The sequence below is a fragment of the Lissotriton vulgaris genome, chromosome 4_1 (genome assembly GCF_964263255.1).
Source record: "Lissotriton vulgaris chromosome 4_1, aLisVul1.2, whole genome shotgun sequence".
Lineage (NCBI taxonomy): Eukaryota > Metazoa > Chordata > Amphibia > Caudata > Salamandridae > Lissotriton > Lissotriton vulgaris.
The window spans coordinates 1509970525-1510258882 of NC_141691.1; the positions used below are offsets into that span (position 1 = coordinate 1509970525).

The window sequence follows — 288358 nt, forward strand, 5'->3', positions numbered from 1 at the left end:
TAGGCTCTGAAAACGTTGCCACTGTGAATGAGATAATGAATCTGCTGTATCATTATTCACCCCTGCCACATGTTTGGCCCAGTTCAGTCAAAAATAGTCCAGTGTAAACGGTCTCAATAAACGCAGCACTCTCAGATCCCTTGCCCTCTTTGGTTCACCAAGTCCACTACTGTCAGGTTGTCAACATTTAGCATCTCTGTCCTGTTAACCAAATCCCCACCTCACACGAACAGGCCCCCCCAACAGCAGAAACAATTTCAAGAAGGCAATGATACTCCCTTGCTGTAACCAGTGTGTTAGCCATCACTCCACAAACCACCTCCCATCACAGAACAGGCCAAAACAGTGTGCACCCACAGCATCTGAGAAAATCTGTACTTGCCAAATTGTGTTGTCCTCCAGAAACAGCTTTAACACACCATTGAATCTCCCAGAAAAGTATTCCAGATGCATTGATCTGCACACACTGCCAAAGAAATATGCACTCTGTGATGGGATAACACCGCCCCTAACTTGAGCAAAAAGGCCATCAACCCTAATCACTTTTGAAGTGAAATTCAAAATCCACAGCAAGTTATACACCTTTCTTAACTTCAAACTCCTTTCTTCAATCACCTCCCCAAAAACTGCTGAATCTCACTCACGTTCTCACAGGGTGACGTTGCCACCAATAACTCCATGCCCAACTCAATGCCTAAAAATGTCAACACCTTACTGAGGCCTTCCATCTTTCTGGGGCTCAGGGAACTCATTGGGCCCGATTCACAGAATGAACTTAAGACTCAATCCTAAACTTACTACTATTTTGGTATTCACAGAATGCACTTACTACTTTTGGCATTCACAGAATGCACTTACTACTTTTGGTATTCACAGAATGAACTTACTACTTTTGGTATTCACAAAAGTTAGGATTTTGTCTTAAGTCTGTCTTAAGTCTGTCTTAAGTTTGTCTTAAGTCTGTCTTAAGTCTGTCTTAAGACAAACTTAAGACAAAATCCTAACTTCTGTGAATACCAAAAGTAGTAAGTTCATTCTGTGAATGCCAAAAGTAGTAAGTGCATTCTGTGAATACCAAAATAGTAGTAAATTTAGGATTGAGTCTTAAGTTCATTCTGTGAATCGGGCCCCTAGTTCTTCTCCCAACGTCTCAAAATATCTCAGTGCCCTCTCACACTCCTCCAACTCCTGTTTGCCTTTAAACAGAAGATCATCCAAGTAAAACCTCATGGTGCCCACTCCCCTTTGTAAACACCCATTTCAGAAAGGTGCTGAAAGCCTCAAACAATCCCATCACCAACACTCTATTCACGTATATGGCACCTCCAAATTGCATGCCCCCAATGGAAATTCATCCAGATGTATGGGCAACAACCAAAAAGCTGATTTGATAGAGCATTTTGCTAGCTCTTCCCCTTTGCTGCATTGTCTCACCGAATGTACTGCATCATCCACCGTTGCGCACACCGCTTTGGTGTATTCTGTAGTAATTAAATTGTTCTCCAAGGCTCTCTCTGCCCAAGACAAGTGGTGTGTTATCTTGAACTCCCCCTCCACTTTTTTGAGCACCGCCGTAAGCAGGGTTCTCCTAGGGGCCAATCATAGAATCGGACTACAATCCTGCCCTCCTCCACTTCCTTACTCAATTTCGCTGCCAACACCTCTGGTGCTGCCTTTGCAGATCGTAAGTTGTCCACCCAAATGCATCCCCTACGGCTTTTGAGTTCTCCCCAGTACCTTTGTTTCCCATACCTACCACCATTCTTTATTACCTGAAGCTAATGCTCCACTGTCCCGTCTGTCCTTGTGATGTTCTCCACCTGAACCAGACTGCTTTCTAGCCATGTCTCCCTTGTCGGCTCTTGATCTCTGAAAGACACCAACTGTACTTTTCATTGCCTCAATTCTGTCATTCTTCTGTGGTGCTTGTTCCCCCACTTCTTCACAATCTTACAGTTTACATTCCTCCCCTTCATCACTGCCTTCCTCGTAATCCAACACCAACTCATCCTCTCCTGCGCTTCATTTCACACATCTTGTCTCACACTCTCGCCATTGCTTCTCCCAGGAATGGATGTGTCGCTCCATGTGTGTCCTGTGTGACTGAGCCTGCAGCATAAGGAGGGCTACCGCAGACCCCTCACTTCTTCAGGCCAAGGTCAAGGGCCTATCATGCACCCCGTTGGCATTGCCAACTGACTGCCAATCACTCCTGTTGGCATCGCTGGTCCCTCCGCCTCCAGGCAGCACAAACCTGTCAGGTTGACGGCACCGGGTCGCACCAGCTCCCACAGTCCCTGACACCCCTTGGTTCCCTTCTAGCACGATTAGCCAATGGTCCCCCCAGACGGTTGTATGATGTTGCAATGCATACTTTTACAACGCATGCCTTTACAATTCATTTTTCACATCGCAACATCCTTTACAACGCATTCCATTACATTGCATGACACAATATAGCATTTTAAGAAACTACTTTTACAACGCATTCCATTACATCACATACTACTTTTACAACGCATACCATTACAACTCATACCATTACATTGCATTTCCAGTAAGTGTTGGATAGTTTAGGGGCAATATTTACTGTTTTAACTCCAGGGGGTGCAACAGTAGGGTAAGTGTTGGATAGTGTAAGGGTACTATGCGTTGTAATGGTATGCATTGTAATGTTATGCGTTGTAATGACTGCGTTGTAATGACATGCGTTGTAATGGTATGTGTTGTAGTCACATGCGATGTAATGGTTGCGTTGTAATGGCATGCGATGTGAAGGATGTTGCAATGTAATGACTGCGTTGTAATGGTAGTGAGATGTAAAAGTAGTATGCAATGTAAAAGTTGCGTTGTAAAGGTTGTTTCCCACCCCCCCCCCCAGACCCATCAGGCTTGTTTCTGGCCGCCCTATCCCCTGACATGCCTTTGACCTTCATCTTATGCCCCTGTTCAGGCACGCCACCCTCTCCATACATAAATGCTCTTTCTCTTCTCTATGTCTTGTAAAAGCTGAAATTGTTCCCTTATCTTTGCCTTCAAATGCACCCCTTGCCACCTTGAATGCTGCTCCGACCCTGTGGCCTTCACCCTTGCCTCATACAAGTACCTGTGTTGAGACTCGCCCCTCTTCTTTTTCCTTGAGTTCTGGCATGCCTCTGGCACCTCTGCCAGTCCCAGTCCATCCTGCATCTCTCTGGCAGTCAGGTCTAAGGGCTGTCACCCCGAGCTGCCATAAAAGGGGTTGCTATTTCTTTTTGTCGCAAGCCTGAAGGCGTGCAGCTACTTCCGGTTGGCCCCGTCCCCTATCCATGACCTGGGCCTTATGCAGGACCCGCGCCCCACAAACTCCACGGCCGCCGAGAGACTGTTTTCTCCCCTGCACCTTCGTCTTTACTATCACAGGCGGTATGCCTTTACCACGTCCCCTCCCCCCTCCTACCTCTCGGCATCCCATGCAGAGACGAGCAAGCGGCTACAGCGGCTGCCACTCCATCCGATGCTGACCATGCCAGTTGATTCAGCCCTACCTAGGCTTTGTCCAAAACACCAAGCCTGAGTAAATCTACACATCCTGCTGCACCTGAAGGCAGAGGGCCTCCAGAGCTGCCTCATGCTTCACTATGCCCCCATGCAACATTTTCTTATTTTGCTCTCCATACCTTCCGGTGGTGCAAGGAGTTAGAAGAGGCTGTCTATGCCCTTCCTGATACCTTAAATAGTTGACCCTAACTTCCATCCCTTTACCCTGTTCCTCCCTATCCCCTGGCCTAGCCTCTCCCAGGGGAGACTGACTGAGCCTGTTGCTCCCCTTGTGTCTCTTCATTATTTGGTTGCATATTGCCGAGAAGCAGCCATGTTATGTATATATTAAAGACGATTCTAAAATCTTATTTTCTGAGTTCGCAGGCAAAAGCACATCACAGAAAAGTTTATCTTACTTGCATGGAAAATCATAATCAGTAAGTTTTATGCAGATGGCAAAAATGAAAAATGTGGGTGAGGATTTATTTTTGAGCATTTGTGTATTTCCAGAATCTATATTTAAATATGTTAATCTTAACTGCAATTTCAACACGCATTACTCATAATCTGTGTGACAATTACAGCTTTAAAGAAATTATTAGTATTCTGTGTTTCAGTGGTAATAGCAATAATAGTTGCAATGTCATAATTAGCCCCTTTATTGTGACCTCGAAGGCCAGGGAATATTTCTACACAACGACATATCATTATTATTATGATTCTGATATTTAAATTCTTCTTCTCAATCTATAAGTGAAGTTCATTCTTGTCATTTTAAAAAGGTTTGAAACGGGTGAATTGGGGTTGTCTTTTTATTCTGCAGAATATGTTTGGACCTCGGGCCACATTATGCTGTGCTTTGATGCCTCATAGTGTCATAAAGATATATGGTCCAACCGTATTTCTGCAAAATCATCAACATGTTTGCTTTAGACGCAGATACCGTTTGTCCTTATCTTCCCAAGTACGCTGAAGGTATCAAGTCATTTATATATAAACATAAACATAACACCTGATGTGACATCAGTCTGGAGCAAGTGCTTGTTAGCTCAATTTCAAATTCAGTCAAAGAACAATAATCAACACAGTGTTGTCTGACTTTTCACCTTATTTGTATAAAAGAATGCATCCTAAATTAGCTTCCTGATGCTTAATGTTTATATAAAACGTTTCAAAAGTGACATTGCAAATTCCACCTCAGATAAGGTACAGTATGTAATGACTGCATCTTGACCACCTATTACGTAAGGTCCTTTGGCCCAGATTATCTTGAGCAACATACAGACAGACCAGAAAAGTATCCAGCCTGCCAGAGAAGCTCCTGCTGTATCACACTTTCTACTATGAGCTAATATTGAGCCTGAACCTGGGAGGAGCTGATGCTAATGCTGAGTGCTTGTTTGCCTTTTACAGGGAAGATGGCCTTCCAGATTCCTGATAATTTCAGCATTTTGCTGTAAATAAGGTATGCAGTGCACACATCCTTCCTAAGAACATCTAGGAACTACCCATGCTCTCCTTGCAGAGCACGTGCGCTGTAAGGTTTTTAGATGGCATTTTAAACCATGTTAAAAATGTTCAGCTCCAACTTTGTTATGCTGCTGAAATGTGTATTAATTTACCCCAATATTTATTGAGGCTTTTTTATTAGACATCGCAACTTTGAAACAGAAATAGGAAAACCTTGCTCACTGTTTGTGAGCTGTACTTTCAAAAAGAAAATGATTAACTCAGAGAAACAGCGGATTAAAAGAATTCACTTTAGGCACTATTGAACTACATTGTTAAATAATAAAAATAAAATCAGTTAACATTGTAACATCTTCCTATCTTAATTTGGGAAAAAGTAATTTTTAGTCACAAAGAGGCACTTCCGTAGGCAAGGCAACGGCAGCCTATACATTGAAAACAGCACTGAGTAACTTGTCATTGAAGGGGCACAATGTTCTTTATATTCTGAATTCCCCACTTGTAATCATAAGGCACCCAGCCTTTTGAGCTGTAAGGAACACTTAAGAATAACTTACCTAATGTTAAAAAGTAGCTGTCTGTATATACTAAAACATCCTCTTATATTTTGTGTTGGAGCATTCACACAGGGACAATCCACAGAAAGGCTAAACGTTGGGTACAACTATGAAGAAAGGCAATTCGTATACAGTTGCATACTCCACTATACAATACTGTGCAATAACCTAGAATGGATTAATATAAGTTATCTAAAAAAACACTATGTGGATTCATGAAAAGATGCCATACTGAGCTAAGAATTGTCTTACAATATAGCTACTCTTGGTGCATTTTATCAGTTTTTACTTGATTTGGACCACCGAAAATAATGTTCAATGATTATTTACTCCCGACTTTCCCAAACAAAATATCTTTCAGTTTTTCCAGAGTTCTGTTATAGAGATTTGAAATCATTATACTTGAAATGAGCAGCTGGGGCACATTTTAGACCAACAGATACAACTTCTAGGAAGAAAAGGTGGAAAGCATTTGACAGATTGAATACAACTACTGCGATCCAAGTACACATTTTAATGAGGGTTAGTAAAAGTAAGCAGCTTTGACTGAGACCTTTCAAATATAGTATCCTAGCAGATAGGTGGCCTTTCTACTTCATTATAGTTGTGCCCAAATACGTTCATACTAATGGATTAGGAGCTATAACAGATTCAAATATGTGTCTTTATTTTTTTTTCAAAGCAGATGTCTTTAAACTACAACTCATAGTCCTCATCCCACTACATATTTTGCAGATTCCAATAAAAAATAGCTTCTAGTTAAAATTGTTCAAATGTATTTTAAAAATTCCATACATGTGGTGTCACATAGTGGCCGATCCCTTGCAAATGTAAACTGATAATCCTTCCATTTCAGAAAGAATTTGCTACATATTTCAGTAGAAAGATATGTTGATGTTCCCCTATCTGGGTTCAGTAAAATGGGAAAATCCCTTTGATAAAGTAAGACACAATAGAGTACTTTTGATAAGTCATTAGTTTTGTGGTGTTATGTACCACTGTCGACAAAGTGTCAGCTTAATTTGACATGATCATAACTAGGGCTCACACCTCTACTTATACAACTAGGGATTCACTTAAGAACAAAGGGGAAAGGTTGGTTAGTGCTGGATGTTATGAAGGAAAAAAATCTACAATCATTATTAAAATGATATAAATTTAATTTATGACATTTTATAGCAATAAAGTACATACATACATTGTCACTCATTTAAATATTATGCACAATAATATTTATTCAACCGGTATCTTTCCAGTGAATTCTTCTTGAATTATATGCATGTAGAGTCAGACCAAACAGGATAACAAATTGAGCCCAGCGTAAGATAGAAGTGGTAAAAGAAGAGAATTACTGACAAGTAGCGCTTGGAACTAAAGATGAATGTATTACATTTCAATGGTAAATGTATCATGGCAGTAAAAATTCCCAAAAGAGGAGCATACTACACACAAACATATAATGCACTAATGAATTGATTCGTTTCTCCCAGTCAATAGACATCTGGAAGAAACAGGACACAAACTGAGGACATCTCTGACACAAGACTAAACTCTGATAAAGTAACAGACTGTGGGAGGCATAGATGGCACAGAAGTGCAGTATTCACACGCTTGATCAGGTATGCCACTGTCCATTTAAGTATCCAATACAAACGCTTGGCCTTCACTTATTCTTGCTAGATGTGATCTTAGAAGATGAGTGATGGGCAAAATGTTTTTAAGACCAACATATGATTAAGAGTTTGTAAGCTGAATCCTTCATAATTCCATATAATCCAAGATGTGTACTTATTATACACAACATAGGATAACCACAATTTTTCAATTTTTTACAATATGTAAAGCTGTGGCTACAAGGCACAATTCAATTGGATCTGTATCAATTTTCACCTCTGGTTGGTATGATATTCAATGTTGCAACAAAGATGCACAACAAATTATTATTATGCCTTGGTCCTCTTTCCGCAGCTTATCCAAGTAACACAAAATATGAAATCTAGTCAGCGAGTAAAACCAGAATCTGTGGTAGCTGTAGCAGAGATGGCAAACTACTTAACTAACAAAGTAAAATAATATTAGATAATTTATTCAGTAAGATGTGTCACTACCTGACAAAATGGCTAACATCTTGCTGTGAATAACTTGAACAACAGGAGTTGGAAACCAATACATGTTGACAGTCTTCCTTTGGGCAGGGAATATTGATGTTACATAAAACTAATCTCAGAAATAGATTGATTCAAAGAGGGGAGCAGAATTTAAAAGTTAAAAAGACTTGGTGCTGTAACATTTGCCTGGTTCAATTGGAGTAAGCAGCTTTCACTGGAGCAGCTAGTACAGAGTGTCCCATTTCTGGATTTTAGGGCCAACACCTGCTTCACGGCTGATATAGGTGACCCACTCCCTGACTTCCATTCTCAACCTTCTTCCCAAATGCCATTTCTACTACTGTCCTTTTTTCCACCTCTGTATACTTCCAACCACTTTTAGTGGCATAAACATACAGATAAGAAAAGGCACTGTATCCCTGTTGTTGATTCCATTCCCTTCCTAATTCTTCTCCCACTCTGCCTCCCTTTCAAACTCCTCTTTTTTCCCTTCAGACCTCTAGTCAACTATTCCAAAGAGAGGTAAAATTCAGTCTGAGCAAAAGTTTCTATGATGCTTTAAGGACCTTAATATTAGAAGCCTGCACCTTTCAAGTTTATATTGAAAAAATGCAAACCATTATTATTGGGAATTTACAATGCATAAACGCTAAATTACAATAGCACATGACTCAGAAGAGAAAAGATGCAGAGATTTTGGATCTACTGAACTGTTGCACAGGTAAAGAGATATATTTGTTGATGACAGCTTTTAGATGACACCTTCTCTCTAACTTGTCTGTCAATGAAAGGTGTGGAGATTCTTCCTTTGCAATACAGTGGTCGGAGCTATTTTGCTACTTTGTTGCTTCCTTTGAACAAAATATTTTATTCTCTATAACTACCTGAATGCATGTCAATATGATTACGTAATGGCAAAAGATGGACACTGCTTTACGTTTAAAGAAAACAGATTCTAATATGATCATTTTGCAGCCATACAAACAGAAAGGAGCACTTATGAAAAGATACAAGGACAATAGATATAATTTGTGTGACCTAACTTTTCAGTGATGGCAAGATTGAAACTTTCAGAAGTATGTAGAGTTAGGCATTACCAGTTGTATCTTCCTGCAGTGCCCGCTTGATGCTTCATCAGTACTCACCTGAGCAATATGCACATGAATCTGTGATACAGTTGTCTTTTCCTTAAGACACTGTACAGGACGTTTTTTATTGAAAATAAATCCCAAAGTCTCGCCATTGGAGGCATACTTGCTTTTCAGTTCTTTAGTCAGTACTGGATAGTAAATGAAAACTAATCATGATTTTTGTTGTACAATGCAAACTACTGAGAGCACAATGTTGCAAAACTGAGATATGTTGCTAGCCATTGCTGACAATTGGGTGACCCATCCACCTACTTGAAAACCTATGGGCTATAGGTTGCTAATAATGATCTGGGAAACAATCCACTTGATTCTCATTTTCTCTCACCCCGTCGTCATGATATGCAAAAAATGTGTAGCGTTTTGCTTGGACATTATGATTGAACATAGCATGATTCTATGCTGATCTTGAACCAGGCCTGGGCATAGTTTGCGGAGTTTGGCTACGTGGAGCTCCGTGAAGTGACAAAACAATTCTGGGGGGTTCCGCAAGTGGCAGAGTGCAGTGCAAACTGCCATTCGTGCTCATCTTCCCGCCGCTCAGGTAGAAATGTTGCCAGAGTGGAAGCTCTCGCTCTACAACTTGCTGTTCACAATGCAAGCGGAGAAAATATTCTGCTGCACTACGCAGAGAGGAGTTTTCTGCACTCCGTGAACGCTACAACATTTACAAGCTGTTAGCTTTCTTCAAATCAAGACAAGGCTTTGAGAATCAGCACATTATTTCTAACTGCCTGTCAGGTGATCTGTCTTTCATTTTACTCATCCCCACTTTCTTTAAAGGTCTTAATTTTAACTAACCATCATTTTCCAATACCCTACTCTATTATTTGAATCTTAGCCAAGCTAAGAGCAGGATGCTCTATTATGGAAATATTGTGGATTACATTATAAATATGAAAGTCAACCGAATACAAATCTTGGTAAGGACATGTACATTGGGTGGCAGATTTATCATTGCTTCATGCTACATACCAAGGCAACTTGCTCTACTAAGTTGCATGAAGAGGAGAAAGCAGAAATGTGCCATATTTACGTAAATATAGAGCATTTCTGCTCTCTCCTTGGGTTGGCCCAATTTGTGCTGCCTCGTGCAAAAGCAGGCACACTTGCAACATAGTGCAAAGGTGTATACACTATGGGCAGAATTGTTTTTGTGCAGGATGGGACACCTCCCTGGATAAACACTATCCTTAGGGGCATATCCCTCTTTCTACATGCGCCTGAATATGCAGAATACATGTAAATAGGATTTAACAAGGAGAAATTAATATATTTCTCCTTGCTGCTCCTCTGTCAGGAAGGCACATCATTTTTTGTCAAACCCAGGTTTGTAATCTTTGTAAATCTGGGTTTGCATAAAAAATTATGGGTTGGTGCAGGGAAACGCCAATTCTCGACCTATGTTATGCCTATCTGTTGCAAAGTAAAACAAGATCGCACTATGTGATGCATTACATTATTTTCTATTTATTAAACCACGCAAAATGGCTTTGTGTGGCTGAATGAATTCCAGATAAAGACTGTAAATGTTGCCTTCCGACAACTTACATAAATCTTCTCCTAAAATGTTTTTTTCAGGTTTGTATGTTCTTTTGGTCCTTCCAAATTGTACTTGTACCTTTAAGAAAGGTTAGTTAAATTTGTAAATTACTTTGTGCTGTATCAAAATATATTTTAGCCTGGACGAAATCAATAAAAAAAATATGAACAGCTGTGACATGGAGGCACAGCCAATAGCTAAGTGAATGCGGTGATGACTCTCCTTCCCAGGTTACAGAGTGTGAAAAGTGATACCTGCCAGACCAGATTCTGCTCTCTAAACACCAGTGGAAACTTTGGCAAAGAAGGTTGTGAACTGGCAGAACAACTTTAGATCTAGGCGAGCCACGTTAACCAGATGTTAGACTTGGCTGTGTGACTAACTATTGTGTTTTTTGGCTGTAATTTGGCAAATAAACCTGTGCATGCACAGAGACTGGAACCTTCAGGCAGCTCTGTGATGTGCAAGAAACATGTACTGCTATATTTTGTATTTTTAGGAGTATTTAGAAATAACATATTTAAGAGCATTCACATAAATGCCCATGTTTAAGCATTAGAGGCTTTCAGAAATGAAAGCAATTTTTGTGGTATACAGTTTTTTATACACAGGATTGGTTGGTTTGTAGATACCGAAGGGCTGATTCACAAAGGTAAACCTATACATTTTTGTAAGTTCACGACTTTTAGGTATTAGTAAACTGCAGGAAGAGTTTTACTACTCAGCACTCCCTATATTTATGAGTACAGAGTTCTCCACCTCGATAGTGTAGTTTCCAGATACCAAGGGCGATGCACACATAAGTATAGGGAGTGAGAAGTCATAAAACTCCGCCCATAGTTTCTGAATCCTAAAAGTAGTAAACGTACACAAAAGTGTAGAATCAGGCTTCAAGTCTTTCATTTTGTGGCTGAATTGTTCAAACCTTTAAGCAATGTTTAAAGCTCATTCACTTCAAGAGGTGTTTTCACTTCATTAACAGAAGTGTACAGGAGGCAGGTGCTTCATTTGTAAAATAATACGTGCCACTCCCCAAAGAATTTCTCAGAGGCCCACCGCAGCACTGAGGAATGTCAGGGTTGTGGTACACAAAGACTATTTAGTCTTGATTCAACTAAAAATCTCATTCTTCCACCATCATACATTCCCTGCCTCTTAATTTCACTCTTTCAGGTTTTAATCTCTGCTTTCTACCTTTGTCCTTGTTTTGTTGTTTCATTTTTCTACTCCTCCTTTTGCGTGTTCCCCCTTTTTGCTCTGGGTAAAAATATAATGAAGTAAGGGCTAATCCTCAAAAATGAGTGCCTCACCTGCAACTATCACCTCAAATTAGGCACCATGGAGGCCTCTATAGGTAGCTGTGTCACTCGAACCAACTCTGCAACCAGTAATATTTGCTTACAACGAAAAGGAAATGTGCTAAATGCACATACAGAGTATCCATGTTCACCAAAGATGCCTAATTGAAGTCAGAGGTCTCGCCTCGGGAAGTCCTAATGTTGTGTACTTTGTCTTTTTCAACATTATATGTGTTATATGCAGTTTGCTAATCATTCATTTTCCCAAGTCTTTACATTTATTCAATATGCTTTGATCCTGGTGGTGTGAGTTCAGAACGGGCAATTGTTCTTCCAGTGCTTAATTTGAGCTGGTGGTTTCTGGTGCTCAGCACAGTTAATTGTCAACACCAGCACTTGGGGCAGCCTGCCACATGGTGGTGTAGTTTTTGTAATTTGGGGATGAGAAAAATAGCAGTTGTTTATTAGTTCAATATACATTAAAAATGACAAATACACACCACCTAAGTCGTTTGTTTAGTTTTGGATGCCTGGAATAGTCTGAATTGTCACACCTGTAGGAGTGAGGTGGTTAATAGTTGTGTTGTTACTGGCACTGCCGAAACTGACGGTGACAATGGATGGTGCATGCCGTAGTCACGTCCTGATGAGGGCCCTGGCACCTATTTTTTAATATTTTTTACAAACTAAGCACTGTTTTCTTCGATCTGTCAGGTGATATCGCGGCTTTTCCTTGGTCGTTAAGTAGGTAAACCTTAGTAAAGAAGACAAAATTACCGATTATTGGATCGAGTTTTGGTTTCATAACATTTTGAAATATAAACAAGATTAGATCTGCATGATTTAATTGTTTTAAACGTCTATTTTGCGGATTTAATTGAAACCGTATCTAATAGTTTAAAATGCATTTCCACAGGATGACAGAAATTGTCACATATAACAGCACATGTATATAAAAAGAGTTTAAGTACTCAGCACTCTAGTTTGTCTGTCCGATTCTCCATTGCAGTTGGATTTGGGACACGAGCCTCCCACCCAAGGTTTGCAGGCTGACTTTTGAAATGTAGTTGTAGCAAACATACCTATGATACCAGCATTTGTAAAGTGCGCAGCTACCTCATGGAGGTGTCCCAGCGCTAGTGGCCGTCGGGAAGATTACACGAAATTTTGCCCAGAGCCACAAGGTGCTGGGCTAACTTGCCCCTGGGGGATCGAACCGTGAGCCCCCCACCCCCTGTTCCGGAGTCAGTCGCTCTGGCCGCTGCACCACACCTCTTCCTATGTGTACACCTTCTTTCACCAGCTTATTAGAAACCTTGCACTGCTTTTTGAAGTTAAATGGTGGCCTTCAAAATGTACTTGCCTGGCTTCCAGTTTTCCCTTTTTACTGGTCTGGGATACGTGGATTTTTACAAAGCTGACTATGCACAGATCAGCATATGATAAAGTGCACACAGGTGTCCGTTTCAGCAAAGACACGCTGCACCTTGATGCAGTTCACAATGCTGTAGTTATTTGAGTCAATCCAAGGTCCTGCGACACTTCCCTCCCGTGTGGAGAGAAGGACGACATTTCCACGGCTAGTCATACCGGCTTGTTACTTTCCCCAGCATCCTTGTTGTAGGCGGGGTCCTGCATGGTGTTTCTCACTCGGCTGTTGTTGCCTTGGCGCTCCATCCTGACCTTGGACGGAAAGCAGAAGTCCTTGAAACACCTCTTGAAGTTTTCATCCAAGAACGCGTACAGAATTGGGTTCAAGCTGCTGTTGGTGTAACCCAAGGCAATGCAGACGTAGTAGATGGATATGACGGCTGTGTGCTGCGGCACATTAACAAGCGCCTCCACCAAGACGAAAATGTGGATGGGCGTCCAGCAGATGATGAACACGGCCACCACCACCAGCACCAGCCTCGTGATGCGCCGCAGATTCCGGTCTTTTTCTCGCGACCCAGAGAGAAGGCGCACACTCTTCAAACGCAGAATCATCAGCGTGTAGCAAATGGTTATGATGAAAACAGGGATTATAAAGGCAAAGACGAAAACACAGACCTTCATAAGGGTGTCCCAGTATTGATACGGCGTCGGGAACTGCAGGGCGCATTCTGTGGTGTCTGTTTAGGGAGAAGATCACAAAACAAATATTAGAAAAAGAATTACAAGAAAGCAAAGTGCTTTTTACATTGAAGAGTGCGCACTTTCCCTATGCCTTCAATATAGATGTAATATTCACTCCAAACACTAAAGCCTAATGTCTCCACTACTAATGACGTGCTTCCAACTTACTAGGCATAAAATATGTGTCAGTCAGTCAGGGCATCTATTAAATGCGCATCCTGCACGAGGACAAGCAATGCAATTCCACAGAAAGCGTACATTTTAAATTATGATGACAGATCTTTCTCGAGACTAAAGTGTATTGGTAATTTCCTTGTAAAGGAATAAAGAACAGATCTAACCCCTCACATGCCATTCCATTACAGCGAGTGTCTTCGTAATGAAAGTATATTTGATCACGGTCCCCAGATTTGACCATAACCATATTTTTGACATGCTTAAATATATCTCAATATAGCCTAAGATCTATTTTTATATTGACTTTAGATTTTCAGGTTTCTTTAGCTTTTTTGCTTCATGCAGTACCCATGGAAAATGCCCATGAGATAAACGTCCCATTGGCCCTGCTGCTGACTGTTTCAATAACAGGTCAGCTTGGCTCCCCTCTGAATAATTGATTTGATTGTTTTTTAAACTACTTGCATGGCGGCAGTGTAAGAGTGTTGGATATACCTGTGTTTAAGGTTTCAAAGTAACCATATCACAGTGGTCTTTAGAAATCATGACTCATGAGCATTGCTCTAGCGTGCCTTCTTTGTGGTGGCCATTCCTTCCTATTCCTATGATACCAAGACATTTCAGTACAATGTGCCACATGGGGTCCAAAGCACCACCCATCATTTTAGCTCTGGCTGCAGACAGATTTATCTATTTGGATAACCTCATATTATCACTTCCTCTAAAAGTACAATAACAGAAGTACAGAAGTACAGAGAGAGAATAGGATTTGGGTCAACCCTATTCAGCCATAGTCTGCCTTGTGCTTTTCATGACTCACCAGGGCTAGAATGGATTTTCAATCAAATTAAAAGTGATCTTATTTTTCAGTGGTCTCATTGTTCCATTTGTATTACCATTGGGTGTTGGTGATGGGGCACTAAGTAGGCCTTTTGTTGGACAGATGATGCGCCATGATGTAGTGCTTGTAATTGGGAGTCAATGTGGGCTCTTTTTGTTTTTTAATTGAGATCCAAACATTGAGATAAAATACATCAATTCATGATATTCATATACCAACAATATATTCATACACAAAACACAATTAATCACATAATTAATCCAGGAACACAACTGCATTAAAACTCCGAATGACATAAATAAAGAGAATGGGTCTAAACAGCTACCTTCCTAGTTTAAACATTTTGCCTTTTAATCTACCCTGAGGCTTCCTCCATAAGCCGCCCCCAAAGTTTATCTAATGTATTAACTCCTTCACTACACACTGCATACTGCTGTTCCTTATTTCTCACATACATAATTTTTTGCATACATTCACCTATTGTGGAGATCAGCTGTGTCCGCCACTTTTTTAATAGTAATAAGGATCTGGCAACTCCCGTTGCCACATATAAAAAATTTACAAATTTGATGGCTAAACAAGGAGAGGAATTGTACCCCTAAATTATGCATCGGATACTGGGAAATAGTTTAATATGCAAATCCTTCTCCAAATACTGAAATATGTCTTTCTAGAATCCCCTGTATAGGGCACAGAGACTTATTACAGGCTACCAATTTGCGACAGCCCCCGAATTACATTGAAAGCAATGATTCGACCACCTATAGCTGACTTGTGCAAGAAATTGCAGAGTTTGATAGAGAAACCAATTACAAAAAATAGCATTCTGCGCCAATTGGCTCCTCCCAGAACTTTGACATTCTGTATATTCATTTCATCCCACGTCTGTTTTGTTAATTCCAACCCTTCATATTTTCCCCTTTTTTTGATGGCTTTTTGGCAAAGATCCAGTCCTTTTATGGACGCAAGCAATGTTTTTCATTCCTCGGGACGCGTATGATGGGAAGCTTTGACTAAAGCAGTTTCTGCTTTTTGACAGCATCTAATCAATACATACTCTAAAGGACTAAGTACTCTATTCAATATTCTAAAAGAGCCAAGAAGCAGAAAGTCACCTTGAACTCATTTGTGGACTTTGCCCATGGATAGCCACCTCTCGCCCCTTATGAAGTCTGCTACCTTCGTAAACCCCGCTTTGGCCCATTTTCGTGCCATATCAGGTGCCAAATAAATGCCAGAACCCATTACTAGTTCTGATAAAGGTATAATAGCATTTATATAGGGAATAGCATGTCTCCTATAGAGATCCATCTGCTTCCTAAAAAACACCTCAGACTTTTGCAACAGGATTATTTTCGGTTTCTTTGATGATTTTAACACATCACATATATCGTACTCTTTAAAAATCCGCTGCATAAAATCATTCTTAAAAATACCTTTGATTAGTTTTGGATTGAACCTGACATATACCGTGCAATATAAGTAAAATAGTAATCCTTTAGATTGGGGCACAGCAAACCACCTTTTTCCAATTCTTCATATAAAGTGCTTAGTGCTGCTTTGGCAATTTTTTTTGCGAGATAAATTCTGTAAACATAGACTACACTTTCTTAAAAAAATTATCTAGGTAAAACACATGGACTGGCAGAGAAAAGAAAATTAAACAATGGTAAAATCGACAATTTAATCAGACCGAATCTCCCTAAAATGGTTAAAGGAAGCGAGTTCCATTGTGCAAACATATCTTGTATTTTCAAAAGCAAAGGGGCACAATTTAGATCATATAAATCCTCAATCCGTGAAGAGAACCTAATGCCCAAAAATCTTTTCGGCTGCGCAATAACACAAGAGACTATATCTGGGTGTAGCATATCCTAATTACACCCACTTTAAATGATTTCAGTTTTCTTCCTATTGATTTAATAGCCCCCCAATTTCTCATACTGTGCAAAAATCTCATGTTTTCTCCTGTGCGCGTTTATTAATATTGAGAATTAACATAATATCATTAAAATATAGTTTTATCTTCCCAATCTGTGGCAGAGGATGGATGTCGCCGATCTCCCTAATTGCGATTGGCAAGTGCTCAATAAAAAAAGCAAAAATGATAGGCGATAAGGGACATCGCTACTGGGTCCTCCAAAGAAATTGTAATTTGCCTGCATCTGTTGCATTAACTATAGTACTGGCTTCAGCGTTCCAATACAACCTGTGTATTACCTCCTTGATCTGGGATGGAACCCCAAATCTGGATAGAATACTAAACAATGTTTCCCAGATCACGAATTTGAAGGCTTTTTTGGCATCTAGCAAAAGAACTATAGCTGATACATTATTAACTGAAAGATAATCCAGAACTTCATCTGAATAATGTGAGTTTGTGCCTAATTGCCGGCTGGCAATAAAACCATTCTGGGCCGAATAAATCAACTTTGGTGAAATCAAATTGAATTTGTTAGCCAATAATTTCATAATCATTTCATAATCAAAATTTAATAATATGAATGGACAACATGAGTTTGGGTCTTCGCCATCTTACACTTAAAAAAAAACGTAGAACATTCTCCATATGGAATGAAACCAGTACAGAGCCCCCTTCCAACATTGCGTTGGCAACCAGTAAGAGATAGTCAACTAAAACATCCAAAAAGGATTTGAAAAATTCCACCAAAAAGCCATCCCGCCCACAAGCATTACAATGCTAACCACCTGCTGCAAGTCTTCTTCAGAGAAAGGTCAAGCAATATTGGGGGGGGGGGGGGGTTTATAACCAAGATTTGCTTTATTTCCTTTTGAAAATCCGGACACAGGCTTCCTCCTGTAAATACTGTTGGTAAAAAAAACATCTCTTAGACCGCTCTATAACTTTCTCCATCAACATCTCTAGGACAGTCATTGAATGATCTGGGAAACCATTGGCTAATGTCGGCTGGCCCTTGAAGGCCAAGGCCTTTGAAAGTAGGAAAAAGCCTATATGAGAAGAGCACTGAAATCGACCAGAAAAACATGTATATTCGATTTTCAGTGGTCACATTGTCCCATTTGTATTCACATTAGGTGTTGACGATGGGGCAATAAGTTAGACCCTTTGTTAGACAGATGATGTGCCATGATGTATTGCTTGTGATTGAGAGCCAATAATCGAGTTCCAATGTGTGCTCATTGATGTATTTACTTTGTAGACACAACAACATTTTTAATTTATTTTCAATAGCTTTTTGATTAGGAAGTGGGTGCTGTTTGTATGCTTACTCTGTCATAGACATTTATTGCTATTCATTAATCACCCTCGTGCTTTGTTTTGCTTTGCTGACATAATGATTGTTCACCACATAGGTCATGCATGCACAAAGGCTTTCCTAACAATGTAACAAAAACACTGGCTCTATATCTGAACTATTTACTTTGCAAGATTTCTTAGAGTACGCCACTCATTTGACCACTTCAAACACAAACTACATCTTCTGACTCCATTTTGCAATCCTGTTATGTGAAATCTTACCTTTGCTATAGCAGTCGGGTCAGCAAATAGTTTCTAATATTTGTAAGGAAAATAATATAAACACATCTGAATTAATGAACCATTGCTTTTTCTTCTCCTTCATCACTGTAATTTGTATGTGCCATCCTACAAGTTGTAAGCAACATGCCCAAACAATTTTCAGCATCAAATATAACAAAGCCAAACATCTACCCCAAAAATGGAGAGTTTTATCAATTTTTTTGTCCGTCTCCTTAACAATGCTATGGTTCATAAGCAAAAAGTCTACAAAATGCGTTACCAATGTAAACTTTTAGATAAAATGGTATTATTTGTCCTAAAGAGAAGTGTGGTTCTAAAGAAAGAAACTTTCCAAACTAAATTTAACATCAAAGAGATTCAGCTATGATACTCTATGGTATTCCCTCATTGCCATCGGCGCACCTGAAATAGTGGGCTACGAGGTGCCCCTGACAATCAGAGGGGCATAATTCGCTACACCTGACAAGCGGCACCCCCCTCCCCCGGTGACCGGTATTTGATAAGGTGAGACTGGTGAATGGAGCAACGTGGATAAGTGCTGGAAGCAGGAGCTCATGTAACTGAAGCCAGAGACCGCTAGCGTCTATGCACACCAGGAGACAGCGAGTCAGCAAAGAGCTAGGTCTGGTGACCCTAGGGCACGATTCAACAGATCTTGCACCCTAGCAACACCTGCCAGCCCCTGGCAAGTGCTACATTGCACAGAGCCTCTTGGATTGGCCTTAATGAAGAGGGACAGGGGCACTGGACAGCTCAGACTTCAGAATGCACTGGAGAAGGGAACTGTACAACTTAGTTTACCCGCTCGGCACGGTTGCGGATGGAGGGGGAAGGGCACTCAAGCCCGACCTGCAGTGTCCCCTGAGATCACAACAGACGCGATTCAGAAGCGGTGAGTGGGGAAGCAGAAAATAGCCTCCAGCGATCCCAATGGGAGCTTTGAGGACCTGATGGTGCCTAAATTAATCCCCTATAAAACTTGGATACTACTTGTGAGCGGAATTCGTCAAGCCTGACTCCAACATTTCTAGAGGGATTCTGGAGCATTGTTCTTGTACAATAGCCCCAGGTAGCTTGAATGATCACCTTACAGCCTACCTGACAACCTGCTTGTTCTTAAGATGGCCACTAACAGCAGTTCTGAATCAGTTCAGACGATCCTCAGCGTCCCAGGTGTTGCCTTCGCCCCGTCCCTCCTGACCCTATAATGGTGACTGAATGGCCTTTTATGAAACTATGCCGATGCCCCACAGGCTAAAACTATTACTGTTTGCACTGACAGCGAAGCCCGAGTACACTTGGACGTTGTCCAGTGAAGCTGTCCTATGCATCTATAGCGGAGCCTGGCTCTGGGTCACCTCCTCAGCCGCCACCTACCCAGCCAGACATCGGACATTGTATTTCACTGTTCTTCCCGGTTTTATCTGTCTCTCTCCTCAACTGCCTTGACTGCTTTGTTCCCCCTGGAGTACTTTCCTCTTTCAGATCTACCTGACTGTCTGCTTTCCTCTCCCCGGTTTACCTTTCCCCCACTTCCCTCCATTCCCCATCTGACGTTTGTCCTGGATATACTACGCGCTAATATCTCATAATATTGTGTAAGCTCACGTTTTCTCCTAAGCATATACTGGGAACTGTAACTGATGTAACTATGTAACAATGTTCTGAAACAATGTCCTGTCTCATGTAAAGTGCTCTGCTACCTCCGGGTCTAGCCAGCGCTATATAAAACTTTTCAAATAAAAAATAAATAAATCTACCCAGAAATTAGTTTACAATAAATCCATTGGTCAAAATGGCTTCACCCATTTAAACCCTCCTATATAGAAATATGGTGAGTTACTCAAAGAGGAACAAGTGTTCCACTGATCTGGCTCATCCATCAAAGGATTATAGACCTTCAAGCATATTTTTACAGGGACCTCTCTATAATCATGTAAACTAATTAAAAATAGAACTTGAGCCTTCCCATGAATAAAACTGAAAGTTCTTGCCATTATGACTCTGGTTGCTGAAAGAGCTGCTTGTAAAAATTAAGTTTGCCCTGTTAGATCCCATTTTACATGCATGTCTATATAGTGCGATGGGGGGAAAAACACAGATATCAAGTGATATGTACTCCAAACCCACCGAATACCATCTGAAGAAGAGATGAATAAAGTATCTCCACAGGATTTGCACTGAGAAAGAGTTGTCAGAACAACTAACGACACATCACAGAGGCTTATAAGAAGGCCGTCTAAATTATAAATTTCAAAATTTTGCAAGACAGGCTTTGGTTACTACTGGTCGGAGGAACTTGTGTAATTTTCTTTAGCTTAATTACAAAGCATTACAGCACAATTATGTGAGATTACGCCCAGCTATGTGTAGAGCATAATTCTACAATTGGGACTATTTACTTAGTGCAAAATGCACCCTCTTATCCAACATTAAGCAAATTATGCATTTTTGACTAAGAAATTAGCGCTAAATGCAACACAGCACGAACAGAAATGATCCAGTACAACGCACTATCTTTACAACGCACCTGTTACAACTCAACAGCCTTTACATCACATGCCACTACAACGTATGCCATTACAACGCATGTCACTACAAAGCATGCCATTGCAACGCATACCTTTACAACGCATGCCATTACAATGCATTATAAGGTAAAGGAGAGTTTTATAGTTTTAGGGTGGGTATGGCATTTGGGGTACATGGGAATAGTAATTTTTACCCCTACACTATCCAACATTTTCCCTACTGCTGCACACACTGGAATGGTAATAGTAATTTGTATCCCTACACTATCCAACACTTACCCTACTGTTGCACTCACTGGGATTGAAATCGTAATTTTCACCCCCACACTCTCCAACACTTACCCTAATGTTGCACTCACTTGATTCGGAATAGTAACTTTTACTCCTACACTATCCAACACTTACCCTACTGTTGCCCTAAAAGAATTATGTGTTGTAAAGGTATGCTTTGAAATGGTATGCATTGTAATGGTATGTGTTGTAAAGGTAGTTTTTAAAAAAGCGTTGTAATGGCATGCCTTGTAAAATCATGCAATGTAATGGTAGTTGCGATGTAAAAACTATGTTGTAAAAACATGCATTGTAATTGTTTGCGTTGTTACGTCACATATTCGCAGGAACACCATCAGCTGCTCATGCTCTGTTCCTGTGCTCTTGGGTAGGTTTTTATTTCTCAAATTACTCCAAATTACTCAAACACGTGTAATCATGTAATGTTTGGTAATTTAGCATCTCAACAGTAACATAGAATTACTGATATTACTTTGATTACTCTGGTGTAATTAAAAATTTCCCCCGGCCTAGTCCCTACATGGACTTCACTAGCCAAATTTAGGTCACGCGTTCTGCTGCTGGTCCTGTTGCTAATAAATTGGGCATGTGTAATTACTTTGGTCCTGCTCTACATTGCATCTCTTTTGGCAGTTGCTGTGAAAGGCACGAGTGAGCTACATATTGCCCCTTCCATGGAAATGCCAATTCTACATGATAGACAAGGTTTTGTAGGAATTCACACCCATACAAAAGGATGAAAGGACTCCAACTTGACCATAGAAAAAATGGGATTACACTATCACCCACTTATGTAGACTGGTATGAAGTTCTAACAAAAAAGGCACCACATGAATGCCTGATCAATCATCTCTTGCAGGTATTCTGTGATTTCTCTGGTCCCTTCCTTAACCCCTTCCATGCTGATGACGGAATCGCTCCGTCATCAGCTACAGTTGAGCTGTGCTGATGACGGAGCGGTTCCGTCATGGCCCGGCCGCCGCGCCTGCGCGGCGCTGATTTCGCGCCTGCGCGGGCGTTCTAAAGAGCGGGGCGGGTCATGACGGAACCGCTCCGTCACCAGCACAGCTCAACTGTAGCTGGTGACGGAGCGGTTCTGTCACCAGCATGCGGCGGCCGCGCGGCCGCCCCGCCCCTTTAGCGCTGCGGCGGAATAGCCGCCGCAGCGAAGGGGTTAAGGGCTGAGGGCCAGATTTACAAAGATGTGATGCAGCGCAACAGAACAAAACGACCTGCTGCACTATGTCACATGGAGAGGGCAGGAATGCACCATACACACAGTGCAGCTTAGCTTCAATGCAGGCAACCTTGCACCATGGTGCAAGAGTGCCAGCATTTGAGGCAGGATTGATTTGGAGCAGGAATGGATACCTTCCTGCGCAAAAACAAGCCTTAGAGGCATATTCCTCTTTCTATGTGTGCTGCACACAGGCACACATCTAGTTATTGTCTGAATGCACATGTTTGCCTGTATGTGGGGTTTCTGTTTAATAATACCAAAACAGCATACAGCCACATAGCAAATAGCACATACACTCAAAATAAGCCAAGCTTCTTGAGTTTGTCAGGGCTTGCTTAACACATACGTTCATCCTCTGAGTGTCCTGATCTAGTCACATGTTTATGAAACTGATTTCCACCAACTCTTCATGGTGGAGAGTAGTACCAATGAGCTCAGGCCCACATTGGTGTCGCTTCTGAAAATGTATTCATGGCTTATCTCCCACTCTTTCCTCAGTTTGAAAACTTCATTTGTGAATTCAAAGATAGCTTCAGGTTTTAATCATCTATGTTGTCACAGCAAACATTAAACCTTGGAATCACAATAAAATTACAGAAACTTCATGTTAGAAATTGGGTTGTTGATTGACTGGGGTATGAACCCGGTCAAGCAGTAACCACAGTGTTAGTCAGGCTAAGAGGCAGCAAACCCTAAATTAGGCTGTGCTCACCCTCTGATAGCTTGGCACAGAGCGGTCAAGCAAACCTTAGAGGCAATGTGTAAAGTATTTGTTATACATTTCAAATAGTAACACAGTGAAAACATGACACAAAAGACCCCACAACAGGTTTAGAAAAACATAACTTAGTTTGATAAATAAAACAAGACCAAAATAACAAACATTCATTTACTAGAACTGGAGATATTAATTTTTAAATTTTATAGTGAAAAATAACACAAAAAAGCTCAAAGCACTGCTAAGGGATATGTGGTTGCGCTGGACCTGGACAAAGCCACACGTTCAGGCCAACTGCAATGGAGCATGGGTGAGGTACAGAGACCGAGTTAGGCCTGCTGAAAAAAATTCCTTAAATCCTGGTTGTGGAGCATTTTATGTATCTGCACCGAAGATGCATGGTGCATCCGAAGCGATGCATCGGTTTTGAGATGTGACGAGGCTGAGGTGAGAGCTCCTGATGCAATATTCTCATCTCAGTTACATTTATATGAAAAAGGTCCCAGGAGTGAATTTACTCTTTTGTCGGACCCACGGCTTGCTCGATGTGGAAGTACTATTCCTGAGAACAATTGATATTTAGGTCCGACTTTGAATGATTCTTCGATGTGTTTATAGGCCAAAGCAACCTATTTTGGCCAATGGAAGTAGGCTAAGTTATATACATATATACATATAGTGCCCTTTCCCAAACACTTATAATTAAATTAAATATGCCACTTGGGGATGAGCCAATATCTTCATGTTTAGGGGAGAGAGCACTGGTACTTTAGCATTGGTTAGCACAAGTAAATTGTGTAGAGTCCTTATACCAGCAAAAACAAGATCAGAAAAGTGAGAGAAGACCACCCTAAGGATGTCAGGTCTAACATGTGTCCCTCACCTGAAAAAGAGGAGAACTACCTAACACCTTGGGAGTTCTCTCCAGTAAGGTGGAAAAACCTGGAGGGACCATCAGTATTGGCTCTCCATCAGTATTGCTGCAGTATGCCTTCGGACAGTGTTGCCCCATAAAGTGAATACCCTTGTAGGGAGATCGACCCCCTCAACCTTTTGGGATTTTCAACCCTCATGTGCCTGAGCCATCTGAAGAGACTTTGGTCTGTCTGAACTAGGAAGTGAACCTCAAACTGGTATGGTCTCAGTGTCTTCAGTGGCCGGATTACAGCATAACCTTCTCTTTCAATTGCACGCCACAACTGTTCCAGTGAAAGTAACATCCTGCTAATGAAGGCTACTGGTTGGTCTAGACCCTCTTAATTCAACCTTACTAAGGGTGCCCCTATGCCATTATCTGAAGCATCTGCCTGCACAATGAATTCTTTGGAGAAATCAGGAGCCTTGAGTACAGGTGCTATACACATGGCCTCCTTGAGGGTATCAACGGCTTTCTGACAGGCCTCTGTCCAGATCACCAATCTAGGCTGCATCTTCAAAGTCAGCTCTTTTAAGAGGGCAATAGTTGTACCATATCCCTTATCATACCTTCTGCAGTATCTTGTGAGATCCAGGAAGGTTCCCACCTCTGTCTGAGTTTTTCGTGGTTGCCAGGTCATGATGGTCTCAATCTAGGCTGCACCTTGCCCCCGTCTACCAAGTTGCCCAGATACACCACAGAGCCCTGCCCTATCTGGCCTTAATAATAAGGCCTGCCTGCTGCAGAGATCAGCGCACCTCCTATAGGTGGTGCAGGTGCTCCTTCCAGCGGGAGCTGTGACAGTGATGTCGTCCAAGTAGGTGGCTCCGAAGGCCTTGTTCCAATTCTTCAAGCCAAAGAGCATCATCCAAAATTGTTAGTGGCCTTCTTGGATTGAGAATGCTGACCTCTTTTGTCCACTCAGTTAGAGCAATCTGCCAGGAACCTGAAAGAAAAATTCAAAGTACTGAGGAACTTGGCAGCGCCCAGCCTTTCGATATTCTCATCAGCTCAGGGGATGGGGTGTGAATCAGTTTTTGTGATGGAATTGAGCCCTTGATAGTCTACACAGAACATGCGTTCCGGAGGGGTGCCACTGTGGGACAGCCTGGGCATCAGCACCACAATGCTGGACCAGGGACTGCTGAAGGGCTCAATCACACCTAACACCAGCATTTGGAAACTTCCTACTTGATACTGGTCCAAACCTTATCTGAAAACTGGTACATATTGTTCTTCACAGGTGGACTGTCTGTTTCCAGTATCTATGTTATGGTTACACAGGTGTGTGAGTCCAGGAGTGAGGGAGTATAGAGAAGTAAACCGCCCCAGTAACTAGTAACAGTCACTCTGCTATTCTGAAGTCAGGGTAGCAGAGCGGTTAACATCTTTCACTGACCCATTGTGATCCTGGGTGGATTAGAGATCAGGGAGAGGCTTGATGTCCTCTTCCACTCCCTCATCTGCCACTAGGAACCTTCTCACCTCGGACCTCTTGAATTGAGGCTTGATGCGATTCACATAGAGCACCCTTAAAGGGCTTCTAGGGGTCTGGAGATCCGCCAGGTAGGTTGACTCCCCTTTTCGCTCCTTCACCTTGTGCAGGCCCGTCCAGTGGTCCTGGAGTGCTCAGGGCTCTACAGGCTCCATGACCCATACTTTCTGGCCAGGTTGAAACGCCACCTTCATGGCCTTCTTGTCATAAGAGGAATTTATGAATTCATAACAGGCCTCATGGTTGCTTTCTGCCTTCTTCCAGAAGCTATGCATTGGGCTGCCTAGGGCCAGCATGTAGCTGACCCAATCCGGGGCAGGTTTCCAGAGAACTTGCTCCCACCCCTCCCTTACATGCTCAGAGGTCCCCCTTAGGGTGACAGTAGAGGAGTTCAAAGGGGCTAAACCCTACCCTATTCTGTGGCACCTCCCTGTAGGCTAAGAATATACATGGAAGGGGGATGTCCACTTACACCTCATGGGCTTAGGCAGGCCCATTATCATGCCTTTGATGGTCTTGTTGAATCTCTCCACAAGACCATTGGTTTGGGGATGATAGGGGGTGATGAACTTGTAGGTTACCCCACACTCATCCCACAAGGACTTTCTGTATGCTGACATGAAGTTAATGCTTCGGCCAGACACTATTTCCTTGGGGAACCTTGCAAGGTTAACGAACCCCATCAAAGCTCTGGCCACCCGATGTGTACTCCGTGAACTCAGAGGGATTACCTCTAGGTAACAGGTGTCATGGTCCACCAAAACCAGGACAAACCTGTTGCCTAAGACTGTTTTGGGGTCCAAGGATCCAATTAAGTCAATGTTAATCCTTTCAAAGGGAATGCCAATGACAAGAAGCGGGGTCAGCAGAGCGTTTGTGCTTTTTCTTTGATTTCCCACTGACCTAGGAGGTGACACATTACCTTTAGAATACATCTGAGGCTGTTGTCATCCAGTGCAAGTAAAATTGGTCAACAAGCCTTGCAAAGGTCTTGTCTTGCCCTAGATGCCCTGCCAGGGGTACATCTTGAGGCAAACCAAGTAGGAAGGACCTGTAAAAATAGGAGACCACTGGCACACAGGCTACCTCAACACAAGGAGACTTAAGCTCACTATATAGGAGGTTATTCTCCACAGGATCCAGTGATCCCCAGAGTTGTCACTTGCTGCCTGGGCTTTGCTCTACTGCCTCAAGCCCTCAACAGTGGGACACTCTTTCTCCATCCTGCAGAATTCCTCCCTGATCGGCCCACCCTCAACTTGCCAACCAGCAAGCTCAGGCAGGTCCCCATGGCAGCAATGTTCTCCCCAGTTGGCCCACAGGCCGCCACCTCAAGGGCCCCATCCCCCTTGACCATGGGAACTTAAGGGGCTGATCTCCTACCCCTTGCCCCTCTTGGGAACTTTCTGAGCTATTGTTTCAGGCTCCAGACACCCTTGACTCTATTCATCTGCAGCCATGGACTGTGTGGTCGTACAGACCCACACAGGCAATCCCAACATTTCCAAGTGTGACCTGAGCTCTACCTCCCTCCATGCAGTGTTATCCATTTTGTTGTCTAACACACAATCTACAGGCATGGCAGGACTCATCACTACTTTCAGAAAACCCTAGGGCCCCCCACTCAATCGGAAAGAGAGCCACCTAAAGCTGGCTTTCATGATTGTTGGTAACTATGACTTGGTGGAATGTGTTAGTGAGGACCCGCTCTGAGGACACCAGCTCAATCATTACAGTAGCCATACTGGTTTCTGTGTCTCTCTGAGCTTCCACCTTTTGCCCATTGTTGGTGACCCACTGCCTGTACTTTGAAGGCATATGGACTTTTGAGACCATCTCCCTATCCCTCAGGGAAACTAGGGTTACCTCTTTCTGCTCCCCAAAGCTAACTGGGCTTTATTCCTCCCCAAGCACTACACTTGGCCACCCAGGTGTCTGCCAACAGGTGGTGGACTGTGATCTTGAGAGATACTTTTTTAGTGTCTATTGGAGTGCCCATACTTGAAGCACTCAGTACATTGGGGTACAAACCTACATGTCTGCTTATCAAGAAATTATTTTAGGGGCCTTTGGAGGACTCCCTATTTTGTAGGTTTTTCTCCCCTACTTTCTTTCTGGTTGGAACTCTGACCACCTTTGTGGGAGTCCCCCAGATACCTTTTTGGACACAAAGGTGCTAGCCCAGAGGTCCACCTACTCAGCAAGCTCCCTAGGGGTTAGTCAGCATACTGTCAACTACGTGCTGGCACAACCATGGCACGTGCTCTCTCATAATTAGATTGTAAAAGCCATTATAATCATTGACTTTGCTGCCCGCAATCATTCAGTGCCTTCTCATGGGTCAGCCCAAACTTTGCAATCAAAATAGCTTTCATTGGAGTGTACGTGGTTTGGTCCCCATACTCTAGTGTTAAAAGTCTTTCCCACCCCACAGTAGGCATGTGCTATCCACAGACCACCCCCTGTGCTTTTATGGGACCTTGTGGACCATCAGTGATAGCTCAGAGGCAGAAAACCATTGGTCTATGTCAACTCCCACAATATAACTGGGCACCAGATCCTTAGGGATGAAAACTCTTTTATCTCCCTCAGTAACTAAAGAACAAATGTGAAAATCATATAATATTACAAATAAGGACCATCAAAACAATGTATTGCTAGAGATGTAATTATGACGAGCAGCATAATTTAATGACAAGAAAATCACCGTTATCCACCTTATTTTTTAACATGAGAGTTTTACGTTTCATGACTACAAATAACCTGTCCAAAATCACAGAAAACTTGAAAATGTGCCGAAAACAGGACACACTTGTTCTACTTTATTTTTTGATGGTGTAGAAAATGAAGTTGCACAAACACCTTTTCTGCCGCTCTTTGTTACACAACCGCACCTACACTACGGCAAATATTGAGGCAACAGATAGTGGGCCGGGAATCCCTTTCTTGACTTGTCACAGAACGTTTGTTAATTATAAAACACTTTGGTTCGTGGTTTTTTCTGGTGCAATTATTTTGTTGTTCTAAGCAACAAAACGTTTTCAACGGTGCAAAGCTTTGCATTGTGACTCTGATATTGTTAGTGCTAAAACCACATTAAATTAATTTAAGTCTTACAAGTACACAGTAGTGCCTTCATTTTCTAACTCATTTCGGGAAACTGAACTGTGTTTACAGAAAAAACACAGATTAGACAAAGATATCAAAATGCACATTGGGGAAATATGTTGAAAAGGAATGCAACCTGTCCAGCCACAGTGCAAGGTTATTTCGACGCCATGACAGAAAGGTGTTCACAAGCCCTTAATTACTCCATCTGCTAAAAAACGCAATGCAGACAATTTCATGAACAGTATTATGCACAAGGAGATTTCACACTGCCGAGTCCAGCAAGCATATGCAGTATAGACTAATGGCCACATGCATCAACCTATTTAGGAAGTGCAAACGGTGCGAATCGGTAAATTCGGCCGTTTGCGATTCCTAAATACGTTTTTGGACTGCATCAATCATTTTGGGAAAAATCGCTATTTTTAGCGATTTCCAAAAATGCGATCGCTTTTAAGGAATCGCAAATTTGCGATTCCTTAAAAGCAATGCATGATTGTTTTTAAAATTGCGAATTCGCAATTAGGGGGTGCAAATTACCACGAGGGTGAACCTCATGGTAATTTGCGCAAAAGAATGAAAATGCTCAAATTAGCATTTTAAACACAGTCATGTTACAGACACACATGTCCTTAGGACATGTGTGTGTGAAACATGCACTTTAAAATACATTTCAGGGGTGCAGGGGGGGGGGTCCTTTGGACCCCCCCTGCACCCATGGAATGCATTAACATTTTGCGAATCGCTAATTGAAATTCGCAAAATGTCAATACCTTCCCATTGATTTCTATGGGCCTTTTGGCCCATGGCCCATAGGAATCAATGGGAATTGCGAAATCGCAAATTAGAATTCCCATAATATTTGCGATTCGGGAAAAATTGTGATTTTTACAGAATCGCAAAATTATGCGAATAAATTGTTGCATCCCATTTTGCGATTCCTTATTTGCGATTCCCTAATTTTCGCAAATAAGGAATCGCAAAACCTTACATTGATGCATGTGGGGGTAAAAGTGCTTTATTTCCCAAGGTTTGCGGGGCATGCTAGCTGGGCTGGTTTCTATATTAGAAGTTACGATGGTCCTCGCTCCTCGAAGATGTTTCATGCACTCTGTATAGACTGCACTCCACGCTCTGCTGTTGTATTGGACATGCAGGGGTGAGTCGTGATATGTGCATTTGTCAGCGGTATTTGAAACAATTTCCTATCACTGATATTTGAATTTGCTGCATTAAAATTTTGATGTCAGAATTTGAAATGATTATGCAAATTACTGACGTTAACATTACTAGAAACGATAACTCTATGTCATGCGAACATCATGGCTTTGTAATTTACTGCAGAGTAAAATACACTGAAGGCATTTAATCCTATATTCCAAATGACGTCAACTCAAAGCAGTTTCCACAATATTAGCAGGGGTTTGGACTGGGCCAAAAATATTACCAGAAGTCTGAGGAAGCAGATGGGGAGCATCGACAAAAGGGAGCTCTAGAGTGGGTCCCTACTTATGCCCCAGGGAGACTGGTGAGCATGCTGCTTGTTTTGAAACAGAAGGCAGCACTAGAGTGGCTCCCTGCTTTGGCCCCGGGGGACTGGTGAGTGTGCGTTGTGATTGGAACAATGGATTCCCAGCAGGGGTAATGACACACTTAAAAGAAGTTTCCCATAAGCGGATGGTAACAGTACTTTGGCCACGTGACACTGAAAAGAAAAACACAGGCGGAAAAATAGGAAATAGTTTGCAGCAGCCAATAGAAATGAGGAAAAGTGGCAAGCATAAGAAACAATAAAAAGCAAGGGCGGGATGTAAGCCCCTATAAGATTTATTACAATATATAAATATTATATTTACAATATATAAATCGAAATTAACATAACATAACATAACAATAGATTTTACAAGCACAGCACAAGCACTGTGCAGGCCAAAACTAAAAATTGAATGCATCCCGTTTTTCTTTGAAGAAAACAAGCTGCATTACAAAAAACAAATTGCTTTATTGAAAAAGCAATCACAGACATGGTGGTCGCTGACCATTTTACAATACTTTATTACCATACATAAAGTCAAACCCCACTGCAGCCAGGCCTTGCGGGAAACCTCCCAAAGGCAGACAACCTCATACTGCACACAGCCTTCAGCCGTGTAGAGCAGGGGGTTGGAAACAGGGCCTGGCTTATGGCCAGGTCCAGTAGCCAACTCACTCGGAAGGAGCCAACCCCATGCTGCGCACAGGCTTTGTCGCACACTGCAAGGGGTTGGTCACAGGGCCAGGCTGGCAGACAGGCCCTACATCCAACTCCCCACAGACAGTCACCAGGAGCTAGCCAACCCTGTGCCGTACATTGCCTTTTGTCATATGAGCCACGCGGGTAGCCACAGGGTCTGTCTTGCATCAAGGCCTGCTTTTAATGCCCCCCAGGCAGCCAACTCCATGCTTCGCACAGCCTTTGGCCATGCGCAGCGGGGTTCTGCCAGGTCCCGTGGCCAAACCCCCAGCAGGCTGCCAACTCCACACTGTACACAGCCTTCGGTGTGCCCAGCATAGTGTTGGCCTTCGGGCACCACGAGCCCCATTCTCTCGAGCAAAATATAAGTTCAGTGTATCCCTCTCCCCGACCCTTAATTGACCCTGTGGATCTCATCCACAGAGCCAGTTTCTATAAAAAGGGGAGGGGACATATGCTTTTTAAGAAGGGGGATGGCTCCAGACCCAAAGGGGGGCATTCATTTTTTGTGAAAGGGTAGGGGGCCACATATCCCCCAATTCCTGAGCCTTCTTAGGCCCTGGATACCCTATCTCCCTTGGCTGTCTATATTTTAAAAGTCAATTTAGGCTCTAGGGACCCCATTTATCGGAGCACATTACATTATGATGGAGAGGGGGGCCATATAGCCCACACCCCCAAACTTAATTAGGCACTGGGGACCCTTTGCCCGGGGCTGAGTGATTAATAAAGGGAGGAGTGTTCATCCTAATTTTGCCCTGGTCCACATGGCTTCCTCCCCTTTACCAAAAGGCATGGCCCCTGGGGAGCAGGTCCCTGGGTCCAAAAGAGGGTCTGGGAGGGGGCCCCTCAACCCCCCCTCCCAACTCCTTAAAGCCCCATGGGGCCCAATCTCCTGGGGCCATACCTTGTTGTAAAGGGAAGAGAGCCATGCAGTCAACATCTCGAGCCTTCTGAGGCTATGTCTGAGGGAACTATAACTGCTGAATTTCACTGTTTTTGCATGTGTACAATCTAAGCCTAACTGTCACATCCCTGTAACCTGTGTTTATTTCTGTGATTTTCTAAGGTTTTTTAATTCTATTTCCTAATTATAATTCCGATGTAACCTATGTTTTTTTTAGTGAATTTCAAAGGCTTTTTTAATGTTATTACCTAACTATAACATCCCTTTATACTTTCGTTTTTATTGAATTTCTATTGCTTTTAAACATTATTTTCCAACTATAACATTAATATTACAGGAACATGTGCATGAGTGTCAGATTCAGTCTGTGAGTGTGTTCCTAAGTGCCTGAGCGAGTCTGTGATTGGGCGTATGAGTGTCTGAGTGGGTGCATGAGTATCTGAGTGGCTCTGTGAGTAGGTGCAGGAGTGTCTGAGTGGGTCTCTGACTGGATGTATGAGTGTCTGAGTAGCTCTGTGAGTGGGTGCATGAGTGTCTGAGTGGGTCTGTGAGTGGGTGCATGAGTGTCTGAGTGGGTCTATGAGTGGGTATGTAAGTGTATAAATGGGTTTGTGAGCGGGTGTGTGAGTGTCTGAGCACGCTTGTGAGAGGATGCCTGTTTAAGTGGGTCTCTCACTGGGTGCATGAGTGTCTGAGTGGGTTTGTATGTGGATGTGTAAGTGTCTGAGAGGGTCTGTGAGTGGGTGTGTTAGTGTCTCAGTGGGTCTCTGAGTGGGTGTATGAGTCTCTTAGTGGTCTGTGAGTGGGTGTATGAGTGTTTGATTGGGTCTGTGATTTGTTATGTAAGTCTCTGATTGTGTCTGTGAGTGGGTGCATGAGTCTCTTAGTAGGTTTATGAGTGGGTGTGGGATGAATAGTCTCTCAAAAAACACCATGGCTGTTCGTACGCAAGTACAATTCAGGGAATAGTGAGCACATGTAAATCATTTTGTCATGGAGCAGTATGTTAGTATTGAGCACTACTCTCATTGTAAACATACAGACACCCTTTTTGTAGTATTTCTGTAACACACACATTCTATTCCATGCAGGGGTAACTTGACCTCACATCATTTCGAGAACATCAGAACTGACACCATTAATTCGGCTGATAAAGCAGACCATTATTTGAGCACAACTACGCATTTAGTATTCCCTTCCTTTTATACAATGGCATACTATAGTCAAAATTAAACTGTCTTATTTGTTTTCCTATATGCTAAAAAAAAGAACTCTGAACCCTGCTCCTGCTCTCCAACTGTTTAGCTGCTCCACAAGGGCTCTTCCTTTCAGCCAGGATCCAACTGTGACTGTTTTTCAATGTGCATGTGGACATGTATTTCACCTCTTCAGCCTGGCAGAGGGGAACACTGTGCTTCAGTACCCACACAAGCATGCCCTGCTGGCAGAAACAGGTTGATTCTTATTACATAAGAAATAAATAGGAACTCTGCAAGAATGGGTTTCCTATCCATGCTGAAAACTATATACAATGAGAATAAGACAACTTTTAATGTGTGACTTCAGATTGGAGCTTGCAAATATAACCTATTTGTGTTTTTCTTCGGGAAATGTTTTAATCAAACTGAAACAATACATGGTCTTTACCCACTGTCAGATGCAGTCACTGTTGTACCTGTTCACACATGTGCACATTATGTTAGAACTTCTGAAAGGTAAAGTGTCACAGATGCCTCAATGATGTCCTGGTGACACTTGGCATACAGTGTGAGAATTAGGTGCCAGTTGCAGCCAACAATCTCGTCTACCCCCACACTTCCCAGTGACCCTCACACACACAGTGCTAGATGTCAGTGAAAGCAGGCTGTTGGTTATCTTGCCTGCACCTTTCATGTTCCAGTAACCCTTGGCGCATGTGTTATGTCTCAGAGCTAGCTTGCTTTTTCTAGTCTTAGCTGCCACTCTGGGTTCTAGTGACCCTTGGCACTCATAGCTTGCTTTCAGTAGTCTTGTCTGCCCCTTTCATACACTGGTAAACCTCGGTACACATTAACACCTTGGTGCATCTTGCTGGTGATCCTTGGCACACATCCCTTCTCACTCACTTATGGTAGCCTCAGGTTGTTGATGTCCCAGGTCAGGTTCTTCCCATAACAGCAGATGCAGTCCTGGTCATCAAAGGATTCGCGGGGGCCCGAACATTATGGTGGCAAGGGGTCTCAGAGGGGAACAGACAGGAGCTGTGACTGCCGAAGGAGGTGGCAGGGGAAACTTTGGTGTTAAGAGACCATGGTAAGGGTGTTGGGGGAGGTGTTGGCTGAAACCCTATGCCTGTGGAGCTTGCAGCAGTGACCCACTCCCTTCTTCTGCTGCTGAGAGAGTGTGTGTGTGTGTGTGTGTGTGTGTGTGTGTGTGTGTGTGTGTGTGTGTGTGTCTGGGTGTGTGTGTGTGTGTGAGTGTGTGTGTGTGTGTGTGTGTGTGTGTGTGTGTGTGTATGTGCACCTGGAGAAGGAAACCTGCAATGGCTTTAATGTTTCTTCCTCTTTCATTCTCCTACCTCCCCTCCCACTACTACCTGATATTAATTGTCTGTGCAAAGGGGGAGATTATGGATTCACCTGTGCAAAGCCCACCCCCCACCCTTCCTGAAGAGAGAGAGAGAGAGAGAGATCAAAGGAGCCTGAGTACTCTGACCAACCATGGACACAAGACCACCCAGCGATGTAGTCTGTGCCTCAGATCCTTGGTGTATGATCTAAATTACAGGTATTTACTCACCATCTAACATCAAAATAAAGCCTGGTACTTAGTCAGCCAGTCAGACTAATTCACTGGGAGACAGAGCCATGTGCCTGAGATCACACAACACAGACACGCACAGAAGCCAGGATTATAAGCAATGGTTCTGGACCACAGTCAGCAGGCAGACTGTACCTTAAGTGGCAAGGAGCAGAGCGTAAATACATATGTGTGGGCTCTGCAGACTCACCTGGGGCTGAGGAAACAGACAACTTTAAAAACATTTGTGTACTGATGCACTGAAGGATCAAGGTAAACAATTCAGTTGCTTGCTATTGGGAGTAGAGATCTGGCATCTTATGCCAGGAACATGCTCCGATGTGGGAGTTTTTGAAATCATCATCTTTGGGGACATACGAAATACTCAACAAGCGTTGACTATTCTATAAGTCATAGTTACCTTAGGGCATGGGTTTTAGTTACTTGAAATAACTCTAACTATAAAAGCTGAATTTCTATGGTTTTGTGCATGCAAAATCTGAACATAACTATAACGTCCCTGTAACCTTTGGTTGTTTAGTGAATATATATATATGTATATATATATATGTTATGTTAAAAGTACTTGTAAAGCGGCAAGTATACCCAGGGATGTCTTGGCGCTATCTCTGTTAAGTGGGCTCAGATCGATAATTATCTGGAAAACAGACAGGTTTTCATTCTTTTGCAGTGTTCATCACAAAATCCTTTCCCCTGGATTGATCAATTCGAACCTGGGGACCACAAGTTTCATGGTTGCTGATGAGCCTAGGTTTCTGCCAGGAACATACCGTTTGACACATTGTTTCAGGCAGTCAGGACCTAAACCAAGAAGAGCCTTGCAGGAAGGCAGTGGGCTTTAAATCTAATCCGCTGCTTGAAATGAAGCCAGTGTAGCCTGGTGATAACTTGCAAAACAGATTTATGCTTAGGAATGCCTGCCAACAGTGTGGCGCCGGCATTCTGCAGAACCTGCAACCTGTTCAGATGTTGGTGTTGCATATTTGAGTACAGGCCGTTGCAGTAATCTAACAGTGCTATTACCAAGGTAGTCACCATAGTTTTTTGTGGGGGGGTGGGGGGGGAAAGGGAAATCTTTTTTTGCATCCTCAGGATGTAAAAAGATGAAGAAATTAATGCATTCATCTGATGACAGAATGCAAGCTTATTGTCCATTATATATCCCAGATTCCTCTCCTTACTCACTAGAGATGGCAGGGTTCCTAGTTACTCTAGCCACCCTGAAGGAGACAAAAGGGAGGCATTATTTTCAAAAAGGATACGTTCTATTTATCTGGAGACGAGTTTTAAACAATTCCTTTTCATTCACGATCCAATAGCTGACATGCAATGATGAAATATCCATCCTGTTATTTTGTTCCCTGTAAACATGGATACCACAATTTGAGTATCATCTACATAGGAAGTAACATCAAAGCCAAAAGATCTGATAAGGACTGCCCGAGGCCTCACATAAACATTTACTAGGGTAGGACTGAGTGATGATCCCAATGGGACCCCACAAGGAAGTGAAAAGGAGTCAGACACAAATTGATTCATGGTTACTACTTGCTTTCTATCTGAAAGAAAGGATTTTAAAATAGAAAGAGCAGCTCCTTCGATATTGACAGCCTGGAGATGGTCAACCAATATTTTATCGTCAACTGTACCAAATGCTGCCAATAAACAGAGTGGGACCAAGGCCGCACAGCCATCTCCATCAAGGACTGATCTGACCTCTTCTATTACCTTGATCAGGGCCATTTTGGAACTATGACCTCTTCTGAACCCAAACTAAGTAGTATCTAGCAGTTGGTTTTCCAGTGTAAACAGAGCAAGCTGCTGATTTAAGGCCTCTTCTTGACCAGTAGAGGAAGGCAAGAAATGGAACTGTTCTGGCCTTAAGGATTCAAGTTGGGTTGCTGGTCTATTTTTTCCTTAATTTGTGTTTCTGAAAACTTTTATGTTTCCTCGACATTTCTTGTGCATTTCCAACTGGTTTCTTCCCACTGCTAACATTGTTGTCCACATCTTTAGGTTCTTATCTATTGTTTCCTACTAATTCCTTCTTGTTGTCCAAGAGTACTGCTTTCACACACCTACCATTGAGCTCTGCTTTCTTAACAATATCCATATCTTCCTGCAGTGAAGCTTCTCCTTTGGGCTACCGACAGTCTTGTATTGACGGATTTGCCGCATACACAACAATTGAGTCTCTTATTAATTCATCATGTAACACCCCAAGCCAACATGTAAATGCTAGATTCTTTACAACGGACACATAGTCTTTAATCGATTCATCTTTAGATTGTTTTCTATGATAAAACTTATACCTATTGATACCAACACATACAGTGGGTGTGTAATACATGTCCAAATCTTCAAGTGCATAGTTAAAAACATTGCTTTGACTTTGTTGCCTCAGTTTCTTTTCCATGGAATAAGAAGTCTTCAAACTCAGAGGACCTATTCAGTGTAATAGTATATTTTTCTGTTCATCTGGTTTAAAGTCTTTATCTTCATCAAAGGTTGAGATACAATTTAGAAAATACTCACACTACTCTTGACATTTTAATGATGTGTCACCAGATAACAGTGAGGAAGGATGGGGTCATGGTCTAAAAGAATGTCTAGACATGAATAAATATAAAGTGAAAGACATCAAACCAAAAAAAAACATATCTCAGTTATTGTGTGCAATACGCTGTCTTCACAGTGTCAGTATAGCTTAAATCGATTACTTGAAGCCTCCTTCGAAAAAGATGTCACTGTGAAATACCATTGTGACCATCTCAGGACAATTCTTTTCCATAATATTCTCAGGATAAACCTTTTTAGGTTGAGCCTGGACAGTGCTTGTGCTGTCTGGAAGAGCTGTTGTATGTACTTTGTGGGATCTGGAGCATTGCCCCAGGACTTGTCTGCTTCTGCTTTTCCTTAGGGACTTTTTTTTATCAACTTCCTCAATTTAACTATCTTGATAGAAAATGACTAGCAGAGGTCAGTAAAATACCAGAATCGCTTTCTGCTTCAGGACTTTTTTTCTAGCAATTGCCTCTATTTAACCTTCTTGATAGAAAACAACCATCAGAGGTCAGTAAAATCCCAGAATCACTTGAGCATTCCCTAGGTTCCAGGCATTAAAACTTGTCTTTGGTGAGCACCCATAGACAATAACATATTTTGTTATTGTTGTATTTTCAGTGATATGACCACTGAAGGCCCTGATTTTATATTAGAAACAGAGCTTTGGACAATATCATTTCCCACTAGTAGGCAGTATTTTGCTCCATGTGTTCCCATACACGGTGTGTTCTGCATTTTAGTGCTTACTTTCTCTCTGCCCAGTATCTAATGCTCATACTCTGTGTGCCATCATCTGCAATCTCCGTTGTGTTTAGAGATGTGGTGTAATGCAAAATGATACCCCCCTCACTGAATTTGATGAGGTGAGTCTCTCTTCTACCACAGATAAATGTGGGCCATGGATGAATGGGGCCGCTCTAAAGGGCTGGGGGGCCCCTGAAGAGTTGGAGGAACCCCTGCACAGCAGAAGGTGGAGGGGCCTGTGTTACGCCTCTACTTTAGAGCTCAACTTCTCGCCCTCATGCACAGCAAGTTTCTGCTACCTGCTATCTCATTTAACACACTCACACCTTCACATGGGCTGCCCCAAGACCGCACAGTCTGATAACATCTCTCATCCCACCCTCTCATATACTTGTTATGGGTCCTTACGGCAAGAGACCTTCACAAATTCTGGAAATTATGAATCATCAACTCACCTCCTGAAAACGTGTAACCTAAAACCACGTGACATGCAAATTTCAATTACCCTAACACAAGTTGTGCCTGAGTACAACTGTAAATCATCCACCAGGATGTTCGCACATGCTCCAGACTGCTAGAATCTCAAGGACTACTAAATATCAGATATGAACGATCGCCGCTGACACATGCGGTCTTCTTGAGATCATGGGTTGAACTCCCACCAGGACTGACTCAGCCTTGCACTCTTCTGAGTCTCAGGTTTGAATGCTGATAAAGCAACTTTAGCTTTCTGAATTTGCTAAAGAAAGTACAGTTGTGTAGGGGTATTGTGCTACCTCATATTTACAGGACAATAAATAGTCAGTTGACAGTAGCAATCACTACCTAAAAACAAGCAGTGGCAGTGCCAACAGGCTTTGCTTTTTTGTGCCTTTTTACCATAGTTGTACAGAAATAGAAAATTCAACAGGCCACAAAGTGTCATGTTCTAGAGACATCCCAAAATGATCAAGTTGGACTCTTCACTTCTATGCTTACTAAAAACAAAAGTGGCAATATGACCATTGGTGGCGTTATTTCTAAGAGGGGCAACATTCAGGCCTTATACTACAGGCGAATCACCACTGCATGACAGTTTAAAAAAATGCATTCCAATGCATGTTCCTGCATCGTCGCACTGAAACGCAAGTAGAGATCCCCAGTGGCTCCTTTTACTCATGCTTCTGTCTTTATGTAATATTCACTGGAATTTATTGTGTCTCCCCTGTTTTGTATTGATTACTGTGAGCTGGGGATGTCATTGTGGTGAAAATACATGTGTGTGAGGCTATGCTGCAGTAATGTGCGATAATGTATAGTGCATAATGCACCTATTAGTGTCAAAGCCTCCATGTTAAAGAACAGTGTGTGCTGCTGCACCCAGGAAAATGTGCTGCATGTCTAAATACTTATAAAGCCCCAAAGGCAAGACCAATTGCATTGCAAATGCTTGTTCAAGATGGTGACAAGTACTCACACCAAAGCAGGTGAGCTTGCTGACAGAATGTTGAGCACAGCGATGAAATGTTATGTTTTGAAAGGCGCAGAGGTGGCTCCTCTGCTAAAGCGGAGGAGCGTTGCTCCACTGCTGTTCAGTGGTGTAGGAAAACATAAAATTATAATAATGTTATCATTTTATTTTTTCTTGTTGCGGCGTGGCAGTTTTGGGAAGCAGGGCAGGGCTGCTCTGCTGAAGGAGCAGAGGAAGGGAGGAGTGGCCTTCACTCCCTACGTGCACATGAATGTTTGGCCAGACGTCTTGGACCGGTCAAACATTCATGCGCACCTAGCATGCTCTCCACCCAGGTGAGAACATGCCCAGGCCCCCATTCCTTGTCTGACTGCCAAACCACAGTGCTCAGACAATCACAACGCTGCATTGCAGCTTTTTGATTGGCTCAGGGGAGCCTCAGTGCTTCCAGGGTCCTACCTGTTCCGGACGAAGGAAGGTGTGGAGAGACGCGACAAAGAAAACGCAGCAATGCAGACAGGAGGTATGTTTAAAAAATGTATTTACCCCATTTCCCGGCCACTCCCGTCTCCCCGCCCCACTACCCCCAATCACAATGGCGGCTCCTCCGATAAGGCTGAGGAGTGTCACCCCACTGCTCCACAGCAGAAAGCAGAAAACATAAAACGATAATACCTCAAGTTATCATTTTATGTTTTGTTCTGCTGCAACAACTTTCTGGGCAGGGCAGGGCTGCTCCTAAGACAGAGGAGCAGGGGATGAGTGGTTTGCCCACTCATAAGTGCACATGACTGCTTTCTCAGCCCTCTCAGGCTGTCCAAAACAGTTATACGCACTTCCCATATTCTCCATGCAGACTGCATTACAGCCTGCATGAAGAGCTCAGCTCAGCTCAGCGCCATTCCACAGCACTCAGACCAATCAGAATGCTACATTGCAGAGTTGTGATTGGCTATTGGGAGCCTGGAGCTTCCTGCTGCTCCTTGTATCCTGCTGCAGGACCGGAGCAGGAAAAAGAGGACATAGGAGAGCCGGTGGCTGGTCCTCACAGGTAAGTGGGGTTTTTTAAAGGTTTTTTCACCCCCCACCTCACCATCCAAGTCCAGGAGCAGCCGCTACTTCTCGGTCACTTCTGGCCGACACTAGAAAGGAGCAGGTAATGCTTGCAGCTTTTAAACTGAATTTAATGTACTAAATTGGGTCCATTTCAAAGTCTAGATTAATACCCCACCATTTCCTTGTATAAAGTTTTGCTTGCTCGCACCAATAGTAGTGATTCTAGGCGGAATTAGACTGTGAAGGTTCAAAGTACAGCAAATCCAATGTCTTATGCGTAGATTAGTGTGCTGGGCTCGCTCGCCACCACATTTGTAGTAAGTACTCCACTCCAGTGCTGAATGTACGTAGTTTATTCCAACAGAAGAAATCCATGGCACAACCGATAGCAACCAGTAATCCCTCCTACCTCTGTCAGTTTCCGCCGAGTTCCAAAACATTCTCAATTGTTTTTGCCACATAACATTCTAAAATTAGATAACTATAGAAGTTTACTTGGGGCAATATTAAGTATATGTTTACAACATCACAATAGCAGCGTGTTGTGCAAACAATAGCTCTTCAATCACAGCTAAAGCTATCTGTAGGAGTACGCCACGCAATCGTTAGCTATAAGAAAGAAGATTTAGGATAAAGTTCACAATATTCTCAGGGGAACGGTAAGGCTAGGGAAAGTTATTGGAGATTCAAATAATATATTTTGTTAGTTTTGTGAATTATATGCCTATTAGCCAGCTTACTGACGCACCATTTGTCGCATACTCTATTCATGAGTTGTAAGCTCTATTACTCACTCTCATAATAGACCAGTAAATATATTTTCTTTTGCATTATATTGAAAGCCTGTCAAAACATAAGCATCCAACAATTCTTCAATGAATTGTATGTTACTGTAACATATAGTTCCCTTAGAGACTTCAATAAACCTTCTTATCCAATTGCTTTTTTCTCTCTGTTGATCCAAACGCTGTCCTATTTGAAAAACATACTTTTCTTGTGGTAATAATAATTGTAACATTTTTTAAAGAGTTAAAGAAACTAGATAGTCCATTTTATAAAATTATGCACATGTACTGCTACATCTTACTGAAAGTAGGAATGCAGAAGGCTTAAACAATATTACACATGCAACATATGCACTAGCAGTGACAATGCAAATAGGTTTGACCTTTCTATGGAGAATGGAAAGATATTTCATGGTGTTAAATAGACAACAAAGACACACAGTGAAAGATTCTGCACAGCTACACCTAGAACTACATTATAGTTGGAATACGAAGGGGCAGATTTATGTCGGACTTGCGGCACTTTTGCGCCGCAGTTGCATCACTTTCTGATGCAACTGCGTGACACAGCGGCGGCGTAAACCCTGCGCCACGTTGCGACATACTTACATCATGACGCATCTATGGAGATGCGTCACGGTGTAAGGCCCTGCGCCACATGAAACCTGCGTCGGGTTTCATGTGGGCGTTTCCACGCAGGGGGGGCGTACCGTGGCAGGAATGCCCCTGAAAAGTGACTCAGTGAAATCTACAAGATTTCACTGAGTCACTTTCCCAACAGTGATGCGTCAAAACCCTGCGCCTGCTTGAAGCAGGCGTAAGGCTTGACGCACCACGTTAGAGATAGGGCAAGTTGGAATAGTGCTGGAGTTGCGTGGCGCACGCAACACAACTTAAGCACTGCGACAACTTCACCCCCCAGATGCAACACGCATCTGTTCATTCCTGCGCCATGGTGCGCCGCATTGTGAATGCGGCGCATCATGGGTGGCGCAAGGATGAACTTGCGTGCCGTATCTATCCTGGCGCATCTTTGCCGATTTGCAGAGATGCGTCAGGCAACATAAATCAGTCCCTAAATGCCTAGCTAATTAACATTTTGCTACAATCCAAATAACACAGTCAGAGGTTGCCAATAGTCTTCAGTATGAGTTACACTGACGAGAGCCAGGGTTTGTGCACTCCACTGTGTTCGAAGAATGAAACACATGTAAATGTGTGTGTCTTGTAAAGCACTATAGACCGCTGGGGAACCCGTCCTGGCTATCCCTGTGAGATGTTCCCTCCTGGGTATCTCCAAGGTGAAACCAGGCATCCCCGGCGTTTGTGGGGGGCCGTTGTGGAGATGAGGCAAGCTAATGCCCAGTGTTGCCGAGTGTGATCCCTGGTTAGAGTAGGCACCGAGGCGAGAATTATCGAGTCCGCTGACCCTGGTTCACGACCCTGCCGCGTCGGAAATGAACCCTCGTCATGGGCCGTCCTCTGCTTCCGGGTCTGCCGCCTCTAACCAGTGAGCCACACCACTCCTAGGAGTGAGGAATCAGATAAGGGTTTATCAGCATGCATACAGTAATACTATTGCGCAGACCTGAACGTTTAAAAGCTGGTATAAGCAGAAATTTGCAAATCAGGAGAAATTGTCAGCACTACTGGTCCCGTTCAACATGACATGTGTCACATATTTTAAGACTGTTTGTATGTTAATGAAGTGAAGAGGAGGAATTAGGTTACCCAACTGTGACAAATGTTTGCATGCTTACAATGGGGGAAGGGAAGTTAAGAGGAGCAAACGCTCAATGGGGAGCAGTAGATGTTCAGACACATTATCACATTGCGCCTAACCTCCTTCAGTATTCCGGCATTTGTAAATAGAGACATTACACATAAAATAAGCTTTGACAAAGCAAATAAATGTGGACTTTGTATGGTGACTATATACATAAGTGTAAGAAATTGGGTTGTTGGCTGACGGGGGTGTAAGCCATGGGCAAGCAGAAACCACAATCCTTGTCAGGGTTGTCCACAAACAAACCCCAAATTAATCTGTGCTCGCGCCCTTGGCATCTTGGCACAGAGCAGTCAGGCTTAACTTAGAGGCAATGTCTAAAGTATTTGTCCAACATTTCAAGTAGAAAAACTGTAAAAACACACCACAAAAAGGGGCCACAACAGAGTTAGAAGAATATGGTCATTTTTAGTGAATAAAACAAGACCAAAAAGTCAAAAGTACAATTAGCAGAACTGAAGATATTGAATTTTAAATTTTGCAGTGAAAATAGCTCCAAAAATCATAAAGCACTACAGGGGACATCTGGTCGCACCGGACCAGGACAAGGCAGACTGTGATGGAGCGTGCTAGCTACATGGACCCAGTTAGGCTTGCCAAACAGGGTATCTCAAATCCTGGTTGTGGACCATTGCATTGAACCCATGTCAAAGATGTGCTATGCAGCTGAAGCAATGTGTCAGTACTGGGATGCGGTGAGGCTACAATGCGAGGTTCTGTTGCATCATCATTGAGGACCCCATTAATGGGGCGTGCTATGCGCAGTCTGATGTCATGGAGGGGGCGTGCAGATGGCAATGCATCGGTTCTGAGGAGTTGTGAAACTGCAAGGCTGGAATGTGGAAACTAGAATCATCGTCATGGCTGCCGTCGATGAGAGATGTGAGAACTAGATTTACCACTCTGCCGGGGCGATGCTTTGGTTCCGAGAAGTTGTAGTGGGCAATGCAGCTCTTTACAAAGGGGCCAATCCACATAGCAGAATCAATGAATTGGTTCTGCTTGGGGATGCATCACTCAGCTGAGGAGATCAGTGGGTTCCGCTCTGGGATGCATCACTCAATAGAGAAGAAGTGTTGGTTGCGCTGGCAAGCACCTTAGGCCCAGTTCTAAGGGTCCAGGACCAGGGTGGCATCACTTGGCAAGGCAGATTCACAGAAAGAAGAGTCCAGGTGCATGTGCAAGATGGCATAAGCCTGAGGCTTCAGATCAGGAGGCCAGCCAACTAGTCCTTGGAGTCAGTTTGGGTTCTGGATTCAAGTGATGCAGGTCCAGTCCTTCTCCTTGAGGCAAGAGGGCAGCAGGCAGCTGGTCAGCACAGCAAAGCACAAGTCCAGCAGAATGCAATCCAGATAATGGCAGTCCTTCAGCAGAACACCAGTCCTTCTTCCTGGTAGAGTATCCACAGGCCCAGTAGTATACTGAAGTGGTGGGGTCTGAGGTCCTTCGTTTATACATAGTTGTGCCTTTGAAGTGGGGAGAAGCTTCTAGAGGCATATCTTTGATGTGCACAGGTGCCCTGCTTCCCTGCCCTGGCTCCATACTAACTACAGGGGGTATGCAGCCCATGGTGTGGGAACAGAACTCAGCCTATTCCGATGTAAGGGAGGCCGGAAGCAGCATCTCCCTCCTATCCTGCCAGTGATGGCCCATTCAGGCATACCCAAACCCATTGTGTGTGGCTGTCTAGGTGGTGTACCCAAGTCCAACTGCCAACTATACCCAGTCATGTAACTGGCTACATGGATCTAATGGCTAAGGCAAGAAAATTCCAACTTTCTAAAGGTGGCATTTTCAAAATTGTAATATAAAATCAGACTTCACCATAAATTAGGATTTAAAAATAGGATTCCAGATACACCAAACTTGAACCGGTTATATCTTCCCATTTGGACATTACACTCATAAAATGTATTAAGTTAATCCCAATGTTATGCTACGGAAGACATAGGCCTTGCAGTAGTGAAAAGAGAATTTAAGAGTTGTTCACTACAGGACATGTAACACTTAAATGTATATATCCTGCTATTCAAATACTGTGCACCCTGCTCCTGGGTTGTCCAAGGCCTACCATAGTAGTGACATATGTATTAAAAAGGAAGGTTTTGTAAACACTTCTTCTCGTTATATATTATTTTCCAGAAGAGAGTGTAAGTGTCAACGTTTCGGTCTCTATGCATTTGTCCATGAGACTATCTTCAGGACTATCATAAATTTAACAGTTGGCCCCTAGTGAAAGATAAAATAAATAATAATTACCATGTATGAATTTAAACTATACATTCTTTTGTTTACAAAAATTAATTGGTTCATTGGTTCTGTTGTCCTCACGAAGTACAAAAATATTTCATGGAAAAATAGTATTTGAATAATATCTATCTGGCGAGTTTATTATTAACTCTTGGAGCTACAAATATATATCAAAAACAATATAAAAGAGTATTTAAAAAAAATCTCCTAAAGGCTCTTTCTTCCTGTTCAATCAATCTATCAATCAATCAATCAATCAGAGTACTTGTAAAGCGCGCTACTTACCCGTGAGGGTCTCAAGGCGCTAAGGGGAGGGTTTGCCGCTACTGCTCAAAGAGCCAGGTCTTGAGGAGTCTTCTGAAGGCGAGTAGGTCTTGGGTCTGCGGTAGGTGGGTAGGGAGGGTGTTCCAGGTCTTGCGAGGAGGTAGAAGAAGGATCGGCCACAAGAGGTTGTTCATTGGAAGCGGGAACAGCGGCGAGGGCGAGGCTGGCGGAGTGGAGCTGGCGGGTGGGGGTGTAGAAGCTGAGTCTGCTGTTCATGTAGGCTGGTCGGGCGTTGTGGAGTGCTTGGTGTGCGTGGGTGAGGAGTTTGAAGGTGATCCTCTTGTTGACGGGGAGCCAGTGTAGGTCTCTCAGGTGGGGGGTGATGTGGCTGCGGCGAGGGATGTTGACGATCAGTCGGGCGGAGGAGTTTTGGATGCGTTGTATTAGTCGTAGGTGTTTGGCTGTGATTCCTGCGTAGAGTGCGTTGCCATAGTCCAGTCTGCTGATGACGAGGGCCTGTGTCACCGTTCTTCTTGTTTCGGTTAGGATCCACTTGTAGATCCTGCGGAGCATGCGGAGGGCGTAGTAGCAGGAGGAGGTGACGGCATTGACCTGTTTAGACATGGAGAGGAAGGAGTCGAGAATGAGTGTGTTCGGCCACCAGGAGTCATCCCAGGCTGAGGGGGTGAGTCAGAGGAGAAGTACCTCCGTCTTGTCCGAGTTCAGCTTCAGGAGGTTGTTCCTCATCCAGTCGGCGATGGACTTCATTCCCTCGTGGAGGTTGGTTTTGGCGGTGTGCGGATCCTTGGTGAGGGAGAGGATGAGCTGGGTGTCGTCAGCATAGGAGATGATATTGAGGTTGTGTTGGCGGGCCACTTGTGCGAGGGGGGCCATGTAGACGTTGAACAGCGTCGGACTGAGGGATGAGCCCTGGGGGATGCCACAGATGATGTCAGTGGCCTCGGATCGGAAGGGCGGGAGGCAGACGCTCAGGGTTCTGCCGGAGAGGAAGGACGTGGTCCACTCAAGGGAATTCTCGTGGATTCCAGCTTCTAGGAGGCGTGCCTTTAGAGTGTGATGGCAGCCCGTGTCAAAGGCCGCTGAAAGGTCCAGGAGGATGGGGGCTGATGTTTCGCCATTGTCTAGATGGCGCCTGATGTCGTCTGTGGCGGCTTGCTCTGTGCTGTGGTTTCATCTGAACCAGGACTGGGACGGGTCAAAGATTTTGTTGTCTTCCAGGTGGCGGGCCAGTTGCATGTTGACAATTTTCTCGATGACCTTCCCCGGGAACGGGAGCAGGGAGATGGGCCGGAAGTTCCTGAGGTCCTTGGGGTCCGCCTTGGGCTTCTTGAGGAGGGTGTTAATTTCGGCGTGTGTCCAGCTATCTGGAAATGTCGCTGTTTCGAAGGAGAAGTTGATGACCTTCCGTAGTTGGGGTGCAATGGCAGCGTCTGCTTTGTTTAATACGTGGTGTGGGCACGGGTCTGACGGATATCCTGAGTGGATGGAGTTCATGACCTTGCATGTCTCGTCGTCGTTGACGTTGGACCAGGAGGTCAGGCGGTTGGCGCTGGTGGTGTTCACAGGGGAGGTGGGGTCTGGCGTAGTCGGGCGGTCATGGTGTTGAAGCTGTCATGGATGTCAGCGATCTTGTGGTGAAAGAAGATGGCCAGTGAGTTGCACAGTTCTTGTGAGGGTGGTATGTCATTGGCATTGGCGCTGGGGTTGGAGAGTTCCTTTATGATGCTGAAAAGCTCTTTGCTGTCATGTGGGTTGTTATCCAGGTGGTCTTTGAAGGAGGATTTTTTGGCTAATCTGATGAGGTGGTGATGTCTGCGGGTGGCATCCTTGTGGGCTGCGTGGTTGTCCGGAGTGCGTTTGTGGAGCCATATCTTCTCCAGTTTCTGGCATGCACGTTTGGAGGTCTGCAGCTTGTCAGTGAACCAGGTGGCTCTCTTGCTGGCGTGGTTGTTGGAGGGTTTCTTGAGTGGGGTGAGGGTGTTGGCACAGTCATCAATCCACTGTCTGAGGTTGCGGGCTGAGATATCTGGGTTGGTGGGGTCGATGGGTGGGTTTTGGGCGAGGGTGGTGATCAGCTGGTCTTCGGTAACTTTGCACCAGCATCGGGGAGGTAGCTGTTGGGTGCGGTGGTGTGTGGTTGGTTTATTGAAGGTGAAATGGATGCAGCAGTGGTCGGGCCAGTGGAGTTTGTGGTGTGGTCAAAGGTGACGTGGGTGCCTGTGGAGAAGACAGGGTCCAGCATGTGGCCAGCGGCATGGGTGGGTGTGGTGACAAGTTGTCTGAGGCCAAAGTTGGCGAGGTTGGCGACCAGGGTGGTGGAGTTGGCGTCGTTGTTGTTCTCGAGGTGGAAATTCTGATCCCCAAAGAGGATGTAGTCCATGGAGGTGAGTGCATGGGCGCTGGCGAGGTAGGCGATGAAGTCGCTGAATTGTGCTCGGGATCCGGGGGGTCTGTAGATGAGTTTTCATCTGAGGGTGGTGTTGGGGTCGGTGTGGATCCGGAAGTGCAGGTGTTCGGCTGTGTTGAGGGTGTCGTCTGCTTGGATGGCGACCTTGAGGGTGGACTTGTAGACTATAGCTATTCCTCCTACGATTCCGGAGGCGCGATCCCTGCAGGTGATCATGTAGCCGTTGGGGATGGCTTTGGCGTTGTCGGGCGCCGAGGAGTCATTCCACCAGGTCTCGGTCAGGAAGGCCACGTCTGGGGCGGAGGTGTCGAGCAGACCCCAGAGCTCGACGGAGTGTTTGCGTGCGGAGCAGGTGTTGAGGAGTATGCAGTGGAGGTGGTTGGGTCCAGTCCTTGGAGGTTTGGTGGCTCTGTCGCAGGTGAAGCTGCAGGTGTGGCAGGAGAAAGGTCTGTGAGTCCATTTCGCGGCGGCTTGGAAGCAGGTGTAGTTTTGGACGGCGCTGAGTGCGTAGAGGGTGCTGGCGCCGTAGCGTTCACGGGGTCCAGGGGTTCTGGAGCTCTGCGCGGTCCAGGTGCGGACGGGCGAAGACGGGCTTGCCTTTGGCGCGCTAGCGGCGCGCCCGCTGCACGCTTCCTCCATAAGAGGGGGATATGGAGGGAGGAGCAGCTGGGAGGTGGGAGCGGGGTGGCCAATGGGGACCAGGGGGGTGGGGCCGCAGCGGCGGGAAGGAGCAGGAAACGGCAGGAAAACAGGCGGGTGGCAGTGAGCAGGTACAAGGCAGCTGGCGCCCGTGTGGTGTCGTGGGTGGAGAGCAACCTGCCTGCGAGCAGGGTCAGAGGTCGCCTCTCAAACAGTGATGTCTTCTTCGCTAAGGAGGAGGAGCGCTACCCCACTGGTTATTGCAGTGTAAAAAAAAATCATAATAACCCTAGGGTATTATCATTTTAGTTTTCCCAGTTGCGGCATCTTTGTTGGGTCTGGCTGCTTTCAGAGCAGGGGGAGGAGTTGTTTGCACGCCCTATGTGAGCACAAGTGCATGGCTGACCCTCTTGGGCCGCCCAAAACAGTCATGCGGACATACCGCGTTCTCCATGCAGGCTGCATTACAGCCTACATGGAGAGCATGCCCACCCTTCCAACCCCTGGCTGAGCGCCGTGTCACAGCGCTCAGACCAATCACAACGCTGCATTGCAGCATTGTGATTGGCTGCAGGGAGCCTGGGAGCCCTGGTGCTTCCTGCTTCCTCTTTCCCCAAGAAGTCAGAAAGAGGATGTAGGAGAGGTGGCAGCTGGCCAGCCAGCCGGCCGGGAGCTAAGTAATATTTTTTACCTATTCCCCCTGCCGCTTCCCCCCACTCCGCCCCACTGCTGCTAACAGGTAGCAGCCACTGCTGACTTCAACTAGGAGACATTTGCGAACAAACTTTTGTAATCATAATGTATGTAGAACGAAAGAATAAGACATTTCACAGGCATCAATGTGAAAAATAGCTTTTTTTTAAGTTTACAAATATTTAAAAAATGAGGCTCATTTTTATGAGCCTTTCAATTCTAGATTTGGTGGCATGCAAGACTCAACATAGGCTGAGAAATCAAATCGATACAAATTTCACTTGTGTGTGCATAGCGAAAACTTTTCTGATTTATTAATGTCTCTGATAAATATCTCCTTTTTGTTTGTAAAAATATTAATTTAGTCAGATACATGAATAAAAAACTTGCATCAGAATGAGCCATCACTTGTGTGTGCATAGCGAAAACTTTTCTGATTTATTAATGTCTCTGATAAATATCTCCTTTTTGTTTGTAAAAATATTAATTTAGTCAGATACATGAATAAAGAACTTGCATCAGAATGAGCCATTGAACCACAATTTCACATAAATGTCTTGGACTGCCATCTCATCCATCTACTTCTCTCCCACAAACACACACTTCTTATTTGATTTTTTTTGCTCATTTTCAGCATCGCTGCAATTGACTATAGTGGCAAAGGCTCCTAAACCATTATACATATTTTCTACAACAATTGTATTCATTTTATGATAATCAAAAGTTGAAAGACTGATAGCCATTGAACTATGTTGCATACATATAAGATATATATCTGAGCAAGCTACTTAACTAGATTGTACACCATTTGTATTTATTTCTCATAACTACCAAGGGTTTTTACCTTACATTCTAAATCTGTTCATAAACCTTATTGAGAATATAAGGTATTAAAGTTGATTTTATGGTTGTAATGAGGGGGGCACCCCTAGTCTGGGTCAAGTCTTGAAGAGATAGCAGCCCTTTTTGGATAAGTCAGCCTGTACATCTTTCACCCGACAGGGACGTTTTGTGTTCTGGCCCCACATGGACCACGCCTTCACACAGAAGGTTCAGAAATCTCTCCCATGGAAGCCTAATCCCAGCAGCAGCCGGCACAGGTAAATGATGTGAGTGGGGCAGGGGTGGGGCGGGGTGGGGCAGGGGTGGGGCGGGGTGGGCGGGGTGGGCTTGGTGGGGGAAGTCGACAGATGATAGAATAGGTATAATTAAATAAATAAATAATACCTATTCCGTCATCTTTTGGTTTACCCCCTGCCACAACCTGCCCCACCCTGGCGTCGCACTGCGCTTACCTGTGCAGCCCGCCGCTGCCTAATCCATTCATTCCAGTCAGCGCCTATTCATATCCTGAGCAGCAGACAAGACTTTCCCTAAGTAATGGAGGACTGGCAGTGTTGGTGTTTTCTCTACTGATTATAATGATTAAACAGAATGTGCTAAAGGCAGAGCCCTTCATAAGTCACACATGACAACTCATCCACTCTCAACAGTCCCTGTATTTCAAAAGCAGATATGAAACAAGAAAGCTCAGTAAATCTATACTGTATCTGCAATCCAATCTACAGCTGAAAGCATCGGGGAGATGAAACATCCTCAATACTTTTAATGAAAGTCAAATAAGGTGTCTCTAATGTCTTTTCCACATGCATTGACGAAAGGCAGGAAGAGAGTTTAGTGTTGGCGCTATGAATAGATTGCACCCATCCCCTCCCTAACTCAGCCATATCTATCACGTTGTATATGACCTTGGGAGGGGAAACACGATTTACTACGCAGCCAGAACTGCGCACTACCATTACAACGCGGGGAATACAACAAACACGTTGTTAACATGTGTTTCATTACCATGTGTTCCATTATCACGCAAGTCGTAACAACGACTTGCATTAGGTAACGTGTTGTTGGATTTTAAATCCAACACCTTCCCTACTGTTGCACACTGGAGTTGGAATAGTAATATATACTATTCCAAAGTCCAGAACTTCCCTTAGGCAAATCGTTGTAACGACTTGCATGGTAATGGAACACGTGGTAACAACAAGTTTGTTGTATTGGCTGCGTTTTAATGGCGTGCGTTGTAAAAGCATGTGTGATTGTGTCATACTTCCCTTTGGGGGTCGGTGGGCAAGAATAAATAGAGAGTGACTTGAAGCAGCTAGGATTATAGGCCCATGCTCATTTTAATTCATTAAGGCAATAAAGGAAACACCCAAGGTAGTCTTTTTTGACACTTGAAGATATTAGTAATTGTGTAATATCTCTTTTCACTTATGCTACACACCTCAGCCTATGTCTCTTTTTCTACTTAAAGTAAATAAAGAGCCTTTCTCTTGCTGATCTCTGCCGGATGCGTAGTTTACCTTATAGCAGAGAAAGAGGACTTGCATCCTAATGTTTTCCAGAGCTTGTCCACAAAGGTAATGCTACTGCAAATATTATACTGCTAACCTTCAAGAATTGAGGCGAAGATCTAGTAGAAACTTTTCTGAGGCGAGTGCATGCAGAGCAAATTGTGTAATGCATTTATTTGTTTGCCATATTATGTGGAGTAGAGCCCATTGAAACATACTAAAATGTTTCCAAAAGCAAACATTGAAGAATATTGAAACAAAAAGTCCATGCATTACCTAAATGGAATCATTAATTTGCGCAATATTTGAAAATCAAGTTATACGATTAGAAACATTCTCATGTTATACGTTAACTTGTAATTTCTTGGTAAACGGAGGAGCTCAAATTAAAAAAAGATGTTGCAGTAACTTAGTCTTGTAGTACTCCCAGTTGATTACTGAACATCTGAGCTGCTCCTGTAAATAATAGTAAGTCGAGAGTGTTACATGAGTAACACTAATTCATAGCAAAATCTTTCTGACTTGGGCCCAATACGACATTTAATTGCATATTAAGTAGTAGTCCTCTGGTACTTCTTCACATACTTTTAAATGCAATTCAGAATTGTACGGGCTCTGATATGTGCCTACATGTATCCTTTCTTTCATTGCTGAACGTGAGTAGTACTCCACACAAGTAGTCCTATGTTTTGGAGGTAAATTTGAGAGTAGTAAAGAAAAGAGGGTGGATAATGGGGAATGAATACTATAAAGTGAGAGAAAGGAAAAATAAATGATGGGTAAAATGAGGGACATCAAAATAACTGAAGGGTACAAAGAGGGACATTCAAATACATAAAAACACCTTCAAAATGGTATCAGTTGCAATTCACCAACTTTCCACAAACACCTACTTCCATAGTGCTACAACTTAAACAGATACAGATCTACGATAGCGAAGCCTAGGAGTGAGCCATATACAACACATGGCCCCTAGCAGAAGTTAGAAAGGGGGTAGCTGGTTAATAAGGATTTGACACCGGTTAGCGACCTTGCCGTAGGCCCATAACTAGGATATGCAGAAAAAGTCAAAAATAGGATGTTAGATTCGCTTAGGAAACACGCTGTATTAGACATTTGTTAAGGTTAGCCCTTTGATACCTGTCTACATTCATTGTAATCTAATGTCAAGAATTTTCTGCATAAATGCTTGTGTAAATATAGTTTATTTCAATATTAATTTGTTTTCATGTTTTAATAAATACGGCCGGGGGGTCGCGAGACCCCCTGCCTTCCAAAGAAACTCCTCTCATGTCTAAATTGCTTCAATTGTTTAACTTGTGGTGATGCCCAAGGCGGGAGGGGGGATGGTCGGTGTCTCTGACCATAAGGAAAGGGGGACCGCTCAGCCCCCCGCACGTATGGCGGGGCACCGACCCCCTCCTTCCCCTGAACTCTCGGTGGTGCGGCGTGCCTCTCCGCCGCGTCTTGATGACACGGCGGGCGCGCCCCATCACCGATTGGTGCTGGCTTCCGCGTTGACCCGGAAGTAATCTAATTGCTTCCGGGTCAAAGGGGGGGAGCCAGAGGGGGAGGACCAGTTGTAACTGGTCTGCCCCCAGAAGGGTTAAAAGGCCGGGGGAGCGCGGGAGGCACCCTCTTGTTCCCGTGCTCCCCAGGCTTACACATCGCTTCATCGAGGCTCAGGATAATTTGTCCACCCACCAGCCCCTGAAGCAGTCTCTTGTGATTGTGTGTTAGATGTTGTGGACCAATTTTAGGGTCGTTTTTCAGCATAACTATGTTGAAGTGAGTTTTTTTTCCTTAGGTCTTTTTTCCCGTTTACAGGCGGTAGTAAGCAAGTTAAGCTTGTTGTTGTACGGTACTTGTTTTGTGTAAACTCCTTGTTCCTTAGTCCTTTTTTTCCCGTTTGCAGTTTACATAAATGTCACATTTATTGATAGTCTTTGGTCAGGCGGTAAGGTCATGATCGGTGAGCAGTCAATTTAAGGTACTTAGGGGGCGTCACCATTCTTGAATGGGGTCGCCCAGGGGGAGGGGCAACTGGTCTCTCCTAGAACTCCAGGGGCGGTACATCCGCTTGGTTGGATGGGTGCGGGGAAGGGGGAGTCACGCTTTCTTTGGGCTGGTTAGCCACCCCGAACGTGCACTATGACGTCATTGAACGGCGCAGAGTACAAGTGCCCCCCTTTTGGTTAATGGAGTTCACAGAGCGCACAAGGGTAACCGGGAGGGGGGGGAAGTACCCTCTCGGTAAACAGGCCCTCTGCGCATGGGCACTCCTACGTGAGGGCATAGCTGGTTAATAAGGATTTGACACCGGTTAGCAACCTTGTCGTAGGCCCATAACTAGGATATGCAGAAAAAGTCATAAGTAGGATGTTAGATTCGGTTAGGAAACACACTGTATTAGACATTTGTTAAGGGTAGCCCTTTGATACCTGTCTACATTCATTGTAATCTAATGTCAAGAATGTTCTGCATAAATGCTTGTGTAGATATTGTTTATTTCAATTTTAATTTGTTTTCATGTTTTAATAAATATCGCCTGGGTGTCCCGAGACCCCCTGCCTTTCAAAGAAACTCCTCTCATGTCTAAATTGATTTAATTGTTTAACTTGTGGTGATGCCCAAGGAGGGAGGGGGGGTGGTCGGTGTCCCTGACCATAATGAAACCTAGTAGAAACAAAATTTAGCAGGTATTTAAGGCTGTGCCCTGGGGGTTTCATTCTGTTTGTCCCCTCGGACCACAGCCTAGCCACAAGAGGGTCGTTGATGTGGAAAAAGGTGTCCTGTTGGTGGCAGGCAGAGGTAGCAGGCTGAGTTGGAGGGGTCAGTGGCGTAGCGTTTAGGAGCACTGAGCTGTTAGATCACTTAAGTGATCTCGTGGTACACTGCACTCAAGTTCATGGGTTCGATTTTGTTTAGGCCACGTTGGTTGCTAATCTTGATATTTGTATGTTTTATTTTCAATTTTAGGTTTGGGAACAGCGCGCAATAAATTTGTTATAATTTTTGCAGGTTATGGCAGGTGCTGTGATGTTCGAGGCTGCGACGGGAAGTGGAGCGGCTTGGGTGGCTGTCGTGTTGTTGAAGGTGAGCCTGCATGTGGCTTGCTGTGTTCCGTGTGGCGCGCTGTGTGCTTTCTATTGTGCTTCAGTTTCCTTTAATTTTTCCGGTCGCATGTGGAGTGCCGCTCCAGGGGCCTCATTTATGAAAAGTGACGCATCGCTGCGCGAAAACAGCGATGCGTCACTTTTCACTGCGCACTCCTTGCGACATTCCTGATGCGTCATATTTAATGTATGATGTATCATGTTGCAAGGAGTTACAGATACGTCCGTATTTCTGACGTATCTGTAAGCGCAAAAGTGACGCATTGCTCCAGCAATGCGTCCTTTCACATGGGGAAAGCCCCATGTGAAAGGGCTTGCGTCAGTCTTACGCCTGGTGTGAGGCAGGCACAAGATTTTGACGCAACAGCGTCCTAAAAGTGACGCAGTGAAATCTCATAGATTTCACTGCGTCACTATTACGAGGCTTTTTGCGGGGGAACGCCCTATCTGCATACATTATACCTGACGCAGGTATAATGTGGCGCAGGGGTTTAAAAAGTGACGCATCTACCTAGATGCGTCACTTTTTAAATATGGCGCAACAAGGCGCATTTTTTACACCGCTGGTGCGTCACAAAAAGTGACGCACCAGCGGCGCAAAACTGACGCAAGGACTTCATAAACAAGGCCCCCTGTATTTTCTGTAGCGTGCACAAATGTTCTCTCTCCTGTGATTCTTCTGTCATTGCTCTGCTCATCGCTGCTTATTCTATGTCCTGTTATATATTCTCTGCGTCTGCCAAATAAAGAGAGATCGATTTAGTTCACCTAAGGTGGGGCGCTGATTTTCCCCAGTTGCTACATGGTCCATCATCTGCTGTTTTATCTGTAGATTTTAATGGAGAGCATGTGGTTATCTGATACAGGTGCATGCAGCAGAAAATGCATGCTAGCGTACTTTGTTTCGGCACATGCATGATTTGTTTTTCTGGGATGTGGTCTTGTGGAGATCCCGATTGCTGGGCTGCCCATCACTTGTATGACTGCTGGTCTTCCTTTGCTCATGCTGACAGCTGCTTTCGCCCGTGGGAGAGTTGATTCGAGTGGAACTATCTGGTGGCGTTGAACGGCGCCAGGGTTAAGCACTCAGCATGGTTTCAACTTGCAAGAAAGGTTGAGGGCGGGAGTCTCGCTGTGAAAATTGTTGTGAAAGTCCTAGTTTCGACGCACCCACATTTTATCTGCCTTTTTTGTGTGCATATATATCAGTTCTTGCTGTTGCCCATTGCTATAATATTCTAGTTGGAGACCACGGAAGGCAGGGCAAATCAATGTATGGGTGTTTTGGCATGGAACAAACAGCTTATTGTGCTTTGGGGAAGATGCCAAAGCAAAGCAAACTGCTCATTCTGTTGGGGACGATGCTTAGTGGGAGCGAGGCCATGCCTGGGTCTGAAAAGGGGCGTTGTTCAGTGGTGGAGCGGTGAACTTCGGTCTGGGGAACCTAGGTTTGTGCCTCAAGGGCCTCGCTAACAAGTATATATTTCTGCATTCCACTGTAGACATCTGCAAACAGCATGATCAGTACGGATATAAAAATAACTCATTTCAAATATTTGATTTTGAATTTTGCTGGGGATGTGTCATTTCCAACTAATGCCTCAAATGTAATATTTTCTGAAGGGTATATAAACTGGTCGGATGAAGTGACAGCCATGGGGAGGACAGAGAAATGTGCAAGGCGAGTGAGCACAAGATGGGAGTGACTCAGTGAAGGAGCACAGGAGTAAGTGTGAGATATCAAAAAGGGATCACAGGAGTCAAGTGCCGAGTGGAGTGATCCATGGCTTTAAATGGACCGGCCACCTGGGTCTCATACATTCAAACTGACTTTTAAACGGGTCATATGTTGCTCCGATTTATGGGAAAAATGTTGATGGTATTTCAACAATAATAGTGAAACCATAGTGGTAATTCATGTTAGTGAGGTGGCTTCTTTTTATGTTTCACATGTTTCACTTAATTTACGTATAAAAGTGTATTTCCTCGCACTAAAGAGGAGTTTACGGTAGTTTTCATAAATCACAAATAATGTGTCTCAAAAAGAGGCTCCAGAGAAAAGTGACGTGAAGGGGGGAAACGGAGTGATTGCAACACTCTGCAGACACAATCCCTTTCTCAAACCATTATGTTAATGCCCATTTTCAAATTTGAAATGTTTAAAATACAATTTTACAACAATACCTTTGTTACTCATTTATCTGATGTAAACAACAAGCATTGGCAAAGACATTGGGTCAGGCTTGTTCTAGGACATGGGTACTCACAAACACTTTCCCAGGGGCTGCAACGTTTGGTCCGTGCTGTGACCGAGGGCTGCACTGATGCAGTTGTGGGTATAAAGTGGGTGTAAGGGAAATAAATAATGTATATCTAGGGGCTGTCTTTAAAATGAAGGTGTTCCTAATGTTAAGAGCCTAGTAACTTCCTTTATCTAAATGTGAATAACCTTTAAATAAGTGATAGCTGTATATTTAACAGTTCATTTCATGTTCATGGTGAGTCAAGTAAACAGCAGCCAAGTGCACCCAGGGGGCCGCATGTAAAGGTCAGGAGGGGTGCATGTGTCCCTGGGCCAGACTATGAGTATCACTCTCCTATGGTATGTCTGACGTGGTGTTATGTGTCTTGCATACAATAAATCTGACAGAGAGGCAATCAAGTACTAGTCAGTGGTCCTGATGAGAGAAGCCCATCATTTTTGTTTACATGTTTAAGTCATGCCTTAATTGCATAGGCCATGCCTCTTGAAATGATTGTTTGGCCATGTCTCTTTTATGGACCTGCTGCTTAAAGATCCAGAGGGAACTCTTTGGTCATGAGGGAGGTAGCACAGGAGCAAATATGAGACGGAAATAATCACAGATAAAAGGACACAGAAGTGAATGTCAGACGCAAGTGTCCACATATGGAGGAGCATAGGAGCGATGGTCAGGGTGGTGTGATCATTAATAACACTGGCATCACAAACGGCAACACCTAAAAGAATAACAAATACAAGACCAAATATTAATGTAACTTTAGACCCTGAAAGCACCCATATGCATCACAACACTAAAATGAAGAAAAAAAATAAAAGTAACATTTAAAACTTGGTCATATAACTTTAGATATTGGCAGAGGCGGCTGGTGCTTAGAAGGTTCAAGGGCGTTGCCCCACTAGCACTGACAGAATAAGAAACTGCTCATTGAAGCTTTGAGCGGCAGAAATGAACACACACAAACTGACTGAATTGTTGCTTTGTTTGTTTTTACGTCTGTGTCCTCTATCACACACAGGCAAATTGTGCATGTCAGCAACAAAGGGGAGGGGGAATTTGCAGGGCTCCTTAGATTGTGGATGCGTAAGGGGCGCTTTTCATTTCAGCTCTTCACAACTCCATAGTTTAAAGCACTGCAGCATTTTCATAGACAGAAAGCTCAATTTTTCTTCTGGTGAGACACCTTTCGTGAACCGGCATGTATGAAAGAACTGATAGTGTTTCCGTTAACTCAGGGGCCGATTGATGCAAGTTAAAGAGACTCATTCTACTGAGACGCAGACAGGGCATCAGTTGTTGTTCTTGAGCTTGTCATCTATTTGGTGTTGTAGGATAAAGCACAGTTGCCTGTACACGGTACACTAGAAAATGATGGTGGCCGACATGTGTCTCCCATGCCTCCCATCCCTTCCCAATATGGCCGGCATGGGTCGGCCATGTTGGGAAGGGATGGGAGGCATGGGAGGCTATCTTTTGCTTTGGAGGTTTCTGTGTGGAGCTGAATCTCTCTTCTTTATTCATGTGGTGAGGAAGACTATACTCGGAGTAATGAAGATTACCGGTAAGTAACCGGGGCATTATGCTTGACTGCCCTTGGAGTCTGACACTGAGAGAGCAGTCTTGGAGTTGAAGCTAAAAGGTATTAACTATGGACATGTAGTTAAGCATGTTGAGGCACAAACCATTTTACTTCCAGGATAACTGTCAATTATTTAGTGGGTAGACAAAGATACATTCATCCTTCTTCCCCATATACAAAAGGAACAGGGAGGATATATGGGCTGCTGACTAGAGCTGCTGAATTTGGAACAGGGAGAACCAGCTTTGAAAGCCAGCCTCAGCTCAACATTCTGTGATTCTGGGCAGATCTTTGATTTTCCTGTCCTAAAAAGGGGAAAAACTTGTGTAAGCGTAGTCTTGTTGCACTATAAAGCGCACTAATCCCATTGGGACATGTTCACAATAGAAAGACCTTAACAAAATCAAGACAATAGTCAATGCTCACTGCTCACTAACTATAACAGCTGATTATGTACAAGTGAGATCTAACCCTAACTATAATGTCCCTGTAACCGTTGTTTTTTTCAGTGATTTTATTTGGTTTTCTAAATTCAATTTTCTTACTATAACGTCCCTATAGCCTTTATTTTTTTCAGTGAATTTCTAAGGTTTTTTAGATGCTAATTCTGAACTATAACATCCCTATAACCTTTGTTTTTTCAGTGAATCTCAATGGTGGAGAAAGGGGGCTGGTTTTCTGACCAGCTATCAGGAATTCTGCTATGTAGGACTTACAGGAAGGCTTCTTGGCCCCCAAGGTCCCTCAGCAGTAAAGTGGACTTCATGCCCCAAACAGTACTTCACCATGAGCCACGTTTGCAGAGTGGCGGAGAAAGGATGTGTGCCCTCCAAAGATCTCTTAGCAATCCCACTGTGTGTGACTTACTGGAGATAACAGGAGGGGTAGTTGGCCTCCGAGGACGTCCTTGGGGGCCAACTACCTCTCCTGTTTCCTCCAGTACGTCCCACACTGCTGGATTGCTGAGACCTGGTAGAAGGCCACACCCCTTTCTCCACCACTCTGCAAATGCACCGCCCTGGTGCTCTACAAGTATGGGAATTAAGTCCCCTTGGATATTGAAGGTCCTTAGGGGCCAACAAGGCCGCCTGCTACCTCCAGTAAGCCCCACATAGTGGGGATTGCTGAGAGGTGTTCAGAGGCCCCACACCCTTTCTCCACCACTCTGCAGCAAAGTGGATTTCGTCCCCCAAACAGCAGGACACCAGAAGGTGCATTTTCAGAGTGGTACAGAGACAGGGTGGGGCCTCATGGAGCTGTCGGCTTTCCTATATCAAAAATATATTTTTTAAGAAGCGGGGACTCACGGCCCCCATTCCAAGGGCTGCTATGGGCCCGGGGACCCATCCCCTTGGGGCCTGCCCATTTTATAAAAGTTTTTCTTTAAAAAAAAGGGAGGGGCCTGCACAGAGCGGTCCCCATTCCCCAGGCTGAGCCAGTAGTGTGTGTGCCCTGGACCCAGGGATCCCACATTTTTACATTAGAGACTACGGGGGTAGTCTCTCCTCCAATGGGATCCAGCATTGCTTTGGCATGTTAGCAGTTCCCTGGGTGTATAAGCAATGTGTCAGTTTCCCTGCTCAGAGGATTCAGAGGGTAAATGTGTGCTGGTTTTTCTTAACCTCAATAACCGAAGAAGGAATGGTTAGAATGCAGCTGCGTGTGTTTGACCCTGGGGGTCACAAGGGCTACCCTTTGTAGGGGCTGAGGCTCTGCGGTAAGCCCAGACATTCTTGAATATTGACTGCTGTGAAGCTATTAAGCTGAGCAGTGAAATTGAGATACTTGGTTACTGGTAGACAGCGCTTGACTAAGATTTAGAGCATTCTAACTGTCATGTGTGGATTATTTGAGATAAGCACTAAACAAGAAGAATGTGGGGAACCAAAGATTGTGTGCATTTCTGAAATGTGGAGACTGTGCAACTAACTGATAACACTGTGGATTTAAGCAGCATTTAAACAGAGCCATATATTGAAAGACTGAATGTATTTTTAGTGACGGGTTCAAATGCTAGGGTCGCCGTATTACTGAACTGGAGCTTTTGAACTTTTTTACCACTGAAATTCAAAACTGCATAAACTGCTTTTGACCTCTTAAATGGTTTTATTTTATTTCCAAAATGTGTTTGCACATTGTGGGTATGAAATGATTAAGCACCTTATTTATTGCTTAAATGAGATGAGAAAATATCTATTTCATGCCTATGATATTGCACACATATGGAGTATATTTAAACTGTGAAAGAAATGACTTCGTTTAGGTTGACAAAGACTGAGTGAACAACCGAAATGCGTTCCTGTGGCAAGCGCTGCTTTCAAATAAATGGAAAACTCTCACGATTTGTGTGCAGACTTTGTCTTTACTGGGGAGAACATATATATAGATGTGTGGAATACATTTGATAATTATTTATATTATCTATCTATCTATCTATCTATCTATCTATCTATCTATCTATCTATCTATCTATCTATCTATCCATCCATCCATCCATCCATCCATCCATCCATCCATCCATCCATCCATCCATCCATCCATCCATCCATCTATCTATCTATCTATCTATCTATCTATCTATCTATCTATCTATCTATCTATCTATCTATCTATCTATCTAGACAGGCAGACAGACAGACAGACAGACAGAAGACAGACAGATAGACAGACAGACAGACAGATAGGTAGATAGATAGATAGATAGATAGATAGATAGATAGATAGATAGATAGATAGATAGATAGATAGTAAATAATATACAAACATATCAAATATATTCCCCACATCTGCATGTTTGGTTTAATGGTTTATATGCTTCAACAAAAGGTATTTAATCAAATCCAGGATGTAAGCAGACTATATTTGTGATTTATAGTAAGAGAGACATTGTGAATGTTAAAAGAGTTGTTTCTCAGAGTAAAGCAATTGTTACAATACATTTGCCTGGCAGTAAAAAGTGTATGTCAATGTCAGTTGCACAGTACTGTAGAATCAAAGCCTGACAAAGAGATTGGAACCGTGGTAAAATTAAGGATGATTCCGAGGTAAAGCCAGAAAGGGCCAGTAATCCTTGAGCACAGGTGAGTATGTAGAGGCTGACACAAACAGACAATAAACACAAAGACACACGTACAGCCCTAACAACGTATGTAGTGAAAGACAGGATACAACCAGATACAAAGAGATAGATACAGGAACAGACAGACATGGGGATGGCAGGCAGATGGATGCTAGATGAATTGCTAAAACTCTATGCCCACTGTTAACAATCTATAGTCCCTTTGAAAAAACCGCATTTAAGGTGAAGGAAAGAATGATGTGAACCAGTATTCAAAGCTTGAACTGTTCTATAAGAAATCACTTTTCTCAGTTAAGAGAATACTTTTGAGTCTATGTTCATCAAATCCTTGTTTTATTTGGAACGATCAGGAGAAGGAAACAATTCAGTGCTCTCTGTATGCATTTTGTCCTTTAAATATTTTCTGTATTCACAAATAAGCAGCAATACACTTTGTCAACCTTCATTTTTCAGACTTTTCCTTTCCCAATAGTTATAATCAAATGGTTCAAAGGATGTAAATTAAGACTGCAACTTGAATTCACTGATTAGTTAAATCAAAGTCACATATCAGAATATGAGGCTTGGCATGGATGGTGAATTCAGCAACATTTTGAGTTATTTTCTTATTCCTGCTTTCAAACAAATCAAATGTTTGTTGTTATTTTACTTGGTACAGCGTGACACATCATACCAGAACGAATATCTCAGCACTTAGCGTGCACAAAAAACACACAACATTTAGAAGAGGCAAGTTTTAAATCTTTTTTAAACTTGATATAATCCGAACAGCAGCAGATGGCGCCGAGGTTTGTTCCAGGCCAAAGGAGCGAGAACGGGAAAAGCTCTACCGCCCAGTCTGGTGTTTTGCGATGTTCTGCACTACTTGGCGTTTGCTCAGGAAGGTATATGGGCATTTGCCAAGAACAATTTGCAAATCAAATCTCAAACGCAAGTCTGTAAAGCCAGATTTCAAACAATTACACATCCGATGAAGTCTCTTGATAACTAGGTATTGCTCGTATGAAACTTTGGTTAAATTAAATATTTTGGTTTAATATCTCTCTAGCTAATCCTTCCCTGGTCTAGCCAATAGATATTGGCTGTTGTGGCTTGAAGAGAAAATCAAATCATCAATATCATCAGCTTACACCAAAAAGCATTATGGTGCAAGTCAATGAAGAGAGTTATGGGCGTTTAAAACATTTTTTGAATTCGACTTATTTAGTAGCTCAGGTCTATTTTCCCCCTTTTTAATCAATATGTATTGTAAATATCAGTAGCATAAATATAAACATGAATCATGCAAATAATAAGCACGTTATATAAAGGAAAGCATCCCTATTCTAAAAATGGGAGAAAGAAGTCACTTAGAACTCATAAAGAGCTGTATGTCGAGAGAGTAAGAGCAAGCATAAAGCTTCAGTAAAGTCAGTTTCAATCAATGTGAAATATCAAAGCATAACATCCCATAAAGAGAAGTTCAAGAAACTCATTAGAGTACTATATAGCTCATGGTCTGGGGCATATAGGATAAGGTTCTCAATCAAAGCTCTGCAGACAAGACTGTCTACGAAAGTGAGCAAGTGAGAATGATTGGCAAAGGGAAGAAAAGGCGAAAAGAGTGTCTAAAGAGTGTGAACTAAACTAGGAACACACACTTATCTAAGCAACGCATTTTGGTACAATCTGCAACAGTTGCCTCTCATGTCTTCTTCTATCAAGTCATCATCCAATGTAATCATGGAAACAAGACTGCTCACCATCATATCTTCGAGAAACAAGTCTATCAAATCTGTTAGCTAAATTTGTTGTAACTAATGCTGAACAGGGTTCAACTCAACTTAGGGTTTAGCTTTTACACGTATACTTGTACCAACCTGTCTTTTGAAACAAATGTCCATACAATAAGCTATGTAGAAACTGAAACATCTTTCAATGAAGAGTAAACATTTTTGCAATGACATATTCTGAAAAGTAAATTTGAGTAGTTGAAGAGGTCAACATCTACATTATGTGCTGATTCTTCATATAAGGTTGCACATATTCTCATTTAAAAGGCTAAATCCTAATTATTATAACAATAAGTTCTATTCATTATAGAAACATTTCTACAAGAAATATGTGAATCATTTTATAAAATGTTAATCTTATTATGGAAAAGCATCTTTTTGTGGAGGTTAAGAGTTTCACATTTTGCCGTATCTTCGTTGTGCATCATCGAATCTTTCTACTAAGAAACATCATTTTATGTAATAAGCATTTCTAACTGAATAACTTTAGGCACTTTCATTTTTGAAAGACCTTTTCTTTTATTTTAACTTGCACGTTAATGCTGCACATTTATTATAACCTATATTATTGCGTTTTTATTTAAACTCCCTATCAGTATAACTGCACTTGTTTTAATTCCACCACCTAAAGAATGCTTACAAATGGTCAATCTCTCTTCTGGTTCTAGATGCTCTTCTTTTTTAGATACTCGCTTTCGGCCTTCACTGCCTGTCTGCCCTCGCTGCATCCAACTTGCCTCGGTGGGACAGGGGTCCCGAGGTCTCTGCACCAAGCGCTTCTCCATTCTAAGCGCTATCAGGTCGTTGCTCCACTCAGGGGGACTACAAGCCCCAGAAGCCCCTGCTGCACAGCTGCTGCTGCTTGAGAGGGGGAGGCGCCACCACCGGGCTATTTAGCGCTGACTCTGCCCCCGCAGCGCAGGACTCGCTTTCTGCCTTCGCTGCCTGTCTGCCCTCGCTGCATCCAACTTGCCTTGGTGGGACAAGGGTCCCGAGGTCTCTGCACCAAGCGCTTCTCCATTCTAAGCGCTACCAGGTCGTTGCTGCGCTTAGGGGGACTACAAGCCCACCACCGCGCTATTTAGCGCTGACTCTCCCCCTGCAGCCCGGGCCACGCTCCGGGCAAAGCCCGGGCCAAGGTCGTGCCCGTCCTAGCCCGTCACCGCCAGGAAGAGGCGGGGCAGTGTCCCCTCTCGTTCACCTGCACCCCGGACTATAAGGACTTAAGGTACTGTCACTTTTAGCCGGACTATGTGGGCTGTGTATGGAGATCATCAGTAACAGGTTTATTTAACTCAATCTTGTTTGTAGGATTTCGGGCATAGTCCACTCTTGCTATGGGGAAAATGAAATCAATGGAGGGCGGTGGCTGAGTCACGAGCGCAACCAAGAAAGCGTAAAGGCAAAGAAAGTGGTACATGCGGGAAGTAACTGTGTTCTGACGAGAATTGAAGCAATCGTTAATGAATGTGAAGGTGTTTTGGGAGATAATAACATTATAAATATGACATCCCTTATATGAGGTCTTATCTCAGTGTAAAAGGAGAGTAGTTCCATCAATTTTTAATAAACAAACCCAAAAGCTACCATTAGTCACAATTCATACTACGCCGTCTGAGGATCCATTGGCAAATATGTCTGGTGGTCCTCTGAACAAAAGCATTGGAGTGCCTAATCAAGGGGCACCTTATGACGGTACAATTGACAATCCACTTTCCTGTTCTAACAGGTTCGCAATTTTAGAACACATCACTGAGGGCATGGCTCCAGCTACACTTATTGTGCACAACACTCCAGCAACTCTGTCTATCCCTAGAACTGGATACAACTGTGGTGGTAATAATGAGGGTTTGTTACAGAAAGTCGAAACACTGCTAAGAGAGGTGGCTTCCTTAAAGGAAATGGTTGCAGTGCTAGCACATAGAATGGTTCAGCCCCTCCCTATCCCGGTGCCACCCGCACCGCCCACTTCCGCAACTGCAGTATCCAGGGTACTGTCTAGAGGCGTTCCAGGGGCAAAGGATAGGCCCAGCACCCATACAGTTAACCATTCTTATCGTTCTATTAATATGGCCACAGCATTCAGAACTGTCAGATCATATGCTGAGAGAGCCAAAGTGCAGGGTAACCCCGGTAAATACACAAGTACAGTTGGATCGCAGGGCTTACCTCCCTATACTGAGGAACGGAATACTTGGGCCAGACCAATTTTATCAGACACGCAAAGCACCGCCTACACAAGGAGCAATCTACCAATTGTCTATCTGACTAGAGTCCCCAAATGTTCACATAGCCAGGGCTATGAGAGTAGTGAATCTTTACTTAACAAATCCATTCATTGGCTTCACCATGTGAGGGGATGCAGGTCGATTATACGGGAAGACTTGCTGAAAGTAAAGAGGATCACAATGGCTAATTCCCAGACCGACTGTATCGAGTTACAGCTAATAAATTCAGAACTAGCTGAGAATTTAGTGGCCCCAGAGTTCTGCACTGCCTCCCCTGAGCACTCTATGATTCAGATTAGACGCTCACCCCTTTGGTCTCCAGTTAGCCAGGCATTGCTTGTAGTTCAGGAGAGGGCGGTGAAAGAGTCCGGCCTCAACCTAGTAGACTGACTAGATGCTGCTCCACAACAAGATTGGCCCAGTGATCCATCTAGAGGCATTTACTGTGGGTCCATCCCTCAACCTACTAGCCCAATCGCAAAAGGAATAGAGGGGGGTGGCGACAATACTGATCTTGGAAGGGGTGCTGAAGGTAGTAATATGGGGGATGATGGGCTGAATATAAGGGTGATACAATTTCTTTCTTGGAATATAGCGAGTTTGCAGAAAAACTGTCTTTACCAGAGTGGAATGAGTTTATAGAGAAATATGATGTCTGTTTGTTCCAAGAATCATGGAGCACGGCCCCTTTGTACAAATCAGGGTACACTACCTACTTTGTCCCAGCCCTAAGTTCAGGGAAAGGGGTCCGTCAGGAGGCTTACACATATGATCAACATCTCCCTGAATTGGTCCATCAAGACACACAATTTTCTCTCACAGGATTTGCTGCATTTGACGATTAAAGGGCCACATAACGGTTCAAGTGTGGAACTGTTTAATGTATATGCGAGAGGGTCTCCTGGGGCCCAAACATCTTCTACCCTGTCATTGTTGGAGCAAGAACTATCACACCTGTCGCCCCTTTCCAATATTATTGTGGCAGGAGATCTTAACTGACGTACGAGCCATTGGGCAGGGAAGATCTCCTGGGCACAGATGAGGAAGATAACAAATGGGCTATTCCTTCTCTCAATATAGCCCCTATCAAGAAATGGTCACAAAGGGCCATCCAGATTAATGCCCTAACCCTTGAATACAATTTAAGAGCAGTAAATGATAGAACTCGCTCTGACCTGTGCGGGGCCTTTACCTTCAATAGGATTAGTTCGCCGTCTAGGATTGACTATATCCTGTTAGATGTCCGTCTATGGGCAGATTTAGTTGACATGGAAGTGAGACACACTCTGGATAGTGACCACAATCCCTTATGCATGCAGATTAACAACAAATGGGCACTGATCACTAATAATTCAGTTGATGGACTTAGATTGACGACAAAAGAGATTGTGCCCTCCTATTGCAACCAACGCCTTAAATGGCACAAGGTTTTGCACCGAGATGACAAATTGCTTAGCATAAGAGAGCTTATTGATGAGAAGACATGGGAACTTGAAAGGATTAAGGAGGACCCTGCAGAAATTCCTGCTTTCCTTTCTTTAACTTCTACCAAGACTTGATAGAAAGGCTGGGCACGTTTTTTCACCATCAGGGAAAGCAGTGCAGCGAGAGGTTGCCCACCCAGGCCCACAAATCCCTGGCATTTGGCTGCATGTAGGGAAAAGAGGCAGGTGTTATCTTTAGCCCTAAGGGAGAAAGACCTGGTCAATATAAGAGCAGCCAGAAAAGAGTATGGTAGGGCACAAGAGACAGCAAAGCGCAATTGGGACGAGTCCCATTGGCAGGACCTCAAATCTGCCGCATATCAGAAAGACTCTTCCCTGTTCTGGGAATTGATTCACAAAGGATCCCGAGGAGGATCGGACCCAATCCCCAATCATATCACAGGGCAACAGTGGCATGCCCATTTCCATAATTTATATTGTTATAATGAAGACATGCCGCCCCTACAGACCGAGTCCTATTCATCCACATCGGGGGCTTTTACAGCATTAGAACCCTTTGAGATTCAGGAGGTAGTAAGGGCAATAGAGAGTATAGCTCCGGGAAAGGCGGCGGGTCCAGATGGCCTACCCGGTGACCTTCTCCTGCACGACCCGAAGTCCTGGGCACACTTCATCTTGATGTTGATGAACTTTATCGCCAGAGGCCATGCAGTCCCCGAATCTTGGAGGGAAGCTGAAGTGGTACCAATATACAAAAAGGGGGATAGGGAGGACCCTGCAAACTACAGGCCGATTAGTCTGATCGACATGATTCAGAAGGTGGTTGGCAGGGTCCTCCTATCGAGGATAAGGTCCTGGATGGAAAATGGAAATCTCCTCTCGCATTTTCAGGCTAGCTTCAGGCAGCAGGTGGGTATGATGGACCAAGTGTTCAGGTTTTGTATGATCCATTGGAAAATCGGGGTCATAGGGAAAGGCAGCTTTTATCTGGCCTTTATCGACCTGAAAACAGCTTTTTATTGGGTCCCTCGAGAAAAGCTCTGGCAGGTCCTGTGCGACTTGGGTATTCCCCCCTTGATCCTTGATTTTATTAAACGACGGCAAGGGGGTAACTATGCCAGGATCAGGTGGGGCGGACTGGGTCAGCTAACTGAAAGGATAGAAGTGAATAGGGGGGTACACCAGGGTTGCGTTTTAGCCCCGACGCTGTTTTCTCTCTTTGTGAATGGGGTGGTTGACTATTTAGGAGAGGATCCATCTAATGCCCCTACTCTGGCTGGAGAGAAAACTCCCACACTCCTCTATGCTGACGACACCCTCCTGATATCAAAGAATCCAAGCTGCCTCCAAAAACAGCTCGTTAGATTTAGCCAGTTCTGTGACGCCCGGGGATTATCCATAAATACAAAAAAAGCTAAGCTAATTACCATATCCCTGTCGAAGCGGTTTCGAAATAATATTTCTTTGAATGGTACCCCACTAGAACTGGTCGAAGCCTTCGACTATCTGGGCATCCGGTTTACTAATTCAATGAAGTGGACCTCACATATGGCTAAGATGCTCCTAAACCATAAGCGGGTGTCCGGGGCAATCTTGAGAGAACAACGCCTCTCGTTAAGTAAACCTGTTGCCCCAGCTCTTGTGGTGTATGACAGGAAAGCGCTATCCTCCGCCCGTTATGGGTCAGAATTATGGGGGTTCGAGAATTCTGCCGACCTAGTCAGGTCGGAGAACAAGTTTTTCAGAGGCTTGGATTCGCTTCCTCCCTCCACCCCATTGAAACCTCTTTACCACGATTTAGGTAAACGCTCCATCAAGGATATCGTTCGCTTTTGCCCTTTATTATTCTGGGCATGGGTAAGAACGACTCCCGAACTGGCTAACTATGCTGCTGCTCTCAATTAACTCATTGAAATGGATTCAGGTCACAAGATTAAATGAATTTCTAATATCAGGCGGTTGGTAATGGACATAGGGTATGCGGAAGCATGGGATAGCCAGACCACGCCTTCGAAACAAGTCCTAAAAAAAGCATATTGGGAATGGGTCGAGCTGGAGCTGATGAGGAGTCCGAATAAGGGTGTCCTCAACAAGTGGTTTCTGGAACATAAGCTGGCTTGGAAATTGGAACCCTATTTAGACTTACTTCAGACCCCCAGGGACAGGTCACTGTACATTAAACTGAGAATTGGAATCCTTCCACTTAGTGATTTAATTGCAGGCTGGACGAGGTGAGATTCAACAGCCACAGTAGTCTCATATCCTGGATGTACAGCCACAACAGAGTCTATCGCACATTTCCTTTTTGCATGCCCAGCTTATAGATACGCAAGAAGCAAATGGCTAAAACCTATTTGCTTAAACTTGGGCTCAAGGAATTATCAGGTAGTTTTACGAATTTTAAGAACTGATACTACCTCTCTCACTGTGGTTTGTGGCGTCGCAAAATATTTGGGAAGCGCATGGCTAACACGGTTGAAGCTTTTAGCCAGAAAAGCATGATGAAGCCTCTGTATAGACCTATTCTATGAATCATGGTCTTTCTCTGTCTTTTCTTCTTCTTTTAGCCTATTTATACAAATGTTTTATTGTTATTTTTATTACACAAATACTTTTAATTCTATTGTTGTTGAATTTCATTCTACAGAATGTACGGTTTAATGCTTTTTTAAATTGTGAAATCCGAATGTATACGCTTTTATGATATCTTTTATATTGAATAAAGCATTACATTGTGATACTCCAAATAAGGCCTGTGTGATATTTTTTAATAGAGATAATTTTGTGTAATTCCCTTTTTTAAGTGTTGTGTGTTTTATTTATTTTCTATTTTCTTACACTTTCCCTTGTCACTTATTTCACTCCTACGAATAAATGCCTGTGTCACCGAAACTGGGAAACTGGAGCGATGCTGATGCAGCTTGTGCTGGGCTAGCAATGTTCATCAATTCTAGGAACTGTATAGAAACATACTGAGCAGACATATCATGACTTCTGCATGCAAGGTCATGCAAGTTCATACCTCAAGGATACATTTCACACAGACAACCACTCAAGCAAAAATTATGGTTATTACGCATCAGCAAAACCTTTGCATTTTTTCCACAGCTGTAATGTAAATAAGGCTGGTCAAATTGCAATTTTTGAAGCGTACCACTCTTCTTGAAAGCACGATTTAGTCAGTATCAACAAAAATACAAGTCACAGAAACTTTTATGTTTATTTGAATGTGTTCTTGTAAACAGATATATAACAAAAATAAACATCCAACGCATGTTTTGCGGAGCCTTGCAGTCCGCTAAAGAGGTTTCTCAAGGTGTAAGCAGATTACTGTACCTAAACTTCACGAAAAGAAATAGCCTGTGATGTGTTCACCCTGCAAATATATCCTGCATAAGGCTTGGTATCACACCAAGCGTGCTTTGGACAGAGAGTAAATGTTTATGATCTAGTTTACAAACTTACTTAATCTATTAATTTAGAGTTTATAAGGCAAGCTACCCATATGATATTTTGGGATCTTGAACACAGAAAACGTAGCAGATCTATTCAGGCTAACTTCTTTTTCTACGCTCGACAATATTTGTAGTCTGCTGAAAAGATGGCAAAATGGCCCCATGACGATTATGGGATGGGTAGCCCCGGTGAAAATTAGTATTTTATTATTGCTGCTGTTCGTATTCCATAATGTACAGTCAGTCAGTCAGTCATTAAGTCTTTATTGCGATTTTTCATCATAAGAGACAGGGCAATCCATTAATTATAACAAGTTTCAGCCATAAAAACACCACCAAATTACAAAAATCTAAAAGTTACAACAGTATCCCGGCACAATTAATTAGTAAATACATAAATTGGTTCTTTAAATATATGACTCGAATAAAGACTTAGGACCAAAATCGTAATTAAAAATCCATTAAAAAAATTCCAACACCAAAAACTGAGTTCAAGAGCCCAACAGAGGTGTACATCGCTATTTTACCCCCCCCCCATTTTTCTCACGTATCACCCATGCCCAGCTCAGAAACTTAGCTACTCCTATTACTGCAAGGTCGTCTCAATCAAATTTCAATATTCTCTTTGCGACCATCGCAGAGCTAATTCCCAGAGACCGACATACTGGTTTCAGCCAAATGCTTCTTGGTTTTTGGTAAGCCGGGCAAACATATAAGAGATGATCAATATTTTCTATGTGGTCCTGGCAGAATGGGCACTTATTACCAATCACAGGGTTCCATTTACTTGTTAACCAACAAAGGGGCAGTGTCCCTACCCTGAATTGGTAGTAGAGCTTACAATCTTGAGGCTTCTTTATGAGGTCCCAGTAACTTTCCAGGAGGGGTTCATCCTTAATCTCAAGGTAATCCCTCTACAAAGACGAGCTAATATGGGAGGAAAATCTCCTAACTTTGAATAACTCCCAATATGCTGCTCTATAAGATATTTTTTTTCGGGAATTCCGCTGTCTCTGGGCAGTCCAAAGGTTCCTCATCCCCATATTGATCAGCAAAGATTTAATGTCGATCAACCATGGGATCCTATATGAGCGGCCTAACCCCCTTACTTCCAGCAATGCCCTTGCATAGAGGTGGTGCTCCGGAGTAATCCAGAGGCGCATCCAGAATGCCAGCGGCCTGTATCGTGCAAGGTCCTCAATTGCATGGCAACCAAGGTCAAGAAGCAATGGAATACGAGGGGATGATTGGGGCAACCCCACTAACGATCTCATAAATTTATTCTGAGCTGTGGACAATGGGGTTATATTACAAAAAACGCAAATTTCAGCACCTTATAAAATAGCTGGGCGGATTTTGGTCGAGTAGATTTTAACAACAGGGGCAATAGGCTTGATTAACGACAACCTGTGCTCCTTAATCAATGCACCGGCTAGCTGGGCGTGTTTCAGCGCTAGAATCAGCTCAACTTCTCACTAAATGTAACACCCACGTAGGTAAAAACATCAGTCTACTCCAGGAGTTCGCCACCCATAAAAACACGTGCTTTAACTGACTTGAACCCATGGAGCACCACAAACTTTGTTTTCCCTACATTGACCTCAAACTCATGTTCGCGGCAAAACACCTCAAAACGAGACAGTGCCAACTGCAAGCCCTGTCTCGTCTTGGATATTAACAGGGAGTCATCCACGAACATGAGCAAGGGCACTTTCATACCGGCTAACATTGGCGCATCCGTTGGGGACATTGGCGCATCCGTTAATGTACAGCGCAAAGTACCAACAGTCTTTTTTTCGGTCAATTAATTTGGTTATCCGACATTTTATTTGGCAGGGCAAAAAGTTAGAATAAAATTAGAGGCCGTTGAGCTGGACTATGAAGAGAGGGGACTAGCATTACCTAACATAGGCTGGCTTCATGAATTGTTTAGTGAGGTCTTACTCTAACGACCCTAATGACACTAACTTTTATCTAGAACAAATGGTGAAGTCATCTGAAATCAACCTTACCCCCTTCCTGTCAATGCAAAGACTCCCAAAAAAAACAAGATATAAGACACCGAGGGGCATATTATCAACAAATAGCGATATTTATCACTAAGTAGGGTTAGCGGCAATTTTTTTATCGCCGCGCATCACCGTATTTTATCGCTGAGATAACGTGCTATAAGAAACGTTTATCTCAAAAGCAATAACATTTCTGGTGATAGCGGCGAAATCTGTGAATATCGCTGAGAATACAGCGATATTCCCGCATTATCGCTAACAGGGTCTTAGCCATTATATCCACCTTCCATTGGATATAATTGCTAAGAACTGGTCTGATCAGGCGTTAGTTTTTGGAGATATTCGCGCTTATTGTGAATATTTCCATTGCTACACCTGTGTTGGTAATAGGCGATAGCTTTCAGTCTCTAACAGGTTGGGTACGCCCACTTTGCATGTCATTAGCGATAAATATCGCTAACATGCAAAGCGGGCTCCAAACCGCTCGCTATCGCCTACAAGCTGTTGCTAACAGCTGTCAGCGACAGCTTGCTAATAGGGCGATAGACTCTGAGTCACATAACCTTGCCACTCATCTACTATAGATAATGAATTTGTTGTTTACTGTTTAATTATTTTTTAACTTACCAATAATGTTGTGATTCTTTTAAACTGTGTATTATGCGAATGAAATGTTCACTGTTTTAACTATGAAAAAATAAAAAATGATGTCTTTTAGTTAGTTGTAGCTATTTGTTTATTATTCTTTATCAAATAAGTTTGTGTAAATTTTGATTGCCTAGGTTGTTACTTTGCACATACGTTGTCAGGGTAAGTGGCATACCTTTTTCCTGCACAGAACCACCAGAAATGACCAGCAGTAAACTCCCAGAGTATTACTTTGGTTGTTTACAAAAACAATCTCCCCCTTTGGGAGTTTGTTTTTGTAAAGTAAAAGAAAAAGTCTGCTGGGCGGCTGCAAAAAACATGGTGACCTCTCAGAAGCTTTTCAGTACCTGCAGAGTAGCGGTCTCTAAAGCCATACAGCAACCCTCGCTGGACCCACCCAGGAGACCACGAGCACTCTGGACCTGCTCCACTGCATTTTGCTCAAAACCTGGGCCTCTGCAAACATGCCAAGAAATCTGGGGTACCATCACTACCCCAATGTGATGTTCCTCACCAAGACCTAGCTCAACCCCTCCTTAACCCAGACATCACCACCGTAATGCCTGATGGCTGCGAGAAGATACACCAAGACCGCACCAACAGACAAGGAGGAGGCATCACTATCAGCCACAAGAATACTCTCTGGTGCACTGCCAGCACATCTACCAAGGAGCACCTCAACTTCCAACTCCAAACTGATGCCAGTGTCACGTGGTCAAAATAAGCCAAGAAGAAACTGAACCATTTACATGTTCACGTTTCTTAAGTTGCCTTCTCTTTTACATACAATGACTTTTGACAAACTTTAGCGTGCATGTCAATGCAGGATACAATTCTCTGAATCTACATTGTTTACATTTCAACTTCATAGGCATTCTATCATGATACCTTGATACTTCAGTAAGGGATAAAGTTCACTACGCAAATGTTGTGTTTGTTATTTGTCCTGTTGGTGACACCACTATCCAACTAGGACAAACAACTGTGGCCCAAACAGAGATTGCGAAAGGGCCACATGGGTTCTATTGATATAACTATACATCAACTTCCTTGTTTAGACAGAGGAGCACTCAGGTGACACTGTAGGGTTATCACATGTCGGAATTCCAGCTCAGATGATACCTGCGTACCAACGTAAGGGATGTCCAGCTCTACACCAAGATGGACAGCCTGATGACAGTCACCCACAGGTAACAGGGAGTTAGTCCACCCAGAAGGGTTTTGGAAGATGACTGACTCTAGGCAAGACAAGGTTAGGGAGCACTTTTTAGAAATACATGTACACCCAGTACTTATATGCCTGCATAAATACACTAACTTAGCACAATGGTGGAAATATTTATTCTTTTCACTGTTCTTGTAATGCTAATTATGCTAATCTGTTTCATTCGACTCATAATCGTAGTGCATGTATTTTATGCAAGAATCACAATGCTGCAATTAATTTTATAAAGCCTTGCTAAGTATTTCTTGTATATTTCTTTGGGTATGCACGAGAGTCAAAACAAAATGGTTACCACGTTTTCCTTAGGGAGTCAGGGTTTTCATGTTCTAAGATTGCACCACATGTTTTACCCGGTAAGGTTAGGAGTTTGGATGATGCACTTAGAACTAGCAGGGCTATATATCAACATCTCCTGAGGGATTGTGGGGAATCAGACTTGCACAATTCCCAACGTTTATGTTGTCCGACAAACTCACAGTGTTACCACACCTGGTACAAGCCGTACTACATGGCCCCACCAATTTTAGAGTTTGTGCTCATATTTAATGGATCTCCTGAGCAGTTTTCTTTTGTGTACCCAAAGACCCCTATTAACAGGAGATGTCCTTGGTGTACCACATACACATGCAAGTGCAAGTGTTACCCTAGGTCCTTTTAGTAATTAGGTGGCAACATGGCCATTCTTAGCCAGATACCCACCATATCCAGATTTAAATAATCTAGGAGAGGGGTCTTCAACCTTTTCTGTAGTGAGAGCTACTTCTGCTCTAAGAAAGTCTTTTTTGAGCTACTAGTAAATTTTATAACTGTAAAATAGTGACTACAGTACACTATGACCACCCTAAGCAGAATCATCTGTAGTTACAACCCAGGTATTCCAGGTGCGGTTACCAGTAGAAATGCCAGGAAAACGTTCATCAATATAAAATGCCTCCACCTGACTTATGAAGTAACAATCAAATCATGACATGCCCTCCTGCACAAAGGACATATGTACAGCAGTAGGTCCCACCAGCTCTGATTGAATTATCATTCATCAGTTTCTGAAAATGCAAATTTTTGTATCAAATACCACTTTCCACTGTAGGCAAATACACTCAAATTTCCAGAAGAAAACCCAGTGACCATGTATCAGTCATGGCCATTATTATGCCAGGAATATGTAAATGTAGGCTAGTCATGCTCCTAGTACATCAATGATTGCAGCCAGTTTACCACAACTAGACCAACAATAGCCAAAATAGTTATAGATGACGATTATTATACCATTGGCACTATTATGCCAGAAAAATACTAAATTATGGCTGAGATAACACCCTTATGAGGGCGGCAGCATACACATTTGTTGGTCCTTGACAGCAAGCGTAGCTGTCAGGAAGCAATAGTGTTTATTATGGACGCACATATATGCTCCATGATCTGGATCATGCCCTCTTCTCCTCAGATCTTGAGCTAATCATTCATCCAACTGACTTATTTTCACTCTGAATCCTGCAGTTCCACACTTTGGTGGGTCAGTACTGATTACTGCTCAGGGTACAGCTGCCATACTTCTTTTATGGTCCACTGTTCACACACATGCTGTGACTGATAATGCAGGGACTACAACATGGTCAATCTCCTTGTGGCTTAGTTATATTGAGATTGGATACAGAGTCTCAAATGGCTACCCCTATAGGACGATACAGTGTGTATGTGTGAGTGTTAGTATGAGTTACTGCCCTAGGTTTGGCTGGCAGTCACTCTAAGGGTCTTGAGATGAGCAGTGCTGCCTTCTTTAATTGGCACCTACTCTCTGAATTTGATACTGGGCTAGACTTCTCCTCTGAGAACTATGTTGAAGGTACTGGCGAGCTACCAGTAGCTCCCGAGCTACTTGTTAGAGACCCCTGAACGATCTAAGAGCATCAGATTTACATACATTATACACAGATCTGGTCCAAACAAATAGATGTTTAACACAATTTGCCTTGCAAACAATGGCAATAAATCCTGTGAGGGCAGCTTAAGCTGTACAATCACAATTGGCTACACCAGGTATTAGTCCACAGACAAGCAATGCTGTTATGGGTAACATGTAGGCAGGAGCGAATTTTGCTAATTCGCAATTTGTGAATTTTGCGAATTTGCGAATTCGCAATCCGCAAAATCTGCGAATTTGGGAATTCGCGGATTTTGCAGATTTAGTGGGTAATGGCCAGGCGGGAAAACGGTGCACATCGCTAGTGTGAGGGGCAGGGCCAAACGGGCGAGGCTTATATGCGAGTTCACATTCCTCTTGTGTGCATAAAAGGACAGGCACGGATCAGAGAAGCTCGTGGTCACAGGAACTGCACAGGGATTGAGCTTGTGAAAGTCAATTATGCAAAGGCCTCCATCAAGCATCGATAGATATGGGGAGAGCGCACGAGCGCACACCTACCCAGCCTCGACAAAACACACATTTTTGGGGGTGCTGATTAACTTTGCCATCACACCAAAGAGCGCCGGGGTCCCTCGAGTGACCTGTCCATCAAGTGGGTAAAGGGCGCGAAGACGGTGCACACATCACTAGTGTGTCGGGAGGGGCCAAACGGACGGGGCTTATATGTGAGTTCACATGCCTCTTGTGTGTATAAAAGGACAGGCATGGATCAGAGAAGCTCGTGGTCACAGGAACTGCACAGGGATTGAGCTCGTGAAAGTCAATTATGCAAAGGCCTCAATCAAGCATCGATAGATATGGGGAGAGCGCACACCTACCCAGCCCCGACAAAACATACATTTTTGGGGGTGCTGATTAACTTTGCTATCACACCAAAGAGCGCCGGGGTCCCTCGAGTGACCTGTCCATCAAGTGGGTAAAGGGCGCGAAGACGGTGCACACACCACTAGTGTGTGGGGAGGGGCCAAACGGACGGGGCTTATATGCGAGTTCACATGCCTCTTGTGTGTATAAAAGGACAGGCACGGATCAGAGAAGCTCGTGGTCACAGGAACTGCACAGGGATTGAGCTTGTGAAAGTCAATTATGCAAAGGCCTCCATCAAGCATCGATAGATATGGGGAGAGCGCACACCTACCCAGCCTCGACAAAACACACATTTTTGGGGGTGCTGATTAACTTTGCCATCACACCAAAGAGCGCCGGGGTCCCTCGAGTGACCTGTCCATCAAGTGGGTAAAGGGCGCGAAGACGGTGCACACACCACTAGTGTGTGGGGAGGGGCCAAACGGACGGGGCTTATATGCGAGTTTACATGCCTCTTGTGTGTATAAAAGGACAGGCACGGATCAGAGAAGCGCGTGGTCACAGGAACTGCACAAGGATTGAGCTCGTGAAAGTCAATTATGCAAAGGCCTCCATCAAGCATCGATAGATATGGGGAGAGCGCACACCTACCCAGCCTCGACAAAACACACATTTTTGGGGGTGCTGATTAACTTTGCCATCACACCAAAGAGCGCCGGGGTCCCTCGAGTGACCTGCCCATCAAGTGGGTAAAGGGCGCAAAGACGGTGCACACACCACTAGTGTGTGGGGAGGGGCCAAATGGACGGGGCTTATATGCAAGTTCACATGCCTCTTGTGTGTTTAAAAGGACAGGCACGGATCAGATAAGCTCGTGGTCACTGGAACTGCACAGGGATTGAGCTAGTGAAAGTCAATTATGCGAAGGCCTCCATCAAGCATCATAGTTAATTTTCGACGATAGATATGGGGAGAACCCACTCCTACCCAGCCTCGACAAAACACACATCATCCTAACTAACTATTTTAGGATGGCGCCAGCAAGCTGCCAGCGCCATCCTAAAATAGTTACTAAATTAGCTTCATAAGGAAGCACTAATAGATAAAATAAAGCAGGTGCTCGAGCACCTGCTTTATTTTATCTATTAGTGCTTCCTGTTGAAGCTAACTTAGTAACTATTTTAGGATGGCGCTGGCAGCTTGCTGGCGCCATCCTAAAATAGTTAAAAGTTCAACATGCTTGAACTTTTGCCCCCGAAATCCGCCGCTCGCGGATCTCGCGTATTTTCAGTAAATTCGCGGGAGTTCGCGGATCGCGGATTTACCGTAATTTCGCGAAATCCGCGAGCGGAACGGATTTTCCGCTCATGCCTAGTAACATGCCCACCAGACGGGATGAGGCACTGTTCTGGATCGCACAATAAACAATGCAGCAGTGTTTCAAAATAGTGGGCCTCTGGAAAAACACAGAATTCTTACAAATTGCTCGTCTATGTAGATGGCTTCCCTGTAGCAGGACTACACCACATGTTATACGGTCTTTGCCGCAGTATATACCAGAGCTCAAGGTACACCTTCATTAGCTGTTTTTTCAGTTGTGTTTACACAGATTCAAAATAGGTACAGGGTGGGCCTGGCCCTGTATTTGGCGATGAAACTTATGTGTAATTTTACTGTAGTGTCCATCATTATGTAAAGTAATGTTAAAGGGGAAGCAGCAGCATTAGTTATAGGGACAATAGAAGTGCAAATCACCAAACATTACTGAGGAAACTTGCGCAGCAGTGGGTAGAGACAATTTGGGAGCCAGACCTAGTGAACCTAAAATTAAGTGTCATTTTGAGAAGGATAACTCGCGGCAAGCATCCGCCTCTTCTTTGAAGTTAAGATGGATAAAAAGAAAAATAAATACAAGTCTAAGCTACAGGGTGTATCTCCTCAGCAGGAAGTCACTGAAAAATGCTGTAATCTGCATAACCATGTAATATTAAAGCACCTGAAAGGTATCAGTATACTGATACATGTGCAGCTCATTTCTTTCGGGAGACATCCGAAGAAACGATCAAAGAGAGGGGACAGTCAGCGCGCAGATCAGAGGAGTATGTTAAACTGAAGAAGGACTCACAACACTTGTCTGACTACATAATAAAAAAGAAAGAGAAACCTAAGCCATCAAAACCTCTATTCAAAAAAAGAAGGTAGCTGGAATGAAAGTCAAACATGCTCTTAACATTGAGGACATTGCTGCTGAGCTAGGAATGGGCTCTGACAATGCTGGACATCACGGCAAAAGTCATGAAAGTTTTCCAGAACCTGATGGATTGTCTGGTGGGAGTAGCATTGAGTGACTATATCTGAATAGAAACACTGGATACTAGAGTAAGTGTCCTACATCTTATATATGAGATACAACTCAAGCTAGAGGGAGACGAAGCTAATAATATTAATGCTCTCTTTTGGAAGAATTTGTCATTCGGCTATTATATTGTTTTGGCTGAAAAGGATTGGCCACTTGAATTTGTGATGGATTGCTCAAACAAAGAAACATTAATTTCGCCAGATTTTTCTGACTTTGTCCGAGATTCAGTTAAGCATTCTTAAGCCAAGTTGTGAGAGTCAGCTCTAACTCCTCTGTTATATCGCAACCATGCGGGGTGGGATGACATTTACCCATATCAAGGAATATCATTGAGGTAGACCCCACAACCATAAAGACAATACCCCATTAAAATTAGGGTAAGATACAAGTTAGAGAGATTATCACACAGCTTGAATTCCAAGGTGCAATACAAAATGTCACCTCTCCTATGAATAACCCCTGGTTTTCAGTTATGAAACCAGGCCATTCACATCATCTAGTATTAGACTACAGACATTTGAACATAGTTACGTAAAACATTTGCAGTACAAAATGCGCACTGTGCAGCACTAATGAATAATATCATGCGCAAAAAACACAAAACTACACAAGACATCTCAAATGGATTTTTAAGCCAGAATAAAGTGTCTGGAAGCAGGTATTTGACAGCATTTTCAATGCTGGCTTCTCAACCTCAGTTCTGCCATTTGCCCCAGAGGTGAAATAGGCCCAGGCTGTTCTCTGCTCAAGTTACAGAACTTCTACAAGAATTTGATGACTGGTCAATGTTCTATGATGATAATATTTATTTAACGGATGATGACCTATCTACACACTTAAGAAAAGTAGATCGCATAATCTTGGGATTTGCTCACAATGGCTACAAATTTAATTTAAAAAAAACAAAAATTACCCACCTCAGTGTCTTGTTTCTGGGATACATGCTGTCAAGTGAATGCAAAAGCCTTGTGACACACTTCTTAACAAAGTGTGCCCTGTTACAACCACCAAACTCAATGAAGAAGCAATCCATATTGGGATTTCTAAATTTGGCAGAACATACATTACAGATACGCTAAACAGTTTAAACCCTTCTACAACTTTATGTGTCCAGACTTTTCAAGTACACATTGGACAACTGAACGCACACAGTTCTTATGTTCAGCACAAGCTGACATGCTAGCTTCAAAACACTTACACATACGTATAAACACTACAAACCTGGTGATCCGGATCATTGCATGGTCATCAGGTTATACTTACATTACATTCAATGAAGGTGAAACTGTACCAATTGCATATACATTGCATTGATATGCCAATGCCAAGATGCATTTTGCACTGACAGAAAAGATTCTGATGGTGGTACAAGCTCCTGTGGTGAGTAAGAGAGCATTGGCTCAGAGGAAGCGAATAATTGTTGTGACTCCAGTGCCAGCCTTAGAGTCTAAAGCAAAAGCATGACTTCCAAGAAGGATTATGTGGCTCAACTTTCCCACTGCAACAGATGTAGGTTACAGATTGGACTCTACACTACAAACACCAGCATTCCTGCAATATGAACACAAATATCCTATGCCTAATGAAGACATGCCTCTTGATCAGTATGAGTACATCATCTATACTGATGGTTATGCCAGTCTTCAGTAGGGACAAGGCACCACATATACTGCACAATGGGCAGATGTAAAAGGGTGCAAGCTTCTAAATTGACACTATCTCCCAGAACTCTCTAGAGTACAAACAGTGAACCAGGTTTAGCACTCCATTCTTCATCACACAAAGGGTGAAAAGAACTTCCCTGATTAACATTTCTGCTGTTCTGGTTCCTTTTGGAATTGTTTGGGATAGGCTACTGTATGACACATTTGATCCTACTGAACTGAAGTTAAGCAAATTCCATATGTGTTTCACATCTCTTTACATGATTTTATTACCCCTAGTACCATTTTCGATGATTGGGACATTGATACGCTGCTTGAAAAGCTGAAAGATCTCAAGAATGCCACTGTTTTTAATTCAGAAGAATTGTATGAAGGCACTTCTAACTATGATTAAATGTTCTATTTTTACCATTATGGTGATCACTTCTTGTATAAAGCAAGTACGCCACAAGCAATATTTAATTACATGAAATGGGAACATTGCCCTACACCATAATGGGGACGTTCTCAAATGTTTCCACAGAAGTTTGCATATTTCTCTGGTCACAATACAACTTGTTTATATTGAAATCACCCGATATGACCTCTCCATCAACCCCAAGTCAGAAAAGGCAGGTCCTGCAAACTAGGCCGGGGGCAACTGATGGATAGATCACAGGTGGGGTGGCACATAACCAGCAAAACAAATGCGCTAACAGGAAAACCACAGATTAATCCCAAGATAGACAGCGACACCACAATGGTCCGGGGAAATTGGCCTCAATAAAGCGCACATGGCCAGAGGGGTACATTTTCCCAAAACATCATAAAGTTAGAGGTCACATGAGGTGAGGAACACTCAGCTAATCAGGGCACAGCACACACAACACATGCAGTGATCACGCAATCCTCATGACAGAGATCTGGACATGTTATCCAATGGCCCTCATAGTGTCCAGGCAAAGTCGAGACCCACCTGCATTTGTTATCAGGTGGGAGTAATTTGTAACTCCATGACTAGGCCCACATTCCTCTTCCTTTAAGGGATCTATCAATTGTTTTATGATGCTCCAAGAAATGTATGTAATAGCGCTCAAATCAATTGTACTTTGAAACAGTCCTCAGATCGCTTCTGTAACTGTGCTCCTGGCCAAAGTGTTTAATTCAACCAAGTGTACATGTTTTGCCAAATGCCTCATCTTTTTTTTCACAGTAAATTCACATTCAAGCAACATTTTGGTAAGCCAGATAGGACAGATTGGTGCTTTAAACCCGACCAGTGCCAACAGAAAGAACACCGCCCGGATGGATTCACATCTGCGTAGTAAGGAAGGTAAGCAGATGCCACCATTGATTGAGAGTTCTGCTGAATCTTTTCAGAATAAGGATGTTAGCCACTTGGACAGCTGGGCATGACACAGATGGGACAATTGTCCCCTGGGTGTGCTACCGGGGCAAGATCTCACCACTTGGACCACTGGGCGTGATACAGCCGGTACTCACACTCCCTCGGTGTGATATATGGCCAGTACCTTGATCTTATTTTTAGTCTAAAAGGGTTTTCTCAGTGCTACCTGTTTCCTAACACTGTTGGTATCGCAAAGAAGAGGAAGGTGTTGTTTGCTTGGACCACTGGGTGTGATAGAGATTGTACGCATGACCGCTGGGTGTTATACAGAGTGGAATTTGTATGTTAGAGAAAATTCGAACCGTAGTGATTGGGTGTAGCTTGAACTTGGCCAACGAGGGCCTGTGGTTGTCAAGTGGTTCTTCGTTTCAATGTAAATTGATATATTTGTCCCGCAGCCAATATAGACAGACTATAGGGCTCACTTATTCCTGTGTACAGCTCAGAGCCTCCCCTTGTCATTGGGTAGCATGCACTAACAAGCGGACAAAGGTTTTTTTTGGAGCAAGTAATAATTTATTCTTCATTGTGCTTATTAATTGATGCATTCTTGATGTTGTGATGTTGGTATATTTTTGCAACAACTTTTTTTGTCTTGGGTGTTGCGTTGTGTTAATGACTCAATGTGCTAATGAAGGCATTGCCCACTCTTACTAATATTATTCCATATCTCAATAGGAATCTCCTATTCTTCTGCTGAATTCACATGCTTTGGAATAAAAATTGTACCTTATTTCAGGTTGTGACCCTTCATATGCGTTTTTGTTTGTGAAAGGTCTATTCTGGTTCATCTTTATATAGCATTGAGTTTGTAGAAGTAGTTGTAACCAGTAATCCCTGTGTATGTATTTCCCCTCAACCAGCATAGAACTTAAAATTACTTAATCTTAAGAAGCTAAAGTGCATCAGTCCCCTAAAAATTTCCCTGCTGGACATGGAGTTGTGGCTTTAGCACATGCAAACTAGGTTGCCCACACAAGTTAAAAAAACATAGCAATTATTGCGATGATTGACAGGCACACACTAAAGAACACATGTTAGCCTGGCCAGAGGGGGGAACCTTCGACATTAACATAATACAACACACATTTGGACCAAATACATAGGGCAAAATAAGGCCAGAAGAGAGGCGCTGTTAGAACTATGGGTCATCTTCAAGAAGGCACAGATGGACAATCCTATCCTAGAACCAGCAAGTTAGGTTATACTAAGCCACTGGAACGCACTACTAGATCTAAACTGTGGAGGCTAATAGTCCAGCAGGCTCAAGCTATCCCAGTGTCACCCCAGTCCAGTGCTAGAGCTGCATGAAGCTGCACTACCCGTCCATTGCACTTGACCCGTCGAACCCCAGCGGTGCAGAGAACATGCACGCCCATCCATCTCAGTTGACCGGGAGATTATAGCAGTTCTGGACAGTGCCACAACTAGTGGGGGGTGAGGAAAGGGGCCCCAGCTTTCCAGGAATTAGCAACAAGGCTGGGTGCCACTGGGGCTGAGCACTTAACAATTGTGGGCTTACCCCGAAAAATAAAATAGCAAGAAACAAAGGATAACACTTTGCCCGTCCATTCTGCAACCTGCTAGCAGACTGGACTAAGAAAGGGAACCGAATACCAGTCCTGGCATAGGGGAAGGCACTTTGAGCCAGAGGACATGGCAATGGCCAAGGATTGCACCAGATACGGAAGAGGAAATCCCACCTGGAGCTTCCCATGCATGCAATTTCAATTTCAAAGCTTTATTCGACATTTGTCAAAAAGCATTACCTCCCTAATCACTATACAAATGATTACTACATCTAAAATGATCACATTAAAATACTTATTAAACAATTGACAGTCGAAAACACTATACAGATAAAAATACTTGCTTAATTCATAAAATTTGTTAAAACAATGTAGACATGATAGCCATATTTCCTTATATCACATTAGCTAACAAAGTGCGAGTGCGAATCACCCATGCCCAACCAAGGAATTTTGCTACAGCAATCGCAAAGAGAGGAGAACAATCTGATTCTAATATTCTAAGTGCAGTTGATTGGCTGCGAGTGCCAATATTTAGACAAACTGGACGTAGCCATTTGCGCCGTAGATTAACATATAAGGGGCAACAAAACAACAAATGGGAAGTATGCTCTGTTTGGTCTTTACAGAAATAACAGTGCTCATCCCGCGGTGGGATCCAATGTTTCTTAAAAGCATTTACTGGGAGTGTTCCAACTCGGAATTGAAAGTATAGCTTCCTGTCACGCGGGCTTTCAATTATGTCCCAATAGGCTTCACAGAATGGAACCATTTTAATGTCCAGAAAGCGGGCTGACAGTTTGGCTATTTGCCCAGTACAATAAATTGTGGAATACACCATCTCCCAGTATATTTCTTTCAATTTTGCTTTTGTCGGAAAGCAAGCCACATCCCTGTTACCCCAAAGATGATCCAGTTTTAGCTTTACCAGTAGACCCCGCAGATCTTTCAGCCATACAATACAGTGGAAACGGTCAAACTTAACAACATCTGACAATGCTGCGGCATAGTGGGCCAACTCAGGGGTCACCATCAGGCGCCTCCAATACAACAATGGCCGCAATCGGGCTATATCCTCGATGCTTTTCCTACCAAGGTCCAACTTCAATGGGATTATAGGTGTGCTTTGCGGGGCCATTACCAGCCCTCGCAAAAATCTGTTTTCCGCTACAACCAAATCTACCAAATTTGAAAAGCCCCAGAGTTCAGAACCGTACAGACATGCGCTCAAGACTTTCATGTTGTAAATTTCTAGGGCGCAGTTTATGGGTTTTGTCAGCGAGGCTTTATGTTTGAGTGCAACCGCGCCTGCAAGCTAGCTAAACTTTAATACTGCCGTGTTAATGTGTGCTTTCCATTTCATATTGCCCTGTAAGATTATTCCTAAATAGGAAAAAGCCTCTACTTCCTCAAGGGGAGTACCCTTATACATAATTACACCTTTAAATGTGGACTGTCGGTTCAAACACATAAATTTTGTCTTGGTTGTGTTCAGCTCAAGGCCCCGGCTATCACAGAATTCGCCAAATGCATTGACAGCCTTTTGGAGACCGCTCGGTGTGAGTGAAAGTATAAGCGTGTCGTCCGCAAACATAAGGACGGGGACATGTGAGCCTGCTAAGATTGGGGCATCACTTGGCGATTTTTTCAAATAGTCCACAATGCCATTAATATAGATGGAAAATAGTGTTGTGGGCCAGGACACATCCTTGCCGCACCCCCGGCTCCACAGGAAAGGGCTCAGTCACTTCTCCCTGCGCTCCCCACCTGATTTTGGCGTAATTATTTTCATGCAGGCGCACAAGAAGAGTGAGAAGTTCTGGACTTAAACCTGCTTCAGCCAAAGTCCTCCACAGCTTTTCTCTTGGCACTAGGTCAAAGGCTGCTTTTAAATCCACAAATACGGCGTATAGAGTGCCGTTTTTCAAAGTTACATTTCTCCAGTAGATAGCAATGAAATAGAAAGCCTGGTCTATAGAACTAGTCAAGGGGCGGAACCCCGCTTGGTATGGCGACAAGATGTTATTTTCCTCTATCCATGTTTGCAGTTTATTCTGCACTAGTCGGCCTATCAGCTTCTGTGCTGTATCTATCAGGCTGATGGGTCTGTAATTTTTCGGAAGGGATTTGTCGCCTTTTTTAAATACGGGGATAATTTCAGCTCCCTTCCAGGAGGGGGGCACTTCCCCTCCCATGGCCACTGCATTCGCCAACCAAGAAAAATATATACACCATGAGTTCCGGTCTGTTAAGAACACATCTGCTGGAATACCGTCCATACCCGGAGCTCTTCCCCCCGTTACACAATCCAAAGCAATACTAACATCATTTTCGTTAAATACTTTGTGTGTAAAATAAACAGTTGGGGGGGGGGAGTATCAGTAACTTGCGTTAGGCTACGGGCATATTGTGGCTCGAAAAACTCGATCCATTTACTTTTTGCAACATGGTTTTGTGGTTGGGCAGCTATCCCTCCCCTATCCCATTTTACCGTGGACCAAAATAGCTTAGAATCTATAGCTACGCAAGCATGTTTCAGCTTACACCAGCGTTCTCGTCCCACCGTCTCTTGGCTTGTTTTTGGGTTAGTCTATATAAGTCCCTCGCTTTCCTAACTGCATCAGTATTACCCTTTCTTAGTGCGCTACTCAAGTTTTGTCGTGCCAATCTGCAGCTTTTATCATACCAACCCTGTTTTGGTAGATGTTGTTTACCCTTGCTTCGGTCTACCGTTTTTAGGAAGAAGCCTTGCAGTTTGCAGAAGAATTTTATGTGGGCCTCTATCATGTGGTCTAGGAAGTCTGACTTCCCAATATGAGGTTTGATGTTATGGCTAGCTGTAGAGGGTTTTTTAGAGTTTCCGAGGATTTAGGGTGCTCTTCCTAGAGTAAACGTTACAAGGTCATTTAAATACAAGTAAGGGTGCGGTGCGTAAAGAGCGAACGGAGAAGCCCTTAACCGTTCAATTAGAAAATCAACAGACTCTCCCAAACTTAAATAAGCAAAGCTCTTGCAACCACAAAATAGTATAATCAAAGAAAATTGTCTCGACAAAGTTAGTGACAGTTCAGTAATAAGCAACAGCAGATCTTTGTGTCTTTATCTTTTAGGAAGGTTGTTTATTTGATCCACATTCAGCCGACATGTGTTTCGTCGTGTTAGAGTTGAGTCAACACGACTCTTCAGGGCTGATAAAACAGAAAACAATGTAGATATAGCATTTCTCACATGTGTAACATGTTAAAATTTTGTGCGGTACGTGACGAAGATAGGTCTTGAAGTGCATGAATGTGAAGCCTTTATTTGGCCACGAATTGTTTTAGTGTCTAGCGTCAATTCTCCGGAAAGTTGAAACATGCTTCTTCAAAACTCTTATTAAAACAATTGCGTCGCATAGTGGATTGGTGAGAACGCATTCAAGGATGTGAATAAAATCTGTGGTGCTCTCTAAAATGCCGTGCTCACGACGATCCTACATTCGGAAAGACTCAGGGCGGACAAGTATCACTATTGATTGATGGACGGTGTGAGTGAGTCCGTGACGATCAATAGTTCAAGGTGCATTGATTACTAGTGAAAAATTCTGCCTAAAATGTCTATGTCTGTCAAAATCAGATAAATGCATACCTAGTGGTGTGACCCACTGGTCAGTAGGTCGGAATTAATGGACACTTTAGCTTCGGGTGGATAGTTCTGTGTATTGAAAAAAGGGGGGAGGCATAAGAGTGAGGCAAGCAATTGCATATGGTGGGGTGCTTAGAGAATTATTGGATGTTCTGCTTACCAGTATATGAAGTTAATAAACATCGGAATATAAGCAATGATTCTCCGCTCTGAGTTTAGAGCAAACGGTTTTTCATCTGTATATAAGTTCTCCAAACCAAGTATGGTGGATGAACGCAAAGGTATACTGTGTAACAAAGGAGATTGTAATAGGTTCAAAATATATTGTGTAAAGCTAATTGGCCTCAGTTGTGATGTTATCACATATAAACAAAAGGGAACGTACCTGGATACGTGTGTGTACCAAGCCGTACCGGGAGGGGATCCAATTAAAGGTTTCAAGAAAGTAGTTAAGGTTCAATCCCTCTGTGGATTGCGAACTGTAAAGACAATGAGACAATGTGAAACGGTAAGAGATAAGAGCAAATTGAATATCGCTGGTTAGATCTTGAATCTGCACGTGTGTGGGACGATCAAAATATATCTTGACTCACCAAGGTTGTGGTATCCCTCCTCTGTGTGTTCCCGGTCGCCGTGTTTCGAAAGACGGACATGTGACCGGAAACAGGAAGTGCCTTTATACGATATTTGCCTGAAAGACTAGAGCGCGTGTGACGACTCCTAGTCCTCCATGTTGGAAGATATAGTATCATTGGGATAATACGGAAAACCCGGTTAATTATAAGGTTGTGAAGTGGCGAGTGCACACCAAGAGTGAAAAAGGTGCCTAATAAGTGTTTCTATTGGTGACATGACACTTATATATATAATACAAACTGTTATTGCAGTACATGTAAAGCCACATAATGATATCTGTTTGACAAATGATAGTATAAATATTCTTGATTCATACGATGAATGCATCTCATAGGTAATCAAATATTAATTTGGTGTTTAAAAGGCATTGTCCAAAAAGTTCTACACCCCAGTTCGAAAAGGTTATCTATAACCTATTGGGTATAGCCATACAGAACATTCGTGATTACTATACTGTTTCAGATCTCACAGCATATTGGGTGTTTAGTTACCCAGAAAGAATTGAAGTTCTTGGTCATAGTTAAGTCCGTGTTCCACGCATTGCAAATGTATGATCCACGTAGCTTCCCTACGCCTCAGTATAAGTTCTCGATGACCCCCTCTAATATTTAGAGGGATTATGTCTATTCCGAAGAAACGCACATTGACTTCATCCTCCAGTGGTTGCCATTCTGCAATGTGTAAGGCCAATGGGTATTTCGGATCTCTTTTCTGAATGGCTCTCATGTGTTCAGCCATTCTCTCTTTCAGGGGCCTGATGGTGCTGCCTACATAGATTTCTCCACATTGACATTCAATGATGTAGACCACGAATCTGGTTAGACATGTAATGTTGTGCTTGATTTTGTATTTGGTTCCATCGAAGCCCTTGAATGTTTTCGTCCCATGTTTGCCCCATATGCACATGGAACAAAAACCACATTTGTAAAAGCCGATGCTCCTTGTGGTGAGCCAGTCAAGCGATACGGTGTTGTGCGGAACAGTGGGACTGAGTTTATTTTTAAGTGTGAAACCCTTTCTGTATGTGATGGCTGGTCTCTCAGATATCCATTCTTTGAGAGCAGTATCACCTGTTAGTAAGTTCCAATGTTTGTTGAAACCTTTTTTTGATAACATGATTCAAAGCATTAAATTCAGTGATTAGTCTTATCTTCTGGGTGGAGGAATCAGGCTCTGTGCGTTTCTTCAAGCAATCTGATCTTGAGGTGCGTCTAGCCCTTTTCTCTGCAGTTATCAGTGATTTCAGGGAATAACCTCTATTAAGGAATCTATTTCTCATGTTAGTTATACAGTTTTCGAACTCGATTGGTTCACTACAGTTGCGTCTCGCCCTGAGATATTCCCCATAAGGAATTGCCTGTATCTGGTGTATAGGGTGAGAGCTGCAAGCATGGAGGATGGAATTGCACGAGGTCGGTTTCCTATAGAGCTTGCTTTGCAAAACATTGTCTTTGACATAAAATTCAAGATCTAAGAATTCCATCTTATCTTGGCTGTGTTGCATGGTAAATTTGATATCCCATGTGTTATTATTTAGATAATCAAAAAAGGTTAAAAGTAGGTCCTCGGTACCAGACCACAAAAGAAAACAGTCATCGATATAACGACCCCAGAAAACAATGGAGTTGATATATCTGGCTCCTTTAGTTCCCCAAATTAGATCAGTTTCGAGTGCTCCCATAAACAAATTAGCAAAGGAGGGCGAAAACTTGGAGCCCATGGCTACCCCCTTCTTTTGGTGAAACCATTTTCTGTCAAAGATGAAGTAATTGTTCTCTAGGATCAGTTCCATCATTTGTAACAGCATTTTCGTGTGAGCCCACAACGAAGCTGGTCTGTTCGAAAGTATTTTATCCATAGCTTGCATCCCTAGTTTAGGATTGATACTGGTGTAAAGAGACACCACATCCATCGTAACTAGTAACGTGCCTGGTTGCCACTCAATATCAGCCATTATGCTCAATATGTGCTTGGAGTCCTGGATGTGTGACAGTAAGTTCCTGACTAAAGGTCCTAAAAAAAGGTCCAACTATTCAGATAATTTCTCAGTGGGACCCCCTATTCCTGAGACTATTGGTCTGCCAGGAGGAAAGGGAAGGTTTTTATGTATTTTAGGTAGTGTATACAACCATGGAAAAGTGGGTTTAGAAACTTTTAGATAAAGGTACTCGTCGTCATCCAAAAGACCAGATTGCTTCCAATTGAGTAGTAGTTTGTTTATTTGAATCGTCAACGGACCCATAGGATTATGGGTCAGTTGTTCATAACATGAGTTGTCATTGAGTTGATTCAATATCTCGTTGTTGTAGTCAACGAGATCCATAACAACAACATTGCCCCCTTTGTCTGCCTCCCTGATGATGATATCAGGGTTGTTACTGAGGGTGGAGAGGGCTAAGCGTTCCCCCTTTGTCAGATTGTCTTTATATTTGAATTTCATGTTCAAGTTCTTAGTATTGACTTTATTCAGATCTTCAAGTACATGTCTATGAAAATTATCTATGGCATTTCCCCCTGATAGTGTTGGGGTCCATCTGGATTTACATTTAAGGCCACTAGCCATCCCATAGTCAGTCTCAACATCCAGCTCTTCTAACAGCTTTTCCATGTCATATGGACTTTCTTCTCTATCGGTTAAAGGAAGAAGCAGATGAGTTGTTTGAACATCTTTAATAGTCATTAATTCATTATCAAATACATTAGGAGTATTCCTAGACTGTCTGGAGGTGTTAGGTTGATCAGCAAAGTGTTTCTTCAGTTTGAGATTGCGCACAAATTTGAAGGTGTCAATTTTAGTTTGGCAGATGTCTCCAGTTGCGTAAGGATTAAAGTTTAAACCCTTGCCAAGTAAAGAGATCATGTCTGCAGTCAAGGAGAGAGAGGAAAGGTTGACTACTTGAACCGTATTCCCAGGATCTGTTAGTTCCTCTGTGTGCCTGATCTGAGTTTCCTCCGATAATCTTCGTTTGCTCCCACGTTTTCCCCTGTGGGTTTTGGGTCTGTTACGCCCCTGGGAGGTTGTGTTCTGTTGCCCTTTCTGATACGCTCCATTTCTAATAAAAAAGGCATGCGTGTGGGGTCTGTGCTATCTAACACCTCATTATCAGGTACACTAAGTCCAGTAGAACTCAGTGAGGTGGTGCTGGAATTGATCGAGCTGGCGGTTGTCGATCTGCCTGTCTGAGACCCTTGTTTTTTTCTAGGAATCATTGAGTCATATTTATGATCATAGGTATAAACCCTCCCATTTCTATAATCCGCCTCGTCTCTTTTAATTTGACGGGCTTTCCTAGTTTTGATGTCTGCCTGGTGTTTGAGTAGGATTTCATCAAGTAGGGTGTAATTCTTGATGGTTGACTCTGGTTTATTAAGGTCTTTGATCTCCTGTTCTATGGCGGAGATCTCTAGTTGTAGTTTGGTGGTCTTACGCTCAGCACTCTCTATAAGAATATCCATCAAATTCATAGAGTTTTGGTTAAGAGACTCTTCCCATTGAACCATTAGGTCTATGTCTAGATCATCATATGTAGGAAAAGTGTGGGAGCGAAGCCCTCTTGGTATTTGTTTAATCCGTCTATAATGTTTGAGGGTGGTTCCATCCCACCACCGTGAGTTTTCTTGTTTTTTCAGTCTCTCTAATCTGATGAACTTATCCCTGAGACCTTCAACAGGCGCAAGACCTGTGGAGGCTGAAGCCTGGTGTGTAGGCATCCCTTTGGCTAAATTATCAAATAGATCAGCTGCCGCTTTGTCTCTGTCCATGTCGGGACAAAGATAGATATAGAGTAAAGTAAGAATCTATTTATTTATAACGTGGAGGCACCCATTCTGAAAAAACAGTTATGGCTAGCTGTAGAGGGTTTTTTAGAGTTTCCGAGGATTTAGGGTGCTCTTCCTAGAGTAAACGTTACAAGGTCATTTAAATACAAGTAAGGGTGCGGTGCGTAAAGAGCGAACGGAGAAGCCCTTAACCGTTCAATTAGAAAATCAACAGACTCTCCCAAACTTAAATAAGCAAAGCTCTCGCAACCACAAAATAGTATAATCAAAGAAAATTGTCTCAACAAAGTTAGTGACAGTTCAGTAATAAGCAACAGCAGATCTTTGTGTCTTTATCCTTTAGGAAGGTTGTTTATTTGATCCACATTCAGCCGACACGTGTTTCGTCGTGTTAGAGTTGAGTCAACACGACTCTTCAGGGCTGATAAAACAGAAAACAATGTAGATATAGCATTTCTCACATGTGTAACATGTTAAAATTTTGTGCGGTACGTGACGAAGATAGGTCTTGAAGTGCATGAATGTGAAGCCTTTATTTGGCCACGAATTGTTTTAGTGTCTAGCGTCAATTCTCCGGAAAGTTGAAACATGCTTCTTCAAAACTCTTATTAAAACAATTGCGGCGCATAGTGGATTGGTGAGAACGCATTCAAGGATGTGAATAAAATCTGTGGTGCTCTCTAAAATGCCGTGCTCACGACGATCATACATTCGGAAAGACTCAGGGCGGGCAAGTATCACTATTGATTGATGGACGGTGTGAGTGAGCACCCCACCATATGCAATTGCTTGCCTCACTCTTATGCCTCCCCCTTTTTTCAATACACAGAACTATCCACCCGAAGCTAAAGTGTCCATTAATTCCGACGTACTGACCAGTGGGTCACACCACTTGGTATGCATTTATCTGATTTTGACAGACATAGAAATTTTAGGCACAATTTTTCACTAGTAATCAATGCACCTTGAACTATTGATCGTCACGGACTCACTCACACCGTCCATCAATCAATAGTGATACTTGTCCGCCCTGAGTCTTTCTGAATGTAGGATCGTCGTGAGCACGGCATTTTAGAGAGCACCACAGATTTTATTCACATCCTTGAATGCGTTCTCACCAATCCACTATGTGCCGCAATTGTTTTAATAAGAGTTTTGAAGAAGCATGTTTCAACTTTCCGGAGAATTGACGCTAGACACTAAAACAATTTGTGGGCAAATAAAGGCTTCACTTTCATGCACTTCAAGACCTATCTTCGTCACGTACCGCACAAAATTTTAACATGTTACACATGTGAGAAATGCTATATCTACGTTGTTTTCTGTTTTATCAGCCCTGAAGAGTCGTGTTGACTCAACTCTAACTCGACGAAACACGTGTCGGCTGAATGTGGATCAAATAAACAACCTTCCTAAAGGATAAAGACACAAAGATCTGCTGTTGCTTATTACTGAACTGTCACTAACTTTGTTGAGACAATTTTCTTTGATTATACTATTTTGTGGTTGCGAGAGCTTTGCCTATTTGAGGTTTGATGTTATTTATTTCCTCTACCACTGTTCTCTTGAGGTCATCTAGCTTCCCTACATCTTCTACCAGCCTTCCTTATTTCAGGTTACGCTGGTTATTTGAGCAGACTAGATCCTTGGTCATCAATTCAACCCTAGTGTTTTGCCCCACAATCCCCTGATATGGGTGAAGAGTCATACACAAAGGGTTGTGGTCACTTTCCATTCTTGATTCCACAACCATATCTATCAATTTACTCCAGTCCCTCACATCTAATAAGAAGTAGTCTATTCTGCTGGATGCCCGGCCGTTATCAAATGTGCTGTTCCCATTTCGGTCAGAGGGCGTGCGCCCATTAGCCGCTCTTAGACCTCTTGCCAGGCAGAGACTCTTCACTTGAATGGCCACAACACTCCATCTTTTAATGGCAGGCACCTCCAGCTGGGGTATTCCCCATTTACTATCCTCCTCCTGACACAGTACCCTATCCTCCTCACCCAAGGGTTCAAAGGTAGAATTGATATCCCCCCCACAATAATATGTGGTTCCAAGGGTAGCTGCTCTAATTCCTGTTCTAGGGCAGACACTACATCTGAGGATTTCCCACCCCCAACCCCCCTGGCATATATGTTAAAAAGAGCAAGCTCCTGTCCATTGTCCCATCTAATATCAAGTCCTAGGATATCATTAGTTGGTAGGGATCTTTGTCTTATTGTGCATTTCAGCGACTGGCGCATCCATATCAGTAGGCCTCCTGAAGGGCGGCCAATTCGATTTTTTGTTGCGGGGATAAAAAAGTTTATATACCCCTGTCGAAAGACTGGGCTTAGTGACCACGTTTCTTGTAACAGAATGATATCAAAGAGATCAATAAAATCGCACCATTCTGGGGTTACCATTTTGTTTGCTATACCCGCAATATTCCATGACATAAAAGTCAGGATAGATTTATCCAAATTTCGCCCTGCCTGGCCCGGCCCTGTATCATTATCTGCAGGCTCGGGTGTTGGGGATAATCTAGCGTCCAAGGTTACTACGGAAGTATCTGTTGGGACAGATAGTTCTTGTTCAGTCAACCGACCATCGATCCTTACATGTTTAGGATTACTATATCTGTCCTGTGAGACATTATCCACCCCCCTTGCGTTAAGGTCTAAGGATTTCCTACATCTTTCTGTCTGTGTGTTAGTTTGTGTGCGCACCATATTGAGAGCAGTTTTGTATGTTGACATCCCCTGTATGTTTCCCGGCACATTTGTTGATCCTTTGAGTCAATCACACTCATTTAAATTAGATAGGGCAGAAAATCTATTTTCCATGTTTAACCCCCAGTCACAAATTTGGCCACCCCTTGCCTTTCTGCAACCCACAACTGACCACTTGATCCTTAGCACACTTGGGTTTGCTACCAGTCCTCTTCTACTATAGAAGAAGTCCAGCGTGAGTGGAATTATTTCTGCTGTTCTACGTTGGGGGGGAATAGGTTAGGTAGGATTTCAGGTAGAACTTCAGGGCCTTTAAAATTCTATACCACACAGTCGCCCTCGAATTTCTTAGGGCTACTTCCTATCCACTTCACTCTTCTTGCTGTTAACAGATCCTCTGACAACTTTTGTTTGACCCAGGGAGAAATGTGCATGTTGTTACTCAACCAGAGCAGTGCTTTATTTAATAAAGATTTGGGAGATTCAATCTGCCCTGTTTTCAGGGGTGGAACATTGGCAAGAACCAGGATCAGAGGGGAGGCTTCTACAATTAGCTCCACCGGACCTACTTCTGAATCCCAAACCAGGTTCATCGATCTATACTGGTCTTGCCGTAGGACCATCGACTAGAGGGATATTTATACATGATTCTGATTGTAGTGGGAGGGAATAAGTTGGAACCGTTGTCTCTACTCCTTCCCCTGGTGGTTTTTCCATGGTTTGTTTTTGCTCACTCTTGCTTACAACCTGATTGGGTATGTCCCCCACATTATCATTAGTGCTTTTCAGGAGGCTCTCAAGTTTGTTAACTTTATCAGTGAGATGATCAATCTTAGATAACAAAGGTTTAATTATGAGACTTAATTTTGAATCCAACATACCCATAAGTTTTTTAATATTGGCATCGTCCCACCCCATACTACCATTGTCTTGTCTCTCTGTAACTTCTGTGGCACTTTTATTCGGGGGAGATGCTGGCCTTTTCTTGCTTGAACGCAGCCCACCTCGTTTGGATTGAATCTTGGTGGCCCCTTTGGCTACTCTCGGCGCTGGGACAGGCGCTGGTTGGGGGAGATCTTCCTCTACTAGATCTAAATCTTGGTGTAGGTCAACTAGGTCATCCTCCACTATTATATCTGGGTTTGAATTGGTTGAAACATTTAGCAGAGGCCTATCAGTGTTTGGTTGGGAAGATGTTACAATGTCATTTGTTACATCCAGATCCAATAAATTCACCATTGAGGTCTCCATTTGGGTAACTATTGGTGAGGTACTAAGTCCCAAGGAGGACTTTCGCTCATTATTTATTTTTGCCACCACCTGGACTAAATAATTGTCCATGGTGTTGGAGGGAGCGATAAGTGATTTTTGCTTAGACATGACCAAAGCTAAATGCAGTAGGCAAATATATGCAAAGCTAGTGTCCCACTTGCAATAACAGTACTATTCCACTTTTCACAATAAGCAGACAGTAATAAAGCCTTTGAGGCTTCAGCAACGAGTAAATACCTCGCAATGGAGAAATGACAAGAGTCTTGGTCCAGTTCAGTCGTGGCCAGTCTTGGACTGTCTTAGACTGTCCGCCCTTTGTCCGGGCTTCGTCTGGGCGTCCCGCTCGTGTCCCGCGTTGCGGGAGGACCCCGCTTTTCAGGCGCCTCCTGGCGCAAGATGATGACGCAGCATAAATTGACATGTGCGAGAGCAGGGCCCCCGGGATACCGAGTCCGCTCTGCTGCCGCAGATGTCTCCAGGCGCGGCGGCGGCGGTAGCTCGGCGTGTGGCGTGTGACCCAGGTGACTGGCGAGGCAATAAGGGTTTCCAACTTCTACTTCGGGATTCTGCAGCAACCCGTGAGTTTGCCCATTAAAGACTGAAGTTCCAAAATAGGTGGAAATAGCTGAAGTGGGAGCCTGCTATTGAAGATGAACAGTCCCCAGAAATCACTCACCAGCAATCGTCCAGCTTTTTTCCGGCTTATTTCCAGTTTATATCCACAAGAAGATAAAGAATTGCAAATTGCTGCTAGGAATGATGGGACACGTAGTCCTCTCCACACTTCAACCACAGCGGGACAACTTTTGAATTACGGACACAAGCTGAGCTCATTGAAAAGCTGGCGTCTTAAAGAACTAAGCCAGCCGGTGCACTCGCTAAAATAACGCTGCAAGAGCCAAGGAAAGCCAAGGAAAGCGAGCCGGCGCCACAGCAGACCACTTGCGAAGGAAGAACGCCACTGCCAAGCTCCACAGGCCACCACAGTCCCACGCTTCTCGAGGTGCGGTAATCCAGAAAAAACAGTGTTTTCAGCGTCTCAGCAGAACCGGCCCAGGCACCTCCAAAAACGAGCTGCCACCGCAACTGACTACTTGCGAGGAAAGAACGCCACTGCCAAACCTCCACAAACCTCGCCAGAGATTCCGGGTATATTGGATATTGGATATATTCTTTTTTTTGCCCCTTTTACCTTCAATTCTTCCACGGCATCAAAGCTCTCCGCTTCTCAGCAGGGTTCCGTAGGTTACCAGATAAGCGGGTTTTTCAAACGCTTTCCGACGTTCGGCTCGATAAATGAGCAGGGCGCAGTTTACTGCCTCCAAACAACACAGAGGCAGAGTGAAAATAGGTAATAATCCATCACCCGGAGCCCGGGCAGTCACTACCTCGGGGCTCCGTGCTCATTCAGTCAGATGGGCCCAGCTGGAACCGCTCTCTCCTTACGCCGTGGTTAACGCCCAAAGTAGTGAAACAAGCCGCCTTCAGCTTTCAGCTGCCGGAGCACACGGAGCACGCGAAACACCTTTGACTCGGCTCAATACAGACCCCAAACTCGGGCAGAAGTCAGCAATGCCTTGTAAGGTGAGAAAGAAGACAAGTCCAGGAAGGAAGGAAAGAGAGAGAGAACAGGACGAAATTGGAACAGAACCAGGATGTCACCACCATGTCCATGAGATGGGAGCAGGCGATCCCGGTCAGAATAGCTATGGCAACAATGGTCCACAAGGTGGTATCACCAATGGGGGTACTGCCGCAGAAGTTCAGAAAAGATGTACCATGTAGTAGCGGAGTTTGTAGAAGTAGTAAAGAGAACCCCCAAATCCGAGACAGGTTCGCCATCCCCCTCCTCTCCCAGAACAAGACAAGCCACAGGATCAATACCGGCCAGTCCTGAGTACGGTGGGTGACACGCACACCCTCACACTCACATGACCTGTGCTGTCAGTGACTCAACAGTTCAAGGAAAAACCAATTGTGGGTGAATAAAGCACCTTACAGCTTCCTAATTGACACAGGGGCAGCAAAGTTCTGTTTAAGGGAACCGATTGCCCCCTATCCAGAGAGTCCATGGATATGCAGGGGTTCTCTGGCATGTTTACGAGGGTCCCCTTCATGAAACCCCTGGAGATAGACATGGGAGGCAGCTTTGTAAAGGGGCAGTTATTATATCAACCCTCATCCTCGACTATTCTCCTAGGTAGAGACTGAATGGTCAAAGTAATTATGATCATTCATTTCTCAGAGGAAATCACGCACGGGGCACATACACACTGAGAAGGGCAACACACACCGTCATGATGGCCTTCACTTATGCTGTACTCACAATGTTTGCTAGTGTGCCGGAACTGCTGGGTTGGAAGCTACAGCTGCCCCGTGAATTAGAGTTCTGCCAGATGGGTCACCATGGAATGGAATCCCAGAAGGAGGTGCTGTTCTGCCTGGAAGCCATTGAGGTACAGCCCAAATGCAGGGTACTGCTGGCCACAGACTAAGCGATTGTAATGTGGGCATGTATCCTCTTTGTTATGCCTCATCTCAGCATACCAGAGGTAACCGACGATCAGCTGCTAAGTGAGTGACCCAGGGACTCAGAAATCATCTTCACTGACCTGATTACGGTTAGGGTGGAACAGCAGAATAGGACCCCATTGCCCATGGACATCAAGAACGTGTTCTTTAGCATTTTGCTGCACCCCAACATCAAGCACCTGACTGTGTTCACATTCTGAGGGATTCAGCTGCTATACCAGAGACTACTGTAAGGGTACTGTGAGTCCCCCAGTATCTTCAATAGAATATTGAGGAAGGATCTTGCTAACTTACAATTGAACAGCACCTTCATTCAGTAAACTGACAACATTGTGATATGCAGTCCCTCTGAGGACCTATATTCCCAAACCACAATTTCCCTCTTGACTGCACTTGCCAGGAGAGGGTACAAAGTGGAGAAGGGGAAGTTGCAGTATGTGTAACAGGAGACTAGTTATTTGGGCCAACTAATCTTAGTCGGCGGATCGAGCTGGAACATACAGATGCCACAACCAAAAACAGAAAAGGATATGCAAAAGAATTTAGCGCTATGCAACTATGTCCGGCAGTAGGTCTTTGACCAGAGGATGCTTATTGCCCCCAACTCAAACCCATAAAAAGGCAAAAACTGGCCAAAAGGAATTAACGTGGATGCCTGAAAATCATGAAGCCTTCCACAAGCTAAAAAAGGGAGATAACACACTCCCCCATTTCAGAAACACCCGATTATGAGAAGAAATTCTTCTTATTCAGCCACATCAATGGGCGAGTCATGTCAGCTTTCTTAACACAACAATACCTCTGGTACACAAACCCCTTGCGTACTACAGTGGGCTCTTGGATTCAGTCATGCAGGGTCATTTTCTATGCGAGTAGGTACTAGCAGCAGCAGCCTTTGCCATCAACAAAAGCACCTCCATTTTATAGGGGGCACCGCTGACATTGTAGGCAAAGCATTCATTGTTTACAGTCATCCAAAAGAGCATGAGCACACTGACTACACAACAGGTTTCAGGGTACAAATTGATGTTCTCTAGACCATCTCTAAAAATAGTACAGTGCCACCTAATGAACCCAGCCACCTTCCTAGCCCATGAGGTTCATAAGGTGGAGAGGATCCTTGACAGTGTAACATAAAACCCTGAGGAGATTAGCCTGGAAGAGGAGGATCCCATCTCATATAGTCAATCATTGTTCATCGATGGATCCTTCACGATAAAGCAAGAGACGGGTGTAAGACACACGGGGCAGTGGCAGTAATGAATTGTAGCCACGCACCCTCAGAGACTCCGCAAGTAACAGCGCACTAACCCCCACTGTGCTCCCTAGCATAGGAAGTTGGAGTAGGGGAGGGTTTCTAAAATCAGAAAGCCTAAAAGGCTCAATGTGCAAAGCCCTTTCTGTCTCTTTTGCAGCAATTATACTATGGATATCTATTCTTCTTAAGCAGCAGTGTGCTAATGAATTGCTTCAGTCCTAAAATGCATTAAAATGGTGTATATAGACTATTTTCCAAGATAATTACTTATAGATTTTTAAGAGTCCTAGGCAGTTCTATTGGTCGTGATTTATTAAATATGCAAAATGTTGCCATTTTGCAACTATAACAACCTTTTGCAATATTCTATAGTTGTTTGTGTAGGTAATTTTTCAGGTTCACCTCACATCTTCCTCAATTTGAGTTCACATTTCCTGTCCTCTTTTTTAAGGAAAAACAGATACTAAGTGGACCATCCATTAAATGGCTGTGTTCTCAATTGGTTCTAGGTTAACCAACACTAATCAGTTGCAGTTAAGTTTCTTTAGTGTTTTAATCTAGATTTGAGAATCTTTTTATTTACATGGCTCCCCACACTTCACTGGAAAAATGCAACACAAGTTTCTTTCTTGGTTTTATTAAATTGTATTGTAATGCAAAAATGTAGTATTGGCCTTAAGTGGAATGCCTTGTGTATATAATTGTTTTCTAGCACAGTACATATATTGAATGAAATTGAGCAGACCTGCAGATTTTTTTCTGTGTCTCGGACCTTTAACTTGGGTAGAGGATATTACATAACTGCTGTATCCCTCAGCACTGGGATATATTGTCATAGAAGGGATCGCTAATAAACCGATGATTGTATTGGGTTGAGCTTAGAATTCATTTAAGAAAAGATTTTATTCGGCCTAGAAATCTAAATAGAAACAGTGGCATACTCGAGCAGCACAAAGGGGTCCTTTCTTTAAGAGAGGCAAAGCATAAATAAAAAAAGTACAACCTTTGAGCTGGGGAAATATAAAGGACTAGTGTTCATCTACCTGACTCATGATTGCTGAAGAAAAGCAGAATTCTTTTCACATCAGTGACCTTCATGTTGCCACTGTTAACACTTGCTATAGCAACAGTACACACAGAAATTTTTTTCTTCAGTGCTGTTCATGGCATTTCTGTGATATATTCCTGTGTACTCAATTCACGCGAGGCCCAGCTTATCTGAAGTGCACTCACTTAGCCCGCAATGTCCCTTGCTTGTCAAAAGAGGGCATTATTACATAGTAATTTAAATGTACATTGGAATGATTGTGGCCTCCTTTTTTAATACCACCTTTGTGTCAGCAAAAAAGTCTTATTTATGTGGCCATATGTCTGTCAAAAACTATAAGTGTTGGAATGTGAATGCATCCGCATATGGGTAATTTTCGTTTTAATTGTAATACACATTTTCTGTAAATACTCTATTGAATTAAAGTTTGTGGTAATATTATTAATCATTTTGTAATGATAGTTGGTCACCACTCGAAAACATTTTTGATACTTTTGTAGGCATTAGTTTTGCAAAAAATAAATGGAAATTCGGAATAAAGGGAGGTGAATTAATACAGCCTTATTTTTTAGGTAAATTCCTCTGCTCTCTTAGCTTGCAAGATGTCTTCACAATGTTTTACAAAGGACCAGAACCAATTTCAGCCTTAACATTTTTTCTATAGGTGGATGATCCCTTGGAGAGGGCTAAACTCCCTTCTCTAATTTCATTCGAGCTCATTGAGCACACGAATTGTTCACAGGCTTTCTCCCGCTAATAACGTTCGTTTTTATGTGAAATTTGTCAGCCTCCACTCTTAAACAGTAAATAGTGCACACTCATCGAATGTCATCTCAATCCACAGCGATTGTGTCATCAATTTCCTGCTGCTGAGCCTGTCAATATCCAGTGACAGCGCCGATCAATTTCTTTTAGTTGCTCCTGTCAATCACCAGCAAGCGCCAAAGCATTGTGCAGTAGCTTCCTCGGATGCATGACAGCTGTTTATGAACATTACGAGAAATGTTGAGTGTGATCATAAATAATGTTTCAATATCATTTTATTGCCATGTTGAGCCTCATTACAATCAAACATCAAGGTGATCATGACAAGTAACATTACAGCCCTTACTATTCACGCACCACTCCGCATTAATGTTATTTATTTAACTTTGGCCGATATAATAATCATCACACTTTTGTAAAACTATAACAAGGTGAAAATCAACAGTATGTAATTTAGCACTGACTGGTAAAAATATCAACATCCACTATTTTGAAAAAAAAACCTTCGACTAAACTACGATTTCTTCAATCAATCAATCAATCAACAGAATTTGTATAGCGCGCTACTCACCCGTAGGGTCTCAAGGCGCTGGGGGGTGGGGGGGATCGCTACTGCTCGAACAGCCAGGCCTTGAGTTGTTTCCTGAAGGAGAGATGGTCCAGGGTCAGCCATAGGTGAGTGGGGAGGGAGTTCCATGTTTTGGCTGCCAGGTAGGAGAAGGATCTTCCTCCGACGGTGGATTTGCGGATTCGTGGGACGGAGGCGAGGGCGAGGTTGGCGGATCGGAGCGGGCGGGTGGGTGTGTAGAATGTGAGGCGGCTGTTGAGGTACTTCAGGCCCGTGTCATGGAGAGCCTTGTGTGCGTGGGTGAGCAGTCTGAAAGTGATCCTCTTGCTGACGGGGAGCCAGTGCAGGTCTTTCAGGTGGGCAGAGATATGGCTGTGGCGAGGGATGTCCAGGATGAGTCGTGCTGAGGTGTTCTGAATGCGCTGGCGTCTTTTCTGGAGTTTGGCTGTGGTTCGAGCATAGAGGGTGTTCCAGTAGTCCAGACGGCTGGTGACGAGGGCTGGGGACGGCGTTAACTTGCTTGGTCATCGTGGGGAGGAGTCCAGGATGAAGCCCAGGTTGCGTGCGTGGTCCGTTGGCTTGGGTGCGGTGCCCAGAGCCGGGGGCCACCAGGAGTCGTCCCAGGTGGAGGGAGATGGTCTGAGGATGAGGACTTCCGTCTTGTCCGAGTTCAGCTTCAGACGGCTGATCTTCATCCATTCCGAAACGTCTTTCATTCCTTCCTGGAGGTTGGCTTTGGCAGTGGCGGGGTCGTTGGTGAGGGAGAATATCAGATGGGTGTCGTCGGCGTAGGAGATGATGTTGAGGTTGTGTTGGCGTGCGATTGCTGCGAGAGGGCTCATGTAGACGTTGAAGAGGGTGGGGCTGAGTGAGGATCCTTGCGGAACGCCGCAGATGACTTCGGTGGCCGCGGATCGGAACGGGGGGAGGCGGACTCTCTGGGTTCTTCCGTCAAGGAACGAGGTGATCCACTCCAGGGCTGCTCCTTGGATTCTGGTGTTGCTGAGGCGCTGTATCAGGGTGCGGTGGCATACGGTGTCGAAGGCTGCTGAGAGGTCCAGGAGGATGACGGCAGCAGTTTCCCCGTTGTCAAGCAGGGACCTGATGTAGTTGGTGGCTGCGATGAGGGCAGTCTCGGTGCTGTGGTGTGCTCGGAAACCGGACTGTGAGGGGTCGAGGGATCCGTTGGTCTCGAGGAAGGCAGAGAGTTGTCTGTTGATGGTCTTCTCGATGTCTTTGGCTGGGAAGGGGAGGAGCGGGATGGGGCAGAAGTTTTTCAGGTCCGTGGGGTCTGTGGTGGGTTTCTTCAGGAGGGCGCTCAGCTCGGCATGTTTCCAACTCTCCAGGAAGGTGGCGGATGCGAAGAAGCTGTTGATGATGTTCCGGAGTTGGGGTGCGATGATGGAGTCGGCTTTGTTGAAGATGTGGTGTGGGCAGGTGTTGGTAGGGGAGCCCAAGTGGATGGTGTTCATCAGGCGGGTGGTGTCTTCGGTGCTGACAGGGGTCCAGGTGCAAAGGGTGGTGGTGGGGGCGCTGGTTCGGTGTTTGGGTGCATGGTCATCGCGCCGAAGCTGTTGTGTATGTCGGCGATCTTGCGGTGGAAGAACGAGGCGAGTGAGTTGCAGAGGTCTTGTGAGGGTGTGATGTCGTTGTTGCAGGCGCTGGGGTTGGAGAGCTCTCTAACGATGCTGAAGAGTTCCTTGCTGTTGTGGGTGTTGTTGTCCAGTCGTTCTTTGAATGTTGTCTTCTTGGTGGTGCGGATCAGCTGGTGGTGTTTGTAGGTGGCGTTATTGAGGGCGGTCATGTGTTCTGCTGTTTGGTCGTGGCGCCAGGCTTTCTCGAGGGTGCAGCAGTTTTTCTTGGAGTTTTTGAGGTCGTTGGTAAACCACGTGGGTTTCCTGCTTCCGGGTCTGCTGGGAGGGTTCTTCAGTGGTGCGAGTTCGTTGGCGCAGTTGGTGAGCCACTGAGTGAGGTTGCGGGCTGCTTCGTTGGGTTCCGTCGTGTTGGTGGGAGGGTTCTGACTGAGGGCGGTGGTGAGCTGGTCGGCGGTGATCTTGCTCCAGCTTCTGCAGGGAACCTGTTGCGGGTGGTGGTGGGTCGTGGTTCTCCTGAAGTTGAAGTGGACGCAGTTGTGGTCTGTCCAGTGTAGTCCGGTTGAGTGGCTGAAGGAGAAGTGCTTGCTGGAGGAGAAGATGGGGTCGAGCGCGTGGCCGGCGTAGTGGGTGAGGGTGTTTACCAGTTGCTTGAGTCCGAGGTTGGCAAGGTTGTCCAGCAGGGCGGCAGTATTGCAGTCCTTGGTGTTCTACAGGTAGAAGTTGAGGTCCACTAGGAGGATGTAGTCTGTGGAGGTGAGGGCATGCGGATTGACGAAGTCTGCGATGGCTTCGCTGAATTGTGTGCGTGGCCCGGGGGTCTGTAGATGAGGGTGCCTCTGAGGGTGGTCTTGGGGTCGGTGTGAATCTGGAAGTGAAGGTGCTCGGCGGTGGTGAGGGTGTCGTCGGAGTTAGTCGTGATGCGGATGGTGTTTCTGGGGACGATGGCGATGCCTCCTCCGGTTTGGTTGACTTGGTCCCTCCGAGTGATCATGTAGCCCTCCGGGATGGCTATGGCGATGTCGGGGGCTGAAGAGGCGTTCATCCATGTTACTGTGAGGAAGGCGACGTCTGGTGATGTTGTGTCGAGGAGGTTCCAGAGTTCGACGGCGTGCCTGTGGACCGAGCGGGTGTTGAGCAGGATGCACTTGAGGTGGTTGTTGCTGGAGCTTGGCTTGGCGGGTGCGGTGCAGGTTCGGAGGCAGGTGAATTTGCAGGCTTCGCAGGTGAAGGGTTCGTGGGTGTGTTTTGGGGTGGCTCGGTAGCAGGCGGGGTTACGGTTGGCGTTGTTTGCGTGGAGGGTGGCGGCGTCGTAAGTTTGTCGGGTGCATTGGCATCGTTGAGGGCCAGGGGTCCTGGCACTGGGCGTGGTCTAGGCGCGGACGGGCTTGCCTTTGCCGCGCCTTCAGCGCACAATCGGCGCGCCCGCAGCGCGTGACCGCGGTCCCCGCCATAAATGGCCAAGAGGGTGGGAGGAGCAGCTGGGGGCGGGAGCGGGGTGGCGCAGGGAAGGGGATGAGGGTACAGAAGGGAAAAGGGGGGCTGGCCGCAGGGGAGCAGCGGCAGGGAGCGCGGAGGGGTCTGAGGCGGGAAAGCGGTTCCGAGGGAACAGTTACAGGGCACAAAAGAACACAAAAACAGGCAGGCAGGGAGGCCAGGCGCACTCAGGGGGAGCCGTGCGGCGAGTGGAGCGACCGTCTCAGACCAAGGTCAGGTCAGGTCAGGTCACAGCTGACCGTCGCGCGGGCAGACCCTAAATAGCCGATGGGAGGGAGGAGCAACTGGGAGGCGGGAGCAGGGTGGCGCAGGGAAGGGGATGAGGGTACGGAAGAAAAAAGGGGGGCCACAGGGGAGCAGCGGCAGGAAGCGGGGAGGGGTCTGAGGTGGGAAAGCGGTCACGAGGGAACAGTTACAGGGCACAAAAGAACGCAAAAACAGGCAGTTATGGGGGAACAAAAGAACGCAAAAAACAGGCAAGATGCAGGCAGGGTACACAAAAAAGACGAGACCTATGCCACGGGGGCAGCGGCGAACACGTGGGGGCAGGAAGGGAGGCCGGGCGCACTCAGGGGGAGCCGCGCGGCGAGTTGAGCGACCATCTCAGACCAAGGTCAGGTCAGGTCAACATAAACCGCACAACAGTGTTCTCTTCAGAATACGAATTGGCTTGAAGCATTATTAGACCAAAATGGTTCCAAGTACTGCAAACATTCTCTCTAACCCTGAATCATTCAGTTCAGCAAATCCGTGTGTACCACCACTTCCCCGAAAGTGTGCTGAAAGTTTCTTAGTTAAACGTGTGTGGACAATCTTTAGAATGATTCAAAATCAAAATGAACCTGAGAGGTAAAAAACCATAGCTAAGAAACATCAAAACTGACTATGCAGAATGCTTGGATAATCTCCGTAGGATTTATCGCTGTGTTCCCTGATTTTTGTGTAAAACAAACTACATGGACCATAACTCTGAGCAAGAGATCACATGATATGAACTAGGTAATCCAAAATGGCTGCTGCACCAGAAGTGTAGGAGGATTGATGTCTGCGAATACGAGTGGTAGCAGCAGTTAAGCCATGGCTTTGATGGCTTTTAGCTCCCCAAAATGAACAATAAGCATGCCAGAATATAATTCCCCCCTTTTAATCATTTTTAGGGTCGAGTTAATATAGTTAAAGAAAAGCGGCCATTCAAGGTTAGGGAGGTGCCAGCATACAAGCAGGTATGTCGTGGTACACACTTTAAACTTGCTTCAATCATCGTGTTTATGGTGCGATATTCTTATAGAAGTGTTTTCCGCTTCAGATTGTACTGGGCAGAAGCGGCAATGAAATAAAAGAAAATTTGCATGCTGCATTTTGAATATCGACTTCATGCACTAGAAAAGGTATGATAGACATTATTTTGATTCAAGATAATGCCCCAAACATGGTTGGAAGCATACACCTTTAATATACGCCCGCACTCAATTTTCATTAGAATCTTCGAGTGAACTTACAATACAACACTACCTGACTGCGACATCCATCGCCTTGAGCTCTGTTTAAAAGGTATGAACATAACAGGGTATCCCCCTTTTGAATTTCTCAATAAAACCTGATCCCACCCCTAAAAACAACTTCTCTCTTATTGCAGATAATGAGATAACGCCCCGTTGTTCGAAACGGTCTCTCCTTGAAAAAATAGGCTGACTCGAAGCCTCTTTTCGTTTTGTTGACTTACAAGGGAAATGACCAACTGAAGACAGGTACTTCCTTCAGAAAATGAATTGTGCAAAACATGATATAGGAGTAGATAGCAATCTAGTAATAAATCTTAAATGTCTTTCTGCATTCTATACAGAAAACTGACAAAGCCCTGATGACAGTCCGGGAACTGGTTTCCCTGGTCTAGAAACGCGTCGGCACACCAGAAGGAGCAAGCAATATCATTAAGAATTTTTTAATCAGTCAAGGCTGATTTATAAGTTATTTCCATCTTTTGGCTTTGCTCCTTTGTTTTGACTTTGTCTTTTTCCTTTGATTGTGATTGATTCGATTTAATGAAATTATACATTTTTCATGTGTATTTGTAAAAGGTTTTGTTTGTGGAATCTATGAAATTTGTAAATATGTGGATGTAAATAGTCATGTACTGTAATGTAAATATTATGAATGTATTTTCCTTTTTGGTGACATTTTGAAAAAGGTATAAAAAATTGATAAAGTAAATAGGTATAAATAAAAATACCAGGTCAACCTCATACACTGTGCTTGTCCCATCCATATAAATAATTTTGGTTAAGAATGTGGGGTGTAGGCACTTTTTTGTGATTTACTTTTCGAACTTTGGCATTTTCCTGCCTTAGCCATTCAGTGCCAGCAGCCTGTCTCTGTGTTACATGACTGGGTGTGGCTGACAGTTGAGGTTTGTGTAGTCCTTTTAGATAGCTACACACACTAAAGCGTTAGGTGTGCCTGAATGGCTGTCATTGGCAGCAGTAGGGGCCGGTGGTGGGAGTGTTGCGGTTGGTGGAGCGGGGTGGGGGAGGGGCATGGTGGGGGGTAGTAAACTATGCAATACAGCCGAACAGAGGCAAGTTAATAAATTAAATGAATTTCATTGCGCACGCTGCATTGCCAAATGCGATGTAGCGCGCACAGCAAAATTCCTTTTATTTATTTACTTGTTTACTTACCTCCATTGGGCCATATTTAGTAGCTAATATTTTAGCGATTCCTACCTACATTCCATTTAGCAATTCCTTAATAGCGAGTCAGTAATAATCGTTATTAAGGACTCGCCAAATGGAAGTTACCTACATCTGGCCCTTAGTTTGGCACAGTCAGTATTTCTGCATCACATGGGTGAAGTGTGAGCTCACTATATGCTGCACTTCAGATAATTGATACATGAAGTCATGTCACAATCTTAGTTATTGTGAAAATGCTTTTGTTTAATGAATAGGCATATCTATGAAGAGGGCAAATCTGTGCTTTGCAGGGGAGTGATTAGCCCTCAGTAGTCTACATCAAATTAGCACTTTATCCCATCTTAGAAATCTCCACCTAATTCTAATATTTTATTTAACTCTTCAATGTAGGTTTTAGGTGAATATAGCCATTTTCTTTCTTTTTCACAGTGCAATCAATTATTTTGAACAAATAACTTTTACAAGACAATTCACATGAAGTTGCTTGGAAGGTGCTGGTTTTGTAAAAAAAAATGTAGGACAATTTTTGTAGTAATTTGTTATCCTCACCATCCTTGAGGTCAGGCCAATATGCCCTAATCAGAACAAATAGGGCATTTTTGGACTCACACTACATATGGTGACTACTATCCCAGGATCTGTTATCATTTAGTGCAATGGATTTAGTCAATTCCATGAGTTGATGTGCATTTTTTTTTCAACTGTGAAAGTGAATCTTTGGAGGGAGGAGGGTCAGTCTTATTAAATGTTTGTCATTGATGTCTGGTAGGTAGCTTGCTATGTACCAGCTGACCTTTTTGTTCGAACCACACTAAAATGCAAATATGGGTTGTGTCATGAAGGAGCTCCATCATTTACATTTTTTCAGTTTCTCTCTATCATGTTTTTAATCTGGGCGTTCAATACCGGCATACATGCGATGAGTACCGTTAGACCCTCTGCTTTCTTTTTCACATAAGGTTCAAGTTGTACCTTCTTTTTGCTATTAAGAGCTGCTTTTTAAGGTTTTTTATTGGTTTTATCATGGTAAGCCAGTGCCTTAAGTTTGAGCTGTAGTCATCTGTTGTACTGCATTTTTATAGCCAAAAAACTTTCCAACGGAGTGATTCACCCTCTTGGATAGAACAATTTGCATGAAAGTACCGTATTTTCTGGCGTATAAGACGACTTTTTAACCCTTGAAAATCTTTACAAAAGTTGGGGGTCGTCTTATACGCCGGGGTCATTTTACAAGCAAGCTAATATAGCCTAAACCCTATATTTTAAAAGGAAAAGTAGGGGGTCGTCTTATACGCCCAGTCGTCTTATACACCAGAAAATACGGTAGTGTATTTATTTTTTTTACCAGTAGAATTTTGATAAACAGTGGGTAAGAGCCCATCACTTGATCTAATACATAGGTCTAGGAACATCACGTCTTCTCTACTGTGTGGCCATGTAAAAAGTTGATGGTCATCCTGTTGGCTGATCTAATTCAGAAACCTCACCAAATAAATATGTTTCCTAGCCCAAATAGATAAGAATTCATCAATATTTCACTTTTCAACAGTTTCATTCTGCTCTGAAATGAGCATCGGTGTCACTGTGGATGTAGGCTGTTTCAAGTTAGATAAAGTGAAAATTTGTGAAGCTGGGCTCAAAGCTGGAGCCAGTAGAAGTCCTGCTCAGTTGTAAAAGGAATTGACCCTGGAACTCAAAGAAAATTAATAGATTGTGTATAGCAAAATGTATTGGAGTGTCAGAGAACCTTCCAACCATCTCAAGGCTCTCTGTTCAGCTATCAGGGCGGGTCCCAGATAAATTCTTGCAAACAGAGCTTCAATGCCTAATGTCACAAGAATTTCTTTCTCAGGGCCAGATCACCGGTTGTTAAAGAAAAATTAATAAAAAAAAATATCTGCAAGGTATCCCTAATAAATTGTGGTAAGTTAAGCACTAGCTACCTGAAAAGAGCCACTACATTTAGATAGTGGCTTCAGAAATTAACATATGCCTAAAATAATGGGGTGTACTAATGAATGATATTTGTTTTGTGTCGTTTTGGCAATATTTGTAATCTTTTAATATGCAGATGTTGCTCATTCAGGTAATTATCCTCATTTGTACTAATCCATTTCTTAAAATTATTTGAGTCAGGAAAAATTGACTGTTGAACTTCAGTTGGATGACATATGCACAGTTGGTAGCATTTGCGATCATCTAATAATCGCCATGATTTGCATCCCTATAAGAACTGTGACTATGGCTTTATTGGCTAACTCACTCTTTTTATCTTTTTATTCTTGAGGTCTTACAAGGCTTTTCATTCCCCGATGAGAGGTTTTAATTTTCCAATCGTTTCCACTCCTTTGTTTTAGGTTTGTGCCTCAGGAATCATGGAGCTATAAGAAAGCATGAAGTCAAAAAGGCAATGTAAGTCTGTGGTACATAATTCAGCGTTGCTGTGTTGCTGTCAAATATCTAGAAATAGTGATTTGGCACAGTATGAAAACCCTACGCAATATGCCACTGTGAGGAAGTGGATTTTAGTTCAAGCAGATGGTAGTCCTCTTAAAGAAATAGTGCAACAGTTTGTTACTAGACCCAGTTTGGTCTCAAAACCTGAGCTCTACATTTGGTAACTTTAGCACAGAGCAGGCAGGCTTAGTTTAGGAGAAATGTGTCAAGCATTTATCAGTACTAAAACAGTTAAAACGGGAATGTTAAATATGATTTTTAGACATTTTAAATAACAATAGCCCCACAAAACTTAAAGAGCAAACCAAGGGCATCTGGTTGCACTTGACCAGTACCTGGGCATGAGTCAAGGCCGACTTCAATGGAGCACCCCATTTCAGTGGGAGTTTTAACTTCTGACTTAGTCTTTAAAATTGTAGTTGAGAATCTTCAGACGGGGTAAGCCAGCAGGTTGTGGTCGAGATGGGTTCCACAAAGCCAGATAGCCATCAGATGAAGACCCAGTGAAGCTGTTGAGTTTTGCAAGGAAATCTCAGATTGGGACAAATTCTAAATAAGTGCCCAATGAAAGAATCTTGCTGGGGGCCTGATTCACAAACATAAACTTACACTTCAGTGTATATTTGCATTTTTCTGCAATTAGCTTAGGAATTTTACGAGTGGAGACTTTGCACATAGCAAGAAAGTCAGTCATAAACATACTACTAGTAAAATTGCTTTGCGATTTGCACAAAAATAATAAACTTGCACTAACAGGTGTGTTTACATTTGTGAATCAAGCTCTCTGGGCCTCATTTATAAGAAATGACGCATCGCTGCGTGAAAGCAGCGATGCGTCACTTCTCAGTGCGCACTCCTTGCGACATTCCTGATGCGTCATATTTAATGTATGACGCATCATGTCGCAAGGAGTTACAGATACGTCAGTATTTCTGACGTATCTGTAAGCCCAAAAGTGACGCATTGCTGGAGTGTGTCACAGAAGTGACGCAACTCCAGCAATGCGTCCTTTCACATGGGGCAAGCCCCATGTGAAAGGGCCTGCGTCAGTCTTACGCCTGCTGTGAGGCAGGCTCAGGATTTTGACGCAATGGTGTCCTAAAAGTGACGCAGTGAAATCTCATAGATTTCACTGCGTCACTTCTACGACCCTTCCTTGCGTCAATACGCCCCCCTTGCATACATTATACCTGGCGCAGGTATAATATGGCGCAGGGGTTTACAAAGTGACGCATCTACCTAGATGCGTCACTTTGTAAATATGATGCAACAAGGCGCATTTTTTACGCCACTGGTGCGTCACAAAAAGGGACGCACCGGCAGCGTAAAAGTGACGCAAGGGCTCATAAATGAGGCCCTCTGTGTATACTTTTGATGCCTTTGTGTTCTTAAGAATTCTACCTTCAGACTTAGCGACAGTGCAAGGCTGCAAGCTGTAGCCCATCAGGGGTCCAAGAGGCTGGGTAGCCTCTCTGCAATGTTTGGCTGAAATGGATTTGCTGTTGCAGACTAGCTTACAGTGAGAACAACCGGAATCTTTGCCCCTGCGGCAACACACCTTTGTCAGATTGATTAATCAGGTTGGTCCCAGTCTTCAGGCAAGAATTCTTCAAAAAATGTTTCACCCCCAGCTTTTAGGGTTAGACATTAGGAATACACTCTAACTCTTATGCAAAGGCCCTAGGACCCTATGGACCCATTTGTCGATCAGGACTCACTCCAGAAGAAGCATCCAACAGGGTATAAGGCCGGTCAGGTTGGATCTGCTCCTCTGGGCTATTCAGGAAGGTGAGCATCTTGCATCTTTTGTGTCCTTGTAACATAACAGAAGGTTGGCCAACTGATCCTTGGAGTCCACTTCTCAGTCCTGGGTACAAGTGGGAGCAGGTTCTGCCCTTCGGGTCTCTCTCCACAGGTTCAACAGTAGGTGCACTACTTCTTTTGTCTTCCACAGGTCAAACGCTTTTCTGAAGAGGGTATGGAGGATGCAAAATGTATGGCCAGTGCCAGCCTGTGGGTGGGGGAAAATCCTGAGCGCTTCTGAATGGATCACTGAAATAATATAGACTGCCAAAATATCGACCTGCAAAAATATCGTTGCCAAAATATCGAAGTACAAAATAACGACTTTCTATCTACAAACAGGTAAGTACAAAAATATCGAGTTTAAAATATCGAGTGTTAAAAATATAGACTGTCAAAATATCGATTTTTTTATGTCTTTAAAATAAGTTAAAACTATTATAATATTACATATATTTAATATAAGCATTGTTAAAATTATTAAATAAATGTAACATAATTACATAATTAATGTAAATTTAAAAATTAATAATAATAATACATATATATATATAAATACATGTTATTAATAAAACATATAGAATATATTTACCGTGGCATAGCAAAAGGTTTAAATTTAATGTAACCACTCCAGTGGGTGCTACAGTAGAGAAAGCGTACGCCTGTACCCCAAAAACCCAAAACTGACCCTGAACCCTAAAAATATCCCTGTACCCCAAAAACCCAAAACTGACCCTGAACCCTAAAAATACCCCTTTCCCCAAAAACTGAAAACTGACCCTGAACCCTAAAAATACCCCTTTACCCAAAAACTGAAAACTGACCTTGAACCCTAAAAATACCCCTTTACCCAAAAACTGAAAACTGACCCTGAACCCTAAAAATACCCCTTTACCCAAAAACTGAAAACTGACCCTGAACCCTAAAAATACCCCTTTACCCAAGAACTGAAAACTGACCCTGAACCCAAAAATACCCCTTTACCCAAAAACTGAAAACTGACCCTGAACCCTAAAAATACCCCTTTACCCAAAAACTGAAAACTGACCCTGAACCCTAAAAATACCCCTTTACCCAAAAACTTATTATTTATTTTAAATTAATTACCAATTATATTTTAATTATTTACCAATTATTATTTAATTAACAATTAGATTAAATTTACATAATTAATTAATTATAATAAAATTACTTCCCACCCAATTCCCCTCTAAACACACAACCCGCTACAGAAAATAAATTACAAAATATTAATTATTTATCAATTATTTATTTTAAATTAATTACCAATTATATTTTAATTATTTTCAAATTATTATTTAATTAACAATTAGATCAAATTTACATAATTAATTAATTATAATTAAATTACTTCCCACCCTATTCCCCTATAAACCCACAACCCGCTACAGATTTATATTACTCAAATATTATTAAATATTAATAACTTACCTTATTTTCGATATTTTTGTAGTCTATATTTTTTCTAGTCTATATTATGTCTAGTCTATATTTTTGATTCAATATTTTTGCTATTCTAGTCGATATTAGTCGATATTTTTGTTGTCTATATTTTGTCTAGTCAATATTTTGTCCAGTCTATATTTTTTCATCGATATTTTGTCCAATCGATATTTTGGAATCGATATTATGTCTGTTTACCCTTCTGAATCAATGGTTTAAACGCTCCCAGGGGTGCTCTTACCCTACTTTTCAGCACTTCCTGTGTGCTCTGCTGTAAACTATCCCACAGTAGCCCTCTAAACCTAAATCCAATATGGCATAAACTTTTTTCCCTTGTGCAGGACTCTGAGCACACTCCTGAGGTGTGCCCTAGGGAAATGAGAAACTAACCCTGCAAATCAGTTCAGGAACAGTTTTTTCTTTCCCCACTGGGATTGTACTTTTGTATAATCAGTAAAAGTGCCACTATGGCTACTTGGACAGTAGCAGGGACAATCATAGGAGTGAGATACATGTGCCTAACAAGGGATGCACTGTTGAACCTTGTGTAGTTGCTGGGAGCCATTCACACCTAATACAGGCAGGCAGGTGACAGTTGGGATTAACTGAGAAAAGATTTGGCAGGACAATGGCAACTTTCTAAAAGTGGCATTGTTAAATTAGTAATGTAAAATCCGACTTGACCATTAGTTTGGCTATTACGTTTCTATTAATTTGACCTTTAATAAGGTGTGAACTTGCTCCCAGTGCTGAAACAAAAAGTCTTGGATTTTGGGGGGGGGGGGGGGGGGGGTTGTTCAGTCTCACCCACAGGCTCACCATCTGTTCTGTATCTAAGAACTTAATTTACTTCAACAGGGCATAAACTGTCGCAGGCAGATGTAGCTAACACTGTTCCTTTCCCCCCCTAACTAGCCAGGCTTCAAGCCAAGTAGAATAGTGTTTCCCCCAAAACCTGTTTTGAGTGGACGCAGAGGAGGGGTTGCTCATTTCCCTTCCCACATAACTTCAGTTGGTTATGGCTAGCTATTTATTGTTTCACAAATGTCTTCTTTTATAACTGGTCCATAATGCAATCCTGCCAATTTTAAATATGAATATGATCAAAAGACTAGGACTAATGAGTCTATGATTTAGAATATTTGACTGTAAGTGCATGTATCTTACACATATTAAATGATGCTTTAGCCGATGGTATTTAAGATACTGCCTACCATGTATGGTATAATGAACTTCAATTGAGATATTTATACAACAAATATTGTTTTTTATTACAAAACTTCCTAAATGTGTTTCAGAACAAATCGCTGACGCGAGCGGGGTGCTAATTTACAGCCACCTAATTTATAGAGGCATGAATGGCCTGTATCACACTAGGATATTATTTTGCGCAAGCTCTCAAAATTAATAAAGGAAGTGACTGCTCACATTGTACTATTAGCAAACTACTCCATTGATTCCTACACATGAGCATCTGCAATGTTGTAGATGCAGAATAAATTGGCAACACCAGCATTATTTGAACTATAGAGCTACCCATATGTTCTACGGTTAGCAGTTTTAAGATTAAACAATAAGGAGAGAATTGCCCTTGCTGCCCTGTGAGATGTTACCAGAGGAGCGGTGTGAATTATAGTGGAGAGGTGTGTGCCACTGATGACACAGGGGTGAGCCCCCTGCTTCATGTCAGTTTGACATTGAGAGGCACTTAGTGGAGGAAGTGCTGGCAACCTGGAGATGAAACCAGAGGAGAATCTGTCAACTAGTCTGCAGCCAGTGAGGCGGTACTGCATCATGCCGGGGGGTGAGTGAGTGCTTGAGCTCGAACTCAGCAGTTGTAGTCAGCTACTGTGGAGAAGTGAGTCTTGGTCCCAGTGGAAGCAGCCCAGCAAGGTCTAGGTGCAGCTTGCGGGGTTGACTGGCATGCTCCTTCTCAGTCCTTCTCCTCCCCCACACCCTCTCCTCCTTGAACTACTGTTGCTCACAGTGGATCATGTTTATTATCACCCACAGTCAAGTTGAAAGGTGCCTTTTCCTACTGGCTTCCAGCAGTGGGTTGGAACCCATACTTGGTGAGATCTTGCACCCCCAGTTTCTGCTGGTTATGAAGCGTTTAGAGGTCTGGGAGTAGACAGGCAATGGGGCCTCAAGCATGGCTGACAGTGAGGGGTGACACCAACGCAGCAGAAATTGCAGAGTTCTTATACTGGTTCTGGATATTGAGAAATAAAGCCAGCACGCTAATCCTCATCCTCTTACTGCGATACTTTTAAGGGCATATGGGCGTACGTGGAGAGATCTGTTAAAGGATATTGTCTTCATCAGGCAGTGGATGTAGGCATCCAGCAAGTATGAAAAAGATAAAGGCAGGCCAGTTCCTGCAGTGCACAGAGGATGCTGAGATTACGTCAGTGTGGCTTGTGTGCCCTTAGGTGCCTGTGATCTGCTCCCCAAATTGGAATCAGCTGGAGAGGAAGCAGACATAACCTGATGCCGAAGCAGCCATCTAGGAGCCCTCGCCTGTCTGCCTGTTACGCCTCATGTTAATGAATCGAAACAAGTACCTGCTAAGCTGTGAATGGGGTGAAAGAAATTACTCTGGGTTAACCAGAAAGAAACAGGACAGGAGCTGGAAAAATCACCACAAAAGGAGTGTGAGGCCCACAGTGAGTCGCTTACTGTTACTGGTACTGCAGGGTGGTTGACCTGTTCTACCCAAGGGTCAATTAGGAGTTGTTTCCAGACCACCAGTGTACCCTTAGAACTGTCTCCGGATGTCCTCATCCACCTCTGATCTCATTGGCCCAGGGCCTGGGTTTTGTCTGATAACCAGTTTACATGGCCTCAGTTGCCATTCTTTACTGGTAGAAGGCCTTAACAATCGATGCTCACAATCATGTCCAAAGTTAACAATTGAGGAATTTGTGGAAACATTTCAGTGGGACCATTAAGCTGCAATAAATTGGTGTTAGGCTCACTGGTTACCCTCAAGGTCTTTAGCCGAAGCTTACATAAGGCCAAAGGGGTGCAAGATGGCACCGGTATGCCCACGACCTCTAATATCACCAACTATGTAGCCAGAAATCAATTTACAGAATCCATTACTAATAATATCACTAAAGCAGCCCAAATTCTTGGTACTAATTACTCTGGATGTCTTTCCAAGAGTCAATCCCTTTATAGCAACTAATTCATCTACTATTATTGTATCTACGGCCAGACAGGAGAGCAATATAGATTAGGAGTTGGGCAACCTCTCTGATCAATTTTTATCGGTGGGGGTGTAACAACATCTTTGACTCAGATCCAGCTTCTATAAAGAACACAGCGTTGCCGAACATAAGTGCCTTGCATGATACAATAGCCAGGGCTCTTCTTTGCAATCTAGAAAAATGGAGTTACAGTTTGATTTACTCCAGTCACTTGTAACATACCTGGCAGACCTAGGGAACAAATTACCTTGGCTGGGATTTATATTAAGTGCCCTAGAAAATGAAAAAATGTGCCCATGTTCTCCCATTATTCCTAAGGTAAGCTCCATTCCACAGGTTTTGAGTGTCCTGGTGGAGGTCACCAAGGCTAATTCTGTAAGCTCTTAGACTCCACCACAGGTAGCAAGCTGTGTCCCGGAGTAACCAATGTTGGCAAACCAGGTAGCCTCTGCAGCGGGGCACGAGCTACTGTTAACTGAGCTCACACCGGACTGCATGAAGTAATGTGCTGGTCCTGTTAATCAAGCAGGGAAGGCAGAACAGGGTAGGAGTTTGATGACCAGTGTTTCTACAGCCATACAAGGCTAAGACCTGACCCACCAAAGTGAAAAATCAGCGGCCATCCCTGCCATTGCAAGTCTCTCCGGGTGGGCAAAAAAGACCTTAAAAAAGCAGACAAAGAATCAACACCTAATAAAAAGTGCAATGTCCAAACCATATCTGTGTAATCTTACCAACTTGTTTCTTATACTTAGGCAAGTAAGCAAGTCAAAGTCTCGGTAGACAACACCCAAAGACTTGGGATTGCCTAGCCTCTCTGGCTCCAATGAAGCAACCACACAGGTCAATTTGCCCACAGAATCTGATCTCAGGGTATCAGGTTCTGCCCTTGCTTAAGGCTTTCTGCCTGACACCCTGGATCAGTGCCAAGGTGATCCTCAAAGTTCTAAGGACAAAAGTAAACAGGAGGTATGCACAGGTCAGATTTATCCTAGGCCCTCATCCTTGGGACCACAACTCGGGCTGCCTCTGCGGGAGCGATGGCACTATACCCTAAAAGCTAGACAATGCGGCTGCAGTAATTTCTAGTAGTAATTTAGCAGTTAGCCACTTGCAGCGGAAGGGGAATTGTGGCCAACTACACAATTCTAATACATCTGGGTTTGTGAGGGAACACTGGGCTCCCAAGCTAACTAATATGGAGCCTTTACAACCAGGCAATTTAGGTTGACTGTGGGCAATGGGCAGCATCCCTCCAGAAATAATCTTTATACCCAGAAACTGTCCTCAGGAACCTCAAGATATGCTCAAACGTGGGAACCTGCTGATATTGTGTTGCTACATCCCTGCTCCTAAGCATCTCACTTTGGAGGACTTGTTATCGATACAGTGTGATCCTCCACTCTTAAACTCCACAGGGGCGGCTTTGAGAACGGCCTGGAGGATGGGGCCATGAGGGAAGCAGTGTGGGAGAAAAAAGATCTTTGCAGATTGGGATTTAGACTTGAATAAACCTACGCCCCCAAAATACCCATATATCCTACTGAATCCACTCTTACGGAAGATGGCACAGAGCATCCTTAAGGGAACGACAGGTGGAAAAAGAAGCTGGGATATTGAGATACATTTGCTAAACCAAAGAGAGGTGTGATATAATCCGACAAGAGGTGGTCATCAGGTGGTGAGGTGGCAGGAGAAGCACACACATACATCTTTGGGCTTTATGTCTCAGCCCTGATGGATATTCAAGTCAGTATAAACAACCAAAGAGTGTGACTACTTCATAAGAAGAAACGGAGCATGGGAAAAAATCATATTGGATTATTTAGAAAGCCCTCACTCACCAACCTAGTTGGTGACAACATGCTTCATCATCGGGCCCCACCGGGAGAGGCCGAGTACCTCTCCGGTGTGCTTCGACGCCAGAACTACTGCAGAGCCGTTTTTTTATGTAGTGATCGGTGAAAAAGTGATAGTGTGGTTTAAGGATTTCTAGATTGTGTCCAAAATAACTTTATTAAGTGGCTAATCAGACACATTAAAAACAGGGTGTGGGAAGGAGGCTAAATAAATTGTTCAGCTACTTCTCATTTAGTGGGGTCAACATGTTTCTGCAATCATGGTGTGAATTTCCCCTGCATTTGTCAGGACCTAAGAGTTAAACCTCTGCGGTAAGGGCGCGCTAAGGCCCACCCTGACCTGAGGAAGAGAAAGTGAAAAATGAATGTTAAAAATGTGCAATCTGAAAAAATAGGTGGTTGCCCTAGGGTGCTGTTTGCGCTCTACAATTACTCCTTTCAATACACCATCATCCCTAAGGCCTGCAGAGGATCTATCTTATGCCACATATTTAAAAATGGATATTGGACGCTAGCTGCAAACCACAGATTGTTTGACCTATTAGATATTGAGGCACACATATGTAATGTAATGTAATGTAAATGCCAATTTGTATCGCGCAACAATCGCTCCAAGGAGCATCTAGGCGCCCGAGAGAGGACCACCAGATGTTAGGTAGTCTCTATGCTTACTTGACCAAGACCAAGATTACACTAGGCTTCTGGCAGTTGTTTCTTGGAGATTAAAGATCCAGGTTTTTAGATGTTTGGGGAAGTCTGTTTCATTGTCCAATATTCTCAGATGTGGGGGGAGAGTGTTCCATGCTTTTGCACCCAATACCGCCAGGGATTTGCCCCCTCGGGTTTTAAGTCTAAAACCCGGGACGGTAAGCAGTTTGGCAGTTGAGGAACGTAGTGCTGTAGTTGGACAGTATCTGCTAAATTTTTCCTTAGGTATAACGGGCCTAGATTATGAATAGCTCTAAAGGTAATTAGCAGAACTTTAAACAAGACCCTTTTTGTTATGGGCAACCAATGTAGTGCATTGAGGGCTTTGGTTGCTGATGATCTTTTCGGCCATTTCAGAACCAACCTCGCTGCTGCATGTTGCACCATCTGATGTTTGTGTGTGACAGCTTTATTTGTACCAGCGTAGAGGCTATTACAGTAATCGATGCGCGATGTTACTAGTGCAACCGTAACTGTTTTTCTTGCTTGAAGGGCAACAAATCAAAGAACTTTCTCAGTCCCTTTATCACCCCAAAGCACATGCCTGCCACTCTAGCCGCTTGTTGTCTGAAAGACAGGTCAGAGTCGAAATACACCCCCAGTTTGCGGGCCGAGTTGGTAGTATGAGGTGGTATTTCGGCCTTTTCTGGCCACCATAGTCTTGGGATGAAATCGTTTTTTGGGCCTATTGGCACGATCTCCGTTTTTCCTGTGTTGCATTTCAGGTGATTTAGGCGCATCCATTCAAAAGTGGCCGTTAGGCAACCTTTGAGCTTTTCCTCCCAGGCCTGGTTATCCTTATCCATTACCAGGATCAGTTGTGTATCGTTGGCATAGGCTATAGCGTCTATGCCAAATGACGATATCAGCTTTATCAGAGGTGCAGTATAAACATTAAACAGGGTCGGGCTCAAGCTTGATCCCTGAGGAACTCCCGTCAACAGCGATTTCTCACTGGAGCAGAATTCCCCCAGGGTCACCACTTGTCTCCTGTCACTTAAAAAAAATTTTAACCACTCAAGTACTGTCCCTGTAACACCAGATGTTATTAGCCGGTCTAATAGGATGGCGTGTGAGACCGTGTTGAAGGCCGCCGATAGGTCTAATAAAATCAGGACGGCCTTCTTGCCTTGGTCTAGGGCTGAGCGGATAGTTTCTGTAGTAAACAGGAGGTCTGATTCCGTGGAATGTTGGGTCCTGAAACCTGCTTGGTTAGGGTGCCATACTTCACTATCTTCCAAGAAGCGTGAAAGCTGTTTGTTTACAATTGACTCTGTGATTTTGCACAGGGCCGGAAGTAGTGAGATGGGTCGTATGTTTGACAATGTGGTGGGGTCGGGGAGTTGTTTTTTTTTGCAGTGGTTTCACCGCTGCCAGTTTCCACTCTGGGTGGACATTGGCCATGGACAGTGAGGTGTTGACAATGGCATTTATTACTGGGTTAGCAATATCCACAATGAGGTGTAGGAGTCTAACTGGGCATGGGTCAAAAGGGGATCCAGATTTTGTTGCCAAGATTACTCAGACTAACTGGTTGGAAAGTTGTCAACTGAGTGGCCCCTTGTCTCACTATGTCACCCTCTTTTCTTGGCTCTAATATGGGGACATCGAAGTCCTTTGTCAGACCCTGTACTTTTCCCTCAAAAAAGTCTGCGATCTTATCACAGAGTGTCTGCGAGGGCGGGATAGCCTGCGCTAGACATTTAGGTTTATTAAAACCGTTTACAATTTTAAATATTTCCTTATGTTTGCTATTGGCTGTTTCTATTGCCGACGAGAAATACCTCTTTTTAGCTTGTTTAATTAGCGCATGATAGGCACTTTTTATCCTTTTGTATTTGCTACGTTCTGTGCTAGAGTAATTTTTTTGCCAGCTTCGTTCAGCTCTTCTAAGCTCCCCTTGTTTATTTTTGAGTTCTCGATCGAACCAGGGTGCAGATGTTTTCTTTCTATCACACCTCGTTCTATTTTTTCCCTGCCCAACCGTACCTTTCAGATCATTCATCCATGTTCTAAAAATAGTGGGATTTGCAGGTTCTGCCAGCTGGGGTCTACAGTTCCTGGCCATGGTTATTAGTTCTGGGTGGGACAGTATAATTTTCCATTCATCCCTTGTGGCCTGGCTGCGTTCTTTTTCATGATCATTCTTTCCGTTAGACGCAAGAGGAAGCATAAAAGGGATCAGCATATGGTCAGTCCAAGTTTGGGGTCTAAGGGGGTCGGTTGTCAAAGTGTCTAAGTTAGTGGCAATGCAGTCAATCGTATGACCCGCCTCATGGGTGGCTTGGGTGTCTCGAATAGTGAGGCCTAAGACCTCCATGGTTTCCCGATAGGAGACAGCAGGTGCATCTGTTGCGGACTCTAGATGGATGTTTATATCACCCATCAAAGTAAAATTAGAATACCTAAGTATCAGTGGGCTGAGCACCTCTCCGATGTTCCCCAGAAAGCCTGTGCAAGGTCCTGGTGGGCGATAGATCAAAGCCCCCGAGAAGCAGAAGTTGTCATTAATTTTGATAATAAAACCCATCCCTTCCGCATCCGTTAGCTCTTGCAGCGGTATCGCCGAGCAGCTGAGGGTGTCCCTACATATAATGGCCACTCCTCCACCCCGTTGTTCATTCCCTCTATCTACTCTTTGTATACAATATCCAGGAGGCAGGGCGTGTACCACATCAGGGGTGCACCAGGGTTTGAGCCATGTCTCCGTAATGAAGAGACAATCTAAATTGTCGTCTATCAATAGGTCCTGATTATGCTGGGCATGCTTCGACACAGATCTAGCATTTATTAGGGCTGCCTTAAAGCTATCATGGGGTGTTGAGAAGGCCGAAACTTGAGACCACAGAAAAGTGTGGTGGCAGGACTGGCAGCTCACTGGGCCTGCCCAGTCTGAGGGATCGAGTTTATGTGAATCACAGCAGGCCTTTGCTTGTAAGGCAAGCAGATCTTGTCTATCATAACTCCTGGGTATGACATTTTTAGCAGGGTCCCTGGTCCTGCGCCTGGCCTGTGCGCGGATGGGCGCAGACGGGCTGGACTCTGGCTTGACTCCGGCGTGACTGCGGCGTGACCGCTGAGCGCGTCCGCTGCGCGGAGTCATGGCCGTCATATATGCCTCAAGTCTACTAGAATGACTTAAAGCTTGGGTAGCTGAGGAAGGCATTCTTCCTTTTTTCAATCTGGCTTCAGGGCTATAATATCTACTACAGACAACATCCAAGCACTATCAGTCCTCAGGCATCATGCCCTCTAGAAGAACTGCTTACCTCTCTTATGGTACCTTGTAGATTATAGTGCAGCTTTTGACAGGTTGAACATTGTCACCCTCTGGAGGAAGCTTGAAGCACAGGGCATGCCGTTAAAGCTTCTAAGTGCAATCAATTCCTTACACACATATACATGGATGCCGGGCAAAGCTGGCCCATCGACCGTCACACAAAAAGTTAACACCAAAGAGGGGTAAAACAGGGGTATGTTTTGGCCCCCATGTTGTTCAATCTATACAAGGCTGATCTATGAAAGACACTGGATGCCAGCAGTTTGGTTCCTCCAGAGCTAAGCTCCACCACTCTGCAAACAATTCAATATACCGGTGATATTTTGGTCATGGATCACACTAAGTCAGTTTTGCAAAGGGTTCATTTTGAGTAGATTTAACAAGGTTAACCATCTACTGGTGTTAACCATCTACTGGTGAACCAGGTCAAAACTAAAGTTTGTAATTTTTAGCAGCTCGAGATGTAGGAAGACGGCGACGTGGCATTGGGCGGTAAGACCATCACCACAGCGCAACATTGCAAGTATTTTGGCGTATGTTGCTCAAATAATTGATCTTAAAAAGAAGGTGGCTGCTATTACATACTGGATTGGCCAACTAAATAGTTTACAAAGCAGCAACTCTGTAGCCCTAATTTTAAGGGTAATGAAGGAAACTTTGACACCAGCACTTCAGTATGGTCATTATGCCTATCCCAGAGCACTAGATACAACCTTAGACCTATGTCACTGTAGAGCATACAAGAAATGATTTCAGTAACTGCAATACGCTTGATGTTCCAGGATGGGTCTAGAGTTGGAGCTAATAACTAAATCTTTTAAGTGTAAGGCATCCCTGCTAAAATATTACATCAAATGCAGGATGGCCTCTAAGAACCCCATAAAAAAAGCCTTTCCAGAACCTTCTATGAAAGTCCTGGTAATCCTTGGTCTTGGCAATGAAAAGAAGCGATCTTGACACTTGAATTTGGAGAAACTGCCTTTGGGGACAGTGCTATTCTATACTCTGTATTGAAGACAACAATTAACAAACAAGCAAATGTGGCTTCATGGGCTCATGATCTACAAGCGGTTGATAATTCTGTGGTGGCACAGCCTTTAAAAGAGTCCTATCACGCAGAAAAACAACAATCTTATCTCATGGACAAAATTAACCCATCATCAAGTGCCCATATACTTTACATGACACTGCTTGCTCTACCAATAAGGGAATTTAATCCACTCTGGGCAGGACCGAGTGTCAAAAGCCTGCAAGTTATGTCAGAAAAATCAATAATCATGGGTTTACTTTCTGTGTTCTTGCCCAGATCAGAAAAGAAGACTCTTGCTTAAACCATTTGTTTGGGCTGAGGAAGAAAGTACCTGTACACAGGCATCCTTTTTTTTGTTTTAACATCAGGTCACCTGGGATTTTCAGGAATTGTGCTAAATATGTGGACATTTTACAACAGCTGTTCTCTCAACCAAAGGCTATAGCTCCTTACTAGGTATAATGACAGACTCTAATTTCAACATTTACTTGCATCCATGCCATAGCTAGGATATCCTAGGACTAGTATAGCAAACTTTTTTGTTTGAAATCTATTTTATGACCTTCACATTTGAATACACCCTTATAACATCTACATTGATATTAAAGGCGATAGTCTTACAAACATATCACATACTGACAGGTCAAATATAGTGCCTTTCGGTGCTCAAAGACCACGGCGCCCTGCCCGGGCCCAATAGCCACAAGGTGTTAAAGTCGATCATGGGTGAGAATGCTTGTAATATTTAACGGCATAGGCAATAGAGTGACTTCTTCTATCAGGAGCTGTTTTGCCAAGCTACAACAAGAGAGGAAAAAGAAAAAAGGAAAAAAACTGAGAACAACATAGGGTGGGCGAAAGAATGAAGGTTGGGGAAGAGATCCCATAAAGACAATGCTTGGAGATTATCCCTAACGCTGTTTTGTCGTGTGCACCCATGTTAGTGGAGAGGGAAAAGTAGAGGGGAACGCTGGAGAAAAAGTAAGTCCTTGTCCTGCTCTAATTCAATCTGGGAGGTCTGCCCCTCGCAGAAGTATACAATTTTTGAATAATTGAATAAGTGTTGCACATTTGATGTCAGAGTGCGCAAGGCAACTGGAAAAGAGCTCCATCGCTATTGTGTGCCAGAGTTGGGGGAGCCACGCCTGAGACGGATGGGTCAGGGCTTTTTTCCAATGCAGTGCAATGACCAGCTTTGCGGCCCCTAGCATATGAAGGATCAAATACCAATGCAAGTGGGTCATAGCTTCGAGGGTTTGAGGTCGGAGACCAAAGATCGGGATCCCCTGCGCACTCAGTATAGGGAACCCCACTACATCTTTGGTGTGGCTCAACAACTCCTTCCAGAAAAGTGTCAGTAGTGGACAGGACCACCAAATGTGAATGAACGAACCTGTGTCAGTCTTGCAGTGCCAGAACAGGGATTTGGAGGTGGGAAACATTTTCTGTAGGCGAAGTGGAGTGTAATACCAACAGGTCTAAACTTTATATGCTGCCTCTTGTTGCGCAATGCCTTCGTAGGTGTTGGGAATGTCTCTCCAGAGCTGTTCCCATTGTTTCGAAGGGGCATTTTCTGCAATATCTATGTGTCATTTTTGTTGATGTGGGCGAGGGGACAGAGGGTTAAAGTGCAGAGAGACCTGATAAGTGCGTGAAATCAGTCCTTGTGAGCCTTCAAAGGAGCATACCAGTGTTTCGAATTGGGTCTGTTGGCGCATGGCTCCCTGCTTATTTAGGAGGGAATGTAACCAGTGCCGAATTTGATAGTATTGTAAGTGCGCCGTAGCTGGAAGGTGAAATTTCTGCCTGCATTGGTCAAAAGATTTAAAGACATCTCCCTCACAGAGATCAGTGATCGTGCAACACTCTCCGCTTACCCAAGTCTAAAAAGAGCTGGGCTGTAGGGCTGGAGGGAAGCCAGGATTGTGGGCAAGTGGCGTATTTGGGGATGGGAAGGTAGTGAGCCCACGGCTAATTGCTACTTTACCCATATATCTATATATCCAGGACCGTTCTCGTTGGGGTGGCGTGTAGGCACTGCGCGGCCAGGCTCTTTTTGGCAACCAGGCCAAGTCTCACAGTGGGTGGCATGCCACTGCCCTGTCCATGTGAAACCAACGTTTCTCACTTTCACAAACCACAAACTCCGAAATATAATGCAGTGTGCCGCCCAGTAGTAGACGAGAAGGTTGGGACAGGCAAGACCCTCCCCCGGTCTTCTGGCAACATTAAGAGCCTATTGGAGAACCTTTCTGAAGGCTTATAATATCCCCTTGCGGAATGAGCATCGGGAGTGCTTGGAAGAGATATACAACTCTTGGGTAATATGGACGTTTTAACCACATTCAGGCGGCAAGCCATGATATGGGAAGGGATTTCCAGCTCCTGAGATCTTCCCTAACGGAGTGTCTGCAATCCGGCCAGTTTGCATGGGTCCACGAGTCTAGCATGGCCGTGATATTAAGGCCCAAGTACCGAATCGATTAATGAGCCCACTGAAACGCAGTACAAGCAAGTTAATCTTTAGCCTTGAGATACGTTCAAATAGAGCATATCAAGCAGCGCAGGCAGAGAGCTCGCGGGATCGGTCAGGTAATAAGTAGGTTGTCTGTAAATAGTGCAATCTTGTGTTTGTCACTTCCAAATGATGTGCCCTTGAATGCACCTCACTGACATATGCTAATCACTAGAGGTTGTATTGCAGGGACGAAGCGCAGAGGTGGCAAGGGGTATATAGTTTAGCATCCAGGTTGAGCAGAGAGATGGGGCTGTAGGAGGGGCAGGACATTGGGTCCTTCCCTGGCTTAGGGATGAGTGCTATCTCTTCCCTGGACATGGTAGGGGTCACACTAGTTGTGTCGAAGTAGGAGTTAAATGACCAGAGTACGGGGGCATGCTGCTGACGAAGGAACAAGCAATAGAAAGAAATCATGAGGCCTTCAGGGCCAGGAGATTTTCCCAGCAGGAAGGTTTTCAATGCTTTTTGAAATTCTTCTAGGATGAACGGATCTTTCAGTTGTTGGGCATGAAACGGGTCAAGTTGCAACCAATCACACGAAGGAAGAAATGTCTCAATCTTTTCTTGGACAATTTTCCCCTGGCTATAAAGAGCAGAGAAGAAAGTGCTAAATGCCTCTTGTTTGTTTGTTTCCGAGGGAGCCCATGTGTCCATGTTAGTCTCAACCCTGGCAATATGGTTGCGAGATATACGCATACGGAGTCGACGGGCCAGTAGGGAACCCACCTTATTGCCCCCTTTGTAATATTTTTCCTTCAGAGCAAGGAGGGAGTGTTTGGCTTTATGTACACAGATCGCTTTTAGTTGGCTTCGAAGGAAGGCCAGTTGTTTTTGGCATTGCCGTGACAACATTGTATGCTCATGTCTCTCCAGCACCCTAATATCTCTGGTGATGCCTGCTTCTACCAAACTGGAATCCCGTGTTCGGGCAATTGAGATCAAGATGATGGCGTCTCAAATGGTTGCTTGAAGGCATCCCAGAGGGTATGACCATCAGTGTCAAGGAGATAATTAATTTCAAAGTACGTTTGGATTGCCTGGTGTTATTCTGCTATATTGACCGGGTCACGTAGGATGTGCGGAGGAAGGCTCCAACCGGGAGCAGAGCGTGAAATGTCTCCCATGCCTCCCAACATAATCTCTAGGTGGGCGTGATCTGATATAGATATGTCAGATATAGTCACCGATTCCAGCGACCAAATGAGTGAATGAGATTTGAAGAAATAATCTATATGGGAATTTGAGTGGTGGACTTGAGAGAAAAAGGTATAGTCTCTCTCTTCGGGTTCTGCATATCGCCACTCGTAAGCTATGCCTAAGGCCTTGAGGTCCTGCTTAAGCACTGCAGATATGACCCCAGTGTCCTGAAAGGAGGTTGCGCTACAATCGAGATGGGGATCCCAGACTAAGTTAAAGACCCCCCAAACAAGAAGCAGACCCACCTCCTGAGAGGCCAGATATTTAAGTAGGCTCCTGATATATGTGTCTTGAGATTGATTGGGGGCATAAATGTTGATCAATGTGAGGGGCTTGTTAGTACCTTTAGCTTCACATTACGTCCCTCTTTGTATAGCAGTATTCGAGATCCAAGTATATATATGCCCATTTTAAGGAGGATAGCCACCCCTGCTGTTTTGGATACTGAGGAATCCCATATTTGAGTAAGATATGTGGGGTGTGCCAAGCATTGCGTATCTGCCCGTAAAAGATGGTTCTCCTGTAAGCAGATGATATCTGGGTCTTGGATCAGGTGGTAGTTTCAGCCCTGCCACCGCTTGTTGGGGGCATTAAGCCCTTTCATGTTAAGGGAAAGGCATTTAACTTGCGCCATAATTGTTTATGTATGAAGTAGTGTACAGCTCAGTGTGTTACCCGTCTACCCTTAGTGGCAGCGCCTCCGACCCAGTTAAAGGTGTGCAACTTCAGAGTGTATCATATGCTAGAAAGCACATTCATGAGATCTGCTTCCTGTATCGTGTTCCTTATGGAACTATGCAGCTTCCGTCTTGAAGAGACCGGATGACACAAAAGAGTGCTCTCCACCACTTGCAGGAGACTCAACAGGAATGAACGGGGAAGAAGGGAAACAAGTAGTAACAAGCATTTGCAATGCAACTTTGTCTCGCATTTGTGAGATTTAGAGATATTGGTGTTGTAAATGAGAATGTATTTTACACATGTGTTTTGAATTGGAGTGGATGTCTGTGGTGTGGAGAGGAATTACATGGCTTAGAATTGTTAGTTGTGGAGTGGTGTGTGGTGGAATTATGTGGAGTGGATTTGTGTAGTGGAATTATGTGGCATGGTGGGTAGTGGAAATATGTGGATTGTAATTATGTGGTTTGCACTGTAAAGGAATTTTGTGAAGTGGCATTGTGTGTTAGAGTGTTATTATGAGGAATGGCATTTTGTGTTGTGGAGTTTAAATATTTGGTGTACAGTTGAATTATGTGGCATGATGTGGAATTGTGTGGATTGGATATATGTGGTGTGTAATTGTGCTGTTGAGTTGAAAAATGTAGTTTGTTGACAAATTATGTGGTGCGGAATGGAAATGTTTAGAGCAGAATTGTGTGGCAAGGAATAGTGTGGTGCTGAATGAAATTATGCTGGTTGAAATTATGTGGCATGGTGTGGAGCGGATTCGTGTGGATTGTGTTTCCACGTTTAAAAATGATGACACACATTTACCATGTAAGGCAGATTTTGATTGCGCACAAATGTACAAAACCTTTAATATTCAGAGACTTGTCCAAATATCAAAACAAAAGCATGCAGAGTTAATCCCCAGCAGTATTTGTGTTCATGAATTCAACTGGGGGCTTGAACAAAGCACATTTATAGGGGGCATTCTTACAGTAGAAGGAAGCAAGTTGGCCTTAGTCCAAAACCAATCAGAGAAGAGTTCAAACGTGTCAGTCAGCAGCCAAGCACAGTACCAGATGGTCCAAATTTACAGTTTCTGGAGAAGAGAAGAATGAATGTGGAGAGGAGCGGGCTAGTTAGAAACAACCTTACCGCTTAAGTTCTAATGCTATCCTACTGGAGTAAGAAGGGGAAGAGGAGAAAGATGGGCAACGTTTGTCCTACTTTGGAAGGCCTCAAAGCATGTCCTTTTTGCCATAGAAGTGTTTTCAAATGCTGGTTAGTAGTACAAATAGGACCTTTCCCATGTTTCTCGGCAGCTGTGGGTGCAAAAAAGAGTACATAACAGTTTGAATATAGGCGGTCTTGCATACTAAAAGTTAAACGAGAGCTAGAGCTGTTGCACAGTAAATTAACATTTCTTTTATTCATGTGTTATGAAGTAGAGTGGATTTCTGTGGTATGGAGTGGAATTATGTGGGTTAGCTTGTTAGCTGTGGAATTGTGTGGTGTGGAGTGGATTATTTGTGGTATTATATTGCATGCTGTGCGGGTAATTATGTGGATAGTAATTATGTGGTATTGAGTGTATAGGAATTATGTGAAGTGGGATTGTGTGTTATGGGGTGCAATTATGTGTAATGGTATTTTGTGTCATGGATTGGTATGTAATGTAGTTTATTTATGTGGTGTGCTGTTGAATTTAGTGGCATGATGTTGAATTCTGTGGTGTGAATTGACAATATATGGTGTGTTATATTATTGCGTAGGTGAGCTGAATTATGTGGTTTGTTGTCAAATTATGTGGTGTGGAATAGCTATGTGTCGACTTGAATTGTGTGGCATGGAATTATTGAGTGCAATTATGATGATTGGAATTATGTGGCATAGCGTGGGGTGAATTTATGGGAATTCTTGCTACATCTTTTACAGTGTTTTTTTGTGGGTTGTATTTCTGTTGATGTGAATCATGTTGCCTTGAGTGTAATTAGTGGAGTGTAATTATGTTGGGTGGTGTTGAATTGTGTGGTGGTGAATTGTATGGGGTGGAATTGTGTTGTGGGTCACACTAAACACTAGGTATGCCACAAAATACCCAGGCAAGTGGAGGGAGTCCCTTTAGCCTGCATCTTCTTCAAACTATTCAGAGAGGATTTACATTAAATAAGATTACCAGATGTGCCCAAGATCACAAAATGAAGTCAGGGGAGAGAGTTCAAATTAAAACCCAAGTCTACTGGTTCCACAGTTAACAATTTAATCTCCAGATCTTTTCTAACAAATCAAACTGATATTGGTTAGTAACTAATTTCTTGTGCAGTCCATTTAGTTTTAAGATTTAGATTTTTTCATAACATTTTATGAGACAAGTAAGCAACAATATAAAACAAAAAACACTAAATATGGTAGACAAATTTGATACATATTTCTTTTACCATTAGAATAGATTCTTGTAGCACTGATAACAATAACATTTTCCATCATTTGATATGCCTCCCAAACCAACAAGTCCATATCCATGGTAGTCAACAGCTGCTTGAGGGGGGAGAACAGAATTACTAGCAGGACTACATTTGAACACGGCCAACCATGTGCATCCCAGAGCGCCTCAACATGGGAGCTCACTCTACTCACAACAGTACAGAAAGAATATTTGGCAGTAAGCGGATAGGGTGTAAAACTGGTTAAAATGATGAAACCTTCACAATTTCTGGAGTGCTACAGTAGCAAAAACAATGGTTTTGAATGCTATGTACAGTGCTTGCCAGTGATACTATTTGCAGGCATTCCTATCAACAACATTTGCCATAAGTGCAAGAGTGCTCCCAGACTTGAGTACCTTGCTGACTATCCCGCAGGATCCAAGCTGCACCCAACAGATGAGGTTAACTGCTCTTGAATTGCTCATGTTTCTCTTTGAAGGTGGCCTCATTTGGCAGCTCAGACTGTGCTTCCCACGAGGAGAGAGATTAGCAGAGATTTCCTTAAGGCAGGCCTTTGTGTACATTGAGATACCTTCAAAAACATTGGGTTGTAAATGCTACTCAGTAATTGCCAGTGGTCTGGACTACTTGCAAGCCTCCCACTACATTGTATCTGAAGCAAAAAAACAGGTATGAAAACCATCCAAGAGGGTAAAGGTCCACCCACATACACCCTGCTTAACTCACAACAGCAGTGCAAAATGGCATTGAAAATTATGGGTAGCAGAAACCTTACCGTGTTCTCCCCAATGTCTACAATATTGGTACTCGGAACAATTATGTGCAAGCGATAGATATGAAAATTCAACACTTTGAACTGGCGGTTAGTATGACATGCTGGTTATGGAATCTCTTGAGAGCAAACTCAGGTCTGTACCCCGGAAGGTTGGGAGAGGAACACTTGTGAAGCCTCAAAGGGCAGAATATCACACAGGTCATGCCAGTGAAAAGGAACGTTCTGCTACAAAATGTGCTGGAAACATCTGTACATCCTATATCATGCCAAGTGTCCCATCTAAGCATGGGCGGAAAATCCGTTCCGCTCGCGGATTTCTCTGATTTTCGGTAAATTCGCAATCCGCGAGATTCGCGAATTTCCCGCAAAATCCGCAAGCGGAACGGATTGGGTCAAAAGTTCAAGCTGACTTTTGTAACTCTTTTAGAATGGTGCTGGCAAGCTGCCAGAGCCATTCTAAAATAGTTACAAAAGTCAGCTTCAACAGGAAGCTCTAATAGATAAAGTAAAGCAGGTGCTGTTCAAATTCAGTTACACAATCATTAGTCACCCCAAACTTGGGGTGATTAATGATTGTGTAACTTAATTTGACCTTCAACTGGAGCACCTGCTTTACTTTATCTATATGTGCTTCCTGTTGAAGCTATTTCTAGCTCTTTTAGAATGGTGCTGGCAGCTTGCCGGCGCCATTCTTAGTGGGGTCTAAGTGGGGCTGAGGGCAGAAGGGTACAAAAGTGGGACAGAGGGCAGAAGGGGACAAAAAATGAGTGGGGCAGAGGGCAGAAGGGCACAGAAACGAGTGGTACAGAGGGCAGATGGGCATAAAAAACGAGAGGGTGACAGTGATTAAGCAGGCAAAAAAAAAACCCCGCGAAATTGCAAAGCGCCTCGCGAACACCCGCAAACACGCAAAACGCCTCGCGAACACCCACCAACACGCAAAAATAAAAAAATCCGCGAATTTACGCGATTTCGGGAATTTTGCGGATTGCCAATTCGCAAATCCGCAAATTCGCGAATTGCGAATTCACAAAATTCTGCCATGCTTAGTCCCATCTGAATACAGGCAATTAAGTCCAAAAGTGCACCAAACACAACCATACTATTATTGATTTTGTTGTACTCTAGCCCCAAGTGCAATGCCTCGCAGCTTGGGAAACACCAGCAACAGACCAACAAATTCTCCAAAGAGCAATTCTATCCATTTTATATTAGAAAACCCAAAGATCACTATGCAGTGCAAATACTGTCCCTATAATATTCCCTAGAGTCTCTGCTGCTGCCTTCTTCCTTGGCAAAGAACCGCTTTAATGGCTTAGAAGATGATGAGGTGGCAAGGCCTCCAAAACCTGGAAGGAAACATGTTGTGCTCAATCATTTACTTGCACAGAACAAACAACGACGCTCACTGGTGCGGGAAGGATACAAAGAACAAACTATCATTAAAATAATAAAAGGACTGCATTTGCCATCATGTTGACTTCTGTCCCACTCTGGTCCATGACGCAGTTTCCATGAGAAGCAAATTGAACAATGGCCATCTTGAAACAGAATCCATTTTATTTAAAAAAGCATTTTATGATATCAAATGTGCTCTCCGCTCCAAGTTGTTGGCATGCTCGGTACAATTTCTGCTTCTCTTTCAGAATGGATGCAGCTATTTTTCAATAGAAATAAAATAAAAAGTTCATTTTACAATAACAGCAACTTAGCAATTGGAGCTCTCCCACGTACCTGTAAAATATTTAAAGAGATCTGTACAAATGAAAGTCACTGTAAGTAAAGGAGAGGTGGCATCACTTACATGATGGTGCATCAATGTTATCAAGCTAACCCAGTGAAATACTCTTAGAGGACCACAATGAGTCTTGCAATGTAAATGACTGCCTCGGGTACGGAGGCCTAACAAAATCAACAAGAGTGCTGACAGAAGAACTCAATGATGATGATGCCACACTTGATTTATTCATTATTATAAAGCGCAACATCCATCTACCGGGGTGCTCTAATACACACTGAAAAAACAACTAAGTAAAACCAGAAATTAAACACAACCACTAATAAGCTAATACATATTAGTAAAATGAAAAAGTTATTTTTTATTAGTTCTTCTGCCTGGTTACTGATCCACCACTGAAATATATATATAGAAGAGTGCTGTGATCACGGCTTTGTAATGGTGCTGCTGGGCAAAGCGTGTGAGTGTACCTGCACAAGGAACAGTTTAAGGATAGTAGCGGCTGGAGGCATTTGAAGAGAATATGTTCACCTAGGGCTGCTGCCTGATGAGTGCAAAAGAGCTGGCTTGTGTAATGGCTTGCAGATAAAAGCAGTGGGAGGCACAAGCATCCTTGCTGGCAGTTCCTAGTCATAACAGTGATGCACGATGGGAACACACACCCCTTTTTTGCCCAGTTTACACGTAGGCATAGAAAAATGCTATATATTGAAGCAGCTAGGGGTGCAGAAGCCGAACACTCAACTACTGCAACAGAAACAGGAAACAAAGGGAAAAAATAGTTCCTCAAACCACGAATAAACAAGCAAAGTGTAATAATATAGTAGTTAGTCCCTGCTGAGTGGGAGGAAACAAATCAAAAAGGGGGGGACAAAGAGACAGGACTGCCCACTAGCATGCAAGGATTTTTAGGGACACTGAAATAAACAAATCAAAAGCAGGGGGATGGCTTTAAGCCAACAAGTGAGGTAACAACAGGTCTCGAATGCTCAACCTAAAAATGAACAGAAGGGAGGCCAACTGGGCCACAGTAGTCCATTCTAGTACTGGACCGCCCATTTGGTATGACCCAAGGTAGCTCTGAGAAAGTCACTCCTCGTGTAGACCAGTTGAATGGCAGGGTGTGCCATCATGTTCGTGCTATTAGCTGTTGTCTCCTCATCCAGAGGCTGGCCCACTCTGTAACTCCAGGGAGGGGGTGAAGGTTCTTCCAAAGAAGCGGGGATCCCCCACTACTAAGCCTGGCCCGGAGGTGGCCGGGGTGAGGGGACAAGGCCCTCCCCAGCCAGCCCATCATAGGTCGAGTGAACAAAAGAACTATCAGGAGTAAGGAGTCAAGGTATACAACGACCTGCTTCCATGATCCAAGGGTGCCCAAGAGGCCAGTTTCTTTGTCTAAGGTGCAGTGGGAGAGGGGTGGTTAGAAGCAGGCTGGGAGTGTCACGGGGACTGTGTGCCATCTAAGGACTTAAGGTGGTGTTTAATGCCTTGCTTGGATTCCTGCAACATTTTGTCTCTTCGGGCCCGATTGCAAGGACAAGAAACAGTTGACCATCTTGGTCGTAGAGATGCCCTAGACTGGGCAAGTCCGGAGTTTTGGCTGAGGGAACAGGAGTCCAACTGGAGTTGGAGTAGTTGTTGGGCTTCCCTCAGGGATCTTAGTGATTGGCACTTGCCCTCCCATGTGAATATCAAGGCAAAGGGATGACCCCACTGATATTTAATTTTCGAGTCCCTCAATCTGTCTTTGACAGGCTTAATTTCTCTGCGCCTTCGCAGTGTGACGGGGCAAGATCCTTGAAAATATGAATGTGGTGTGCACCATAGATCAAATCATATTTTTTTCCCTGGCTGCGCAGATGATTGCCTCCATCTCTGTGAAAAAGTGCACCTGGGTCAGGATGTCAGGGACAAGGCTTGTGTTTCCACGGGTACCGCTACTCGATAAGCCCTGTCCAGCACCAGAGGAGAGCATCGTTGCCACCCATGACTGCCTGGAGTAAGTCATTATGTATGGTCCCTCCATGCCCCGAGGGATTCCCCTGATGCGAAGGTTGTTTATCCGACTCCTATTCAAAAATATTCTGTCCTATATACTGTCTACCAAACATATTGCCCAGTTGGACTTAATATTAGAACATCTACACCCAAAATAGCAATATTATTGCAAATATTGAAGCCACTATATTTCTATTTTAATATGCTGACATACAGCTTCACAGGTTTACTTTGAATGGTGAGCAAGACAATCAAAGATGTTTTGAAAAATATATTGATTATAGTCTCTTTTAATCAAACCTTCAAATATGTTGCCATTTTCATTCCCACTCAAGTCACAACAGTCTGAATATATTGTCAGATAAAAGTATTGACTTATACTTTAACCTTAATTTATTGAAATATAGAGGCATTGTAGTGGATAACTGGAATGTTTTTCATCAAGGTTTTCAGAGGTACATCAAACAGGTAATGAGAGTGAAGTTTGAGTTGTCTAGGATATCACTCCGAATCCTGAGGTACCAAACATCCTTGTATTCACTTTTACCCATCTTTAATGTTATATTATGCATCGCCCTCCAACTGCTTTCACCGTCTACGCAGGGGCACAGGAGTAATTGTGAAGTCATATATAAGATTGCCTTTCCTCCCAAAGGTAGAACAATTATCTGGCATCCTGCTACCTACTCCCACTGCCCTCTAAATTAACACCCAAATCTCAAATTGAAATAAAAAACCTGGTGACCTGCCATCCAATTACAGCTCCCCTACTCATCCCTCCCATCAATGACATAAAGAAAGAAATGGCCTTCTACCACCCATCACCAATCCCCCTCTGCATGTACTCTCCTTCTGCAGAAATCAAAAAATAACCAAGCTTCTGATAATCTGCATACAGCTTAACCTCAAATGCAAACAACACGTGAAACAATACCTGCTTTTCCGCCACCTTTTTTTACCACTCCAATTGCCTTTTCTCCCCCTCCCTGCCAAAACTTAAGCTCTTCATTCTCACATGAACTGAGATCTAGCACGGTGTGGCTGAACCGCAGGACATTGCAGTCTGTTTTCCCTTGTTTGCGCAAGTCTACAGAGACCACCTCTGTAGGGAATGTAGTAGTTGGCCCAGACAATGCACCGCCCTGTCTTTCTTGGGTCTATGGAGACCCAGGGGATAACATTACATCAGTGGAAAATACATTTATTTCCCCAATGTTGTTTCATCATAGCAATCAATTACTGGATTTTGATCTGGTAACTCAAATTTCATTATTCAAATGGAAGCAATACCTAAGTTATCCATTTTCCATTTAATATTTCATGTGTTTCACCGGTCCTGAATAAGAGCCTAAAAATTCCACAACGAATCAAGACGTCTAACCTGGGTTCTTAATATGTCACTTGGACTGATACATCATCTACAAGATTATTTCACATATCTTGTTATACAATTCATTGTAAGGTGAACACATAATTGTGCCCAAATGAACATCTTTGTGTAATTTAAATTAAATAATTAACTTGATGTCCACTGTAAAGTTGTACCAGCAAGGACTTAAACATGTAAGTATTCTGTTACTATGGAGGCAATGTAACATATGTGTTTGGAAACTCACATTTTCATCATCACGTACAGGCGATCACACATGCATTTACTACCAGCTATTGTTCCCTTTTTACTGTAATTTGCAAACACCACTAAATACATTATGGCAGCTATCTTTGTTGACTAAAAGGAACCAATGGCGTTGTGAAGACAGGTTGTCTTTGGGTGTGTGGTTTCTGCCCGAACAAGATCTTAACTTTATAGAGAAGCTACTGCTTTTAGTACAGATTTTTTTCAAAATAACAAATCTATTGATACTTTTTTTCCAAATCACTTGGATGACTTTAAAGTTTCTTTTAGAGCCTTCACCATTGTTTTTTCTGCTAAAAAAAGAAAAGAAAATTAAACTCCAAATGCCTTGCTTCGCTTCTGCAAATTAAAACATTGGAACATACTTTTTTCACTTCCAAATCTTCTACTGATTTACATGACTTAATTAAAAATTAAGTTAATTGTAGCAAAATTGCTACCACTGAGGCATGTAATATTCTACTCAAAGTTAAATCTAAGTATCATGGAGGTAAAATTGAAGCTGGTAAGATGCTGGCTAATTACTTAAAAATTAAATCAGAACAGAAAACTGTTGGACCCATCCACAACTTACTCACTAACACCACTGTGACTTGTGTCTCTGATATTTCTGCTTGTTTTCAAGCCATCTTCCTTTAATTATTTTCGGACAATACTACTCCATCAGACTCTAAATTACAAAAAAAATGTAATTGTCTACCTAATCTAACTATGATTGCAAATATTTTGCTAAATTCCTTGCTATTCGCTCAGAGACTGTTATACCTCTTCTAATCAAAACTGTTCAGTCTGATTTTATCAAGGGCAGACTTGACACAGATAATGCCAGAATGTTCTCAAACAGCCTTGCATTAGCTAAAATGCATAAGGACCCACTTGCAGCCTTATCTTTTGATGCTGAAACGTTTTTTGACCGTATTCATTGGTGTTATAGTTTAACACTCTCCAATGGTTTGGTTTTGGTCCTAAATGTATTTCTTTTATAAAATGAATATATTCGAACCTCTGTGCCAGTGTTTTTGTTAATGGCTACTTTGCGCCGTACTTCAGTTTACATAGAGGTACTAGGCAAGGATGTCCCCTTTCACCATTATTATTTATTCTTTGTCTTGAGCAAATTCATTTTAATACACTCATTTCTGAATTTAAGCACAATTCCCTTGAAACTTAACTTTCAGAATACACTGATGGCATTCTCATTTACATGTGTGCAATCCTTTGTCCTCTTTAGATTCCTTTTTACAAGAGATTAATTTATATTCCAGCATTTCAGGCTATAAACTACATTTTCGGTAAACAGAAATTATACAATTTAATTTCTCCTGTTATCAATAAATGTTTGCAATAACTAACTTCAGTTGGTGCTCATCCATAATTAAATATCTTGGTGTTTTTAAATTACTATTTCCAATATTATCTAATTACATTTTGATGCTCTAAAACTTAAAATGCAAACATTACTTTCATAAGGGTCCCCTTCACATTTATCATTGGAGGTGGATTAGATACTCCTAAAATGATGGTTGTACCACATATTCTTTACACTTTATCCATTTTACCATTTAATATTCCCAATTATTATTTTTCACAAATCAATTCTATTTGTATAAAATGTATCTGAAATAACAATCATCCATGTATTGCTCTATCTAAATTACAACGTCTAAAGAAAGAAGTTGGTGTTCGTTTCCCAGATTTTAAGCTGTATCATTCTGCTTTTTTAATCAGACATTCTTTTGCCTTAATTAATGATTTTCATGATTCTCCCATACCATATTGGACTATACATGAAAGACCTTTTAAAAAGATTTTTCTTTCAAAGATGTAACCCATATGTCTAATAGTACTTTTATTTCCAAATACCCTATTTTAAAATATTCACAATATATTATACATACTGTGTGTACAACCCGATATGATTTTCAACAATGCTTTATATCTCCCTCACCATGGTATAATAATTATCTCAAATTTTGGCATAAATCTTTTTATTTCTATCATTGAAAAGAAAAGGGTACTTTGTTTGTTCATCAACTGATGAGGGGTTTACACAGTTGCAAACACACTATAGTTTACCAATTACTTTTTCCAAAGAATATAATTAGATTTATTCTATTCATTCCTTTTTTTACTACTCATAACATTCAACCTCTCTTAATTTCACCCCAGCCCTTGACACCGATTGGTCCATTCAATATGACTCTACTCCTAAAGCTGAATACATATACAAGCTTTTAAATATGTCAACCTCTGAGCATACAAAAGGTGTGATTGAATTAATATGGGAAACTGATCTTGCTTTGTCATTTCCTACTCAGTTCTGGGAGCCATTTTGGCCTAAAGTTTTTAATGCAAAACCAAAGGGGATGATAGATGGAGTGTTGAACATTGCAAGGACTCACCCTCAGTCAACTGATCTGGGTTTAGTCCATCATCATTCTTTAACTCACTCTGCCACCACAGTTCAGACATGACCATATGCAAATCAGTCTGACCCAGTGCCTCATGGGAACAGTCCAGCCCGAACTGCCAAGCCATGTCTTCCCTGGACCGGAAACAAGCATCCTGAGGCCGGTTTCTGGATGATCAGCAGTCATCAGCCAGGCTAGCTTAAATCCAGTTGCAAAGTGAGCAAGGGACTCACGTCTGGGCATACCCTGACAACTAAGGGCAAACAAAGCAAAACCAAAGGGGATAACAGACGGAGTGTTGAAGATTGCAAGCACTCACCCTAGTCAACTGATCGGGGTGTAATCCAACCTCATTCTTTAGCTCACTCTGCCACCCCAGTTCAGACATGACCATAGGCAAATCAGTCTAACCCTGTACCTCATGGGAACAGTCCATCCAGCACTGCCAAGCCATGTCTTCCCTGGAACAGAAACAAGCATCCTGGGACCGGTTATGTCTAATCAGCCGTCATCAGCCAGGCGAAGGGTCATGACTGATCCTGGATGATGAGAATTGAAAATCCGAAACTGGTCCCAGGATGCTTGTTTCCAGTCCAGGGAGGACCTGGCTTGGCAGTTCGTGCTGGACTATTCCCATTGGGTGCAGGCTCAAGACAGATTTCCATATGACTGGGTCCAAAAGTGGAATGGCATGGTGAGCAAAAGAACAATGGATTTAGGTCCAGATCTCTGTATAGGGGTGAATGTATGACATTGTTCTGCATTCTGTCCATTAATTGTTCTTTTTGCATTTGTCACCCCGAGTGGGACGGGTACGCCCAGACATGGGTCCTGTGCTCTCCATGCCACTAGAGTCAAGCTATCCTGGCTGATGCGGACTGAAAGTCTGAAACCGGTCCTTGGATGCTTGTTTCCAGTCCAGGGAGGACCTGGCCTGGCAGTTCGGGCTGGACTGTTCCCATTGGGAGCAGGGTCAAAACTGATTTGCATATGGCTGGGTCCAAAAGTGGAATGGCATGGTGAGCAAAAGAACAATGGATTTAGGTCCAGATCTCTGTATTGGGGTGAATGTATGACATTGTTCTCATTCTGTCCAATAATTGTTCTTTTTGCATTTGTCACCCCGAGTGGGACGGGTACGCCCAGACATGGTCCTCTGCTCTCCATGCAACTGGGGTCAAGCTATCCTGGATGATGAGAATTGAAAATCCGAAACTGGTCCCAGGATGCTTGTTTCCAGTCCAGGGAGGACCTGGCTTGGCAGTTCGTGCTGGACTATTCCCATTGGGTGCAGGCTCAAGACAGATTTCCATATGGCTGGGTCCAAACTGGAATGTCATGGTGAGCAAAAAAAACATGGATTTAGGCCCAGATCGCTGTATTGGGGTGAATATATGACATTGTCCTGCATTCTGTTCATCAATTGTTATTTTTTCAAAGTTTTGAATACCTCTAAAGTGACCCAAATTACCCAATCACTATCTTGTATTTATAATAAAAGTCATTATACCCACGGAATCTATTTCTAAATTTGATGTATCTGCCTCCTCACTATGTTGGTCATGTTCCACTTCCGTGTTCCACACAATCCATTAACAATTCATAATGTTTCCTTGGATCTAGTAACCAGATTTTTACATTTGTTCTCCTAAATGCTTGTTATTAGATATTGTATTGCTCTTGCTTTTAAAGTTATACTCTCCTGTTGTAAAGATGCTTCTAAGTTATCTGAGTTGATATTTGGGAATTTTACCTGTGAGGAACATACAATACCTACATCTTCCCTCTCATTTATTTTCCTTGTCTCTTCATATTTTCTCTCTCTCTCTCTTGCTTCTTTCTTTTTCTAGTTTATTTTCATCTTTTTTTATATTAAAAGTATTCTCCTTTCTTATTTCATAGTTGTAGTTGTCCTTTCCATGTTTTACATCCGATTTTATAACCATTACATTGCAAATGTTACTCATTTGTATAGTATTCTTGGTTTATATATCTTCAATAAAAACTACTTAACAAATACAAAAAAAGAAAGTCTGTCTTTGTTGTGTTGTATAAAAAAGAAGCATTTTCCCTCACATGCATAGATTGATCACAATGGCGTCCAGTTCAACATCCCGAAGCCAGAGGACTCTCGCACTTCAATACTGATCGCAATGTTGGCTTTTGTGCGAGGGACGTCTTGGCAACGCCATGGTAAGCACTTTAAGAATCAAATACACAGTTTCACGCTTTAATGATCGCTATTAGAAAATAAAACACTTTCTGCTCCCGTTTCACAAGAAAGCGAACCAAAATGTAGAAATGGGGGCACTCACCTTCTGTTGTCTTGGTGCCTCCGAGGACTATTGCAGAAAGGCCCACAGAGGACGAGAGCATCCAGATGCAGACATTAATGATCTTGGCCTTGAGGGGGGTGCGGAAGTCCAGCGCCTTCACCGGGTGACACACGGCAATATACCGGTCCACGCTCATCATGGTTAACGTGAATATACTAGTGAACATATTATAATAGTCGATCGAAATGACTATTTTACAGAGCACGTTCCCGAACGGCCACGAGTTCATCAGGTATTCGGTGCTTTGAAATGGCATTGTCGTGGTAACCAAAGCGTCCGCCATTGCCAAATTAAAAATATAGATGTTTGTTGCCGTCTTCATCTTTGTATACCTAAAGAGATCAGCAAACAAACTGTCATGGTCTTCAGCCTTTAATAACGAATCCAAAATTAAATATATTATCCAACATCAAAATTGCTACTGCTTAGCACCACGTTTCTTTCCTATATTAGTGAGCATGTTTACTTTTTTTTTCATGACGTAGCCTGGATTTACTAGAACGTGCATTTTCTTAATTTTCTTTAATCGTGGGTGAAAACGCATATTATGAAACAAAAGCGGCTGCACATTTAAACCCCCCAGAAAATGAAACCCCATCTGTGTAATTAGATTGAGCTAAGGAAACATGCTAGTATTCTTTTGGGATGGCACAATAAGTAGCAATACAACAATTCATCACGTCCTAAACAGACAGTAATTATGTCCCCGTGCAGCCAGAAAACATGTTAATTTAAAATGGCTACTAGAGTCTGTGCTATTTAGTGTCACATATTTTTTCTCTTGTACCTCCGCTCGAATCTAAATCGCTTTTAGGAGAAAAACAACACAGTTCATGATAGGCATAAATCTTTTATAGCGTTATGAATATGTAAAAATACATATGTCGGAATTTCAGTACTGCATCAATAGGTACATCACCGCGGGCCACAGATGGCCTCGTTCATACTCTCGCATTTAATTGCATTGCTTGAATTGTGAAACCTCGAACATGAATACCACCGCTGATTTAAATAATGCGAGGCTAATGGGTTTAGTGTGAGAGAGTATTACAACACATTAGATATTTGAAGGAGGCGGATTTTCCCACCTGCGAGCAGAACATGTGAATTTGGCCTGTCGTTTTCTGCGGGATAAAGCACGGCTTCTCTCAAAAGGTCTATTTCATTTGCCTACGTGGGGCTTCGGGGTATATAAAGGGAGGTGAATTTTGTTGTTTGTCGTTTCCATGGCAGCCTGTCTGTGAGGAGGGAAAGGCAGCAAACACCCAGGGGGCATGAGCAAAAGGGTCTGAAGAACTGTGCTTTTTTAATGCATAAAATAAAAGTATGCTTGCGCAAAGGTGCAATAAGCGCACAAATGAATACATGAAGAAAGGGTTTCATTTAGATCGCATAGGTGACCCTCTCAATTATCACTGGGTGAGTGTCAAGCCCAGCCTTCACGGTAATGCCATTGACACAGGATAAGGTAATAGTGGCATGTTTTTAAATAGTACATCTTGCTGCCATTCTGCAGCTCTACGAGCTATAGATAAAACAAATTCTAATTGCCCAATAATATGGTACTCAAGTTGTCGGGATTCAACCTTATGACTTGAAATCCACTGCGCGTTTCAGTGGCGAGCATTCTGCCATTATGCTGGTATATATGCACTTTATTTAGGTGATACAAAAGCAGTAAAACACAAAGCAGTGGTTTAATATAGGTAATTAGGCGCCACTTAGAGAGTCTCACAGTTTGGTTTGGTGTAGGTATTATCTCTTACGGTGCTATAAGGCAGAAGGAATCACGTATCCTTCCAAAAGAGCATAAGCCTCTAACAAAAACAACTCCTTAGCACACGTATATCACAATACAGTTATGTTTAGGCGTTGCACACACGCGGATTATGAACGGGGGCACCAACGGATATTGACGTGACGGGTGAAAGCCAACTTGAACGAAGTACGAAGTGGAGCCCTTTGGACAAGATAAATTGAACTGTATAACGGAAGACCCCCGTAGACCCCCTATGCGGGTTGGAATTATCACCGCATACCAACTAAAAGGGAACAGATCTGGAAATAGCCTTGAAAAAGTCGTTGGGTTATACTCCCATTCACGACGAAACACGTGTCGGCTGTGTGGAGAACTTCCAGAACTCATGAATAAATATAATACGTGCACTAACCAAGAACTATGTATTGTGATTGTGTCAAAGGGGTGGCAACGCCTAAACATAACTGTATTGTGATATACGTGTGCTAAGGAGTTGTTTTTTGTGATACAAAAGCACACCACATATTTGAGAAGTGAACAAATGGGCGCAGCTTTTGCATGGGTGTGACAGTTTACCGGTTGTGATGCATGGAATATTCAGTGTGACTGAAGGTCAGAATTTGTTAGTAAGGCCTTTGTGCCTCATTGGCTGCTGTGCTTGAGTAGTGACTACGCGATCATGATTATATTGGGTAACAGTAGTAATTGCCATTTACACCTCGTAGGCACAACAAAACCTGTACTATAAACATTCTTCTATACTTTTTGTTACGACAGAATATACTATATGGAGCTTGATTTTGTGTGTTCTAACACAGCCACAAATGTTGAGTCAAAATCAATCAATAAAAGACTTTATTTCGGTTTTTGTACAAACCATAAAAGTACATATACAGTATTAAACAATTTAAAACACATTAATTGTAAACACATGTCAGATAAAGTGCCAAAGGTGCAGGAAAGTGCTATCTTCCGTACAATGGAATCAAAGAACTAAATAATTCATCACAGGGGACCATTACCGGTCCATACAAATTCTCAGCCTCACAGTCAATTTTAAAAATTCAGTAATTTGGAGAATACTGTCAATATGCAAAAGTTGTAAATACATTAATGACGGTCTGATCTGAGTAAAATTAAGTTTTTTTAAAAGGGTAACCAGATAGCGCTTGCGTGGGTATTCATAAAACCTACATAAAAATATAAAATGCAGCATATCCTGCGGAGACTTTCCGTCACAGCCGCAGGGTGCTGCAAATTTATTAAAAATATCAGTTTTTGGCCTAATCAGCAGATGATGAAAGAGATTTAACCTAAACCTTGCTAGCAGGAACTTTTCATGAGAGGTCAGTGAGCCCAACAAATACGCCTCTGTAGTTTCACACGTTTTCAGCATGACAAATTTTCTCACACTTTGTTTCTGGAGCTCCACACCTTCCCTCTGGGTCTTCCTGTCCATAAGAAAGGCCCGTTTAGTTAACTCCAGATCCCCTTTTACAATCTGACTTGGGTGTCCAAACAGATCCAGACGGCCAAGCCTGGCAAAGCTGGATTTCAGGTATTTTATCCATGGAGTGCCCATTGCCTTATCCTGAATCAAATAATCCCTCACTATCAGATGTGTCAGAGGTATATCCTGATTCAACCACAGTTTTAACCAATAGGTCAACGGGCGTAAGGAAAAAGTGTCACTTAGATATTGTATCCCTAGCTCTTCGTGTACTGCAAAATTTGACGTACCTGCAGGGACACACAGGAAGCGCTTCATGAAGATATTTTCAGCAATCTGTAGCTGCTCACCGGCAACATACCCCCAGATTTCACTACCATATATAGCAGTTGCCACTGATTTTGCATTATAAAGTTTCAACATGGCACTGGTAGGTTTTCTTCCCAGTTTCGATGCAAAGTTAAAAATCGAAGCATTAACACTGACCAGTTCCCCTTTCTTTTTTGAAAGATGAGGTCCCCGGTTAAGTTTAGTATCAAAAAGAACCCCAAGATACCTGAACGTTTTTGATATGGGGATTACTACTTCATCAATCTTAAATGAAAATTTCCTTCTTGGTTGTTGGCCAACTTGCATAACAAATGATTTCGAATTGTTGACCATGAGGTCTCTTTCCGTCATAAACAGTTTAAAAGCATTTAAGAGAGCCTGAAGACCCCTCTCAGTTCTAGAAATTAAAACTGCATCATCTATGTATAAAAGTACAGGAATTCCCTGCCTGCCGACTCTGGGGCAGTCAGCCGGTACATTCAGCAACACGCTATGTAGCTCATTAATATAAAAAATAAAAAGGAAGGGGGGCCAAGATACATCCTTGGTGAACACCCTTTCTAATGTAAAAGTTATTTGTTGTACTCAGATCTTGAGAATATCTCACATTTGCTCTAGTATTGCTATGTAGATCAACAAGAAAATTAACAATTCCACTATCTACACCCTTCACCCTCATGGACTGCCACAACTTTCCTCTGTTTACACAGTCGAAAGCTGAGGACAGGTCCATGAAGGCAAGGTGGATGGTACCCCTTTGAGCAACAGTGTACTTACTTAATATTAAAAAGAGGTTAAGGCACTGAGTTATTGTTGAACGGCAACTGCAGAAACCATACTGGGAGATGGACATGATGTTGTTTTCCATCGCCCAGTCGGAAAGTCTCTGCAGTAGGATTCTTCCTACTATTTTAACCATAGAGTCTATTAGTGAAATAGGTCTATAACAATGTGGGCTACCTTTGTCCCCCTTCTTGTAAACCGGGACAATAGTATAGACCCCCCATGATTGTGGACAACCATTTTTCACAGCAGCATTAAAAACAGACTCTAGTATTGGTGCCCAAAAATTTGGTTCAGACTTAAATAAGTCTGGAGGAATACCATCGGGACAGGGAGCTTTCCCGGCTGTTAGTCCTACAATACCCTCAGTAACCTCACCTCTATCAAAAATAATAATTTCACCATTATTGCAAGGGGCAGGGTTGGATGTTTCATCCATTGAGCAGCAATATAGTTGCTGAAAGTGTGCTTCCCACTCCTCCTTTGGTATGTAGCATTCCAAACCGTTACCCGGCTCCTGGGCCAGGAAAGGTTTCTTGATTACCGCCCAGAATCTGGAGCTACACCGTAAGATAGTGGAATCAAGGATCTCACTACATGCCTCTTCTCTTAGGGATTCCTTATGTTTGGCAATGGTAGATTTATATTCTTTTCGACACAGCTGAACTGTCGCCTTTATTCTTGGTTTTACCAGTGCCAACCTTAGATTTCTTGCTGCTTTAGAGCAATCGTGGTTAAACCATTTCATTCCCACATTCTCTAAATTGTTTGCTGGAGCCGACAGCAACTGGGAGACCTTGTCCGATAGACTTTGGAAGGCACTGAGGACCGTACTCGGCTGCGACCCTTCTTGAGTGCAAACCATAATTTCATCTGCACAAATGGCTTTAATATCTTTGTACACCAGATCTGGGCTGATCTTAGACCATCTAAGTCGGCGTCTCCCATCAGTTGTGCTCATCCTACCAGTGATATGGTTCGGTGCTTCTTTAGCTATCCATGGACCCCTCAGGTGAACAGTGACCGGGTTATGATCACTAAATTCACTTTCTTCGATAGTGAAAGAATCCACAAAGGACTTCATTGGGGATGTAAGTAATACATAATCAATGAAAGTTCCCCTCCCATGCACCTTAAAAGTCGGGGTCTCAAAACACTTGGTAGGATCCAACAATGCCATGGTCAGATCTAGATCATTCAATAGATCAATAAAGAGTTCCCCCTCTGTTGTGTGTTCCAAATGCAAACCCCCGAATCGTGCACAATGCAAATCTGAAATACATTTCAAAAGGGCGTCACCACAAGGGTGAACATTAAAATCACCCATGATCATAAGATTGTGGAAGTACAGGAAGAAAGTGGTCCGAGTTCAATTAGAAGTAGTATTGCAATTATTTTGTATTAGTGTGTATTAAAGAAACACCACATTTTGTAGTTCACCTTAAATATTCTTGACGTAATAAGAGTGGGGTATGCAGTATCAAGAAATCAATTGTATTTATTCCACATACAAGTTTATTCGTTATTTCAGACATCATAGAAATGTATCACATTATAACAGTTTATAACAGTTTATAACATGTTTATAGTCATAATAGTCTTGTCGCCAGCCTATGTTGTATTTATAGTGTCAGCGCTTAGGAGCCTATGCCTGACAGCGCCAAGGTGCCTGTTAAATACTGTGCGCCATTCATCTGGGGTGAAGGATGGTACCTCACAGCTAAGATATATTACTGTTGTGTTTTATCTTTCTGGGTAAAGGATAGTACCTTACAGCTAAGATATATTACTGATGTGTAGTATCTGTCTGGGTAGAGTATTGGCATGTACCGTGATTACTCTGGATCAAGTCCTGCCAGTTGGCATAATGAGTTGTTCAGCATTCCCGCTCAAAACCTCCCTCATTATAATATATTTCAGAAACGATTAGGAGCACAACCAGGCCTAGACGCGACGCAAGAACCTACCGTCTGCCATTTTCTATGTAGGTAATCTCCAAAATCAGTCTACATTGAAGTGTCTATCCACCACATAGACCACTAATACCAGTTAATGCTATGTTTTCCAGGCTCTCTCTTCTGTCCTGATGAAGACCCCAACATGAGGGATAATTAACCCTTTTACGCTTACCGGGTCGAAACGTAGACTACGCCTACTTTCTACACACCATAGAAAAAAAGAAAGATTGAATCTTACCTATGTGTGATGTATTGTGGGAACATTGTTATTACCCTAATTGTAAAGGCGTTATGATTTGAATGTGATGCAACATTGTCACACCACCTTTACCTTGTCCCTCACAAACCCTTCACTCCCCTTTCTCTTTGCACTGAGAGCACCTACAATGCAATGCTTTTATAATTATAATGATGAAATACAGTTGACCTTGAAGTAAATATATGCAGTTAGAGGTACAACGAATAAACTTGTATGTGGAATAAATACAATTGATTTCTTGATACTGCATACCACACTCTTATTACGTCAAGCATATTTAAGGTGAACTACAAAATGTGGTGTTTCTTTAATATACACTAATACAAAATAATTGCAAAACTACTTCTAATTGAACTCGGACCACTTTCTTCCTGTACTTACATATTGACCCAGGTCCATGAGTTTTGAGGGCTCACCCCTTTTTGAACTCCTACATAAGATTGTGGAGGCAAACCTGCATTGAGGTACTGATAAAGACATTCATTGCTGATATTTGACCCGAAGCTGAACATGGATTGACAGTGTTATAAAAATTGACCAAGCCGACCGTACAGTTATCTCCAGTTAAAATTAAACCAATGATTCCAGAATTGCTTGTTAAAACTCTACGTACTTTACAAGATAGTATAACAGAGATGAACGTGACCATTCCCCCCTTAGGTCTTCCCCTAGTTGTTGCTATTGCAGGGACATAGAATGCCTTATACCCTTCAAGGAAATGGTCACATTCAACTGACCTGGTCTCCTGCAAACAGATGATCTGATACTGCTTAATATACCTGATCCAATTGCAGTCCTCCATCTTTGCACCCAGTCCCGCAATGTTCCATGAGATTACATTGTTTTGACTCATTTTTACCTGTGTGATCTCCTTACATCCCACTTCAGCCAATCTCTCCTTTCCCTGTCTCTCGGATTCCTCACATCAGTCGCACGCTTCCAGACCAGAGAGTAAATCGAATCTATTCTGCGTTGCAACATTGAACCCATTCATACAATGGTTATCAACATTATACAGATATGTTACTTCAGGGGCCGGAGGCTGAATAGGAATAAATGGTCTAATTTTCCTAGGATTAGGAGGGGCTTTAATTAGGTGAGTGTAGAAATAACCAAGTGGGCGTACACATACACAGTTCACATTGTAAACTAAGGAGTCCGTTCTTAGTAAGATTGTTGCAACGTGTTGGGGATGCTTAAAGTTAACAATAATACAATCCCCACTAACTGTCTTTCTGGACGGGCCAAACCAATTCACCCTTCTCGTTGATAATATTTGATCAGAGTATGTGATTAGAAAGGCACATCTATTATTCAACCATGATATTGTTTTATTTTTTAGTGAATCATGGGATTCCTCATAGGGTTGAGCAGAGTGACAATCAATGGGCGAGACATTTGTTAGTACAGCCACATAAGGTGCACAGTCAGGAGGAAGATTAATGTAGCGACATTTCTTTACTTGTCTTATCTCCGGGTTACCCTCTGGATCTACTGTAGCCTGTTTATTCTGGCTGATTGGTGGGGTGGGATCAGGTGAGGCAATTTCGATTACAGTTGTTTGCTGACTAGTTTGCTGTGAGTTCACTCTAACAGTTTCCTGCCTCTCTCCAGCAGAACCCTTGTCCTCAGCCTTAGATCTTTCGGTCGAGGCTGAGGCCAAGTGTGTTGCTATCAAGCCACCTAATCTATTAACTTCTAGGGCCACAGTATCGAATTTAGATGTCAAGGGTTTCAACAGCTCTTCTATCTTTGCCTCTATCTTAGCTTCTATAGTGCGAATCAATAGGGCAAATTGCTCCAAATTTATGTTTGTACCAGCTACATTTTTATCTTCATGTAAATCAGTTCCAGTAGCAGAGCCATTAGGAACTAATTGGACTGTTTCTACTCTTTTTTTTACTATACTTCCCCCGCGTTTAATTTGTAACTTTCTACAAGTTCTCACTGGTCTGGGGGCAGGCGGTGGCTGCTCTATTGCCTCAATAGGTATAACAGGTATATCAGGTAAATCCTCATTCAACTCGACATGCACCTGCGCTTCAGCCGTTATGACAACCCTATCGCTCATATCATGAATATCAACCACAGCTGAATCCACCAGTGGGATAGGCATAACTTCATGTAAAACAAGATTGGTACCTCGGCCTAGCGAGGCCCTACGATCGTTATTAATTTGATTCACCATTTTTACCAAATAATTGTCCATTGTGCCCTACCCAGATGCAGTTTTATCAGTTTTGGATTTAGACATCGTCCATACTTGCATTTATACTTTGATACCAGTTAGGAAAACAAAACAAACTTCAGAAGCACTTTATCCTGATAACAGAGTTAAAAATCTCACTTAGGTATATAGGTCCTTTGATGCAGGGCCAAAGTCCGTGGCCCAGCCCAACCTCTTCCGGCCTCTGAGGGCCACAGAGGGCCCGCCCTTTGCCCAGGCTTAGCTCTTGCTGACCTTAGAGCACCTCCGGGGGCGGGACAGGGCGTGCGCGACTTCCTGTCACGAGGGCCTGAGGGCCTGTGGGGATGTAGACCAGTGGCTGTGGCGGCAGGAGGCTTGTGGGAACAACAGCGGAGCCAAGGGAAGGCTCGAGCGTCCTGCGGAGTCCTGCGGCGCTCCCCGCTATGCCCAGGTCTGTGTTCAAAGTGCCCCCCGAACTAATTGCAGCAGTGGTCCTTCCTTTCCTCGGTTACTTCCCAAAAGAAAAAAGTCCTTGTATATGCAATAGTACGTTATACGCCAATATTTAGCTGTAGTTTTTACCGAGTACTTCAAATCTTCTCAACATTCACGTTCTAACGCTGCTAAATTTGTAATTCTATATGGCTGCACACCGTGTGTTTATTTAATAAAAGCACCTCTCGAGCCTTACTGTTTGCAGCAAAACACTCCTTCGGCACCAGCTCCGGGCAATAATTCAGCTTCAAACACCTCCAAATGGCTGAAGGTGAGAAAATACCCCCAGCTCTTACTGTTTTGCCAGTTCCGGACAGAGAGTCGGCTTCAAGGAGCTGCAAATGGCCGCAGGTGAGCAGGTACACCCGGATAACGTTCGGCAGCCGCCGCGCCTCCGCTGGTCTCCTCGCCCTGCGATCTGCGTTTCCTCTAAGCCGCCATCGACGTGGACGCCGCGGGCAAAGGCAGTTTTCTCGGTTTTCTCTTTTCCCCCGCGTCCCGCATTCAGCTGCCAGCAGTTAGCAAAGCTACGGAAGTCGAAGCCGCTATTCGGCTCAAAGACCTTTGTGCCTCATTGGCTGCTGTGCTTGAGTAGTGACTACGCGATCATGATTATATTGGGTAACAGTAGTAATTGCCATTTACACCTCGTAGGCACAACAAAACCTGTACTATAAACATTCTTCTATACTTTTTGTTACGACAGAATATACTATATGGAGCTTGATTTTGTGTGTTCTAACACAGCCACAAATAGTGAGTCTTCAACAACAGTGCATTGTAAATGCAAACACTTATATCGTACATAGACCGTGTTTTTTTCCTCATTGTGATCCTTTTCTTGAACCACTCAGTAGCAGCCCGAGTTATCTATGGATTAATAGATATGCACATTTCAATAACTCCTAGCTTGCTCCCTTGCCTTAGGAGCTCCTGGGTTGCAGTACAACCTGGCGTATACTGGAGGTTCCCGGTGGGCTAGTTGGCCACCAGGAACCCCCAGTATGTAAGGGGACTTAATCCCCCAACTTAGAACACTCTACAGGGCGCGTTAGCACAGTGGTGAAGGTAGGGGGCGGGGCTTGAGGTGATCTGAGTGAAAACATGCCCTGAGGCGCGTTTTAAGTTGGGGAATTAATTTGTGTTCAATTCAGAGGTCCCCTAGGGCGCAACTAGTTCAACATGTATCTCCAGTAAGCGCCACGGAGCTGTGTTGCAGAGTGTTGTAAAAAGGGGGCATGGCCTTTGAACACCTCTCTGCAACACAGCTTCCTGGCGCATACTGGAGGTACCTGGTGGGCTAGTTGGCTCACAGGGGAACTCAGGATTGAAGAGGAATTAATTCCCCAATCTAGCTCACTACTATTCCTGAAAAGTAAATTTAACTGTACTTACCAGGAACTTGAATTTCCTTCCATAGAATATCATTGCCTGCTATAGAAAATATATATAAATTAAAAAAATATTAAATTTAAAAAACATATATTACGATTTAAATATTTTAAAAACAATTTTTTTCAATTCATATTAAAAATATGTAATGTAATTTAAAAAATAAAATATCTAAAAATACATAGTTTAAAATAATGTATTAAATTGGTATAAAAATATAACAATAATACATTTAATAATTATCATTTACAAAACCTTTGAAATTCACAGAAAAAACCATAGGTGTCATGAGTGATGTCACTGACCATGTCATGAGTGATGTAATATGTGATGTCATCAGCAGTGCATTGCGGGGGCGCGAGCTATAGTTAGCTGAACTAACTATAACGGGAGAATTTCAAAAGTTTTGTATGAGTGAAATGTCCAGCTAACTATAACATGTGTGAAACCTATGGTTTTTTCAATGAATTTGCAAGGTTTTTTAAATGCTAATTCCTAACTAGAACGTGTGTGAAACCTATGGTTTTTTCAGTGAATATATATATATATATATATATATATATATATATATATAAGCCCATTGCACTGTGATGAAATTATGGGTTTCAACCAACGAATCATTGGCAAGGGCCCCTCTTTTGTTTTCTCTATAAGGTTACAGATACTTTTCCGATTTTGTGTATATATGTTTATATATGGAGGTTCAGAATTAGGTATCTGTGTATATAGGGCTCTGCTACTATTTGTGGATGGACTAACATATCTCATCACATTCAATATGTTCTGGTGTTTGTGATCGTTTGTTTTATGTAACAGTGTTTCAGACAAATGTCTGTGTTAAGGGACTGTGGGTTTTGTCTCTCTTTTCGTAGTTTTAGTGCCCTAGGGTATTATTGTATATGTGTCTATTTGTATAGGAATTTCTTGATTCTTTTTTATATGTGTATAAAAAAAAATATATATATATATATATACATATATATATATATATTTATATATAATGTCATGTGGATGTTTATTTTTTTGTACTTGGTCTTCCGTACTTTGTATGTGGCTAGTTATGTAGTGTTCTATGTTGGTTTCAGCCCTGATGAAGTTCCCATATATGGAACGAAACACGTTGGCTGTTGTTCTGTTGTTTTAACCCAAAGAAGAATAAAACAGATTTGAAAATATCCTATTGGTTATTGTGACTTTATCCCTGGTGCTGAATCAATTTGTCTTCAACTCGTGTCTTTGGATTCCCAGTGGGACCCAACTGCAGCAGGTCTCAGAGGCTATTGGAACAGGACATTAATATTTTGAGGTGCTAAACGTATAGTCAGCTGCTGTTTCGATATGATTTGGTCAGCTTTCCTCACATATATTCATCCAAGAGGATGTAAATGATTACAGAACACTACCTGCGACTGTGAAACATTGCAGAATCCTCAAACTCTTTTGATAAAAATTCAGGAATTTAAAGAATATGTGAGGATTAGCGAAGTTGGAGGAAGACTGAATGAAACTATTACACAAAAAACTAAAAATGTAATGGTAGTCAAGACTGATACAGTGGAGTAGAGAAGAGAGACCAAGAAGATACTCAGGCCTGAGACTATAAAAGAATTTGATAATCCCTAGGCAAAAGGCTTTAGGGAACGTATATAGCCATAGTTACATTGTTAAGATTTGTAAACTAGCAAATACTGGTTTAGATTCAGATTAGACAAGGGCTTTATTTAAGAAAAGATTAGTATGTATTACGTTCTGAGGCGTAAGCAGCAGTGACAAGGATTGTACTCATAATTTCCTATACAGTGATGTCCTATGCATGTTAAAAATCAATATAGAATTAAAATACAAAGGCAAAGAACAAAGTTTATTAATAGTGACTTCATTAATGGATACAAGTGCTCAACCCACCTCCCTTCTTTGGAACAAACATTGAGTGAATCTATTAATTAAATTCTCATCTAAATACCTTTTTAAAATTTTGGTTTCTGACTCTGTGAGTCTATCTACATGACTACATGGTATTGGTGCATTAGGATCTAAATCAATCTTATATCGTACAAACATAGCTCCTCAGTGACAGTAGTATATTTACTTTCTTTTTCTTGACAACATAACACCATTTTCATAACAATATTCAAAGATATTCACACAAATAATTGTTTGGGGATATAGTCTATCCAATGAAGGACATCTTAAGGATTTTAGGGGACATGGTTCAAATACAATTAGGGGGCCCTGTTTGGAAGACCTTTGAATTTATTGACCCTTTTCACCTCTTTCACATCCTTTATGATCAGTTGACTGGCAACACCATCTTATAATAATTGGGGCCTGGACACAAACAATTCTGGGGGCCCCTAGTTTGACAAACTAGACTTAACAAGTACTGCAAATTGCACATGCTCAAGATACAATTCCACGTAATGAGTTTTGGATAAAGAAGAAGGATTGCAATTTGAAGAACCCATCGACTTACAGGAACTACAATCAGATATTGTCAAATATAAAGCACGCTTAAAAATGAGCAAACTTAAAAGCAAGAAAGGTTCTAAATAAAGTACTTAAATTAAAAAACATGTGGAGTGGACTGCCGTCTTTTCAGGAACACTGAATAATAAGTATGCACGTTTCTTGGACATCCTTGCACTTTACACTGAGGTTTAGCTAGTGATAGTCAGCAGCAAAGTCACAGGCTCTTGTTTTAACTGGGCTTTTTTTGCATAGCTCAACTCATAAATATTCAAGCTTTTGACGACAAGGGAATGTCTTTGTTTACACAGTTCCTAACCAGGCTCAGACTTCACATGGGAAAGACATCCCCAAAGTTACACATGCAGAGGTTACCGGCTCAGTTGTTAAATCTCTAAACTCTGGCCTCTGAGCTATCCCTCGGATTACACAGATTGCACAAACTCAGACCGCACACAGCAAATCTGCTTCACATGCTACATAGATCTTACAGACTCAAACCTCATTCATCAGTTCTATCACTTAGACATTTGACAGCAAAGGCGTCCCTTAAACTACACACATTTTAGTACCTCGGGTCTCTTGCAGAGCAGCAGGGCTAATTTCAGATTACATTGACCATATATGCTAAAGCATCCAAATGGAAAACTATGTTTCAGGTTAACCAGTTATTTCAGACTCAGGTCTCAGACAACAAAGGTACTCCTCATATACAAAGATATTTTATGACATGGGAAGTGAATTCTGTCCCAGCTCCTGGGGAATGTAGGGCTGGGTCTAAATAGCTGTTACCCCATCTCAACTATCTGCCTGGCCTGGCTGCATTTTGCTGACAATCCTGCACCTCCACAAAGATTGTTTTTAATAACATTCAATTTTTTGGGGTAATGAGCAGACTGGGTTGCTTGGTGTGAACCCATACAAACATTTTGCAGAGAATGCACTTTTCTTTAGTTAATTCTAGCAACATCTATATAACAAGTATCATTTGTATGAACATAGTACCTCAATTAGGAGTAATGGGAGGGAGCAACAGAGATTATTTGTGATAACATTAGTTATCCCAATATTGTAAACACATCACTATACTGTCTTCTGGAAGATGTATTTTTACTTAATAGATGTATACACATGTAGAACATGATTTAGTGATTCACACATATTTATATATTGTTTTTGTATTCGTACCCACTGAATTCTTACACATTATAACATTAGTGAAGTGGCAAGTGGTCTCTTCAGTCACAAGAACTTCCTTATCCTGAATATGAATCCCTGCTGCTTCGAACGTATATTTTTTAAAATAATATATTCCTACAAGGAAAGGCAAACAAATGAATTCCTGTGCAGTCTTCATTCACTTGAAAGCATAGTGCACAGCTGCTCTGCTCTACTTGTTCATACTCTGTTTCTTCATCTGAGGGAAGCTTGCTAGGTGTCTGTCTGTGTGTGAAACCAGCTCTGCACATGTTAAGGTAGCTTGCAGTGCTGCTGTCCATGAGTGAGTGAAGTCAACCGCTGAAACCCTCACTCACATTAGAAGTACACATTTGAGAAAGATTTAATGGGCCAGCCAAGGTCCTCAATTCTCACTGTCCTGTTGGTTCCTGTTGATGCCCGGCTGAAAGGGGACTTGGTCCCCCAACATTCACCCTGTTATTGTAGACAAGGCCTGGTGCTGATGCTTTATAAGTGCCAAGGGACTCCTGCAATGTGGAATACCTTTAATGGGCAATCCAAGGCCAGAAGCACTCATCTGACTGTTGATTCCTTTTGTGGCCCTGCTGCGATGGGACTCAGTCTCTCAGCATTCAACCTGTTATTGTACGAGGCACCAGACACTGATACTTTAAAAGCACCAAGGGACTCCCACAGTAGGGGAAGTACGCAGGTGCACCTGGACCGTGCCCAGGCTGTTCCTGGGCCAAGGGTGGGCCCATCCATGCCTGTGAGAGCTGACAGGCTGGGCTGGTAAACCCCTCTTTGTTTTTGGCTTTCCTAGTATGAGATATATGTTTTGACTTCCTACTGTGAGAGGAGAGAATGGCAGTGTGCAGCCACAACGGGAAAGAGGAAACTGGGAGGTGGTCCAAGTACTGCAATGCCCCCCTGCACCCACTTTCCTCAACATAATGACCACTTTTAGTAATGAAACTGATCACACAGATCACACCTCCCCTTGTTCTTTTGCTCTCCCGATGAACACTTTAGATCAATCGTCTTTGGTTTCCTCTGTTCCTAATGTAGGTGTACCACTCCTGGCATCAAGTACTCATTCCCTTGATAGCCCACATCCTTGGAGGGAGGCTAAATGCACTAAGCGTTTAACTATACTGCAAGCAAACAAAGACGTTTCCCAGGGCACTCAGCTTCCACCATGCTCTACTGCTGCCTCTGATAAAGCAGAGGCCCATGTAACTTTATTACCAGTGCCGAAAGAGGTGGATGATGAGCGTCAGGATATAAGCAGGTCAATGAACTCGGCTTGGGATGGTCAGGCCAAAATCTTTGAGCTTTCTTTGACTGGAACCGCTCTCTATATTTTCACAACTGGACACAATAGACCATTCTTTATTGGATCTTAAAAAGCTAAGGAACACTCCAGAAGAGGAGTTTTGCACTTTAGCCATGGGAGGCACAGAAAAAGATGGGTCTCAAAGCTCACAACAACCTAATTCATCTTGGTACCCCTCTAGCCAATTGCCCATTTCTGCTTCAAGACATACAATTGACCCCCTCCATGTGTTGGTGCAAATATCCATGTCAATTCATCCAGTCAAGGGGGCACTGTAGAAGGAAACAGCTGCGCTCAGCCTGGGGAGAATCCCACTAACATGACACAGGTGCAAGGAATAGGAGACAATTCTGGAGGGGTGATCAATTGGTAAAACAGTCGGTAATAAGCCTTCCTTCTGCCTGCCTACCCATATGTGATAATACTCTCAGAAGTTCCTTGTGTGCGGAAGGGCTAAAAAGAGACACATGAGGTGCTGCCCAATAAGACTGTGAAATGGCTATGTCATCACAGAAATCTCCCATCCACACTGGCCAACAATACTTCGCTTACAAGGAGGGTGGGTTGGATTGGAACTGGGCCAGTAGATCTGCAAGGGGATTGTATTATTGTCAATTTCAAATCACCATACTTGGCTAAAACTCAGATTTTTCAGCATATGGGTATCCAGTTTGAACCCAGCAACACGGGCTATGTTTATAAACCAGACCTCTGAGCTGCCCAGGCCCTGTTTGGGTCCTTACCCAATTAGGGAGTGGGTTGTCATTAGCTGCAGTACCATCAAACATTTGCAGGGTTGCTCATTTGGGATCCCCATGCATAATCAGTTTGATGTTTTAGCAGATATAGACCGACTTACTAGAGGGGAGGCTGGCTCTTTACACGTGGCTGTTGGTGAAAGTGTGAGCTTAAAGGAGGCCCACATAAAAGAGGTTCGCAAGGGGAAGCTGGATTCTCTGGGGACTCATCAATTTGGGAGTACTATGTTGGAATGTAGCAGGGATAAGATCTTTACTGGCTAATGAACAGGTGATTGATTTATGTAAGTCTTTGGGGCTTTTGTGCTTCCAAGAGCCTAGGATGTGGTGGAGAGTTCCTTAATCAATGGGTTCACAACATTTTGGATCAATGCCATAGCCTCACTACATAGTACAGCAAAGAGGGTCATGGCGGCATTCATGTGTTTAGGGTTAGGTGTTGACATCGAGCAAGTATTCTTCAACTCAGGAAATATTTTGGTTGTTCTCCTACCTTTCCCAAACAAGGTGATGGTTTTGCTAATTAACATCTATTTCTTACCGTCGTCAGAGGTATTGCTGGAAATAGAGCTAAGAAAATTCTTGGAAGAGATTTTTCTTGGTTTTTTTTCCGGGTATAATTTTGCTAGCAGGGGATTTTAACATCCATCTGTGTGCCTTATGTAGTACTAATAGGTGGAAACAAGGTCAGTTTGAGGATCAAGAGCTGGTCCATTGCAGTCACTCCAGTCAGGGAGTTATTTGAAATATGATGTTATCTAAAATCAATCTTATTAATATCTTGACTAACAATGAGTATGACTCCAATGGTTTATTCCCTACATTCAAGGGTAGAGGTCCCTATTCCAATATTGATTTTATTCTTGTGTCTGCATGCTTGATTCCTTTTCCTATAAAGTTTAAGAAAGAGTGGATTGCTAATAGTGACCATACCCATCTCTCAGCAGAGTTTGACGGGTCTGCTTTTAGGATTAAGACTAACAACATATACATAGAACCTCTTTGAATTAAGGAGGAAAGTCAGCGAATTGGATGGGAGAAGATTTTCCCAGAGGACTTTATGAGGAATTTAGTACATTTGCAGTCCTCAATTTAAAGTGTTCCTGCAATCAGATTCCCCTTGTCAAGCTATTTGGCATTCTTTTTCAAATATCGGTAAAGCAGTTCAGACTGCCCTAACCAGGAAAAGAAAAAGGTTAGATAGACATGGCCCAAAGTGGTTCAAGAAGAGCTGTACAAAGGCTCATAAAGATTTAAAGTTGGCCCTTCAACATAAGCTAAGATCAGAATACGCAGTAACGGAAGCCAGAAGGCAATACATGCTGGTGTGTGGGAATTGGAAGAGTACCCCAAATGAGAAGCTTGAGAAGAGCTAAAGAAGGCCTGTATCTCTAGAGAGCCTTTTGGAAAGTTGTGAACCAGCCCCTCTTTAATGAGGTAGTAGCACCAGACATAGGCCAAACTATCACAGCTCAAATATAGGTTGTCCACTTCAAACAAATATATGCGAACAATACCCACCCACATCATCGAACCGTTTGGAAGGGATTTCAAACAACAATTTGATTTGGCTGAGGTGAAGGAAGGCATAGGGCCCTAACATCAGGGAAAGTGCCTGACCCAGATGGTGTTCCTGGGGACCTTTTTAAATCATGCGTTGACCTCTGGGCCCCACTAATTACTCAACATCTAAATTCAGTAGCGAAAGGGAATATTCCAGCATCCAGGAAGCAATCAGTTATTGTGTCAATTTTTTTTAAAGGCAACCGAGCAGGCATAGTGTACTATCAGCCAATTTCTTTAAGAGATGCTGTTGTGAAAGTTATCAGTAGGGTCCTGCTCAATCGATTAATTGAGAATGCAGATAATGATGATATTATGTTTGAAATTCAATATGGTTTAAAACCAGGACAAGGAACAGTAGAACAGAATCTAAACGTCTATTTATCAATCACAAAATATACACTCAGAAGAAAGGAAAGCATTCTTCTGGCCTAATGGATCTCAGCCAGTGCTTGATACAGTAGACCGATCAAAACTCTGGGCTGTGCTGAGGGAGAGATATGGGACTGGATGATGCTCTTGTAGCTTGTCTGTATGATTTCCACATGGGACTTGGAACCTCTGTAAGATTTGGGACAAATGGAGAATGCACCCGGCACTTTCAATTAGACAGTGGTGGTCTGGCAGGGTTGCAGATTGGCCCCTATGCTTTTTAATATTTATGTCAATAAGCCAGAACAGTTTTTAGGGGCTCATTGCAAAGACGCAGTGGAGTTAGGAAATAGACTAGTCCCAGCATTACCCGTATGCGGACAATACAGTCCTTATACCACATACAGCTAACGGTTTCCAGCTTTTATTAGATCGATTTTATGATTTTGTGGACAATCTGGGACTGAAAATGTTTCTCACCATATCATATACTATAGCACTAGGCCTGAAAAACATAAAAACAAAAACATATTCAATTATGGATCATCATATTGGTGAAGTGGACAGATTTTGCTACCTTGGTATTTTGTTAGACTGTAAAATAAATTGGGATCCCCTGATGAGAACACACACCCAATATTTCTACTGATAGCTCACAATATTGATGCTTTCTCTAGTCACCTAAGACATAGCCACACTAAGTCTATTTTACATCTTTACAAATCAAAATGTGTATCAACAGTGTAATTAGGGGCAGAGATCTGAGGTCATAAGCAATGACTTCCAATACAAGCAGCAGAAAATATTTTTTAGGACAATATTGCAGATCCTCCAGAGTGTACCCCTTAGAGATTGTGCATTGACTGGGAGTTAAGTTTATTTCAGATTACATACAAATTCACCCCATACTGTTGTGGTTTGTAGTATGGCTTAAAATTGACCTAGAGTTTAGTAGGAAAACTTTAAGCGATGGTATGGTCCTGGATCATTGCCATCATATACCATTGTTGAATTATATAAAAATCACTTAAGGAAAACTGGGTAAACCACCACTTTTTAGTGATCTGGGTTGATCTCTTAATCAGATATTGTCTGGGCAAATGGACTTTCTTTGCACATATGCAAGAGAAAAGAGCTAAATGTTCATGTCCAAATGTTTGTGCACTCATTTAGCTATCTTGAAATCTTTAAGTAAAACTGAATTGTATTTAATGTTTGATATGCCGGTTTCCCACAGAAGACTTTTAACATATTTCCATTTGAACTTGTTTCCACAACTACTAGTGGAGGGGCATGAACCCTTGGTTCCTCCTCTTGCTCATATGATATGGCTGTTTCACTAGACCCTTTACACATTAGTTTTATTTATGACCAAAATGGGCCAGCTTACGACACAAGTATATCCTTCCCCTTCTTTTGCCTTTGGATTTTAAGCAAACAAAGCCAGCTTCACTGTATCTTCGATTTTAATATACTTTTCATGTTTGTTGTGATTTATTATGGTCCTTAGCAGGGTATTTTATTCTAATTTATGTAACTGTATTTTAATAATTGGAAAATGATTTTAAATGATGATACTAAATAGTTTTTATCGTGCTTTTATGATTTGCTATGCCAAATCAGATAAGGTTATTTTGATGAAGATTTGAACAAATATATTGAATGTACTACTGCAATTTGTAAATGTTGATGGTGACCTCGACCTCGCCTAAGGGCCGAGTCACTCACTGCCGCCACCCTCTCCGCTGCTCGAGCTTGCTCTACCACTTCCCCACAGGGTTTGAGACCCTGGAGCCCTGCCAGCGCCTTGCTGAAGGCTGTCTTGCATTCTATATTGCTGTATTCTCTACTGCTGTTCTTCCTGCCTTTTCGCCTATTGTCCTTTTTCCCTCTGTATTCTTTGCGCTGTCACAGCCCTCCGCCTCCCCCCACCCCCTCTTGCTTTCTGTGTCCACCTGACATTTTCCCGCCGCTTCCCCGCGGCCACGCCCCTCGCTGCCCGGATCCCATATATCAGGCAGCCCTCTCGCTCGCTCGGGGTGACCTCGACCGCGCCTAAGGGCCGAGTCACTCACTGCCACCACCCGCTCCGCTGCTCGCGCTTGCTCTACCACTTCCCAACAGGGTTCGAGCCCCCGGAGCCCCGCCAGCGCCTTGCTGAAGGCTGTCTTGCATTCTATATTGCTGTATTCTCTACTGCTGTTCTTCCTGCCTTTTCGCCTATTGTCCTTTTCCCCTCTGTATTCTTTGCGTCGTCACAATCTTCCACCACCCCCCCACCCCCTCTCTTGCCTTCTGTGTCTCCCTGACCTTTTCCCGCTGCTTCCCCGATGTCACGCCCCTTGCCGCCCCGATCCCGCCTCCTCCTCCCCCAGCCTTTAATGGCGGCCACCGACAGGACGCGCAGCGTTCACGTGCAGCGGGCGTGCCGATTGTGCGCCGAAGGCGCACAAAAGGCAAGCCCGTCTAAGCCCGTTCGTGCATGGACCACGCCCAGCGCCAGGACCCCTGGCCCCCGACGTTACCAGCCCACCCGTCAGACTTACGACGCCACCACCCACTCAATGCCGGCCGGAACCCAGCCTGCTACCGAGCCACCCCGAAACGCACCCATAGGCCCTTCACCTGCAAAGCCTGCAAATTCGCCTGCCTCCGGACCTGCACCCCTCCCGCAAGGCCAGGCACCAGCAACAATCACCTCAAGTGCATCCTGCTCAACACCCGCTCCGTCCACAGACACGCCGTCGAACCCTGGAACCTCCTCGACACAACATCACCTGATGTCGCCTTCCTCACGGAAACCTGGATAAACGCCTCCTCAGCCCCCGACATCGCCATAGCCATCCTGGAAGGCTAAAAGATCACCTGGAGGGACCGCATCAGCCAAACCGGAGGAGGCATCGCCGTCGTTCACAAAAACACCATCCGCATCATGACCAACTCTCACGACACCCTCACCGCCGCCGAGCATCTTCACTTCCAGATACACACCGACCCCAAGACCACCCTCAGAGGCACTCTCATCTACAGACCCCGGGACCACGCACACAATTCAGCGGAGCCATCGCAGACTTAGTCAGTCCACACGCCCTCACCTCCTCAGACTACATCCTTCTAGGGGACCTCAACTTCCACCTGGAGAACAACAATGACTGCAACACGGCCACTCTACTGGACAACCTCGCCAACCTCGGGCTCAAGCAACTGGTGAACACCCCCACCCACTACGCCGGCCACACGCTAGACCCCGTCTTCTCCTCCAGCAAGCACATCTCCTTCAGCCACTCCACCTGACTACACTGGACTGATCACAGCTGCGTCCACTTCAACTTCAGGAGAACCACGACCCACCACCACCCGCAACAAGTTCCCCGTAGGAGCTGGAGCAAGATCACCACCAACCAGCTCACTACCTCCCTCATACAGAACCCCCCGCCAACACAACGAACCCCAACGAAGCAGCCCGCAACTTCACATAGGGGCTCACCAACTACGCCGATGAACTCGCACCACTGAAGAACCCTCCCAGCAGACCCGGCAGCAAAAAAGCCTCTTGGTTCACCAACGAACTCAAAACCTCCAAGAAAACCTGCCGCACCCTCGACAAAGCCTGGTGCCACGACCAGAATACAGAAAACATGACAGCCCTCAAGAATGCCACCCGCATACACCACCAGCTGATCCGCACCACCAAAAGGACAACATTCAACGAACGACTGGACAACAACACCCACAACTGCAAGGAACTCTTCAGCATCGTCAAAGAGCTATCCAACCCCAGCGCCTGCAACAACGACATCACACCCTCGCAAGACCTCTGCGACTCTGTTGCATAATTCTTCCACCGCAAGATCGCCGACATACACAACAGCTTCGGCGCACAGACCACGCACCAACCACCAAACCAGCACCCCCCACCACCACCCTCTGCAACTGGACCCCGATCAGCACCGAAGACACCACCCGCACGATGAACACCATCCACTCCGGATCCCCAACCGACCCTTGCCACCACCACGTCTTTAACAAGGCCGACTCCATCATCACACCCCAACTCCGGGACATAATCAACATCTCCTTCACCACCGCCACCTTCCCGGAGAGCTGGAAACATGCCGAGCTCAGCGCCCTCCTGAAGAATCCCACCGCGGCTCCCATGGACCTCAAGAACTTCCGCCCCATCTCGCTCCTCCCTTTTCCTGCCAAAATCATCGAGAAGACCGTCAACAAACAACTCGCCGCCTTCCTCGAGACAATCGGATCCCTCGACCGCTCACAGTCCGGTTTCTGAGCTAACCACAGCACCAAGACCGCCCTCATCGCAGCTACCGATGACATCAGATCCCTGCTTGACAACGGGGAAACAGCTGTCCTCATCCTCCTGGATCTCTCAGCTGCGTTCGACACAGTATGCCACCGCACACTAACACAGCACCTCAGCAACACCGGAATCCAAGGGAAAGCACTGGAGTGGATCATCTCGTTCCTCGCCAGAAGAACCCAGAGGGTCCACCTCCCCCGTTCCAATCCGAGGCCACCGAAGTCATCTGCGGCGTACCTCAAGGATCCTCGCTCAGCCTCACCCTCTTCAACGTCTACATGAGCCCCCTCGCAGCCATCGCAAGCCAACACAACCTAAACATAATTTCCTATGCTGACGACACCCAGCTGATACTCTCCCTCACCAATGACCCCACCACCACCACAGCCAGCCTCCAGGAAGGTATGAAAGACGTTGCGGAATGGATGAAGCTCAGCCGTCTGAAACTGAACTCAGATAAGAAGGAAGTCCTCATCCTGGGACCCTCTCCATCTGCTTAGGACGACTCCTGGTGGACCCCTGCCCTGGGCACCACCCCCAAGCCAACGGACCACGCTCGCAACCTGGGATTCATCCTGGACTCCTCCCTCAAGATGTCCAAGCAAGTCAACGCAGTCTTGTCGTCCTCCTTTAACACCCTGCGCATGCTCCGCAAGATCTTCCGGTGGATCCCAACCGAAACCAGGAAGACGGTCACCCAGGGCCTCGTCACCAGCCGACTGGACTAAGGTAACACCCTCTACGCGGGAACCACAGCCAAATTCCAGAAAAGACTCCAGCGCATATAAAACGCCTCTGCACGGCTCATCCTCGACATCCCCGTCACAGCCACATCGCTGCTCATCTGAAAGACCTGCACTGGCTCCCCGTCAATAAGAGGATCACGTTCAGACTCCTCACCCACGCACACAAGGCTCTCCACGACATGGGCCCCAAGTACCTCAACAGCCGCCTCACATTCTACACACCCACTTGCCAGCTCCGATCCGCCAGCCTCGTCCTCGCCACCGTCCCACGTATTCGCATATTCACCGCCGGAGCAAGATCCTTCTCCTACCTGGCGGCCAAGACATGGAACTCCCTCCCCACCCACCTACGGCTGACCCAGGATCATCTCTCCTTCAGGAAACAACTCAAGACCTGGCTATTCGAGCGGTAGCGACCCCCCCTCCCACGAGCACCTTGAGACCCTAGTGGGTGAGTAGCGCGCTCTACAAATTTCATGATTGATTGATTGATGGAGCCATCAGGTTTTACAAAGGCTTGGAAATTTCTATGGGAACTTGTTGTCTTGGTTTGATTTTCAGAGAACTATTCACTTTTTTATGCACTGAATTATGTGATGATATGTTCTCACTTATTTCATATTAAAGAGTTTGTCCTGATGGTTTTAGTCCATACTCCATCATAACTCCAGCCTTCTCAGTAAGATGTTCACATATTTTACCTTAGGGGTATGAGTCACACTTTTAATATTTTAACATAACAAGATTAGTCTTCTAGGATGCAGTTCATCAAGTGCAGCTGGCATAATTTTGTTAAGGCTTCTCAATTTACTCAGATGAACAATTGCATGTATCCAGTAGCCCACAGCAATAAAAAGAAGCATAATCCAGACTCTCTGAAAGATTATTAGAGCTTGGAATCTTTAACTTCCATAAAATTAGTGGTGCTGAAAATCGTATCTTGGGTCTGTCCTGCTGTTTGGCTAATTCCAGCTACCTTTCATTAACATGCAACTGCTCATACATCTAACAATAGTTCACTCGTAGTGTCTTTACCTGAATTTACACCCACACATTAAAATTGTCAACAATAATTAAGACATTGAAGAGTGACTGACAATGAATTTTGATTTAATGAAGCCAGGTGAAATAATAATCACTTGACACTGAGAAAAGACAATGAGACAAAATGCTAATATGTGGTGACTTTTTCTACAAAAGATAACAAAAAGCAGAGTTTTGAACCAGCAAATTGACTGCATCTGCATTTTAACTCAGAGGTACTCATGAGCTATAGTTGGTAGTATTGGTGAGTTTGTGGGTGTGTCAGTGGCTGTATGTGTGAGTGAGTGGAAGTGTGAGTGGCTCTATGGTGGGTAAGTGGGTGTGTAGTGACTGTATGGGTGAGACACTTTGTGTGTTAGTGGCTGTGTGAGTGAGTGAGTGGGTGGCTCTTTGAGTGGGTGTGTGGTTAAGTACGTTGATGTGTAATTGGCTATATTAGAAAGTGTGTGTAAATGGCTGTGTATTTGAGTGAGTGTATGCGTTAGTGCTTGTATGGATGGTGAATGGGTATGTAAGTAGTTGTATGGGCACGTGATTGTGTGAGTGTTTGTATGAGTGAGTGACTATGTTGAGAGGCTGTATAGGTGAGTGAATACGTGAGTGTGTGTGAGTGTGTGTTGAGTAACTATGCAGGTAAATATGTGGGTGTGTCAGTTGCTATATGGGGGAGTGTGTGGCTATGTGAGTGGTTGTACAAGGGAATGAGTGGGTGTGTTACTGCCTCTATGGAGGAGTGAGTGGGTATATGAGTACTGGTATGGATATGTGAATGGGTATGTGAGTGGTTGTGTATGTGTGTCAGTGGGCATACAAGTGGTTCTATAGAGGGTGTGAGTAGGTGTGTGAGTGGTTCTGTGGATGATGCCATCAGTGATGTCATTTAAGATGTCATTAGTGATGCCATGGGTGATGTCACTGACCATGTCATGAGTGATGTAACATGTGAGGTCAGAAGAAGTACATTATGGGGGGCGTAAGTTATAGTTAGTTCAAGTAACTATAACTGCTAAATTTCACTGGTTTTGTATGATTGAAATCCCAGCCTAACTACAGTGTGCGTGTAACCTATTTTTTTAAGTGAATTTTTAAAGGTTTTTTTAAAATTCTATTTCCTAACTATAACATTCCTGTAACCTTTGTTTTTTTCAGTGGATTTCTAAGCTTTTTCAAATTCCATTTCCTAACTATAACGTCCCTGTTACCTTTTTTCTAAGTGAATTTCTATTTTTTAACTAGCAGTTGCATTTGCAGAGTGGTGAAGAAAGAGGGCAGTACTGCTGACCAGTTCTCAGGAATCCTGCTGTAAGATACGTAACAGGAGGGCTCAGTGGCCCCCAAGGACCCACTGGAAAAAATGAACTTCATCCATCAAGCAGCAATGCACCAGGAGGCGTGTTTGCGGAGTGGTGGAGAAAGGTGGCGTGGCCTGCAAAGCCCTCTCAGCAATCCCAATATGTGGGACTTACTGGTGATAACAAGGGGTCTTGTAGGTCCCCAAGGACCCCTATGGACAAAAGGGGACTTCACCACCATCAGCAGTGCACCAGGAGGAGAGTTTACGGAGTGGTAGAGAAAGGGGGAAGGAAGTCTGAAAACTTGCTGATCTTTTTTTCTCTTAATTTGGGGTGGGGGGCCACGTAGCCCTCCTTCACTGGGCCAATTTTGGCCTAGGAGGTGGCATCCCCCAGGCCAGGCCTATATTGAAAAAGAGAAGGGACCATTCGACCTCCCTTCCCAGGCTGATTACAGCCACAGGGACCCTATCCCCCTGGGCCTGATATTTGTAAAAATGTTATTTTTAAACTAAAATACAAAAATACAATACTACCACTCACACACAATGACACTCACCTATGCATCTACTCAAAGTAGCAACGGCTCCTGCTGAAAAATGAAAAAGAATCATGGGCTCCTGTGCTTCTTCATTATTAGGCCCCAAGGTGGGACAGGTCCTGGGAGCATAATCACTTATGTAAAGGTGGGGAATGCACGGGGCCCTCCTCCTATGGCTTATCATAAGCCTCAGGGACTGCCGCCTCCCCATGGCACTTCCATATATGTGTGAGGGCACTTTTGCTGGGTCTGCCAGTGCCCCAGGGACTTATATACTCATACTACCACTTACACACCCAAACACAAGAGGATATATACAGTCACACAGACACTCACATAATATATGTAACAAGTAGTACCACTCAGTAGTATTGTACCTAGTATACTAATGTAACTTCTGTAATCATTCACTATGTATGTTTAACACCCATAAAGTCTTGAAAACACATACCCTCATTTGATGATGTCATCAGTGATGACATTTGAGATGTTATAAGTGATGTCATTTGTGATGTCATCAGTGATGTCACTGACCATGTCATGAGTGATGTAATATGTGACATCTTAAACAGTGCATTGTGGGGACATAAGTTATAGTTAGATATAGGAGAAGTGTGGCTCAGGGGTTAGAGGCGGCAGACCCGGAAGCTGAGATCGGCCCTGAACCAGGGTTCAATTCCCCGCCTCGGCGGGTCTTGGGCTCAAAAATTTCACGGACTCGATAATTCTCGCTCCGGTGCCTTCTCGACTCACGGGTTCACACTCTGCGACTCTGGGCAATAGCTTGCTTAATCTCCACAACGGCCCCTCGCGGCGGGATGCCTGGCTTTCACCTTGTGGATACCCTGCCGGGGTTATCTCACAGGGGAATACCAGGACGGGTTCCCTAAGCAAGCGCCGGGAAACCCTTTGTGGGTAGCTGTGCACTATATAAGCTCAAATACATTTACATTTATATTTACATTTACATCAGGTTACAATAACTACTTATTTTCACTACTGTTCCTTGTAGACTGTCAATAGACCCAATGATGGTGCTTAAAAGATAAAAAGTACAATTCAGTCCTGCACACAATGATCTAAGTGTTGCGGTGCATGGTATTCAAACAGTGTCATGCTGGCCCAGTTGTTGCTCTGCTTTTTCCAAAGGAACACTGCTGCAGGTATGCACTGGACTTTTCTCCCATCGTAGTTATAGTTTTTTTTTCATTTGCATGTTACTTTGGCTCTATTTAACAACTCCCTCCAAAATGTTCAAAACCAATATGATACTCAATTCAGCTACTGTCTTGAAAGTTTCATGGTAATCTGTCAAGACGTGGCCGAGAAAAAGGGGATGCCAAAACACATTTTCCCCATGTTATTTCCCATAGGAACTTTAGACATGACTACACTCCGATCTGCTAAACGGAATAACACCAAATTTGCCAGAAATGTAGATATTGGTCCAGTAAAGTACCTTTTCTGTGATTTGGCATAATTCTGTTTATCAGTTGCAGAGTTACTAAAAGAAATTCCAATTTGTATATATCAGTATGCAAATCCCCTGAGGATCCGACAGTTCCGTACTTCAGATTGGCTGTCAACACTTCAAATCAGGAATTGTTGGCAGCAATCTTAAAGTCAGCTTCAGCTAAGTCCCAACAAAAAGCCTACTGCAAGTAACAGGAGGGGTTCTGGGGCCCCAAAGACCCTCAGGTTTTAAGAGAACTTCATTCCCAAACCAGTAGAGCTCAGAAGGCGTGTTTCCACAGTGGTGGAGAAAGAGGGCCCGCCTTGAATGACTTCTCAGCAATCCAGCTGTGTGAAACTTAGTGGAGGTAACAAGGGGGGTTATTGGGCTCCAAGGTTCATCAGCAGTCAAGGGAACATCATTCTCCAGGTGGTTGTGCATAAGGAGGCCCCTCTGCAGAGTTTTTGAGAAAGGGGGTGGTCACCAAGATATCCACGCATTCACTGATACAGACAATCACTAGTAGAAATGGGGTTTCTGGTTGGCTATGGTATGCACCTAAGCCATGCAGAACCTACCACTTTAGACAGGTTAAGGGAGTTACACATCGAAGATATCCCCTGTTTACCCCCTTGGCAGAATAGTCGGGCTTATCCCAGAGACAGTGTGTAAAGCATATACGCAATGCACACACATACCAGTGACACACTAGGCACATCACAAAAGAGACTCCACACAAGGTTATATACAAATATCCTATGTATTATTCATAAGCACATTAGTCCACAATCACATACATTACTGTGCCACTAGGCACTTGTCATCACATTACATAGTTTCAGAAATTACTTAGCTAATTGGGCCCTTGTCATAATAGTGCACGTAATGCGGAGAAGAAATACTTCTAGATTGCACAGGCAACAAAAACATCTTGCCCATATTAGGCATTCCACCATCATTGCACACAAAGGTACCCTTTCCTGACAATTGCAAGGTATGAGCAACAGCATCACATCATAATATCAGGGTCTGAAAATGAGGCAATTAGAGTGTGGCAGGAACACTTTACCACACCAAGTCCACGCCTGTGCTATTATTATGGATTATACTGTAACATTTTTTCCCACATAGGCTCCTGGGTCACCTGCCCACCTATTCCAGGGAATGCAGTAAATTGTGGGTACTCCACTGCCTTCAGGAATCAGGGGCTTCCATTGAGTTCCCACCCCAATATATGTCAACAAGGACTCAGCGAGTGCAAGCACCTCTAGGTACATGTATGCCAAAAGAGGGGGCAGCCTTGCGTCAAGGGGTCCCTCGCCCGCTCTTCCCTCCTTTGACCGCGTTACAGGACCATGAGGGGATGGGGAAGAGACTTTGGCTCAGTTGCACTAAAACGGAATAATGTTCCTTTCAAGGTCTGCCACAAGACTACGGGCAGCAGACATCTCAAATGACATTACTGATGATTTTGTCCAGTGACTGTGTGTTTCTGTAAAGTTTAAATATGTTTTATATATAGATATTGACTTATATAAATTCTGTCGCAAAGCGAAACTAAAGAAAGATTTTGAAGAGAGACCCCCCAATAAATCCAATTTACGTGTGATACCAACTGAAACATCTCTGTTGACACGGAAGGAATTACCAGCCTTGAGGGTAATGTCAAATCTACAGACTGATACTATAGGAAATAAATCTCCTGAGTCTATTACCAATCAAACTGATCTCGATATCTGCCGGAGGGAAGGCATCAAGACTAACAAAGGTGAAGAGAGTGGGCTCAAATCACAATCAAAATTCTGCCCACAACTACCACCTGGCAATAAAATAGATCTATTCCATGAAATTGTTGTAGAGGAAATGAACCAGCTCACTAAAAAGAAAAAAAGATATGAAAAACCATCATGGAACCTCACAATAGGAGAGCAAAAGGCCTTGAAAGAACTGAGAGATAACCAAAATGTCATCATAAAGGCCGCAGATAAAGGCGTAAACATTGTTATGCAAAATCGAGAGCAATATATTGCAGAGGTGTATCGTCAACTGAATAATCAAGAACATTACACTAAGTTAGAGGCTAATCCGACAGAACGCTGGACTAAAGAGTCTCATTCGCTACTTCTAAATTGGAAAGACAGAGGACTCATAAATTTTGAGGGATATATGCACTTGAAGGTGGAGAATCCTATACCAGCAACGATTTACTTTCTACCGAAAGTACATAAGTCCCTCATTAATCCACCTGGCAGACCCATAGTCAGCTTTATGGGTTCATTACTTGAGAAAACCTCGCATTTTATAGACGTGTTCTTGATGGAATATGTGAAATCTCTTCCGTCCTACCTAAAGGACACAACTGCCTTCCTGAACAAATTGAAAAATCTTACTTGGAATGAGAATCTAACCATTTTAACAATAGACGTGAACTCATTGTACACGTCCATCCAACATCAAAATGGACTGCCGGCTGTGAGGAAATTTTTGGAGATGCGGTCACTAAGCTTCCTTGAACACTCTGAAATGCTAATGGAAATGCTAAACTATTGCCTAACTCACAATGTTTTTCTCTTCAATGGGGAAATTTTTCTCCAAAGTCAGGGTACTGCTATGGGAACATCTGTTGCCCCCACATACGCAAATCTTTTTATGGCAGTTTGGGAGGAAAACATACTACAAAGTAAGTACAAGTCCAGTATACAAACCTGGATAAGGTATATTGATGATTTATTCGTCTTGTGGGAAGGAGACCAAAACCATTTGTCTGAATTCTTAAATGATCTAAACCACAATGACCAAAATCTAACATTTACATCATCAAGTAGCAAAATCAGAGTGACCTACCTTGACGTGGAAGTCTTTGTCAAAAATCTATGGTTTTGCACAAAAATGCATAGGAAACCTACTGCCACTAACAGTGTTCTTCATGCCAGCAGCGGTCACCCCGAACATTTAAAGTGGAGCATCCCATATGGAGAGATGCTCTGCGTAAAAAGAAACTGCTCGGAAGATGAGGACATAGAACAAACTATTGAAGACACCGGCTTAAGATTCTTGGCAAGAGGATATCCTATGGAGATTGTTGAAGAGGCAAAAACGAAAATCAAAGAAAGACCATGATCCACATTACTGGAAACATCAGAGAAGGTGGAAAATGAAGAAACAACTTGCATCATCATGGACTTTAACTCAGAAAATCGAAGTCTGAAAAAAATTATAAAGAAAAATTGGAAAATCCTGATGTTAGACGACTCAGTGAAAAAAAACACTTCCACCAACTCCCCAAATAACATACAGGAAGACAGCTTCTCTGGGTGACATCCTCACACAAAGTCATCTATCCACCATCAATCCATACAATGAGAAAGGCAAAAAATCATGGCTAACAACACCTGGCTTTTGGAAATGCTCGAAATGCAAGGCCTGTGAGCACGGCAAAAACACTCTCTCATATCAATTACAAAACGGAAATAAGGAAAAAATCACTGATCACATAACGTGTGAATCTAAATTTGTAGTTTATGTCCTGCAATGCCCATGCCACAAACTATACGTCCGAAGCGCAATAAATAAATTGAAACTACGTATACTACAACATTTAAGGGCAATTAAGAATCTGGATCTCGCTTATCGAATGGCCAAACACTTTCTGGAGAAACACTCTAGTAATAATCAAGACCTCAAATTCTTTGGTGCAAAATTGGTAAAACCAAATGAAAGAGGAGGAGATAGAACCTTAGACTTAAGAAGAGCAGAATCGAGGTTCATCCTGGCGCTGGGTACAGAGAATCCCTTTGGACATAACTTAGATGCGGAACTACTTGTGCATTTGTAAAAGAATAACATCTCTGGATAACACATGTAGAAAATGTTGATTTGATGGGAAGTGGGAAAAAAATCTATGTATCATGAAAAAAATCTATGTATCATGCAATAATACCCCTATGATAAATAACCATTCAAAAACTAGGAAAACAAATAAGAAAATGACAGGAGTATAACATATGTGGATAAAATCAAAACATGGTGTTAGGGTAAAGTATGTGGAAGAATTGAACAAAGTTGATTTATTTATTCTTTTACTTTATTTCCAAAAAATTAGAAAAATCTTAAATATGTCTCTCACTTTGCTTGTGTCATGAAAGTCTACTTCAGCTTGATCAAATCACAGAGAGTTAGTAACTTTGGCTCTCCTCAGTTCTTCTAGATATGCAGATAAGAAAGGATTGACTTTGTAAGGGAAAGGACATAGGACTGGTCAAGGAAAGGAATGCGTTTTTGCACATAAAAGTTATTTGCACATAAAATGTTTACATATGATATTTTGCACAATGCACATGGCACTTTATTAGTAAATTTGCTTATTGACCGATCCGATAGATAATTGTTACCCCTCTCTTTACATTGTCTACCTTACCCCTTATTCTTCCTGGTCTTGCTATGAATTTTATTGTAACATCTTAGGATAGTTATTGTGAATACATTGTTCATTGTACCCACATTTCCGCTTTTATGTAATTTTATAAATTTGTATTTTAAACATGAATTTAAGATGAGAGTGATGGTGCTCAAGTGAAATTTGAAATTGCCTCTCTTGACATAGGGTACTTTACCGGTATGTTTTTCAGCTTGTAAAATAGTGCACATAAATGGATCCTTGAAATGGCCACTGAAAAATAACAGATTAGCAGGGTTAACAGTCTAGTCTATTTTTAAAGGAAATGAAAAAGGGACTTTTTCCACTTATCACTTTAAACGGACAGTTTGTACTGCGGGACTCTATAGTCCAGTTGAAGGCAATCGCCGAAACGCGTTGACCGTCCTCCTTGTATGCACGATGGTGTTGTGAAAATAAAAGCTTACCTTACCTGAAAATCGAGTATTGAACCCTGTTTGTGCTGTGGTGTATCTGTACCTCCTGGCTGCACACTGGAGCTGGGCTGGGTCCGTTCTTTGCCTAAAGAATATATATATATATATATATATATATAACAAAAATTGCCCTGAAGCAAGGATGTGTATTACTCGGCAGCCCTCATCTGAGAAGTGCACACCATCTCCTCTGTAGATGTCTTGCATGTTGTAACGCAAGTTATTATTGTATATTGAACCCATTCCACAGTCTCTCATGTAAGCAGAAACAGATTTATTCACATTTTTCCGTGCTTTCTCAAATTGTGGACAAAATTGGTTGGACCAGTTCCATTTCTGTCTTCGGCATATATTGGAATATACCAAGGCAGTTTGTGGAAAAAGTGTCATCAATTGATCAAAGGTGTCCTTTAAAAGCATTTCCAGACCAACCCCAGTCATAGTGCCTAAATCATTTCCACCACAGTGCACTATTAAGAGGTCAGGGTTTGGCAGATGTAAAAAGGTTTTCACCAATTCTATCAATTGATGACATCTCAATCCTCTCTGGCCAATCCACTTAATTTCCACATTTGGTAAATCAAGGTTGTGATAATTTCTGCTTGCTGCATTTCTTTGAGCCCAGTGGATGTAGCTATGTCCAATAATCCATACAGAATACATGATGTGAGAAGGTTCTGGTGCAGTCAGATGAAGTGTGGGAATGAAATGGCAGTTGGAACAGTAGGAGTTTAGAAAAAAATTATTGTGGAGTTTCCCTGCTGTTGAATCACAAGCAATGATTGGTGGATTCAGTTAGTTGAAAACAAAAAGTTAGGGTGCATGGTTGTGTTGTGTGTAAGAAGCAATTTGAATGGTTAAGAAAAAAGTTACTAAAAGCAATAATGCCCTGGATAAGCTGGTGTATTGAGAGGTCAAACATCCTTGCTGACTTAATTTGTAACATTGTAGAATAAACTTTTGAACCTGAGAGTTCAGTTAGGAGGGAGTTGCTATGGTAACAGATTGAAAGGTCTGAGAGGGGGAAGGGTGTTGGTTTGAAAATAGTGAGGGAAGACTTTTGATTGGTTGAAATAAGACATTTATGTGTAAAGATAGAGATTTTCTATGCCAGTCTTGGTTTCAGTGTATTGAGTGCACACCTTTTGCTCTGCTAAAGAAAAATTGGTGTGTGTGTCTGACACTGTTCTTAATCTCCCAAAGCATTTGTAAAGGTAAGTAATGATTTATTTAATTTAGATAGAGACTTGTTTGCTCTATGTAGAATATTTGGAAGCAGATAGTTATTTTTCAGTAGTGAAATTGTATGCTTGTACATAGGTCCTGTGTTGTGTTTCTAAAATGTTATTCAAAAAACGATTTTGGGTGCAAATGAATGGTATTTTCATTTGGCCCTTATTTATGATTGCCTTGTGCAGCCGGTGCATCACTTTAAACATGGGAAATAAGTGACGCTCTTGTGGCGCAAGGCCTTCATAAATAAGGCCCTGATGTTTTTTTTTTCTTGGTTTGTGTTTTGCTTTTTGATAATACTAGCTATGAACATTTGCAAGATAGAGGATTTGTATTTTGGGAAACTGTGAGGTTTCAAAAGTGATAATCAGTGTTTGTACATAGGTTCTGCGCAGTGTTTCTTTAATGTTATTCAAAAAACGAAACTCTCATTTTCCTTTTTCCACCCTTATTTAGCTGTCTTTACTCACTTACACTGCCTTTCTTTCACTTTGTTTCATCACTTTTTCTTTACTCCACTTCATTCACAACTCCTCAATCCAATTACAACTATCTGCATTTCCTCTCTCCCTTCCACCACTTTTCATCTTTCTCACATTCTCTCAGTACCACTGCTTTAGTTCTCTTCCCCTCTATTTCCTTCTTTTGCTCCTTTACTCTTTTTGCAATCTTCACTCATTGTACTGCAGTTCAGTCAGTCCTTCTCTTTGTCTTTCTGTGTACTTACTTCCTCACTCCTTTTTCCTCTATCGTTCTATATTAACCTCATTACTTTTATCCCTTCACTCTGTGTCTCCCCTTCACTCACTCTCAGTCACCTTCCATTCCTGTTTCTTATTAATGGATCATCATTTAGACTCCTTTCCCTTTCCCTTATTTTCCTTTTACTTACTTCTCTTTCCTGATTTCGTTTTGATATCTCACATTCTTTTAGTATTTTACTTATCTTCAGTAATTTGTTCTCTTTCTATTTCTTTTTCCCTCTTTTTTGTCTTTCTACATTACTTTATTTCTGTTTGTGTATCCTTCACTCTTCCTTTATTTCTTAGTATACTTTTTTTCCTCTTGACCTGTTTCTTCTTTTTTAAAATATATATTTTACTAATTAAAACCTTTTTTTCTTTTGTCTTTCACAGATACAAAGTGTAGTTTAAACATGGAGTAAAGTTTTCAATAATTATATGGTAAGTGTGATTAAAAAAAGTAGTTTATCATCACCCTTTGCTTTAACTTCACTACTTTTCTCTCACCCTACTTCACCCTTAATTCCTTACTGTGCTTCCCTCACTTATTCTTATCCTCCATATTTACTTCTCTTTTCCTTACTTTCCAACCACAATCAACTTCTTTCAGTGTCCCTGCTCATTTGAACTCCTTCACTTATCTTTTTTTTCTGATTCACTTAGTCCCTTTCTGACACTCCTTCCTTTACTCTCTCTGTTCTTTCTCTCTATCACTTCCCATGTCTTACCCTTATTCACTTTTATCCACCCTCTTTCACTCCTCTTTACTTACACTCACTGCTATTTTGTTTCCCATTGTCACTGCGGTTCCTTTTCTCTAGTTCTGTCACTACCTGTCATTCCCCATCCTTTACTCTCCTTCCTTTTACTTTCATCATCCATTCACATTCTTCCAGAACTTCAACTTCAGTCTTCTTCCTCTTTCTTCTCTTCTTTTGCTCCCTTATTCATTTTCCTTTTCTCATTATTTTTTTTCTTTTTTTTAAAAAGTGCGCTGACGGAACGCGCCCCGGTACGTGCACCGGGGCGCTCACCGGTACGCGCACCGGAAGCGCACCAAAGTGAAATTTTTAAAAAAAATGAATATACTTAAACAAATATATATTATATTAATATAAAATATAGGGTTCATTTTTAGAAAAACATACCTTTCTCAGCTATAGACATTTGCGAAAAAAATAACCTTAGAAATTCACTTAAAAACACATAGGTATGAAGCCCTATAAAAAGTTAAGAATTAGCAGTTAAAAAACATATGAAATTCACAGAAAAAACTAAAGGTTTCACACCAGTTATAGTTAGGAATTAGCAGTTAAAAAACCTTTGAAATTCACTGAAAAAAACATAGGTTTCACACCAGTTATAGTTAGGTGGAAATTTTACTGACATAAAACCATTGAAATTCCCATGTTATAGTTAGTTGGACTCACTATAACTTGTGCGTGTAATGCACTGCTGATGACATCACATATTACATCACTCATGACATGGTCAATGACATCACTCATGACATCACTGATGGCACCATCCTTGTGACAGAGAGACTGACCTACAACCAATTCAGTAATTTTACAATTTATATACACATCCACTCATTCACTAACAGTTCTATATAGTCATTCATACATATACTCACTCATCATATGTAGTGAGACACCTATACATCCGTTAACATACCGACAGTCTTCCAAAAGTTGCTCACACACATACTCACACATGCAAATAATTTTTTGAACATCCATTTTTTTTGCATATACAGCTATACACACACTACCACTTTACTTCTAAGGAAACTTACACATACTTACTCTCTTGAACAATCACTTATAGAAAGACATACTTATTAAAACAAGAACTCTTTCAATCTCTCACTCTCACATATACTCACTTATATACATCAATACTCACATATACTAGATTAAAACATATGTAGTTACTGATAAAGACACTAGTAAGACATTCATTCACTTACTAACACATACATATACACACTCATTCACCCATACAGTCCGGCACATATGCTGTCTTCAAAACACATACAAACAGTGAGTCAGTCATTGATGCATCTATGTGCTAAGTAACACCCCAACCAAATCATACAGACACTTATACTGTTACTAAAAAAAACATCTAATAACCCATAAACACACACATGTAGCTACTCACCAATCCATGCAGCCACAAAGTGAAACACTGATACAAACATTTAAATATTTAAACAATACTCGCTAATATATGTATTCACTATGATACACTTAATAAGCCAGTTAACCAATCAATTTAAAAAATAAATAAAACATCCATTAAGACACTTATTGAAACTTTTATTCTTCCATCAACCCTTACATATACATATATAAAACATCTTTATTTTTCAGAAAGACACACATTTATTGGATGGTGTCATCAGTGAGGTCATTAGTGATGTCACTGACCATGTCATGAGTGATGTAATATGTGATGTCATCAGCAGTGCATTACACGCGCAAGTTATAGTGAGTCCAACTAACTATAACGTGGGAATTTCAATGGTTTTATGTCAGTAAAATTTCCACCTAACTATAACTGGTGTGAAACCTATGGTTTTTTCAGTGAATATATATATATATATATATTCACTGAAAAAACCATTGGTTATAGACCATATATAGTTAGGGATTAGCCTTTTCAAAACCTTATTTTACTCACACAAAACCATTGAAATTTCATATATAGTTAGTTGCACTAACTATATATCGCGCACCCGCAATCCACTGCTGATGATGTCACATATTACATCATTCATGACATGGTTAGTGACATCACTGATGACATCACTGATGACATCTCAAATGACATCACTGATGACAACATCCAGTGACTGTATGTTTCTGTAAAGTTAAAATATGTCTTACATATTGAAGAATGAGTGGATGTATAAGTGTCTGGATGAAGGATTTAGTAGGTGCATGACTGACTGTATGAGTGAGTGATTAAATGTGTCTCACTGAGTGCATGGGTTAGTGACTAAACTGTTTTAATTTGTGCATCATTATATCTGTTGTTCTACAAACTGCTGCATATGTTGATCAGTAGCTATATGAGTAACTGTATGGGTTATTCATTGGTTGTCCAAGTATTTGTATGGGAAACTGAGTGTGTGTGTATGGGTGGCTGGGAGGTGTGTGACTCTGTACATAGATGTGTGAGTAGTTGATTCACTATATGTATGGGTTCAAAAGTGCATGTTGAAACAGCTGTATGGGCGGTTGACTGTGCATGAGTGTATTAGTGAGTGAATGGATATCTCAGTGCTACATGTCAAAGTAAGTACATATGTAAAACACAGTACATGTGAGAGTTGACATATATAAATAACTGTGCATAAGAGCCAGTGAATGTGTGAGTGGCTGTATGGATCATTGTGAACATGTATCAGGGATTGTATAAGAGAGTAAATATGTGTTAGTATATGTTTGAATAAGTAAGGTGTGTATAACTGTATAATTGAGAAAATGGAGGTGTGATTGATTTTTTGCATAACTGACTAGGTGTGTGAGTAACTCCATGGATGAGTGACAGTCTGTGACTGTCTGTTTACACTGATTGTATCTAAGGTTATATTAGAGTCTGAAGAGGTTCATGGTATTATCACATGAATGATATCATCAGTGATGTGATCAGTCATGTCAAATGAGATGTTATCAGTGATTTTATCAGTGATGTCATTTGAGATGTCATCAGTGATGTCATTTGAGATGTCATCAGTGATGTCATTTGAGATGTCATCAGTGATGTCATCAGTGATGTCACTAACCATGTCATGAATGATGTAATATGTGACATCATCAGCAGTGGATTGCGGGTGCGCGATATATAGTTAGTGCAACTAACTATATATGAAATTTCAATGGTTTTGTGTGAGTAAAATAAGGTTTTGAAAAGGCTAATCCCTAACTATATATGGTCTATAACCAATGGTTTTTTCAGTGAATTTTCAAGGTTTTGTAAATGCAAATTCCTAACTATATATGGCCTAAAACCTATGGTTTTTTCTGTGAATTTCAATGGTTTTTTAATTGCAAATATCAAAAGCTGTCAAATGTCAAGTACGTGATAGGTAAAAACTTTTTCGTGTTTATGCACGCTGATGTGCTTTGAACGCTGCCCCCCCCCCCTCTTTTCTCTTAGTAGTACTCTCTCTTTGCAGATAGTGAAGAGTAGTTAACGCAGGCCTTTACCCCCGTTGTAATCCGTCGTGCCTGCTTGTCTCTCCATTTGATTGATTGTTATCCAAGCATTTACTGTTTTACAATTGATTCTCTTTGGTTCATTCTCTATTTACAAACAAGCACAAAGTCGCAATACTCTGTTTAGTGTTTGCAGATAGTGAAAAATCGTGAAAAATCGTGTAAAAAAATAAAATTAATCGAGCAAAATCAGTAGGCCACTAATTGGGTCTCTTTTTGACCTCGCTAAAATAGAAATATTAGGAACAACCCTTCATGAGAAATACGAAAATAGTGAGATGAACTGAGCTCCACACCATGAGGGCTGCAAGACAGCTCGGCTCCGTCACCCACCCCGCCCAAAATAACGACAAACCCTATGCAAATATTAAAAATATATACAACACACCAGCAAAGAAACAGGGTAAAACATTTTATTAAATAACTATTTACATAACTATTTTATACTTTTTATTGCCCGATCCGGCTAGCTCAATCGATCGAGCATGAAACTCATGCACTCTGATAGCAAGCGTTGCTACTGATGCTATGCAGACCAAAACTGGTTTTCAGTTTGTACATTTTTCTAGATTTTTCCATCCAAGATTGGTTGAGTTTGTAGAACGATGGCTTCAGATTTTCAACATACGGTGTGGTGGCGCGGACTGGGAGGGGGCGGTTCGCTCCTGCCCCCTCCCCAAGTAAGATTTTCATACGTGAAAGTACGTTAATGGTTTTGGTCCCTGAGTTGCTTCGATGTCACTGCCATTCTCAAATGGCATAAGTTCTGGATGTTGGGTGCCATAGTTCAGAGTACTGAGCAGCGCTTGTAACACTGTCTGAAGCTTATTTCCACCTACTGCAGCTTCACTATTCTCAAAGTAAGTGAGGGTCGTTTGTGGACCTGACTGCATTTGAAAACAATGTGATATGGTACCTCCCTAAACCGCTTGACGGAGGCCCCCGAGGGGCGGTGTGATGGCACGGACTCGGAGAAGACGCTTGGCTCCGACCCCCTCCCCAAGTCTTATAGCACCGGTTTAGCCTGAGATCGCCCCCGACATAGGCGTGCAGCTCCCGGGGTCCGGCGGAACTTTTTGCCTTTTGATGACTCTTCTATTCTGGACCTTGTCCCACAATCCGTTTGACCTGAAGACACGCTGTAGTGGGGCGCCCCTTTACCGTTTTAGTTGCCATTCCGCCCGCTTTTGCTACACTGTGCCTCTTCCGCCATTCAGCTGTTTACCGCTCGCTCTTGCGACTACAGCGTCTCGCTCACCATGTAGTTGAGTTGCTCCCGCTCTTGCGATACAACGATAAGCGACTGCCACAGGACTCTCAAAATGGCGGCCGGCTCTTCAGATTTGGGCGTGGTCCACTAAAATGGCCCTGGGACACCTTGGAACTCGGACGCTTCCCTGATAGGGCTTGGGTCCCATTCTCGAAAGCGTCCCCTCAGCCGTGAAGATTCTACAAAAGTCTTGGGGGCCCCCGACTCCCGCAGGCTTCTGGTGGGGAGCGGCTGCCATGTTGGCTCGTGGAATGGCCACACGGACCTACGAGATGGTAGTGCTCTCATGCTGACGCCAGCTTTAGTCTGAAACATCCAGAAACACTGTAGACTACCAATTCGATCAGTTCCGGTAGCGCCCCAACATGACCCGGTAGAGAAGAACTTGCCCTCCCCTCTTTGACTGATGGTTCTTGTTGCCTGTCCCCTCTGTTGTCATTTAACAGAACTTTTTGGACTGCTGAAAGGGGTTGTGTTCCGAACGCTGGTTGGTGGAGACATTTTGACTATATTCTTGACCTACGTTGTCGCGTAATGCGTTATATGACACGCCGCGTTAGCGCACCCGGAAGTGATCCGGGGCGCGGCGCGCAGCGCGTAACGTAAGCATAACAGGTCATGTGACTTGTTAATAAAACTTTTTATTGGTTCATTTTACTTTTGTTATTTTAATAATGAAAAGCTTGGTCATATGACCTAAAAAATACGCTTTTTATTGATTTCAAACTTTTTTTTAAAAACATATATGTTATAATATTCCAGGCTAATGTACTTTCCCGGAAAATTTACAACTGTCCTGCAAGTAAAATATATTCCTTTTTCGAGAAAAAGGGCGTTTCTTCGTTCCATGACGGAGCCGTTGAGTAAAAGAGACTCGGCCTGCTGTCTTAGTCACCGATACGCCTGATTATCAGATTCTTATCGATCACTTTATGTTGCAGGAGTGGAAAACACAACTGCCCTTGACCATTTATCTTTACTGCGTTCCTACGTATTATACCTTTTATCCGTCATGTAATTGGACTGCTTTATTTCACTTGCCTTTTACTGATTCGAAAACAGTGACTAAAAGTAAAAACTTCACCAATGTAAATACTACTACCATGTTTTGTTTTAAAAACCTTTATTGTGAAAATGTCAGTATACAAATACGGGCCTATAACCACGTGGGCCGGCCACGGAGCAAACTGAAATCGTATATGATGAGGAGACATTTACATTATAGAGGAACGTAACGAGCGGGCCATTAGGTTGCAAGAACTAAGGTGTCTAACAGTTGCGGAATCGGTGGACGTACATTTTGTAATTAAATTACGACAGGGCCAGTTACAAAAAAATTATCTAGATATACATTTGCGGGCAAGTACCATGGGTGACGTTAATTCGAACTTTCAATACTACAGTAATCAATAACACATCATAACTTAATATCAATAGGGATGTCAAAATATTCAATCAATTTTCGTCCCCTCCCGCCATGAGCATCAAAACTGCATTCATATCTCGTGATATCAAGGTTGTTCAACCAGTACACAACAAGGAGTTACGAGTCCCATTTATACCGGCGCCATTTTGGGCGAGGCCGGGCAGGTGCAAGATATAGTCAAAATGTCTCCACCAACCATCGGCCAGACCAGAACCCATTTCGGCCCTTTATGCTACAAGATGGTGTCTTCCATTCAGAAAATATTGTTGGCAGCATTTTGAAAGGAAAGATAAACAGCCGTTCTCCTAGTGAGTCTCACATTGTTACATTTAGGAAGAATGTTGAAGAGTAGTATGTGGAAAATCTGAAGCCCTTTTTCTACAAACTCTCAATCAGCCTTGGATGGAAAAAAAATCCTGAAGAATGTACAAACTGAAAACCAATTTTTGTCTGTATAGCATCAACAGCAACGCTTGAGTCAGCTTTGTGTGAAGCCGCCATTTTGATTCAATCAATAACGTCCCCCTGCACACATTCAGGGACCTGGTCGTGTCTTCAGGTGAAACGGATTGTGGGACAAGAAGCAAAAAGGAAAAGGAAAAAAGTTCCGCCGGACCTCGGGAGCCGGCCGCCTATGTCATGTGCGATCTTTGGCCACACCAGGGCAATAGTGAAGCTGCAGCAGGTGCAAATAAGCTTCAGACAGTCTTACAAGCACTGCTCAAAACTCTCAACTATGGCACTCAACATCCAGGACTTGCCATTCGGATCTTGGCGCCTTGTGCTGGTTCCGACCTATTCACACATCGGTCCACTACTGACATCACCTCATAAGCCAACGGGGCACCCCACGCCGACTTTCGGCGCAGCATTGTAGGATGGCCACACCAGTGCGGCAACTTGCTGGACACCACCTCGGTGCCATCCGGATCTCGGCGCGTTCGAGTCACTGTACCGCAAAAGTGACCGGAACTCAGCTGGACACGCCATCTTTCGGCGCAGCATTGTAGGATGGCCACACCAGTGCGGCAATTTGCTGGACACCACCTTGGTGCCATCCGGATCTCTGCGCGTTCGAGTCACTGTACCGCAAGAGTGACCGCAACTCAGCTGGACACGCCGTCTTTCGGCGCAGCATTGTAGGATGGCCACACCAGTGCGGCAACTTGCTGGACACCACCTCGGTGCCATCCGGATCTCGGCGCGTTGTGCTGCCTTCGGCCTACTGTAGCCGCAAGTGCGGACGCAACTCAGTTGGACGGCGAGTGAAACGCTAAGGGGCGCTCCACTGCAGCCGAGGAGCCTCCATCTTGGGGGAGACGCACAGCCCCCACTGACTGACGCGACCTCACAGGCCAATGGGGCGCCCCACGCCGACTTTCGGCGCAGCATTGTAGGATAGCCACACCAGTGCAGCAACTTGCTGGACACTAACTCGGTGCCATCCGGATCTCGGCGCGTTGTGCTGCCTTCGGCCTATTCGCACATCGGTCCGCTACTGACGCCGCCTCACGTGCCAACGGATTTTCTACGCTTTTTGTAGCCCTATGCCGCATAACAGGTCATGTGACTTGTTTATAAAACTTTTCATTGGTTCATTTTACTTTTGGTTTCCTAAAGATGGAAGGCTTGGTCATATGACCTAAAAATAACACTTTTCATTGGTTTAGAACATTTTTGTTTCCCAAACGATGAAAGCCCCACCTTGTTTCTGGATGATTCAGACTGAAGCTGCGTCAGCATGAGAGCACCACCATCTCGTGGCTCCGTCGTGGTCATTCCGCGAGCAATCATGGCAGCCGCTCCCCACCGGAAGCCTGCAGGAGTCGAGGGCCCCCAAGACTTTTGTAGAATCTTCACGGCTGAGGGGACGCTTTCGAGAATGGAGCCCAAGCCCTAGCAGGCAAGCGTCCGAGTTCCAAGGTGTCCCAGGGCCATTTTAGTGGACCAGGCCCAAAACCGAAGAGCCGTCCGCCATTTTAAGAGTCCTGTGGCAGCCGCCTATCGCGGCACTGCAAGAGTGGGCGGAAGTCAACAACATGGTGAGCGAGACGCTGTAGCCGCAAGAGCGGGCGCAACTCAGCTGGATGGCCGCCACCTGGGGAGGCCCGTTCATGCCGCCTCCCCCACGCCCCCCCCGGGCCGCCCCACGCCAATTTTCGGAGCAGCATTGTAGGATACCAAAACCAGTGCGGCAGTTTACTGGACATCACCTGGGTGCCATCCACATCTCAGCGCGTTCTGCTGCCTTGGGACTATTCGCACAACAGACCGCTACTGACGAGGCATCCCCCCGCACCACCCGGGACGCCCCACGCTGTTTTTCTGAGCTGCATTGTAGGATACCAAAACCAGTGCGGCACCCAGGTGACATCACCTGGGTGCCGTCCAGAACTCAGCACGTTGTGCTGCCTTGGGACTATTCGCACAAAAGACAGCTTCTGACCATTGTTGTTTTTTTTTGTTAAAAAATGTTTAAATGTATTTACAGTTTTTGTTGCGTTCGTTATATTTAAAAGTTATTAAAGTTTTATAATCCTACTTTGTTGGAGTGCTATATATTTTTAAAAAATCGGGTGAATGGGGCCTTGAATCGGGTTATTGTCATGTGTGGGCTTTGCAAGTGTACTGCTACAGGATCGGACATTTCAAACTCAAATGCACGTTCTTTTTCTTACCTTTCCGAAGCATGGAGCGCAATAGCAGGCAGAGAAAGGGTGATGCAAGTGTTGAACACTGCCTGGCCTGGCAAGTTGCTGGCAGTGCCCCCCCCGCCCGCTCCTGAAAGAGGACACACACACACCGCCGCCCCGAGTACTTCACAGATCTTTAAAAGACCATGCGCTTGTTCATGAGGCTTAAATGGTTTATCACCCCTTCTAGAACCCCTGCATCGACCCTCTGACGTTTCCTGGAAGAATTACCACGTAACACAATACCAAGCCCTGTCACCTGAAACCCCCGAGGAATCGTGGGGCATATTATCAAGGGGGTTTATCTCTGCTTTTTTGGCTTTAAAAGCCAAGAAAGCGGAGATAAAATTATCTCCCTATTACCAAGCTGTCGCTAACACCAGTTAGTGACAGCTAAAAGGAGATAGCGACCATCTTGGGCCCCGCTTTGCATGTCAGTGATATTTATCACTAATGACATGCAAAGTGGGCGTGCCAAGATGTTAACGACTGGAAACAGTCCCTAACATCGCTATCTCCTATTACCAACTTTTGGAGATATTCGTGCTAAGCGCGAATATCTCCAAAAGCTAACGCCTGCCCTGAGCAGTTCTTAGCCATGTTATCCAATGGGAGGTGGATAACATGGCTAAGAGCATTTGCTCGATAATGCATGAATATCGCTGACTTTTCAGCGATATTCATGCATTGCGGCCGTTTTTTATCGAATTTGCGATAAACCTTGCTAATAGCAAGGTTTATCTGCGATAAAAATCGCCGATGAGCGGCGATAATTTTTGTCTCTAAACAAGTTAGAGACAAAAATGATCGCTAGTTGTTGGTAATATGCCCCCGGGTTTTTGCTTGCAGAAATCGGGAGGCGGGAGACTAGCACTGAAATCAGTAGTCTCACGCCTGAATCGGGAGGGTTGGCATGTCTGGATTCTCTACAGCTGGGGCCATAAACCACATCCGCAGGGCTAGGTGATAGCCTGGGACCGGCCTGGCATCTAAAATGGCTGCCGTGCACGACAAAATTGTGGCATTGGAAAAAAGGCAAGATGGCGAAGACAATGTTTATCAATGAGGATTCATTTATAACAAAATATTTTATCGCACTGACAAATTGGCGGTCAACACTTCCTGATTTCCATCGAATCGAACGTTAACAGACGTCACGCAGCAAAAAAAAAAAAAGCTCACGCACAGCCGCTGGAAGACATGTATCAACATATATGAGCCTCCTCAGCCACCCTCAGAAAACATAAGGGATCAGGATACGTCTCCCGCACCCCCTTATACCTAGTAATTTAATTAAAACAAAACACAAAATGGCGAATTCCCGTTTCGCTACCAGTTTTCGGCCCGGGAAGTGCTTCTACCGTGAAAAATCAATTTTTTTTCTCCCCACGGGACCCTTTAATAACCCCAACATCATTCCTAGGGGGTCAAGAGGGGAATACCTTGCCCCCTTTCATTAAATTCCCCCTTCGTTTTTCACCTCTTCTTCTCTCTCGATCCTACCGAGAGACAAGATGGCGCACGCACAGCCGCTGGATGACATATATCAACATATATGAGCCTCCTCAGCCACCCTCAGAAAACATAAGGGATTAGGATACGTCTCCCGCACCCCCTTATACCTAGTAATTTAATTAAAACGAAGCACAAAATGGCGAATTCCCGTTTCGCTACCAGTTTGCGGCCCAGTTCGCGGCCCGGGAAGCGCTTCTACCGTGAAAAATAATTTTTTTTTATTTTCCCCACGGGACCCTTTAATAACCCCAACAACATTCCTAGGGGGTCAAGAGGGGTATACCTTGCCCCCTTTCATTAAATTCCCCCTTCGTTTTTCACCTCTTCTTCTCTCTCGATCCTACCGAGAGATAAGATGGCGGCCGCTCCGGACTGTTTAGAATGTTGACAGACACCGGGGAGCCAATCAGCTTCGCATCGCAAAGTTCCGTTTCGCGAAAAGTAAGCGGACCGGAGCGCAGCCCGGAGCGCTGTTACAGATATATATCTTGTTTTGAACGTTAATTTCTCAAAATCCACTGGACCACATATATTGAGACCTAGCAAAGGCACATCGGGCTAACAGTCCCTACAATTTTGCCAAGTTTCGTGCAAATCCATTCAGCCGTTCGAGCTAAAAGTGAGGCCAACCGCCCTATGGAAATTAACATGGGGAAAACGCGTTTTGGGACCCCCCTTTTTTCTCGGCCCCCCCTTGAGGAAACCCCCCCAAATTTTCAGGGGCTGCTCAGAAACAAAATGTGCCATTTTCCTGAAAATTCCAGCCGATTTCGTCCACAAACGCCAAAGTTATTAGACATAGAATTTTCAAAAATCCCATAGGGAAAAAATCCTAACTATATATACCTACTGGCGACCGCGAGTAGGTAATATATATATATATATATATATATATATATATATATATATATATATATATATATATATATATTTCCGCAGCCAGTTGTCCTTTCAACAAAAGTAGACTAAGGGGCACTTCAGATTAAAACAAAAGTCTTTATTCACAGGGGATCAGCATGACACGTTTCAGCATTTAGCCTTCCTCAGATACACCCCCCTTGATAAGTACTGCTGCCACTGCGAGCCTGAGTGTTGAGTTTTGGCTTTCTAAAGTATAATATATATATTTTGTACATTTCTCCCCTGCACTTGCCCGGTCGGTCCCCGGTCCGTCACAGCTGCTGTGCCGCTTGAACGAATGGACGCGACTCCTCCCCCTCATTGCCTCACTTCCGGGAACTCTGCCATAAAGGGAGATGGCCACGCGACCACGTGCAGCGGGCGCGCGCCGCTAGAGCGCCGAAGGCGCGCTAAAGGTGTGCCCGTCTGCGCCCGTCCGCGACCGGAACGCGGCCAGGGCCAGATATGCTGCCAGTTTGGGGAGAGATACCAGGCGGATCTCCTGGTCAAGGGGGGACCTACTGGCGCTAAATTTAGCACAGCCGTGCAAAACAGACAGAGTTGATTTAGCCACTTCCATACTACCTCAGGAGTGTGTGCTCTGTGGGAAGTCGCTCGGCAAGGATAACTTTACTAGCACATACAAATCTAATGCCTCTGCAGGCCCTCTCACTTGTAACTTCAGAGCAGGCTTGCTGAACTGCATATCACTAGCGAGGCATGCACAAGATATCTGGCTGCTGCTGGAGAGCTTGGAGTGGGACGCCATGTTTCTGACTGAAACCTAGCTGAATGACCACAATATGACCAGTATTGCCTTAGCTGTGCCTCCAGGCTTTAAAATGTGCCTTTAAATCGGGTTGGCGCCAGTAGGGGAGGGGGGGGGGGCTCTCATCTTTAAAGAACGGTACACGCTTACATCGTCTCTCCCGAATACGATCTCAGGGGGTGGAAGGGCTGCATTTTTGCCTCCAAGTCAACCCTCAACAGTCACTGGCTGGCTTAGTTATCTACCGACCACCGGACTATGTCGAGGCTAGTTCAGTTGAACTTATGGACACTATTGTCCAAAGCTCCTTTCTCCACCCACATTTCATAGTAGTGGGATATTTCAATATGCACGCTGATAGAGCTGATTGCCCCCTGGTGAAGCAGTTAATTTGTACCCTGACCGCGGCCAACCTGACACTGACTATCACTGGGCCCACGCACAGAGCGGGACACTCGCTTGATCTAATATTTTCCAACGTTAGGGACACGTCAGTTGAGGTGCCTCAGCCATTGCTGTGGTCGGATCACGCTCTGATCCCCTTCGTTGTTACACTACCAGGTGGGGGGCGGGAGGTGGGAAGACGCTCCTTTCTGCAGAGACAATGGAAAAATTTGCAACCTGAATCCATTGGCCCAGCCCTGGCACTGAACCCCCCTGCACTAACCGCTAATGCGAATGCTGATGCTAAGGCGCTGGATCGGTGGATAGGCGACATGGTGGATTCTATTGCACCAGCTAAAAGTGCAGTATCACGGAGGGGTTCTCCCTCAGCCCCTTGGTTTTCAATGGAGCTGAGGGTAGAAAAAGCAGCCTGCAAGAGGCTGGAGCGGCTGTGGAGGGCAAACTATTGCAAATTGGCTAGGGAACACTATAGGATAGCCATCCACAAGCTTCATAAATCAATAAAAAAGGCAAAAAACTTTTTATTGCCACCTCCATTCAACAAGCAGAACATTCTAGTAAAGAAGTTTTCAAAGTGGTACAGACCTTTTTCAAACCTAGAAGCATTGAAACAGAGGTTATTCCTTCAAAGACTCTCTGTGATAATATTTCTGAATTTTTTGTTGATAAAATGACGAAAGTGAATGGCACCTTCACCCAATCCAGGCCCACGGTAATGTCTGATACGGCGGAGGCTAGCGTCCCTCTTGTGACCCTATGTCAATTTCAGCCGATAACACTCGCTGAGGCTCTGCAGGAAATAAAGAGATGCAAATCAGGGTCACCGGATGACCCTTGTCCACCTAAGCTTTGGAGTCTGATGGCGGACTCAATCGCGCCCACTCTTCGGCATATATGTAATATGTCTATCTCCACTGGGGTTTTCCTGATTGTTGAAAACACGCCACACTCCTCCCTTTGAAAAAGAAACCGAACGGCGATGCAGCGGATCTCAGCAATCTACGCCCAAACTCGTTACTGGCAGCACCAGGCAAAATGTTGGAGAAACTGATTCAACGTCAATTGAATAGATTCACGGAGGATAATAACATCTTGCACGAATCCCAGTGGGGCTTTAGGCCCGGTTTCAGCACTGACACCGCATTGATCGAGGTGGCTGAGTCGGTTGTGTGGTCGTTAGATTCAGGGGCATCTGCTATGCTGGTGCTCCTGGATCGCCTTTGATACGGTCGACCACAGCAGACTATTACAGCGTCTGGAGGAGATTGGCCTTCAGGTATAAGTACTAGGGTGGTTGCATTCATATCTGCTTAATAGATCACAGAAGGTGGCGCTGGGCGCCTTTTCCTCCAAACCTAAGCGACTGGGCTGCATGGTTCCACAAGGCTCTCCTCTTAGCCCGCTACTCTTTAATGTTTATTTAGCCCCTCTTTTTTCTTTAATTGCTAACTGGGGAGTCACGGCAGTCTCGTACGCCGATGACACCCAGCTTGTCTTCCCGTATTCGGAGGTGTCGGAGGCAGCGTTTGCCAATTTCAAAGGGTGCCTTCGCGATGTAGCGAGCTGGTTGAACACAAACAAATTGAAACTGAATGCCGGTAAAACAGGTTATTTTCTTCGGAAAAGGCCCCTACCCCTCTTCAGAGCTGTGGTGGCCAGCTGAGATGGGTCAGGCGCCCCTCCCTAGCACAAAGGCAAAAAATCTGGGGATGAAGTGGGATGATAGTTTATCTTTCTCTCCCCCATTCAACAGGTCATAGGAGGCTGCTTAAGCAAACTGAGAAATTTGCAAAAAATTCTCCTGCATCTACCTGAAGGCTGCTGGAAAACGGTAATCCATGCTATGGTCACCTTAAGGCTGGATTATGCCAACGGCTTGTACCTGGGCTTGCCCAAATACTTAATTAAACAGTTGCAAACCGTTCAAAATGCGGCTGCGAGGCTGATAAAGTTTATCCCATACAAGCAACATGTCTCTCCGCATTTGCGCACACTTCACTGGCTGCCAGTAGCAAGCATGATAAAATTTAAGGCTCTGACTATGGCTTTTAGAGCCTTACATGGGAGCTGCCCCAAGTATCCAAAAGCTCAACTCCCAAGATATACACAGGCGAGACTCCTACGCTCCAGCTCTCTACTCCAGCTATCGTTCCGCAAGTAAGGGCACGTTTGGGTGGCAGGACTTTCTCGGCCAATACGGCAAAGCTGTGGAACACTCTGCCGCCTGTCATACAGTTAGCCCCCTCAGAGGCTGGTTTCAGAAAGGGCCTGAAAACCTGGCTTTTTACCCATTAGATCAGAGCCATGGACTTCCCCTCACCACTTCCATCTTTTGTACTGTACGCTTAGCGCCGGGACACTTCCGGTTGAGGTAACCATTCGCGCTTTACAAAATTCTGTATTATTATTATTATTATTATTATTATATATATATATATATATATATATATATATATATATATATATATATATATATATATATATATATATATATATATATCTATACTACTATTATAAAGGAAGAACTTTGAACCTTTGAGGCGGGTAAACTCGGGAACCACAGTGCCAATCCACACACCCGATACATCGTTGAAATTGTCAGGGTGTGCAGATGGACATAGGCTAAATAAATGTAAAAAATATACGTTATTTAAAAAATTTACAAGAAAAAAAAAAGTAATCCCATGGAAGTAGCGCCGGCTGCAACATGTGTGCTGACACCAGGAGTGCGAGGAGGAGCGGCGGACATGAGCACGGGGAGGAGCGGCGGACAGGCGGGGAGGAGCGGCGGACAGGCTGGGAGGAGCGGAGAGGAGTGGCGGACAGGCGGGGAGGAGAGGGGAGGAGCGGCGAGGAGCGGCGGACCGGTGAACTCAGGAGCGCGGGAAGGTGGGGCGGATGAGGTAAGGCTCCGGATGACCCACGGACAATGTCGGGGCGGGCGGGGGCCCTGAAGCCAAGGTCTGGACAGGCTGCTACTCCGGGGGACCCACGGACAATGTGGGGGCCGGCGGGGGCCGGGGCGGGCAGAGGCCCTTAAGCCTGATTGCTCCCGGACAAGGTCGGGATGGGCTGCTAGTATATATATATATATATATATATATATGCCGAGGTGTATTGAAGAATGAGTGGGTGCATGAGTGTCTGAATGGATGATGTAGTAGGTGTGTGACTGACTGTATAAGTAAGTGATTAAACATGTCTTACTGAATGCATGGGTTCGTGACTATACTGTGTGATTGTCTGTATCAGTCTGACAGTTGGCGTGTAAGCGACTGCATGGGTTAGTGAGTAGCTACATGAGTGCCTATATGGGTTATTGATTACTTGTCTGAATATCTATATGGGTGCCTGAATGTGGGTGGGTGGGGGTGTATGACTGTGCATAGATGTGTGAGTGGGTGATTCACTGGTTGTATGGGTTCAAGAGTGTATCTCTGAAGGGCTGTATGGGTGGGTGAGAGTGTATATGGGTATGTTGAGTGAATGGATGTCTCAGTGGTATATGTGTGAGTAACTATATATGTGAAATGCAGTATATGTGAGTGTTTGAGTATATAAGTGAATATATGTAAGAGTGAGTGATTGTGAGAGTGGCTGTATGGATGAGTGTGTGCTTGTATCAATGATTGTATAAGAGGGTAAGTATGTGTCAGTATCTGTATGAATAAGTAAGGTGGTGTGTGTGTGTATATCTGTATAGGTGAGTAAATGGGAGTGTGATAAATTTTTTGCATGACTGACTAGGTATGTGAGTAACTCTGTGGATGAGTGGTGGTATGTGAGTGTCTGTATAGGTGTATGAGTGCATATGATAGTGCTGTATTGATGAGTGGCTGCATGTATGAGTTACTATATGGATGAATGAGTGGATGTGGGTGTGGGTGTAGACCTAGGAATCAGTGAGCGGGTATGTAGTAACTGTTTTTGGTGTGTCTATTGTTTCGAAAATGGCAGTCTATTTTAGAGTGGGTGTATCACAGGTTATATTAGGGCAGGGGTCTCCAACCTTTTCTGTATTGAGAGCTACTTATGTTCAATAAAACACATTAACAGCTACTAATATTATCAGTGCAGTATAATTTCAATTTCTTTATATGTATATTTATTTAATCAAGCAAAATCTTTCTAATTTAATAAGATGGGTTGCACACAGGTGAGCTACTCGGAGTTAGCTCGATCTACAGTAGCTCACGAGCTACTGGTTGGAGACCCCTGTATTAGGGTGTGCGGAGGTGCATCAGATTTTCAGGTGGTTGATGTTATCAGTGATGTCATCAGTGATGTAATTTGAGTTGTCATCAGTGATGTCACTGACCATGTCATGAGGGATGTAATATGTGATGTCATCAGCAGTGCATTTCGGGGGCGCGGGTTATAGTTAGCTCACCAAACTATAATGGCCGAATTTCTCTGGTTTCGTTGTGGTACTGAAAATTCTGGACTCGGGTGTTCTGTGGTACCGAAATTCTGGACTCGTGTCATAAACATCATCGTATCATGACGAATTCGATACTAGCAGACCGGTAATGGTTTAAATACTATGCATAAGCATTTTTGGTCACTTTCGAGTGACGAAACCACCCTTAAATCCAAGTTTTTGTCATGAACCCTCGGGTTCTATTTTGTGAGCGGCAGCCATTTTGTGATTGCCCTCACATAGCCAAATAACTAAGGCCGAATTCGATCTGAAGGACACGTACACCTTTTGCTGACTCCTCTGTGACCTGGGCGAGCTGACTCCACTGCCTGAAGCCAAACCTGTTCGGTCAGTTCCCTTTCCCAGTGGCCGAATGAGATTAACATCAAGGCGCAACATGTCATAAACCATTCATCGCACACAAACCATGTTTTAATCTTACACACACCTGTCCCAGTTTCTTCTTTATGACCTGTTTCACGAGGAGGAGGTGCCCATTTTTATTAGGGGTCCGTCGATATCTGATGAAAGTTCTGGGCCTTGCCGGGTAATTCATTATGGACTGGACAAACTGAAATGTGGGCTTGTCATCATGACTCTGCTTTTTCTTTGTAGTGAAAATATGTGTATGGTCAACTGTAAAATAAGGAATGTTTGCCTGAAGCTTATTATTTTGTATAAAAAGAGAAGGATGGCTTTGCAAAGACGAGCAGTCTCCTGAGAACCTACATGCTGTTGTACTTCTAGGATACATGTTACTGGCTGCAGCCAATAAGTACGATCTTTGACTTCACCTAGAAGACTCTGTGTTTCTGTAGTCTGAAACAGGAAGGACTCTTTGGGTGTTCTCCCTGGCACCGCTGGGTTCTTAAAAACCCGGTACTTCAGTTGGCACCCAACGCAGGGCGGCATCAGCGTTACCGGTCCAAGCCAGAGGTTCGTGAGGAGCTTCGTGTGAAAATTCTGGAGGAAGGCCGCCACTTCATCGACCCCTGTATGTCGACGTGGTCCGAAAGTCTTTGCTGCGAGGTTCCCCGCGTCCCGATGGCTACGAAGGACTGCTGCCCTGACTATCGCCCTGTTTTGGACCCTTGATGATTGGTAGAGCGAAACGATAGACAAGTCTTCTGGTGACGCCATCGATACCTCAGTTAAGTATAAGTGGAGCGTCTCCCAGTCCTTAGTTTGGTTCTTAGTTTGGTATCTCTTTGGGATCGCTTTGATTTGGAACTTGCAAGCGCCAAAGCCGAAGGACTCGTGTATTCACGAGACTATCGTATTCGATAATCCTTTGAAGTTTGAAGCTAGACTAGAGAGCGAAGATGCCTGGTCTTAGCAGACTTGGAAATTTGTTTTGTCTTGGTTGTAATAGGGATTCCCGATTGGAGGACTCATGTCCGGTTCCTCCGATTGGAACTCCAACCTATGAATTATATGTGAAGCATGGCGTAGGCCCTATCACATATAACGAAGTATGGATCCGATACACCAGAAAGGATGGTGTTTTAAAATGGCCCCAATATGGTAGTTTTGACACAGAGATTTTGGATAACCTAGAGGTTAAACTTTTTAAGAAGAAAGCCCGGCCGGCGATGTTTGACTCTTTCCGCTTATGGCGTAAGGAAGCCAAACAGAGAGAAATGAAATTAGCGAAGAAAAATAAACGAGAACGAGGTATGTCAATGGTACAAGCTGCTGTTGCATTTAGGGATAACGAAGAAGAGCAAGAAAGTGAACAGATGAAACAAGTAAAGAAGATAGCGGTAGATAGATGCTACCCAGCCTTGCCAACTAAAGAACAGGAAGCAAGGAACGATCTTGAGAAAGATCCGTTAATGTCACATCTCTTGAGTTCACCACCCCCTTATGTACAAAATGCTACGGCACCACCGCCACCAGTTGTGGCTGTACATCCTCCGATTGTTATGCCTCCTGTGATTCCACCACAACCAGCTCCTCTTCCGTTGGTTACCGTTCCTTTGGCGCAGCCTCCTCAGGGGACGCCAACTTTGCCTTTGCCTGCTACTTCTACGTCTGTTCTTAATGCTCCTCCTGCTCCGACTCTGGATACTTCCCTTATTCTTTCTTCTTCTCCTTCTACCAGACAGCGAATGACTGCTGCCTTTTCTGGTTTCTTTTCTCCTTGGTTGGGACAATTGGGTATGTCCCCTGCTACAGAGCGTAGACAGTCACGCAGTCAATTGCCTGATTCTAGAGAGAAAGAGATATTGGATCGTTTGGCACATAAATGGGTTACAGATCCGATACGATATGACTTAGAATCTATTATGGATGTCTTCCATCAGTGGGAAGCATCGAAGCAGAGATACGTCTTTGAGAAAATGTGTGTTTTCCTTTGCGAGGAATTGGAAGAAGATAATTCGGAACGCAATATGTCTGAGTTGCATCGTGTACGGTTCGAGTTTGCAAAAGGCACAATTGTAGGTTCTGATGTTGAGAAAGCAGTTGCGACATTGTTGTCGTTTAGGAGTGAGAGTGTTTCTCAGTCGTTGTTTGACTCTGAGGTTAAGCGGAAGGCAAGACAATATCCCATGAGAGAGGTTCCCCCAGTTTGGAGGGAAGGGGACGCAAATGCTGTTCCAGCCATTCCGCCACATTTTCAGCGTGAGTGAGTACATGTTCCATGGAAGCGAGCTGAAGTTTTGGCTCTTAAACAGACATTGCCTGATCCCCGTAAAAATCCTGCAGGATATTACAAAGAATCATCACAGACAGCAGGCTCCTGCATCATGAATTTAGCCGATATAGACATGTTGTTTGGAAATGTGGTTCCACAGCCTTTATGGGGAAAGATTCGTCATGCGGATCATGATAAAGAGTTAGGCGACACATGGGTTAATATTGCCGCAGCTGATGCTAGACAAGTTGGTGGTGCTAAGCCCGAGCCTTTAGTAGCAGAACTTCCTGGTAGGATTATTACGTATATGAAGACTTTAATGCCCGAATTGCATGTTAATTGGGACAAGTTGTCTACGTGCAAACAGAAGAAAGATGAGACTGTGTCTGACTTTTTCACGAGGTTCGAAGAGACCTTCGTCGATCATGGTGGTCAGGATATGTCTACCGAGGGTGGCCAGAGATTGTTTGTTGACAAATTTGTACATAATTTGCTTCCTGAACTATGTAATAAGTTGAAGGATTCTGAGAGTGCCTGGGCTGTTTCCACGTCAGCACAGATTTTAGCCACGGCCCAGTACTATGAAAATAGGCGCAAAGATGAGTTAGAGAAAGTGGATAAAAAGACTAAAGAATTGAAAACTAAAGTTCTTTTACAGCAAGCTTATCCACCACATACTAGTAATCAGCACAATTATCAGCAACCTCAGCAATATTTGAGGAACTCGCAAAGAAACGAGTCTTCTCAACAACGTTTACCGTATGGACCCAATCAGTGTGCGTATTGTAAAGAAGAGGGTCATTTCAAGAGTAGTTGTCCGGTTTTGTTACAGCGTACGAATGGTGCTTCTGGTGCAAGAGGTCGAGGTGTTCAACAAGCTCCTAGAGGTAGCGGACGTGGAAATTTCCCCCAGAATGCTCGTTCCTTCCCACCTCAGAATTCTATGAATAGTTTCGACCAGCAGAATAACGCGTTTACTAGGACGACTCAGTACTATGCTGATGACTACTATGCAGAAAATGAGAATATGGAAGGTGATGATAGCTAGGACAGCCATGGACAAAGAGAGGGAGTTGTTTCAGTTCCAGTAGATCAGAGTGGACCTTACGTTGAGGAGATTACATCGGGTGTGTCAGAGCCTTTTCTGTTGGATACTGGTGCTACAAAGAGTTCTATTATGCACTCAAAATCCCTAGCGCACCTTTGTCTGGCGAAATGAACGTTTCAGTAGGTTTTTCTGGCGCCTCGGTTAGGAACGCGATTTCTAGTCCTAAGTCCCTTTCTGTTGGACCTTGTGAATTTGAAGCACCCCTTATTCTTACAACAGGTTGTGGTGAAAACTTATTGGGGTTGGATCTGTTGAAAAGATTATATGCGACTTTGTACTGTTCTCCTTCGGGAGTACAACTTACACTGGGTAAGAAAGTGGTTTCTCCAATGTATTTGTCGAAGGATAAACTTCCGACAGAATTGTCTTCTCTTCCGGATATTCTTTGGGCTACTGGTCCTAATGATGTGGGTCTCTTGGAAATAGCGCCATATGTTGTAACACTGAAAGCCAATGTTAGAATGCCGCGTATTCCCCAATACAAGATCTCTAGCGAAGGTGAAAAGGCGTTGTTAGCGATCATTTATGATCTGATTGAAAAAGATGTAATCGAAGAGACAAGAGGCAACGTTTGTAATAGTCCTGTTCTGCCGGTTTTGAAGCGTACTGATCCTTCCCAACCACTTGTTTACAGATTTGTGATTGATCTTAGGGAGGTCAATAAAATAGTTGTGCAACAGTTTCCCGTTGTCCCCGATATCACTGCCCTATTGACTGTGATTCCAGATTCAGCCACTTGGTTCTCAGTGATTGACTTGAAGAATGCTTTCTTCAGCATTCCAATTGCCGAGGAGAGCAGGGATATTTTTGGCTTCAGTTTAGGAGGCCGAAGTTTCTACTTCAAACACGCTCCTCAGGGATACTGTGAAAGTACATCAATATACAGCCAGGCTTTAAAAACACAGCTTGATACGATTGTTTTACCTGACGGCGCTACCCTTATTCAGTACGTTGACGATTTGCTAATCGCTGCAGATACTGAGGATATTTGTAAAGAAGCCACATTGTCGTTGTTGCGTCATTTGTGTGATCTGCACCACAAAGTCTCTCTTTCAAAATTGCAATATTGTCGACAAGAAGTAACGTACTTAGGTCACCTCTTATCGAAGGAGGGAAGGAAACTGACCCCAGAAAGAATTCAGGCAATTGCAGAATTTAGTGTCCCAAGGACACAGAGAGAAGTGTGTGCTTTCTTGGGTATTACATCATACTGCAGACAATGGATACCAAATTTTTCCTTATTGGCCAAACCTTTGGTGGCATTAACTTGTAAAGATACACCGAATCCCATTACGTGGTCTGAAGAGTGTCAGAAAAGTTTTTCCGAATTGCGTGATGCATTGTGTTCGGCTCCTGTGTTGGGTACCCCCGACTACAGTAAGCCCTTTACATTGTATGTCCATGAGAAAGAAGGTTGCGCATTGTCAGTTCTGACACAGTCTTTTGGGGACAAACAGTGTCCATGCGTGTATTTTTCGGCGACTTTAGATCTGGTAGCTAAGGCGTTGCCGAGTTGCTTGAGAGCCACTGCGGCAGCAGCTGTTTCTTTTCGACAGTCTGCTGGGTTAGTGATGAATAACATGTTAATCGTGATGGTCCCACATGCAGTGGACATTCTGTTAAACAGAACAAAGACACAGCACTTAACTAGTGCTCGATTGTCAGGTTATGAGCTGACACTGTTGGCAAGTCATGTGCACATAAAGAGGTGCAATACATTAAACCCAGCCACATTGTTGCCGATTTCAGTTGAGACAGATGCTGATAGTGAAGATCAGCATGACTGTTCTGAGAACCGAAGAAGAGACGAAAGGGAGAGTAGACCTTAGGGACACTCCTCTTCCAGAATGTGATGGTACTTTGTGGGTTGATGGTTCGTGGTTCAAGTTGCCGAATGGTGATACGACTGCAGCATATGCTGTGACGACCTTGCATACGATTGTTGAAGCTGCATGTATCCCACACAATTCAGCGCAAGCAGCAGAGTTGATTGCACTTACAAGAGCTTGTGTGTTGGCGAAATGAAAACGAGTGAATGTGTACACGGACAGCCAGTATGCATTTGGTGTGGCTCACAGTTTTGGACGATTGTGAAAAGAACGTGGGTTCCTGACTTCGCATGGTGCTAAGATCCAGCATGGTCAGTTGGTTAATGAGCTTCTCGAGTCACTGACCTTGCTGTTACAAGTTGCGATTGTGAAATGCAGTGCACACAAAAAGGTTACAGATGATGTTGGTCGTGGAAATGCGTTTGCGGATGAAGTTGCGAAAGAAACTGCAAGGAATGTAATGAGTCGAATGTATGTTGCAGGCCCTGCAAGATGGATTGGTGATGTTGGTATGTGTGAAGATACGATTGAGAGCGTGAAATCCATTCAAGCTGAAGCCACAGAGAAGGAGTTGAATGAATGGAGAGAAAGTAAGGTTAAATTGGATGCGAATGGTTGTTGGGTTGAATTGTCAAAGCATCAGCGATGGTTGTTACCCGATGCGTATGTGCTTGCAGTGGTGACAATGGCTCATGGAATGGCTCATATCAGTGTGAAAGGGATCTGTAAGTTGTTAGCTCCAGTATGGCAAAATGTTGGAATCCCTAAGTGTGCAGAGAATGTGGTCAAGAATTGTATGGTGTGCCTGAAATACAATCCTGGTAGGGGAACCCCAACTCCAGCTGGTCATTTTGCACCTCCAACGTATCCGTTTGAGGTTTTGCAGCTAGATTTCATCCAGATGGAAAGGTACAACAATTTGAAATACTTACTTGTTGTTGTTTGTGCCTTTTCAAGATGGGTCGAAGCATACCCCTTAAAGGACAATACTGCCTTGTCCACAGCTAAAGCCCTTATCAAAGAATTATTCCCCAGATTTGGAATGCTGAGAATGGTTTGGAGTGATAATGGGAGTGAATTTGTGGGTCGAGTGATGAAGAAAGTGTATGAAGGGCTAGGCATACAGCAAAAATTCCACGCTGCAAATCACCCCCAATCAGCTGGACTAGTAGAGTGCTATAATGGCACATTAAAACTGAAATTGGCCAAGATTCAAGCGAGCACAGGCCTTAAATGGCCTGACGCCCTGCCTTTGGCACTCCTATCAACGAGAATGACTGTTCACTCTAGAGTGGGACTTAGTCCTTATGAAATTGTGTTTGGCCGCCCGGCCAACATATGGGGAGTGCCAAGGCCCACCAGGTTTAGCTAAATAGAACACCCTGTGCTGCTTGATTATCTGTATGAATTGATGGCTAAATTGCGTGTTTTACACCAACAGGTCCACGACACTCTACCTCAGGCCTCTGAAGCTCCAGGGCATCCTATGGATCCTGGATCCTATGTGCTAATAAAGAACTTTCAGCGAACAAAGAATGACCAGCCCCTGTGGACCGGCCCTCATCTAGTCCTTCTCTCAACAAGATCAGCTGTTCGAGTGGAAGGAAAGAAACACTGGATCCACGGCATTCATTGTAAGAGGGTCCCACTGCCTCTTCCGTACGACCGGTGGGTCCAGGAGGGGATCGCTGACTCTGAAACTGAGACTGTGCCTCGTTTTCTACCTTTTAGCGATGCACGTGCAAAAGGAACAACTTCTGAAAAGGAAAGCGACAGCATCTTGCAAGAAGCTGTGCCTCCGTCAATTCGATTGAACACTACAGAGCCTGAACTCTTATTCCAAGACCAGACAGCACCTGGAAGAAACCTTTACAATTTAAGGCCAAGAACCATGACAATGGACAAATAAAATATTAATTTTTTTCTTTTTGATTGTGCAGCTCTCTCATCGGAGAAACTTGCTCATTTTTGTTTTTTTGAACCGCCATCTGGTTCTGCTGCTAGGGTCGCGGTTGCCCAAGTCTTTGGAGTGCAGCTGGAGACGTTAGGTTGACAGTTCTGGTTGGTCTAAGGAAGTTGCCCTGGACTGACAGAAGCACTCTATAGCAGAAACACCCTACCACAGCGGGCAGCAAATTAGAGAGGATGGAGTTTTCTGAGATGGAGAGACCTGCCAAATGAATGAACTTTAAAGACAAAATGTGTATAGTGATGACAAAGAAAAGATCTTTGATATTTTGTATTTTCATGTTGCTTGGTTTAATGATGTTTTTAATAGGATATGTTTGCTTCACTTTTCAAGTGACATTTGCACCCACGACACAGCCCATACCTCCTCCTACTGTTTCCTCGCACTCTTTTCACCCTCTGCCTGAACATGAGTCCTCTAGAAGATTAGAGTTTATTAATAACTCTTTCGTTCAACTGTTACACCAGCACCAACTAGCAGTAAACACAACTAACTGCTGGGTGTGTGGTCTTATGCCGCATACGACAGACAAGGGTATCCCATACTTGGTCTTACCATTTAGCTACAATGGTTCTTTGTGGGTGTTTCAGACGATGTTCATATTTGCCATCGAACCATATTCCCCACGCTCCACGGAAAGTAACTCAAGCAACAAAGCATTAGTAGTAGGAATTGCAAATATGAGCAGAACAATTGACTCGTACAGAACGATTCCCTAAGATGAGTTGCAAGCTTACGTTAAATGGAATATAACAAAATATGGAGTTGCTTTGAGTGAGAACCAGCGAGCAAAAAGATCCTCCTCGATTTGGGTTGTACCCCATCAGGGTCACCTATGTCTGCAAGGTAATGGCAAAAATCCCAGAGCTTAGTTGGGGAAGAGCGTCTGCGCAGAAACATATGTTTTTGCATCTCGAAATTCCCCTTCGTTCTTAGCAGTTAATGGTACTTATTTCATCTGCCATGATAGGGCCTATACATGGTTGCCCCCTGACTTCTCGCGCACATGTTTTGTCTCGTTCCTGTTGCCTTCCACCTACACGACCACAGCAGATTACCATAGGACACGGATAGTTAGAGGTGTCATCAGTAAAGAAGACACTGCAGGACAAGAATTCGGAGATTTTGCTAAGGGTTTTCTGCCGTTCTGGGGGCCGATGGTGAACAGCAGGAACATAAGGCAATTGACAAGGGTGGTTGAATCCACTATAGTTGAAACTGCCGGTGCCCTTAGTAATTTGACTGCTGAGCTCCAGTCGGATCGCCTGATGACTCTTCAAAACAGGGTCGCATTAGATGTCATACTTGCAGACCGAGGTGGAGTATGTAAAGTGATCCAATCAAGTTGCTGCATTTTCATCCCAGACAACGCTCCGACAGTATACCAGGCCATCTCCAAACTGCATAAGATCTCTGAATCCATCCACGTGGATGAAGGAGACTGGTCCTTGATGGGGTGGTTCTGGGAACTGATATCTGCCTGGGGATGGAAGATTCTGATAGTCATTGGGATGATCCTAGCCATCCTTTTCCTGTTCTGTCTGTGTGTACAGTGTGCTCCTGCAATATGTGGCCTATGTGCTACATCCTGTGTAGGGAAACCTGTATCAAGAAACAAACTAAGTAATAGTATGATGCTACAGCAACATCTCAATGACTTTATGAATATAGACCTGGACTCAGATTAGCATGAGTATAGGTTATTGCCTATGTAAGGGCAAAAGGAGGGCCTGTGGTACTGAAAATTCTGGACTCGGGTGTTCTGTGGTACCGAAATTCTGGACTCGTGTCATAAACATCGTCGTATCATGGCGAATTTGATACTAGCAGACTGGTAATGGTTTAAATACTATGAATAAGCATTTTTCGTCACTTTCGAGTGACGAAACCACCCTTAAATTGAAGTTTTCGTCTTGAACCCTCGGGTTCCATTTTGTGAGCGGCAGCCATTTTGTGATTGCCCTCACATAGCCAAATTACTAAGGCCGAATTTGATCTGAAGGACACGTACTCCTTTTGCTGACTCCTCTGTGACCTGGGCGAGCTGACTCCACTGCCCGAAGCCAAACCTGTTCGGTCAGTTCCCTTTCCCAGTGGCCGAATGAGATTAACATCAAGGCACAACATGTCATAAAACCGTTCATCGCACACAAACCATGTTTTAATCTTACACACACCTGTCCCTGTTTCTTCTTTATGACCTGTTTTACGAGGAGGAGGTGCCCGTTTTTATTAGGGGTCCGTCGATATCTGATGAAAGTTCTGGGCCTTGCCGGGTAATTCATTATGGACTGGGCAAACTGAAATGTGGGCTTGTCATCATGACTCTGCTTTTTCTTTGTAGTGAAAATATGTGTATGGTCAACTGTAAAATAAGGAATGTTTGCCTGAAGCTTATTATTTTGTATAAAAAGAGAAGGCTGGCTTTGCAAAGACGAGCAGTCTCCTGAGAACATACATGCGGTTGTACTTCTAGGATACCTGTTACTGGCTGCAGCCAATACATACGATCTTTGACTTCACCTAGAAGACTCTGTGTTTCTGTAGTCTGAAACAGGAAGGACTCGAAGTCTTTGGGTGTTCTCCCTGGCAACGCTGGGTTCTTAAAAACCTGGTGCTTCATCGTACAAGTGAAATGTCCAGCTAACTATAACATCCCTGAAACCTGTGTTTTTTCAGTGAATTTCTATAGTTTTTTAAATGCTAATTTCTAACTATAAAGTCCCTGAAACCTATGTTTTTTCAGTGAATTTCTAAGGTTTTCTAAATACTAATTTCTAACTATACCTACATAGGTAGAACATATGCAGAAAGGGGAAGAAAGGCACAGAAAGAAGTAAGGAAGTGCAGAAAGAGGGAAGAGAGGTGCAAAAAGAGGAAGAAAGGTGCAGAAAGAGGGAAGACGAGTGCAGAAAGAAACAATAGGGGTATAGAAAGAAGTGAGAGAGGTGCAGAAAGAGGCAAAAGAAGTCCAGAAAGAAGCAACAGGGGTGCAGGAAGAGGCAAGAGGGGTACAGAAAGAGGAGAGAGAAGTGCAGAAAGAAGTAAGAGAGGTGATGAAAGAGGCAAGAGGGATGCAGAATGCGGCAAGAGCAGTGCAGAAAGAACCAAGAGATGTGCAGAAAGAGGCAAGAGAGGTGCAGAAAGAGGCATGAGATGTGCAAAAAAGGGAAGAAGGGTGAAGAAAGAAGCACCAAAAGTACAGAAAGAGGTAAGAGAGGTACAGAGGGAGGCAAGATAACTACAGAAAGAGGCAAGAGACTTGAAGAAACAGGCAAATGGGGTGCAGAAAGAAGGATCAGGTGTGTAGACAGAGGCTAGAGAAGTGCAGAAAGATGCAAAAGAAGCGCAGAAAGAAGCAAAAGAGGTCAAGAAAGAGGCAAGAATGGTGAACAAAGTAGCAAGAGCATTGCAGAAACAATCAATGTATGTGCATGAAGAAGCATCAGCGGTGCAGAAGGAGCCCAGAGGGGTGCAGAAAGAGGAGAGGAAAGTGAAAAAAGAAGCAAAAGAGATGCAGAAAGAGGCAATAATGGTGCAGTAAGAGGCAAGAACACTACATAAAGAGGCAAAAGATGTGCAGAAAAGGGGAATAAGGATAAAGAAAGAAGCAAGAGAAGTGCAGAAAGAGGCAAGTTAGGTGCAGAAGGAGGCAAAAGAACTGCAGAAACAGGCAAGAGAGTTGCAGAAACAGGCAAAGGGGTGCAAGAAAAGGAAACAGGTGTGCAGACAGAGGCAAGAGAGGTGCAGAAAGAGGGGAGAGGTGTACAGAAAGAGGCAAGAGGGAGAAGAAATTTGCAACAGAGGTCCAGAAAGAATCAAGAACAGTGCGGAAAGATCCAACATAGTTGCAGAAGGAGGCAAGAGGGATACAGAAAGAGGCAAGGAAAGTAAAGAAAGAAGCAAAAGAGGTACAGAAAGAGGTAAGAGAACTACCGAAAAATGCAAGAGAGATGCAGAAAGACGCAGGAGAAGTGAACAAAGAGGCAAAAAGGGGTATATAAAGAGGCAAGGGGAATACATAAAGAGGCAAGAGGGGTACAGAAATAAGCAAGAGAAATGCAGAAAGAAGCAACAGAGGTGCTGAAAGAGGCAAGAGGGGTAGAGAAAGAGGGAAGAGTAGTGCAGAAAGATGCACCAAAGGTGCAGAAAGAGGCAAGAGAGATGCAGAAACAGGCAAGAAAGGTAAAGAGACAGGAAAAAGGCGTGCAGAAATTTGCACTAGAGGTGCCCGAATAAGCAAGAGCAATGCAAAAGAACCAACAGAAGTGCAAAAAGAGGCAAAATGGGTACAGAAAGAGGCAAAAGAGGTCAAGAAATAGGGAGGAGGGATGCAGAAAGAGGCAAGAGTGATACAGAAATTTGTAGAAAAAGTGCAGAAAAAATCAAGAAGACTGCAGAAAGGACCAATAGAGATGCAAAAAGAGGCAAGAGGGGTGCAGAAAGAGGTAGGAGAGGTGCACCAAGAGGCAAGAGGGATACAGACAGAGGCAGGAGGGATGCAGAAAGAAGGAAGAAAAGTGCAGAGAGAAGCAAAAGAGTTGGCGAAAGAGGCATGAAGGGTGCAGAAAGAGTCAAGAGAAGTGCAGAAAGAAGCAAGAAGTACAGAAAGAGGCAAGAGAGGTACAGAAACAGGCAGGAAAGATGGAGAAAAAGGCAACAGGGATATAAAAAGAGGTGAGAGGTGCAGATAGAGGAGAGAGGGGTACAGAAAGAGGTAAGAGGGGTACAGAAAAGAGAAAATGAGCTACAGAAAGAAGCAACAGAGGTCCAGAAAGACGCAAGAGAGGTTCAGAAACAAGCAAGAGAAGTACAGAAAGAGGCAAGAGAATTGCTGAAAGAAGCATCAGAGGTGTAGAAAAAAGCAAGAGAAGTGCAAATATAGGTAAGTGAGGTACAGAAAGAGGCAAGAGATATGCAGAACATGGCAAAAGAATAGTAGAAAGAAGGAAGAGGGATGCTAAAAATGGAAGAAAAAGAGGTACAGATAGAGGCAAGAGGGGTGCAGAAAGAGGTAAGAGCAGTGTAGAAAGAACCAAGAGATGTACAGAAAGAGGTAAAAGAGGTACAGGAAAAAGGAGCAGAAAGAAGCAAGAGCAGTGTAGAAAGAGGCAAGTGAGGTGCAGAAAGAGGCAAGAGAACTGAAGAAAGAGGGAGCGAAGTTACAGAAACATGCAAAAGGGGTGCAGAAATAGGGAACATGTATGCAGACAGACGCAAGAAAGGTGCAGATAGAGGCAAAAGAAGTGCAGAAAGAAGCAACAGAGGTGCAGAAAGAGGCAAGAGGGGTGTAGAAAGAGGCAAGAGATTTTCAGAAAAAGGGACAAAGGGTACAGAAAAGCAAGAGAAGTGCAGAAAGAGGCAAATGAGGTCCAGAAGGAAGCAAGAGAGTTGCAGAAACTGGCAAACGGGGTGCAGAAAGAGGGAGCATATGTGCAGACATAGGCGAGAGGTGCAGAAAGAGGGAAGTGGGATACAGAAAGAGGCAAGAGGGAAGCAGAAATTTGCAACAGAGGTATAAAAAGAAGCAAGAGCAGTGCAGCAAGGACCAACAGAGGTTCAGAAGAGGCAAGAGGGATACCGAAAGAGAGAAAGAGGGAAAAATACAGAAAGAAGCAAAAGAGATACAGAAAGATGCAATAGAACTGCAGAAAAAGGCAAGAAAGGCACTGAAAGAAGCATGAGAGGTGTGCAAACGGGCAAAAGGGGTACATAAGAAGCAAGAAGGGTGTAGAAAGCAGCGAGAGAAGTGCAGAAAGAAGCAACAGAGGTGCAGAAAGAAGCAAGAGGGATACAGACAGAGGCAGGATGAATGCAGAAAGAAGGAATCAAAGTGCATAGAGAAGCAAACGAGGCATGAAGGGTGCAGAAAGAGTCAAGAGAGGTGCAGAAAGAAGCAAGAGGTACAGAAAGAGGCAAGAGAGATACATAAACAGGTAGGAAAGATGCAGAAAGAGGTAACAGGAGTACAAAAAAAGGCGAGAGGTGCAGAAAGAGGGAAGAGGGGTACAGAAAGAGGTAAGAAGGGTACAGAAACAAGTAAATGAGCTATAGAAAGAGGCAACAGAGGTTCAGAAAGACGCAAGAGAGGTACAGAAACAAGCAAGAGAAGTACAGAAAGAGGCAAGAGAATTGCTGAAAAAAGCATCAGAGGTGTAGAAAAAAGAAAGAAAAGTGGAACAATAGGCAAGTGAGGTACAGAAAGAGGCAAGAGGTGTGCATAACATGGCAAGAGAATAGTAGAAAGAAGGAAGAGGGATGCCAAAAATGGAAGAAGGGTACAGAAATAAGCAAGAGATGTGCCGAAATAAGCAGGAGAAGTGCAGAAATAAGCACAAGAGGTGCAGAAAGAGGGAAGACGAGTGCAGAAAGAGAAAACAGGGATGTAAAAAGAAGGCAGAGGCAAAAGAAGTGCAGAAAGAAACAACAGGGGTGCAGAAAGTGGCAAGCGGGTGCAGAAAGAGGAGAGAGAAGTGCAGACAGAAGATAAAGAGGTACAAAAAGAGGCAAGAGGGGTGCAGAAATTGGTAAGAGTAGTACAGAAAGAACCAAGAGATGTGCAGAAAGAGGCAAGAGAGGTACAGGAAAATGGAGCAGAAAGAAGAAAGAGAAGTACAAAAAAAGGCAAGTGAGGTGCAGAAAGAGACAAGAGAACTGCAGAAAGAGGGAAAGTAGTTGCAGAAACAGGCAAAAGGGGTGCAGAAATAGGGAACATGTATGCATACAGAGGCAAGAGAGGTGCAGAAAAAGGCAAAAGAAGTGCAGAAAGAAGCAACAGAGGTACAGAAAGAGGCAAGAGGGGTGTAGAAGGAGGCAAGAGAGTTTCAGAGATGTTCAGAAAAAGGGTCAAAGGGTGCAGAAAGAAGCAAGAGAAGTACAGAAAGAGGCAAGTGAGGTGCAGAAGGAGGCAAGAGAGTTTCAGAAACAGGCAAAAGGGGTGCAGAAAGAGGGAACATGTGTGTAGACAGAGGCAAGAGAGGTGCAGAAAGAGGGAAGTGAGATATAGAAAGAGGCAAGAGGAAAGCAGAAATTTGCAACAGAGGTATAGAAAGAAACAAGAGCAGTGCAGCAAGAACCAACAGAGGTTCATAAAGAGGCAAAAGAGATACAGAAAGAGAAAAAGAGGGAAAGGTACAGAAAGAAGCAAAAGAGGTACAGAAAGATGCAATAAAGCTGAGAAAAAGGCAAGAAAGGTACTGAAAGAGGCATGAGAGGTGCACAAATAGGCAAAAGGGGTACAGAAAGAAGCAAGAGGTGTGTAGAAAGAAGCAAGAGAAGTGCAGAAAGAAGCAACAGAGGTGCAGAAAGAGGCAAGAGGGATGCAGAAAGAAGAAGGAGAAGTGAAGGAAGAAGCAACAGAGGTGCAGAAAGAGTCAAGAGAGGATCCGAAACAGGCAAGAAAGGTGTAGAGAGAGGGAAAAGGGGTGCCGAAATGTACAAGAGAGATGCAGAAAGAAGCAAGAGCAGTGCAAAAGAACCAACAAAAGTGCATAAAGAGGCAAGAGGGATGCAGAAAGAGGCAATTGGGTGCAGAAAATGGCAAGAGGAGTGCAGAAAGAAGGAATAAAGATACACAAAGAGGCAAAAGGGGTGCAAAAAGAGGAAAGAGAGGTGCAGAAAGAGGCAAGAGAGTTGCACAAAGAGGGAAGAAAGGTGCACAAAGGGGCACGAGGGATGCAGAAAGAAGCAACAGAGGTGCAGCATGAAGCAAGAGAGCTGCAGAAAGCAGCAAAAGAGGTGCAGAAAGAGGCAAGAGAGGTACAGAAACAGGCAGTGGAGGTGCAGAAAGAGGGAACAGGGGTAGAGAAAGAAGCAGAAAAGGTTCAAAAAGAGGGAAGAAGGGTGCAGAAAGAGGCAAGAGTGGCACAGATTGAAGCAAGTGAAGTACAGAAAGAGGCAAGAGGGGCACAGAAAGAGGCAACAGAGGTGCAGAAAGTGGAAGAAATAAGCAGAAAGAGGCAAAAGAAGTGTAGAAAAAGAAAGAAAGGTGCAGAAAGAAGCAACAGAAATGCAGAAAGAGGAAAGAGAGGTGCAAGAGTGGTTTGCACACCATTAGTACCAATTTAATACTCACATTTAGCAGCAAGTAACAGGTGACCATTCTAGGTTTGCAAAGGGCCTTCCACGATGCTGTAACACTTCTCTCTGCATTTTTAGCGTTTGAGCTAGAAACATTTGTTTTGTTCAAATCTGCAGATTATGCAGCAGATGATGGATTGAGTGGCAAATGCGGAAAATGTATGATTGTGCAAAAGTCGGTGCAGCCAAACAGTCGCAGAAAATCCAGTGGCCACGCTCATACCTCTGACTAGGTCCAGAAGTGCTCCTCATTGAGTTTATAGTTTAGCATCTGTGGAAATGAGGAAGACTAACCCTGAGTTTACCACTCGACAACACAGACTACTGTACAACATAATTACTCTTCATTACACATAATCCCACTCTACATAATTCCCATACACTAAATACCACAGAATTCTATCCACATTAAAGTCAGGCAAAGTCTATCCACAGAATTTTACTGCATATCATACCACATAATTCCACTACACATAATCTACATCCACACCACTCCAAGAAACATTAATAAAACACTTTTACATTTACAACACCAATATCTCTAACTCTTGCAAATGTGAAACCTATTACATTGCAAATGATTCTTTAACTTGTAGTCAAGTTTGCAGAGATGTGGAGAAAGGGGCTGAGCCTCCGACCAGCCCTAAGGAATTCTGCTGCGTAGGACTTATAGGAGGTACCAGAACGGCTACTTGGCCCTCAAAGTCCCTCAGGAGTAAAGTGGACTTCATCCCCTCTTAGCTTCAGCCTCCAAAGACCTCTTAGCAATCCCACAGTGTGGGACTTAGTGGAGGTAACAGGAGGGGTAGTTGGCCACCTTGGGAGCAAACTACCCCTGCTATTACCTCCAGTAAGTTCCACACAGCAGGATTGCTAAGTTCTCATAAAAGGTCACACACCCTTTTCCCACCACTCTGCAAACGTGCTCCCTGGCATGCTCTTTGATAGTGATTAAAGTCCACTTCACTGCTGGGGCTCCTTAGGGACCAACTAGCCTACCTGAAACCTCCAGTATGCCCCACATAGTGGGATTGCTGACAGGTGGACACAGTCCATGTCCCCTTCCTCTACCACTCTGCAAACGTGTCTCCTGGCACGCTCTTGGTTGGGGGAGGAAGTCCCCTTGCCTCCTGAGGGACCTTGGGGGCCAACTAGCTCACCAGGTACCTCTAGTAAGCCCCACATATCTGGATTGCTGAGAGTGGTCCAAGGCCATGCCCCCTTTTTACACGACTGTGCAAATGCACCTCCTGGCACAATGCTGCTCGGGATGAAGTCTACTTGTGTCCTAAGGTCCTCAGGACACAAGAGGACTTCATCGTCCCACCAGTGCACCAAAAGGTGCGTTTGCAGATTGGTATAAAAATTAGTGTGGCCTCGGACCACCTCTCAGCAAGCCCACTGTGTGGGGCTTACTGGCGGTAAGATATGGGCCTGTCAGCTTTGTTTTTTATCTATTTTGGAGGGGGGCCATGTGGCCCCAGGGACCCCATCCCCTGGGGCCTGGCCTTACGTTGGGAACTGTGGGGGGAGCCCCAATGCCCCCATGGTCCCAGACGGCTCCTCACCTCCTCCAGGAGCCAGCATTGCTTTTGGACAAGGAGAGCTGCTAACATGCAGCTGCCCTTATCCAAAAGCAATTCTGCTTTATCTTGTGGAAGTGAGAGCAGCTTTCCTACTCTCGCTTCCACAAAGCAAAGCAGAGTTTGCAATGACAGGGCGGGAGCAAACTGTAATGTCCTGGGAGTGGACACCAGGTGGGGGCCCGTGGCCCCCTTTACACAGACTTAGAGCCCCTGGGAGGTGGTGGTCCCCGGGGGTCCACCACAGACCCCCACCAGTAATTCATTTTGCCCTAGGGAGATGGTGGTCCCCGGGGCAGTGTGAGGAGGGGCAGAAGACCCCCACACTTTCTTTAATTGAATTTAAGCCCTGGGGAGGTGGCAGTCCCCGGGGCTTGAGGGGCCAGCAAGGCCCCCCAACCCATAATTTTCAAAGCCCCCCATGAAGGTGGCAGTCCCTGGGGCTGCAGGGGCCCAGGCGGCCCCTGCATATATTTGCATATTGCCCCAGGACCTGGCCCGTCGGGGGCCTTTTAAAACGAAGTGTGAAAGACCGCGCTTTGGTTTTTTTTTTCCAGCCGCATTTGCACACCCTGTGTAAAGTTGGCCAAAAATATTTAAAAAATGCTTTTTTGTGGCCCTTGAGTAGGCCTAGGGGATCAGGATGTTTCTACCCTGCCCCATTTTATTGTTTTTTATCTTTGTTTTACTGTTTTCTTGTGACTTGGTTTTACAGAGTCACAAGATGGCTGCCAACACTTCCTGGTTTGGAGTATTGGGAGCCAATCAGAATGAAGCTAGTGATCGGGAGGGTTTGTGAATCCTCCGCCGTCAACTGATTGATATTATCTATTTTTAAATTTCTCAGGAACTACTTAACGGATTTACACCTTTTGAAGCAAAGAGTGCACTTTAGACCAAGAGCTACCTTTCTGCCGAACTTGGTGTAATTTCGTTCAGCAATTCGGGCTGTAGCCGCAACAAAAGTTCCTATGGAAATGAACATGGAGAAAACTTATTTTGGGACTCCCCTTTTTTTCGCAAAGATTTGTCAAACAGCGCCAAAGATATTGACAAATCAAAAACGCTTTTCCTATGGAAACTAGGTCCTAACTATAACGATCTACTGGCGACCGTATATATATATACACATATTCCTGTGCCTCTCCTTCATGATTCCAAAAGCAGGCTCCAACACCATGGGATTTTGAAGTCAATTCTTATTTATTCACAGCAAAAACGACAAGTTACAATGCGTTTCGGTGGTGACTCCCACCTTGTTCACGTAGTGCAGCTGCCATTTTCTTTCTACTTAAGTACTTCATTGCTCACCTATACTCCATGTAAACACTGAAGAAATACTTAGACAGTGATCAAAATAAAGTTGCAGTGTGCTGGTTTAAAGTGTATAAAATGCCTTGGATATAACAATATAGCATGTCTCACCTAACAATATATTGCATCACAATTCCAATATATCACCATTAACAAAATTGGGACACATGAGTCAATGTATTCCAGTATTCCAATTACATTAAACAAAATATCAATTATGCTCAAAGCAGTATTACTATATATGGGCTGAGTTAGATCAATACATCCAAAATTCTTTGTACCTTCCATATGACAAATTCATATATACACACATATATGTGGGACACATACTTAGACATATTTTAATTAATATTTGACACAAGTTGTTTATTGATATATTCGTTAAACCTAACTTTTGGAATAATTTTTTCAATGAAAAGCCTTTTACTTGGTGTTCTGTGTGATCGCGGCAATGTAGGAAATCCACCCTCAAGCGGAGATCAATGTCAACTGCTTCAGTTTACCAATGGTGGAACAAACTCTTAATCCCAGCATGCAGTAGTTTGCCAGGATTGAACGGCCGCATGACCGTGGGAACTGCAGGCACCTCGAGCAGCTCTCTCCCATATCCCGCAATGCCCTCCACAACATCGAAGCTCCTTACGTCCCCTGAATGCACAACCACCGCAATCAGGTATGTTTTCCACGGGGACAAGTCTGACATTGCGCCTCGCCCAATGCGGAGTTCATTGACTCCGGCACCGCTTCTGTTGCTCCTGCGTGCAGTGGTGGGCCTGGTCCTTCCGATAGCTCGGAAACAAAACAGCGCCAGTGATGACCAGGTCAGCTTGTGTACAGGGGTCTCTGTTGCATGCCGCTGGCTAGCAGTGCAAATTATGCCTTCTGCTAATGCTTAATCTAATCGCTGTTAATTTACAACAAGTGGATGTGTGAATCTCTAAGTGTGTTAGTGAGTGGGTGCCTGAGTGTCTGAGTGAGTCTGTGAGTGGTTGTGTGAGTATCCGAGTGGGTCTGTGATTGGATCTGTAAGTGTCTGAGTGGGTCTGGGAGTGGGTGTGTGGGCCTCTGGTTTGATCTGTGAGTGGGTGCATGAGTCTCTGAGTGGGTCTGTGAATGGAAAATGAGAGTCTGAGTGGATCTGTGAGTGGGTGGATGAGTGTCTGAATAGGTCTGTGAGAGCAAGGGAGAGTCTCTGAGTAGGTCTATGAGTAGGTTTGTGAGTGTTTTAATGGATATGTGAGTGGGTGTGTAAGTGTCTCAATAAGTCTGAGTAGGTGTGTGAGTCTATGAATGGGTGCATGAGTGTGTGAGTAGATGTGTGAGTCTCTGAGTGAGTCTGTGAGTACATGTGTGAGTCTGTGAGTGTGTTTGTGAGTACCTGAATGGATCTTTAAGTGGGTGTGTGAGTGTCTCAATTGGTTTGAGTGGATGTGTGAGTCTCAGAATGGGTACATAAGTGTGTGAGTGTATGTGTGAGTCTCTGATTCGATGTGTGAGTACATGTGTGAGTCTCTCAGTGGGTCTGTGAGTGGGTTAATGAGTGCTTGAATAGATTCATGAGTGGGTTAATGAGTGTCTGAGTGTGTCTGTCAGTGGGTGTGTTAACCCCTGAGTGGGTCTGTCAGTGGGTGCATGAGTGGGTCTGTGAATGAATACGTGAGTATATGAGTGGGCGCGTAGTAATAAAATTAGGGTGCATATGGGAGCACGTCTTTAAGCCAGCACCCCCTCCGACAATCCTTTTGTCCAGCTTGCTTGCAGTCCGCTACTCCTTCGTGCCTTCAGTTTTGTGCCTCCTATGCTCATTTCCTCCTCGATTTCCTGCCCCTTCTCTGCTCACTCCGGCACTCTATGTTGCATATTTCTGCTAATTCTTCCTGTTATTTTGCCAACTTCTGCTTGCTCCTGACCTTTATTCTTCCTCTTGCTGCGCGTTTCTGGCCTCTATTGTGCTTCTTGATGCTAGTTGCTTACCTCTATTTTTTCTCTTTCTTCTCATTCTGCCTGTTATTTTGCCTCTTTCTGCTTGTTCCTGACCTTTATTTTGACTTTTTCTGCTCATATCTGACCTCTATGCTGCCTTTGTCTGCTCAATTCCGACCTCTATTCTGCCTCTTTCTGCTCCCGTCTGTCTTTCACTCTTCCTTTTTCTGCACACTTCTCCCCCTTATTGCTGCTCTTTCTGCTTGTTGCTGACCTTTATTTTGCCTCTTTCTGCTAGTTTCCCAACTTTATGCTGCATCTTTTTCCTCGTTTCTCACCTTTAGTTTGCTTCTTCCTACTGGATTGTGACCTCTGTTTTGCCTCTTTCTGCTCGTTTCGCACCTATAGTCTGCCTCTTTCTGCTCCCTTTTGACCTTTATTCTGCGTCTGTTTCTGCTCATTTTTTACCTTTATTCTGCCTTCCTGCTCATCTTTGACCTCTATTTTCCAATCTCTACTAGTTTTGCACCTTTATTTCTACTCTTTCTCTTCGTTTCTCATCTCTATTTTTGCCTCTTCCTACTGGATTGGGACCTCTATTTCGACTCTTTCTGCTTATTTCTCACCTGTCTTTTGCCTTTTTCTGCTCCCTTTTGCCCTTTATTCGACCTTTTCTTCCTCACTTTCTGCTTGTTTCTGACCTTTATTTTACCTTTTTCTGCTCCTCTCTTGTTTCTGCCCTTAAATCTGCCTTTCTGCGCAGGTTGAACAATATTCTGATTCTTTCTGGTCATTTCTCACCTTTATTTTGACTTTTCTGCTCATTGCTGACCTTTATTCTGCCTCTTTCTGCTCGATTCTGACCTTTAATATGCTTTTTTCTGCTCATTCCTGACCTTTATTTTGCCTGTTTTTTCTTTGTGCTGACCTTTATTCTGCCTCTTTCTGCTTGTTTCTGACCTTTATTCTACCTCTTTCTGCTAGTTTCTCACCTTACTATTCCTCTTTCTGCTCATTGCTGATCTTTATACTGTCTCTTTTCGCATGTTTCTGACCTTTAATCTGCCTCTTCCTGCTTGTTTCTGACCTTTATTCTATCCCTTTCTGCTTGTTTCCGACCTTTATTTTGACTTTTTCCTCTTTTTTCCCACAGGACCACAGGAGGAGCCTCAAGTCTTAGCCAGCTCCTTGTATCCTGTAGGAGCCGTCATTGCACCTGCATGTAAGGAGCTGGTGAAAGGCAGCTCTCTCCGTGCAGGAGCAATTTGTTTCATCTCTTTCCCTGCCCACATGTCTGTGAACAGGCAAAGAGATTAAACCTCTGCTATCAGTGGGCGGGAGTACTTTCACAGCTCCCATCCGCTGTAACTGGGGTGTTAGCTTTTGCTTGGTGGGAGCTGTCACAGCTGTCCCTCCAAGTTAAAGCAAACAGCTATGTCCCAGGCATGAGCACCCCAGGACACAGCAGGAGCTGGCCCTGGGTGATAGCGGTCCCGGGGCCATTATTGGCTCCAAGAGGGGGGTGCATAGCCCCCCATGATTTTTGACGGCCTGCCTCAAGGACTTAGTGTTCTCCGGGGCCAATAACAGCCCTGGAGGGGGGTCATGCAGCCCCACTCCCATTGTTTTTAAACTATTTAACCCCAGGAGGTGGTGGTCCCAAGTCCTGAGGCCTGCAGGCTCCCCCGTTAGGTGTTTTTGAGCTCCGGGGAGGTGGTGGCCCCCTAGAATGTTCAGGATTTACAGCCCTCTATTGATAAAATCATTTTTAATCAGATTACAATCAAGGATAGATATCCCTATAGCTTATCAAGGAGATTTTGGCATCAGTCCAAGAAGCAAGAGTCTTTACAAACTTGATTTTCAAGGCGTGTATCATTTGTCATGCATAAAAAAGGTGAAGAGTGGAAACCCCACTTGTACATCCCATTTAGGCATTTAGAATATTGTGTAATGCTTTTTGGCTGTGCAGTGCTCCTTCTAGTTTCAACACTTTGTGGATTCCATCTTTTCTAATGTTTGTAATCAATTTGTACTACCTGGGTGAAATTGTATTTTTTCCAAGAATATGGATGGGCATGAAGAGCATGTGATTCTTTTACTGTAAAGGCTACAAAAACTTCATCTGACTTACAAGCCCGAGAACTGTGTATTACAACTAAGAAATTAAGGCCCCCATAAGGATAGCGGTACGAAAATCACCCCGACCGCCATGGAGGCGGGAAACCGCCCACCCGGACCGCGGATAAACTGGTGGCCAAATTAGGATCAACCGCCACAAAAGACCGACTGCGGAGGTAGCAGGCCTACCAAAACCCCCCGACGCGGGCGGTGACAGCAAAAAACCAACTGCGGCGGTCGGAAAAGCAGTGGAAAAGCAACAACCCGCCGCAAGGAAAGCAGATACACGGCATGGTAAATTAGGATATCCCCGTGGGTCCCGCGGTCTGAACCGCTGATTCCGACCTCCGCGGTCGCACACAGGAGTGAATGGGAGAGATAGCGGAAGAGCTGCAGCAAAGCCACCACAGCGAAAGGTACATGAAAAAAATGGCGGACGATTCAAAAACACCGCAGTGATTTCAAACATTGCACAAATCAAAGTAGCCATGCCCCCCAAATACATTAAAAAAATACAAATAAAATAAATAAATGCAAAACCAAAAAGAAAAGCACAGGTCAACTCCCACAACACACCTGACAGCCAAATTCCACTTGGACACACCCACATAGCTGAGTATAAAACCAGCCCCTTCACTGACCACAATCCTTTGCAACACTCCAGAAGAGAAGGCCATACACCACCTCTGACAGGATAGGCAAAAGAGCACAGCACACGCACACAACTACAAACACCATCACTACCACCATCACACCAGCACCAACAATCCCCCAGCACACAAGACACCTCACACACCAACACCACACCCACCACCCACACACCTGCACCCACAAACACTTCAACCACCTCACACCATGACCTCAAAGAAGATGCCCAAATTCACAGAGGGTGAGTTGACAGTCATGGTCAATGAGATTGTCAGAGTAGAGCCACAACTGTTTGGTAGCCTGGACCAACAGACCCCATTAGCCACAAGGACACAAATGTGGGAAAGGATGGTACAAAGGGTCAATGCAGTAGGGACCACCCTAAGATCCAAGAAGGAGATCATGAAGCGGTGGTATTATCTCAAGAGGGTTGTCAAGGAGAAGAGGAGCAAGAACTTGGAGCTGGCAAACGTGACTGGCGGTGCCCCTCCCATCCCACCGAAAATATTCACACCATGAGAGGAGAAGGTGCTTGCCATACTGCATCCTGAGAGTCTCACAGGAGTACCTGGGGGAACGGAGGTTGGTAAGTACAAACAAATGCCAAACAACACACTGATAAGTACTTGCTTTCACAACCCAAACACCATTGCACTGTTCACCCTCACCTAACCGGTAGACAGCCATCTTCACTGTGAGGCCTGTTTGGGGGAAGGAGGCCTGCACTACCTCTCCCAGCATGCCCCTAATTCACACTCCAGCAGCATGGATGCCTCACACACTCTGGAGCATGTGTCAGCCATTGCACTGTACTCCCTCAGCTAACAGGTAGGTAGCCATCTTGTATTGGAGGCCTGTTTGGGGTGGGAAGCCTGTATCACTACTCCCACCATGCCCCCTGGCCCACACCCCAGCCACATTGAGCACTCCCTCCCACCCAGGAGCATGTATCAACCATTGTACTGTTCTCCCGCACCTAGCAGGTAAGAAGCCATCTTGCTTGTGATGTGTGTCCAACTTGCTTGGGAGGCCTGTTTGGGTGTGGGAGGCCTGTATCACTACTCCCAGCATGCCCCCTGTCCCACACTCCAGCAGCATGGAGGCCTCACCCACCCAGGAGCCTGTGTCAGCCATTGCACTGTCCACCCTCACCTAACAGGTAGGTAGCATTCTTCACTTGGAGGTCTGTTTGGGAAGAGAGGTCTGTTCCACACCTCCCACCATGCCCCCTGGTCCACACCCAGCTGCATTGAGCACTCCCTCCAACCCAAGAGCATGTGTCAGCCATTGAACGTTTCTCCCTCACCTGACAGGTAGGTCATCATCTTGTATTGGAGGACTGTTTGAGGGTAGGAGGCCTGTACTACTACTCCCACCATGCCCCCTGCCCCACACTCCAGCTGCATGGAGCACTCTCTCCCACCCAGGAGCATGTGTCAGCCATTGCACTGTTCTCCCTCACCCAACAGGTAGCCAGCCATCTTCACTGTGAGGCCTGTTTGGGGGAGGGAGGCCTGCACTACCACTCCAAGCATGCCCCTAATTCACACTCCAGCAGCATGGAGGCCTCACCCACCCAGGAGCATGTGTCAGCCATTGCACTGTCAACCCTCAGCTAACAGGTAGGTAGCCATCTTGTTTTGGAGGCCTGTTTGGGGGTGGGAGGCTTGTATCACTACTCCCAGCATGCCCCCTGTCCCACACTCCAGCAGCATGGAGGCCTCACCCACCCAGGTGCATGTGTGAGCCATTGAACTGTCTACCCTCACCTAACAGGTAGGTAGCCATCTTCACTGGGAGGTCTGTTTGGGGAGGGGGGTTTGCTCCACACCTCCCACCATGCCCCCTGGCCCACACCCCAGCTGCATGGAGCACTCCCTCCCACACAGGAGCATGTGTCAGCCATTGCACTGTTCTCCCTCACCTAACAGGTAGGTAGCCATCTTGTATTGGAGGACTGTTTGAGGGTGGGAGGGCTGTACTACTACTCCCACCATGCCCCCTGCCCCACACCCCAGCCGCATGAAACACTCCCTCCCACCCAGGAGCATGTGTCAGTCATTGCACTGTTTTCCCTAACCTAACAGATAGCCAGCCATCTTCACTGTGAGGCCTGTTTGGGGGAGGGAGGCCTATACTACCACTTTCAGCATGCCCCTAATTCACGCTCAAGCAGCATGGAGGCCTCACCCACCCAGGAGCATGTGTCAGCCATTGCACTGTCCACCCTCACCTAACAGGTAGGTAGCCATCATCAATTTTCTCTATGTGTGTGTGGGGGACCTGCATCCCTACACACAATAACAATTGCATGCAATGCATTGACACCTGACATGTATGAGTAAATGATGTTCCTCTGCACCATGAAATTACACAGTCTTGCAATTAATAATACTAGTGTTGACTTCACAATTGTGTAGTGTACAGACAGTTGATGACATGCAGATGACACAATACTTGCATAGTGCCAAACACTGACCATTACCCATCTAATCCACAGGTGATGAATAACTCACTGCTGAGGACCACAACAACGACCAGCAGAGCCAGTCTCCACCCCCAGTACATGGACTCTCTGATGTTGACTCCCAGGACAGCTTGGACGTTGTTCTCCAGGCCGGCCCATCTGGTGTGCCACAGACCCAGAAGTCCCAAGACCCCATCCTCCCCACCACCACGTCTGCTGCAACAACAATTGCACAGCAGACCCCTGCAGTCACTGCCTCTGCCTCCACCGATGCCACCACCGCCGCCACCAACACCACCAATACCAATACATATTACAGCAATGCTACTGAAGATGATTGCGTTTCTTATCTTCTAGCAGCAGAATGTATTTACAATAATACAATGATGGTACACAGGTATTGTTAGCCATGTAGGTGCCAGGTAAGTAATTGATTGTGTGAATATTTCAGTGTGCCCCTGTTGTCTGACTCAGTGTGACCCAGGGAGTAGGTCCAATGCATGCCCACCCAAACGAGAAACATCACCAGACTTACATGCTCCTTGCTGCAGTTCCTTCACTGTGAATAGTAGATATGGCCCATCTGTGTCCTGTATAATTGCACACTTACACACTGCTGTCGATGCATATTGTGCTGATGCATCCTGCATTTGTGAGATTGTCATGGACCCTCAACGCCCCAATGAGTGCATGAAATCACATCTGTTTGGACCATGCTAAGTGCCCTTGTGAGGGGTGCCCCACTTTTGGAGGGAGGGAGGTTACAATTGGTCCTGATTCTGTGTCTTGCTACTGTACTGATAGATGTTGGTACCTGACACGGTGTAACTGGTCATTTACCCTTCTTTTCTCTCATACCTGCAGCTCAAGGTACACCAGCGTAAGGCCATGTGGAGGGCCATTGCAGCAAAGGTGCGTGCCCTGGGGGTATCGAACAGATGGCGCACCCACTGTCACAAGAGGTGGGACGACATCAGCCGGCTGGCAAAGCAAGTGGCAGAGATGACCTTGGGGATGCTACCACGCACAGAGCATTTGGCACGGCACAGCACAGCATGACTCCACTGATGGGCCGCATCCTTGCAGTGACTCATCCAGACCTGGATGCACGTCTGAAGGAGTATCGCCAGCAAGGCAGGGTGGTGAGTATCTGGGAAGGGTGCCTTTTGCTGGGAGTGGATGCATGTGTACAGAGCCTGTGGCAGCGGGGACCCATGTGATGTGCGTGTGTTGCTGTGCTGTGCTGTGTCATGTGAGTAGATGCTGGGATGTGTGCTTGTATGAGGCACTGGGCCACCCTGGCCTAAATGAGCTGATCCTCCCTGCTTTACTTTTGCATTGCCAGATGTGTTAGGCTCCACATGGTCATTCATCATTGTGATAGTGTGGGGAATCTATTATGGGTTGAACAGCAGTGTCCACTTTCTGAGTGTGACTTCATAAATGCCTACTTTGCATGCACCATCATCGTTGAGGCCCACACATCTGAAACAATGTGCCCCAGATTACCACATGGTGCTTGCTATGGCCTACTTGGCATTGTGGACTGTAATGTCATTATAGGTGTGTGTGTTGTCCCCTCCTGTTCCCTGAAGGTCTGTCAGTGGTAATAAGTGTTGTACCCACACCAAGTCCCTAGGTGAGGGCAAGGCAAGTTGTGTGTGTGGTGCACTCCATCTACGGGCATGGTGTAGTGCTGTGTGGCATCAACATGGCTCACTCATGGCATATATTCTGCGTTACAGGCACTGTTGTTGGTCTATGTTGCGTGTTGCTGCACAGTGATTGCAGGGTGTGGTGGTTACCATGTAGATTTGGGCCTCTCCTGCACTGCATTGATTTGAATTTGTGTGACCGGATGATGACACTTACACAACCCTGTATTTCTCTCTCATGCAGATTCACAAGAGACCACATAGAAACATGAGCCAGAAACCAGTAATGGCGAGAGTAGCACAACAGCTGCAGCGGAGGCCAGTGACACAGAGCGCACCAGCGCATATGAGGGTGATCAAAGTATGCAGGAGGAATCCGTGGCTGAGACACAGAGTAGCATATCATCTGATGCCAGCGGGGATGCATCCATGTTGGCAGGCACAGGGGATGGGGAGTCTGCATCATTTACCACCCAGCAGCCAGTGCCCAGCCTCCCATCCACTTCCTCTGGTGCTGCCCGTATCCGTGTCACTAAGAGGGGCTGAGTCACATTCCCACTGGCACCGCTGCCCCTGCACTTGCCCCCCCCCACTTCTGCCCTCAGTGCAGAGTGTGTAGAGCTCCTGTGCCAACTTTGTATGGGCCAGACCACCCTGCTCAATGCCTTCAGTGACCATGACAAGAAATTAGGCCAGGTGGTTGCATACATGGACGGCATACACTCTGACGTGGGTGGGCTACACCGTACAGTACAGTCATTGTCATCCACAGTGACGTCTGGCCTTCTGCCCTTTGTCCACCCCCCCAGTCAGTGCCACATCAGATGACAGGGACCACGGTTTGCCAGCGTCACCAAAACGATACAACACACGGAGCACACAACAGACACAACCCAAGCACACCCGCCCACAGACACCAACCCCACTGAAGAGCAGGGCCACCCCAGAATGCACAGACAAGAGATAGTCACGGAAGAGCAAGGCCAAAAGAGCAATGAGGCAGACATCAGGCTCAGATGCCGCAGAGGTATCATCAGCAAAAGACTCTCCTGTCACTGAAAAAACACACAGACCTACCCATGCAGTGTCTGTGCCCACTGAGGAGGTGTGGTATATCAGGGGTACACCTAGGAAGAGCACAGGGACACATCCACCCACCACATCAACCCCAATTCCAAGACCATTGAAGCAGGTGGAGGAGGGCACTGTAGAGAGACCCCCTGGCAAAAAGGAAAAGGAGGGCACTGTAGAGACACCCCCTGGCAGAAAGGGAAAGGAGGGCACTGTAGGGACCATCCCTGGCAAAAAGGGAAAGGAGGGCACTGTAGAGACCACCCCTGGCAAAAAGGGAAAGGAGGGCACTGTAGAGGCCACCCCTGGCAAAAAGGGAAAGGAGGGCACTGTAGGGGGTACACCTGGCAAAGAGGGTAAGGTGGTCCAGAGGCGTATCCAGACCAAGCGTTCCGCAGGATCCAGCACATCACCAGATGTAGTGCCAGTGTCTGCACCTGATGTGGGACAGGTGGTGTGTGTGCCTGTTGTGTCATCACCACTTCCCATCAACCCCAAGACAGGGAAGCCATTTCATATTCCCAAGAAGTGGAAGGGCACCCCTCAAACCTCTCCCACCCACACTGTGTCAGAGGTCTGTATGACTCCACCTCCACGTGCCACTATGCAACCTGGTCCACATAGCCCTCCAGCTTGTCATGCCACTGTTAGCCCCACATCACCTGGGGCTCTGGCACCTCAGTCAAGTGGGCCTGCTGTCCCCGGCACACAGCCAGGTCCAAGTCTGCATGACCGCCAGCAGTGAGTTGACATCCCCCTCGTACGCCTGTGTCTCATACAGGTGTGCTACTCCTGACCATTGTTTACAACCTGGGTGGGTTGCTGGCCGTGTTGCTCTGCTGTGCTATACTCTCCCCTGTCCAGCCTCTAATGTACTTGCTGTCTCACCTGTGCCATGGACACTGGCCCTGTTGCTCTGCTGTGTTGGGCTCTCCCACGTGCTATGGGCACTGGCCCTGTTGCTCTGCTGTGTTGGGCTCTCCCCTGTGCTATGGACACTGGCCCTGTTGCTCTGCTGTGTTGGGCTCTCCCCTGTGCTATGGACACTGGACCTGTTGATCTGCTGTGTTGGGCTCTCCCCTGTGCTATGGACATTGGCCATGTTGCTCTGATGTGCTGTACTCTCCCCTGTGCAGCCTCTCATGTACTTGCTGTCTCACCTGTGCTATGGACACTGGCCCTGTTTTTCTGCTGTGTTGGGCTCTCCCCTGTGCTATGGACACTGGCCCTGTTGCTCTGCTGTGTTGGGCTCTCCCCTTGTGCTATGGACACTGGCCTTCCTGTTTGCATTTAACCTGTGCATGGTATCTTGCATATGATCATCATTTTGTGCCTTGCTGTTGTCTACTATTGTTCTACTGCTACAGCTTTGCAATATGTGAATAAATACAGTTACTCCTGTTGTGTTTTTGTTAGTGTCCTTGCTGATTAAAGTTATTTTTGTGTTTGCATTTGATTGGCTGTGTCCCATGCTCTATGTATCACTTCAACATTGCAAAGCTCGTTGCACGCATCAGATTTTTAGACAGGGGTGACAGGGTCTTCTGTCCATTCTGAACCTGATAATAGTGTAATCTGTGATGGCTATTTTACCTGCCATGCAGTTTTCATCTTGGTGATTTGCTATTGTCGGCTACACTGTTCACATGGAAGGTTGGGGGACACTGCCAGCACAGAGTGTGATGCTGTACAAAGGTTGGGAAGCAGGCTGGGATATGTAATGATGTATGTGTGTGGATTCCTTTATGTGTGCCCAGCCGTGTATGTGTATGGTCATCTTGTGTTGGCCCTTAGTCCTGGTACCATGGCCTACATGAGATGCGTGGTCTTGGGTGTAGCAGAGGTGTGCCGTGTGAAGGGTGTAAGCTTGTAGTGGTTGTGTGTGTGCCCCTGGATTGCGAGAGACACACATGTGTCACCCAGGAGTTGTGTGCCTGTTGTTTGTTTTGTCTTGACCTGTGTATAAAATTGTAAGCACTTGTGTGAGCTGTTTGTTGTGCACTGTGCTGTGTTTTGGTGTCTCCATGCTGTTGTGTGTGACTCCTCCTTGTTGTGTTGGTAAGTTAGAAGTGTGCAAAGTGTGTGAGTTGCACATCAGTGTTGTGTTTGTTTGATCCACACTGTGTCTTGGGTGTGTTTGTGTAGACTGTGTGTCCCTGCTTCTCCACACTGGCATTGTGTTTGTGTTTGTCATGCATTGCAGGCACATGGTGGTTTTTCTCCTCCTGTATGACATGGTATGTGTGTTGTTAAGCCATCCCCTATGTGTGCCAATTGTGCCTGGCCATTGTGGGTCTTCCCTCCCTCTATTTGTGTGTGGTACACCCCTTACACATCTGCTACTGACATGCAGGGTATTTTACTTTGATGTCAGCTGTCCCCTTGGTTTCCATGTGTGTGTGCCTCCCCATCACTTCATTTGTGAGCTTGTGCTTTGTGTTGGAGTTTTTGGGTGATGAGTGTTGTTCCCCTCTGGACATTGCCACAATGGTGTATGTGTGCTGTCCTTGTGCTATTGGTCATTCTGTGGTGGTCATGTGCACTTCAGCTGTGCTGCCCAGTGCTCTGGTGGAGATGACTTGGCTCTTGTATCCCAGAGTGGTGCATGTGTAGTTGTTGTGTTCGATGTGTGTGTGTGTTGTCTGTAGTATTGCTTCACTCCCTGGGTGTGCTGTTGTATTTGTGCTGTGCTGGTTTGTGGTGTGTGTGATGAGGTTGTGTCAATCATGTCTGTGTGTGGCTGTTGTGCTTGTTATGCACACGCTGCTTGTTGTGCATGCAGTGCTGTGTGTATGTGGCTTTGGCATTGCCTGATATGCATCCCCTTTTGTCCTGTGGTGTTTGTTGATATTGTTTCATGTGCATCTGTGGTTGGTTTGATGTGGCAGTGTGGGTTTGTCCTGATGCACTTCTTGTGTGATATGTGTTATGGTGTGTGTGTTTTGATCTTGCGTGACGATGTTGTGAACTCCTGTTGTGTCTGTGTTCCCATTGCCTTTCCCCAGTTTGGCTGACAGGGTATGTCTGTTTCTGTTGGGGTTCAGTATGTGTTCCTTTAGTGTTTGTGTGTTGTTCTTGTGCAGGCATCTGTTGAGGCATCCCTGTGTGTGTGTTGTGTTTGTGGCTACACCCAGGGTGTGTGTTTGTTTGTTGTGTATGTGCTGGCAAGGATTGTGGGCCTTCAGTGTGTGTGGGTCTGGTGTTGTGTGTTCCTTGTCAGCCACTCCCACAGTGGCTGTCTCCCTGGTTGTGTGTTGTGTGGTGCAGAGTGTGTATTGTGCTTGCTTGCTGCAGTGCTTGTTGCTTGTTGGTGTATATGGGGGTGCCCAGGATGGGCACCTGGCCTGTGACTTGATGGGGTGTGTTGCTGTGTGGTTTGGGGTGGTGTGCCCCTGTGGTGTTTGTGCCCTGCCCATGCCTTGGAGTGGCCCTGCCTTCTGCTTTGTGCGCATGTGTTGACTGCGGTGGTGACGTGACCGGGAGCGGGTCGTTGCTGTTGGTTGGCGGGGGATGTGTGTCCCAGATGCTGAGGGGTGCCTTGTTGTCAGGTGGGTCATGTGTGGGTGCCCTTGTGGATGTGTTGTGACCCCCAGCAGGGTGTCTGTGTGGTGATTGGACCCTCTGTCGGCCTGTGTGCTGTGTGTTGTATTTGTGTAGTTGCGTACCTGCGGTGGCGTCCGCGGCGACCAATCTGAAGGTATTGTTGTAGGAGGTACATCACCGGATGCATATGGAGGGCTCAGTCCATGGCGTTCATGACCAGGTCTCGGCTATCTTGCTCCGCTGTCGAGTTTCCGCCTGCTCAGGTTAGGCAGTGTCTCCACTGCGGTGCACCTGCTTGTTTGGGTCATCCTAATTTGTGGACCGGGCGGACTTCATTCCGCACGGCGGTGAGTCTCGATTGGCTCACACCACCGCGGTTGCGGGCGCACTTTGATGGCTGTGCGCGGCGCTCTGCGGCGGACGGGAAATGACCTAAGTTTTGCTATCCTCATGTGGCGGACGTGAGTACTGCTGCTCGCTGGCGGAAAAAGCTGTTTTTTCGCGCCGCCACCACCGCGGTGGTGCCACCGTCCGACATCCTAATGGGCCTCTAAGTATCTCGGACTTGGAATAAGTGATTGTGGTCTTGCCATGGATCCTAACAAGATCCCTGCTATAATGGATTTTGCTTCACAAATAAGTGTAAGGAGGCTAAATATTTCTGTTACAAATTATTATTTACAAATATATGGTGATTTTGAAGCTGAAACCAGTGGGTTACTAGAGCATCCTGAAGAAATTATTTTGTTGGGATAGTCAAACTAAAAAATGTTTATATGCTAAACACATTTTACTCAAGCACCTGTGTAGAAACAGATGCATCTGATAAGGCTTTCGAGGCAGTTAGGTTGCAAACATAAGATGATGTGGATAAAATAATGAGGGACTTGAACATACCATTTTTATCTGTCCAATGTTTTGCCTGAATCTGGATAGAATTATTCAGTACATGAGGGAGAGTATTAAGTCATGAATAAGCCTTGTATAGAATTGACACACTTGTTAATTATATGTAAGAATACATTTCAAAGTCAAGTAGCATGTTAGAATGTAGGGTGTCTGAGAAGTCTTCAATGTTACAGCAGTCATCTAGGAAAACTGGCATTTTTTTTTGCTTACTTTGGATTTACAACCTCTGCATTGGACAATGCCTTATTTCTTTGTTACCGTGAGTTCTCTGTTACCTTTGATGTATTTGTGCTTTCTTCTCCGCTAGAGGATCAAACTCCATAATCTTTCTTAGATCAGGTTAAATTGGCTTAAAAGCAGATTGATCAAAAAGACTTGGAAGAACTGCCTCAAAAGGCTCTTTTGATTCACCTAAATGACCTATATGTCAATAAGCAAATATATTTTAATTCCTAGAAAGAAATTACAAATAGATGTGATGCAGAAGTGGCTTTACTCAGAAGTTTCTGGTCATAGAGCAGCGAAATCAACAGTGGGCTTATTTATGCAATCTTCTTGGTGACTAACGGTAAATTACGAGGTTCAGAAATATGCGCTATCTTGTTCTTTTTGTGTTCAGCATGAGACCATGGGCCTCATTTATGAAAAGTGACGCATCGCTGCGTGAAAACAGCGATGCGTCACTTTTCACTGCGCACTCCTTGCGACACCAATGATGCGTCATATTTAATGTATGACGCATCATGTCGCAAGGACTTACAGATACGTCTGTATTTCTGACGCATCTGTAAGCGCAAAAGTGACGCATTGCTGGAGTGTGTCACAAAAGTGACGCAACTCCAGCAATGCGTCCTTTCACATGGGGAAAGCTCCATGTGAAAGGGCTTGCGTCAGTCTTACGCCTGCTGTGAGGCAGGCGCAAGATTTTGACGCAACCGCATCCTAAAAGTGACGCTGTGAAATCTCATAGATTTCACTGCGTCACTATTACGAGGCTTTTTGCGGGGGAACGCCCCCTTTGCATACATTATACCTGACGCAGGCATAATGTGGCGCAGGGGTTTAAAAAGTGACGCATCTACCTAGATACGTCACTTTTTAAATATGGCGCAACAAGGCGCATGTTTTACGCCACCGATGCGTCACAAAAAGTGACGCATCTGCCGCGCAAAACTGACGCAAGGCCTCATAAATGAGGCCCCATGCATTTTAAATCATTTGGATATTTACAAGCTTTACTTCTGGCTTCTGAACCTGGGCAGACACTGTCAATTAAATCTATACCAGATCTTCCATCCTCAGTAGGATATCATATGTAAGTCGTTACTGTAGATATATTTTCAAAGATGGCCATTATGGTTCCCTGATTCAAATACCAATGTAACAGCTGAAGAAATGGCCCAGTGTTTTTGTGACTGATAGCTTAGACTTACTGTATTTTCTCATTCCATCCATCATTTCTGATACAGGTTCTATATATTTTTCAAGAACTTTATGTAAAAGGTTGTTTTCTGATTTTTACCAAACTCATCCTCCCTCCAAAGTGCAAATGGATTGAACAACTCAAAGTAAAACAATATATACAATGTTCATGTAATTCTACTCAAGAAACTCTTTGACTCCTACCATTCAACTGCATAATTTTCATAAAATATTGCCTCTCACCGTGCTACTAAGGTTTCATATTTTTCTATATGCAAGGTCTCTTGATTTTGAGCCTTTGGCACATGCCACAGCTGACTACTTGAATCAGCTATAAAAGCTTAAGCAACATCTTAGTGAAACTCTGCTGCATTCAAAGTTCAAGATGAAGGAACATGCTGATAAGTCAATCTTAAATTTCGCTTTTGTTCCCAGGAAGGTTTTTTTGTCTTCCCATTTTTTGTCTATCCATACTTTGCCATTCAATTTCAACTCACATTTTTGGGCCATTTTTGAAAACTCATCAGATTAATCCAGTGGTTTTTCAATTGATATTCCTGCATGCTTGGAAGATTCATTTTGTATTTCAGTGATCTCAATTGAAGCCATAAGTTCCCAATCCATATAACTCAATCTCAGAATTCTCATTGATGGCGCTTCTTGTGCCTGCCTTTAAGTAGTCTCTTTGGACCACAAATACTGTGCCTTGAGTATTCTTACCAGTCTCTATTCCCCATCTTGTTTTTATTCAGTTCCCACCCAGGGCGCCGATGTGAGTACCATTCCTCTTTACTTTACACTTTGGTGGGGTGCACACTTTGAGAGTTTATTATGACTCCATCAGACACGATGTCAAAAAGCAATGATTTCTAACTCAATATTGTCGTTAATCTCATTACTAAGTAGTCACTCCATGTATATTTTGAATCCACAGGTGTCCCTACTATCCTTTGGTCCTGATGAAACCCCACATTTTAAAGGGGGTTGAAACATTGTGAACAAATAGAAACAAACCAATTATCCAACCCCTTTGATTGATAAAAGGGCTCACTTGCATTTGATAAATTACTCATTTTGACACAGTTTGGAAACGTGTATATTTCTTTTTTTTATCCTGTGTGTACAAATGTATTGTCCTTTTTTTTTTTGTTCTGTTGTTCATGTGGGACACAATGCATTTCACACATTTAGGAAAAATACAGATAGTTCTTATCACAATCAATGTATGACTACTTCTTTTTGTTTCCCTACTACATCCTTGAACAGTCCCATTGTTTATTGCAATTGAGCTTCACCTTGTGTCTTGAATCCATTTGCATTTCTAATGAGAACCATTGTTTTTTAAACTGTTTAGTGCCCTGGTTCTTATTGCCTTTGTTTTTTGTTAGAACTTTTAGAAAGTTGGCATTTTCCTGCCTTAGTCATGTATTGCCTGCAGCCTGTCTCTGGGTCACAATACTGGGTGTAGTTGACAGTTAGTCTTTGTGTATTCCTTATAGACAGACACACCTATTGCGGAGCATAGGTGTGCCTAGTTGGGCCATTACTGGCAGGATAGGATGGAGGAGCTGGGCCTTACCTTAATTACACTTGAATTGTCTCAACACAAAGGGCTGCATACCCTCTGTAGTTAGTCTGGATCCACAGCCAGGAAGGCAAAAAATCTGTGTACTTCAAATGCCTGCCTCTAGATGTTTCTCCCTATTTCAAAGTCACAACTGGGTATATATACTAGACCTCAGACACCATCACTTCAGTGCACTTCTGGAACTGTGGACACTCTGCAAGGAAGAAGGACTGCTGTGCTGCTACAAGGACTGTCACTCTATTGGACTGCTGCTCTAAAGGAACAGCTGCCATACTGTGCTGTCCTGCTGCCTTCTTGCCTGGTTAAGAAGAACTGGATCTACAGCCCTTGAACCCAGACCCCAGAGTGATTCCTTGAGCTAGTTGGCTGGTCTCCTGATCTGAAGCCTCAGGAGCACAACAGGTTTTCAATAACCCTGTATCTGCACCTTGACTCTACCATCTGTGAGTCTACACTCCAAAGTGGTGCCACCCTAGTCCTGGATCCTTGGAAGTCGGTCTAAGGTGTAAGCATGAGCGGATTTCGCGTATTCACGATCCGCGAATTTGCGGATTTGTGTGTTCGCAGATCCGCAAAATCCGCGAATTTACGGATTTGCGGATTTTGCGGATTTTTTTTTAAATGGGGGGGTATTCTGTGCTAGTTCAAGTGCCTCTTGTGTGTATAAATGGTCAGAGACCGATCAGAGCAGCAGATGAAGAGAAAGAAGCTCATGGTCACAGGAACAGCACAAGGATTGCGCTCCTGAAAGTCAAGGATAGAAAGGCCTCTATCCAGCATCACAGCTGATTTTTGACGGTAGATTTGGGAAGAAGGCACACCTGCCCAGCCTCGACGATGCTTATGATTGTTTTTGGGCTGATGAATGAGTCACTGAATTTGAGCTTCAACTAGTTCCAGCGGCCATGTGTGTGTTACTATGCAATCACACCAATGTGCGCAGGGGTCCCTTGAGTGAGCTGTCCATCCATCATCCTGTAACTATTTTAGGATGGCGCCGGCAAGCTGCCAGCGCTATCCTAAAATAGTTACTAAATTAGCTTCATCAGGAAGCACTAATAGATAAAATAAAGCAGGTGCTCGAGCACCTGCTTTATTTTATCTATTAGTGCTTCCTGTTGAAGCTAACTGAAGCTAACTTAGTAACTATTTTAGGATGGTGCTGGCAGCTTGCCGGCGCCATCCTAAAACAGTTACAACTTCAAGCTTGAAGGCTTGAACTTTTGTCCCCCGGATCCGCCGCTCGCAAATTCACGGATTTTCAGTAAATTCGCGGGAGTTCGCGGATTGTGGATTTACCGAAAATACGCGAGCGGAACGGATTTTGTGCTCACGCTCACTAAGGTGCTTTTCACCCTTTGTGGATCCAGCAGAACTGATGGATCTTCTCAGCTGTGCGGTGCAACCCAGGCCAGAATAAACGCATCACAGCTACTGCATAGATTAGACCCATTGTAAAGATTTGCAAATCCCACAACCTCTTTGGAAACACTACTAGACAATGCATCCTCAGTGCAGGCCTCGCATCCCTTGTTGACGGCAGCCTTGACGATAACCCTGGACCCCGCATCTCAGTCTCATAGCTCCTCAGAACCAATGCATCAACCCGACTGCTTGACGCATCCTCAATGCCAGACTTCGCATTGCAAGCCCCTGACGATGTGAAACTTCACAATGCATTCTTGCCTTGACACAAATCCTTGCGATGCTCCGCAAACCGGATTTAAGGTACTTTGTACAGCAGGCCTAATTGCATCCCTGTAAATTAAATATTAATTTTAAAGAATTATTAAATATTTTTAATGTAATTTTGCATTTTAGTTCTAAAGCGAGTTGTGGGTTTATTGGGGGTAAAAGATGTGAAGTAATTTAACTGTAATAAAGTAAAAACAAAAAAGCCATTTATATGTATTGATAATTAATTGATTGATAATTAATTATTAATTGGTAATTCATTTTTATTAATTGATAATTCATTGTTATTAATTGAATAAATGATAATTATGTTAATTGTATTCATGTATTATTTGGAGTGGGTTGTGAGTTTATAGGGGAATGGGGTGGGAAGCAATTTAATTGTAATTAAGTAAATATTCATTTTTATTTCTATTTATTGATGATTAATTTATTGTTGATTAAATATTAATTGGTAATTATTTTTATTAATTGATTAATTGATAATTATGTTAAGTGTATTAATTTATTATTTGGAGTGGGTTGTGGGTTTATAGGGGAATAGGGTGGGAAGTAATTTAATTGTAATGAAGTAAATATTTATTTTTATTTCTATTTATTGATAATTAATTTATTTTTAATTAAATATTAATTAGTAAATAATTTTTATTAATTGGTAATTTTTTTTTTTTTTTTATTGGTATTGCTAATTAATGTATTCTTATTTTAATATCAAATTATTACTTTCTCTACTGTTGCACTCTCTGGAGTGGGAATAGTAATTTTTATCCTCTCGCTATCCAACACTTTCCCTTCTGTTGCAGTCTCTGGAGTGGGAATAGTAATTTTTACCCCTATGCTATCCAATGCTTTCCCTACTGTTGCACTCTCTGGAGTGGGAATAGTAATTTTTACCCTCCCGCTATTCCACGCTTTCCCTACTGCTGCACTCTCTCGATTTGGAATAGTAATATTTACCCCTACGCTAGCCAACGCTTTCCCTACTGTTGCACTCTCTGGAGTGGGAATAGCAATTTTTACCCCTACGCTATCCAAAGCTTTCCCTACTGTTGCACACACTGGAGTGGAATAGTAATTTTTACCCTCTCAGTTTCCAACAAATTCTCTATTTTTGGATTTGTTGGAGTGTGAATACTAATTTTATTTCCTTAGCTATGTAATGTTTTTAATTTTGTTATATTTAATGTAGTGTAAATTATTACTTAATATAAAAAGTACTACTTTATCTTTTTTACTTATATATTATTTATTTTTATATTTTTATAAAAGGTTTATATATATATATGTAAATATATTTTTAATAATGTTTTAAATAATTTATCATTAAGATTAATAATTATTTTATAATATTAGTAGGTAAATATATATGTTTAAAAAATTATGGTTTTTTACATAACATTTATTATTTTTAAATTGTAAGCTTTTTTACATTATTTAAGTATGTTTTATTTAATTGTGTTTATTATTTAATTACTTTTATAATATTTTTAATACATTTAAAACATTTGATATTTTAGTTAACTATATTTTAACTATCGATATTTTGTACTCAATTTTTTAGTACTTACCTATTTGTAGATAGGGATTCCATATTCTCTACTTCGATATTTTGGAGTCGATATTTTGGGCATTCTATATTATGTCCCTTGATATTTTGTCACTGAACCATAGAAAAAAACTTATAGAACTTTCTTTTCAGTGAGACAAAATCCAGCTTTCTAGCAGCCTCTCCTGATTGGCCAGCCTTGACAGGCTTAGCCAAATTGCTCTGATGAGGCGATAAGTGGCCTGTCAGAGACAATGGATATCTGTTGAGGGGAGATCTGCAGCTACAGAGAACAGAAACGGGGCTGGGAAAAAAAACTGGTCTTCAAAGGGAGCAGGGCAGTAAGGATGCAAGTCAAGCCATCCTCCTCCTTCTGTACCCCCACAGCCAGATGGGAGCCCCAGGAATGGAGTTTTCAGGAGATCTGGAAGGTGAGTGTTTAGGGAAATGAGTTACACCAGTAGGTTTTGTTAGCCAGATCTTAATACAAAGAAGAAAGTTTCTCTATCTTGGATTTTTTCAAGTGCAGTGCTTTGTGGTAGAAGAATATGCCACACTTTGGAGGAAGCTGTCATGCTTTTGGGTGGCACCCTGCATCCCATTGGTCTGAGGTGGCCCCTTACCTATCATCCTAGAACATTGGAAAATATTTATGAGCTGCTTAGCAACTCAGATGCCCTGACAGAAACTACAAGAAGAAGGACTGCCCTATTAGAACCCTGGCCTGCACCAAAGGAATAACAGCCCTAGCGACTTTGCCTTGCTTCAAAAAGAGGAGTGGACTCCCTGCAAGTAACAGGTTAAAAGAGCTCCACCTGCATCATCGCCAGTAAGAAGAACCCAGCTGTCCACCTTCAGCTGAATTGTTGTGCCAACACCCGAGGAGCACCTCAGAGACTCTGAAACCTTGGATTTGAGTTTGAGACACTTTAAACTATCAAGAGGAACTTCAAGTTCCGGAGGTTTGGATCAACTTTAGGAAAAAGCTTCATAAGGTGATCAACCTGATGTTGAGAGTCAAGCCGAAAATCTAAAGAACATAAGTGGCTATGCCATATGCAAATGAAAATCTATTCAAACTATTTCTGGGTCGAATAATACACAACAGATTATGAATGGCTGCGCTACTCAAGGTAACAGACACCCCAGCCCAGGACTCGAGTCGGGGGGACACGCAGGTACACGGCGTGCCCCCACTCTTTTCACATGGTAGAAGCCGCCCCCCCTGCCAAGAATCTGGACTCCACAGAAATATGCTGAACGTGTCCCGTGTAAATTTAAGACACTGGGACACATTCTGCACGTGACGTCATGAGGTCATTTGCATATTGTCAGTCCCTCCACTTCTTTTTATAGGACTTGTGCCCTGCCCCAGCCACTTGGAGGGTATATTCTCTAGGGAGAACTATAGGGCTAGCCAATTTATATACAAGAGTACCGAGGCACACGTAAGAAGTCCATACAGTAATGCTGGTTCGTAGCAATAAAATATGTAAACATAGTCCAGGAGTAACTTTTGTTCTTTATGCCATGGTGTTTATTTTCCAGTCTTTTCACAAAAAAAACAAGCATAAAACAGCTAACACATAGTTCATCCTAAAATATGGCTATAAACGCATCAACTTTAAATGTAGATAAAAAGTTTTACAGGACATATAGAATCTGTGTCCAAAGGCAACCTTCTCTTGTTAAAGCCGAAGTGGTGAAGATGTGTGTTAGACAGGGACAGACACCCAAGAAGTAAATACTATTACCAGATCCCGATATTGTGAAATTTGTCCTTACGTGCCACAGAAAATGGACAAATTCCCAATTATTAGTTCTCAACAAAGTGGTATGTCAAAGTGTGACACCTAGTTAATCGTGCCGATAGAGATCTTAACATCCCACTCCGTGTCACCAAAAACACTGGAGAAATGCACTCAGTGATCACACAAAAATATAAAAAGAGAAAATAATAAGAAAAAAGAACCTTATAAGACTCTTACTGTTGTCGAACTGCGACCAGGCCTGGATTTCAGGTTTGTCCAGCTGAAAGCACCACAGCTCAAGACTTCCAGGAGTTGACCAGGGAGCTCCCGCTGAACCCAGTTGACAAAGCAGCTGTGAATCCAGCCTGCTGGAGAGGCCCATTCAACATTGAGAGAAAATCCTGCAGAAAAGTTTCTTAGGGGCCATTAGGATGGCGGGCGGATTTCCCCTCCAAAGCTGGCGGTAGCCACCGCCGGCCTGGCGGGAGCGATCTGCCCACCATCCTAACCAAAATGACAAGGCAGTAACCTGCACTGTCTTGACTTACTCCAGCTTTACCAAGGCACGCAGGGCCTTACAATGTGGCCTTGCATTGCTTGCTAAATGTCATTCTAGGTTTTGTGTCACCCTGCATCCTCTTGCCTGGCTCAAGAGTGATGCAAAACATTTGATAAATAAGCCTCTCATTTTGCAAGGGTTTTCAGGGAAAACTGTAGATTGGTCTTTGGGCTCTGAGCACAGCCAGGGGGTGGTTTTAGTCGGCTACCTAGTTTCGCTTGCAAACACTTCACACTGTTGAGAGACTTGCACTTTTGTTCACGCTACTTATAGACTTCTAGGATATCCATTGCGTTAAAAGACAAACTGTAACTATGTGTATGGCTGTCATTAGAAGCTATGAACAGAAACACAGATTCTGAAAGCCAGCTCTTCACTGCTCTGATGTCAGTGAGGTGAAAAAAATAAACACTTGTTTTTACTGTTCTCATATCACAGCTGTGAAGCGTTGGACCCTAAAGCGTCTCGTTTATCTGCAGTGATCCCCCAGCTCCCCGGATTTCAAGAGACCTGAAGAGGGCACTGTAATAGAGGTGGTGATTCTGTCAACGTAGGCCTAAGCTGACCACTAACAATATATTACAGACAACGCTGGTAAGTGGCTCTCACAATCAGCATGGCCCCAAGACTGCTCTCAAACTGAGAGCAGACAGTGCAGCTCCACACTGGTGTGGAAAGGGAAAGCACAAACAGCATTTGGGGAGGGCGGCATGACATCAGATATTATTTTTTGAAAATACTAGGATGCTTGAGGGAGGCACCCAACAAAAGTGTAGGAAAAAGGCAGATCTTCATATAGAGGGTTAGTTTTAAATATTGCATAGGAGCCAAAATTTTGGACTAGACAAGTGAAAGATGTTGGAAAAATAAATATCAAGGAGAATGGAACTTCCCCATTCACTTTCATTGCAGTATTTGAAATTTTAAGTAGGAAAACTTTAAATGAAAGTCTGTTTTATCTTTAAAAAACGTGGTCCCTCCCTTAATTCGGATTTTTGATATTAGGAATGGGCCTGTACTGACCGGCTGGTCACTGTTCTAATGGTCCAAGTTGTATGATTGTACTAGCCACTCACCGAGGGTTGGCTTACAGTACCACCCCACACCCATCCATCACAGTTGTCACAAGACATGTGAACCCGCTAATAAAAGGGGCCTGGCACATGTGCCCTGGTCCAGTTCCAGATACAATCTATCTGTGTGGTGTGTCTTCATTATCAGTATATGGGGACCTAGGGCCCCAGTCCTTTACATTGGCGGTGAGCGGGTGACCCGCATGTGCAAGCGCCTTGATGGTGGATAAGGGGGAGAGCCTGGCCTGCTTTGAATGTACCCCCTATCAGTGGTGACACTGTATCAGAGCAGGAAATCTCTCTCCCCAGTGACCCACTGGGAAAGTGGTGAGCCAGAGGGTCCAAGTCAGATCATCAGAATAGCCTGTGTGGTGAAGTGGCAGGTCTGGTCCGCAGGGCATAGTGAGGACAATGAGCAACAGCAGCGCCATGAGCGTACCGATGCTACGTACCTGCTCAGGCATCTGCAAACTGTCCCGGGAAGAAGGAAAGAAATGCCACTGCCCTGCAGGAGGTCTCCCCCCTCGTGAAGACAAGTAGGGGCATTCAGCAACTGTGACACGCCCATGAGGGAAGTAAGGGCAGTGTGGCTAGCAAAAGTGGAGATAGGCTCTGCTGCCCATAGCAGTGCACTGTGCTACCCCAGCACTGTGCCTCAACGAGAGACTCCTGCATTGGAGGGAGAGGTGTGGTCTGCCCAGGTGCACCTGTGAAAGGAGCAGGCAGGGCAAGGGACATAGTGGCAAGGCCATCTAGAGGAAGCGCGACGCTCAGTGATCTGCCTAAACCGTTAAAAGGGCATAGTGCAAAGTGAAACGGGCTTGCAGCACAGGGAAGTTTGCTGCGGCTGAAAATCCAATGTGTAACTGCAACAAATGATGGACCGAATGCTGAATGATGCCAACATTCTCCCCCAGTCAAGAGATCTGGGTTCAATCCATTGTTCTTTTGTCAACTATGCCACCCCAGTTTGGACCCACCCATATGCAAATCAGTCTTGACCCTGTGCCTCATGGGAACAGTTCAGACTGAACTACCAAGCCAGGTTCTCCCTGGACCGGAAACAAGCATCATAGGACTGGTTTTGGGGTATGACCCTTCATCAGCCAGGCTGGCTTGAATCCTGTGGCACAGTGAGCAAGGGACCAACGTCTGGGCATACTCATCCGACTTAGGGTGAAAAGTGTAACTGCAACAAATGATGGACAGAATGCTGAATGATTCAAACACTCTCCCCAAGTCGAGAGATTTGTGTTAAATCCATTGTTCTTTTGCCCAATACGTCACCCCAGTTTGGACCCAGCCATATGCGAATCAGTCTTGACCCTGTGCCTCATAGGAACAGTCCAGACCAAACTGCCAAGCCAGGTCCTCCCTGGACCGGAAACAAGCATCCTGGGACCGGTTTAGGGGTATGTCCCACTTCATCAGCAGAAGGAGCACCAACAGTGAAGGACTGAAGATACAAAAGTCTGAAGTGCACCGAAGACCGCGTCAGGGAACCTGACAGTCCAGGCTGGAGCCCGAGAGTGAGAGCCCTGAGAGGAAGAGGGCCCATGTCGTTACAGGGTGTGATAGACCCTGCAAAGCCTGCCTGAGTGGAGGCTGAAGAGAGTGCCATGCCGGCATAGCCTTGAGGTGCATGGGGTGCATCCTCAAGAGAAGAGACCTGCAAGAGGTCGAAAGAGACCTGCGAGAGATCAGAGAAGAGGCCTGCAAGAGGTCGAAAGAGGAGACCTACGAGAGTTCAGAGAAAAGACCTGTGAGAGGTCATAGAAGAGACCTGCAAGAGGTCAGAGAATGCGAGAGATCAATGAAGAAACCTGCAAGAGGTCGGAGAAGATGACGTGTGAGAGTTTTGAAAATTTGACCTGTGAGAGGTGGGGTGGGCGTGTATGACATATGTTAGTTTTAAAATACAGGTATTTATTTATTTATTTATTTATTTTTAATATTTATAAAACGCTGCATATACCCGTGGGCGTCTTGGCGCTGATAAACCATTTATTTGAAACAAACTGTGAGCTTATAAACCAATTATTTAAGACGGACTGTGAACGAAGGAAATGATCATTGAGTGAACAGCCAAGTTTTGCCCAATACGTCGTACGGTAGAGGGATTGTGCCGAAAAAGTTGAGCTCGTGTTGTACAAGGGTTCATCCTCTTCTCCTGTGGTGCCAATCTTTGGGATCAGCAGCAGAGAGACCGAGGAATGGGAGGAGCCTTACATAATATTAAACTGTAAATGGGCAGCTGCAAATACGGAGCTGTATTCCAATTGGTGTTCGAAATGACGTCAGGGAACTTTGCTCTCGCCGGTTTGAACCCCGTAGAGATAAGACACAAAAGGGAAAAATGTCTATTCCAAATCGATATGGTTTGTTACCCACTTTGCTTGAAAAGGGGACAGATGAGTAAAACTGAAGAAACTAATGGCACCGAAAAATACAATAGTCAGTCACGCTCTGCTGGGAACTCGGAAACTGCGTCAAAATAAATGTGATTTAGTGAGTCAACTCTGCCCCTTCCCTCATTACCATAAATACAGCTCATAACACATTAGATTTGCGAAAACCACAGTCCATTGAAAACAATTAATGGAGATCGTTCTTAAGTATGAGTAAGACCAATTCAGCGCAATGAGAACATCACAAGAAAGAGCCCAACAGTTATAAGGAAAAATAAAAGGATTTGCCAAGATGCACAGGATGTTGAGTTAAACTGACATTCTTTCATTTTAACCTGCAGCAACTCAAGATTGTCATTTAGTGCACGACGGTTATTCTTTACTGAAAAATATGGGAACGGTTTCGATAAAAGTAAGAAAACTTGGGATCATCGTTCCCAATAGCTCCTACACACTTCAACCTCAACGGACAGTGCTTTATTTCTGCAGTTGTTTGGCGGTGGTGGACATCGGCCCATCATATTTGCTGACCGGAAGATATTTTTCATCATAGAACTTCAATCCAGAACAGAAAGAAAGTCAGAAAAAGGAAAAAAACAAAATGAGCAAAAGTAAAGAGTGTATAAGGGAGCAAGCAGGAAGAAAAAATGAACTTCCAAGGCTGTGCTTAGGTGGTAGAAGAAAGTGGCACGGAGTAAAACCAGGACAGGGCAGCATAACTAACATAAAGGTATCCTGACATTCTGAACCTCCCGCTCCAGACACCCAAGAAAAGCATGAGTTCCATTCACTTTGCATTTTTATCATTATTATAACTGTGCAAATTAGGCACGGCAGAAATATCTATGAATTCAACGCAATTTTGCATCATCGAGACTGAGTACGGCTTTCCTTATGAATATGACAGCAAACGAACTGCAGTGAGCCCGCTAGATGGCACTGCGCCATCATGATTCTCTAAAGCCTACCAGGTATTTTCTGCATTTTCTTCCCTGTACCCCAATCCAAGAACGTGGTTGCTGTCTCCTTGTTTTTGGACGATTTCATTACAGAGCGCTAGACCTAGACGCAGTTTATCCTGATATACGTAGCTATGCTCCCCACCTGCAGCACAACGCTGCTCAGGGACCCCAGTGGCACAACTCTCCCACGCTTCCTTCCAATCCAACCAATGAGAAGTGATGAGAAGTGGGTGGCTTAAAGAAAAGATGCTGGATCTTCTTACCTGATGATGACGAACATGACCAAGGAGTTTCCCACCAGGCCGACCACAAAGACCATGGAGTAGACCGCGGTGATGATAATAGGGATGGTGGGGGACATGTTGGTATGGTTGGCCAGGTGATGGCCTAGCTCCCAGGTCTCTTCGCTGTTATTGAGCCCGTAGTAGTCGTGCCAGCCCAGAGGCCAGATGCTGGAGTTGCTTGGGACGCAGCAGGTGGGCGCCAGGCGCCGCATCTCGTCTTTCTCTCTGAAAATCTGCACGGGTGACTCCATAACCTGCGCCCGCCTGACCTCGTCCTGTGCGTGGGAGACGGCAAGGACCCTGTGGGTTGAAGGGCAGAGAGACAGCTAGAGTGACGGTGATCACGCGGCATCACAAACTGAACACAAAAGAAACAGTGTGTAAAGTAACTTCATTTGGGACCGTGAGCCAAAATGCCTGGGTTGGATTGGTCATGTTTAATAGTGAATACATAGTGAATAAAAACGGAGTTTGCCAATATCTTCCAACATTTGAAGATTAAATTCAATTAGCATCCCTGTTCCCACCTTTCGATATCCATTGTAGTATTCACGCATATAATTTAGATGAAACTTCCGATGAGTACATTGCTAAGGCTAGATTGATTAAATGTGCCATTGTACACCTGGGTAATGGCTCGTTGCAGCGGCACTACGCACATGTGTAGCCCGCGTGTTCGTACCTCTCTGTCCAGCCCACCCATTCCTTCTAGGCATGCTGGTATGGGTTTGAGAGGCGTTTTTTACTGCCCCTTCAAACACCCGAGGGCCCTATGAGTGATGTTCTGGCGCGGAGCCGAGCACAGGTTTTATGCGCCTCCCGTGCGTAATGGAATTAATTTAACGTAACATTTCTCAGAGATTTCGCTTTTTTTTAAACAACACAGCTCAGAAAAAGATAGAGGAGAACCGTGTCCACAGTTTCCGAGCTATACAATCTGAAAATGAAGCACCAACTCTACTCTGATAAATATTGGGTAACATGAATTCACTTTACGTACCGCAGGCGCAAAAAACGGCTCTGCGCTAACCCTTCAAGACAGAACACCATGCTATCAGATATCGGTAATTAGCATTGATTAGTACATTTTATTGTATAACAATTTGGACAAGTATTCCAGATACTACACTAATTTTGTTAGCAGTTCGTTAAAAACGTGCTTGTAACTTTTATTCAAATAGACATTACAGAGAGCCACCTCGCATATGCCCAAAGCCCCCTTTTTAAAATTCCTTAAACACATTTACACCTGCACAGCGGTGGTGGAAGGTACTTTAATAGCAAGGCTTTACCTTACCTTTGGGTCAAGGCTGCGGCTCTGGCAAGGTTGCAGGGCGTGCTCCTATCCGGGGCTACCTCCCCCTTCAGGTACAGGCAGAGGCGTCTGGCCACCCAGCTCCTCGAGTTCTCCGCTCGGCGCTGGTCCCTCCTGAGAGCTGGGGGCGCAGGAGTGCTGCCGGATGCTGCTCTGAGCAGGCAACGCCAGCGCAACTCCCACCTCTTCCCTCCCTGCTCCCGGAGCTGCCTGTCTCCCACCCTCCCCCTGCCTGTCTCTCCCCTCCACTTTGACTCGTTCCGTTACAGCCAGATCCATCATGCTGCCTCGCTCCCTCCCGCCCGGCCCCACTTTATCCTTTGAAAATTCGAGTAGTACCTTTTCTCCATCCTTGGGTGCGGTGCATTCCCCAAGCTGGACACAAAAAGCAAAACTCCCGAGGGTACAGGGGCAGAGTCTTACTGCTCCGTCAAACTTACACACTGGCCGCGTGAAGGTTCCCGTTTACTGTAGGACAGCAGCGGGGACCCTAGGGATTGGGGCCGCACATACTCTGCAGCATACGTGCTGGGGGAGACCTCCGCCTCGCTCCCTCGGGCCCACGGCGCGGTTTCGAAGCCACGCACAGCTGTTCTCCCGCCGTGCCCTGCGTTCCGCCGGGCATCATGTTTATCCACCTCAAATCTCGGGCATGAATCTGAGCTGAACAGCTGTCTGTTACACCCTCATGAGCGCGGTCAGTCCAGAGAAACATACCGGCTTTAGAGGGTGAATGAAAGCCAAAATGTGGAATAGTGAGCGCAGCGCTGGGGTGGGAGGCTGGGCTCTACAGCTGTGGTGACCGAGTACTAAAGGTGTCAGCACATCATTCATAACTGCTTTTAATTTTGATGTTTTCTACTGCTGCATCCGTATCCTAACTTTGCTTACATTTTTTTTTAGAGATGCGATTTTCAGAGTCATCTACTGTATTTTACTGCTGTTCGCGCAGCACACCTCCGTAATAACGCGGCGTACTAAAGTGATGTTGGCTCTCTTCCCGGCTGCCTGGAATTTTATGACACTCTGCAGTTTCCTGGAGCACGCGGAACTCAGCACAAACCTCGCCGCTTCTCTCTAGCGGGGAAACGTAAAACTTAGCTTTGGTTTTGTGATAACGACTGTCAGGTGTCCTGTATTAATCTGTCATTTCATTTTCAAATGTAACGAGATGATAATACGGACGTGCTTTCACAATGGATGTAGCCATTTTGCCTTAAACGATGACAGTGCTGTTCCTCCACGCAAACACTTTTCAAATTCTAGCAGGCTGTACTAAGTGGGCGAGTTTAATCAGAGACCATGTACATAATGTTATTTTTCACCCTCTGTCCTTAGTACAGCATTACCAGGTACCTTCTAAGAGGACCGTCACTTACCACAACTCACACAGACATTGCACACCCACACACTACTGGATAATGCAATTATCCTAAAGTTGCAAACCCTTATACTATCTTTAGTTACAGAAGAGGGAACAGATGTGTTATTGTTTTTAAAGAAACCAGCCCAGCAACCAAAGTTGTCGCGCTGCACTGTGTAAGGACTGGAGCACCATACAAGCCCTATCCACTAATGATGGTGCGCCGCTGTTATCCCTGCAGTGCCGCTATAGTTAGCCTGCCTTCTGTGACAACCACCACGGTGCAAGGGTGAGGGTGGCCTGGCTAGCAGAGGGTTTGTGCAGGAAGCATTTGCCAAGACGCATTTCAGAAAGAAACCACACATTTGCCGTGGACTGTGTACTTCAGCACACGTGCGATGCATGGATGGATATATTGGAGACATGAACACATGTCCCCCCTTTTTTATTGTTTATTTATTAATTTGCAGCGAATAGTACAACGCCATCACAACAGTGACCCTGACACAGCACAAAAATGCAGGTACCCAGTGACACGACTCCAATTACACTAGGACATTATGACCACATCTCTAAGCTCCATTGCTAGCAATGTTAGAAGCAGCACAGCAATCGCAGTATGGCATGGACATGGGAGAGTGACACACATCGAGGACGACCCCAGAATAAAGGGCATCACCAGTAATATCAGGAGTACAAGGGAGTACAGGCAGGCAGGTATGCAACAGAAAATACATACGTCATGGGCCATGGGCTGCAGGAGTTGCAAAGAGAGTGCAGAGGCAGCCAACTTCTCTGGGGCGTGAAGAGAGTGGTAGAAAATCCACATAACATGATAATTGGGCCTTACAATAGGCGAGTTTGTTGAGCCAATCCTTACATTTGGGGGCCCGCCCATGACCCCAGCAGCAAGCCATATGCCTCATTCGAGTCGATGACGTCTTAGATCTTCATGAGTGACTGGTAACAGAGGATGGTATTCCAAAGAGAGTAAAGGAGGATCTTACCTACCTTACGGCACAGCCTCTGCCAGATCGGGGTGGTGCAGGCAACAGCATTCCAGGTCAAAATCGATCCAGCCTAATAAGTACCAATATACAAAGGTGGAGGAACGGGAGCCATATAACCTTGCTCTATAGCCACATGTGGAAGAAAGGGGTCGGCCTGAACCAATGAATAGCATGTTTTGCCCGAGCACATAAATAGTAAAGATCTATTTCAGGAGCTTCAAAACCTCCCTCCTGAAAGGGTAGAGTAATAGTATCCCATTAAATACAGGGTTGACCCCCTACTCAAGCAAGCCTTATCTGCGGAGTTTTAAGCATAACAGAAAATAGAGTAAAGCAGCTGGACAGGGATGTTGAAGAACTAGTATAATAATTTAGGAAGCATTCCCATTTTCATTAAGGCCTGAATCATCTATATTAGGGCCATGACAATTGGCCATGGTGATCGTATGTAACAGTAGCTTACCTCAGGTGATCACATATCTAACCTGATCATCCTTCATGGAAGCATGCAGGGTATATGGGAGTCCCCGTCTTACCAAGAGTACCACACCCCTGGCATGGGAGAAGTATGGGGAGAAGTATCAGTAGAATGCTTATTTTGTTGGCAAGGGGTTGGAACTCTTGGAGGCCAGGTGGGTCTCCTCTAGCATTGCAAGTTGAATCCGATGTCGATACAAATATGACAAAACATGCCTAAATTTAAGTGGGTAACCAAGTTCAAGCACATTGCAGGTGACACACATGCATAGCTTGTGGAAGCCTGCAGAACTAGTATAATAATTTAGGAAGCATTACCATTTTCATTAAGGCCTGAATCATCTATATTAGGGCCATGACAATTGACCATGGTGATCGTATGTAACAGTAGCTCATCTCAGGTGATCACATATCTACTCTGATCATCCTTCATGGAAGCATACAGGGTATATGGGAGTACCCGTCTTATCAAGAGTACCACACACCTGGCGTAGGAGAAGTATGGGGTGAAGTATCAGTAGAATGCCTATGTTGTTGGCAAGGGGTTGGAACGCTTGGAGGCTAGGTGGGTCTCCTGTAGCATTTGCAAGTTGATATCCGATGTCAGTCCAAATATGACAAAATAGACCTACATTTAAGTGGGTAACCAAGTTCAAGCACATTGCAGGTGACACACATGCAAAGCTTGTGGAAGCCTGCAGGAGAATGGGTTACTTCAGGTGACAGCGAACGGAACAGAAGAAATCTGTTGAGCACATTGTCCAAAATGTGGGTGAACTGCAACAAATAAGGGTTGTGATTAAGTATAAGGGCTACAACACATGTCCCATGAACATAAACCAAAACCCCAAGGACCCACACCCCACCCATGCTGACATCCCCCATTCTTCAGGTAGCCAAACCCTCCCACCCAGAATATGCCTGCCCCATGACAGAAAGAAAATAAACATAATTAGCAGAGCACAGCTCTGCAACCAACTTACCAAAGATGTCTGAGGGGTAACCTGCAGGGTTCATTCAAAGAGGCAGTGGAGACATCCTCGGCCAGGCAAGGGCACCCGGGGAAATGGAACCCTAAATTTACCCAAGTAGACCATTCAGATAATCTTTGAATGCCAAACTACAAATCAGTAATGAAACACGGGTGGTTGGGCCCTGTGGGAAAAAGGGTAGGTAGGGCCAATATAATGAAAAAACACGGGATTTTTACCTAAGCCTCTAAGAATTAATTAGAACACTTAATGTTTTTGAAGGATAAACATAACTTTATTTGTTTACCCAGATACTTGATTTTATCCTTGATTTATAAACATTTGTTTTGTCTTTTTGCACACAGAAAACGACAATTGCTATCAACCTCACATATAGCCATATATGAATTACATTGCAACTGTGTGAATATTTACAAAAAGTGAATAAGACACAAAATATATGTGAAAACAAAGTGCTCTTAATTAAACCAAAACATGGACAATGAATTTAACCTTCAATTATGAACAAACACATCATTTATCAATCCTGAGCCAGGGTGAAAACGCTTTTTGTGTGTAACCCCTAGCAAACTGTAGCCGACTGAATCAAGAAAGCTAAACAGTTCAGAAAACATCAATCGATTCCAATCTTCAATTGACAATAAATGTACAAAATTAGAAAGCCAAGCTAAACAGTTCAGAAAACATCAATCGATTCCAATCTTCAATTGACAATAAATGTACAAAATTAGAAAGCTCGATTCCAATCTTCAATTGACAATAAATGTACAAAATTAGAAAGCCGACGCGTTTCGAATCCTGTTTACAAATTCACAGGATTCTCCTCAGGGCAGTATAATTCTAGTCCATGAAAACAATTTCTAAAAAGAAAGAGAGATTGTGTTGTAATTAAAAACGATCCTCGGGCCATTTTTTTAGAACATTAGATAACATGGCGGGAGGCGGCATACCTTTGGTGGAACTTATCCAGGGATGCTTATACGTCATGGACAAAGATGGTCTATGCTGTGAGTCCGCGCTGCAACAGAGCGAAGGGGTGGTCAAATTGTTGCATTCGTAAGGAAAAAGCATCACAACTGTTTGTGAGCACAGGCTACTTTGTTACCTTTAGTAGTCGCCGTCCGGCGGCAAGGCTGCCTAGTCCGGGTTGTACTTGTTCTGTTCTGCGTTGTTTCCTGTAAGTTATGAATTGAGGCCAATAAGTGTGGGGTTTTCTACGGCTAAAAGATCAAAATTTGGGCATGCACCGCATGGACTTACTTTTCTTTTTAATGGTAGCGCGTGCACTCCTCTCCTAGTTTCTGCAATGGTCGCTAGCGTTCTCCCGATTTCCGGCAATTCTCACTGTCAGAAAGAAGGGGGAGGGAAGGTCATTGCGCTAATCCTGAATTGCGTGGTAGACTCAGGGGGGGGGGGGGCTGAGCGTATGACGGCGCCAAAGCTTACCGGCGTTACTTGGAATCCAGCGTTTCTCATTCACACTGCTACACTCTCCGCTAGTAGAGCCCGGCTGGGAAACTACAATTCCCACAAGGCACTGGGTCGCAATCGGAACCAGCATGTTCCTGATTGGCTATTTGACAAAACCCCTTTGGATGCATTCAACTCAGGCACAGCCGCGGACACCCACATTGAGAGCGGAGAGTGTAGCAGTGTGAATGAGAAACGCTGGATTCCAAGTAACGCCGGTAAGCTTTGGCGCCGTCATACGCTCAGCCCCCCCCCCCCTGAGTCTACCACGCAATTCAGGATTAGCGCAATGACCTTCCCTCCCCCTTCTTTCTGACAGTGAGAATTGCCGGAAATCGGGAGAACGCTAGCGACCATTGCAGAAACTAGGAGAGGAGTGCACGCGCTACCATTAAAAAGAAAAGTAAGTCCATGCGGTGCATGCCCAAATTTTGATCTTTTAGCCGTAGAAAACCCCACACTTATTGGCCTCAATTCATAACTTACAGGAAACAACGCAGAACAGAACAAGTACAACCCGGACTAGGCAGCCTTGCCGCCGGACGGCGACTACTAAAGGTAACAAAGTAGCCTGTGCTCACAAACAGTTGTGATGCTTTTTCCTTACGAATGCAACAATTTGACCACCCCTTCGCTCTGTTGCAGCGCGGACTCACAGCATAGACCATCTTTGTCCATGACGTATAAGCATCCCTGGATAAGTTCCACCAAAGGTATGCCGCCTCCCGCCATGTTATCTAATGTTCTAAAAAAATGGCCCGAGGATCGTTTTTAATTACAACACAATCTCTCTTTCTTTTTAGAAATTGTTTTCATGGACTAGAATTATACTGCCCTGAGGAGAATCCTGTGAATTTGTAAACAGGATTCGAAACGCGTCGGCTTTCTAATTTTGTACATTTATTGTCAATTGAAGATTGGAATCGAGCTTTCTAATTTTGTACATTTATTGTCAATTGAAGATTGGAATCGATTGATGTTTTCTGAACTGTTTAGCTTGGCTTTCTAATTTTGTACATTTATTGTCAATTGAAGATTGGAATCGATTGATGTTTTCTGAACTGTTTAGCTTTCTTGATTCAGTCGGCTACAGTTTGCTAGGGGTTACACACAAAAAGCGTTTTCACCCTGGCTCAGGATTGATAAATGATGTGTTTGTTCATAATTGAAGGTTAAATTCATTGTCCATGTTTTGGTTTAATTAAGAGCACTTTGTTTTCACATATATTTTGTGTCTTATTCACTTTTTGTAAATATTCACACAGTTGCAATGTAATTCATATATGGCTATATGTGAGGTTGATAGCAATTGTCGTTTTCTGTGTGCAAAAAGACAAAACAAATGTTTATAAATCAAGGATAAAATCAAGTATCTGGGTTAACAAATAAAGTTATGTTTATCCTTCAAAAACATTAAGTGTTCTAATTAATTCTTAGAGGCTTAGGTAAAAATCCCGTGTTTTTTCAAACTACAAATCAGAACACAATCAGCATCAATCCCAACGTGAGAAGCAGTTCCTGTAATGTTGGTAGACACATTTCAGGTAGATTTTTTTTACCTGAGTGGATCAATCAGGTCATTTTTGAGCGTCAAACCCCGAATCTGTTTACAAGCATCAGAGTGTTGATTGTGAGAAACCAGTAAGTTAACTCAAAATTACATTTTTGCATTGCAAATGGACCGTTTGTGTAATATTTCAAGCAAAAACACATTTTTCTAAACAGGAAGACAGTGCCATAGAAACTCAGGGCCTGATTCACAAAGGGCCTCAGCAGTCATGGTGGTGGCCTCACAATCTTGGGGGAGTCTCCGCACTTGGGGCAGAATTTATGCAATGAGAATCTTCATTGAGGATATTCGGCCCGAGTGTGGAGACTCCACCACGACGCCGTAACCTCTGCCACAATTGCGGAGACCCTTTAAGATGCTTTGTTCAGCCCTTGGTCATTTTGGATTTTGATTTTGGAGAGAAAGTATCATTCTCCTTATACCTGCAATCTCTGCTGCATCCACTCACCTGGAATCTTTACTTTTTGGGAGCAATCAAGTAAGTTCAGTGAAGCACTTTGGGGAAAAACATTGTTGTTTGCGAGAGCGCAGATGCCTCTGCTTCACTATTTTTGTTCTTTTTTGTGTTTTCGTTCTTTGTTAATGGATGGTCTAGCATTTGGATTAGGGGCCCATGTGGTATTGACGCTTTATGGAAAAATGTTCATTCATTTTGTCAATGGTCGATGCCTCGGATTGAATATACTTTTTCTAATTTTTATTGTGTGTTGCTTTGTGAATTTTGTACTGATTTGTTTATCACTTTACTATGATGTTGTTGCTTTATTATTTTTGGGCCAAGTCTGCCCTCTTGAACTAGGTCTTGGGTGTATATTTAATGTCTTTTTCACATTCTCACGGTTACTGTACGCTATATTTCTCCCAAAATGTAGGGGTTTGTGGATGCAATTTTAGTAAAGGCAAAATATAATTTATTTTGTACCTGCATGTGCCTGTTGGTGGGTAGGAACGAGGTGGTTTCAGGAGTTCAGGCCAATGTAGCCAGACATGTTCCTTTGTTCTCATATACCTGCTTCTACATATGTGCTCTTGATTTTTTTGAGTTGTGTATGCTTGATAAGATTCATGTTTTGTTTTACTTATTTTCGTGCAACTATGAATATTTTTTCTGCGGTGTGACTGATGTCGCTGTAAGCTGTTTGTGGTTGGGTTATTTTTAAACTTTATTTAATGTTAGCTTTTGGCATTGCTGACTTAATCGTGGTGGGTAAAGAGCTATTTCAAGCAGTAGCCCAGACACAGTTTGGGTAAATAATATATATATATATATATATATATATAGATTTATAGTTTATGCACGTTATGGTGAGCACGTGTTAACATTAATAGACATGGCAAATGGTTATGGTCTTTGTGAATTATGTTTTGGAACAAGGAATAAGCATTCATGCTGTCAGTGCAAATTCGATTTGAGAAAAAAACTGTTGTTTTTGTCCGAAACATAACAAATTCACAATTGAAGTAATTTATTAACTGTCATTTTTGTGGAATTAAGTTTTCGTATTTATACGGATAGAAAAGAGACAGTGAACTTGACTTTTACAAATGTATTCATACAGAAAGTATTTTGTCTATTTCCATTTGGACATGTGATGCACTTGCACTTTAAAATGGGCTGAGCATATTGCATTGTCATGTGACCAAGGCTGCAGGGACGGTCGAAAGGCGTCATGACTAACTGTTTATTGGGCAAATAAACTGTATGCTGCAACGAAGTTGGTCCATGCCTTATATTTCACCCGAGTAGTGGAGCGCTGCGAGGTATTGCGTATATATATATATATATATATATATATATATATATATATATATATATATATATATATATATATATATATATTCGCAATTATTTCTCAGCAATGTCACAAGACTTTTTTTTTGGGGCGGTGTGCCGGGTGGAGCAAGTGTTGCAGGCTAGATGTGTCAACTATGTGCTTTGTTCTCCATGCCTCCTCTTTTTGTGGGCCATGCAATGGTCACCATTTTGTGTAGCCAGTGAGTGTGTGTATAAGGTGGTAACTTTGTCTTTGTTTTCCAAACATTCTTCTTCATTAGCCATGTGGTGGATAATATTCCTACCACAATTTTGTTCAGCCAGTGTATGTTCCAATCCTTTTCTTTCACTTTTAAAAGCTGTTGTCATTGACTGAAGAAGCTTATGACATTTTTGTTATTTTCTTTCTTTTTCCTGATATATTCATTTGTGCTTGTGGCTCATTGTAGTACAGTTGTGTTGTTTTTTACCTATTTGTTACATTTTAGCTTGCCTCCCACAGAGTCTCCATTGGAGCTGGAGAGACACCAGCAAATATGTTATTCCTTTATTACTTTTTAGCCTACTCCCCCTGACTCACATAGAGTCCCCAAGGACTCTGGAGGGGCACCAGCAATTATTTGATTCATGTATTAGATTTTGGTCTACCTTCTCCTGCCTCCCATAGAGCCGCTATGCACCCAGGAGGGGCACCAGCAATATTGTAATGTATTTATTGCATTGTTGCATTTTCCTACCTTCTATAAAAAAAAGCTCCTAAATCCTGGTGGGGCACCAGAAATTATTTAATTGATTTATTACATTTCTGCCTGCCCCTCCCACCTCCCTTAGATTCCTAGTAGGCTCTGGAGGGGTACCGAAAATTATTGTATTTACTTATTTAATATCTCCTGCCTGTCCCTGCCTCACATAGAGTTCCTATGGGCCCTGAAGAGGCACCAGCGAATATTTTATTCATATATTCATTGCTTGCCTGCCTGCCTCCCATTGCCTCCCATAGAGTCCCCATTTGCCCTGGAGAAGGGAGGCACCAGAAATTATTTCATTTATTTATTTGATATTTGCCTGCCTCAAACTGCCGCTCATACTCATAGAGTCTCCACATGCCCTTGAGAGGTGCTAGCAAATATTTAAATTATTTACTGTATTCTTGCCAGCCCCTGCCTCCCGTAGAGTCCACATGGGTCCTGGAAGGGCACTATTAAATATTTAATCTATATATATATGATTTTTGCCTGCCTTACTCAGCCTCTCATAGATTGATCATGGGCCCTTGAGGGGCATTAGCAAATATTTAAATTATTGGTTCGTGTTTTTCCTGCCCCCTTTTAGATTCCTCATGGACCCTGGAGGAGCACCAGTAAATATTTGATTAATTTATGTGATTTTTGCCTGCCCCCTGTCTTCTATATAGTATAAATTGGCCCTCAAGGGGCACCTGCAATTCATACATTTATTGAATTATTCAATTTTTGCCTGTCTTTCCTTGCCTCTCTTAGAATTGCATGGGCCCGAGGGGGCAGCAAGTTATCTTTCCTTGTGTAAAGTCTAGCGAGAAATAGTTTATGCATGGGTACACTACTGTTAAGCATTGATGTTGACGATGACTTGTATTACATAGCCCAGATTGCCCGAGTTTCACTTATTTCCTTTATCATTTTTATTGCCAACAGGTTCATGAGTTTTCACATCACACACAATACTGAGACAGAGAGCAGTCTGGAAATTATCTGAGCACGGCACCGTAAAATCCTCTGCTAAGTGTTTCTGCTAGTGCAAGTGCACTACTAACATATAAAAGAAAAGAAGAAGGCCCTCAAAGAAGTAGGTTCTTGCTAAGAAAGTGGTCTGTAAGGAAAAGAAGAAGTCCTTTGACACTACTGGCATTAAGCTTTCAGGCTTTTTCAAGAAAGGTGACATATCTGCTGCACTTCCCTATGGATAGGAAGAGGCTGGGAGGAGGATAACTCCTGCATCAACCGAACCCCCCCCCAAAAAAAATCTATGTTGCTCGAATATGAACTTACCTTGAAAAAACAAATATAAGAGACCTTTGGCAAAACAGGCACAGTTGGTTTAATCAAACACTACAGCCAGAAGTGCAGCATACAGAAATAGGTCGGAAGACTGACTCAAAGTACAATTGTTTTGAAAGTCTTTTGATACATTTCTTGAAGCATCATAAAATAATTCATAAGTCCTGTTTCTTGAGTGGAATGTGGGTCTTGTCATGAACGTAACGAAATTTGAAGTGCGTACACTCCAAGGGCCCGATGTAGGTAGGCCGTTACCGATCGGTAACGGCCGAAAATACAGATTTTGGGCCCTTACCGATCGGTATACAGCCATCGAGATGTAGGGCAAAGAAAATCGTCCAAATCGGTACAAATACCGAATCGGAATGACTACCGAATCGAAAATAATCCGAATCGGAAATACCCCGATTCGGAAATATAACGATTTGGTAACATACCGATTCGGATAAAAATACCGAATCGGTCCATGTACCGAATCGGTAGTGACACCGATTCGGAAAAAATCCGATTCGGTCCATGTACCGAATCGGTAGTGACAGCGATTCGGAAAAAAGCTGATTCGGATAACCTACCGAATCGGTAGAATCACCGAATCGGAAAATCCCTGAATCGGACAGATAGGGAGATGTAGGGAAGCACAGAAATACCGATTTGGGCTCAAAATCGGTATTTCTAAATCGGTATTTACCATGGATTACAATCAGGTGGTAACCAACTCCAACCCATAAAAATAGACCCAAAATGCATTGCAACTTGCAGGATGGCTGCTTTTTATGTCATTGCAAGGCGGCTACGGCTACAGCAGGAAGGACAGAGGGATTGGCAAAGAGAGGAACAGGTCTACAGACAGAGGATCACCCTGTTCATGCTCACAGAGGCAGAGATCCTACAGAGGTACAGGCTGGACTCAGACACCATTCTGGAGCTCATCAGGGACCTCAAACCACTGTTGGACCACCCCACCCCAAGGGCACACGCCATCCCAGCGCACGTCCAGGTGCTATGCAGCCTACACCTGCTTGCATCTGGCAGCTATCAAAGTGAAATTGCAGCGGTAGGAGGGGTGACCCAGAGCAGCCTGTCAAGGTTCTTCCACACATTCCTTGACGCCATGATACACAGGATGGACCAATACATCTCTTTCCCTGCAACCCACGCAGAACTGGTACAAACTAAAGCTGACTTCTACCAGATGGCACAATTTCCCCAAATCATTGGCTGCATAGATGGCACGCACATTCCGATTTGCCCCCCAGCTGACACAGAATACATATACCGCAATCGGAAGTCTACGCACACCATCAATGTTCAGGTGATCTGCAATGCAAAGTGCACCATCACAGACCTGGTAGCAAAATTCCCAGGGAGTACCCACGACTCCTACATTTTTCAACAGAGCGGCATCTATGCACGGCTGATGGCTGGCGAATTTGGTGAAGGATACCTCCTAGGTGAGACACATCATCGGACCCCCATAACACAAAGTAGCTAAGTGAAATACATGTATGCATGTGAGTAATGTTACCCCTTTTCCTTCTAGGCGACAGTGCATATGCCCTCCGCTCATTCACACTCACCCCCTACCTCAACCCCTCCACACCCAGCCAAAGGAGGTATAACCGGGCCCACAAAAGCACAAGGAATGTAGTTGAACGGACCTTTGGCATCTGGAAAAGCAGATTCAGATGCGTGCACAAGAGTGGAGGTGCAAGGCAGTATACCCCCATCACCTGCTGCAAGATCATAGCTGTCTGTGCAATGTTGCACAACCTTGCGGTGAAGAAGGGCACTGAGGTGGAGTTGTCAGACTACGAGGACCATGACGACGACGTTGCTGTGCCACAAACACAACCTGCTGGGGTGTCTACGCCAAGTGATGGCAGATACAGACGTGAGGAGATTACAGAAAACTATTTCTGAGTGAGTACAGATGCACAGACAGGTAAATGGTTGTGAGGAAGAGAACATTTTAATAATGTTGCAACACCGTTACTGCACTGATGTGCAACAAAAGAAAATGTTAATGTAAAGTAAATCAATGTCAAAGGTCCGGGTTGCCTCACCCGCCCTGGCAAGCCTACTTTTTGCTGCGCTTAGCAGCCCCACTGGGGTGTGCCTCTCCCCCTTCCGCATGTCCAGCAGCTTCAGCAGAGCGCCTGGTGCTCCAGCGCGGCTCCGACACAGCGCTGGCCGGGCTGCTGCGGCTGCTGCTGTCCCCAGCCTCCCCCAGGTCCAGGGCAGGATTGGCCACAGTGTTGGAAATAATCATTGCCTCCATGGCGGTTGTTATGCGGGCCATGCCCCTGGTGACCTCAGTGGTGTTCTGGGTCAAGCTGGCCTCCATATTAGCCCCACGTTGGCACACTTGTGCGGTAGCAGCAGCAAGGCGGCTAATTGATCTGTTGTGCATGCGGGCATCCCGGCGGCGAGAGTGCTCGTCAAGTTTGGTGCATAGCTGTGTGATGGCTGTGGTCACACGGCCAAGACCTGCTGCTACTTCCTTATTGGTTTCGACGAAAGCCTTAAACCCTTGCACCATCTCTCCCATTTGCAGGTTATGCTGGCGAAGCTGGCGCTGGCAGGCCATGATGGATTTCGCCTGCATGCGCTGTATCTTCACCATGCTGCCCTCCAGCCCCTGACAGACGCTGCAATCCCGTGCCGGAAGTGCAGTGCTGGAACTTGTACCCCTCCGGGAACTGCTGCTGCCCTGCTGTGTGGGCTGGGGTGCCACTGGTGTTGTTGTGGTGGTAGCTGGGGCTTGACCCGCTGCTCCCTGGATAGGGTTCAGTGGAGCCACAACAAAACTCCTGGCAGGAGATGTGGCAGGTGCAGGGTGGGCCGTTGTTGGTGAGTTCTCAGGGGAGAACAGCAATGGTGGTGTGCCAGACATTTGGGGGGAGTGAAGAAATGTGAAGTCAAGTCCTAGGTCTCCCTCATTTCCCTGGCCAATGGTGTTGTCCTCCTCCTCCTCCTCCAGGGCAGCCTGACTAGTGCTTGGTCCTGCCACCGCACTGGAAGTTGTTGCTGGTGCTGGTGCCTCAGTTGCTTCTGTTCCTCCACCTGATGGTGCCCCTAGGTATAAAGAAGCATTTGTGAATTGAGTGCCGATGTATTACAGTCACTACAATTAAAGCATTGCACATGTCCTTGCATATACTTTGAATCTGTTCCACTGTTTTATATATTATGGTTCTGCACTGCCATATTTTGCCTACTTCTGCTGACTACATTTACCCTGATGCATTTCTCTTGTCTGTTGGTAGCAGTACTTGGCTGGGGTTTGGCTGTGCATTGTGTCTAAAGGGGAGGTGTCTGGTAGGGTGTGTCATGATGCGCATGCTTCTTACCTTTAGCTGTAGCTCTGGCTGAGCTATCCAGGTTCCCGATTCCAGACACACTCTCCCTCTCGATGGTGCTGGACACCAGTTCCTCCAGCTCAGTGAGGGGTGGCGCCGGGTTCCTGCCTCCACCAGTCAGTCCAGCTTGGCTCTGCAGCTCTGCCATTTTGCGTTTAGTTAGGCTGCGGATATCATAAAACCTTTTTTTTAGGTCATCAAGGCTCCTGGGGGTAACACCAACTGAGTTAACCTTCTCAGAAATCTCGCTCCAGAGCCTCCTCTTTGTGCTGTCCGGTACAGTGAGGGACAGCCTCCCAAAGAGCTGCCTGTGCACCCTCACCACCTCCTCCACCAACACCTGCAGCTCCATGGTACTAAATTTGGGTTTTCTCTTGTGGCCAGCCTTCTGGCTCTCACTGCTGCTAGCCATCTTTCTCTCACAGTGCTCTGGCTCCTGCTTCCACTGCTGCTCACTGTGAATGTTCAGCTCAGGCTGCCTCTCCAGAAAGTTCTTAATGAGCTGCACCTGCCTGGGTAGCCACTCCCTGCTTGGGTGGGGGAGGGTGGTTCCACCTCATTGGCTGTTTCGGATTTTGCCAATTCGGATTTTACCGATTCGGATTTTACCGATTCTGTTTTTACCGATTCGGATTGTTCAATGCATTCCTATGGGCATTTTGGCCATGGGGGTGTATTTCGAACACCGATTCGGTATTTGTTAACAATTCATCATTCTAGTGTCACCCCAACCTACTAATTAACATTTTCCCGCTATGCGTCTAATCATGTGCTACAATATCACTTAAACAAGACTCCCCTCCGAGGTTCACTAAATCTTATGGCAACGTTTAAACTAACCACATATTATCACATTTCAGTAAGATCTCACCGTATGTTTATAGTCGTAATTTCAACATTTCAATGCAACTCCCTCTTTCTGTAATCACATAGCCCTCCCTTCATACTTTTATCTTAAATCATTGCAGACTGCCATTTTCGCAATACAACAGTAATTGTGTTTCTAACAACTTGTTTTTAACTCGTAATTGTGGGAACTCCTCCCCTCTCTACTATCCAATTACATTGACATGGCTGTTCCGCCTCGCTCTTATTGCGACTACTGCTCCCAAAATGCAGTGTACATATCTTGTGGTTACCTCCGTGGATTTCTAAAAATGCTGATCGTTCATTAACACTTGTCTTGTCATGAAGCCATAAATTATTCCCACCTGATGACTAATGCAGGTTGGTCTCACACTTGCGTGGACACAATGAAGGCCAGTGGGCAACATGTCCAGATGTCCAGCATGTGGAGTGTGTGATCACTGTGTGTGTAGAGTAAGCAGTTTCCTGACTTGATGAGTGTCTAACTTCATGTTTGATCTAACATCATGGTGTTTTGGGACCACTTTCCCTTCCACCCATGTGCATTTCATTGGGGCCGAGCTCCCAGGACCATTGTGGTGTTGCTGTCTATCTGTGGAACTAATCTGTTTTTTTTCTGTTCACATGTTTGTCCTGCTGGTTAAGTGCTACCCCATCTGTGATCTGTCAATCAATAGCCTCGGACCCAGGGTGCAGGGCCTGCCTGACCACATATTTCTGACTCGGGGTTGTTGGAGAGGTCATATCGGGGGATCATTGCTTACATCAACATCAGTATTAATTCCTAAGCCCCTGTCTCTCAGTGCTGCAGTGAGTATAGTCATGAAGAGCAGAGAATCAGAAATGAAATAGTCTCAGAAGGAAACTGATTTGTTGCAGGTAAGTCAGCAACTGGATCCATAGCGAGCAACAGATCTTCTGGAAGTAGGAGCAGAACAGGAGATTAATTTGCTCCTGAGCAAGCTATTGCTGAGACTGCTTTTTACACATTGGCTTCACAATTTCCAGCATGGAAAATTAAGGACACTCCCCCATCTCCTCCAAGTCTCCCTTCTGATGATCTAGACATGGAAGGGACTCTAACTGAGTCTGAAACCCACCATGAGAGACAAGGAAAGTGGAAGGTTCTAGAATGCCTTGGAAGTGGGAAGGTGATGCGCAATACATTGTTAGTGTGGAGAGTGGCACAGAGGAAGTACAAGTTACCTCAATTTAACCTGCTTTTAATCATGAAGATTCACCAACACTGCCTGCTTCCATCTTTGCAAGAAGACCCCAAAATCCAGAAGCAATCACCAACCATCGCACAGTCACAGTCCACCCTAGAGAAAGGCCTACACAACTGCCTACCTCTACCTCAACAAGTTCTTCAGGCTGTGGCATAATAAGAAGGCTCTACTCCCCAGTTTGGGACTACGTTATACTAAAGTCAAGTAAAAAGCAAACTGCAGAATCCTCAAATTGCAGAAAATGCTTGACAAGGTAAGCCAGGTAGACATTAAGGTACCACTGGACAACTGACCAATCTGCAAAATCATATGGGCAGATTTCCTCAAAAACATAGCTGCTGTTGACCAGAGAGACGTTTTTTATAGACTGATGCATAAGAGGAGAATGTCAGCCACAGCAACCCTGTACCTGTTGCACATAAAAGTGTGTCATCATCACACTCAGCAATCTCAGAATGGCACTAGGGACAGAGTGAATTTGTCACCCAAAGCATCCAAGCAGCCTTCCTGCTCCCTCTAGGCCACTACTCCTGGAGGTATTACAAAGAAGACAGTCACAACAACCAACTATCAAGGCTATGTCCTACAAGAGGTCTCATTATCACCAAATCCAAAAGAAAGTCAATTTATACAATGGGGAGCTGGCAAAAATGTAAGAACTTTTCCTGAATTTGCAGAGACCCTGTACCCAACATGGAAGAGTTCAAACCAGACCTATTGTTCCATAGTGATGTGCCAGAGCTGAAACATAAAGTGCTGCAATTGGTTGGCAATATTATGAAGGAGATCACTGTTCAGTCTATCCATCTCACAATGGACATTTAGACCAGTAGTCAAGTAACAGATTACATGTGCATCATTTTACACTAGGGGCCTAATTACAGATGCGCCAGCGCTAATTGTTGTTGTGCGCCCAAATATGTGCTGGATGGCATTACAGAGAATCAGTCTGTAATGCGCTGTGAAGTTGGCGCATACTTTGAACTCTGTGTCTATGTGCGTTTATGTCTGTGCGCATATTGTATTAGCGCACAGATGCAAACGCATATAAACACAGACATACTCAGGATCACAGCGACAATTAGTGCTGGCGCAATCATCTGTAATACGGCCCCAGGTCTCCTTCAAAGTTGTGAGGAAATGGCTAATTGCTGGGTTCCCTCCTGGCGAGCGCAGTATAGTGCAGCTGCTAGACTCGAATACCGTACGATGGTTAAAGCTTACCACCGAGATATTTTCCTGGAGAAAAAGAGCTATTTTGCCAGGAGAATTGGAGGATGCATCTAACTCATGTAAAGATATTTTCACGATTGTTAGGGAATTTACTTCCCCATGGTCGAGTGTGGCCAAGACTGCTCCCACAGAGTCGTGGGCAGCGGATCTTGCAGACTTCTTTACGACAAAGATCAGGCTGATACAAGACTCCTTTCCATCAAGGCCGATTGGTGCTCCCCCTTGCTCTAAGGGTGGTTTAATTCCATCGGTTTCGTTAGGGCCAGTCTTATCTGACTTTCCGCCTATCTCTATGGCTTTGTCTCTGACCCTTCTGGCCAACCTTAAATCTGGATCGCCACACGATCCATGTCCGGCCAAAGTTCTAGCGAAGATGGCGGCAGTCGTAAACCTGATGGTCAATCCCATTCTGAATCTTTCGCTTAGCCAGGGTGTGGTCCCTGTGGCTTGGAGCAAGCGATGGTCATCTCCCTTATTAAGAAGCCCAGCTTGGCCCCTGAGGTTTTGGCCAACTATAGGCCTATCTCCCTTCTCCCCGCGCTGGCCAAGACCGTGGAGAAACACGTGCACAACGTGCTTTCCAACTTTTTGGAAACACACGATTTGCTCCATCCCACTCAATCGGGCTTCCGTCCTAATCTTAGCACGGAGACGGCGCTGCTGGAGGTGTCGGAGGCCATCAAGGAGACGTTAGACCCGGGTGGTAGAGCAATGCTGATCATGCTAGACCTGTCGGTGGCCTTTGACACCGTCCCCCACGAGGATCTCCTCGTCAGACTACATGACATCGGTCTGAGGGGGACGGTGCTCAGCTGGTTTACATCCTTTCTGGCCGACCGCCGACAGACGGTCTGGGCCTCCTCTAGCACTGCCGAGATGCCGCCATTGGGAGTCGGAGTCCCACAGGGCTCTGTATTGAGCCCGACTCTCTTTAATATCTTCATGACCCCTTTGGCGGCTCTGGCCGAGTCCTTCGGGGCCCAGATCGTGTCCTACGCTGATGACACCCAGCTGCTCTTTACCTGTCGGAAAGGAGAGGATTTTGACAGAGAGAGTGTCCGTGAGTGCCTTGGGGCTGTGTTCAAATGGCTCCAACTGAACAGCCTCAAGTGCAACTCAGACAAATCGGAGGTGCTCTTCTTCGGCTGTCAATCCGACCCGGACTGGCAGGTATGGTGGCCGGCCGACATGTCTCCCCCGGGATGCCCGTCGCAGTCAGCTAAGAATTTGGGGGTTAAAATAGACAACGGTCTGACTCTCAGATCTCAGATCTCAGATCCTTACCCTCACTGGTACTTGTTTTGGGCTTCTCCGCATGTTACGGAAGTTTTTTCCGTTGCTTTCCGTGGATCACAGGAGGACTACGGTACAGGCCCTGATAGGGTCAAGATTGGATTACTCCAATGTCCTATATCTCGGTCTGCCCGAATATCTCCTGCAACGGATGCAGGTAGTCCAAAACGCGGCAGCACGGGCCATCTTTGGCCTGCATAGGCGAGTTAAAGTCTCGGGACTGTTGCAGTCACTTCATTGGCTGCCTATCCGACAGCGGATAGTTTTTAAAGCCCTTACCCTTGCCCACAAGGCCTTTTATGCCACGGGGGCGAAATACCTTCAGAAGAGGCTCGCCGTTTATCACCCTGCCCGGTCTTTAAGGTCAGAGGCGAAATTCCTTGCTATTGTTCCACATGTAAGGAAGTCCCGCATTGGAGGCCGTTCATTCATGCTCCGGGCACCTCAGCTCTGGAACAGTCTGCCCCTTACCCTACGCAGCACTTCAAATCTGCTGGCTTTCAGGAAGGGCCTGAAAACCTGGCTCTTTGCTTCCTAGTCTCTTCTGTTCTTTGATCTTACTTTCCCCGTCTGTTGTGTTGTGTCTGTCTTCTTAGGTTGTCAATAAAGCGCCGGGACACTCTTCTGAGTAGCCGAGCGCTATAAAAGACTTACTATAACATAACATACTATAACATAACATGAGGCTTTTCGGGACATCTGGTGGCATGTAACAGTTGCAATGCTCGACCATGGAGAAATCACATGCAGCTGCTAATATCTTGGATGAATTTAATACTGAAGGATACAAATGGCTTAAACTCAGAGGTCTTTGCATTGAATTTATTGTCATGGACAATAGCTGTAACAAAGTGAAAGCCATGGCCAATGGAGAATACTTCAAAGTCCTGTGCTTAGCACATTGGGCCGTAGGTTTGGCTACGGCAGTGACTACTCTGTCACTGCCATAGCCAAATCTCTCCAATAGCACAACAAAGTAAGAGCTATACTAGAAATGGCTAAATGTTCACCAACCCAATCAGGATGAGTGGACATTAACAATTTCTTTACTGCCCATCACTGCCAGGCAAACCTGGCAGTGAGGGACAATAAAATCATGATAATGATCCCCCCGCCAAGGGAGATGACGCCAATAGTGAGTGGAGCATTACATTTTTTTTATTTTCAAAAAGAAAATCCAGTTTCAGGATTTTCTTTTTGAAAATAAAAAAAGAAACCTGTTTGGTGCAGTGTTGTGTCATGCTGATGTAGTCCTGCACCAAAGAGCAAAAAACATTGGGTGGAACCACTGTGACAGTTGTTCCTACCATTGCATTATAAATGACTGCATGCTTGACAGTCATTTTTAAATGTAGCTGATGGCCCCTCCACCATGGGGATGGAGCAATTTACTCAGCCTCCTCTTGCATAACGATGGGCCTTCTGCAAAATAATAAATATGGCCTATTGTCATCAACATACTGTCCACCTGTCAAAGAATTGTAGTAATTTGTTAAATGCCCTGAAACAGTTGAAGATCATTCAATGTACCTATTAAAGCCATTATACAGGGGTTGCCACATTGGAACTCAATCTGCTACATGTTGCAATGTTTGTTTGAGCAGGACAAATCTATCAACAATTAAATAATTCAAAGGAGAGGGGATGTAACTGCCAAAGCCAAGACCAAGGAGGTGGACAAATGGGGACTAGTGGAGTGCCTAGTACAAATGTTATTCCTTTTGAGAATATGACATTAGAAGTCAGCAAGGAGAAGAGTACCACGAGCATAGCAATCTCGATGTTGCATCTGCTCTAGGATCATTTGCGAAAAGGCAGAACAAACATATATCAATGTCAGAAAAGAAGAAGCTTATTTTGTGACTAACTTAATCCTTTGCTTGAACACTAATCAAAGGCTGCAAAAAGAGATTGTTTCCACCCAAAAGTACATCTGTGCCACAACACTGGATCCAGGTACGAATAAAGTACTGCCCAATTGTATTCTTTTAACAGAACTGGATGTTTTAGTTTACAAGGTTTGGATTGTTATCAATGCAAGCTATCTAATGGAAAAACAATTGCAAATTTGAGGCCACAGTACAACTGAAATGCAGCCTTTAATATCAAGAGAGGACTGTGGTGCTGTTGGCTCTCAGTCTCTGCTGCATGAACCAACAACATCTCTGGCTAGTAAACCCACAGCAAAAATTGCTCCAAGTTCAAGCCCAGCATCTGCAATGGGTTGGTTTCACATGGCAGGACTTAAGTCAAGTGCAGTGGTGCAGGCCCAACAAGAAGCAGCACCAATTGCAATTCATAAAACATTATCTGGATGACCCAACAGACGTGTTCCTGGATCAAGACCCATTGACTTATTGATATGGGAAGACGGGACAGTGTCCAAAAATCATCAGACTGGAAATAACGTATCTATCATGTTTGATAGCCAGTGTGTCTTCGAAGCATATGATCACCACACTTGGCAGCTGGCTCAGTTGCCACAGTTGGGAGGGCCAGTTCATTGCCTCATAATGCGGCAAGATTGACAATGATTAAAATGAACAAACACTTCATCCCAAAAATTGTAATGCTTCTTAAGCCACAACCATGGACGATGAGGGAAGCTGATGGACTGACCTCATTTACGAGTGCGGAGAATGATCATCATATATATATATATATATATATATATATATATATATATATATATATATATATATATATATGTATGTATTACCTACTGGCGGTCGCCAGTAGGTAGTTATAGTTAGGATTTTTTTCAATGTTAAATCTCAAAATTCTATTTGGAATAACTTTGGCGCCGGTTGACGAATCTGCCTGAAAATTTCCTCAAAATGGCCTCGCGGCGTTCCGGTCCTTCCCTGAAAGTTTGGGGGGGATTCGTCAAGCGGGGGCCGAGATAAAAGGAGGGTCCCAAAACGCGTTTTCCCCATGTTAATTTCCATAGGGCGGTCGATTTCACTTTTAGCCCGAACGGCTGAATGGATTTCCACCAAACTTGGCAAAATTGTAGGGACTGGTAGCCCGATGTGCCTTTGCTATGTCTCAAGATATGTGCTCCAGTGGATTTTGAGTAATTAAGGTTCAAAAAAATTTATATATCTATAGCAGCGCTCCGGTACGCGCACCGGTACGCGCACCGGGCGCGCCACGCGACTTGCGCGCAGAAAGCTGATTGGCTCTGGGGTGTCTGTAAACATTCTAAACAGTCCGGAGCGGCCGCCATCTTGTGTCTCGGTAGGATCGAGACACGAGAGGTGGCCAAAACAAAGAGGGAAATGACCATAAGGGGGCAGAGTAGACCCCCCCTTGACCCCCTAGGTTTGATGTGGGGGCCATAAAAGGGCCCGCGGGGCAAAAAAACATTTTTTTTTTTATTTTCGCGGGGGGAGCGCCCGGTACGCGCACCGGGGAGCGTACCGGGGAGCGTACCATGGGGAAAAAGAATGACAGTTTTAAAAGTAGCTGTTTAGAAAAAAAAATGTTTAGTTGTTTTTTTTATACATACACATACATATATATAAATGCATATGCACATATATATGCATATATGTCTATATGTGTGCGTGTAGAGAGAGGTAGAGAGGTAGAGGTGTAGAGGTAGAGAGGTAGAGAGGTAGCGGTAGAGAGGTAGAGATTAGTAGAGAGAGAAGAAGAGAGAGGTAGAGAGGTAGAGAGTAGAGAGTGAGTAATAGAGAGTAGAGAGTGAGTAGTAGAGAGTAGTAGAGAGCAGTAGAGAGAGTAGCAGAGTGAGTAGTAGAGAGTAGTAGAGTGAATAGTAGAGTGAGTAGTAGAGAGTAGTAGAGAGTGAGTAGTAGAGAGTGAGTAGTAGAGATTAGTAGAGAGTAAGTAGTAGAGTGAGTAGTAGAGAGCAGTAGAGAGTGAGTAGTAGAGAGTAGGAGAGAGTAAGTAGTAGAGAGTAGTGGAGAATATTCCAAAGTTTGGCACAGCACCACTTTCACAATGAGTCCAATCAAATCATATCACTTAGAGTACTTATTGAAGCGCTGAATCTTGGTGTATATTCAAATGCTTTTATTTTCCTTAAGTTTATGTACCACAGCCAGCCGAAACGTTTCGTTCTGTACAACAGAACTTCTTCAGGGCGTTCTTATTTCCTTCAAGTTATGTCGGTATCCCGTTGTCATATAACTAGATATTTCTTCCAAATGTTAGACGAGACATAAGTATATTCTTATTAAAAGTGACTAGGTATCAATTTTACCCACACAATTCGGGCAGACTTGAGTAATTTATAGCATCCTCAAAGTCAGTCTTTCAAAAATTCCAAAGTATAGGACATGATAATCCAAATCTAAATGTTTCTCAAGAAAAGTCATTTACAATCGTTCGGAATATCGGTGTTTGGGCAGATATGATCCAGGGACCCCCAGTATGCAAGGGAAATTAGTCCCCCCTCTGCAAACGTGCCAGTGTCCTGCATTGCAGAGAGGTGTAACAAGGGTGTGGCCTCATTATACTTCTCTGCAATGCAGCTCCCTTGCGCATACTGGAGGCTCCTGGTGGACTAGTTGACCCCAGGGACCCCCAGTATGCACGGGGAATTAGTTCCCCCTCTGCAAACGCGGCAGTGGGCTGCGTTGCAGAGAGGTGTAACAAGGGGCATAGTCTCATTACACCTCTGCAATGCAGCCCCAGGCGCATACTGGAGGTTCCAGGTGGGCTAATTGGCCCCCAGGGCCCCCCAGTATGCAAGGGGAATTAGTTTCCCCTCTTCAAACATGCACGGGGGCTGCGTTGCAGAGAGGTGTAAAAAGGGTTGTGGCTTCATTACACCTCTCTGCAATGCAGTCCCCTGGCGCATACTGGAGATTCCTGGTGGGCTTTCAGGTCTTATATAGTTAGGAATTAGCATTAAAAAAACATTTGAAATTCACTGAAAAAACCATAGGTTTCACACCAGTTATAGTTAGGAATTAGCATTTAAAAAACCTTTGAAATTCACTGAAAAAACCATAGGTTTCACACCAGTTATAGTTAGGAATTAGCATTTAAAAAACCTATTAAATTCACTGACAAAACCAGTTATAGTTAGCTGGAAATTTTACTGACATAAAACCATTGAAATTCCCACGTTATAGTTAGTTGGACTCACTATAACTTGCGCGCCTGCAATGCACTGCTGATGACGTCACATATTACATCACTCATGACATGGTCAGTGACATCACTCATGACATCACTGATGACACCATCCTTGTGACAGAGTGACAGACCTAATTTCAGTGTAATGTAACGCTTGAAACACATATTCAAAAATAGAAACAAACATTTTCAAAAACATGGAGATACCCAAACCAGTAACAACAACCAATTCAGTAATTCCACCATCTATATACTCATCCACTCATTCACCAACAGTTCTATATAGTCACTCATATATATGCTCACTCATCATATGTAGTGATACACCTATACATCCTGTTACACATCAGCAGTCATCCAAAAGTTACTCACACACATACTCACACATGCACATAAACTATTGAACATCCATTTATTTGCATATACATTTATACACACACTACCACCTTACTTCTAAGGAAACTTACACATACTTACTCTCTTAAACAATCACTTATAGAAACACATACTTATTTAAACAGGAACTCCTACAATCTCTCACTATATATACTATACTCACTTATATACATCAATACTCACATATACTAGATTAAAACATATGTCGTTACTAATGAAGACACTAGTGAGACAGTCATTCACTCACTAACACACACATATACACACTCGTCCACCCATACAGTCCTGCACATATGCTGTCTTCAAAACACATACAAACAGTGAGTCAGTCACCAACCCCTGCAGCCACTTATACAGAAAGAGAAACACTGATACAAGCATTTAAATATTTAAACAATACTCGCTAATATATGTATTCGCTAAGATACACTTAATAAGCCAGTTAACCAACCAATTTCTTTTAAAAAAAACATCCATTTACACACTTATTTAAACATTTATTCTTCCATCGACCTTTACAAATACATATATAAAACAAATTTATTTTTCAGAAAGACACACATTCACTGGATGGTGTCATCAGTGATGTCATGAGTAATGTCACTGACCATGTCATGAGTGATGTAATATGTGACGTCATCAGCAGTGCATTGCAGGCGCGCAAGTTATAGTGAGTCCAACTAACTATAACGTGGGAATTTCAATGGTTTTATGTCAGTAAAATTTCCAGCTAACTATAACTGGTTTTGTCAGTGAATTTATTAGGTTTTTTAAATGCTAATTCCTAACTATAACTGGTGTGAAACCTATGGTTTTTTCAGTGAATATATATATATATATAAATATATACATATATATATACAACAGTTGGAAAAAAAGATGAGGATGGAAATGAGTAAATGGTGGGAATCAAGGTCACTCCAAAGTTATATTGAAGTAGGAAGAATTCCCCGTGGTCTGAGAATCCTTACTGCCCCCACATATGAAGAGCCAAATTTGGAACTCATGCGAGAGTGGGCGGAATGTAATTTAGACTCCTCGAGGTGACTTACACTGCTATTGATCAAATATGCTGATATAGACAGAGCCAGATTATTATTTGAAATAGATGCCCTAAATGCAGAAGTTGGAAGAATGGGGCAAGAAGAGGAGATTAAGAAATTACGTAAGGAGATGGAAATACGAATAAAAAGAGAAGAAGAAAAAATTAAAGAAAGAAAAATGCAAAAGTTTAAACGAGACAAAATGGATTATGAGGTAGGGCAGATATTTACATTTGCTAAAAAATACGATGCGGCAAGACAATCGCAACAAAAACAAGGATCTGTAGCCAAGAAAATTAATGTTCGCCAAAGAAAGATGGGGGAAGAAATAGCCACCAGTAGTTCAAGTGAGCAAATAACATCAAACAGTGAAGAAGAATCGGAATTAAGAAATCCTCCAGGGGAAACTAATGGAAAGAAACCGTCTCCGGGGGAAGAGATGAACATTTTAGCAGCACAAAGATTGGCATCACTAAGATCCAGAAATCCGCCGCAGACAAATGCAAATGCGCAAACAACAAGCGCAAACAAAGGCGCAAAGCAGCAAACCGGAAATCAAAATGTGCAAAAAAAGAAAATAACATACTGGAGAAAGAAATGAATAATACCAATAAAACTGTGGTAAACTTGTCTAAAATAACACTGACAAGGGAGGAAGAGAAAACATTGAGTTTGGGATTATCATACTGCCCTCCTCAGAACTTTGATTATCCAGGAGTCCGGATGGACATATATAAAGGAATAAGAAAACTAAAGTTGAAAAAAATATTTGCAATAAAAAACAAACAATTTGAAGACAATGCACAGGGTGACCTACAAATAGAATACACACCTCCAGGAACAAACACTGAAATTGAATTATATGAGATGTGGAACCAGGAACAAATTGAATCCAATACACAAATTTTGGAGAGTGGCACGAAAGGAGCGGGACTAACAAAATTTAAACAAAAATCAACATTTTGTCCCATTATGACCCACGATGCAATAGATACCTACCATGAAATCATCACCAGTAAAATTAAAAAACTAAATAAAAAAATTGGATTGACCACACAGAAATATCGAAACCAAGATCACAAATACTTTCAACTAATGAAAAAATTAAAAAAATCACAGAGATGTCATCATAAGGAACAGTGATAAGGGAGGAAATATTGTACTGTGAAGACAGGAGGAATATAAGAATGAAGCCATGAGTCAACTAAATGACAGAGAATGTTATAAGCGATCGGACATAAAATCATTAAAAGAAATGTATCAAACATATTATAAAAAACTGACAGGATGGCGAAATAAGAAACTAATAAGTGAGGATGAAAGGAAATATTTAACCAACAAAAATCCAGTTGTGCCCACGATGTACTTCATCCTGAAAATCCATAAGGATGAAAAGAAGCCACCAGGGCGTCCGATCATAAGTGCAATTAATAGCATTTTAGAAAAAACCTCTGTTTATGTTGATTATTTTTTACAGGATTATGTTAAGTCTTTACCCTCGTACATCAGGGATACAAGTGACTTCATAAACAAAATTAGGAACTTTACATGGCATGAAGAATTTTTATTACTGGCCCTAGATGTGTCTTCATTGTACACGAGTATCTCCCATGACGATGGAATTAATGCAATCAAATATTACTTATCTACTAGAGACCTGATTTACAAACAACATAGTGAGATGTTGACCTCTATGATAGAATTTTGCTTGTATAATAATTATTTCATGTTTAATCACTTATTATATTGTCAGATACAAGGTGTAGCAATGGGGGCTAGCTTCTCTCCAAGCTATGCCTGTCTTCATATCGGCACGTGGGAGAAGCTAGTCCTCATGGAGGAATTTGCAGAGATTATGACTACTAAAATTAAGGTGTGGTTTAGGTTCATAGATGACCTTTTTATTATATGGCATGGTACCAGAACGGAAGCACTGGAGTTTATACCACAAATTAACATCAACAAGCTGAACCTGAGATTCACAGCTTAGATCAGTGCAAGCAATGTAAATTTCCTGGATACTAAGGTATATGTACAGTATAACAAACTTGAAACTACCTTATTTAGAAAGAGAACATCTGGGAACTCTGTTTTACATGCCACAAGCTCACACCCACGCCATCTGATAAATAGCATTCCCTATGGCGAAATGCTTAGAATTAAGAGGGTTTGCAGCACAACAGATGATTTAGAAAAAGCTCAACATGAAAGTAAGATGAGATTTTTAGCAAGAGGCTATTCAGAACAGGTGATAAATCAGGCTATAGTAAAATCAGGAACATTAGCAAGAGAGGACCTACTGTCTAAAAGCAATAACAAAAATTTGGTCACAGCTGGGGAAGAAATTTTGTCTAAAGATGACATGACCACTTTTCGCTTAATTATAGGCTACAGCAGACAACAAAAAGAACTAAGTAATATCATTCAAGGAAGCTGGCCAATTCTTCTAAGTGACCAGGTATTAGGACCACTGCTACCGCAGAGGGTGTCCATTACCTACAGTAGGGCTCCCTCCATGCGGGACAACCTAGTAATATCTAGTCCTGAAATTGCAGCAAATCCAATTTGGTATCAAAACCTAAAAGGCTTTAAGAGATGCATAACGTGCAAAGCTTGTACACATGGAGTTAGTACAACCACATACACAAGCCCTTTTAGAGTTAAACCATATAAAATTTCTAAAATGTTGACCTGTAAATCAGAATATGTTGTTTATGTTTTAACATGCCCGTGTGGCAGAATATATGTTGGAAGTACAAAATTACAAGCCAATTTAAGAATACTGCAACATTTGCGTGCAATAACAAACATGGACAATACCTATCCGGTGGCTAGGCATTTCAAAGAGGTCCATGGTGCCAACAACAAAGGGTTATCCTACTACTTGATCGATTCTATACCCCCAAATAGATGGGAGGAGATAGAGAGAGTAGACTACGCAAACTAGAAACAAGGTACATTCTGCTACTAGATTCAAAACAACCGCAGGGTTTCAACAATACGGAAGACTTATATACATGTCTAGAATAAACAGTATGTGAAGTAGAATAGAAAATATGATGACACAGGAGAAAAGACAAATTACCATCAACCATGAGATTAACATGTCACCTATACACTAAAGAAAACTTTTTAGTACATAAAGGCACTTATTATATATTCGATCACATATTTTAGAAATGAGATATAGATATGAAATTTTTAACCTGTATATAGTATTTATTTATTATATTGATGTTAAATGACATATTGATTCTCATTATGGAATGCCTTGTATATAAACCAATTAATTTATGACATTAAGTTGGATTTAAGTGACTGGTAGAAGTATTAAGTGTGCAAAAAACAACAGAATACATGGAATCTAAATTGTGGTTTGAAAGTTTTAATTGACCGTATATATTATGCAGCTATACATAATATTATGATTAATTACTGTGCTGTATATATATATCAATTCTATTTTATTGTTATTTATTATTTTATTGTTATTTATTATTTAATTTATCACAAATTGAATCTTAGGATTCAGACACTTGCACTTTAGGGGTTGTCTTTATTGTATTTTGGTTTGAGTTATCTCAATGGAATTATGAACATACTAAATGGTATTTTACCACAATCGCCCTTTTTATTTGCGGATTTGCACATACAACCAAGTTTGTAGATTGACAAATGGTATTTTACCTTTATTTGTCAATATACATATTGGCATAGTTAAGATGTGAGATTCACAGCACAGGCAATATTAGGAACAATGTCCACTCAAGCTGTGCTAATATATGCCAATATCATGCATTATGGACTATATTCACATCGTAAGAGAGAAAAAATGTGTCGTACCGGTTTTTTACCAATATATTTTATGACGTATGTTTTAAAACTTTATTGTACATTTGTATGTTTGTGTATTTGCACTGAAAAGGAACATTTTGAATATGGAATGTAAAGGATAGCGATAACATTATAAAAGCAGTATGTTTTCCATATCCATTGTGAATGATGTCACGTGATTGATTTGAAATGAGCACTTTTCACTTTAAATAAGCTTTCCATTGGCCATTGTATTGTCGAGTGAACAAGCAGCGAGAACCGCGAAACGCGTCTTTGACTTTGGGCAAAAGAAAAATAAAATAACAAAGAAGGAAATTCAGGTCCGTGTCCTGTTTCCACGCTGCATGCGCGATTGAGGCGTGTGCGCCAGGCTGTTCAGGATTTTGGAATATGTCGGGCACTGGCCCTCAATTTTGTACTTTCAATTTTGTACTATTGCCGTTTTTTGTACTAGTCAGGCGGCATTTGAGAATGCCGCTCCCATTTTTTGGTGTATTTAAGACCCTTGTTTGTTTCAACCAACGTCATGTGATCAAGCCTCGTTTGGGAGGTGAAACGCGTTATGGCGGATGGCTGGTGTGATTGCTAAATAAATCACCGAGAAATTGGCACAAAATCTGGGCTCACTCTCGTTATTCTTGGACAACCTGTGGAAAAGAATGGCGTTTTCTTCATATATATATATATATATGGCTATGGAAGAGGTGCTTGGGGCATGAGGGTATTATATTTCATTCTCGGCATTCTTTTATTTACTGTTTCCCCTAAATTCTGCATCTCTGTGCCCACTTAAGCATGATATTGCACTTTAAATCGGAGGAGATATTGAGCAATATGTTATTTTAGTTATTTGTATCTATTTTTATTTGTTTATATTTCTTGTGGCACATCAAGTCATAAAATATGCATTTGTGAGATGAATCACTTTGTTCATGCTTTTGACATTTTCAGTTCTCTGGGGAGTTGTAATAACTATTATAATTTACAATAGTTTCAGCTTTTTTAAAATGGCACCCATGTTAGCGATACACTTGTATTCCTCTCTTGCCGGTTTCTGTGTCTTGTACTGACAGGCGGGTTTATCGCTTGGGTTTGGAGAATTGTGGGTCATGGGATCAAGGCCGTAATGCCGAAACACATCATGAATTTTTGCCCCCCAAAAATCTTTGGATTTTCACTCATTACCCGCCTTGGGTGGACGGCGCCTTCCTTTTTTTGATGACTCGGTTCCTTTGTATTATGTAAACCCGGGTTTGTTTCCTCAGTTGCTGTTCCAGCTCCTTAGGATGGAGGTTCTCTCTGCAGGAGCTGCAGTTTATTTATACTTTTAGAGAACCCTGTCCGGCCACTTCATTCATAGTCATTGCCTGCCTCAGAGATAGGACATATACATTTGCAACTTTGCCTTTTACTGATCTGGTTAAGATGGGTTGATTGATTGACCGTAAATCTTCTAAACTGGACTGGGTTTTCATATCTCTCAGATGAGGGGAGCTACTTGCTATTGGGTTCTCCCTTGTGCCAGTACTGGAGGAAGTTACATGGACCAATGCGAAACAGCACAACATTTCCATTGTTCCATGGTAACTCGAGACGTAACACTGGGAGCGGAGCTACCTACCATCATACTATCGTCCATCTCAATACACGGTGGAGCAGAAGTTTCCTGTGCAGTGGTCGAAGTGGGGGGAAAAAAGTAGGGGAACTGTGGGTGGAGAATCAGAGGGCGGGAATAACCAGAGGATTGGGTCAGTGGGAGGAGTCAGATGTGTGGCCAGAAAGAGCAAATTATTCTAATATTTCGTATTTCTTTGGTATTTCACTACCCAGTTACAGCTTATTACGTTATTTAATTCAACCAATGGACACATATTTATTTAAGGTTATTGACATTAAAATCATTCACAAAGTGAGATTCGTTTCCAATCACAGAATGCAATCCAAATACGCTTAAAAGTGAAAGCACAAGCCATTTTGTCTCTGAGCCATGGAATTTCTGTCATCAGCACTACTCCTCCCTTTTTCCACAAGAACAGTTCAAACATGAATGGCAAAATATCTTAGTTTTCAAATGTTTTCTATATAATTATGGTTCTGCAACATTTTCCACCGAATGCGTCACCTGCTGCATAATTTGATGATTTTAACTAATAAATTGCATGTAGCTCAAACAGATCAACATTTTAAAAAAATTTGACCTGTGTTCTGTGAAGTGGACAGCACTTTGCAAAGGTTGACTGATCAACTTTCTCACTACTGCATTAGTATGTTGCACTGTGTTAGATCTGGGGGTCTCTAGTTGGCAATGGTATTCACCTTTGTCCAAATGGGGACTCTTACTTCTAAGTCAGGATAAGGGAATTACACTCCTTAATAAAACCCCTGCTCACTCCTTTGGTAGCTTGGCACGAGCAGACAGGCTTATCTCAGAGGCAGTGTGTTAAGCATTTGTAAATATACACAGTAATCCAGTGAAAACAATACAGATGGACACAACACAGGTTTTTATAAAAATAAGTATTTTCTATATAGACCTTACACAAAACCACAAACAACAAAAATCCACAATACTACACTTAAGATTGCTTTAAAGATGATAAAAGTTACTTAGTTCAAGTTGATGATGAATGCAGCAAAGTTCTCAACAAAGTATCTGGATGCGTAACGCAAAGTAAAGAAAAGGCTCGCAAAAGGGGAGATGCGTCGGTTCCATGATCCGGGGGAATGATGCGTCGGGCCTCAATGCTTGCGCAGAGTAGGGGATGCGTTGTGATCCTTACCGGTGCAGAGGTGATGCATAGATTCTCGGCCAGCGGGCCCATTGCGATGAGCAAGATGGCGCCTTAATGCGATGCAATGATCCGGTTGCGATTCGAGAAGATGGCGCCCTTGAAGCGACGGTGCAATGATGATGCGTAGATGCCCTGGCAGCCTTGCGGCGACTCTGTACTTTGGAGCACCGACAGGCCCTGCGACACGCTTCTCCAGTGATGCTATGGGGACTCTGTAGATGGCGTCACTCCTCTCCGGTGATGCGACAGCAGGCAGCTTCGATGAACTCGCACTTCCAGGGAGATGCGGCGAAGGCTCGCTTCTCCGGCGACGTGAGGATTTCAGCTGCGGCGGCGACACGCTTCCTCTCGATACATGGCGCTTCCAGTCCCCAGCGACACACAAATGTCTGTAGTCAGAATTCCCAGCAAGGAAATTCAGGGGGGAGCTTCCTTGGTTCTTCTCCTTAGCAAAAGGTTTCTTGTTCCAGAAGTGATCTAATTTCTTGGGTTTTAAGTCCCAATATTTATACCCCAAAATCCTTTGTTCTCTGAAGGCAGAGAGGCCTCTGCCTAGTCCAGACCAGTTCCTGAGCACTTTGTTTACATGACTCCTTCCGTCCTTTCACTCTGCAGGGCAGAGACATCAGCGCCCCATAGGAGGTGGAGCCAGCACAGGGGAGGGAAGGTACAGCCCTGGAGAACTTTGTTGACATGATTCCTTCTCTCCTTTCACAGTGCAGGGCAGAGACATCAGACACATCACAGGAGGTGGAGCCAGCATTGTAGAGGGAACGTCCAGCCTTATTCAGGTCCCAGATGCAACTCCTCCCTCTCATTTAGATGCAGATCTCTCTATTCACCACTGGGCTGCCCCTGCCTGTCTCCTGGAATCCCTCAGCACTGTCACTCACAAACCCAGACAAGGGATACACAACCTAGCAGAGGCAGGCCTGGACAGATAGGTAAGAAAATACCTACTTTCTAAAAGTGGTATTTTCAAACACAGAATATTAAAACCAAATTTACTAAAAGATGTATTTTATCATTCTGAGTTCAGGCATACTAAATTCAAATTTCTACCATGTTCCCTGAGTCAGTTAGGATTATAAGAATGTAATAATCTAACTGCCCATTCTAGTCTATGGAGAACAGGTAGCCTTGCAATAGTGAAAAACGAAAATGGCTGTAATTCACTATAAGGACATGCTACACACACCAGAGCATGTCCTACCTAATACTTACAATGCACCCTGCCCTTGCGCCTACCATAGGGGTGTCTAATATGAAGCAAAGAGAAGGTTTAGGGACTGGCAAGTGGGTGCACTTGCCAAGTCGACATGGCAGTACTAGACTGCACACAGGCCTTGCAATGGCAGGCCTGAGACACTCTTTACAAGCTGCTTCTGTGGGTGGCACAATTAGTGCTGCAAGCCCACCAGCAGGAATTTATTTACAAGCCCTGGGCACACATGGTGCACTGTACTAGGGGCTGACAGGTAAATCAAATAACTCAATCATGGAATCACCAATTAGTACATCAATTTAACATACGGAGCACTTGCACTGTGGCCCTGAATAGCAGTGTCACAGTGCCCAAAGCATATAACAAGCAAAAACTTATCAAAACAGAGGAGGCAATCTGTCAAAACAGAAAGGAAGCTTACGCCAATGATGGCAGCTCTAACACACTGGTACTGATAAGGCAATATCTTTCCACAAACTGTTAAAGTGTAAAAATGTCAAAATTATAAAGTATCAAAAAATATACCACATTATGCTGCAGCCTTTTATTTGCTGCAAAATGTAGTCAACAATGTGGCATAATTTTGTCCTCCTTTGCTGCATAATTCCATTAGCCCAAAGCTGTCAGCACATGTTAAAAATGCTTGTGCATGGAGCAGAAAGACTGTGAAGTTTTTGAGCCTAGTATGGTGTGTGTGCAAATCCTGCATTGTCAACCACTATTGAGTTGCAGGTACTACTGCGGAAATAAGGCCAGTGGATGTACCAATGGGTGAGGCAGACTGGCCTCTGTGGCAGGGCCGGCTTTAGAGCTTTGGAGGCCTGCGCGACAATGTTTGTTGGTGCCCCCCAATGACTCCCTCCGTCATGGATTCCTTCACTATCACCATTTATCAGTGCCCCTCAAGTCTCCATTACCATACTCTCGCTCAGATGCATTTAATTTAATTTTATTTGATTTGCAGCACCACCAGTGTTGAGTTTCAAAGCACTTTACATCACACACATTACACAGAGACAATCAATCATATGTGTTTAAATCACTGTGTAAGAAATGTCAAATAAGGCAAAGGAGTACAATGAGTAGGAGGCACATGACAGCCACACTAGTAGGCAGTATAGTTTAATAGTGAATGGTCTGGAGAAATACAAACTCTGAATTTAGAATGTAATACCAAGGTTGGGGGTTTTCTTCAATAACGAGAATTGATTCCTAACCAAATGGGCACTTTTTGCAACATTAGGATAATCAAAGACTGGGGAAAAAAAACACAAGGCGCTAATGTATACCGTGTCGTTTGCATTCAGCTCTTAGATGACAGTTAATATCTCACGTTTCTATGTTAGGATTTTGACCTATATTCTGCAAGTATCAAAAGGACCTCACTGACAAAAGCAGTAACCCACTGACCTATTTACATTATGTGCACTTTTTGATCTGCATGGTACATGGTCTTTGCAGCAGGCACATTAACTCTCTGTGCTACCTTTCTACCAGTCAAAACTTACACTTGACAAAACTCCATCTCTCCCTAGGAAGAACATTAATCACCGGAGTTATCATAACTTTTTATTGTTGCCGAAAATTGCTGGATGCTAAGAAGGAGGCAGAAAGTGCTTTTAGAAACATAATATTCATAATATACATGTACACATGACACCCCCACCCATAGTCAGCCCCCATTGCAATAGCACACCGCCCTAGAGCTGCCCAGATGAAAGGTTCTGTGATCTCAGTGAGAGAGTCACTGTCACTCTAGGGTGTGCTGCTTCATAGGCCTGCCTACAAGACTGGAGTTGAACTTCAGCATGGATTGTGGTAGACAGGCCTTCAAGGTTAACCTGCACTTGCCTCTGCTAGGGTCCACCTGCTTGTGCTAAGACACAAAGGCTTCTAGGGTCTTGCAGGGAATTCTAAGGTCTAGCATAGAAATGTGCTACCTCAGGAGAGTGGTCTGGGGATTGGTAATGAAGGCTGAACCTAGTTCCCCATTTCCAAATTCGGAAGCTCTGACCATACTGCCACATCCTCTCCCCCACTGAACACCATACTGCCCCACTGAGAGAAACTCGCACTGCCTTAAACTACAACTCAATTGTGCCCCTCTATAAATACCTGGATGCAACTCAATTCAAAATACGCACTTGACAGGAGTATTAAGCTGCCTGAAAAAATAAGTAACAACATCTTGGAAAAATCAATCACTCAAGGGCATGCAAGATTAAGTAAAGCATGTGAAATGTAAGAATGAACAACATGGTTACTTTAACGCTTTTACACTCATTAGTCAGAAATCAATGAGTGTTTTAGCCTGAAAAAATTAAGGACATGACTACAGGACTCAGAAGGGACCCGTATCAACGTGCATTGCTTATATCCTAACAAAACGTAAGCAGCATGGTTTAAAAAGACCACATCCCTGAACACAGAGCTGTTGTACACAATGTGTTTGCCAATCCACCCATCAAGCATGTATTGCACAGTACCTCAAGGAATTGTGCACTTCTCCACCCAGGGAAAACAATGCTGTTCAAAGAAAGACAAAAAAACAAAACTAGCCCTTCTGTGGCAAACTCTGTGAAGTGGCACTAATGTGTTCAGGTGTAAATAAAATAAATCTGGCCACTTTGTGACCACTCTATCTTGCTTCACTTAGTTATTTTTCGCATTTTGAACCTTTTATTTCTCTCTTTCCAAAAGCTGCACTTTGGAATAGAAAAATGTCCAAAAAGATGGCATTTCCAGTAAAAGTGTTTTTCTTTTTTGGATCCATTTCATGGAGGAACAAATAAATAAAAGGAGAGGAAAGAGGGAGTAATAACTGTTTCTTGAAGTTACTGTTTTCAGTAAGTGAGTGTAAAGATGGAAGCACGCAAAATAGATGGTATTAAGATGATTTATTGCCGCATAGTCACGCAGCAAAGAAACACCTCTACTCTCGTCCCTCTGCTCTCCAACTGTCCCACAATATAGAACACCATGACAGTGGAAGCTAGCTTGGAGCGAGGTAAAGAGCGAGACAAGGCACGAGAGCAAAATAACATACATAACACATCTTCCTCCTTATAAAATAACGCAAAAAAACGATAAAGATACTAACTGAAAAATGTAACACATCTCCTTCCTGATGAAACAAAATAAAATATTTAAACAAAATAAAATCTAACAAATATAATCTGACATCCATTTTGGTTTATGACAAATGCGCTTATCAAAACGCTTTTGATTTACATTGACACTGTTATGCTCTGAACAAAATGGCAAATCGTGAGTGTCGTCAGAAGGTAAAATGGCATCAGCAGTGTCTTTAAGGGGTAAAACACCATCATTATTTCTAACAACAGCATCAATATCGACATTAGGAGAATCAAAAGGTGCATCTGTAGAAATATCCCACCCAGAATGAGGATCAAAAGGACGAGCAGCCTCCAAAGGTACCGAATTCTCAGACCACTTTGAAGAAGGATGAAAAATTGCTACCCTTTTCAAATTCCAAACTTTACCATCTGACAATTTTACGGCATTTTTGAGAACTTTAGTAACTTTTAAGGTTTAAAGAACTGACTTTCACATTTACAAACCTTCCAAGGTTTCTTGACTCTAACCCATGAACCAACTTTGACAGAAACAGTTTTGGTGTTATGTTTTAAGTTATACTTATCATAGTACTTGTTACACTTGTCTACAATTCTTGACCTGACAACATCAGTAGGAACAATACTAGAAGCAGCTTCTAAAAGCCACTCAGGATTGCCTTTAGTCCTTGCACTCGACCCCTCATTACTTCAAAACGAGAAACTCCTAAAGAATCATGAGGAGTGGTTCTATACGTCCACATGGTTTTAAAGATATCCACCTCCCAATCACTTTGATTCTGAATAGCCATTTGAATTGAGTTTTTTAACACTCTATTGAATCTTTTGATCATACCATTACCAGAAGGATTATAGAGAGAGGTGGTCCTATGCTTGATACCAACTCTTTTAAACTACTGCTGAATTACGTTGGACAAAAACTGAACACCATTATCAGAAATAACCTGAGCAGGCAACCCTTCTTCAGTAAAAGTCCTATCAAGAAATCTCAATACTTCATTCAAAGTAATCCTGCTAACAACCTTAATAACAGGCCATCTCGAAAATACATCAATCAGTGTAATTACATACTTCTTCTCAGGTCCAATGGGACCCATAATATCTATGGCAACAGTATGCCAGGCTTTACTCGAAATAAAGGATTCTCCTAACTTAGGTCCCAAAGTAATCAAAGATTTATCAGAATTGCAGCAAGCTAAACAATCCCGAACAACACTCTCAATTGAAACATCAATGCCCGGCCACCAAAACCATTGCTTAACTCTTTGTTTAGGTTTAATAATAACACAATGTTCTTCATGGCATAAGTTAACAACCTTCAATCTTAAAGAGCTAGGAGGTACCACTTAATCACCTCTGAAAATAAATTTATTAGTGACAGAAAGTTCTTGTCTAACTTCCCAGAAGGCTTTAAACGAATCTGGAACTCTACTGTTACAAGGCCAGCCTTTGTTTATGAAACCCAAAAATTGTTGCAAAGATAAATCCATATTGTAACTTTTTAACCATTCATGTTCAGTAAAATTGGATAACCCTTCATTAAGCGCCAAAGCGACCTGCTCCACATCCGAATCAGAGGAATCACATTCAGAGATATCAATCGGTAACCTCGACAAAAAGTCTGCAATAACATTCTTTTTGCCGGGTACGTAAACAACCCGGTAATTATAATCCTGTAACCGTAGGGATAATCTCGCATTTCTAGCAGAAGCGTTAAGAATACCTTCCGTTATTAACAATTTAACAAGAGGTTTATGATCAGTGCGTAATAAGCAAAATCTTCCCCATACAAAGGATCTAAAATAATCCATAGCCCAGGTACAAGCAAGGGTTTCTTGTTCAATGACGGAGAATTTCTCCTCCGAAGGAGACAAGGCACGTAAGGCATAACCCACAATATTCTCCTTACCATCAGATCTTATTTGGGATATTACACCACCCAAACCCTTATTGCTTGCGTCAACAGTGATAACATTCTCTAAATTTGGATCAAACCCTTTAAGGGCAGGTGCTTCAACAATAGCAGATTTGATAGAACTAAACTCAGCTTGGCATTCCGAACTCCCAAAAAACGTAACTCTATTTTTAAGAAGCTGTCTGATGTTGTACATTTTAGAAGAACATTTTTCAACAAATCTAGAGTAGAACTCCGCAAGTCCTAAAAAGGACCAAACCTCTTCTTTGTTCTTTGGATTTGGTGCATCACGAATGGCCTCTATCAAAGAAGGCCTAGGCGAGATACCCTCCTTACAAAGAGTATGACCTAAATACGTGATGGATTTCACAGCAAATTTTCACTCTGAATGTTCAACGGTTAGACCCTTGGATTCAAGAATAGAAAGTACCTCATTAAGAATTTTATCATGCTCATTCCTATCGACACCAAAGACAAGGATGTCATTCTGAAAACATCTTACATTTTTCATCTTACCAAATAGATGGTACATCAACTTTGAAAGATGGCAGCTGCAGAAGCCAAACCAAAGGGAAGTCTTTTATATTGAAAACAGCCAAAAGGTGTGATGAAGGCTGTCAATTGTTTGCTTTCCTCGGCTAATGATATCTGGTGGTAGGCAACATATAAATCAATAGATGAAAACCATTCTGCATCTTTCACACGCGACAACATTTCAGACATTTTGGGCAGGGGAAATTTGTCTACAACAATATTATTGTTTAAATGCCTAAGGTCAATGCATAATCGCAATTTGCCATTACTGCGTCTGGCAACTACAATTGGAGAAATCCACTCAGCAGACTCTATAGGCGCTATTATGTCAGCTTTAACACGTTTATCTAATTCTTTCTCCACATCATCCCTAAGAAGGATTGGAATGTGTCTTACTTTGTGCACTTTAGGACAAGCATTGTACTTTAAAACAATTTTGTGTTCAAAATCATTGAGATTGCCAATGTTTCCATTAAAATCCTTCAGAAATTTCTTTAACATCTCTTCACAAATTAAGGGCTAGATGTAGGTAAATCTAATTTACCGATTCATAAATACCGAATTTTACTGATTCGGTATTTATGAATCGGTAAATTAGAAGGAGGCAGATGTAGGTAATTTTTAAAATACAATTACCGAATCTGTAGGATTCGGTATTTACCGATTCAGAAAATACCGAATCGGTATTGCCCATTGATTCCTATGGGCCTTGAAGCCCATAGGAATCAATGGGAAATACCGATTCGGTATTTACCGAATCGGTAAATACCGAATCCTGCAAGGGTGCAGGGGGTTTCACTTTGACACCCTCTAGCACCCCAAGTACAGGCTTGTGTGACATTTGGCACACATACATGCCCTAAGGGCATGTCTGTGTGTCACATGGCACAGGTGTCCATGCACAGATGTGCATGCACACCTGAATTCGGTATTTTACCACCCAATAGCATTGGGTGGTAAATACCGACTCCTAAAGGGCATGTGGCACTCTGTGAAGTTCCACCTACATATTGATTTACAGAATCGGTAAATTTACCGATTTGGTATTTTACCGATTCTGTATATTTACCGAATCGGTAAATTTACTGATTCTGTAAATCAGATGCCCCCTACATCTCAAAAGCCAAATACCGGTCGGAAACAGACAAAATTGGCCATTTCCAACCGGTATTAAGGCTCCTACATCTGGCCCTAGATCATTTTCATTAAGAACCATTACAGGTTCGGAACTAATAGGGTTAAGGATTATATTCAACTTACCCTGATCCTTCCAACCTAAGACAGCTGGCCCTTTCTTAGCCACATATAGCTTGCTAGAAGTCTCTCTGTTCTTAAATTTAAAAACGAAGGGCCTAAATCCAACCATATCGATTTTTTCTCCAGAATATCCCTCAGGTTGAATATCTGAAACCAAAAGTTTGCTCCCTAATCTACTAGCAAAAAGAGATTTCCAAGTAGCCTCATCAATAATTGTATAAGGGGAACCAGAGTCCGCATACATTTGTACTGTTATCCCTCCTATGATCATGGAACATAAGGGTTTTTTACACGAGTTACTGTTGAAATCATTTGTGTTCCAAATAAAATGGTCAATAGACTCATCACAAGAATCTTTAATAGTAAGTTTCTTGATGCCCTCATCACCATCACTGGATCCGTAGTCCGGTTCATCTAAACACTTAACTTTTTTACCTCCCCCTTTTCTTCTGCACGCCTTGTTAAAATGACCAACAATACCACATTTAGAGCAACGTTGCTTCAAAGCAGGTTAAGACTTGCTTGAAGCTAAATGTGAAGGACTATCACATCTGAAACATCTAAAACTAGGGTTGCAGCTATACTCTTTCTTCTTATATGACTCAGCTTTATGTTTAATAGGAATTGAAGGTTTAGAATTAGATGCCTTTGCTTTAATCTTGTTAACAACTTCAGCAGAAGTTTCAGCAATAGCAGTATCTTGTTTAAGTAACTTTGCACTACGGCTCGACATTTAGGCTTTCCTGACAATACTAAGAACATCTTTAAGTTCAGCATCAACGTTTATCCACAGTCTGTCTTGAACAGCCGGATCCTTATTGTGCATAACCACCTGATCTCTAATAAACTGATCTACCAGATGATCAAACTTACAATCTTCTGCAAAACGGAATCTTACAATACTAATGCATACTGTTGGTGCAAAATAAGTATCAAAATCATTCATAAAAGCATCAAAAACATATACATCACCACCTCCCAACGCTTTTGTCATTCCTTCATACGTTTTAAGCCCACCAGGACCCATGTAATTTAGTAAAAGTTTCTTTTTCCTATCAGGTGACATTTTTCCTTCCTCATCAATAGTATCAATACAGTTAAGGAAGTAAGCCTTCCATTCTGACCATTTCATGCATGGTTCAGATCCTGCTGGCCAAAATGCCTGAGGAGGTTGTATAGAATAATGTTGGCTTGTCATGTTGGAAAAGAAAAATAATCCCCAAAAAAATAAAATAAATAAAAGTCACAAAATGTAAATAAGCAGAAGATAAGCAGAATATCAAATCTAACGCAAATATCAAATTTCAAATATTCTAAGATGAGATGTGCATTAATTAATGGAATGGTGTGCACATCACCGTATGTAATGCATCAAAAATAACAGAGTACATCAAATTAGTGAAATGTACATTACAATAAACTGTATGGAGAGCAATCTGCATGAAGATCCTTGAATCAACTTGTGCTTTTAGAAGTCACATCAACACGTACTCCCCAAAAACAAAATTACCACAGACTGTTGAAAGTAAACTCCTTCGACGCAGAATAGTCTGGTGTGCGCGTCTCCGATGAAAAATAATGTATTCATGCTTCTAAAAGACACATCAACTCATATTTCCTTTAGTCTGCAAGGTATGTAGAAATAACTCCTTTTGCGCTTAATAACCATGTGTGTGCGCGTCATCGAAGCAGAAGTTACAAGGATGTCAACACGCAGTGTAATAAATGGGGGTGGGGCAGCTGCAAGTGGCAGAGCAGGAGAAGTGGACACTGTCTTTGTCCTATTTGGGCAGGAAGGAAAAGACAGAGTCCTTTTCCTTCTCTACAAGCCCCGCCCATCCCCGGACGGCCACAAACGCTGTGCCTTATCGAAAGGCCTTGGCTAATTCTGCCCTCCTGGGATGTGTGTTTAAAATATAAAAAAGTAGGGGAACAGAATCTATTAAATTAAAGAAGTAGGACCATGCCGTGCCCTGCCGATGCTGTCCACTAAGACCTCTGCTCCTGTGCTGATTTTAGAGGAAGTTACCTGGACCGAAATACAATAGCTCAACATTGTCATTGTGCCGCAGTAATTCAGAAAGTTACACTGGGAGCAGAGCTTCCTGTGATTGTACTCTCTCCCGTGCTGATGGAGCAGCCTGAACCTCGTAATTATGTCATACTATGCTGCAGGAATTGCGCTGGCATCTTGAGACAATCCAAGTCATGGCTCTGTGACTGTTGCTTATTTTTGCTTTCACGGATGGTGGGAGGGGGTCGGTTTCAAAAGAGTTTCTAGTCAGGTTTCTCCGTTTGAGTGGATGGAGATGGTGAGGAGCTGTATATTTTTTCTCACTTCTCTGTCAACTTGGTCTCCGGACTATAGCACCAGTAAGTATTTTTTGAGGCAGGAGGAATTTGTGCCTGTCACAAGGAGGCAGCAATTTGAGATGAACATTTTTTCAATGTTATTTCTTTTGAATTTTGATGTAATTTACTTGCATTGTGGCATCTTTTCTTTTAACATGGCTGTGACCTGGGAGGGCAATTAAGCTAATGAAGCAAGAATGCTTTTTTACTAAGCTTAGGGAGAAAGGTATCTCATGGCAGGTGCTAGACTGCTGTCAGGAACTCAGTCTCAAATTAAGATGACTTGAGAAAGTACCAAGTACTGAGATGACCAAGTGGTGGGAAGGTACTGATGCGCGTTTCTTGGACCCCAAGATTCACAATTACATAAGCGCTCCTGCATATACCATTCATACGATTTGTTGGTAGAAGTTTAGAATACTGTTCCTGAATAAAGTTTTGAAAAAGGTGTTGACACTCCTCAGTGTGTTAACTTCATTTATTTTTCATGAAATTATTTGTTCATACGCCCATTTCTCATAACAATTCGAATCCTCATGATTATTATGAAAATTAATCAACTTTTCACAATGCCCGATGCATTTTGAGCTCACAGCTCTTCCTCAGGGGACTTTTTATCGGAAAAAATACATCACATCACTAATAGTACGTAAAATAGAATAAAAAAACCCTCATATTTCATTATCTCATTATCACATTATCACGTTCCCTTAATGTGTATGTCATGCGTGTAACTGATGCAAAGTGTATCACCTTATAACCCTTAGTGATGAATTGACAACAAATGTTTGTCTCCCCACATAATGTGGCACGAGTGCTTCGAATTAACTAGTTCACTGACCTGAACACTTTTTGATCTGCTTTATCCATTTGGCTTAAAAACAAGCGTAACTCCATGTTATACTGTCCGGTTGATATCGCCAAAAGCATTTAAAGCTAATTCCTATATTGTTGACCCATATTTCTCTTACCGTATGTGTGTTCATTCATTCCGTCACACTAGTCTCGCTGCGGCGTGCAACGCTCTATCTGTATGCGTTTCTATGTGATTTTATGGTCCGGTCACGTGATATGCTAACTACTTAGGCTCGCTGCGGCGTGCGACGCTCTATCTGTGAGTCTCTATGTGATTTTGTGGTCCGGTCACGTGATATGCTACCTCCCTCGATATGAAAAACAGAGTATGTACGCTATAGACATGCTTATGTAGGAGTGTTTTGGTGGATATGTGCTAATAGTGTAAAGAGTCTGAAAGGAGTCTAAAAATAATAATCAATTACACGGGTAAATCGGGAACGTGATACCTCGCCAGAGAGTAATATAGTTCATATTACTCATATTGCTATGCAACTGCACAGGTCAAATTAGATCATGCTCTAATGCATCATAAATATAAAGTCATTAGTAAGCAATTAATAAATGTCACGAAAAAATTAATAAATGTCACAAAAAACAACTCAGTTCCATCCGTTCATTTAGCCCTTTCGGGTGTAGGGTACACAAAAAATTCATCCAGAATGTTTCTCTCCTCAATAGATGATTATGGTTATCTCTTCCAGGCAAAATAGCGACTGTTTCTAATATGCAAAATTTGAATTGGGAAGGATTGTGTTTGGATTCATTAAAATGTGTTGCCACGGTAGATTTCAGGGTTTTCAACCTAATGTTACTTTTGTGTTCAACTAGTCTAGTTTTGATTTTTGTCTGGGTTTTCCCCACATATGATAATCCACACGGACATCTCAACATGTATATGACATTACTGCTGGCACATGTTCCCGAAACTTTTAATTTAACTGGTGTTCCTTTGGTGGGATGATTAATAACATTCCCTTTGATGATTGCTGAACAGTTCCCACAATTGTGACAAGGTATAGTTCCTTTATATGTCTCAGTCTCTTTATGTTTCGGTTTTTTGATTAACTCTTTGAGATTTTTTGTCCTCTCATATGCGAATATAGGTGCCTTTGCAAATGTACCTTTAAAATCCTCTTCAAGTTCCAGCAGTGGCCAATGTTTTGTTATTGCTTTTTTGATGAGGAAACTTCTAGTTGAAAATTTTGAAACAAATACAGTTCTTTGCTCCTCTGATTTTATATTTGTGGATAACAAATGTTGTCTTTGTAATCTATCCGCTCTTTCCGCAGCGGCCTCCAGAATGGATTCGGGATATCCTCTGTTTTTGAACTTGAGTAGTGTTTCTTTTTTGTGTTTGCTGTATAGTTCTTCAGTAGATGCTATTCTTTTTATCCTAACAAGTTGTGAGAACGGTAAATGTTTTTTCAATGATGTTTGGTGAAAGCTTTTATAGTGCAACAGATTGTTCCTGTGGTCTTTGTAAACACACTGGTGGTCAACTCTCCTTCATGGTTGGATATTGCTACATCTAAGAACGATATCTTGTCCTTTCTGATAGTAGACGTGGTGGGAAGGGACATCCCTTAAAAATGTTTTTGATAACAACATGATCCCAATAGGTTTGAGGCTATATACAGTTCCCACATATGATTCTCCAGATCTTAGAATGCTAGAAAAATGGACAGAGAACTGAACCACATGCTCTAGAACCATACTAGACATTCTTATCAGATATTATTAGGCAGGTAGGGAGAAAGCGCTCAACAAAATTACTTTTATCAAAGATAGGATCAAAAACAGACCTGTGAAATTATAGAGAAATTTTTCAAGGAAATGGAAATGAGATTGGGCAAGCTAGAAGAGGAAATCAAAATGAGGAACATTTGTAGACGTTTTCAAAATGGTCAGAAAACTCAAAGTCAAGAAATGGAACCATTTGGAATGTTACTCTGACTCAAGTACGACCAGGCTAGATGTGGGGTGGAGTAAAATCTTTAAATTAGGAATGTTGACATGTTGCTAACCATGAATGAATTACAACATGCAGCTTCACAGGGTAACCCCATCACTGACATTGAGGATTTCCCGACCAGTCAAGACATTGTCTTCCATTGCATTATACCAAGCCATTTGCTCCTCAAATTCACTTTTATTCCTGAAATGACTTTTGATGCAATTGATGTGTTTCATGAAAAAGATGTATGTGATCTCAAGAAACTTAGAGATACCAAATGCAATACAGGTTGGAATGTGACTAAAGAAGAAAAGAAATCTGTGAGTGATATGGGCAAGGATTCTAATATTGCCATCCGTCCAGTGGACAAGGGGGACAATGTTGTTAATATATCATGGGAGATGTATGTTAGTGACCCCATGAAAGAGCTAAATTAAATGAGTGTTACACCAAGACAGACGAAAAGACATACATAGTCAGTCAAGGTTATGTTTATTTAGACCGTGGTCTTTAAACAATTCAAAAGTATTACAGTTAAAACATTCTACAAAACCATTTATATAAGATTCACAGATTAAAACATTACTTCAAATAGGTAGCGATAGCAGCAGAAATTCTTTGGGCATACCTGTCCTAACCAAAAAAAAGATAAAAATGTATACACTGAAAAACAGCCAATTTCATAAAAACTTCATAGTTCATCTATTTATCAATAACATTTCTAGAAATTTGATCATAAGTGTTTAAAGAAATCTTTGTATTACCTTTATAAAATTCCCTAGAGCAATTGCAATTTCAATGGTGGGCATTTATGTGAGTAAGTTGATCGCCTGTATTCGCGTCCTTGTATTATATTTTAAAAATATTGGGCGAAGGCATAGTTTTCGCTGCTCAAGGATTAAAGTGCAGTCAAGAAGGATATGCATCTTGTCCCCCTTTGTACCCAGCCGGCACCTACAACAGCCTTGTTGGTCCAACATCTTTGTTTCTCCTGCCTATACCAAGAGTTCGGCAGAAGATCCAGGTAGGGGAACCATTTCTCATTAGACCAGGATTCAATCATAAACTGGACCGATTTTTTCTTGGCCAAGTATTCCATATCCACACTTCTTGAGACTTCAAAGCACTTTTAGTGCACTCTACTCACAGTGAGTCTTGGCAAATCTGAACCTTTATATTCACACATACCTGCTCAATTTTCTTCCTATTCATTTTTGCCCATCTTAAATTACTGGATTGGATCTCACTTCTGCACCATTGGGATACTTTCTGGCCTTTCTCTTTTTCCAGCCGATTCCAGAAGTTAATAAAGATATTTGTGATTGGACCCCTTCAAGCTGTTGTTCCTAGCTCACATCTAATTGCTTGGATTATTGATGACATGGTCAATGACAACAGGGATTTCAGACACTTTCCTTCCTCCAGGTCCCAGACCCCTTTACAACTCAAATAAATGACTTCTGCACCATAGAGTACCTGTGGGTGAATCATTGCGCTGAATGCCTTTAACAGCAGTCGGTGAGACATAACTCCGTAATCGAGGTTAAAGATTTTCAAGCCAGCGATCGATGTATGGGCTTTCACTTTCTGGGCCTCAAGATGCATTCCACTTTAGGGGTTCATGAAACCACATCCCTAGGTAGCGATATTCATTAACCAATTCCAATTTCAAATCGCCTAAAAACCAATTAAACTTGCTGTCTTTTTGTACAAAACATAACATTTTTGTCATCTCCAGATTAATTGTTAAAAATTTCCTTACACAGTATTGTCTAAAGGAATTCAACTTTCTTTGGAGGCCCGATTCGGTCTGATCTAATATTACCAAATCATCGGGGTACAGTATGCAGGGTGCCTTTTTGCCATCCATTCTCGGACTTGCGCTTCTTTCAACTTCTAAACAAGCCGGCAAGTCCGCTAAAAATGTGGAGAATAACTGGGGGGCCAAGACACAGCCCTGTCTCAGGCCATTTTGAATAGGTATTTTTGGTGTCAATGACCCCTCAGTATCCTTGATTACTTGTGCCAAATTATCTCGATGTAGTTCCTTTATTATGGCCAGCAGATCTTTCGGTATGTTGTTATTTACGAGTGTTTCCCAAAGACAATTCCGATCTACAGAATCAAAAGCTGCCCGAAAGACCA

At 43.5% G+C, this 288358-nt stretch overlaps 1 protein-coding gene across 1 annotated transcript; it reads right to left on the reverse strand.

The window, feature by feature from the left end:
• Positions 1 to 13165: 13165 nt before the first annotated feature.
• Positions 13166 to 241287, reverse strand: OPRK1 (opioid receptor kappa 1). Its single transcript, XM_086966961.1, has 4 exons — positions 241159 to 241287; positions 239841 to 240161; positions 141536 to 141888; positions 13166 to 13757 (listed from the first exon to the last, which is right to left on the reverse strand). Exons 2-4 carry the CDS (start codon positions 240110 to 240112, stop codon positions 13231 to 13233), a joined length of 1152 nt encoding a protein of 383 aa, XP_086823087.1. The 5' UTR covers positions 240113 to 240161; positions 241159 to 241287; the 3' UTR covers positions 13166 to 13230.
• Positions 241288 to 288358: the final 47071 nt, after the last annotated feature.

What these genes read in the sequence shown, in the direction of transcription:
- OPRK1 (XM_086966961.1), bottom strand. Translation starts at nt 240,112, where the DNA reads ATGGAGTCACCCGTGCAGATTTTCAGAGAGAAAGACGAGATGCGGCGC. An exon ending in GTCATGTTCGTCATCATCAG is followed by an intron (nt 141,889 to 239,840) that starts GTAAGAAGATCC and finishes TGATCTCTTTAG; the next exon opens with GTATACAAAGATGAAGACGG. An exon ending in AGGCACCAAGACAACAGAAG is followed by an intron (nt 13,758 to 141,535) that starts GTGAGTGCCCCC and finishes CTCCCTAAACAG; the next exon opens with ACACCACAGAATGCGCCCTG.